This window comes from Pogona vitticeps, chromosome 4, assembly GCF_051106095.1.
Source record: "Pogona vitticeps strain Pit_001003342236 chromosome 4, PviZW2.1, whole genome shotgun sequence".
NCBI lineage: Eukaryota > Metazoa > Chordata > Lepidosauria > Squamata > Agamidae > Pogona > Pogona vitticeps.
In genome coordinates, this window is record NC_135786.1 from 199,648,022 (window position 1) to 199,936,379 (window position 288,358).

General features: G+C 40.7%; 2 protein-coding genes across 2 annotated transcripts; one reads left to right on the plus strand and one right to left on the minus strand.

Moving 5' to 3' along the window:
* Positions 1–65,443: 65,443 nt before the first annotated feature.
* Positions 65,444–70,013, plus strand: BHLHE22 (basic helix-loop-helix family member e22). Its single transcript, XM_072998985.2, has one exon. It carries the CDS (start codon positions 66,874–66,876, stop codon positions 67,804–67,806), a length of 933 nt encoding a protein of 310 aa, XP_072855086.1. The 5' UTR covers positions 65,444–66,873; the 3' UTR covers positions 67,807–70,013.
* A 10,729-nt stretch (positions 70,014–80,742) lies between these two features.
* On the minus strand, positions 80,743–218,304 carry CYP7B1 (cytochrome P450 family 7 subfamily B member 1). The gene is made up of 6 exons (XM_020811783.3): positions 211,708–218,304; positions 126,515–126,651; positions 108,186–108,782; positions 107,515–107,721; positions 95,399–95,577; positions 80,743–87,312 (listed from the first exon to the last, which is right to left on the minus strand). The coding sequence occupies exons 1-6, from the start codon at positions 211,803–211,805 to the stop codon at positions 87,025–87,027; spliced, it is 1,506 nt and encodes a 501-aa protein (XP_020667442.2). The 5' UTR covers positions 211,806–218,304; the 3' UTR covers positions 80,743–87,024.
* Between the last annotated feature and the right edge of the window lie 70,054 nt (positions 218,305–288,358).

Below are 288,358 nucleotides of genomic sequence, written 5' to 3' on the forward strand. Positions count from 1 at the left end.
TTCTTGTGAGAAGGGGGAAAGTCTATAATCTGAAATGAAAAAGGATTTTTTGAGATTGTAGGTGGGACTGAAGAAACACAGCAAACTGAAGACTGGACTTTCATCAAAAGGGTTATTCCTGTGATTAAATCATTTCCCTGCCCATAACAGGAATTTGTCATAGGTCTCAGCAATCAGGCTTGCAAATGGAACTTTAATGTTCAAAAAGCATATTATATGCAAAATAAATATAGAAAATGATATGAAACAGAAACATTTTACCACCTGAAGAAACACATTTTCTTTGACATAAAGATGAGCAATCTGATATTTCCAGCATATCTGCATTAACCGGTTTTCAATGTATTCCAATGGGTTTTTTTCCCATTTGATGATGATTACACTTAACAGCGATTTTCCTGGAACAGATTATCGTCATCAAGTGGGGCACCACTGTACCATGTTTTAGCCAGAGAGAGAGAGAGAGAGAGACAGAGAGAAGTCTAATTTAAAAACAAAGCAAAACAAAATTAAAACAAAAAACAGTGCATGTTAAACACAAAACATTGGATGTAATCTTGAAAAATGACTCCAAGACCCTCAGAACTCCCTTGTCCCATCCTTACTGTTCCGCTATTCTGTTTCTTGGAGGCTGTGTTTGCATTAGCACAAATCAAGATGAAGTAGTCACAGGATAAATCTAGGGACAATCTCCATGTTTTATTTAACAGAAAAGAATTTATCTATTTCAACCTCAGAATTATAGAGCCTCTGAAACATCTTCCTTCCTTCCTTCCTTCCTTCCTTCCTTCCTTCCTTCCTTCCTTCCTTCCTTCCTTCCTTCCTTCCTTTCTTCCTTCCTTCCTTCCTTCCTTCCTTCCTTCCTTCCCCATGTGCCTGCCTGCCTTCTTTTTAAAAATTCATTTTTAAATGGGTGCTAGATTTCTAGGCAAATGATTCAGTAAGCAAAGAAATCTATTTATGCAGTTATCAGTTTTGCAGAAGCTGATGACTGGCACAGCAAACAATTTTAAAAACTTCAATTAAAACATGAGTAGACTATATGTGTGTCCTACATGTGTCCACAGGTGTAAGTCTCATTGAATTCAGTGGGGTTTACTCTCACATAAGTGAGCACAGGGTTGTGGTCTAAGAGGTGATTTTCTCCTCAAGTCTTGGCACTGGTTTCTTACCCATTCCCATATTCCCTTCAATATTATCTAAATACCTTTATTCAAATTCAAAACACTTTAAAAGTCCTAAATGGTTCAGGATTGGATACCTAGAGGATTACCTTCTACTCCATGAGGCTGTCTGCTATTAGAAATCATCTGGAAAAGTCTTGTTACACTCATACACTCATAAAGAAAATAGATCAACCGAGGATGTGATCAATACTGTGCTTTATATGGCTTTATCCCACTTGGAAACACAAGGGAATTATGTAAGAATGCTGTTCGCGGACTTTAGCTCTGCTTTTAACACCATTATACCCCACAGATTAATAGACAAACTTAAAGATCTTGATTTTCCAGATTCTATCTGTCTGTGGATTTTGGATTTTTAAACAAATCGTCCACAAAGGGTTAAACTGAATGACTACATCTCTACTGACAAGATACTCAGCACTGGCACTCCACAAGGCTGTGTCCTTAGTCCACTACTGTTCTCCATTTATTCATCGGATTGCACCAATAACCATCCCAGTAATAGGATTATCAAATTTGCAGACGATACTACACTAGTAGGACTTATCTCTGGGGATGATGAGTCTGCGTATCGGGACGAGGTATTACAGCTATCCCGCTGGTGCAAAAAAACCAATCTTTTATTTAACATCCAAAAAACCAAGGAATTGAAAAAAGAGAGGAGCCACGAGCAGCGAGAACAGGGGAATCCTAGTGCTCTGGATTCTCCTGGGTTTACTCCGAGACAGACGACCCCCCCGGAGAAGGAGGGGGCAAGTTCCACAGGAGCGTGGACTTGTCAGCAAGTGGGAGCTTCGGAACCGCCGAATTTCAGATGGCAGTCTGATTTTTGGAAGAGGTTCCCTTCCTGCACGCAGTTCGTCTCGTGAAGTCGCCATGATTGGTGAGTTAGCTGCTCGGCAAAGGGGAGGAAAATTCTACTTGACTACAGAATAGAAATTAATCTAATCTGCTGACAAGCTACAGCAAGTAAAGATCAAATCTGCTATGTGAAAGCCGTTTGAAAAGGAGACCTCAGAGCGGCATAACATCGTTAATGCCTTAATACTGGAGGTTTTTTTTTACTACGCCACAGCACGAAAACGAAACCAACTTATCCCCTTTCCTCTCAACCCTCCCTCCTAGAGAACTGGCCTTCCATAAATCTGTAAAGTCAGGACTTAAGAACTTTAAATAACTTTGCAATGACTCTGTTTCTGGCTACAATGTTTATGAAGTCCCCCCTTACAAGACCTTAAGATCGGACTTGCCAATAAATCATGTGGAGATTCTGAGTAATTAATCTGTTGACTGGTACGACCATGGAAGGTGGGGGTGAGCTATCGTCGCAACTGGCAATGCATGATATCAAGGAACTTTTACAAGAATTTCAAAACTATATAATTGGACATTTGGGAAAACAAATTGAGGAGTGCAGACTGGACCTGAAAGGAATCTTCTCGGCTATGGACGAAAAAATCGAAAGCAAGGGGGAATTCCAGATAATTAATGAACAGTCTTTAATTGTGGAGAAACAGCAACTGGCACGATGCGAAGACAACTCAGAGTCAGAGAGAAAGAAGAAAAAGACTCATTTTTCTCAAGGGATGACCAAAAAAGACAAACGGGGAGGGGGCAGGAAAAGGAGAATTTATCTTAAGACTGTGTTGAAAAGAAAAAATGTAAGGGAGAGATGGGCAAAGCTCAGGGCAAATATTTACAATCAGAGGTCACATGCTATCTCGCTCCAAAATCTAAACACTGACTATATTGGGATCAAATCAATCAACCGCATAGAAATTGCTTTAAAAATTTTTTACAGATGGCATTTTAAAACTGGGAAATATTTTGTTTGGTGGTGGCATGTATAGGGAAATATTAAATATATGTGATTATGAGGCCAATTCCGGCTGGATGACACTGGAGCTGACAAATAGAAACTAGAAAGGGGGAAGGTACTTGCTGAATAAATAATAGAAAAATGTTTTAAGATAGATATAATTAATAGATAAAACAAGATGATCAATATACTATAAGCAAATTTGGCCAAATATGAAATTTAAGATTAGATAAGTGTATGTGGTTTATAGATCTTAGAAATGATGATGAATAATAATGTTGGATGTTGGTTTTAAGGCATATATATGCATACAAGCATACAAGAACTATAAGAATGACTATGCTGAAAATATTAGATACATAGTTTACTGTATATAAGAATGGAGATTATCAAGGAATGAATAGGCCTGGGTGGATTTTATGCTGGATAAGAAAATTTAAAGAGAACATGAGAATGTGATGCATGAGAAAGGTAAATGATAAGAGACAGATAGATGGAAATGTAGATGAGAGAATTCAAAAAATTATTATAAATTTAAGATGTTAGATAATTATATATATGTAATAGCAATGTGGAATATAACATGTGCAGATGCACATGGATATATTATCTCTGTAGTCAGAATTTACATAATAGATAAGCTGGTATGAGGAACACTTCCCCGCTTATATGTTAGTTTTGTCATTTGTGTATGTCTTTTTAGTTTTACATGTTATTGCTTTGTAGGTATTCCTGTTGTTGTTTGTTGTAGCTATGTATGTTATAAAAATAATAAAATGTAATTTAAAAAAATATAAATCAAAAAACCAAGGAATTCATAGTGGACTATAGGAAAAAAAGAGCAGACATTCAGCCACTGTATATAGATGGAGTTTGTGTGGAACAGGTGGTTGAATGTAAGTTTCTTGGGACTATCATAACAAATGACCTGACTTGGAGTGCAAACACCGCTGCGTTAATCAGGAAGGCACAACAACGGTTGTATTTTCTAAGGATTCTTAGAAAGCAACAATTGACTGAGAGTTTGTTAATCACCTTCTATCGGAGTTTGATTGAGAGCATATTATCCTACTGTCTCTGTGTATGGTTCACGAGCTGCACAGTGGCAGAGAAAAAGGCAATTTAAAGGGTGATTAAGACGGCCCAAAACATCATTGGCTGTTCACTCCTCTCTTTGGAAGAATTGTATAAGAACAAATGTAAGAGGAAGATATCTAACATACTGAAAGACTCCTCTCATCTGGGATATCAGCTCTTTAAACTATTACCATCAGGAAGGAGATTCAGGGTATTGAAAGCAAGGACAAGCAGATTCAAGAACAGTTTTTACCCAAGTGCAGTATTGAGTTTAAATGCGGGGCCATAGGTTTTTGGTGGAATTTTAATTGCTGAGAGAAAACGGGGTATCTATATTTGGATGGTGAAAGCTGTGTATATTTTAACTTTTTTTTGTAGTGTTGTCCAGTTTTACCTTGGGGAACTGCAGCTCATTTCGTTGCACCCACTTGTGAGCGCAATGACAAATAAATTTCTTATGTCTTATGTCTTATACTCGATAATGAGTTGACAAGAATACTTGATATAACAACAGTGTCCTCTCTATCAAATGGAATTCAGCAGGATCCATTTGTCTCCGTGTCCAGAAAAATCAAAAATACCTGTTCTTTATTTAATAAATCTTCTGATTGCTGATGTCCTCTGACTGGGTCTGAAAGGCACGATCCTTAGGCTCCATCTAGATACCAGATATGGTGTAGCTATCATTGGCAGCACATCTTATGCTACATTAATTCATTGAAAAGTAAGCTAGTCTAAGATTAGTTGCAATTTCGGTCCCTTGTTGAATTGAACGTTTTATACTACTCTTCATCAAGAAGGTGTGCAACTTATGTAAGAAAACAAGAGCAGCAACATCATTGACAACCCTGGAACTTACAAAGAAATAAGCACTGAGGAACTATATACATTGTTTTTAATGCCCAAGTAAATAGGAATATCTTATTGTGCTGTCTGAAACCATACAAGTTAGGTACCAGGTAAACCTTTTTAAGAAAAGGATTTCAGAGTTGGGGTGCCACCATTGGGGGGAAAAAAGCCTCCTTAAGAACATGGCCAAACAGCCCAGAAAACCCACAACAACTATTGCCTCCTTTTGTTTCACAGCATTACAGGTTGGAAAACTTTTTTGTTTTGTTTTGTTCCCAAATCGCACTAAGGATGTTAGGAAATGCCACTCTACAACTTTTCCCCCTTCAGTTTGATGAGAGGTGAGACCATCTGTTTTGCTTGTCTCAATTCCTGTTTGTTTAAGATGCAGGCTGCCAGAAATGTGAAAAGACTGTGTACAATGACAAGTGATGGAGCAATTTTCGCACTGGACGTATGGGAACCATGTGCTGCCCATCTGTGGTGGTCTCATTTTATGTAAATTTAGAAAATATATTTTTGTCTCCTTGTCCTGGGGTAGTTTTGAATGTAGAGAAGCAGGTGGAGAGAAACCTTCCTATCTTGTCTTTATCAGGCTTTGATTTGCTTACGACACACAGCCAGGAAAAAAAAATGGTTACTAAAGCTAGACATCATCACAGACACATAACCTTTGGACGTCATGAACTCAAGGTTTTCTTCAAAGGCATCAGATATGTACTTTATCTAGTACTGACAACTGATGACAAACTTCTTTTAAATACCTTCAGCAGGTAAATACACGGCTGGAAAAGGTTGCTTTCTTAGACTGCAATTCCCATAATCCCCCAGACTGTGGTCAGGGCAACTTTTCCCAACTCTGAGTATAAGCACATCATAATATAGATCTCTTTTAACACATTTATCATCCTTTCTAAACATATTTACTAACATCTAAGTTCTCCAGTTGTTGACCAGAAAGTGTTTAAGATTGCATCCTCTAGTCCTCCTGAGCTGGTTAAAGCAATGTTTATTGGCAATGCAGATTTCTCCTGAATGCAGTTCTCACCAGTAAGTATACTGTAAATAGTTACATGTTTTTTGTTATTGCTGATAATTCAGATTCCTCTCATTAGTTATTTAGAGACTGACAAATAACTGGCGTAGTATGTTACCTGGCGTAATATGTTTCCGGAGCCTTAGCCCATCAATTAGGGAGGCGCCTTTCATATTAAACAAAAGACCTAAAACATGAAAGAGGCTCTCTTATGCATACTCCCTGTTCTTTTGTTGATCACTGAAAAAGAGCCTGTTAAACAAAATATTTCATATTTACAAAAAGGGGATACTGTTAGTTTTGTGTTACTTTCATGTTCTTTCATGTAACCTTTCTTTCATCATTCATGTCAAATTGCCTAGGATATTTTTCATCCAACACTGGCATGAATTCTGTCAGCAGCCAGTCTGAACATCCAGGAAGAAGTGGGAATTTGTAGAAGATTTTGGAACCAAGTTGCTTGAGTCCTTCCTTGTGGGTGTGATTATCATGTGCTGAGCTCATTGTGCCCTCTATCTTGGATTGCTGCCTGCCTGCCTACTTCTGTCTTGTGTCTTTCTCTTTCCCCCTTTTTTTCCTTTGATTTCTTTGGATTATTTTTGCTGCTGCTAAGCAGCTTGCCTGTGCCACTGTGCATTTCTCAGATTATTATTTTGTGCCTCTGATCTGGTTTGGAGATTTTTCTCTCTCTCTTTGAGGAGGTACTTTGTTTTCTTGGATTGTTATGCTTCTGCCTGGCCTGCCTACTGCTGGCTGATGGACTAAAAAATACAAGAAAACGTATTAAGTGGTGGTAGGGGAAAAATATCAACAATATTCTATCAGTTTTGGTTGGGTGGAGCATTGAATGTTATTGTTTTACCTATATCTACTGCCCTGGTGGTGTCAGCAGTAGCTGAGTTTTGTTCTTGTTCCTCTACAGTGGACTCTCTACTTACAGAATTAATCTGTATTGGAACGGTGGCTGCAGGTCAAAAAGTCTGTAGGTTGAGTCTCCATTGACCTACAATGCATTGAAAACCGATTAATCCTGTAACCGGCCGTTTTTGTTCCATTTTTGTTCCATTTTGATTTTTTTCTGGTCTGTAGGTCGATTCTCCGGCTGCAAGTCGAACCTAAATTTTGCGACCAGAGAAGTCTGTGACTCAAAAAGTCTGTAAGATGAGCCGTCTGTAAGTTGAGGGTCCACTGTATTTCATAGTCCCTGCTTTTCTTGGTTTTGGGGAGAAGAGGCTCGATCTTTGCGTGTGTGCTTTTTTAAAAAAAATCTTTTTTTTCCTGTGGGGATGTTTTCCCGATTTGATTGATTATGTAAAAAAATTATTTGGCCAATTTTCAGTGTATTTGTTCTGTTAAAGATGTATGCTAGGAGGGCATTTTGGGAAGTATTTGATTCTTCTGAAGGGGAAAAGTGGACTTTATAGCTGTATAAATGTGTTGGCGGGCTGTGTGGTCATTTTCTTCTTGTTATTTTTGCGGTTGTGTTATTGGTGGATTGATGAATGTGTGTCTTTGTGAAAGGAGGCCAATTAATTTTTTTCTTGTTGTGTTGGCCTCTCTCAGAGGGTCTCTTCTTGTGCTGGTTCAATGGCAGTGAACTCATACTGTTGTTTTCTCTTTTATAATTTTTCCATTTTATACTGCTTTTTGAATTAGCTTGTGGATGAATGAGCTATTTTTTGTGGGGGCTAGGTGGTGATTCCCACATACATAGAAACCCACACACTTGTACTGTTGCCTGCTTTTGGATCAGACTGATTATCTGCTGCCTTGCCTCTGCTTTTCTGGAGCAGTTTTTAAGGGTTCTTTTCTGGCTTTTGGGATGTCAAAAAACATGAATGGAGCAACACAAAAGGAAAACCCCAAAGAAGCTTTCCCTTCCATGTAAAACCCAAAACCAAAACGGGTTGGAAAACAGAGGGAGAAACAGAGAGAGAGAGAGAGAGAGAGAGAGAGAATTAAAAGAAAAAAAAGAGATGCCTCCCTACCCAGAGTTTGGAGTTTGGAGCAGAGTCCCCATACCACCCTCCATTATCCTGTCTATCTCTCTTTCCTTGAATTCTAATCTTAAATCATATGCTTCTCTGATGTCTTTATTATGATTATTATGAATGTTACAAACCAGATAGTAAGAATTATTTCATCACCATCTCCCATATGTTCAAGTCTGTCATCTTCATCTTTTCACCCAAGCCCGTCTCCTTAGTTGCTTTACTTGTCCATTGGCAAAGCCAATGTGATAGGAATGTAGCTTAGAATGTAACTTTTACTCCTCTCTCTCTCTCTCTCTCTCTCTCTCTCTCTCTCTAATTTGTTAACCATTTTGTGTTCACAGCCATCTTGAGTTTCTTCTCCCACAGCCACACTGTGTTGGAACATATATGTCAGGAGGTTTTTAAATAGTTCTTCTAATTATGCATGTCAGATCCTTTTTAGGTTTACTTCAGAACTCACTGGAATCAGTCTGCTTTGGTTGTCATGGCTGGCAATAAATGCCAAAAGCTGGACAGATGGACTATGATCCTGTCAGTTATCCTGGATCTTTCTGTGCCTTTCAGTACCATTCACTGTGCTATTTATCTAGGCCACCAGACTAAGATGCCAATTGTGGACATAAATTGATAATGGCTCTTGTCTAGATTTGGGCACAAACCAGGAAAATAGTGGTTAGGCTTGGTTTGTGGTTCATCAAAGTCCATGAACCATGGATTTCCTAATTTTTTACTGAATGAACCACAAATTGGTTCATCAGTTTGTCGGCCCTATAAAATGTATTTTTTTAAAAAATGAAAGGCAACCAGTACAGTACTCTCCAAGGTTCCATCTTGTCTCCTGCTGTGAGGATAATCTCACTATTGGGAGAAATATTCTGGAGTTTAGGTTCAGGGCCAATAATATGATGACAATACCCCACTCTCTTTTTCAGTCTAAATCCAAATAAGTTGTTCAAATTCTTAGCCAGTGCTGTTTACTCTTAATTATTTAGACAAAGCTAAAACCATTCAAATATAATCTAGACAAGACAAAAGTCTGGTCTGTGAAAGAGTGGTTGTTCCCCCTAGTTTCATGTTTGTGTGTTTTTTCACTGTTCCAACAAATAAAAATATATAAAATACTTTGAAATATTTGGATACAAACTGAATTGGGTGAATGATAAATCATTTTGAAGCAAATCAGTTGTGGTTTATAAGACAGTTATGATCAAAGCAAAGCAAATTGTATTCACACATCCCTAATAGTAAGCAATAATAACTAAGTGAAATAGAAGCATGGGAAAGAGAATTCAAGACCGCAAGGCCCATGCTACATTTGAGAATTTTAGGGTTCAATGCTATCAGTAGGCTGATAACACCCAGTTCTATCTCTCCTTTCCATCTGATTCCAAGGAAATTGTTCAGGGCCTAGACTAGTGACTGTTGTCAATAATGGAGTGGGTGGGAGCTAACAAACTGAAACTTAAACAAGATGGAGGTGCTCTTATTCAATCAAAAGGCAAATCAGAGGGCGATGAAGCAAGAGTGGAGATGGCTGGAGTGCAGGTGGAGGAAATCCCGCTGGGAGTCCAATCGAACATGACTTAGAGCCCATTATCGGGCCTATTTAGTGCCAATATGGCTGGCAAAATGGCAATATTTCTCCAGCTGTATTGTTGCCTCAGAATGTCATCCAGCAGAGCTGTTACAGGTGGTCTGGGATCTTCTTCAACCAGGAAATCCGGTGGAGGTCCCGGACTGCTCATCCGCTCGCTGTGATAAGTTTGCCATTCATTTTGAGGGGAAAATCGCTCAGATTCACAGCGGGTTGGATTCCACCCTTACTGCAGAATCAGAGGATGTGTCCAGTGTGCTGTGCTTAGGTCAAGAATTAATGGATGAGTTTCAATTGTTGAGACCTGAGGATGTGGACAGGGTGCTTGGATCTGTCTGTTCTACCACCACTCCGCTCAACACTTGCCCATCTTGGCTAATTGGAAGATCTGCTAGGGGGGGTTGCACCTGGGTCCAGGAGGCTGTGAATGCCTGTTTGAGAGAGGGAGTGGTCCCTACCACCTTGAAAGAGGCGGTAATTCATCCACTCCTTAAAAAGCCTAACCTGGACCCAAGGCTGGTGGTTAACTACCGATCAGTGGTGAACCTCCCATATTTGGGCAAAGTGTTGGAGCGGGTTGTGGCTGGGCAACTCCAGGCACTGCTGGATAAAATGGATTTTCTGGATCCATTTCAATCGGGTTTCAGTTTGGGGTTTGGTACAGAGACTGCCTTGGTCACCCTGTACAATGACCTTTGCCAGGAGAGAGACAGGGGGAATGTGACCCTGGACCTCTCAGCAGCTTTCGACACCATCGACCATGGTGTCCTTCTGGATAGGCTGGCTGGGTTGGGAGTTGGGGGGCACTGTTTTACAGTGGTTCTGCTCCTTCCTGGCTGACCATGTCCAGAGGGTGGTGCTGGGGGATAGTTGCTCTGCCCCATGGTGTTTATGTCATGAGGTTCCTCAGGGCTCGATACTGTCCCCCATGCTGTTTAACATCTACATGAAACTGCTGGGAGAGGTCATCAGGAGGTTTAGGCTGAGAAGTCAGCAATATGGTGACGATACTCAGCTCTACCTCTCTTTTTCCATCAATCCAGGTGAGGTGGTTTTTATGCTGAACTCGTGTCTGGACCTGATAATGGTGAGGGTTAATAAACTGAAACTCAGTCCAGACAAGACAGAAGTGCTGTTAGTGGGTGCTTCACTGGACAGGCTAGAGGGCCATTTCCCTGCCCTGAATGGGGTTACACTCACCCTAAGGGACAGGGTCTGCAGCTTGGGGGTGATTCTGGACCCCAGTCTAACACTGGAAGCCCAATGTTTTTTCTTTTTATTGTATTTTAAATATTGTAAGCTGCCCAGAGACCTTTGGATAGTGTTGGCAGCATATAAGTTAAATAAAATAAAATAAAATAAAATAATAAAATAAAATAAAATAAAATAAAGTAAGTAAGTAAGTAAGTAAATCAATCAATCAATCAATCAATCAATCAATCAATCAATCAATCAATCAATCAATCAATCAATAAATCAATAAATCAATCAATCAATCAATCAATCAATAAATAAATAAATAAATGACAGTTGGTACTGGAGAGAGTTATATCCCCCCTGAAAAGTCAGCTTGAGTTTGCTCTTGGATTCAACCCTTGAATGCATGGCCAGGAGTTCATTTGCACAATGAAAGCCAATAGCCATTCCTTGAGATGTCCACTTTGGCCATGGTGACACATGCCTTAGCTACATCTCACTTGGATTCTACACTCTCCGTGTAGTTGTGTTTGAAGACTGTTCAGAAACTTCACTTAGTGCAAAATGCTGCTGCCAGAGTGCTGTCTGGCACTGGCTACTGGGGGCATCACTTCCGTAACAACAACAGCTTCACTGGCTGGCAGCATATTTCCAAGCACAATTCAAAGTGCTGGTTATGACTTATAAAGCCCTATACAGCTTGAGTCCAGACTATCTAAAAGGACCTTACTGCCCCATCTGAGTCTTTTCAGCTTCTAAGATCTTCCAGTGAGATCCTTCTCTCAGTTCCATCACCTTCCCAAGCTCATTGGGTCAGGATATAATCAATGACTGTTCCCAAGCTTTGGAATGCCTTGACCTGAGAAGCTGTGAAGCCCCCTCCCTCTGGTCATCCGGCAAAGGCCTTCTTTTTTAGGCAGGCTTTTAAGCAATAGCTAGTGTACTGTCTAACGAGTACTATAGTTAGTGAATTTAGAGATTTTTAAAAGTTTTTATAATGTGTTTTAAATGGGTTTTAATTGCAATATTAATGTTGATAATTGTTTAATTGTTTTTAGCATAGCTTTTTAAATGAAAATTTAAAATCTGTGATTATTGTATAGTTTTAATGGTTGTGAGTCACCTTGGACTGAAAGGTGGCATATAAATAAAATAAAATACAACAAAATCTCTTTTATTTTAACATTTGCCAGATTTTACATGAATGGAAGTGTTGCTGCTGTTTGCGGGGGGACCCTGAGTTCTTTGCTCCACCTTGTGACTCGTGCATTTGCACCTCAAGAATGTTCAAATTATCCAAATTTGGCATATGTTTCAGCATTCAGCTAAATACAGTGCACATACCTAGAGTTCACCCATACATTTTGAATGGAGAAACTCAACAGAACAGCCTGGAAGGGATGTCAAAATTGAGTAGATCAGTTTTGTTCTAGCCTGTTGATAGTATTTAAAATATAACAGCATATGTGTTACTATTTTCATTTCTGCAGAACTACAGAGACAGAGACTTTTGGTGACATGAATTCTTCTGCAGCATCTTTCCAATAACCAGTGCTTGAAGATGAGTGCTATAGGCTGATTTTTGTAGACCTGTTTTGTAGACCTATTTTGATTATAATTTTACCATACATTTTAGTGCTGTTAAATCATCCTGGAAAAGTAGAATTAATGAATGGGTTAAATGAAAAGGACATAACAATGAGAAGCTGTAAGAGGGAGAAAATATCTGAAGCTAATAATCTATTGATGTGTTCTTGAATGATCATTGGTACTAAAAGGAGCCTTATATATTATTGGGGGGTTTTAATTAAATTTTTAAATTAAATTTCACTGACTCTTGAGTTCCTGCAAAACTTTTATCTCCTGAATAAACAACATGTGGGGTGTATCCAAAATGCTGTAATATTTAATTTATGGAATTTAATAGAATGAATGTTCTAGAACAAAACGTTATATTTACACACATGGCCTCTTAAAATTCTTATTCATATATTTTTTACAAAGGCATTTTTCTTCTTTAATTTGTCTGTTTTCATATCTTTTAAAGTAAAATCTCTCCCTATTTGGTGTGCATATTAGGAATGTAGGTAGAGGGTCAGTCCGAAACCGAGCCTTGACTCTTTGGTCAGCTACAGAGTCAAGTGGTTGAGTATTCTACCTTACAAGGCTGTTTTTTTGCTCTGAGGGAGATTTCTAGGGATTGCTGCCTCTAGCGGTAATACCTGTATAAGCCAAGATGACCACAAGTGAAGGACAATAGTCAGGAGATGCAGGGCTTGGAATGCCTAGTCTTTTAGACACCTTTCGGCCAACTGGGTAAGAGTGGTGGTATCACACATGTGGCCTCCAGTGCTTACATGTCGAAGTGAGGAGTATGAGAAGCAGCCTAGATGAACCTAAAATCCCAATGAGGGAAGATAAATACTACCTGATCAGTACTGCTGAGGCATGCTGAGATGACACTCATTATTAGAATACGACAACTAAACAGTATTTTGTTTTAATCCAAAAGAAACAAAACAAATAGTATGGGAATAGCATGTCAACCAAAGCTAATACAAAAATGCTCCCCAGCCTGGGAGTGAAAGAAGGACTGTAATTTCAGCAAAATGGACAATGGCTCTCCTTTGGACAGGGTATAGGTCCATGCTGCACAGTCCTCTATTGTATGGCAAGTGGGTGTGCATGTTTTCTGAAAATATCTTAGCAAACAGGGGCTAGCACTTGGTTGGGAGGATGGAATAGTTTTGGGTTGACAAATCCAGTCCTTATAGAAAATGACAAACTTAACCCTTAAAAATGCATCCCCATACAAAAAAAGCTGGATCGGGTTGCTTTGGTGTTGTTATTGTTTTAAAGAAATAATAATTAAATATTGTACAATGCTAGCCAGAGGTAGGTGATATCCAGAGGTCCATAGGCTGCATCCATCCATCCCTGGACCTTGGAGCGCCATACTTGCAGCCCCCATCCTCCAGAAATGTCTTACTTTTTTTTAGTTGTGGTGTGGAAAACCTTAATTGTGGGTTGGTCTCTCAAACCAAAACAAATTTGTTCTACCACAAGGGAGCTTTCTAAGGCATGAAAAAAAAAAAAAAAACAGAGAGGTGTACAGATGCTGGAAGAGGCCAGGAATCTGGGGGCGCATGTGGGCTGCTGAGGCCACAAGCCACATGCCTCCCACTCATGCCCTTAACCTAATGCCCTCCAAGTGCAATGAACTACAACTCCTGTTATCCTCAGCCAGCATGGCCTTATGAGAATTGTAGTCCATTACACATGCAGGACACCAGACAGAAAAAGGCTGTTTCATGTTATACAGTCTAAACAACATGCAGATTAAAGAACGTAATGAAACCACATTATTTTGCATTATATAATCATGGATAGTTATTTTTATATTACACAGTTTGTAATTTCTAATTTTACCCAGCATGATGTAGTGACTAGAGTGAAGGAATAGGACTCAGGAGAACTTGATTCAAATCCCTGCTCAGCCATGGAAGCTCACCGGAGGAATGGAACTGGTAAAATCATATATCTCACTTACCTTGGAAGCCCGGTTAGGGTTCCTATTGAAGATGGGCACAAAGCTAAATATGAACCAGGAGATTCATTTAAAAATTGCCTGCCCTGCCCCCTTCCCACTGCCCCCGTTGCTTCTCTACCTTTTCCTGCCATTGCCTCTTCTTCCTTGGCTGCTGCCACTGCCATCTTAAGAACCCCACTGCACGCCAAGGACCATCTGTGCATGTTCCCATCTCTCTGCTGGTAAGCGGAGATATCTGCAGATGGCCCTGGGCCAGCTGACAGGCCAGCTAACTAACTAAACTAGACTAAACTAAAATAAAATTAGTTAGCCATTGTGGGCTGAGGGCCACCTGCCCATATCATCGCTTACCGGCTGAGAGGTGGGGACATGAGCAGAGACTACAGCTGCTGGGGTGGAAGAGGACGCAGCAGCAGGAAAAGGTAGGGAGACAGTGGGAGAAGTGGGAAGGGGTAGGGAGTCTGACTGTGAAGGCAGGGAGCAAGCTAGTTTGGTGTTTTTTTTTTTTTTTCTCTTCTAGTCAGTTCCTAAATGAACCAACAACTCAAGTTGTGGTTCGGTTGGGGAAAAATTGTAACTTGGTGGTTCATGTAAGTCCATGAACCATGCACCAAACTGAACTGCCATTTTGGCGGTTCATGCCCATCACTAATTGCTGTTAGTCTGTTCGGACTTGACAGCACACAACACACACAATTAGTAATATTATGATATATGAAACTATGAGATATTTTAGATTTCTTAGGTAATGTCATGCATACGTGAAGAAGAATATACATGAACACATTAACAACATATTTTAAAATGTATGCTTTCCAGTTGACCTCCATGAGTATAATGAAAAGCATAAAGTAAACACAAGATTCCTATGTGAATTTATGTGAAAGATTCTTATATATTTAATGTACCATGTATCTAACCGTAATGCATTGCAGTGCTGCTAGATATTGCCTAGAACCAAAATGGACTGGGACAATTCCAAAGAAATACTGTACAGGTCCTATGTTAAGAAACCTTAGTAGACAGAAGACTATTCAGAGCCTGACATCTCGTGGTAAAAATGGAAATTACAGCTTTCAAATCCCATTCCCCTAGATTTCACACATGAAAAGAAAAGTACTGATGCTGAATTTGTCTTGTTATGTGTTCCTTAAAAAGAGGGGGAGAGGCCCATATCACTTCTAAATAAGCAGCTGTTTACAGTTAAAGTTTCTGCAAAGATAAGAAATAACACAGGGTTACAAATTAAAGCTCTGAATTGAATAGGTCTTGAATTAGCTAGGTGTTATGTGCCAATGAAATGAACATATCACAACCCTGAATAACTTCCAAAAGGTACTGACATTAACAGCCTTGTTCAGATCTGGAAAATTAAAGGCAATGACTTTCTTTATTGAGTCAGTCTCATGTTTAGTCTTCCTCTTTCCACTTTTACTAACAAGATGGTATTTTCCAATTAACCTTGACTTCTCATGATGTGCCCAAAGTATGACAAATTCAGTATAGTCATTTTAGCTTCAACAGAGATTCCAGACTTGAGTTAATCTAGAACCTACTCATTGAGAGTCCTGTAGCACCAAATTTTGAATGAATCTCATTTTTTTTCCTCTGTTCGTTTTCATCATTGTCCAGCTTCCACATCTGTGCATCTTAATTGGGAGTACCACAAGATGGTTGTTCTCTCCAGCAATCTAATCTAGTTTAATTTTAAACTGAGTAGATTACAGCAAATCACAGCACACCCTAATTTAGCTTATATAAAGAAGCTGTGCACAGTCGAATCCTATCCTGATTCATTTCTGCTGTACACAGCAGGAACAAAAAAAACTGACTACTTCTTTCAAGGAAGGTACCTCAAAATGTCAGATGCAGGGGAGTGGGATCAGGAGACAGGTATCTGTTACATACAGCACTGATGTTACCTGTCTGTCATGGGTTTGGAGGGAAAGTTCCATCCTATGGGGAGTGGAAGGCGGGACATCAGGAGGAGGGGCTGTACTGTATATATATGTGAAGCCTGTGTGGTGAAGTTTAGGAGACGCTGGGATGTGACGAAGCAGCAGCTGGGAAGAAGAAGCTGTTGTGGGAGTCTGTGTGTCAGACAGGGTACTACTGTGTGTCAGAGTACCAACCTGATAGGTTCAGGTGTCTGTTGGTTAGCCAGAACTGATAGGTTCAGGGTCTGTGCTTCAAGTTAAGGGTTCTGTGTGAACCAAACTGTATGCATGTATGAATGAGAATAAGCCACGTTACTTTATCTTATTCACCTGATTATTTTATTTTCCCTGTGTGTATTTAAATAAACCTTATTCTTTATTTGTTTGAAAATCCATCCCTGGTCTGTGTGACTTCTTATAGGGAATGGTTGGTGGCAGCTTAGTGTAACGTGTGGCAGATCCCAGTAGGTCTGGGTTTGTCACATTGATTGGTGTCCAGCGTGTGGGATACGACTGGTCCAGTTGTCCAGTGGTCCAGCAAAGCCTTGGCAAGTGTGCCCAGAGCAAGGGGGGTCTAGTCAGGGACAATCTGAGAGCACGTAGGTAATCTTCTAGGTGTACCTCACGGGGGGGTGCACTAGTAGGAGAACGTGTAACCTCAGATTGGGGACTAGATTAGAGTGCTCTGAGGCAGCCTGGTTTTGGCGGGAAAAAAGCTGAGGCAAAACTGTATAGTAACAGTGATCTAGCCTGCCTGCTGAGAGGCCCAGCAGAGGGGGGTAGGCTCTGGCTCGCAACTGTTGCAAGTTACAGTAGTGCTGAAGAACAGCAGCAATCTATAGAAAGCTGGTTCTGAGGCAAAAGAGAAAAAAAGTGGTCGTTTTATTTTGAGGCTTGACTTTTTAAAGCAGCTTGTTCTGAGGGGGGATTATGCCCTTGACTCGAAGCCAGATGGCAGAAATGGGTGAAGTGAAAGACCCCCAGGTTGACCAAGGTTCTGAGGATGAATTTGGCTCAGTGCAAGGTGACAGCACAGGAGAGCAGAACCCAGAACTTAGAAAATTGCTCATAGCCCAACAGCATGAACTGAGAATGAGGCAATTTGAAGTGGAGGAAAGATTAGAGAGAGAAAGAAGGGAGGAAAGAGAAAGGCAATTTGAAATGGAGGAAAGAGAGAAACAACGGCAATTTGAATTAGAGAGAGAGAGAGAGAGAATGGAGAGGGAAGAAAGAATGGAGAGAGAGAAAATTGCTCTGGAAAAAGAAAGAATGGCGTTTGAATTAAGAAAATTGGAACTGATGAACCAGAACAATAATAACAATAGGGATTCTGAGGGAGGCCAATTGTCTAAGGCTGACCTGAAGAAATTCCCTGTGTACCACAAGGGAGATTGTCCTGAGGTGTTCTTTTCCTTAGTGGAAAGAGCGTTTGTGGACTTCTCAGTGAGGGAAACTGAGAAGATGACCATCATGCGATCTTTAATCAGTGGTAGCCTGGCTGAGGTCTATGCCGAGATGCCTGAGGAACTGATGAAAGATTTTGCAGAGTTTAAAAAACTGGTGTTTGCAAGACATGGGATAAATGCGGAACAGTTGAGACAAAGATTTAGGTCAATCACCAAAAAACCAGAGCAGACTTTTACCCAAGTGGGGGCCCAATTGGTGAGGCTGCTTGAGAAATGGCTATCGCAGGAGGGGACAGAGACCTTTCAACAGCTTAAAGATTTGATAGCGCTGGAACAGTTCTATTCAGTCCTGCATGGGGAATTGAAATTCCAGGTGAGGGAAAGGAAACCAAAATCTGTGGCAGAAGCCGCCGAGATTGCAGATTTTATTCACCAGATAAGAAAGCCCTTAGGTGAGGAGAAATCTGTAGGAAAACCCAAAGAAACCTACAGCAAGTACTCTCAGGGACCAGGGAAAAGCCAGCAAGGGGGAGGGGCCCATGGTGAAGGGAAGCCCTCAGACATGAAACCAAGACCTCAGGTTTTGGAGGGAAAACCAAAACAAGATGAGAGAGAATCAAAATACACCAGAAAATGTTATTTCTGTCAGGGAAAAGGCCATCTAATCTCAGATTGTGAGAAATTAAAGCAGCTAAAAGGAATGGTGCCTCAGGAGTCGAGTGGAACCAAGCCAAAAGCTGTGTTCTGTGTCCAGAAAGAGCAAGGCTCATTGTCACTGAGGGAGCCTGTTGCCATGGCTGCTCAGTCTGGAACGGCTGCATCTGCTGATCAGGCTGAGGAAGGTGGTCCTCTTGTGGAGGTCAAGCGATGCTTGCTCGTGAGAACAGATTCTCAGTTGTTTGAGACAGCAGGGGTGGACGTAGGAATACTTGGCCGTCAGTATCGGGGGCTGCGGGACACTTGTTCTCAGGTGACCCTGTGCCATCCAGATATTATTCCTAGGGAATATATAATCCCGAATGAGAGCATAAAGGTAGCAGGGATTGAGGGGCAGATAATCTCACTCCCAGTCGCGGAGGTACCTGTCAACTTTCAAGGCTGGAGGGGAGTTTGGCGGCTAGCGATTTCATCGACTCTGCCAGCAGCCGTGCTCGTGGGAAATGACCTGGCTGAACATGTGAAACGGGTGCTAGTGATTACACGCTCACAAGCCACCACGGGGACAGTTCAGGGGGGTAATGATGAGCCAGAGACGGAAGCAGAGGGGAGTTCAGAAGCTGTGGTGGAAACCTTAACCACAGACAGCAGATTTGGACAAGAGCAAAAGGCAGACGCCACTCTCCAAAAGTGTTTTGAACAGGTGACTGACGCCCAGCTAACACCTGAAACCCCAGTGAGATTTCTGGAGAAAAAGGGGATTTTATATAGAGAGACCCTGAGGAATATCTCAAAAGGGGGAGATGGGATCAGAAGTCAGCTAGTGGTGCCTGAAAAGTATCGCCCCATGATCTTACAAAGGGGGCACTCTGACATGTTTGCTGCACACTTAGGGGTGAACAAAACACAGCAGAGAATCACACAGAATTTTTACTGGCCTGACATAGGGAAGCAGATCAGGGAGTTCTGTAAACAATGTGATGTGTGTCAAAGGCAGGGGAATAGCCGCGACAGGACCAAAGCAAAGTTGTGCCCTTTGCCTGTGATTGACACTCCGTTCAAATGCATAGGGGTGGATATTGTGGGACCTTTGCCCAAGGCCACAAAGAGGGGGAACAGGTTCATTCTCACAATTGTGGACCATGCCACAAGGTACCCTGAAGCCATACCCTTGACTAACATTGAAACTAACACAGTGGCAGATGCCTTGGTGGGGTATATGTCCAGGATGGGATTTGCCTCAGAAATAATCACAGATTTGGGCGCATCGTTCACATCAAAGCTCATGAAACGCTTATGGCAAATCTGTGGAATAAAGCACAAGGAAACCACTGCCTATCATCCTGAAAGTAATGGGTTAACTGAGAAGTTCAATGGGACTCTAATGCGCATGATTAGGGCTTACTTGGCAGAGAATCCAAACAATTGGGACCAGAAGCTGCAATCCCTTTTGTTTGCTTATCGATCAGTGCCACAAGCCAGTACCGGGTTCAGTCCGTTTGAACTTTTGTTTGGGAGAAGGGTGAAAGGGCCCCTTGATTTGATCAAACAAAATTGGGAGCAGATCACCCAGGATGACCCACAAGACGTTGTGACATACATAGACTCTTTAAGGAAGGACCTAAAGAGAAACCTAGAGCTAGCAACAGAGACCCTGCAAGCTCAAAAGGTCAGAAAGAAAGCCTGGTGTGTCCAGAGAGCCGGGGAGAGGCACTTTGACCCCGGGGAGGAAGTGCTTTGGCCCAGGCCCTGCAAAGAAAACAAACTGCAGCTGGGTAGCCCAGAAATAAAAGGCTTGGGTCACATAGTAGGGGGAGGAGTGATAAAACCCCTAGAGGCTAAGTTAGAAGCAGTTCTTGATTGGCCTAGACCCAACACCAAGAAAAAGGTCAAATCATTTCTTGGGTTGGTGGGCTACTACAGAAAGTTCATCCCGAGGTTTAGCGAGATTGCGGCTCCGCTGACCGATCTGACGAGGAAGAAGGCTGATGACCGCATCCCGTGGACCAGCGACTGTGAGGAGGCGTTCCAGAGGTTGAAGCAGGCGCTCATCAACTATCCAGTGCTGCGGGCTCCAGACTTCGACAGGGAGTTCATCATCTACACCGATGCGTCTAACAGCGGGGTAGGAGCAGTTCTGTGCCAGGAGGATGAGAATGGTGACCAGCATCCAGTGTCCTACCTGAGTAGGAAACTTCAAAAAGGTGAGAGACATTTGGCAACCGTGGAGAAGGAGTGTTTGGCCATAGTCTACGCGATCCAGAAGGCCAAGCCTTACATCTGGGGAAGACATTTTATTCTGTGCACTGACTATTCACCACTGCAATGGTTAAAGACAATGAAAACCCACAATAGCAAACTTATGAGGTGGGCTTTAAATCTGCAGGACTATGACTTTGAAGTGAAGGTGGTCAGAGGGTCAGTGAACTGTGTTGCTGACGCCTTGTCAAGAAGACCTGAAGATTGAAGACGGCGAAAGAAACATGGACTATGTATATATATTGATGACAAAAAGTTAAATGTACCTGTTTTTTGAACTTGGTTTGTATGAATAAAGGTAAATTGATGTAATGTATATGGTAAATGCTTAAATGCCTAATTGCTATGGTTAACTTAGAATGTAAGTATAAGTAAGTATGATATGGTATGTATAACTGTTGTTGTGTGTTTTATCCAGGTTGTTTTTTGGGAAAAAGCACCTTAGCTTTCCCCCTACAAAACAACTTATAAAGAGGGGAGGTGTTACATACAGCACTGATGTTACCTGTCTGTCATGGGTTTGGAGGGAAAGTTCCATCCTATGGGGAGTGGAAGGCGGGACATCAGGAGGAGGGGCTGTACTGTATATATATGTGAAGCCTGTGTGGTGAAGTTTAGGAGACGCTGGGATGTGACGAAGCAGCAGCTGGGAAGAAGAAGCTGTTGTGGGAGTCTGTGTGTCAGACAGGGTACTACTGTGTGTCAGAGTACCAACCTGATAGGTTCAGGTGTCTGTTGGTTAGCCAGAACTGATAGGTTCAGGGTCTGTGCTTCAAGTTAAGGGTTCTGTGTGAACCAAACTGTATGCATGTATGAATGAGAATAAGCCACGTTACTTTATCTTATTCACCTGATTATTTTATTTTCCCTGTGTGTATTTAAATAAACCTTATTCTTTATTTGTTTGAAAATCCATCCCTGGTCTGTGTGACTTCTTATAGGGAATGGTTGGTGGCAGCTTAGTGTAACGTGTGGCAGATCCCAGTAGGTCTGGGTTTGTCACAGTATCTAGTTGTCTTGTGTGCTCCCAGAGGCATCTGGTGGGGCCACTGTGAGATACAGGAAGCTGGACTAGGTGGGCCCTTGGCTTGATCCAGAAGGGCTCTTCTAATGTTCTTATGTTTCCTTCCCCCCAGAAAGACCAGTACTAGCAACAGACTTTAAACACAATCCTAACTAGACAAAAGGGTTGGAGACCCATTGAGCTGCTAATGTGGCCAGCTGAAACTTAGCTGAATCCAAATCTATTGTAGCCCAGGAATTTTGTACTTGTGATCATCCTCACCTTGGTCTAATTTTCTGATGGCATCATGGCTAGCTGTGTCCTGAGATAGAGATGATTTGGAACTAACAAACATTGGCCCCTTTGTCTCCTGGACTGATCTCCACCTACCCACGTCACCCCCATCCTTTTTTCTTCTTCCACCAGGTCTTAGCCAGCAAAACAGCTCTACTGGCAGATCTTCCTCCTGGCAAAATCTCTGATAGAAGCTAGCTGAAGGGTGATTCTGGCAACACAAGGACATTGAGGCCAGCAGAAGGAAATTCCTGACAACTGAAAAAGGTTTCTGACTGTTCTGAACGCCTACAGCTGGTTCATCTCTGGGCAAGGACTGCATTTCTAACGGTGATAAAATCCAGCCTTTCAGCCATCTCTCCAAATGACTGGATGGCATAAAATACATCAACTGATGTAATTGGCATAATTACCAAGCATATTCATAAAAGCAGGAAAGTGCTGTATCAGCACCATCCAACTCTTCTATAAAAGCAAACTGCAAAGGTGTCTCAGGCGCTATGGCATGAAACATGAAAAGTCACTTAACACAACACCAGAAAGTGAAAGATTTCAAAGGCAGTGAATGTACAGTATGCACATTTAACTGCTGATTTTATGGAAGTAGGGCTCACAGGGTTGGGGCACTGTGATGTTTTAATTATTAGAGATAATGATGTCATCAACTATTCCCATCCAGCTTTCCTCTTCTCCTGCCCCCAGATCTCATACTAACTGGAAGGGATACATTTTCCCAGCAAATGCATATTCCTGCTGATGCTGAAAACTGCTAGAACTGGATTACCAACTTTGAAATAAATTATTTTCCATTGGCACTAGAAAATGAACCTCTAGGAAAATTCTGAGTTAATGGTCTTATGTTGTTTGGGCACATGCTCTGTCCCTCTCATGCAATTTTAGGTCTCTCTCTCTCTCTCTCTCTCTCTCAAAAAAAGGCCAATATATTAACCACTACATTTGTTCCAGTTCCAGAAGGGTGAAATAGCAGTTTTTTCTTTGCTTCTCCTTTGTTCCTTGCTTTTATCGAATTCCTTTCCACATAGTTTTTACATAGTTTTTGATAGAGCTATCTTTTAGCCAAGCTTATTTTACATCTCCAGTTGTGTTATTGAGTCTGTAGATTCCAAAGTTACTATCTAGGAGTTGCTATAACAATTCCTGAGACACCAAGGTTTCATCAAGAATAGCCTTTATTAACCTGAGAAAGGAAAGAGACACCACCTGAACTGTTTATCCCTGGCTTTGGATTGAAACTGAACTGTTTACTTCCTGCTCAAACCAAAGCATTTCTGAAACACAGCAAAAGGAAGACCAATAGCTGGGAGACAACAAGAGAGCTGGTAGGAAGATGACAGGAACAAGGGAAGGGCCTCCCAAGAGGATCTCAAGAGCGAAGGGAGATAAGACGATGGAGCTCCTGTGAGATAGCAAGAAACATCAAGGTCTGCCAGCTGCTACAGGGCTCTTTCCCACAGCAAATCAGAGTTTTCATTTAAATGGCAGTCCAATAAAGTGAATATATTATTTATCTATAAATGGGGGTGGTGTCCAGCTTTTTCTTGCTTCCCACAGAGGGGGAGACAGGAGAGGAAACAGAGGATGATCACTCTCTTTTCCCTTTCCCTTTACAAACCAGTGTTATTTCACATTGATGTTGAAGCAATGAAGTGCTACATCAATTACCTATTCCTTGTGGAGGAGACAGAAGAGGATGGAGAGGCATGGTGACTTGGAAGGGGAAATGGGCTAAACAGAGTCACTTTAAGGTTGGTGTGACTTTGTATCCAGAAACCACTCATTTTTTTGTAAGGATTCAAGAATTATTTTAAATCTCAGACCACACTTTCAAGCAACCTTGTTTTGCTCAGTCTAGCTTGGGATAATGTAACTGTCTCTTTGCCTCTTCAGTCTCTTGTTATGCTTGGGCATGTATTTATTTTAGAAGTGAATCCACCTTCTCACCTCCTAACTATGAAAGCTAAATTTTTATTTGACTCCTGCTTCCTGTTTTCATTCCTTTGTGTGTATATTCATTCATCATCATTCTGACTTACATATGGCTACCCTAATAGCATTTTCAGTGTAGGTAAGATGTTACACCACAGTGGCTTGTCTTATTATGCTAATATTATTCCCCTATTTGCCATCTTGTGCCTTCCGTTGCCTTTTCTTATACCCAACAAAAGGTAGGCAGATGCTTTAGTAGCGATGTTGACTAATGCATTCTGGAAATCGTTATCCAAAAATTTAATTTTTCCAATGTCTGGTTCCAACTCAACTTTTTATTCTTTATGGAATTTGGAAAAATCTGTTTTACATTCACTCAATATTTTCCAGCTCTCCTCCTGAAATACCTCCCTATATAGTGTTACTTTAATGAATGGGAGTGTATTATGTCCAGAAGAGTAATTGTAGCTATTCCTGCTACCATTGCTTTCTACCACTACAGCCCCTTAAAATCAGTTTCTAGTGCACTGTAATTTTTTCACACTGCTTCCTAAAACTACATTGTAAGCTGTAAAGTTATGTAGCTTTTGCAGTTTTTGTTTCTCTGCCTGGAAGCAAAACAGTCACAGTAAAACAGCCTTTGTCTTAGTCATTTTCCCACACTGCTCCTTTGTTTTTACTATGGAAGCAGTATGGTCTGCTCCTCACTTCCTGTGCAATTACTATTCTTCTGATTACCTCTGTGTTATGAGTCTTCCTCGTGAACAAGGGAAAGGACTTTTGCCACGTCCTCACTCTTGTCTGTCTAGGAGCAGCTGTGGCTCAGTGGGAAATCAGCAGTGTGATTCCATTCACTAATATTTGCTGCTGGAAAGGTATAATCCTGCCTGTCTCATACACATAAACCTCTTCATTTGGGCTGAAGAAAAAAACTTGCAGGATGGAGGAGTGTCAGAGTCAGTTCGGCATGGCCATATAACGCTCAGACCCAGGCATTTCTCTGTCCTCTCCCTTTCACAACCAAGCTGAACCATCAAGGCAGTGAAGCCCTGGTTGCCAAAATTTCTACTGATGGCTCTGTCATAGAGTTATGGTGCAGATCAAACAAGAAGGAGGAGAGACATGAACATGTCCTTGAGCTCACTGGAGGAAAGGTAGTAGTCGGCTATCTGTTATAAATAGGGGGAGGATTTCTATGACATTTTATATTTTCTTTGCAACCTGTATTTGAACTTGTAAGCAAGTTCAAACATGTTTATGAGTAATCTGGCATTTCTCATAAAATTACACATTAACATGATCAAAAACATCATAAGCTCAAACATAGGGTCCAGAAAAAATATGACATGCCGTAAAAATCCTCCCCTAGTTATAAATAACAAATACTTGGATAAGCACATGAATATAGATTCCTCTGAACCCCCAGTTTGACGAACAATATAAGCTTCCTGTGTTTCCTTCCAAATCACAAATAATTTACATTTCCTTTCCATAGCTGCAGGTTTACATAAGCTGGATAGCACAGTGGGTTAGGTTATATAGCTATGGAGCTAGAGGTTGCGAGTTCGATTCCCCACTGTGCCTTCTTGACAGGGGCTGGAGTCAATGATCCATAGGGTCCCTTCCAGCTCTACAGTTCAATGAGAAAAAGGATAATGATTTATGACTAGTATAAGATAAGTATGCATGTCTTCACTTGCAAAGCACAAGCATATGGTGCAGGTTTCAAGAGAAGTTTATCTTGTATGAGGTGGTGCTGATAGGACCTGAGTAAGCTAACACTGAGTGAATCCTCCTGTAACAACCCAACCTCAAAGGAGATATTTCAAAACAAACAAGTAACATAATAGGAATATATCCTTCTCCAGAGAATGTGCCTGCTTTTTTGTTTTAAAACAAATGACTTTTATGAACTAAAGTAAACTAAACTTTCTTTAACAAACAAGAAAAATACAACCCAAGATTGGTCTCATCTTCTATGTGGTTCCCTGCATAGATATGTCTAGGGATTTCATCCATGAAATGTAGAGGCTAGGTATAGCTTTACATCATTGATTGTGTTCATTCACTTCCGTTACATTTTTTTCCACTGAAAAGTCAGAGAGCAATATTAGCAATGCAAGGCACTTCCTCACCCTTTAAAAAAGAAAAAGGAGTCATACCTCAGCTGTGCATCTGAATCATAAGATTTGCAAGACACAGCCTGGGTACCTAACTGCTGAATAGTGTGTGTGCATGGATGCGCATCACACCACCCCACAAAGACTCACAGATTGTAAACTCATCATTACAATCCGATTTCCCACCGCTACCCACAAGAAGATGAGCTAGCTGAACCTTAGCTCTTTACCACCCCCTTGTGCTGTTAAAGACAGCTATTAGGCCTCACCCCAAGTCCTCTGAAAAAGACATCCATCTCCAGAGGTGGTCCCCATCCACACAGAAGAGCTCCTATCACTCATAAAAGTTTCCCATATGCTTTAGGAAATATCCCCCATTCTTCCAGACTCAGGCTTTCAGTTCGCTATATATCCCTCTCCTACCCTGTTTCCCTGAAAATAAGACCTAACCTGAAAATAAGCCCTAGTATGATTTTTCAGGATGCTTGTAATATAAACCCTACCCCCCAAAAAATAAGCCCTAGTTAAGTGAAAGCCTGCCCTCCACCACTGTATAGCAACCAGATGATGACATGATGACATGACTGTATTTGAATAAGCATAGATTGTTGTAAATGAAAAAAAATAAACATCCCCTGAAAATGCGCTCCACTGCTTTTTTGGAGTAAAAATTAATATAAGACCCTGTCTTATTTTGGGGGAAACATGGCAGTCTGGGCCAAGTACAGAGGTCCCTAACTTACACCTCCAGATTCAACTGGCAAGAATGGCTGATGACTTTAGAGCCACCCCTGGCCAAAGAAACTGAACCTCATGGAGGTCTCTCATAGCTCTGAGAATGATACTCTTATGCTTGAGGAGTCCAATATCATTCTCCCATGTATGAGTCAAAATCACCTTTAGTATATGTGAGGATCTTTCCCCGAATAACAAAAGCAGCAACTCATCCCCTCATGTTCCCTGGTATCATGATGCCTGAGCCACAAACCCCAGATGAACCCCTCAAAACCATTATCTTTGCCCTTCTGGCCACCCAGAAAAGAATGTTGTGCCCACAAAGGAGTACATATGTCAGTCTATCAACCTGTAGTCCTGCTAGGCAAACAGCAACATTAGGATTCCAGCAGGGCAAGCCTTTTAAGAGCTTGGAGTCCCATCCCCCAGTGCCAGCAACACATGGCATCATGCAGGCGTGTCCCATCTCCATTTTGGAGAAGGGCAAAGATCCCCCTCCTTTCCTTCAGCAAGCTGCATTCTGTTCAAAAAACTTTCTTTTTATAAGGTAGAATCATATGGTGGTCTGAAGCTGAGGGATCAACTTACCTCGTCTCTCTAAATGGTGCCTCTAAACAAGGGTGAGTCATATGATTTCCCTCTCACCAACAGACTGAATATTCATGGTCTCTGTCAACTGGTTTCTCACCAGGGACTGTGGGAAAGTATCAAGCAGCTTCTGGTCTTTGTGTAACTTTTACAAACTTTCCTAGATTTGTTGAGCTCAGTTTATTTCTGAGCTTAAGCATCAGGGATCATATTTGCCTGCCTAAAACATTTGTGCTATTGTATTATTGTTTTTAACCAGAAGGATGAAGAACAGAAAATGATGCTTTCTGTGTGGCCGCTAGAGCCACAGAGGCTTATGGTCATTCTTGCCATCTTTGGAAACTGAAAAATAATTATCTTTGTTCCACCCCATCTGGCCCCCAAATTTGTCAATTCAACATCAACTATCATGAATTAAACTCAGCTGCCTCAACACAGAATTCTTGATTGACACTCTCCCTCTGGTGCATATGTGAGAATGGAACAATATTCTTCTAAAACTTAGGTCTCTAGGTCATAGAGCAGCTACAGCCCTGAGGAAGATAAGATATTTCTCCACAACCAAATTCTTCCTTAAAAACATTAAGCATTAGAGCAAAACCAGTTAAATATGACTTCTCCAGCATTATATAATGAGATTGATATGAGGTGTGTAAAATTTGATACCAAAAATCCTGAATTCTACAACCTCAAACTTTAAACTACTTTAGAATACAAGTGGGAATTGTCTGCTTCAATGCTTCATCAAATGTGTTCTGACTTCCTTGCCAGCAGACAACTAGACTTTGGAGTAAGATTTTATAACCCTTGACCAGGTACAATTCCATATGTTGGTTAAGACCACAAATTCATTCATTCATTCAGTTTCATTTCATTTCATTTCTATACCACCCCATTAGTGCAATTCTGGGCAGTGAACAATCTAAAAACTGAACAAAACAGACAGACAGTAAATCAAGCAATAAAAGTAAACAAGAGTAACATAAACATGTCAATTTACAAGGTGAAGCATTCTTTTCTTCATAAAAGAATGGCAGGGCAGTTGCAAAGGAGGTTGGTATCAAATACATGTCTAAAGAGCACTGTTTTCAACAGCCTCTTAAAGATAGGCAGGAAGGGAGCTAGATGTAGCTCAACTGGGAATCAGTTCCAAAGTATAGATACCACACCAAAAAGGTCCAACATCCGCTTTATGTTTTCTTGTCCTCCTTTGGCATGGCTACCAGGAAGAACATTGCCTGTGTGGATCTGGTGAGCAGATGATCTGCAGAAAGACGTGTTACAAGTAACATGGTTCCAAACTGTGGTGGGCTTTATTTGTGCATACCAGGACCTTGAACCTCACCTGGGATGCCATGGGTAGCTAACCAGGACTTGGGTGATGTTGTCGAATTTAATCACATCCACCAGCAGCCTGGCAGCTGTGTTCTGGATCTGCTGAAATCTCTTTCTCAAGGGAAGACCCACATAGAGAGTGTTACAGTAGCCAATCCTAGAAATCATCTGTGCCTGCATCAGCATCCTGAGGGATCCCTCTTCTAAGTAAGGAAGAAGCTGGTGATAAGCTTCAGCTGGTTATAGGCTGATCTGGTCACAGAGGCAATCTGGAAGGCCCAGGAGACAGCCACATCCAGGTACATGCCCAGGTTTTGGACACATTCCCTAAGTGGGAAGACTACCCCCTTCAGCTTAGGGAATTTGCTCCCTAACTTATCTGAAGGGCCTCCCAGGAGAAGGACCTACATCTTGTTTGGGTTCAGCTTTAACTTGTTTGCCCTGGTCCATTACGGAACCAAATCTGGGCAGTGCTCAAGTGTCTGGACTGCATCCGCTGCAGAAGATGAAAAAGAGAGATAGAGTTGCATGTCATTAGTGTACTGACACCTCACCCTGAATCTCCAGATGATTTTCCCCAACAGCTTAACATAGACATTAAAGAGTGTCTATACAACTAAATAGAAGACCCTGGTATTGTGTATAAGTTCATCTACCTTGGCCCTTTTGGAGCAGACCAGTATGGTCAAAATAGAGCAACTCCAGATTGGATTGAGCTGCAAGGTGTTTTTGGGTGAGATCATTGCAACCCTATTTAGTTCAGTTCCTTCCACTGTTGGTTTCCAATATCCTGAAATGACTTAATAAGTTCAGGATATCAGCCAACTGAACACTTCCCTGGTCCTCAACTGAGGAAGAAATAATTATTGTTACACTATCACTGGTGTGCTGCATCACCTAGATTAAATTTTTTAAAAATGTTTTCTTTGCTTTGTCTGAAGTGCTGATCAAGAAATTGCCTACAGCTGAAACCATGGACAATTTCTTGGTCAGCACACCAATGAGAAGGGGAAGTACTCAATTTCCTGATGTGGTTCACTTATTAAGCCACTTCACAATAATGGAAATTGACAGTTGAAGCAGTCTTGACTTGCTCTGTTCCCAGCAATCATACACACTGGAAATGGGCCATACTAAAATGAATCTACCCACACACAAAAAAGTAGAAGCTTTTGGTGTGGGCTCAAAAAGATATGGGTAGGAGCGCCCTGGGGATTGATTGGTTCGCTCTAGCAATTATGCCATTTGATTGCCGGGGGGGGAACCACCCCATCCCTGCAGTACACCAAACAGTGGGACAAATGCTCATCTAAATGAATCCTGAGTTGTGCATTATTTTCTAGTCCCACGAGAAGTCTAAAATGATTAGGGAAGAACAAGGTTATGGTTTAATAAACATGTTTTGTACTTCCTGAATCCAAAGAAAATTCCAATGACCTCTTGAATAGGCCAACCTATTGTTAACCAAAATGTGTCGCTTTTACTTTTCTTCACTGAAATATAGCAAGGCATACCTTTTTTGGTTTTGTTTGTCGTGATATATTACTTTGACTGCAGCAAAACTTACTCAGGCACAAAAGGTAATAGATTTCATATAATGAATTTTTTGCCAAACAGCATAAACAAACCAACCCATTCCTGCAGAAGATTTTACTTGGCTGCAGAGGCATGCCTTAGTCATATTAAGATTATTATAGCATACTAGAAAAGTGCTCAGAAACTCTGGTTGATTCAAAATGCTACAGCCAGACAGTTTTTGTCACAGGAAGAAGAAAAACACTCCCTGGACCTATTCACTGACAACCAGATTCTTCCTAGAGTGAACTGGAGGTAAAACAGAAATGCCATGATTCAGATGGACTCCCAGATTACTGTTCTGTTTCCAAGCACAATGCCATGTGCTGGTTATGACTATAAAGCCGTGTACAGCTTCAGTCCAGGCGAAGAATGCCATTTCTCTGTATGACACTCCTAGGTTTTAAAATCTTGAGAGGAGGTTTTTCTTTTGGTCCCACTACTAGAGATGGGCACGAACTAAAAAAACAAACCAGGAAGTTCATTAAAAATCACTTATTCACTGGTTCAGGTTGGTTCGGGTTCATCAAAACTGATGAACCTGAACCAACCTGAAGCACAAACTTTTTTAAATGATTTAACAAACTGCCTGGTTCATTCCCCCTGCCCCCCCAGCCTGCCCTCTGCCCCCTTCCCACTGCCCCCATTGCCTCTCTACTTGGTCCTGTTGCCTCCTCTTCTTCCTCCACCTCCTCCTCCATCTTGAGAGACAGCAGGCCTGGTTTTCCTTCCAGGAGCTGGGCTTGCTGTCTCTGTGCATGCCCCTTTCTCGTATCAGCTGATAGGTGGGCACATGCTCAGAGACAGCAGGCCCAGCTTCTGGAAGGGAAGTTCAGCTGCTGTCTCAAGATATTAGCGGCAGAGGAGGAAGAAAAGGAGGAGGCGACAGGACCAGGTTCAGAGGAAATGGAGACAGTGGGCAGGCTGTGGAGCTCCAAATGGGTGATCCAGTACCGTGCAGTGCTGCATCATCCATTTACAGTGATGGAGGAGAAGGAGGCAGCAGGACCAGGTAGGGAGGCAATGTGGGCAGTTTGTGTGGGTGGGTGGACAGTTAGTTTCCCTTCCCCACAGGGATGAACCTTTTTCAAAAATGAACCAGTTCATGTTTTGCTTTTTAATAAAGGTTGGATGGTTCACGGCTAGCCACAAACTATAAACCACCAATTTTTATGGTTCTTGCCCATCTCTACCCTCTACCCACAGAGGAATATTTTAGCCTTTTTGATGGCTACTCCCTAGCAATGGGACTTCATTCTGAGGGAGACTAGGCTGGCCTCCTCCTTGTTGTCTGTCTTCTGGTAGACAAAGTCAGACAGACTTTTAGCAAGTGACTGGTTGCTGAAGCTTTTACTATGGAATGTTGCATTTTACTTTTAATGGTGTGCTTTTCAACTGCTTTAATTCACAAGTTGTTTGTACGTTTAGTATATTGAATTGCAGCTGTGTTTGTTCTCTGTAAGGTATGTTGGCACCCAGTGCAGTGTAGTGGACAGAGTGGTGGACTAGGACTGAAGAGACTTGGGCTTGGTTCTCTCTCAGCTGTGGAAACGCCTTGGTTGGGGGCAGGAGGTGAACTGGTAACATCAGTCCTTAAATACACCACCTATTTTGAAAGCTCTGTTATTATATCAAGTTGTTTGAACTTGACAGCACATAGCGGTAACAAGATATCATGGATTAGATCTTGTAGGAAGGCAAAATATTGCTTATTTTTTTAAAAAAAAACCAAACCCACTACTAGTAACTTGTTGTTGCTGCTTGGACTTGGACTTATATACTGCCTCAAAGTACTGGAACACTCTATGGGCAGTTTACAACATAATTAGGCAAAGAACACTTTGCCATACAGTATTCATTTTACCAAGCTCAGAAGAATGGAAGGCTGAGTCAAAGCAACTACCTGAATCCATCAAGATTGAACTCAGGTTGTGATCAGAGGCTTGACTGAAGTACTGAAGCTTAACCACTACATCACTGGGACTGGCCAGCATGTACTAGGCCAGAAAGTAATTTTTTCAAGGTCTGAATAAATTTATGCTATATCTAGTTGGCTATGCCAATTGAAACCAGTTACCAATATACCTTTTGGGAATTCAGTTGTGAAGCAAGTGCTGGCCATACAATAGCAGATACTCTTGGCTGCTACCTGAATTCTCAGGTTTTACTCCATTTTGACTCTATGGTGTTACAAAGCCTACTGGGGCCCCATACTGCTTCCAATCATCATCCCTAACACTGAGAAATATTCTCTGATGCACACAGGAACTGCACTATCATGCTTCCCTTTGTCTTATTCCTCAGGGCCAGCCCACAATGTTTTGGTACCAGAGGTGTAGCATCAAATTTAATCCACCCCACCCATCTCAAGTTGCATACAGTACCCAAAGCTGGCTAATGAATCAGACACATAAAATATAAAAGCCCAGAAGCAGCATTCCACCCTCATACCAAGCAGTAAGAATCCAATAATGATAAATCAAACAATTAAAGAATTTATTGCCTTTCACAGCACCCATATCTGCTGCCTCACTCTGCCTAATGGTAGGGTTAGTCTTAATCAGACAATTATGCCATTGGCAGATTTAAGTCTGTCTTCACCCTATTGATGCTCTTGTGGAGATCCACCCCTGAGATCATCCCACAGGAAGGACAGTGCACTGCACTGTTCTAGCACAAACATGTTATGCACAAACCAATATACTGGCCATAACACTAGAATGTTAAGTATTCTCAACTCTGTTGTATTAAACAAGCTTAGACAGTAACCTGTAAAAAATGCACAAAGCAGTCAGACAAGAGATCCTGAGTCTTTGCAATTTTTCTGCACTATAACTTGGCCATATTATTTCTGTTGTATTGCAAATATATTCAAAAACATTCAAGTACTTCCTTCATTTATCTGTGTTGGCATTTATGTTCCTTCCTAGTTTAAAAGACAATTTTATCTAACCAAGCTATACATCATTAAGCTGGGGGAAAAAGTTTGCCCATTACTGCTGTTTTAACATCTTGCCCCATCTTGTCTCATTAGCAGGAACTGATTGAGCATGAAGGTGTTCCCTGGCTGTCACTAGATAAAGTAGGTGCTCTTGGCTTTCATCTGTTCTGAGTTCTCCTTGTCTCATTATCTTTACAAGGTCAGTTTCTTTGACACAGGGACTGCTTGCTTAGCACTCCATTCTGGTAATTACTTGCCTAGCAATCCTTATCATAAGTAGATTGCAGGTGTATCACAGGGATGAAAGTTGCTTTGCAGAGAGTACACGCAGACCCTACTAGTATTATTACTTCAGCTGTGTGTTACCAAATTGCTAACAGTCTGTCACAGATGTCAGAAATGGGGAATGATCAATGGATTTCCTAAAGCAATCTTTAATTTCTGCCATGTGTAAAATATAAAAATAAAAAAATCCTGCATACATACAAAGACTTCTATTTCAGAAATTCTGAAGGACTAATAAGCAGTTTTTTTAAAAGTGTCTCTTTCTGTCTTACAGACTTCTCCCTCTAGTAGTTACACTTTCTTGGATTTGTTTTTTAAAGGAAAAATAGATACTTACCTGGCAGGGGAGATACCTTGATCAGGAAAAATAGATTTGCTGATTTCTTCAGTTATGTGGATTTTTTTTTAGAATATCACTTGCCTAATTACAGTGTGAAAAACTGTGATTTGCCACATGCTTTAAATAAATGTTCAGAATCCTAATGGAATTTTCCTCCAAAGTAAGTGAAAACTCAGGTGGCTAATTGCAGGTAACTAACAAAGTGCCTATTGTGTGCTTGATTTCACCTAGCTCATGTTTGAATTATGAATTCAGGCATGCAAATATCACCTTGTCAATTAGTTGCAATTCATTGCTACAACTTACCCAACTTTACTTACTCTGGAAGAAGATCCCAATAGAATTCTGACCAATGTATTTTTAAAAGAAGCTAAACCACTATTTCAAATATTTCCCAAAATATGACTAAAAATAATGCAATGCAATAATAATTGCATGCTGTCAATTATAGTGGCCCATTCCAGGGTTTTCTAGGTAGAGAATACACAGAAATAGTTTACCATTACAGAGATAAAAACTATTCACTAGCCCTAAAAGATGCAAGATGATCTAAAATTCAAAAACACTCTGTGACGGGGTGCTTAAATTAAAAAAAAAGATTTTTAAAAAGCATGAGAAAAGCCGATGCAGACCATTTGAAAATGACAGGCCTTCCCCTCAGCCAATTCCTGATCTTTCCTCTTTTTTCTCTCCCCTCGTCTTTGTCCCACCTTGTCTAAGTTTTTCCCTTTATTTAAAAATTGGAAGAGACGTTACTTAGTTTAGCCTAGTTATCTCTTAGGAAAATGCTATCTTCATCCGCTGTCTGATTTGCACTCTACATATTCTATGGAACTCTGCTGAAGTCCTATCGTAATGTGAGTATTAACTTAGGATAGCTAGCTTTCTTGTGGGATTGTTCTGGAATTGTTCTTGTCTCAAACCTTTTTTGAATGCTTATGTGCTTTACACTTTTTTATTGTTTTCTCTAACTTTTGAAGCTGTTTGGAAACTTTGTTTTTTTTTTACTTTTTTCACCACCTTTAATAAAATATAAAATTGTACAGCTGTTTTGCTATTTCAGAGTAAAGAGTGTTGTTGGTACTCAAAACCAGGCCTTGCTTCAATCATCTACCAGGAAGCCGTGTATTTTGTGAGTATTTTTGGTATTCCTGCCTTGCAGGTTTGGCATGAGATCCTAAGTGCTTAACCTTGTGGGGTTTTGGGTAATTCCCTGGAGCACTGCTTAGTCAGAGTGACTTAAGGCATTGGGAAAGTACCAGGCAGGAATATTTTCCTCAGCCATCTCCACATTTGTCTTTCCTAGAACTTAACCACACCAGGAAAGTTTGGGCAGTGTGGCTCAGTGGTTAGTCTGGGCCTCACTGATATGGTGTAATCTTGACACCAAACAACAGGATTTCAGCCACTAAGCTGTTAAAAACAATTACAGTTCTTCATTTTTTTTAAAAAAAAGTTTGTAGTTATCACTGACGCAATGGCTAAAGTCTAGCCAAACAAATGAAAAAGAAAATGTAAACTCTTAGTATACACTACAGCCTGATACTTGGGGGTGAAAGATACCTGATTATTCATCAAACGGTATTAACTAGTTCATTGGTTCAATTAAAAGCCTCATTTTTGAATTTTTTTTCCATTATGGACCAGTGCTTGTGGAAGAAGTACCAAGTGAATTCTTGCTGTGTGGATCTTTTGTATAATAAAGGGGCTTCACGGGCTGTCACTGAGAACTATATATATATATATTCACAGTTTAGGAACAAAGCACAGTCTGAGCATCTATATTTCCTCTGATTTTCTTAGACCTACGAAAGCAGCCAAGTCAACAAAGTCTCTTCACAAAGGAACCTCACTATAAAGCAGGGGTGTCTGTCCAGATGTTTCAGATGAACAACTCATCAGCTCTGGCTAGTATAACCAATAGCAGTCCATTGGGAGAAGTGGAATAGTGGAAAATACGAGTCCTGAATATACCAACCTCATCTCCTTTTAGAAACTAAGCTGCCTTGGGTCTGGTTAGTAGTTAGATGGGAGGCCACCAGAGAATATTGGATATTTCTGTGCAGGTCTAGAAAAGATTATGCCTGACCTCAGGAGAGTTGCTGCCCGCTGGAGTTGGTAATGCTACACTGGAGGGACCAATGGTCTGGCTCAGTGGTCCAAATCCTTTTGCCTAGTTACACTGGCATAGCACAAATGTTGTAGTGTTTGGGGGGGAATTGCCCTAAGGTAAGACATTATCAGTTGCATAGTGAGCTGTTTGATGCAAGCAACTGATAATATCTACAGTGATTCTTTAACTTCAGACAATTTGACTCCAAAAGTTGTATAACTAGCATAGCTATGCAAGAGGAATTTGGTCAATATAAAATATCTTCCTGCATTCATATGATTCTGATCCTACTTAGACAGCCAAAACTCCCCCAGTCCCACTATAATCTACTCTATGTTTGTAATATGCTGTCCCATTCAACTCGTATCCTGTAACCAAGTGTCTCAAAACTGCTATTGACTTGACTTCTCTACTTTCCCACTTGGGAAAGAGCCTGTCTTAGCATTTGGTGCAGTAAACAGAATGTAGTCCTTAAGGTCAAACAAGTACAAAGTCTCCAGAATAAGTAATTAATAAAGATATACAAGGTGTCAGAACTTGTTCCTCAGATTAGCTAAAATACAGATAAATTGGAATCTGACAAAAACAAATTGTGCTTAATAACCCTTAAAGACGTGATCCCTGAAGCATTTCTCAGCCCTCCAGTTTCCCCTTGTCCAACTACTTTCATCTTAATTTATAGGAGACAAAGAGTAGTAAAAATAATGTTAGGACTTTAAGTAATAAGATCAGTTATAAAATCACTCCCTTTATCACATACCTAATGTATTTTCTCTCTCCCCATCCCCCATCACCTAAAATGTTCTGATTATATTATTTAGCAATCACAATTTATCACCAGCTTGAAGAGTATGGTACTGAATGGAGAGCAGTTCTACTTAGAGGAAAATTGCAAGGTAATCTAAAAATATATTGAGTTGGACTGCTTTGAAACTATGCAGAGAATCTCAGATATAAATGATACTTGAAGACAGGGTTTGAAGCTCCATGAAACCTCCAGTGTCTGTGAAGATCTGAATGAATCTAGAGATTGAAAAGAAAAATCATTTTAGTAATGTATACTCATTGTTACTAACTCAAATACTGTCTTTTAATTGTTGTAAGCTCACTTGGGTCCTTTTTAAGGGGAAAGGCAGGTTAAAAAAACATTTTAAATAAAATAAATAAATGCAACTTGTGTCAGATTGATGGTTGGCTAGTACCACCATCCTGTTAGAACTGCCAGCTCTCAGACTTTGGCCCTGAGACTAAGCTTCTGGAGTTCATCTGCCTTCCAAGTCTCAACCTTTGACCCTAAAGCTTCAGAGAACAAGTCACTCTCGATGTAGTACTCTGATCTGGTTTGTGGCTTCATCCTGACATACTTTGGATCACCCAGAGCTCTATAACAATATCCAAATTCTCTCTTGTCTCTTTGTTTTTGAAAACAAGGTCCCCATTCCTTTCAGTAATATGGTTGCTCTTCACTTTGTGTTGTAACTTCCAGCCTGCAAATCTGACAAGTCAGATTCTAGGAGGCCAACCCTTGGCAGCACTATTTCATTTGTCTTTCTGAGAATGGTAGTAACTATTTGCTTCCAATGTGTGTACCAAAACCAAAATCAGAAATATTGTAGCAGCTTTAAGATGAAACAATTTATTTTACTATGAGTTTTCATGGACTATAATCTACTTCCTTATTGGCTTTGTGTCACCAGACTGTCTGCCTGACACACACAAAAACCCTTTTTTGCAGTTGTTACTGTAAGATCTGCCCCTTGAGGCATCACAATTACGCACACCCTATAACATCTCAAGGGCATGTTCCTGGTCTCAGGTTTGAATACTGAAATCTCAGAGAGTGAGCTGCAGGGCTCACCAGACAACACTAAATCCTGTACATTTCTAATCAGAAGTGAGACACATTAAATTCAGTTGTGCTCACTCCCTGGCAAAGAGGGACAGAAATGTAGCCTTACAAAATTTTTGTTAAGGCTTAGTTCTAGAGATGTTCACTGTTTTCTGAGAAAAGTCGCAGAACAGACTCAACTGGGAGCATTTGCCCCTACATCACTTTAACACTAATATAGTATGTTTTTTCCCCTTTCTGTAGATACTTTAATCAGCTTTCATTTTTTCCCCTTATGCTATGAAGATTTGGGGTGTGGGAATGTGGACAGAATGTGGAGTTTTTCTCATGAAAGCTTTGATTGGATAAAACCCAATATCATTAAGGACCACACCCCCTCCTTTTTTCCCCAGTTTCCTACCCCCCATGTTTTTTTCCCTCTTATTGATGCACCAGAAAGCTGCTCTTGTAATCTGTTGGCCAAAGTACTGAGTGTTCCTCAATTCAAATCAGCCTTTGTGTTCGTAGACCTTTGGTGCATTATCACTAGGAACAAAATCCATTGGGTGTCTTGCCTGGGCACATTTCCAGAAGCTAGGTTACTACTGTAGTTAGAAGAATCACCTACACATTATGTCCATCTCTGGAATCCCTGCCAAACACTGATGCCACTGCCACTTGAAGTCATCTGGCAGATTATTCCTGTCCTGGTACAAAGTACACAACCATCAGAAATACAAGCACACAGAACCCTCTATTTAAGGCCCACCACATTCTAAAAATTGATGGTGCTGCATAGCTTCCCCCTCCCCATTGCAAGTCTAAGCCTTTTGTTTTCCCCATTAACAGGGTTAGGATGATGATGTTGTTTCTTTGTGTGTGTTTTTAAAACACAGATCCAGAAAAGTATGCCTACACACAAAATCTGAAAACAAATCAGTTCAGGCAACTTCCAAAACAGCCTGGCATAGGTTGGTCCCCAAGCCGATCTATACTAAAATTAATCTTTATTGAGTTCCAAGACCTATGTAACTATTAACCCAATCTATAGACATAGCCCTGATTGTTTTAAATGAAGTCTGTCTCAACATAATGTTCATCCACCTGTCATCTAGTATGGATGGCAAAAACATTCCAGGATCCCAGGCTAGGGGCTTTTTGAACTCATTCACCTAATATGTCTCTAACCTGTAACTCAGCTAAATACTTGATCTACCAAAGCATACACTCTTTGCTCACCTATGGGCATCTCACAGCCAGGCTAAGTGCTTACAGTATTTACAGAGCTACACAGAAGCTCAGGTTCTGCCTAAATTCCTCTAGCAGGCGGAGAAAAAAGTTTCATATTCCTCAACCTTCTTCTCTCTCCTCATTGACCAAACATATCTCTTTTTTTCTCTTAGAGCTCCTTGTTACTCTTTATCATTCAGTGTTGCCCACATTCTGCTCCTCCTTGTGTTTTACTGTTCTTCTCTCTTTTTATGGGAGTAAGTATTGGCCTTTTTTCTTTTCAAAGACTAAAAATAAGGGGAAAGTGGTGCATTTGTAAGGAACACATGAGTCCTTTGCCCATTGATTCATTCAATACATATGTGAATTGTACTGGAAAGAGTAGGAGGAGTAGAGAAGAGAGTAGTCTAACAATCACTTGCCCGTGTTTAAGATAACACCATGTTTTGATATTTCTCATGATCTGTTACTTTTCTTTCTTGTCTCATAAGTCAGTTAATATCAGCATTATATGGAAGAAGCATCAAAGAAAACCCATGGAACATCAGTCTGGACCAGCCAGCACAGAGGTCCCCCAAAGGCTCCAGGTAGGGGTAGTTACCAACACTACCTTAAATTAAGGTGGGGAAACATGTGGCTTTCCCAATGTGGCTGGATGCTACTCCTATCAGCCCCAGACAGCACAGTGTGGCATGATGGGAGCTGCATTCCAGTAACATTTGGAGGGCCAAATACACCCTCATCTTAATTCTAAGGCAGGAATAGAAATCTCTGCTCCTCCAGGGCCAGTGATCAGGGATTATGTGATTTATAGTCCAACCATTCTGAAAAGCTTCAGATTCCCACCCAAGAGTGTTCTAGGGAAACCCAGTTTGTCAGTTCCAGCTCCCTAGTACCTTCTTTCTGCCAAAAAAAAGTGACAACAACAAAGCATCACTGAAAATGTTGGAATTGCAGAAGGCAAATTATACTTCTATCTAACTTTCCTAACCCTACTCATGGCCTGGTTAGACCACACCTGTTATCAATGGAAATTACCAGGGAGGAATTAAGTACTATATATAATATTTTGTTTTATACTGTCAAAAAACAAAAGAGTAGGGTTTTGCTAAGGACTTCACAAAGGCTTCTGACACTTTTTTAAAGGCTTAGCCTATAAAATACCTTTTAATTCACAATGTTGTTTGATGGCAGGAAGCATCTTGCTGAACAGGCGGACTTGTCCATGTCATGCATCTGTCAGCAATTAGAATTTACTTACTGTTGATTTCTTCATAAGAGGTTTCATTGGGATGGGATTATTTTCTCATACTGCTTTGAGACAGACCATATGTTTCCAAAATTACTGTGATTGCCCTAAGCACTCAGGGTATAGGCAACTGATTACAGATCTTAAGCCAGGTGAGGTTAGTAATTCCTTTAGTATTAGTGACAAGAGTGCATTTCTTCACTGTAACTTCATTGTAATATAACATTAACAAAGTAGTTACAATTATTCAAGCAACAGACTACAGAGCTTATGATAAGTAGGGTTGATGGCATCATTTGTCACATATCTTCCCCACCAGCTTTGTGAGTTTACTTGCGATCCATACAGTGGTGAGAAAAGGTCTATGGTTCTAAGCTCTCCTGTTGTCCTGCAAAGTATTCTGAGATGGCTTCATCTTAAGCCATTGGCTAGAATCCTGTTGGTGTCTGTGTAAAGATTACATACCATGCAACAATTAATTACAGCTAGTTGTCAAAGTGCAAGGGTGAATCTCAGCTGCGCAGTCCAGCACATGACCAGGCCCATGAGAGGCATGCCCCAGTAGTTTGTCACTGAGCCACAATTAACTGCAGCAAGTTAACCAGAATGCAGAAACTCAATCGTGAATCTGGCCACTAGATTTGTAAATGACCTGTTGTAATGTAATTGAAAACTGCTAGAACCGGTTTGTTTATTTGGGATCAACACAGCTGTTTGCATTTTTTGACTGTCTATGGGAACAATCGTGGAATTTACCTGTACTTCAACTTTGCCTTTACACTACTGGTCACAGCTAACAAAACCTACTGATTATATCCAATAGGTGCAGGACTAACTTTTTCTAATTTGGAACACAATATTGGAAGCAAAGACCATTGTGGCCTTTAAAAGAACTTCCTTTCTGAATCAGAGGCACACCCCGGTAGTTCTATATTCTTTGCATTCATAAAATGACTTTTCTGTGCTGCTTGTTGAAAGCAATTGGGAGAACAAATATTCTTATGTCTACGTTTCTATATATATGTCTATGTTTCTTTATGTGTGTGTGTGTGTGTGTGTGTGTGTGTAATATATTTCTGATCACAGCATCGTTCTTGAAGCTTAACTTGCAGATGGAAGTTTCTTGTAAATTTAAAATCAAACTAGAAAATGCAGGTATAAATACATCATTAGAACCTAAAAACACATCAGTGTGCTGGCAATGTACTTCCCCATGAGTTGTGTGCTTGAACAATCAGACTGGCAAATGAAGTCCTTTTTATCTAGATCAGTGCTTCCCAGCCTTGGGTAACCCAGGGGTTCTTGAGCTGGAACTCCCATAAACCCCACCCAGCATAGCTGGTGGTGAAGGCTCCTAGAAATCCCATTCCAAGAACACCTGGTTTACCCGAGGTTGAGAACCACTGATCTAAAGATAAAGACAGACTTCAAGGTTGGGAACCACTGCTCTGAGTCTCAGTTATTAATCACAAAAGAAAGAAAGCCACTTTGCAAGCCAGGGGAGATTAGAAAAGCCTGTGCTATGACAATCAGGCATCTTTCAGCACTTAAGGAATCTCTCCTGTAAGAACATGCTATCTGTATTGTCACATTTGATACTTAGTGAGTAAAATGGGAATGGCTGCAATAAAACTTGGTAGACTGATAGAACATGAGCTTTTTGGAGGAAAGGTGTGTATACATTTAATTCATCACCAAGTGCATTAGGGACAAGGAGCCTATAGATTTTAACATTTGCGAGTCCCTAGGAATGTGATAAATGAGGAATGAATGACAGCTAGAGCTAATTTAAAAGATCTGCTATAATCACTACTAATGGTGAACCCCACTTCTCTGTGGCCATTGAAGAATGTCTTCTACTACAGGTACTAGAGAAATTCACCAAACTAATGTTCTCAGTTTTCTGCCTACAAAGAGAGTGGAGAGTTTTACGAAGCCATCTATGAACAGCTCTAGAAATTTGTGAACACAATGGCCATCAGCTGTTCAGCAGAGACCTCACATTGCTTTGAACTCTGCATGTTTATTTAGATGAGCAGTTCTTTTCATATGAACATATCAGGGATGGCCCTACCATTGGACAGACTGTGGCAGTCACCATAGGTAGAAGATCCTGGCTAACAGAGTGATGGGAAGAACAGGAGCAGCTCCTAAACTACTTGTTGAAGGTCAGAGCTATGTGCTCCACACCAGTAGCTCAGAATATTTTAAGCTAGCCAGCTGTCATTAGATAAGGTGGAAAATGCTATCTCATGACCACTTTTGATGTAAGATTTAACTGCCAGTTTACATGGCTTCTGTAGGTTGAATGGTGGGGCACCATCCTGTTTTCAGGCAGCAGGATGCTGTCAGCCAATCCTTGGTCATACAACTAAGAGGAATGACTCTCTCTCTCTCCCTGCCCCTCCCTCCGTCCCTCATCATAACCACTGCTCTTGGACTACATCCAGTGCATTGGCATCTATGTATTCTGTGCCAGAGCAGTATTTTATGTAGCAACACACACTTATTATTTCCTGCGTCATGATGCTAACTCTCTTTTAACAGCCTTTTTTCCTCCTTTTCAGTCTCTGTCACTATTTTTTAAGAGGAAAGCTTCTAGAACAATGCATTTTCGAATGGCAATTTTGAATCAAAATTAAAAGTAAGTGCAATGCAATTCACACATCAGGCATTTATATTTATTTTCATTAATACAAATAGAATTTAGCAATTGGAAGCAAAACAATACATATACAGCAATAATTCACAGCTTTAGGTATCAACTCGAAATCAAAATAAGCACCATTTGCAGTCAGCAACATTTGCATGCCACATGTATGTATGTACAGCTGGTGCAGAATTAAATTTGAACACTATTTGCATGGTACGCATGCTGCATATAAAGTAGTTTGTCAACTGTTCACTTCCTAAAAAGAAGAAAGGGAACCAAAAGATACAGACACAGAACTGGAGGAGAATAAACCTGAAGGATTAGCAGTGTACAATGGGATGGGGTGGGGAGAGAAAGATGATGATAATGCAAAAACAAGGACTCAGAATGTGATCTCTCATTACATCTGGAGTTTTGCACATCACCTACTGCAATTTTTTAATTTTTTTTAATAATTTGTCGCTGAAGTATATGAACAATGTGTGGCTGTAAAGTCTGGGTTGGTTGGTTGGTTGGTTGGTTGCTTGCTTGCTTGCTTATTTGCTTGCTTGCACATCTATTTGTTGCAGGTAAGTGTGGCAGAGTTGCCCACAAATTCTGTACCTGTGCTAAGACCACTGGGCTAGTCAAGTACTGTATAATCTAAACTAGGTCCCTTATAAATACACAGTGGAAGTGAAGAACAGATTTAAGGAACTAGATTTGGTGGACAGAGTGCCTGAAGAACTATGGATGGATTGTAATATTGTACAGGAGGCAGCAACAAAAACCACCCCAATGAAAAGGAAATGCAAGAAAGCAAAGTGGCTGTCCAGCAAGGCCTTACAAATAGCAGAGAAGAGAAGGGAAAGAAAATGCAAGGGAGACAGGAAAAGTTACAGAAAATTGAATGCTGACTTCCAAAGAGTAGCAAGGAGACACAAGAGGCTCTTCTTAAATGAACAGTGTAAAGAAATAGAGGAAAATAATAAAAAGGGGAAAACCAGATATCTGTTGAAGACAATTGGAGATATTAAAGGAATATTTTGTGCAGAGATGGACATAATAAAGGACAAAAATGGGAGGGACCTAACAGAAGCAGAAGACATCAAGAAGAGGTAGCAAGAATATACAATTATACCAGAAAGATCTGGATGTCCCGGACAACCCAGATAGTGTGGTTGCTGACCTTAAGCCAGACATCCTGGAGAGTGAAGTCAAGTGTGCCTTAGAAAGCATGGCTAACAACAGGGCCAGTGGAGGTGATGGCATTCCAGTTGAACTATTTAAAATCTTTAACAATGGCATTGTTAAGGTGCTACACTCAGTATGCCAGCAAGTTTAGAAAACTCAGCAGTGGCCAGAGGACTGGAAAAGATCAGTCTACATCCCAATCCCAAAGAAGGGCAGTGCCAAAGAATGCTCCAACTACTGTACAATTGCACTCATTTCACACGCTAGCAAGGTTATGCTCAAAATCCTCCAAGGTAGGCTTCAGCAGTATGTGGATCGAGAACTCCCAGTAGTACAAGGTGGACTTTGAAAGGGCAGAGGAACTAGAGACCAAATTGCTAACATGCGCTGAAGAATGAAGAAAGCCAGAGAGTTCCAGAAAAAACATCTACTTCTGCTTCATTGATTATGCAGAAGCCTTTGAGTGTGTGGACCACAACAAACGATGGCAAGTCCTTAAAGAAATGGGAGTGCCTGACCACCTTATCTATCTCCTGAGAAATCTATATGTGGGACAGGAAGCAACAATTAGAACTGGATATGAAACAACTGATTGGTTCAAAATTGGGAAAGGAGTATGATAAGGCTGTATATTGCCCCCCCCCGGCTTATTTAACTTATATGCAGAATACATCATGCGAAAGCCAGTATTAAGACTGCCAGGAGAAATATCAACAACCTCAGATATGCAGATGATACCACTCTGATGGCAGAAAGTGAGGAGGAATTAAAGAACCTCTTAATAAGGGTGAAAGAGGAGAGTGCAAAAAATGGTCGGAAGCGCAATGTAAAAAACAACAACACCTAAGATCATGGCCACTGGTCCCATCACCTCCTGGCAAATCAAAGGGGAAGATATGGAGGCAGTGACAGATTTTACTTTCTTGGGCTCCATGATCACTGCAGATGGGGACAGCAGCCACGAAATTAAAAGAAATTAAAAGACTCCTGCTTCTTGGGAGGAAAGCGAAGACAAACCTAGACAGCATCTTAAAAAGCAGAGACATCACCCTGCTGACAAAGGTCCACATAGTCAAAGCTATGGTTTTTCCAGCAGTGATGTATGGAAGTGAGAGCTGGACCACAAAGAAGGCTGACCGCTGAGGAATTGATGCTTTTGAATTGCTGGAGGAGGCTCTTGAGAGTCCCCTAGACTGCAAAGAGAACAAACCTATCCATTTTGAAGGAAATCACCCCCAAGTGCTCACTGGAAGGACAGATCCTGAAGGTGAGGCTCCAATACTTTGGCCATCTGATGAGAAAAGAAGATTCCTTGGAAAAGACGCTGATGTTGGGAAAGTGTGAAAGCAGAAGGGGAAGGGAACGACAGAGGACGAGATGGTTGGACAGTGTCATCGAAGCTACCAACATGAATTTGACCCAACTCCAGGAGGCAGTGGAAGACAGGTCTATGGGGTCACAAAGAGTCAGACACAACCTAATGACTAAACAACAACAAAGGAATTTTCATGGTCAACTCCATGAACCTTTAGCTACAGGTCATAGATTTCTTTTTAGAAGTTGACAAGATCAATCATACCCAAGGCAAGGAACAGGTGTCTCAGCTCAGGCTGATCTGATCTTAATGTGTATTGGTGGATTAGGTAAAGGAAAGGTGGTACCTCCCCAACCCCTGCACTCCATGTACAGCAAACTGGAAATTCAGTTTCCAATCTGAAATATTTTCAGTACTGATAATGGGATACTATTGCATCTGAGGTCTGCAGGTTAGATCAGGCATGCAGGAAGGGCCACGGGATATTCACAGGTCTATCCCTCACCAGAAGGAAACACCAAAGGGTTCAAAAGGAGTGTTCAGAGCCACTACTGCTCTCTTGCATTTGCCACCTGAAGCACTTTCCTCATTCTCCCTAATAGGAAGGTTGGTTCTTAGCTGGGCTCTGACAGAGCTTCTGGTAAGCAGTGAATCAACTTCTAGAATGGATGCTTTTCATTTGGCTGCTTGATTAAGGACTGAATCTAAGTAAACTCAAAAAAGAAATGGTCCAAACATTTCCTAGGTATTAGTTCCGCAAGTCCTGAGCTTTAATTATCCCAAAAGAGAGAGACTATGCTACTTTTTTATTGTTGTTTTCCAAGAGTAGCATGCTACTTATCACATGTGAGTAACGTTCCACTTCATTAACATTTAATTTGTACAATTATTATTTTTTTAAAAAAAGAAGTCATCAACATTTCCAGAAATGGTTGAATCTCCTGAAGCAACATTGCTCAAATAGTGGAGGATATTACTTGTTTTGGATGGATGGAGGGAGGGAGGAGGAGGAGGAGAAAAACTCAGATGATAACTTAACTGTTAACATATTTAGGGCATGCCATGCAGATCTTGTGGTGTGGAACACACAGCTCTGATCTCCAACAGTGGGAAACAGCTTAGGAACTGCTGCTGTCCCCCCCATCACCATATTAGCCTATATCTGCTGGCTAGTATCAGCTCTTTTGGGTTAAAAAAGGCAGAGATAATATTTTCGCATGTGTTCCAGGCTCTGCCTGGCTTCTCTATTTCCCATCTGCAACCTGAAAAAATATGTTAGCTTTACCATTGCAACACTTAAGGTATTATGAAGCCCTACACATTTAATCAACATCCATTTTCATGGAAAAATACTATCAAAAGGTGTGGGGAAGGCATGCTGCTTGAAAAGGGGAGGAACATAACAATCAGGCAGAATAATGTTGAACAGTCTAAGCCATTTTCAGAATCTATTTCAGAATTGTGCCCAAGGAAGCAGAAGGACTCCCAGATGGATAAGATGACCTAAGAGGTCTTTTCTGTCTCTGATTTCTTAAGATTTGAACACACCTTATGGTCCACTGCGTAAATAAGCATTAAGTACGGATGTGTGAAACATGTCCCTTCACTTCCGTAGAGTTTTCCACTTTGCCACTCCATGCTCTCAGATGTCCATGGGATGCGGCGAGTATCCTTGTTTTTCTATACAAGTTCTGTCTGTGTGGGAGGTTTTGGGTTTTTTTTTCCCCTCCTGAAAAGACAGCTGTGCATTCAGATGCACAGGAAAGATGCTGATAAGTGCTACAGGGGAGTGGGCCTGCATATTGAAATGTACATCTCACTAAAACTAATTTAATGCCAACAAATAGCTGCACTTGGGTGTGCATTTCCATGCTCATTCAGCCTTCGCTTTTGCCTTTTCTTTAAAGTGCTCATGCAAGATTTAATCCACCTGTAGTTCCCATCTCAAAAAGCAGCAGTTGAATTGAATAGGTTATGAGAGAGGGTCATGGCAATTATTTTTACCTGTGAACCTCTCCAAAATTTAAGATTTTCTACAGAGGCCCTGTCCTGCTGTGTCTCACAACTATAAGAGGCTAGGTTGACAGGAACTGTTGAGACTGGACAGTCTCTAGAGCACTGCTTCGATTGTGGATCTCTCTCCTAGAGGAAGCTGAGTTGTTTCCATCCTTGAAGAGGTTCTGGTCGGCAGCCAAAACTGTATCAATCTGCATGGATTTTAGTTTTGAGAAGATACATGTTGTTTTAAATTAGTTTTAAACCAGGTTCTTTAAATTTATCAGGTATATTAATACACAGCATATTTAGTCAAGACATATAAATGTTTTTCTAGTTTTCTAACCCATGTTGATCTCTACCTGATTCCCCAAAATATTGCAAACAACAGTGTATTGTGAAATTATATTGAATTACATAACCTTACGGGACGTGGTGGCGCTGCGGGCTAAACCGCAGAGGCCTGTGCTACAGGGTCAGAAGACCAAGCAGTCGTAAGATCGAATCCACGCGAAGGAGTGAGCTCCCGTTGTTTGTCCCAGCTCCCGCCAACCTAGCGGTTCGAAAGCATGCAAATGCAAGTAGATAAATAGGGACCACCTTGGTGGGAAGGTAACAGCGTTCCGTGTCTAAGTCGCACTGGCCATGTGACCACGGAAGATTGTCTTCGGACAAAACGCTGGCTCTATGGCTTGGAAACGGGGATGAGCACCGCCCCCTAGAGTCAAACACGACTGGACAAAAATTGTCAAGGGGAACCTCTACCTTTACCTTTACATAACCTTACAAATCATGAAAGTTGAAGTCCTTCCAATGCATCAGCTTCCCTTAGTCTCTTGATAATTTCAGTGTATGTTCTCTCTCCTCATCAAAGAAGATACCAGTGTAATGTTTTGGGTTTTGTTATCTATTGAGGGACTTTGTCTAGTACTGAAGAAACAGTAACTTGTCTATCTTGATCATGGGATTGCTTTCCAAGTTTGAAAATCCCAGCTAGGATGCTTTGCCTCTATGAGGGATTCATTCAGCTAACAGCCATAGCCCCTTCTCTGACTCATTTCCAGATGCTTTTGCTCTTGAATGGGACAATTGAATTTCCAAGAAGCCTCCCCAGTATGACTGACATTAGGAGTGATAAATGTAGCACAAAATATGCTTAGAGGGTGAAAAGATTACTTTTGGGTACTACAGGAATCTCACAATCTAGCATAGCCAGATGTTCAGTAAATTGTTACAGTTTGGAGTAGATTGAGATTGTTGTGTGCTGCATACTTACAGAGCTAGTCAACTGTAAATAACAACAGGGAAAAAACACTCTGAAATAGCAAAGTGATATCCTTCCCTTCTTCTACATGTCTTTATCCTCATGTTTCCTTGCATGAATTCTGGTGGGCAGAAAATCCCTATATATGTAACATAATGTATATGATAAATTAAATTGGATGTTATATATGTAGGGAGTTTATGCCCACCAAAATTCATGCAAGGAAACATGAGGCGACCTCTCAGGTCATTGTGTCCATCTGGGAGTCCTTCTGCTTCCTTGGGCACAATTCTGAAATAGGTTCTGAATATTATATTGTATATAATATAATTTATGGCAATCCTAACTTATGTGAGATGTTCAGTGGTTTACTTTTGTATTCCCCTGTGAGTTTTTATGGTCAAGAAGGAAAATGGATCCAGGGCTCCTCAGTCCTTTGTCTACTACACAATAATGGCTGTATGCTGTTTTTCATGGCATATCTTCAGACCTGCATAGCTGTGAACAGCTCCAAAATGCATTTTAAAATTAGCTTTCCTTCACAGCTGCAAAGGTAAGCATTCTGTTATTGAGCTTTTGGGGGGGGAAAGCCTGAAATGACAGCATGAGTCTCACTTCACAACTGTATCTTTATCCAGGTGAGTGTTGTACTTGCTTACATCACTGGTTCTCAACTTTGGACAACCCAGGTGTTCTTGGACTGCAACTCCCAGAAAGCCCAGGCAGCACAGATTGTGGTGAAGACTTCTGAGGATTTCAGTCCATGAACACCTGGGTTACCCAAGGCAGGGAACCACTGGCTTACATCATAGATGTATCAGTTGCTGTGCTCTATTTACTAATAGGGGCTCTCATAGCAGTGATTGTATTTTAAAAAAATACAATTGCACCAATGCTTCCCAGACATTAGGGCCTTCTGTGTAAATCCTACCTACCTTATTACAATTTGCTTTCTATCTGCTTAGACTGCACATTTGACACTTGACTTCCATGTTGTCATGTATTGACACTGACATGTGATGCCAACATGTGAAGAAAGCCTCAAGGGTGCATTTCAGCCTTATGCATAAAAGTGTCCTAAACTGTGTGCTAATTCAAGACATTTTAAAATGCATTCCATACATGCAGGTTTGGCAATCAAAGATTTGGATGGTCTTTAGGAATAGATGTGTGGTGATGGCCTCTGAAGCCGCTATTCCCTCATGCCTTCATGAGGTTCTCGCCCTTCTTCTTTCTTCGCTGCCACCAGGTATTACTACTTGAATACCATTTGATCAAGGAGACATGTGTGCTTTTAAGTTATTCATTAGATCAGGGAAGTTCATATAGGATTATTACTCAATAGGTAAATCACAGGTTGCTAATCACTTGTTTCTAAGTCAATTCTACTTTAACTTTAAAACTCTATCAACTCTCTGTTCCATTGAGCATTCTTACAGACCTCTAACTCACTCTAAGTTCACTTTTAAGTTTCACACTGCCTCTCACTCACAGAATCTCCCTTCAAACTCCATACACCAGCCTTTATATCCAGCCTCCTACCCCCTTGGCTCCGCCTTCCGTCCTCTCATTGGCTCCTTCTCCACTGTTCAGCTGTGACGGACAGGTGAGGGCAGGGCTGTTCACTACAAGATGCAATTTGGAGAACATTTTGATTACTACTATTCAATTGACTTTTGTGACTTGATTAAAAAATATTATATGTTATTTCTCTTTCTCTTGTTTTGAATGTTATTATTGTTTTTTGTGATTGTGGTGTTTTCAGTCATCTGATTTTAGATCTGGAATGGCAAGGCCACTTTCATTCTATGGTAAGGCAGTGTAAAAAAAAATAATTAATTGCTTTTAGTGCCACCACATGGTCCTCAGACAAATGTGCAAAAATGGACTGGATCAGGGGTATTTATTTGATGGTCAAACAATTATAGGTGGAGTAAAGAGACAGTGTTCACCACTGAGGTGGAGCAACATCACAATGGGTCTTTCCTATTCTGATTGGCATTTCTAGGATTGAAAAGATGCCTGGTGCTTTGAATACAGAAAAGGGGAAATTGAAAGTAATGTGGTCGATTGAACTGCTGGCATCAAAGGAGCAGTTGAGTGACATCAATAAAAATCAAGGTCATCTTTGGACACTCTGCCCATTGAGGAACTGGGTGGGAAGCTAAGAGGGAAGTCACATCTTTGTACAGAAAGCCTCCTCCAGCTATTTTGCTAGCCACCTCTAGGGGCTCTAGGGTGAAGATAAAGAATTGTGTTACTTTGGCTATCCCCACCTTTTTTATTTAAAAAATATCTGAATAATCTGCTTTTCCTTCATTCTCTCACTCACCTTAATTGACTAAATTTTTCTGAAATATTATATGAGCAATTGTGGTAGGATTATTGATTGAGTAAACAAATGACACAATTGAGGTGTTAGGGTCTTCTCCCCCCCCCCCCATATTTTGTTTTTCATTCTGTTTTGTCACTTTTTGGTTCCAATACCAACTATAGCCTGCTGGCCTTATTGCTATGAGATGCACTAAGAACAGCCTTATTTACTAGCCTCCTTAGTCCATTGGGCTTTTCTAGCCTCACATTTCTTTAAAAGATACATGGTATCATTGAATCTGATTTCGCTAGGTAGCCCCTACAGGCCACAGCTATTTTTCTGCTTCCCTCCTAGGATTATTATTTTTTTAAAAACTAGAGATCCAGAAACACCTGGAGCCAGGGATGGAACAGGTCAAAGAATGCCTCCTAAAGAGTACCAGGATAGACCCTGATCTCCATGCTTTTTGGCTGGGTGCGGAGTGGGTTTTGGATAGAGATGGGGGGGGGTATTCATATACAAATATAAATATCCCCCCACAGGTGCAGATAATGAGCATCCGGCCCCCTGGGGCCAGACTGACCACTCACGATTCCGCCGCTGCTGTGAGCTCTGTGGAGCCTTCCTATCACTCTGTTGTTTGCAATAGTGATAGATTAGCCAGTCCTGATAGAAGGCAGGATGGCAAGCCTCTCTGCCAGGTCACAGAGTGGCTAATCCATAGTGAGCAATGGAGAGATAGGAAGGATACAAATACAAATACCCCATCTCTAGTCTTGGGCTTCTACACATGGCTGGTAACACTCATGTCCAAATATTATCTTTAAAGATGTCCATAAGTCATCACTTTCGGAAAGCAAATATCCACCTTCAATCCTAATGTACATATATTTGGAATGCCACACCAAATCATATCCATGGAAGCTAAGCTGCCTGTTTAGCAGCTGGAACGAAGACCGCCTAGAAGGTTGGGCTGGGAAACAATCCTGCCTGAAACCATGTGGTGGTTCTGCCAGTTGGAGCTGGCAAAAATGAGCAAGGTGAACCAAAAGTCTCATTCAGTAAAAGGCAATTTCCTATACTCCCTTGTTTGACTGTTTTGTAAGGAAGACCACTGTGCGCAATATAGAAGAGGACATTTCTGTATGGTGTCATCGTAGAAGACACTCTCACATTTCTTTGCTTCTGCCCATCTGCCCTTTTCTAGGCAAAACCATCCCCATGCTCTCAAAACTTGTAAATAGCAAAAGCCAAGAAGGAGAGGAAGGCAGCGTTCACCACTGCTGATTACCATACGCAGGAGCACATACATTTAAATCAAAAGTCAGCTGAGATGGAAAAGGTTTAAGTTTTTCAATAAATTATTTTTATAATGACTATAAAAGTTATATAGGACCCAGAGCCTTGCTCAAGGGAAACACTTCACCGTGCCTGAATTGCCAGTAACACTTCTTGAAATATAAAGCTGACAATCAGGTGTTGAAAGGTATGATGTACTAAAAGATTCTAATATGTGTTTTGCAAAGTAATCAAAGGAAGTTTCCACTATTTTATTTGTGTTATGTACCAAGACACAAAGAAAATGGTAGGAGAGAGGATTCAGCTACTTCTTCTTGACAAAATTATTGAGCTCAGAAAACAAAAGCCTCTTTCATATTTAATATGTAAGTGACTCTCAGATAACTGTATTTCTTGCATCATATTTCAGATATAATGTTTACCGTAAATTATTAAACACATAAAGTAATTTTATAGGGTTCATGAACACATCTCGCTTGGAGCCTAAGAATCTTTCTCCCTTGCTCATATATTTTACAGAAGGAGGTAGGATAACACTGTCATTTGCTCTACCTCCAGAGGTCAGAGGTGAATGTCAGTTCTCTTATGCTAGAAGACACAACCCACACACAAGTGGGAGGGCTTGAGGGAACTCCAGAGTTTGCAGGAGGGAAGGAAGGAGGTCAGCTCTAAACAAGAAACTCTTTGTTGCACAATCACTCAACATGTCTGGCTGTTAATCCCAAGACTTCATGGACAGTAGTGGATGCCCTGCCCTTTGGGAAGTAGTTGAATGATGAGGATAAAGGTAAAGGTTCCCCTTGACAATTGTCCAGTCGTGTCCAACTATAGGGGGCGGTGCTCATCCTCGTCTCCAAGCTGTAGAGCCAGTGTTTGTCCGTAGACAGTTACTGTGGTCATGTGGCCAGCACAACTAGACACAGACACCGTTACCTTCTCACCCTGGTAGTACCAATTTATCTACTTGCATTTTACATGCTTTCGAACTGCTAGGTTGGCAGGAGCTGGGACAAGCCACGGGAGCTCACTCCATTGCGTGGATTCAAACTGCAAATCTTTTATTTATTTATTTATTTATTTATTTATTTATTTATTTATTTATTTATTTATTTATTCATTCATTCATTCATTCATTCATTCATTCATTCATTCATTCATTCATTCATTCATTTATTGCATTTATACCCTACCTATCTAGTCGAACGACCACTCTACAACAACCTTGCAGCCTAGAGGCTTTTGCGGTTTAACCTCTAGCGCCATCATATCCCTGAGGATGAGAATAAACAACTATAAATCCTTTGTACTTGTGTGCATGGCTTCAAATCCCACTCATTTTCACCCTCTGAGAGCAAATGTGGTGTAACAGGTAAAACGTATATTAGGATTTAGCAGATCTTGATTCAAATCTCCCCTCAGCCACAAAACTCTCTTGTTTGCCTTGGCCAGTCACACTATCTCAGCCTGACCTACCCCATAAGGTTGCTGGGAGGACAGAATGGAGAAGGGAATCATGAAGCTCATTGGAGGAAAGGTGGTATATGAATGCAAAGAATAAAATGAATATTAAAATTCTCCAAACGATTCAGTGAGGTGTTCTCGAAGGCTTTCACGGCCAGGAAGAAAAACCTCCAGAACATGGCCAAACAGCCTGAAAAACTCACAACAGCCAACTTAGTAAGGACTAATTGTACCCAATGGTCATGAAATGATGACTAACAGTTACAGTGGAGGGACAGATAAAACATGGAAAACGAGGATGGAATGTAGCTTCCTGTGGGTTGCATGTGTGCAGAATATGCTCCCAACAGTGTACATATAGACTCCTTAGGCTATTTCTGAAGGCCATGCTGGGGGGAATCTATCAGGGGAAATTTCTTATCCCCTTTCCATATTAAACTGCAGGAAATCATGCTTCTGGAGCAGACGGTCTAAAACAAGGTGTGTCTACCAAGTCTCGTGCTTGCAAAAAAGAGTAATTTTAATTTATTAATTTATTTAAAAATATTTTTCTTTAAAAAGCAGGAAATGATCTTATTTCAAGTTTCATTTGAAGGGTCTTGGGAAGTCTGCAAAGGGCCAGAAGAAATTGCCTTTTGGACTCCCAGAGCTTTCCAACTTCTAGAAGAATGTATGACTGATGCACTTGGACAATGACTGTTCTGCTGTGGCCCAACTTGTGTTCTCTGCAGTTACACAGCCCCCTCAAAATGCAACCAGATAAATATTACAGTATAAGTGAAAGTTCATATAAAGTCTGACTAGAATTTTCTAATCTGGATTTGTTGTGATGGACTTTTCCCATAGACTTCAATGAGACTTAAGGACAACTTAACTTCCTCTGGATTTGTTGTGTTCCTGATCAGGTTTCCAATGCAGTTCCTAAATGGCTTGATGTGGTCCAGTGGCATCACATATCAAGTGGCCCTCTGCCTTGATTCCTATGATCTTCTGCACAATTTGGCTTTTTAGATTACATTGAATTCAAGGAGATTAAGCAGCCTACCTGTATGCAAGACAACAGCTGCTTATGGCCCCTGATGCTGAGTTTTCATAGTATACAAAGCAGCTTCACATCTTTTTCTTCAAAGAAAACCTTTAGCATTTTCTCCTATAATTTCCTGGCCAGATGATGAGATCCTATCACCAAACTATGATTCAGAAAAGTTCCCACTACTCTCTCCATCTCCTATCCAAGAATGAGGAGCATAAGAACATAAGAAGAGCCCTGCTAGATCAGGCCAAGGGCCGATCTAGTCCAGCTTCCTGTATCTCACAGTGGGCCCACCAGATGCTTCTGGGAGCACATGAGACAACTAGATACATGTCTCCTGATACCCCTTCTCTGCATCTGGCATTCTGAGGTACATTCCTTTTAAGTCTGGAGATTATACATCCCCATCATGGCTTGTAAGCTGTGATGGATTGTTCCTCCAGAAATCTGTCCAGTCCCCTTTTAATGGTATCTAGACCAGATGCCATCACCACATCCTGTGGCAAGGAGTTCCACAAACTAACAACATGCTTGATAAAGAAATCTTTTCTTTTGTCTGTTTTCACTCTCCCAACACTCAATTGAAGTAGATGTCCCCTGGTTCTGGTACTGCATGAGAGGGAAAGGAGCTTCCCTCTATCCACTTTATCCATCCTCTGCATAATTTTATATGTCTCAATCATGGCCCCCCTCAGCTGCCTGCCTTTTCTCTAGACTAAAGAGCCCCAAATGCTGTAGCCTTTCCTCATAAGGGAGGTGCCCCAGCCCAGTCACCATTTTAGTCACTCTGTTCTGCACCTTTCCCATTTCCACTGTGTCTTTTTTGAGATGTGGCAACCAGAACTGTATGCAATACTCCAGGTGTGGCCTTACCAGCATTTTGTACAGTGGCATTACAATGTTGACCATTTTATTTTCAATCCCCTTTTTAATGATAACTAGCATGGGATTTGGCCTTCACTGCCACTGCACACTGGGTTGGCACTTTCATAGAGCTGTCCACCAGCACACCCCAAGATCTCTTTCCTGATCTGTCACGGAGAGCTCAGAACCCATCAGCTAAGAAATAAAGTTTTTATGTTTGGCCCCAATGTGCATTACTTTACATTTTCTTATACTGAAATTGATTGCGAACCTGTGATTCTCTGGATATTGTTGGTCTCTAAATGGCATCAGTCCAGCCATCCTGGCAAATAGTAAGGGAAAATGAGAACAGCAATGGCCATCATCATCTGGAAGGTCACAGCTTCCCCGAGTGCTGAAGGAGTCCTTTCAAGTCTAAAGATGGGGCTTAAAGTGAAGCAGATCTTGCCTGTCTTTGTTAGGCTTCAGATGGGTTTAGCTCCCTGTTGAGACAGCAGCTATCTCTGACAGCAGGGCTCACTGGGAATTTTTCAGAATCTCGATTTCTGCTTTCTCTTGATCATCTGGTGCCATATATGTTTACTCAGAAGTAAGTCACACTATTTTCAGTTAGACTTGGTCCCAGGCAAGAGTGGCGATTGTAGCCTTAGATGGAAAAGGTAGTGTGAAATTATTGGTAACAATGATGGTCACTTAATATAACCTCAAATTTGCTCACTGACCTAAGTGTTTTAAAACACGATGTCTGGAATCCTGTTGCATAATGTCTCTGGAACACTAACAGATTTCAGCTTCTAATGACAGGCTATTCTGTAATGCGTAGTTTGGCCCAGACTGGAAAGGACCTACCAAAATGTGGAATTACATGCTATATTCAATATGATTTTTTCCTTCCTTCCTGATAATATTTAGGCATACTTTTTCCAATAAAATGATATTGTCACTTTAAATGACTTTTTAAAAAAATCTGATGTACTAGAGGAGATTGGGAAATACTACATAAGCACATTCTGCTACGTGTTAGAATGGAATCCAACATCGGGCTTCTGTTTTAAGTGGTAGCCTGATATTAAGTACAGTATGCATTTTTCTCTAAGATTAAGAAATATGAAGACAACAATGAAATCTGTGTTTGTATATATGAAAGGTGACTCTTCAGTTATCTGGGATCTACAGTCCCCGCAAGCTCTAGCCAGTAACACCAATGTGGAAGAATTAGGGAGATGTAGTTGAAACCACTTGAAAGATCTCCATTGTCCTATCCCAGTTTATATGATTTTTGAGAGACTAGACATCAGAAGGGATTTTGCTAATTGTTGTGGCCTGTTCCTAATCAGGTTTATTTGAAAATCGCATTGGGTGCAAGAAATTGTTAGTTTTTAGTTAGAATGACAGCCTGAATGGATAAAAAGCATTTCACCTTTCTTAGTTCTGCAGCAATTAGTGTGCAAAGCATTTTAACTCTTTACCAAAAGTATGTGTTGTTAGATTAACATGTGAAATTTATTGGTTGCTTTTCTAAGAGCGCTAAAAAATATCCTCTCTCCATTGTGTAATAAAAAGATGTATTGTTCTTTCAGTAGTGGTGTTGTAACTAAAACGTGGCATCTTACGGGTGACTGCATCAACAAGTAAGTTGTTAAAAGTGAAAAAATGATGAGTCATTAATCATCACTCATTTATTTAAATCAATCAGTCAGTCAATCAATCAAATACTGCAAAGCAGAAACCATAACACCTGCTGAAACATTAGGGGAAAAAAATCCCAAACTTATCCAACATATAGAAAAGGCCAAAAGACTCCAGCTTACATTCAGAGATATCAGCTAATGTGCTGAAATGAGCAAAACATTTACATCTAGGAGAAATGAAAATTGGTGATACGTTCAAGGCATGAAGAAGTTTTGCCAGCCATAGTTTGCTTGGTAGGTTCTTGTGGCTTGTGGAAACTGTTACAGACAAGTAATACCCCCAACTCCATGTGGTTTTTCATTTCTTTGAATCAGTGGTTCCCAACCTTGGGTCACCCAAATATTCTTGGACTTCAGCTACCAGAAACCGTGGGGAGCAGAGCTGGTAGTAAAGGCTTCTGGGAATTGCAGTCCATGAACACCTGGATTACCCAAGGTTGGGAAACACTGCTCTAAATGCTGGAATACAGAACAGGCACTGCACACTTCAAATCAGAGATGGAACCCTCTACATGTCTTGCATTATGGTACTCACAATTTTTACCATTGACCATGATGGGTGCAGTTGATCAAGGTTGTAAACCAAAATCGTCTGCTCAACCAAAAATGTTTGACCTTTGCTTTCAGTGAAACTATTATCCTTTTTTGCCAGGAGACGCAGGTGGTGATCAGGCATAGATAGAAGGAAATGTTTCTTGGAGTATAAAGGATCAAGGTATGCAGTACTTTATAAGATCATCACCAGCACTTTAAATAAAGGGTTAAGACAACCAAAGCCAAACAACAGAGATATGCATGTACTTTCCCTTGTCATATGAAAGGTAACTGAGCTGTCTGTATCAGCTTAAATATCTGACATTATCTTCAAAGTCTGTCCTAAATGGCTAAAACATTTATGGCTAAGATATTAGATTTGAAGAAAAGGCCACAGTCACCTCATCTTCCCAAACTGGGGGAAAAAAATCTCTGATCACTATGACCACCAGGATTCAGCAGCAGCTCATTCGGAAGCTGTACACTTCTGCTTGTGATGTGGAAGACAGGACTGGTCAGCCTTACCATTAGGCAGAGTGAGGCAGCTATTAAAGGCATGTCATGTCATAGATGTCAAGCTAATTACTAGTAGTTGTTTTTTTTTTAAGTTTTATTGTATTCTTATTCTCAGGTAGAATATTTATTGAATATTCTTCCTCTTCTGCCAAAAGTAATGGTGAATTTACCGCTCTGCCTAGGGTGGTAAAATTTATTGGGGTGGCTCTAGGGATAAATGTAATCCTATCTAAAACATGGGGAACTCAAGATCTACAGTGCACGTAGATAAGTTATTTCACATTCTTGACCGAAAGATGAGAACATTCCACTTTCAGATGTTGAACATAATGAAGCTGCACAATTTGACAGAGAACAATATCATTTTAGCATGTCACTAAAAGGTTACAAATAAAAAGGACTTCCAAGCCAAAAAAAATTCACAAAGAGACTATGACTAATAATAAGACTCGTTACGCAAAGACTGGTAATATTTCTTTTATTTCCAGCTAAAAAGTCTCAGAAGGAATGACTTCCCTTTAAGTAAAGCTGTTCCTCTATTTTGCCAGGAGATGGAGCTGTCGATTTTAAATCTCCGACTGAACTGCCTAAGGATGTACAGTATCTCCTTTTTAAGTGAGAACGAAATTATCAAGGAAAAGGTGCTACTATATAACTTCAGTGTGTGTCGAAATGGACGGATTTCCTCAGGCTGCAAAAATGAGAGTAAGTGGAGAAAACAGTTACTTAATCACAATTACGTGTTCTATAATTATTATGAGAACACACAGGATACTTTATTCGAAGTACACATGAGTAGTTCACATGAGACTAGTATTCTGACTGTTTTATTTTCAGACTGGTCTTTATACAGCAGTTTTAAGTGAAGCCTTGTAACCTATGCGCACTCCATCTTTATCTGAAAATTTTTTAAAAAGTAATTTAGATAAGAAAAAGAGGGAGGGGAAATAAATACTCTGTCACACACACACCCTCCCGTTTACCCAACCCTTGACAAAATCAATCATGGTTCTAAATTAAATGATCTCTGGAGGATATTTATGCACTGCCTAAAGTGAATTTGTGCAAGTAAATGAATCAACCCCTCTGCATAAAGTCCCAAGTGTGGATTTTATTATTATTATTATTATTTTTGCTGACGAGTCTAAGCAAAATCCCGAAGACGACACTTGACTGTCAGAAGTAAGAGCCTTCCTTTGGCATTCTACAGTGAATCCATCTTTCGCTGTTTTTTTTTTTTAAACTTTCAGTTTGTTTTGATCGCTTTGTTCTGCTGATCTTGTGAAGAGTAAGACAATGGTGTTTCCCGGCAGCAACTGGTTTGGGCTCAGAACTTTACGGAAACCACAGCTGTACTGATTTTTGCGGTGGTGGTGGTGGGGAATCAGTATACACCTAGAACCTAAAGGAAGAGCTAACGTGCCTTCACCTAGTCTGCTTTGAGTGCTTGAGGGCTGGACTGCTATACACACACGAAATACTTTTGTTCCTGGCTTCTAAAAGGTTTTTCTTTTTCATTCTCAATAGGAAACGTTTTCTGTGTCGGAACTCCTTCCCCTTCCTGACGACGTGCTTAGGAAACTGTTAAATGCACAGCTAATAGGACTGTTTTAATTGCCAGATCAACTCCCGGGGTCCTGTTGATTTAACCCTGTTTGGGTAAGAGTAGATGAAAAGGGAAACAGTTTCAGTTGAAAAGGCAGAACTCTTTCTTTCTTCCTTTTCCCTTCCTCTCCCTCTCCTTTCCAAAACCCTTCCCCGCATTAAAAAATCCTACAACTTTTCTGCTTTTGAAAGACGTTCCTGCGCAAAGGTCAACTTTGGATACTGCAAACAAATTATAGAGCAAACTGCTTCTGACTCCGCCCTCTCAGAGTTCAGGAAAAGTGCCTTACGTTCAAGCACGGGACTGATAACGTGAGAAAGGGGGCAAGTTTGGGAGAACTTTCAGCTATAGGTGCTGTCTGTCCTTTTCTTCGCTCGTTTCCGTTCTTTTCCACGGTCTATGGATTCAGTCTCTTCACCTGTGCTAGGATTTAAGGAGAAATGATTCACGTTGTAGCTTCTTCAACTCGAAAAGGCTGATCTCCCCAACCACCCGCCATGGAAATCTACGTTTAGGGCCTTCCAACAGATCCTCCACCTATACTGGGAGCGTCTGTCTGGTCACAGACACGTGTTTCCCTGAATGAATTGAAAATCATGCGACGCATTTCCGCTGAGAAAGATGGGGCACAACTCAAACCAAACGTCAAAAAAGAGTTTGCTCTCTCATCCAGCTAAAGGGCGTCGTGGCGAAGTCCCACGGAAAGCAATGCCAATAGCCACGGGTGGGCAGAGCTGACCCTATCATTAGGCAGAATCAGGAGGCTACTTGAGGCAGCAAATTTGGGGGCGTCAGAAAACAAATGGGAGAAGTGACGATGGGGTTCTGCCTCGTCCTCCAGAATAATTGGATTGTCTTTGGGTGATGGGACCGCTTGATTTAAGGAAGACAAGCATTTATCTTCGTTTCTCGGGAAGCTTTTGTGTTCCCCGGCAGATGAACGGCCACGTTTCACAGGTTCTCCTGAGAGGTGCAATGCGATCCTCCGCAAGTTCGTTCAGGAAGGCACTCGGTCCATCAAGGCAGAGGAGAATTCTTCTCAAGTAAAGGAGTTCGGGACTGCAGCACTGGTGGGGAAAGAGTTGAGCTGGGTCTTCCAAAGTTTGTAAACAGCGAGAACCTCTTGGGCGACACGGTCAAGAGAACCTGAAACTGAACAGTGTACAGTATTTAAACAAGGAGGGGACAAGAAACCCCCTTGGCCTTCAATCTGATAGAAAACAGACCTGTAATTCTGACATTCCAGTTTCACAGTTCCAATGAACTCTAAATACTACCCGGAAGTTAAGGCGTTCCGATATCTTAGGCCAGTTACAAAGCACTCACTGGCAGGTGGTCCGAATCTGAAATGCATTTACTCGGAAACAGGTTGTAGAAAGTGTGGGGCTTTCTTTCCTTTCGTAGGCGGTATGTTTGGAATTACAGAGTCACTCCTTTGGTTGAGAAATCAGTGGCTTTTGTTCTGGATCCGTGTGATTAAATTTATAATGTCACATTTCGCTTAGGCATCTGCGAGAAAGAATCCAGACAATCCGTCTTTAATGTCCGAATGAGACGAAAGTGGCGAAGATGGCCGAGAGCAAGAGAGAGGGACAGAAGGAGAGAAGACCTCAGTCTAAAGCTGAATGAACTCGCAACCTTAATATTTGCTCTTCTCCAGGTGTCAAGACTGAATATTGGCTAGTTTTTGCAGAGCTTTAAGGATCGGCAGGAATTATTCGGGTTCTTGCTAAGCTGTCTTTAAACTTTGTAAAAAAAAATGCATCGCTACTGACAGTAAACTTCTACTAAGGAGTACACATGCGCCACACATCGTTCAGAATTACCTGGGAGTCATTTATTACTCTAAAAATCAGGTCGGATATTAGAGATGAGGGCGATTCCTTCCTGTTGGCGCATTCGGAAATCCAATTGAACTATCTGATAGGGCTGCAAGACTGAGGGGAGAAAAGGCGGGGGTCTCCGCCTGCGATTCCAACCGTAAACAGCTGGAAGAATGTTATGTCTGCAGAATACCACCTATACCGGAATGGTACCTAAACGAGTTCCGGCGGTTTCAAAGGGAATGCACAGGTTTGTTTGCTAGCTAGTTCCTGACTAAACTAACCGTTGAGCCCAATACATATTTATTTAGATATAAGCTCCATTGAGTTTAGTGGACTTGCGCCAGGTAATTTTGTTTAGCTATAGACGCAATGTATTATTCACTAATGTATTTGGACTTGCGCTAACAGTGGGTTTCCAAACTGCTTTCTTCAGGGTTATTTGTGGAGGTGTGTTGCGGTTCACATACGCTTGGCTCCGGGACTCTCTTCCTCTCTGCCGACTCTGAGATGAACGTCTGGATTCTCTCCCTTAACATTTATGATATGTGAGGTGATCTCCGCGGAAATTTTCATTTTAGGCGCATAAGGGAAGTTCTCCTGCCTCTTTGTCTAAGTGCAATTCATTATTGGATTCGAAGTTCTTGTGCCTGTTTGCAAGCACTCCTAAAGTTTTCTAGCACTTACCTGGTATAGGGCAACCCCAGACACACCTTCTCAGAGATATGTCCTATTAAGTTCACTGGAATTTTAGCTCAAAGGAAATATTACATTGTTTGTAGCTCAGACAGGGACACTTCATGGCACCAAAGGGAGGAAGCTGCAAAGTGGTGTCTTTTAAATATTCAGCTCTCAGTTGGCTCTTGCAGTGTATGGAAAACTCTTTGCCCTTCCCCTTTTGCCACTACTAAGATGTCCTTTTAGTGACATTCATAGTTAAAGGCTTTTGTCACTAAGAGGAATCTGACAAGCTTCCCACTCCGCCCCAACCGCTTTTCCTGTGCTAGGCGTAACGTCAGAGCAGACCTCGGCCTGTCTCGGAGAGATACTTCGCATGCCCTAAATTGAATGTCCTCCTTTTGTGACGGGGCATAATTCTTCCAGTCCTGCCTGCTCGCCGCAGTTGCAAATTGAAGCACCGCCCCGCCGTCTAGGAAAGTTCACCCGCAGTTTACGTTTCTTCGACATAATAGGCAAGTTGCTTGATTTGTGAGCGCCTTTCCATGCCTTCTCTTCTTCGCCCCACAGACCCTGGCTACCGGCGACTGCCATCATGAAAAAGTGGGAGTCCAGGTTCGCCAGTGACATAGGGCTGCGCAACAATTAAACCTGGTAACGAGACACTGGGCAGATGTGTTTTCATTGCACTGTAAGATAAATGCAGTGTTAAATGTCTGACAACTTCCCAGAAGCAATCAGCAAAAGTTTACGAGTGCATAAACCACAAAGACCATTCCTCGGGTATTTTTTATAAGAAGCGCATTTAAAGCTTCTATAAATTATTCTGCCAGTTTCCAAACTAAAGTTAGTGGCGACTATTAAATAGCTACCTTTCTCAGGGGAATTCAGGAGAAGAGTATTCTGCAGAAGAGCTGAGAGATCTCAGGAGCAAAAATGATTGAGAACTATATGAGTTTCTTGAGATATATCTAGCCGGGAGGCTCAGAGAAAGGTTGAAGGTGGTTTGTTGTTGTTGTTGTTTAAACCAGGGCGGGACATACAGATCCTGGCAAACAGAGAAGCAATAGTTTTCGGGAAGAGGTAGATAATAGATGGTGGGGGAAAACTCTCCGAGAGGGGGGTAACGTGTTTAATCAGGAAGACGGCAACTCTCTTTATGAGGAAAAAAGAAGACCCTAGCCCCTAGGGGACACCAGGAGACACGGCGCCTTCTTGAAACTCGTTGTTTATGGTATGACCTTACACTTCTTCCACCTGTTCACTGTGGAGTGGCCCACCTGTCCAGCGAGTGACACGGCATCAATCACTCAGCTAACCAGTCCCTCTTTCTGCGTGCGATCAGCGCTCTGATTATGATGATGAAATGCCTTGTACGTTATACCAACATCTGAGCTACTCCATTTCTCATTTCCCGAACTGCTTACTGGGCAAGGTGAACTGCTAGCCGAAGAGCGAAGATGGGGAGGCGGAATGGGGGTGGAGTTAATGAACCATGATAAACCAGTGACGACGGAAGCCCCTTTTCTCTCCCAAGAACCAGAGGAGTGAGGAGGTTCTCCATCTCCGTCACGTAACAATAACAGGATTCCTCATTTTAGACGTCTCACAAGTTAGAATTGAATGGACGGTGGTGGCAAATTATCCTACTGATTAAAATGGCTTCCTACTCCACTCTGTTCAGAGTCCCAGCGAGGCTGAAGTTGCTTGTTAGGAAAGAGCAACCTGCGACAGAAGTGAACAGAGCCATTTGGGAAAGATTGTACTATTTGGAGGGCGTGAGATTCGTGATCAATCCAGGGTCCTGAATAGGTCCGAGTCAAATGCAGCTTTAGTGGGAAGAAGTCCTCCCAATAAGCTTGACGCGCGTCTTCTTAAACGTACTCCACGAGGACGACTCTCTATAATAATCGAGTCCTTGCTAGACGGAAATCGAGGGAGGTGGAGCGGGGGGGGGGAGGGATGGCGGAGCGGAGAGAAGGGTCCAGCTTGGCTTCTTTTCATTCTTTTCCAGGTGAAAAAAAATCGAGCGGAGTCTGTCGTCGCCTGCGCCTTTTCTTTGCTGAAACAAGACACCCAACTGTTCTGATACTGCCATTCAAAAACAAGGTCCTGTGGCAAACCTCATTTGTGAATCTATTACAGAGATTAATAGATTATTTCTTCTTTTTCAACTAATTCTCAGTGGGAAAATTTAACCATATGGTAAGGAGAGAATTAGAATTTCATCACATTAGAGCAAAATGTAATGGAAAGAGTCCAACACCTGGGGCCAACTGTGAAAGACACAATTAAAAGGTTTTTTAATGAAACCAGAGAACCCCCAGATTTCATAACCTTCAGCGATTCTATCACATAAGAATGATTTAATGGAACAGTTTGGAAATGTTATTTAGTGATGTCATAAGAATTTTTTTAAAAAATTAAGCCCATCATTCTATGTCCTGGGATTTTAGAGAGCCTATAATAATAATAATAATAATAATAATAATAATAATAATAATAATAATAATAATAATAATAATAATAATAATAATAATAATAATAATAATAATAATAATAATAATAATAATAATAAAAGAAATCACCGCTTCGTTTCTTTTGGATAGCAATCACACGTGCACAATTTTAAGAAGATTTCTGATCCCTAGCCTTCATTGTTACACAGCTGGCTAGCCAAAAGTGGCAAAAGGTCTGAGGGTAAGAATAGGAATAAAATACGGATCTGGAATAAGATCAATGCATGATTGCCGAAACAGTCCGTGAGCATGACCTCACTTGCAGGGTATCTGTTCTAATATCAAGGAAGTCCGCCCTTGAGAAAGGACTGCTCAAAGGAAAACAGCAACAACAAGCGATATGCGCAGCTTTTGAAAGTGAAATGGTCCTGCAACCTTAAATGTACTTGGGCCTGATTTCTCTGGTTTTACCAGAGGCTGAAATGGATTTGCGTCCAAGTCCCGTGCTGGTTAAAAAGTGGTTTGAGAGTTGGGCTTTGAGGACGTTCACTTATTAGCGCCAGCAAATGAATTGAAACCTAACCGTAGGCATCACAGGTGCAGTAAAAGAACGAGAAAAATTAAGGAGAGTGGGCGAGACAACGGCGGAAGCGAAAGCACCTTGCATAAAGAAAGAGAGAAGGAGGGAGCGCGCGTGAGCGAGAAGAGCGGCAGGGAGACGAGCGAGCGGAGTCCAACGTGAAGTTCGATGGCCAGGGAACAAGCAAGTGGCTCCCCCTCTCCTGCAGGGCGGCGGTGTTGGCGGTAAACAAGGGCAGGCGTGGAGGGGCGCGTCCTCTTAGCGTTGGCGCCAAGTTGGTCGAAGTCCGTTGTCAACCCGGGGGTGGGCTGGGGTGGGGGAGCGACGTGTGCAGCAAACGAGCCCACCCAGCCAGCGCCGCCTCCCTCTCTCCCCCCAGCCCCCAGCCCCCCCCCCGGACATCGCCGCTCCGCAGTTTGCTGAGGGAGGCGAAGAGCCCTCTTCGACCGGAGTCGGCTTTTTAAAGTGTGCTCATTGAGGAGTGAAAGTCGCCACACATGTCAAGCTTTTAAAGGCAGTTGTTGGGTTCCTAATAGGGACACCGCCGCCTTGCAAACATATGCGTTAAGCTGTGCCTACAGATGGCGGGGAGAATAATGGAGCAGGCGCCTTTTATAAAGCGCGAGCTGCTGCCTGTCGTCTTCTCCTCCAGACCTGCGTGAAAGGGAAAACTCTTCAGACGCAGGGCCAAGCCTCGCGCCTGGGCTCGTTTGTTACCGTTTTAATCCTATTAATTAAAACGTTAACCTGATTGGGTAGAAAGCTCTGTCCCAACAGGCGAGGCTTCTTCATAATAACCTTCTCGGCGAGATAATGAGGTAAAAGCCTCCCCCGTCTGTGGTGGCGGCAGCGAGGACAGGCGGGCGGTAGTGGCGGCGGCGGCGGCGGCGGCGGCGGCAGCAGCAGCAGCGAGCGACGGCCCTGCTCCCTCGCCTCTCTCTCTCTGTCTCAGTCTCTGTCTCTCTTTCTCTCCCCCTCCCTCCACCCACCCCTTGATGGGTCCCGGAAATCTCTTGAAGGTGAATCCAAGCAAGATAAACGGTGCGAGAGGCTTGCTGGCAGCTCACAATGCCTGAGCCCTTCACAGGCTGAGAGGAGCGAGGGCGCTGCGAACGAGCGAGCGAGACGACGCGCGCGAGAAAGAGGCGCTCGCCGAAGGAGAGAAAAGAACGCGCGCCAAAGAGGCCGGCCGCACAGCCTCGCCTCAGAGAGAGCGCGAGGGAGGGAGACCGAGGAACCGAGAGAGAGAGAGAGAGAGAGAGAGAGACTCCCGCGCTTGGAAGAAGACGGAGCCGGGCGACGAGCGGCGGCTCTTTGAGAGGGAGACACCACCACCACCCCCTCGGTCTCTGTCCGAGTCAGACCCTCGTCCCGGCGCGGTGGAGGAGCCGAGGAGGGGAGGGCGTTGAGGGAGGAGGCGGAGGAGGGCGGCAGGTGGAGTTGGAGGAGGAGAGCCCGCCGGCTGGGACCATGGAGAGGGCTCTGAGCTTGCCTTCAGACGAGGACTTGTTCCACAAGAGTCTCAGTGCCTCGGCCAAGAGGATGGAGTCTGCCTTTCGCTCGCCCCCGGGGCTCGACCTGGCCGCCCACCAGCCTCAGCCGCGCGAGCCGCGGCCAGCGCCGCCGTCTCCCCTTAGCTGCTACGAGACGGCCGACTCCGAGGTGCTGCTGAGGGACAGCGCGGCCGGGGCGCTGGTGACGGGGGACCCTCTGGGCGGCTCGGTGTGCGTCAAGTACGGGCAGAGCACGACGAGCCGCAGCTCGGTGGCCGAGAGCAGCGGCGGGGAGCAGAGCCCGGACGACGACAGCGACGGGCGCTGCGAGCTGCTGCTGCGGGGCCCCGCCGGAGGTGGCGGCTCCGGGGTCGTCGTCGGCGCGGGAGGCGCCCTCCTGAAGGTGCCCGAGGGCGGCGCCTGCTCCAACAGCCACCACGGGGGCGGCGGCGGCGGCGGCAAGAAGTCCAAGGAGCAGAAGGCGCTGCGCCTCAACATCAACGCCCGCGAGCGGCGGCGCATGCACGACCTGAACGACGCGCTGGACGAGCTGAGGGCCGTCATCCCTTACGCGCACAGCCCCTCGGTGCGGAAGCTCTCCAAGATCGCCACGCTGCTCCTGGCCAAGAACTACATCCTCATGCAGGCGCAGGCCCTCGACGAGATGCGCCGCCTCGTCGCCTATCTCAACCAGGGCCAGGCCATCTCGGCCGCCTCATTGCCCAGCTCGGCGGCGGCCGCGGCAGCCGCGGCAGCTGCCTTGCACCCAGCGCTCGGGGCCTACGAGCAGGCGGCGGCTGGCTACCCTTTCAGCGCCGGCCTGCCTGCCGCCACCTCGTGCCCGGAGAAATGTGCCATTTTCAACAGCGTCTCCTCCAGTCTCTGCAAACAGTGCACGGAGAAGCCTTAAAAGAGAGAGAGAGAGAGAGAATGAGAGAGCGAGAGAGAGAGACGAACTCCAGCCAGGTGACCCTCCGTCGCTCCTTGCTTCCTTGGGCAGGACTTCTGCCGCAGCCGCCTTTGGAGGGAGCATGATCGTGGTGGAGCCGAAGGAGGACTTAAGCGCAACTGAGACCTCAGCGAAGTTTAGACACACACACAATCGCAATGGGGTGGGGTGGGGTGTATGTATTGGGGTGAGTGTGGACGAAGAATACTAGCAGATCAGGAGGAGGGAAATCCTCTCTTCCCTACATGGTTTATTTAAAACTTCCAACTAGTATTGAGAACTTTTGCTAGAGAGGCAACCAAGGACTGAGAAGGGGGCGTTGGTTGGTCTTGGACCAGAGGTAGAACTGATGGAAGCAAGTTGGATTGTAAACTCAGACAAATCAAAAAGGGCACTTAAAAAGTTTTTTTAAAAAATATGTTTAATATGTTTTATTTTATTTTACTTTATTGCTTCTGAGCCAAGAAACAAGCAAACTTGAAATGTAGACTTTTTGAGGCTAGACATGCGCAATATGCTCTCGAAATGCGTTTATTTTTTATTTTTGCTGAACTGCTGAGCCTGTGAAAATGCCCAAAGTTTTTTTTGGGGGGGGGGGAGGGGAGTGAGTTTTAAACGAAGTGACAAACTCCTTCCTTCTGTGGCTGAAGGTTTATTTTTTAATAATGTGCACCTTGTTTCTTTTCACTTTGACATGCTGTGTACAAGAAAAGACATATTTATTTCAGTGGCCCTTTCATACCAGTACTATTCATCCTGTGTTGAGGTCATGAGTCTTATGTGATTTTTTTTTAATGCTTCTTAAAATTCCCAGTAACTTAAACTTTGTGCCAAGTGTTTAAAACATTGATTTGCCAAGGACATTTGAACCAGAAACCTTGATGTATCGGACTTGTTGAGGCTTATTAAAGGCATCTGGATTTTAAGTTGCATCATCCTTGTATTTATAAATTGAGCTTTAATAAATTGCTTCAGTCCAAAAATGAAAGGAGAGGTGTATTCTTAATTGCTCAATGAACTGGACTGTTGGTATGACTAGCAACACTCTGCAGCATGAGGGGATTTCTGTTTCTAGTTATTTACTGTGACAAGGTGGCATAAGGTAATTGGTTCTTTTCAAGAAGTTGGAAAATAAGATTCTCTTCCCCCCCCCCCCGTACTGTTTAGTATGCGAACAGTAGAGAACAAGACTGGCTGTTGACTGTTGATTATTAATGATATTTCAATCAAGCTGGTCGGTTTAGCCCTAATTTTGTATGCAATTCCACCAGATAATGACCCACAAAGCAAAAGAATAAAAAAAATAGTTGTTTCCCTCAAAAGTAAATTTCAAATTGAGTCATTATGGATTTCTTAAATGGACTGCAACACATTTAAGTCAGACTACTGGGGTTTTAAGCTGTTTAATGCTGGCACACAACAACCCAGTTATATCAGAGTTACTTTTATCCCTTTACGCTATAATCCTAACCACAATTCTTTAGAAGTAAATCTCACTGATTCCAAGAGAATTTGCTTCTGGCTAAGTATGCTTAGCATTCCAGGATTAAAAATGTTTGAATCTGTTTCAGCAGAAGACTGGCTGGGGCCACCAAGTCTCTGCAGAGACTGACAGCACCGTCCTACCAGGAAGTAAGTCCCACTGAGTTCAGTGGGCCTTACTCCAAGGTAAGTGGGCATAGGATTGATGTCTAAACAAAGAGTCTCAAAGTAAAGTCCATTTAAGCTTTGGACTTCTGAATGAAAAGCATGTTTTATTATCTGGGCCTGAAATGTCCTAGCATTGAATTCAACTGGTTTGTGGATAGTACTATTAGTGGAGCTTGAGTCACCTTATGTCTGAATACTTTGGAAGAACTGGATTGTGTATAGCGATGCCACTCAAGTGGAAGTCCCACAAACCTTGATGCCTCTTCTCCCTCTCCCTCACCCCCCCCCCAGCCGCCTGTGCCAGGCTTGGTGTTTGCCACTACTTGCTGATAATCCAAATTCAGTCTGTCAGCATCGGATGGCAAAACGAGTGCTGTGATAGAACTGTTGGCAGGTCATGGATGTGTAAAGAGTGATATATATTAAATAGGTCAATCAGATGATGACAGCCATGTATGATGGTTTGTATGTGTATCTTATGTCGGGGAAAAAATCTTTATTAAAATATTTTGAACAAATCTTTTATCACACTGTGCTTTGTAAGAGGGGCAAAGGCAAGGCAAAGCCCCACAGTTCTCTTTCTGTCTGTGTTTTGCTTTCTTCAGACAGACCAGGGGGGAAAGCGGCAGAAGGAGGGGAAAAGGCGTTTGAGATGCGACACTGCTCTTGTTGATCTATTTTTTTGGTTGATGTTTAGAAAGAAGGGGCGGAAAGGTTGTTGTGTGTCAGGACACTTAGAAGTGCAGAGAAAAAAGGCCATCAGTGTCTTGCTCCTAGGGAGATTGATGATTGTCTTTATATACCAAATATCGGAGTCCTCCTCTTTTTGCATGATTCCTTAATGCTAGAAATAACTGGAATGGAATAGTGGTGGAGAGGGATTTAAAGGGGGGAAAATACCCTCTTAAGCGTTGCGACTCTCCTTTTCCTGTACAGGTCAGGTACCTGATTAAAACAAACAAACAAAACACCTCGCTTTTCTCACAAAGTGCTCGAAAGAAGTTGCTTGGTCAGGGAGGCACCGCAGGGGATGCCAAAGTAGCTCCTCACGTGTTCTTCTGCCTCGGGGGTTGGGGTTGATGCGGATTGCAGGGTCCCGATTGTGGCCGGGTAAGTGGTGGTCCACAGGCTTCTTAACCGCCGCCCTTTCCTGCCTCCATCAAGCTCTGGCCGGTGTTTCTAGCTTGTGCATAGGTTTCTCCGAGGGAGTGCCCTCCAAAGACTAGGAAGCGGAGGGAGTCAGGAGAAATGTTCTCTGTTCCACTTGGCGTTAGAAAATGAGAGAGCGGAGGGGGGGGGGAATTAATCAGAACCTGTAACTTTTCAAGAATCATAACTGTACAGCGCGGCATAGGCGGCCCAGACAAGGGTGGGCAGCTCACCCCTAGGCGCCAAGAGAAACCGTCTCTCAGTATTTGCTAGACAAAGCCTGGGTGCGTCTAATTATGATTATTAAAACAATTTCCATGACGATGTCTAATATTATGTTAATTTGAAAACAACTGTGTATGAAAACTGTCGACTATAATACCTAAATTCATTTAATGAAACACATCGTTAAGGCAATTAGACCTCCTGGATGTGATTAAGGAACATAATTACGACACTGTTCTGCGCCATAATTGGGTGTCTTTAATCAAGGGGTAAAGTGATCAGCAACACAGCCATTAGTTTGTATTGTTCTGTCTCTGCTGTCCATCATCCTGATTAGGAATTAAGCACAGCCAGAAGCCTGGCTATATTCTCTACACACCATACTGCTTTTGAGTTGCACGCATATTAACAGCTCAGGACTCCTTGGCTGCAAGATACTTCACTGGTTGCGATTTATTTTCGCAGGAAAAAGAGGGTCCTCAAAGAGGACTCCTAAGTGAGGGTAACGCTCAGTTGTGGGTAGCGGCAGGGACAAAAGTTCATATTGGCAAAGTGGGATCTGGCAAGTGGGGCACCACTGAATACCCGTGCAACTTCGCCAGGCCAAAGGACTCCGGGGAAATTAATTAAACAGCTTTTAAATGTGTCCAGCCACACTTTCGACATCTGGCTGAAGTCGTCGAGATACTTCATTGAAAACACATTCGTCTAAACTCAATGGGATTTCCCCTCTCGAGTAAATTGTTTTAGGACGGTGATGTGTCTCGTCTCAAAACTAGGAAGCGACCACTAACATAGTCAGCGACAAGTTTAACCCTGGACAGAGCTGGATCAGCAGGTTTATTTCGAAGTCAGCGAAATGCTGGGCTAACGGGTAGGATCCTCCACAAATCTGAGTTACTGAACTTCTATGAATAGGAAACTCAGCCGCTGGGTTTTGAGGATGGCAGCCTTTGGACAAGAGAGAAAAGGGGAGGGGAGAGAGAAATTCTCCTTGCCTTTGAATTTTCAAGATTTCTTGGCTCTCACTCTGGCTCGGATTCATATTCTGAAGCGGTAGGAGAGGAAAAGTATGGAATGTTCGTGGGAACCGATTGACGCGTCTCTTTCCGGATGAACATTCATCTCTCTTTTGTTTTCCCTCTTTCCCAGTGTCCGTTAGCACAGTAGCCGGCTAACCTGCTTGGCATCCCTTCCGCCGCTGCGGAGCTCTCTGGATTTTGACATTTCCGCGATCGAGTTGTCAGTTGAGATAAAAACAAGCCTTCCGTTACAAATGCCACCGACCTTGTGCAACGCTATGGAACGTCGTCGAAACCCAGGAATTTTGATTTTGGGGATGAGATGGGGGGGGGGGAGAGACGAGGAAAGAAGGAGCCGGCGCCTTTGCTGGCCTTCAACTCTTATTCTGATTTATTTTAGAAAACAAAATGATTGCTCCGAAGTTAAGGTCCAGGAAAGGTTTCGGAGGTGTCCCCAAGGCTTGACTGGCTCGTGCGTCGCCTCATTATTCCTGTTTTACTCCCCGTGTCAGAGACCGGAGAGGACAGAGACTCTGGTGCTTTTTAACACTTCGCTCCTCTTACACTGTATAATCAGCGGTGCCGCCGGGAATTGACAGGGAGCTCAGAGACGCGCTCGCTGAACAGCGCTTTCAAATTGCGTTGCGCATCTTCTTCCCCTGCCTCTCTCTCTCTCTCTCTCTCTCTCTCTCTCTCTGTGTGTGTGTGTGTGTGTTTCTGTTTCTCAGTGTGCGGCTCCTTCGCCCCTACCATTCTGGTTTGATGGATCACTTAATGAGAAATGAATATTCCCGTTGAAAAGCTTTTGTTTCATTGCAAGGCGTCCCTCCAACCCAGAACTGTCCAAGCGACCCCGTTTCCCTTTTCACCTTGGTTACCAAGCAAGGCAAGTTGCGTTCTCCCTTTCTCTCTCTCTCTCTCTCTTCCTTCCTCCCCCCCCTTTAGCCCCCGTTGCAATCCCGCGATTGTCCCAGCGTGAGTGACATTGACTTTCCTAATGTAATGACTTATGAAAGATATAATCATGTGTTAAATTGAATCCTCCGTTTAACTGTTAATGGTGTGCTCTGGGCACATTTACGTATTAGATGCTATGGTAACTAATTACCACTAGAAAAAGGGATAATACACTTTGCAGACTTTGACAAATAATTATGAGTGTTCACAACCCTGCTAGCAGTCAGTTGCAGCAGATCTTCTGGAATGAATAAGTGAATCAATGAACGGATGGGTAAGTGAACTTGTGTACGCGGAAGGGACGAGTTAATGAACAGCGGTCAAGTGAGTTTTCTTATTAAAACCTTTAATGAAAATGTGATTTAGGATACGAGGGGGGGAAGGGAAGAGAAGAGAATGAGAGCTACAGAATAGTGCTTCTCAAATGTAATTAAAGCGCAGCATAAACATCAGAACATAAATATATTTGCTTTAATTAAAAAGAAGGGCGCAAAGTGAATGTATACAAGTGTCAATAAACTTTGCAGAAATTAGCAGGGATGACCCTCCCCCACCCCCCGCCGCCAGCCTGAGGGAGAAGCTGGGTTGTTCATCGGCATAAGAACGTTTCAGAAGTCTGATCCGAAAGGATCGTTTTAAGAAGGAGATGCTAATCCTCATCTTGTAAAATTAAATTGCTGTTAGGGCGTGGATGCCTCTCAGACTTAAATGGCCCTTTCATCTGGTTAACTGGCGGAAATCAGTGCCTGTTCCAGAAGAAACTTTATAGGAAGTGTTGGTGACTTGAAACTCAGAGGCTTTTGGGAATGGGGTGTGGGATACTTCCTGGTGAACCCCAGGACTTTCTATCACTCCCCTTTGCCAGGTGTGAATTCTCAGCGGAGAAGCGTCAAGCTGGCGGGCAGCGGAGTCAGTTTCTTCTGCCCGGCCTCCTCCAGCAGCGATTAGTGGCGGTCCTTTCCCTCCCCCCTGCCCCGCCCCCATCCGCTGGGCCGCTAATTGCCCTGGGATTCGGAGATTCCCCTCAGGCTCCGCTTTTTCCTCCAATGAGGCATCGGGAACCCGTCTCCTTCCCGCCCCTTGGAATCTTCGCCAAGCCACCCTTTCGCTCCCGGCCTTTCGGCGCATCTTTCCACTCCGGCAAGACGGAGCCGAAGGTGACTTTTGGCCCCCGCCCCTTTCAAGGCGCGTCAGCCCAAGTAAAGGAAACTTCCGCAGAAGAACATCGGGGGGCGTGGCGGGCAGATAACCGGCAGCACGATTCATCCCCTACGTTTACTCTCCAAGGCTCCATTTAAGCTCAGCTTTACCCAGCTCAAGTGATCTCCTCGCTGAAGTTTCTTTTTAAAAAGCGATCGGGTTATTCTCTTCTTTTCTCAAGCCCCGGTAGGTCTAACTCGAAGCTTTCCCTGTCCTCTAGCTAGCAGATGTGAGGCCGTGGGCACCGTCTAAGAACTCAACTTTTAAACCTAGAATTCTTTAGGATTAGGCGTGCCTTCCTTCGACCCCCAATCTAGACTTAGTCACACTGTATTTTTAATTAATGCGGGGCCCCCAATAGATACTTCTACGTGATCACCCACCCCCCTGTCCAAGTCGTTAGGAGTAGTTATCCAGGCTGTAGAAGTCTGTTGAAGCCCGCAGAGGTCGTGGAGCAGGAACCAGTACTTCCTAGAAAGCATCCATCCACCCAGAAATCAGGATCAGTGCAGACTGCACTTCAGGAAAACCGTTTTCTCCCCCTAACCTTCGTCTCCATTAGAAACGCCCGGACTGGGAAGGAGTTAAATCTCCCCCCAGGAGCCCGGCGCTTGCCCTTGTCCGCTCCACACGATTCAAAGATGTGCAATAAAAGAGCAAGTAAATTTATGATGTGTTCCAAGCACTTTTATTGCTGAATTTTAAAATTCATACATACAGACACACACACCCAAGAGCGAAGATGTATGAATAATTTGAAGTGGTTGAGGACGGGAAGAAATAGTTTAGGTGAAAGGTAAGGATGCTTTTACAATGGCTTAAAATGCTCTGCTTTACCTTTTTTAAAAGATCAAGCAAGCAAAACAGTTTGAAGATGCAACTGTGCACTCATTTACTTGGGAGCCAGATCCACTGAGTTCAGTGGGATTTGCTGCTGTGTAAAACTGCAGAGAATACATTATAATGCTATGTAAGTTTGCTAATAGCCTATGCATCAACCTTAAAAGTATGGATGCAATGTAGATTTCTATGCAACAGCTTAAAAAGCATCCAGTAGTTTTAAAATCTACTTTGTTCTTGAGAGTTTGACAGTAGGGCATGAGATGGGAGGGGAATATTTTCATTATATGCAAATATTATTTCTATTTGCTATCTTTTCCTTTACTCACTTCATCAAATGAAGTATTTATGTCTAGGAATTCAGTAAAAGTGGTGCATTTAGCGGTCCATGTCTCAGTGTGAATATATAAAACAACATTAGCAGCACTAAGGAAAACTGTAAAATTGAATTTCAATTACAAGTTTGCATTTTTAAGATTGATGTAGATTATTTCACTGCATACACAAAAGGAAAAAGTATTGTACCTTCCCATTCTGCCTCTGAATTATCACACAGCACAGATGAGGAGGACCATGTTTATTAGGTTAGGAAGACATTATTATAAATTGTAAGGATTTGTGTTATCAGCCAAGACATTTTCTTTCTAAACATTAGACTGACAGCATTGCACCTGAAAGTCTCAGTAAAGTTTTCTGTTCACATTTTAAACAAATCACACATGCTGGTTGGTATATAATTCACATTCAGACATTAACTGTCAAAATGGATGATGTTAAAAGGGTGTTAGAGTAGTTCACAAGGTAACAAATGACAAAAGTATTGACTTTCTGCCTGCTTGAGATTAACTCCTTGACTATTTGGTGAACTGATAAGGGCAAGTGCTGAACAATATATCATCAGTGGTACTCTAATGTCCTTGCTAATTCGTATATGGCAACTTGGATTTTCTTACCTGTGTTGCAGTTATCTGTTCAATGGATTCAGTGTCTGGCAGTTTTTATAGAGGACAGCTTTATATTCAATATTTGCATTACACCTTTAAATGTCTATGGATCTCAGGTTAGAAATTTATAGTAGTTTTAATCAGTTACAAAATCATGTAGGCAAATACGTAAACCTATCACAATGAAAGAAAAGTGTGTAATTGAGTTGTTTTCAATTCTCATCTATGAATACATCCATTGGCTGAAATCTTGCTGTTCATCATAGTAAATCCCAACTAAAGTAGGCCTAATGAAACAATGGAACTTATGGAGTAGTTGATTCATCAAATCCACACTGATTCAAAGGGCCTACTCTAATTACAACTCACTATAGTAAGCAACAGGATTTCAGTCCTGTAACTTGCCAACCAGCTTCTAAAAGATTTATATCTAAACATATAATTGTTAGTTTCAGCACAGGAAAATTAAGTAAAGTTGAAAAAAATAGCTGAATTGATGTACAGCATGCAATAATATATCACATTTAGTATAGCTGATGTCAAAACAAATATTAGCTACTAAAGTAATCAAACAGTCAAATGACTATTACACTTCTACCTTTGGTACTGAGGCAAATTCATTATTAAATCATGGATACTTTACCAACAAACCATCCGAATTCCACACAGATTAACATTAAGGTTTCAGTCTATTTTTAAAAAATATTAGCCCCCTTTTTACAAAGATTTGCAGTAGTTTATTCATTGCATGCATGTATGCTTTTAAATAGCTATATGACACCTATGGGTCATGATGGGCATAGAGTATTTTGGCAATGCAATCCCATAGGATTACAGGCATGGGATCAGCTATTTAAAAAGCCACCCGTGGCTAGATCCACAGCAATGACCTGACCAGACTGCTGGATTCTGAGTCATCTGTCTATTCAGAAGGATTAACTTGGTTGTGCTTTAAACCCTACAACTGAATCAGTTTGTTTGTTGAATAGTATGTATGCTGTTAGAGGAACATGTGATAAGAGTCCTGAAGTTGCATCCTTCCTGAATTATATAGCTGAATGAGCAAAATGGTATTGTTAGTTCCAAGCAGAAGACTTCCATTGGATTTACATAACAGTTAATCTGAGAAGTCCAGTTAATTAAACTGGTCTAAATTATTTGGGACAAAAATTGAATTTTTCACAATGCGCCTAATTATAAAAATATTCCAAGTCAGAATTGAAGAAAGACAAACTAAATAATGAACCAAAACCAAGCACAGGCAATGCTTTTACTAGACCATACAATCTGAAAATAGGGATTTTGGGGGTCCTGTAACCACTTGTTTCTGGCATTTCTATGAGGATGCAATGGCAAGAATCTTATTGCCTGTTTGCGCAGCCTGCTCTGGCTAATTGCAGCTAAGTGACAAGGTGTCAGGGTGCCACAATTAGACATGCAACCAAGATGTGCCCTAATATCTTTCCAATTCAGCACAAGTAGCCACAGCAATTTGTGTAAACTCCATGAAGACACAAGTAGGATTTTGACCAATGGCTTATGATGATGATGTAATGAAGTGACACATGAGAGGTAGAAGTACATGTCTGCATTGGGATCTCATGGAACTAAAGGCCCAAACAGTGGCTTTGACTTCACAAATGTCCTCAAGTGGAAGACTTCTCATCAGAATGCACAGAGGTTATATTTCTATAGTACTCTTCAAAGAGATTTCTGGGGTGGCATGCAAAAAGACTGAAACAATATTTGTGTACATGTTTGCATGAAAAAGGTAAAGGCCCCTCAAAATCCAAGATGGATTTATTTTTAGATGTTGACATCAGCTAATTTTTCAACTTTACTTAACTTCCCTGAACTGAAAGAAAAGGATGAAAAAAGTCAGCAGGATTAAAACTGTATCCAAAATGTATGGATGCTGCCAAAATTTTTGTTCAGTGCTGAACGGAAATGGGAAACTATTCTGGGAATGGCACACCATTTATAGCACCCTCATCACCTAAATTTATTGAAAAGGAACAATCTGCATCTGGAAGTTGAGTCATGGCAACTGGACTTCTTTCTTGCTAGATTGAAACATTTTGCTATTCACCCAAGTAGCTTCTTCAGTCTGAGGAGAGTGGGTAGGAGGTCCCTGATATATCCTCCATGTTGGCTTCACTTCCAGGGTGATCCATTTCAGTCTGGCTTCAGCCCTGGCTATGGGATGGAAACTGCTTTGGTCCTCTTGGTGGATGACCTACACCAAGAATTGTTCAAGCAGAGTGTGTCCCTGTTAGTTCTGCTGGACCTCACAGCAGTTTTCGATACCATCAACCATGGCATCCTTCCGGGTCATTTCTCTGGGATGGAACTTGGAGGCACTGTTTTATGGTGACTCTGGTCCTTCCTGGAGGGGAGAACTCAGAAGGTGACTCCTGTTTGACATCCTGACTATTGGTCTGTGGTGTCCCTCAGGATTCTGTTTTGTCCCTTATGCGATTTAACATCTACATGAAACCATTGGGAGAGGCTGTTTGAAGTTTTGGCACTTGGTGTCACTAATATGCAGATGACACCCAGCTCTATCTCTCTTTTCCATCCAAATCTGAGGAAGCTGTTTCAGTTCTAGATAGGTGTCTAGAGTCAGTAATGGACTGGATGAGTGTGAATAAACTGAAACTTAATCCAGAAAAGACAGGGGTGCTCCTGGTCAGCTGAAAGGCAGAACAAGGACTAGGTATCCAGCCTGTGTTGGATAGAGTTACATAGGTGTGCAGCTTAGGGTTTGTCCTGGATTTGTCTCTGGGCTTGGATGCCCAGGGTTCAGCTGTAGCCAGGAGTGCCATTGTACAGTTAAAACTATTATGTCAGCTATCCCCATTCCTTGAAAGGTACGATCTGGCCACAGTGACACATGCTTTAGTTACATCCTGGCTGGATAACCGTAACACACACTATGTGGGGCTGCCTTTGGAAAGCATTTGGAAACTTCATTGGGTCCAAAACACTGCAGTCAGATTGTTAACCAGGGCTAGTTACAAGGATCATGTAACGTCTCTGTTACCGCAATTCCACTGGTTTCTGATCCATTTCTGGGAACAATTCAAAGTGTTGGTTTTAACCTTTAAAGCCCTAAATGGCCTGGGCACAAGCTATCTCAAGTAATGAACTCTTTCTGTTATGACACACATGATCAATTGGCATCGTTTAGAAATGTCAATGTAATTAGTATTGTTAACAATGGAGCAAAATTTACTTTAAGATCAAATATCCTGTATTTGTACAAAAGTAACAAGTAAAAAACAAGATTTCCTCACTAATCGTAAAAGATTATTTCACACAATTCTGAACACTGACACAATGTAGGCCACTCTATGAAAGTCTTAAGCTATAAATGCTAAGGCATAGGCCAACCAGAGGTAAACAATGTGAAGCCCAACTGATGCCTATGACAAAGAATCCAAGACATGTGTGCTTTCCCCTGTATTAAATATGTCAGATGTGGTACCCCACTAAGCCTCCAGTTTTTAAAGTACAGTATTGGAAAACTTTATGCCAATATTCCTGAAGACTCTGCATTCTCTCTTGGGGATGAGCTTGACTGAACTCAGCTGGACTTACTTTTTAGTAAACATGCTCAGGGTTGCACTGCTAATCTTGACAAGGCTATGGAAAGTTTTTGGATCCAGATTAGTTTTATTCCACAAAGAACAATTGTCCGCAGGTATATTGGTATCTGTACATGCCAAATGTAAATAAAGGAGGTACTTGTACTGGAGTGCTTGCTTGTTATGACCCTTTAAGAACATGCTAAATTAACATAACGTCTATTGTTTAACTTGGAGCAGGCAATCTTTCTGCAGTGCCAGCTGATTAATCAGATGCTGTGTATGCGTGTCCGTGTGCATACATGTGTACATGCTATTCGTCTCTTCATTCAGAAAGCAGGGATGGGGAGGTTTAGGCCTCCCTATCTTGTTCACTGTGACCTATAGAGAAAACTCTTGTGAGGAGGGTAGGAGGCAAAAGCTCTTTTATCCTACATAAACCCTCACTGAAATTGCTATTTCTCCACCTTTGGTTGCAGTGGTGAAACAGCAATCCAAATCTCAACATCACTGGGGAGATAAGATGAATACTTCTCATGCATCCAGCAATCCTGATGGAGATGATAGCTGCATTAGAACAGTGGTATTCTCTCCTTGGCTATGTGTTAATCAACTGGGTAGTTGGAAAACTGAGTGAGGTTTAGCTGCATAGCAATCACCTGGACTGACTATGGGCCACAGGTAGATTGGGTTGCTCTGTCCTAACTTCAAAAGGCAAGACAGGGTTGAAGGGAAGCCCAGAAATGTCCCACTGCCAAACATGTCCCAGTGCTAAAAAGTGTGGCTCTTTCTATATGTCGTTCCTTGAGATCAGAATTTTGTGACAATTTGCCTGTTAAAGAACTTTGAAGAAAACAGAATGGTTGCCCTGAACAAGATATTAAGAGTTCTTGAAAGAATGTCCACAGATGTGGCCATTTCTGGACTAGTTAAATTGTACCCATTGTTATTTCTGGAGCCAACGTTCAATTATAAGTTCAGCAAAACAACTATATAATGGAACAAAAATCCCATTTATATTCTGCCTAATTTTAATTTTGACTTACCTGTTAATTTGTTATTCTGTATATGCCTAATAAAGGTTTCTGAACTGAACTGAGTTCAGCAAAACCCGTTTTAAGATTCAGTAAGTCTATTTTGCAGTGATAAGGCTCAGTCTAGCACATCTCAGTATGTTTCTATCTGCAGGGAATGTTTGAATGGCAGCTGGGCACCTAACAGCCAATTGTGCTCTTCTCTCTCTTTCATTTGCACATTTTACAAATGTTCTGCTATTGGTTCCCACACAGGCATTTCAGCTAGCGATCAGTGATTAATCTGATGTATGCCTTGATTTTTTTATTTGACAGAGTGCTATTACATCATCTTATATTCCAACACATGACATTTAAAATTCAAAATACAAAAAGAACAGCATGAATCAAAATACAGGTCATGTTTAAAACAAATACCTGCTTTCATTTTTCACAGTTGCTACCAAAAGGATGCCAAAGCAAGACTGATCACAAATGTAGTAGCAGACACTTGACAGTGTACATTTATGCAAGAATGTTTATGTTCAACATTGTAATAATGCCACAGTTGCCTTTTGTTCCATAAAACAGAGTGTGATGCTCTAGCTTGATTTTGAGCTGTGACTGACTATGCATTAGGTATAATATGTGTCTACAGACTTACAGTGCAATCACTACTTAGTATGAACATGAAACATGAGTAAGCCAGTGGGTATGGACTACACACAAGCCTTCCATTAGCCTGTCAGTCCCAATATATTCAGTTCAACTACATCAGCAGGCAGAAGATGGAAGCTTCTCAAGTGGCTCTCCTACTGTGGGCAACAATATACGAAACTGTGGTTGTCTTAAAAGAAAATGCGCTCACGCAATCTGCAACACAACCATAATAGCTATAATTAAAGAATTATGGATCTATTTGGTATATTATCTGTTGCTTTTTATCAGAATTTAGGTTGCTTTTTTAGATTACAACTCTTATAACTCTCAGCCAACTAGTAGCCATGCTGGCTGGTGGATGCTGGGAGATGTGGTACAAAAAGGTAATCTTCCCAAGTTTTGCTTATTATACTCCTGCACTTAACAGGCACCACCCATTTTCAGAAAATAAAGACTTCCTCCCATCCTGTTGCCCCCCTAACAGCCATATCACAATGAAAGGGATTCCATGGGGACCTTGGGACCTTCACAGGGGCAGCAAGAGGATTGGAAAGTTATTTCTGGAAAACTGCCCTGGCTGTTTTCATCAACCTTATGCAGTGTAGCTACATGAACAGGATTACAACCAATTATGTAAAAAAAAGTCTGAGAACCAATCCTTAGTCTAATATAACTGTGCTATCACTATATGAACATGTGTAGGGAGGCCCTGAAAAAAATAATCAAGGCATATTAGAAAGTCTCTGGAAATGTGTAATTATACGGCATAGGCCGCAAGAATGTGCTTTCACCATTCGGTAATAATGTTTGTGTTGCCAAGTAAATTTTGACTTATGGAGACCCTTTTCAGGGTTTTCCAGGTAGGGAGTACTCAGAAGTTCTTTACCATTCATTCCCTTCTTCTGCAGGCATCCTGGGACTGTGCAGTTTGCCCAAGGTCACACAGTCTGGATCTTCTTGCGTGCACAGTGGAGAACTCCACAGCCAGTTAGCTAACTCACTGAGTTATCTCACCATTTAGATTACAAATGTCTTTGTTTTATGCCACAATTCAGCACAATCATCTTCGTAAAGCATAAAATCCCATTATAAAGCCTCACCATTTAGCAGACAGTATTGGCTGTCAATCTGCATTGTCCACATAAACTACATGGAGGAACATGCAGAATTCTATTGTAAACAATAACTATTTTGAGGGAAAGTGTAGTGTTAGAAAATAAATGTGGTTCTTGTGCATGTGATCTCTAAAATTAAGCACCGCCATATTCAGCAGTTACATTTTAGCCAAGAATTTCTAGTATTTCTGCTTTTTATTATTTATTCATTTATTAAATTCATGTCCCCTCTTTCTGCAAACCAGTGGCATTCAAGGTGGCCAGCAGTGATAAGAGCAAATACAAAAGGTACAATTAAAACATAAACAAAATTAAAACACATTACTAAAAAGAAAGTTATAAACCACAACCAGTCAAAGCCCTTTGAGTAAACATCTAGTTTAGATCCCAAAGCTCTCTCTGCATAGAAAAGTGCTGTGGTCTTTTTAGTGGGCCAATAGCTCCACGGATGGAGAAGTGCTTGAGATGGAAAAATCTATCAGTTTTGTTTTCTCCTACATTCATTTTTTTAAAAAACCCCGAAACCCAGTTTCTTTCAGTCCCAAATATGGTTGGTGTTGCTAAGTGTTGTCAAGTTGCTCCCAACCTATGAGTGAGTGATCCCCAAAATGTCCTCCTGTCCTCAACAGAACTGTCCAGTTCTTGCAAACTCAAGCCTGTGGCTTCCTTCGGGAAGCCAAATATGTAGTTTCTCAGCTTTAAATCCTCCAACACAAATAGGCAATCTGCGAGTTCAAAAGGAATTCACTTCCATTTCTACTGACCAAATTAAATAGGTGCAACTGTTCCCAGCATGAAGATGGGGAGCCTCTTAGAAAAAGAAGTTACAATCCTAATTCAGTCCTAACATGATGAATGCACAGGGATTCCAACCTAGACTGAGGTTTGCACATTTTTATGCACTCTTAAAATGCTTCCATCCTAAGGCTGGATAGATAAATCTGTCCGTTTTGCTTTCTCTCACATTCAAAATAGTAGAACACGAGGGAAGTTTATCGTTTCAAGGTATCAGGTAATGTCTTAGGCACAGGGCAGTGCTCTCTGCTTCAACATACCATCTTTGCTTGTATAACAGCAACCCAGAAGATCATGCTCAACCAGTATTGAACAGAACTCTCCCCAGCGTACAAGTTTCCTGCTTAATGCATACACGGCACCAGACTTTTCTCTGCACATAAGAAGTCTGTGATATCATCTCAAGTAGTAACACCAAAGGTAGAAGGATCCAAACTGAGAAACCAGACTGAGGTGCATCCACTCTTTTCAGGTTTAACAGTCACATCAGCAGAAAAAAACACACATGTTTAGTAGCGATGGGGCAGAGTAACTTTTGGAAGGCAGCTACTGGGCAGCAGCAGGAGTGGAAAATGACAACGGCAGAGGCACTTCAAAAGGAAGTGATACTCATGGCAACCCTTGTTAGTACTGCACAAAATAAGGTAATTGTAAACCACTGCTGAATACTTCTGAACATTTCTTATGTTGAAAACCCAATTATGAAACAACCCAAAATGAAGCAAGAGATAGTGCTGGAAGAGCAGACTGCCAGGTCAGAAGGTCGTCAATCTGCAAGTAGAGGAAAGCAAAGAACAAGTACAAATAGAGCAATATAAAGGGGAATAAAAGCTTCTTTACTGTAAATACGCTAGAAGCAGGAAACCTGCCAGAAAAGGGGTTGGCCCTCTGGATGGGGAGGGAAGGACAGGGGACCTAAAGGGGGACTTGGAGATTGCAGAGAAATTAAATGAATTCTTCACGACAGAAGACTTTGGGCAGATTCCGCTGCCCATACAGCCCCTCCGGACTAATGAATTAAATCAGATACAGGTTAAAAGAGAGGATGTTTTAGACCTAACTGACAACGTCAGGTTACCCACCTGTAATTGTAGTTCTTCGAGTGGACCTCTGTGATTCACACCCTGGGTAATCTGCGCATGTGCGGAGCCTCGTTGGAATATTCTAGAGCTTCTCCAGTAGCAAAAAACCACATTAGTGTAGACCCCTCCCCCTCAGTATATGTACCTTGGCGCCAAAATTTCCCCTTCAGTTAGGTCAACCGCCGCATAAAACAAGCGTGGTGTGACAGTGAGGTTGGGTTCAGGATGTGTGAATCACAGAGGTCCACTTGAAGAACTACAATTATAGATGAGTAACCTGTTGTTCTTCTTCATGGCCTCTCTGAATCACACTCTGGCTGACTAACAAGCTGTCTTATGCAGAGGAGAGTGTCACGCCAAGGTAGAGGATAACACAGCACGTTCAAAAACCGCATCAGATTTCTGCTGAATGTCCAATCTGTAGTGCTTGATGAACGTGGATGGCTGTGACCATGTGGCAGAATCTGGAAGGAGAACACCAAAAAGAAACGCCGTAGATGTTGCCACTGTCCTGGTAGAATTAGGGCAAACAGATTGTGGAGCTGGCAGTTGAGCAAGCTGGTAAGCTAGGTGAATGGTAGAAGCAACCCATTTAGATATCCCCTGTGAGATCAATTGAAGACCTTTAGTAGGGAGTTGGTAGCTGACAAAAAGTTGAGCTGAACATCTAAAGGGTTGCATGCAGGCTAAGTAGAAACAAGAGCCCTTCTCACATCCAAAGTATGAAGGATTTTTTTCCTGAGGAGTAGCTAGAGATGGGAAAAAGGATGGAAGAACCAGCAGTTGGGACAGATGAAACTGGGAGACAACTGTGGGCAAAAAAGAAATATCTACAAACAGCTTGACCTTATCTGGATAAAATTGGAGATAAGGGAAACTGGATTGCAAGGATGCAAGTTCACTGGTATGATGTGCTGACGTAACAGCAATGAGGAACACCATCTTAAAGGTGAGGAGTTGAAGTTCAGATGACACTAGGGGCTCAAACGGGGCCCTTGTAAGTCTCTGAACAACCACTGTCAGGGACTACTGAGCTGATGGTGGACACACGTCTGGATACATGTGCGACAGTCCTTTAAGAAAATGTTTCAGAGTAGGGTGTCTGAAAAACTTAGCTGCTGGAGAGGTTGGTGATTGGTAGGCAACGACTGCAGCAAGATAAACTTTTTCAGATGAAGCAGAAAGCGAAGGACCGTGGACAGAGAGGGATTGTCTGAAGGTGGCGAAGACACTGCAGTAAAGGACTGCAATTCCTTCCATTTATACATGTAAGCCCTCCTAGTTGAGGGTTTCTTTGCCTGATGGAGGACATTCATCAGGGAGGCAGAATCCTCCACGCTGCCAAATGAAGGGCAGGAAGATTTGGATGAAGAATTTGATTTTTGTTTTGTGTAAGGAGGTGAGGCAGGTGGGGCAGGTGATAGACATGTTTGGAATCTATAAGTGCTCCTATGTAATGAACCAGTCTTGTGGGTTTTAACTTGGACTTTTGTATGTTTACAGCGAGGCCGAGATCATGGAGGAGAGACAGTGTAAAGCAGATACCATTAAAAGGGGATTGGATAGATTTCTGAAGGAAAAGTGCATCACAGGTTACAAGCCGTGATGGGGATGTATAATCTCCAGGCTTAAAAGGATGGTACCTCCAAATGCCAGGTGCAGGGGAGGGGTATCAGGAGACTAGTATCTATTTGTCTTGTGTGCTCCCAGAGGCATCTGGTGGGGCCACTGTGAGATACAGGAAGCTGGAACAGATGGGCCCATGGCCTGATCCAGCATGGCTCTTCTTATGTTCAAATGTTCTTAAGCATATAGATTAAACCCAAAAGGACATCTAGTGGTGGATGTGCACAGAGGCAAAAGGAAATTCTAATGCTGCAGAAGACATAACATTGGAACATGAAATGTGAGAAATATGAATCAAGGTAAAGCAAAAGTATTTTTCATCTCCATATCTGTTCAATCTGTATTCAGAACACATCATATGGAAATCTAGATTAGAGTCAGATGGAGGAGTGAGAATTGGTGGAAGAAACATCAGTAATTTAAGATACAGAGGTGAGAAAATATTACTGGCAAAAAGCAGCTATGATTTGAAAGACTCCTGGTGAAGGTAAAAGAAAAACAAAGCAGAAATCAGGAATACAGCTGAATATTAAGAAGGCAAAGTTCATAACTAGAGAAGAACTACATAACATTAACATTGCCTATGAAGAAACTGAAATTATCAACAATTTTGTATACTTTGGGTATACCATCAGTTCAAATGGAGACTGCACCCCAGAAATCAGAAAAAGACTGAGACTCGGAAGGGATAGCAATGAAGGCACTAGAAAAAATCCTCAAATGTAAGGTAGACAAACGCCAAGATCATCTTCATTATTGTATTTCCAACTACTATGTACTAATATGAGAGATGAACAGTGAAGAAACCCAAGGCAAAAAAACCAGTGGTTCATTTTAAAAAATAGTGTGGAAGAGAGCTTGGCAGATACCATGGATCATCATAAAAACAAAGTGGTTCCTAGATCAAATCAAGTCTGAGCTCTCTAACCAAAGGCAAAAATGATGAAACTGAGGCTGTTATATTTTGGGCACAGAGAACAAGACTCTCTGGAATAGACAATAATGCTAGGAGAAGCTGAAGACAGCAGGAAAAGAGGAAGATCAAATAAAACATGGATTGAGAAGTAATGGCCTTTAATTTGCCACTTCTAGGGCTGTTAATGACAGGACATTTTGTAAATCTCTCAATTCATAGGGTCACTATGCGTTGGAGGTGATTTGACAACACAGAGCAACTCAGCAGCTATCAAAACAAACCTCATACATAAATTTAAAGATACCAGGATGATATAAAAACCACACCATATTTAATAAAAAGTAACAGAGGGAATCAGAGTAAAATTTGTCTGTAATCTTGACAATTAAACTACTGCATTAAAACTTTAGCTTGTAACGAAAGAAGATATCAGAATCTGGCAAAAGGATCCCAAGGCCAACTCTACTGTTGTCCAACCCAACATGTTTATCTTCCACTAGTTCCATATCAAAATAAGAAATGAGCAAAAATAAACACAACTTAATTTCATTAATTGCAAGGAATCTCCCAGGACACATGCCACTTCCAGACCCAAATGGCATCAAAAAGTATTTAAGCTTCTTTCCTTGTTTGTAGAATGTTGTCTTCTTCTGTCCATTTTCAACATAGCGGTCAAATTTATATTTCTGAAAGTGAAAAAAAAACCACACATGACAATGAATCTGGTGATTATGAAAATGCCAAAATAAGTCTAAGAGGTGATCTGTTAAGAAGTCATGGATGGGGAACATGCAGTTCTCCAGATGCTGCTGATCTCCTACATCCCTCCATACTATCTATACTGGTGGGAGTCACAGTCTATCAATATCTGGAGGGCCATAATTACTTACTCTTGATCTCAATCAATAAACAGTCTTTGATTTTCTCCATGTTACTTTCAGAAGGCAGTGTTACACTTGTGCCTTAAAAGTATAATAGAGACAGATCTAAGACAACATGCATTTGGAAGCATGTCCTGAAATTGCACATTTTATTTTGTGAACAGAACTGCCATTCCAGCCGTATTTTTTTCTACAAGCCTTATGTAACAGATCCTGCATACTATTTGCCCCATCACAATCAACATAAATGAACGTCTCACTGGAATTGTGCCTAGTGATCTTGAATTCTATACACATCTTTAGCCGATGACTCAACATGCCCTTGTTCATGCAACATTTTCCCAGTACAATCCATCCTAAGCATACTCAAATATCTGTATTATTTGGTTCAATGGATCTCACTCCCAGATAAAGGCGCATATGATTTCAGATCAGTTTTTTGGGAGGGAGGGGAGGTTTAGGACTTTATCAGTCCATGGATGAATTCTGTTCTTTAAACTACACTTGCATATGGGAGCTGATCTTGCCAGTAGGGGGAAATTTTCAGTAATTAAAGATTTCCTGCTTCCATCTTTTGTCTCTTCTGATTCACATATAATCAGTCTCATTGTACACGATCTGCTCAAGCCTTAGGATGGAAACAGAATTTTTAAAATTACAGTAATGTCATCTGGTTTGAAGGACTGCTGGTAATTTAGGAGTAACTACTTGTGTCCTGGGGCTCACACGGCTTGTGCACAATGAGGCTGATTACATATGAATCAAACAAGCCATGGGACAGAAGAAGGAGATCTTTCATTACAGAGAATCTTTCCTCTTGCTGATGCCATCACTCACACATGTGGAATATTATTTTTCACCCATATAATATACTGAGGTGGGGAGTCAGGGCTTGCAGGATTGAAGACCCAGGACTTCCTGATCAGCAGGGACTACAACATCATCCACCACCTCACAGAGGATTCACTGTTCCCTCTGAATTTAGCTGCAATCCTCATTGTAACAGGAAACAAAACAGGTTTTCCCAGGAACACGATATTGTTGCAAACAATTCTTGAAATGCAAACTATTTGAGGACAAGTTGGTCTAGAATGGACATTTAAGAGTCATTAGCTTTACAGAAGACCTGCTCCTCATTTGCTGATATGGCCTGATCCCTTAGCAGTAGCTATGGCTGCTATTACCCCCACAAGAATGTGCTTCTTGTGGGGGCAATAGGCAACTACAATTCCACATGTACAATTGCACTACTGATTATAATCATATGTTATTGGACAAAAGATTATTTGAGCAGTGTTGTTCCAAAACATAGGGAAAATCCTTCCTGAGCACAGCAGGTTAGTCAACTTTATATTAGAGAAGGGGGTTAGTACAAATCAGGAAATATTTTAATCATAAATAGATTAGAAACATGATCATCTTAGATTTTTGCTCAAATTAACTTTTATACAAATTAATCAGGTGCGATCCTGAAGGAGGTGGATTACTCTAGCTCCTTATGCTCTTAGCAGTGACTTTATGTGAAAATGAGGGGGGTGCAGACATAGGCCCTAAAGAAGTTGCTAAGACTGAGGTACATTTTCTTCATTATATTTCAAAACAGCCTTTTCTATACAGGCACTGCCAGATGTACTGTACTATAAAATTTCCATGTTGGCTGAGGAGTGATAAGAGTTGTAGTCTACTCATTTAAAGGGTACCAGGCTAGAGAAAGTGAGTGTACAGTCTTCAGGTACGAAATGTCGAAAATTTAATCTCAATTTGTTCTGTTTTCAGGAGTCTCATTGGAAGCAAGCTACAACTCCACAGTCTGCGAAGTCCAAATTCTGAAAGTTTATCTTCAGCACAATAATGCAAAGGAGACACCTTGTGTAAATGTTGTTGAATACCTTTGAGTGATTAAGAACACAATCAACATCAGCAGAAATCACAGTGATGAGTGCCACAGGTGTGGCATTTCAAACGAAAGGCTTTGTCACATTTGGTTTTATTCATTTCAAAAAAACGTAAATAACATATAACGCAAGATGCTGCAGAAGATCCAGATATTTTCCCTGAAGAAAATATTTGCAAGCCTTCTTTGCTGTTGCAACGACAATGTTGTGGTTTTAATGTTTTGTGCATAATTTTGTGTAGCTTTACTTTTTGGGGCTACAGCTCTCAGAGCTCCATGGCCAGGCTCATGTTATCTGACGGATTATGGAAGTTACCTAAAAAAATACTTCCAAGCTCTGATGTTAATTTACATTTCAATTATTCTTATAAGCTACACTGGCACTAGAATAAAAGGCTGCTTATACAGGCGTCAACAAAAACAAAAGGCATACACACATAAGTAAATGAATGACACATCTACACCTTAAACACCAGTGGACGTAAAAGTGGTAGTTCCATTCCAAACAGGGTGCCTCAGAGGTACTCACACAGAATGCATGATTTACATGTCTGCTGTGGACTTCGCAAGTGTGTTCAGTCAGTCTCCAACTATATCCATAGCAATCATGTCTGCTGAATAAAGCATGGTGCTTTCACTCAGCAGTTCCCAAACTTGGGCCCCCAAATGTTTTAGGACAACTCTAGAAGCCCTAGCTAACTCAGCCAATGGGGAGAACTCTGGGAATAGTAATTGATGAATATCCAGGCCCCAAGTGTGAAAACCACTGTTGCAACTCAGTACAGTATGCCAATTAACAAGTAATTCCCTAAAGCTGACAGAATGCATAATGTTGAGGAGATCAGTGCTATTTCTAAAGTTTGGAAAAGCTATTCTATTCTATTCTCTTGGACTACAGCTCTCAGTGTTTATGCTAACTAGGGCATTCTGAGAGCTGTAGTATGACAAAGTTACTTTTATATATATAAAGCTCCCTGATTTTGCTGCGTTCGGGACTGCCTCTTTGCCTTGGCCTGCTGGACAAGGGTCTCTTCAAATTGGGAGAGGCCGTGATGCAACGCCTGCCTCCAGGCTGAATGCTCAGAAGGTTTCCCGTCTGTTGAAGTCCATTCCTAAGGCCTTCAGATCCCGCTTGTAAGGGCTACTGCTTAGACAAATATATCGGCATATTTTGATGCAAGTGCTATCTCTGTATGACACGAAACAGGTGTGGCAGATCACGCCATAATCATACAGGGGCAGGAGTGTGAGCTGCCATGGAATGTACTCTTAGGTTAAAATATCTTTCCTACTTCCTAATTTGATTTAGGAACCAGTTCAAGATCTCTAATAACAATGGCGTGCCATCCAGTTAACTCTCACTTATAGTGAAATGTTTTTCAGGGTTTTCTAAGTACAAAGTATTCAAAAGTGATTCATCATTCCCTTTTTCTTGGGGCAGCCTTGGACTTGCAGCTTGCCCAAATCTACACAGACTAACTTTTCTCCTGGGGTACACAGTGGGGGATAGACATTCCAACCTCTGGCTCTATAGAAAGATATCCAACCCACTGAAATATGCAGTCAACAGGATATCTAAAGGATCACCATTTCCCATTTCAGAAGACTGTTTTTGACATCCCTTTCATGAGTACCCTTGCCTCCTCTAGGTTAAGCAAATTGCTGGGGAAACACAGCCTTCTCTGTGGTGTCATGAAATAATAATAAATGTTTTATTACGATCATTGACCAGCAAAAGTAAGGAACATTGTTTAAATAATGAGACATAAAATCAATCTAAAAACACTAAAAACGTTTGTGTGTGTGTGTGTGTGTGTGTGTGTGTGTGTGTGTGTGTGTGTGTATAAAACTACATTCATACATCTTATTAAATATCTCCTGCCTCCCTATCGTAGACCTTATCTATGGCTATTGCATGAAAACCATGGGAAGGTATCCCCATCCCTGCTTGATTTTTATCGTATTTAAGAACTTCTCCATAATATTTATCTATTATTTTCAATTGCTACATGTTCTCTCTCTTTCTGTGTGCTCTGCCTGCTATGCTTTTGTGTATTTCATTCCTGTTCTAGGTTTTTAAAATGTTATCATTGTTGTGAGCTGCCTTGGGGCAGTGTATAAATTCCATAAATCAATTACTCAAATAAATATTGTACAGGGAAGCAACATAAACAGCATGCAAGCTCAGAGATGGACACAGATGGTGTGGTGGAGACAAAGCAAACATTTAAGTAGTGATGAGTCACATGACACCAGCCAATGGAAGTTCTTCAGTGGAACACAACTAGATATAAGCTGTGTCTCTTCAGATATAGTTGAACCTCTTTAGCTCTAGCTAGCCTGGCCAATAGTAGTGTATGAGTTCCCCACCACTTCTCATTTCATTTTATCTCTAGCTCACACTTGTCCTAATACAAGGACTCAAGGTAGTTGATCTCACCTACAGTATACAATGTTTTTGTGGCTTCTTAAGGTCTCTCATTTCAAACTGTTTGTTGTCCATAAATGGATAACTGAGCCTCCAGAAAACTCTGGGATATGGTTCTCCATTTAATTACTATTTTGGCCCCTACATGTCACAGTAGCTCAAAACTGTCTTTTTTACAGAATGGAGAAAAGGTCTTCAAGATCTGACAAAAGTAGGTGGACACAGCATGCTGGAGTCTAGGGATAGTATAAAATGCAGAACAGTTTGCTCCTCAGACTCTCCCTGGCTGCCCACCTTTATGTTAAATTAAAAAACTCCAGCCATGAAACGACTGCAGTTTTCATGGGAAACAAATGGTAGTTTGTTGCATGTACCTGCTTAATTGTACAATTGATACACAAATTACAGTCTGGTCTGTCTCTGTTTCAAATGTATTTAATTACAAGTTCATTCAATCTACTTTTCATTATCACGCTATGAATTTTCTTTTTAAAAAATATGAAATAATTATGTATTCTTATTATTCTTATATATAGGTTTCTCTTTGCATTTTATTTGCAGCTTCTCTTAAGGACCTGTGGATTTTTTTTCACCAATTTCCAGTAATAACCCATTTTTTTGCATGCTGTTTTTGAGCTAAGAACTGCATCCCAAAATTTGGAGAAGCAAGAAATCTAGTAGATAACTGTTATTTCTTTCATTCTTGAAATGCAATCTAGAGTGGTTCACTTAAAAATACACAGCAGATAAAGTCTTCTTTGAGCTTCACTGATACCTTTAAACAGCATTTAATGATAACATTTCATTCTGTATGGAGATACTTTGGCAAACATTATCTTTTGTACCAACCTGATCAAAGAGTGGTCGCAAGATCAGATGGGCGGGATATGTATGTATGTATGTATGTATGTATGTATGTATGTATGTATGTATGTATGTATGTATGTATGTATGTATGTATGTATGTATGTATGTATGTATGTATGTATGTATGTATGTATGTATGTATATATGTATGTATGTATGTATGTATGTAGAAAGAAAGAAAGAAAGAAAGAAAGAAAGAAAGAAAGAAAGAAAGAAAGAAAGAAAGAAAGATTATCAGCTGATGTTCTGGTCCTACAGTGGGGTCTCTACTTAAGAATGTCCCTACTTAAGAACAATTCTACTTAAGAACAGCTCCGTTTGCTAAATTTTGCTTCTACTTGAGAACAGAAATTCTAGATAAGAACAGGAAAAAAAAACTTTCCTGCTCTTTTTTTAAACTTAGGTCATCTTAGGTTAAAAAAAAGTTCTCCCCCTAGTGGTAGAGTACGTATTAACCAGCTTTGCATTAGTTCCTATGGGAACTAATGCTTCAATATACGAACGCAGCTCTACATAACAAAAAAACAGCCAGAACGGATTAATTGGTTTTCAGTCCATTGCTTCAAAATTAGCTTCATCAGAAGTGCTTTTAACACTGTTCCCTGACCTAAGAAAAAAAGAAAAAATATCCCCCTCTAGTGGCAGAAGGCGGAATAGCAGCTTCCCATTAGTTTCTATGGACGGAAAAGAGCAGATACGGATTAAATGGTTTTCAATGCATTCCTATGGGAAATGCAGATTCTACATAAGAACTTTTCCACTTGAGAACCACCTTCCAATACGGATTAAGTTCTTAAGTAGAGACCCCACTGTATTGCCATTTTTGTCTATGGTGAGGTAATCCTCAAAAAATAGAGATGAATTTTTGTTGTTTATTGCTGTTGTTCCTGTTGTTGTTATTGTTGCTGTTGTGGTGATTGGAAATGTGGGCTCCTGAAAGAAGCTCTTCAACTTTGTTAATCTTGCAGTTTCCAGATTTCTAAGCAATTGAGCAGGCATTTGAAAGTGCATTCCCCTGCCACTTTTATGTTTGCATACCTTATGCAGTGTTGGAAAAGATTACTTTTTGGCATGGCCATGTGGGAGTCTGGAAGTTATAGTCCAAAAAAGTAACTCTGGCTTTATCTGTTTATCTTTTTCCACCTTGCTCTCAACTTTATAAACTTCCTAGATATCTACAGACACAGGATTGTCTGGCAGTAGAGAAATGTTTTTAGCTAGTGGCTCCCAATCTTGCGTGACCCAGGTGTTCTTGGATTGCAACTCCAAGAAATTTTCACCACATTGCTTATGTTCAGCTACACATGCTGCAGTCCAAGAACACATATGGTTACCCAACGTTGTGAACCACTGTATTAAGCAATTCCAGTTCATTTAGCTAAGCATAAGCAATGCATTTTCTCTGTGTCAATTTCCAGAGAGGTAGTCTGGTTGCAGCAGAGTAACAAAGAGTGCTATGGCTCATTAAAGACAGGAGATTTTTATCTGGAATACCTTTTTTTTTTTTACTGCAGCCTCTGTACTTTATCAGATGCAGTCTACATCTAATGAATGGAGCTGCAGTCCACCTTTTTTGTTTTATCTGTGGTATAATTTTTCAAAAAGTAGAAATATAATTAATTTTTATTTCAGTAGATTGATTCTAGCATCAATTTCCACAGTCCCTTAAATCTCCCTGAAAACCTGCTCTGCAGAGCTGGGCAATCTGGGGTAAGGGGTGACACTAGGGCCTCCAGATAGAGGACAAATTAGTCAAATTTCCTCGGCTCCTGTCAGTGGAATATAAATCTCAATGTGATCCACTATGTCCATTTTCTTCTGGATCTGTCTATAATTCAAAAGTATTACAATCAGAGGCTGAGAATAATTGTACACATCACCAGCAAAAATGTCATTAAAGCAATACATAACACATGGAGAGCCATGGCAGTGATTTTACAACAAATTGTTAGTAAAAAACAGCATTTTTCTTCCTATATGGCATCAAGACAGTAACAAATTCCTTTGTTAAAAAAAACAAAACAAATTCAGGGAGCACAAACTTCAGTTTGCACGCAGATAATAAAATTAAGTCCATTAAGGTTGGATTAAATTCTACATTTTGATATTCATTAACATTTGCTTCAGAAGGGGGGGATTACAAGGAGATGACACAACTACCCTCAAAGCTTCACTGCAGAGCAACAGCTTTACAATCTCAAGTTCACGACACCATACTAATTGACCATGAAAGGGCCAATCCCTATAAAGAGGGGTGAAAAAGCATGTGGCTCTTGAAGACACTGCTATTATAAGGGCTTTAGAGAGTCAATGATGCTTTGGGGCCACTTAGCTAAATGGCCCACATTACTTGCTCTTTAAGCCACCTTCTATTATCCAGCCTTCTCTGGGCACCCAATGATCCACCTCCAAACAAAGCCCACATTTAGCCTCAAGTTTATGGTAGTCAATGCACAATGATCTGTTCTCCTCAAAGGGGTAGCAGTCAGTCTGATCACTGCATTTTCTCTCTCTAAGGCCACGAATCCTTTGACCTGCAGCCACCTTGAAAAGATCTGAAAGTAGGAAGATTTGTTCCACAAGAAGTAACAGCAGCTTCTTTCCCCCCCCTTAAAAAACAAGACAAAAACCTATATATTATAGAAAGCTCAGTTGCTGGATTGTGCCTAAAGTGCTATGTATAATACCAGCTGAATGTTTACCTCAGGATCGTCGTAGACCTCAGGGTGCATGTGCAGAATTGGAGGATATATAACGATGTAATCTCCTTTTCTCAATCTGACTTCCTGATTTTCTGTGAGCTTGAGAACCAAATCTTCTTTGGCGAGGCGGATGTTCATGGAAGACGCACAGATTCGTAAACTCTCATTTATAGCACTTTCTGAATATAAATAAAAAGGAGAGGAGGGGAAAAAAAGAACCCCAAAGCATTAAAAATATGGAAGATGATTGGAAGTTATAAGCTGCTATAGCTGCAAGGGATCTACAGGTTTACTAGAAAAGCACAGCAAGGGAAATGGGGGCGGGGGCTAAAATTGGTAATAAAACTTTCCCAGAGGGCTAGAGAACGCTCTGCAGTTCTGAACTTTTAACTATGATTCCTACTGATAGATCCAATGAATTCTGTTAGGCTTTAGGCAGCACACTGGATGTTGAGTGGAAAACCATTATTTCAGCCTCATGTTGGGGACAACACATTCAGAAGACAGGAAAGCTTTTATGCATGTGTTTATGTACAAAGATAGGAACTCTTTCATTAAATGACATATTTTTCAGGGATCTTGAGCAAATGCCACTTACATGCTAGGGTTTATTAGAAAAAGCATACACTCAGATATTTGTACTAGTAAAGTGGGAGGTACGAGTACCGGGTATTCTAAAGAACCATTAGCAATGTCTTCCACCTCGCATCATGATTTCAACTGCTGTGCTGAGCAAATTCACATTATATGCAGCACTTTAATGAGTTAATGGGGGTGGGTGGGGGGAGCACATCTTCTGTGTAATATTTTGACACAAATCCTCAACCTTTTCCAGAAGCCCACCATAAACTTGGATGGCTCTTGAAGGCAAATGTCCTTGCTTTCCCAATGGCCTTCACCTCTCTTGCTCCTAGCACGACAGATTTTATGGCTAATTTCCGGCAATTTATCCTGGCAGTTTGAGGAGGAATTCCTTTGGGAATAATATGCATAATTTGCATAAATCATTCTGATAACACGCATACCAGCATGTAGCTCCTGTCTGGGGCTGCATCTCTCACTTTGTAATCAAAACTGACTATTTTTCCACCAGCGTCGCTGGGCGCCGTAATAGGCAGCACAATTCCTTCAAGTCATCATGGTGGAAATTAGCCTATTTTAAAACCAAACCAAACCAAAAACTGGAGCTAGGGACATAAAAGGAATCTTCCTACAAAAGATCAATGAGATGTCTGATGTCATGCAATTTGGAATGTATATCAGAAATCATCTCTTATGTGGGATATGAGGCTGGGTGACTCCCTCAAACCCAGAGGTTACTTTACTAGAAAGAGGAGCAACCCCAGCATGGAAACATCTGAAGAAGATAATAACAAACGTTCTTTCACTAAAAATTAAATCTGTCTCCCCATGCATAGCAAATAAAGTGGCCTCGGATGCTTCCTCGCCAGAGATTTTTTTTTTCCTTAAGCGTGCATTTGTCTAAAGAAATGAGGCTGCGGTCAGCTCTGTTTGGTCAGCGCCATGATTCAATGTGACGTACAGTGAGGCTGTGCATATTCTTTTGGACTGCCTTCATTACTATAATCAGGGAGAGTCAAATCGGCTTGTTGGTGACGAAGCCGGCAAAGAACCCTGGTTCCAAAACATGGCCTCTACTGTGGATAGCCACAAGGCACCCGACACGATAGATTTCAACTGGCAGCACTCTGGCTACAAAAAAACTTTATGTGGTACAAAGGCAAGGTCCAGACTCCACACTCTGAGGCTATCTCCAGCCTCGGCAAAATGAAGCTGATAACACCCATTTAGTCTGCCGTGTGGAAATGGTAGCTGACATATGCAATCCCACTGTACACAGAATGAACCAACTGGGTGCTGGGTGGAGTGCTGAGGAGGGGGAGTGAAGAAAACACAAGAACAACAACAACAGGGAGCAAAATAATCAGCAAAGCATTGCTGCTGAGAGAGCAGGTTTCCCCTGAATAGCGCAGGCACCACAGTCACATCAGATTGGCTAATGTTTTCTCCAGGAACCATGGCAGTCTGTGGCCCACTGCGGTATCACAAATGACAATCGGGCAAGCATATCTTATGCAGGAGTTAATCACAATAATGGAGCTCAAAGTGTGGCTTAGTGGTCAGATCATAAATGACAAATCTGTTTTACCTTCCAGTACCAGTTATTGGGTGGGGGGGAGCGCATGGGGAGGCGAGCTTGGCTCTTGCTCTGAGCGATCATGCTGATAATCCTTAGATGACAAAAGTAATGAGTCACATTATGATCAACAAAGGAGGATGGAGCTTGTGTGGGTCTGCGGCAGTCTACCATTAAAATAAACAAACAAAAAAGATGCTGCATTCATTCCACCACCAACAGTCTCTGTACGAATGCCGGAATTCTGTGCTGAAAAGAATGACAACTGGATGATAAAACTGCAGCCCGTACTTGCTGTTGTCATACTTCAGTAGGCACAAGCCAGTGCGCCTGTCAGACCAGCTGGGTAGCTTGGGAGGCCTTCCCTTCTCCACCATGAGGTATAGTAAATTATCCAGCACGGTAGAGCAACATCTGTTTCTGTGCTAGTGCCGAACAAACAAGGCAATTTAAAGCATACCAAGGGATAACCAAGCAGCAAATGAACATGACCCTCATTTTTTCCTCTTTCCTACACACATGAGACATCGAAACTTCAGCACACAAAGAGGGGCTGTCAGAAAAGTTGACGTATTTTCTATGCAAACACACTCACACAGAGAGAGACCACAGACTTCCCTCGTATTGTTATTTTTAGCATCCTCCCACTCTTTTTTTTCTTTTAACATACGTGGCGTTCAATTCACCCAAGATCTTTTTTTAAAAGTCAAAGCTGTTTCAATATACTTATAAATATTCAGTCTTTAAACCTAATTTGCTATACTTAGTTCACATGCCTTCAAGCATTTGTCTTCCAATTTCCACTGAATAAATGCGTACTAATGAGAAATAGAGCAAGCTGCTGAGGCAAAGCTGGGCGACTTCAGCCTGGCCTGCCACCAGCTTGTGATCGGCAGGCAAATTGAGTTAAAATGAAAAGTCTTGTCAGCTGAAATACAACACGGTAGCCAAACAGCAAGCTGTCAATCATCCAGCCAAAACAAGGGACTGCAGGTAATAAAAGGTCACTGTGAATCATTAATGCACTTGGCTTTCATAAGCAAGTTAATTTTAATTAAACATGATCTTGATCTGTGACTGTTTAATAAAAAAACTTACCGCACATAATGGATGGATTGTTAATTTTATATTAAGCATTTAGCATGTAATAGGACCTTATAAGTATCAAGAATGTATGGAATAAAAATAATTGTTGGGTATGCAAGCATTCAGCATATGGTTTTCCTCCATCCATGGTACTGTGGCCACACTATCCATATTTATGGAAAAAAGTCCCTCTGTAGTTCATTTAAGGACTGAAGAGACCCAAGGACAGTAAAAGGTTAAAATGTAAAAGAATACAGTATATGGTCACTGAATGTTTCAAGATAGGTTGCAACACAGTGTGGGTTAGTTTTAGTTCCAACTCTTGAAGACAAGAGCATTATTTTCTTAGCAAGAATTCTGTTGATTCTATTGATATAAATTCCCTAGAATTCAGTAATACCTCAGGGCAAGAATTCTTCAAGATAGGAATGTATGCACCAGTTAAATATATATACAAATAAAATGTATGTGGCAAAAGAGAAATGGACAGACTTGTCCCTCCCATCTAACAATGTTCAGACAGCTTAGCCATAACCACTATCTCTTTAATCATACAGGTTTGTGAACATGAAGAAATACATGGTGAGAAATTATGTATAATGTATCCAACTGAAAAAAAGGGACAATTATGTTACATGAATGGTCCTGAACAAAAGAAAAATGTAGTCTCTTTCCATGATGTAATGAGGAATATTTCAAAGAAGGAAAGTATTTTAAATCTTTGGATGAAAACTTTTTAAATGTACACAGAAACTCTTGCAAAATGGGAGTACTGATTTAGAAAGCAATATATGATTTCTCAGCAAACAGACCCATATACGAACTACAGTGGACCCTCGACTTACAGACGGCTCAACTTACAGACTTTTCGAGTTACAGACTTCTCTGGCCACAAAATTTAGATTCGACTTGCAGCCGGAGAATCGACTTACAGACCAGAAAAAAAACCAAAATGGAACAAAAATAGAATACAAACTGCCCGTTATGGGATTAATCGGTTTTCAATGCATTGTAGGTCAATGGAGATTCGACCTACAGACTTTTCGACTTGCAGCCACCGTTCCAATACGGATTAATTCTGTAAGTAGAGGGTCCACTGTACCCTCTACCCTGCCACAAGTGCAGTTGGTGTTTGAGTCAGCTCCAAAAAAAAGCCATCCACCGGGGAAAAGGGTATTTCAAAGCAATGTACGTACAAGAAGAGTAAAATAGAAAATATATTTGGTTCTATGTTGTAGATTTTATGATTTTTGCACACTGTTTTGAAATTATAGCAGTGGTTTATAAATGTTCATAACAAAATGTACAAAACGTTTTAAAAAACCCAATATGTTGTCATTAAATAATTAGTTACAAGCATCACACTGGCTGCTTAGTGATGTGTGTTGAAGTCTCACATATCTGGAGGGCATGAAATTGGGAAAACATTTTCCCCTTTACAATTAAGGAGGTATACAATCCAAAACCAAACGGCACTCCATCCCATGCCTGTGCTGTTCTATATTGCAAAAGAACTGGTGTATATTTTGCTTTAAGAAACACCGAGAAGGTTCCAAGTTGAAGCCAAGTATTCTTCAGTCAAAATAATTAAATACAAGTGATGCCAAAGACTTCATTCTGTCTGAAACCCTGCAGAGATCCTGCCTGTCAGAGCAGGCAATACCAATGAATTGACCTAGTATAAAATAGCTTCTTTTGTTACTACTGTATGTCTTTTGCAAAGCAGACAAGATACATTTCAAGCTGAAAGAAATCCAGCTATACTAAAACTAGAGAGTCTTCAATTCCACTGGGATCAGATCAATGTTCACATCTAAAGCTAAGCATGACATAGCTGAGGCAATCATACTTTAGATGTGTCATGAAATGGAAAGCTTCGCAAGAAAAGACAATAATGCTAGGAAACGAAGAAGGTAGTAAGAAAAGGGCCTAACATGAGAATGACTCGATAAAGAAAGGCACTTTAGTTTGCAACAGCTGGACAGGACTGACAATGGCACAATCTTTTGTAGATCATTAATTTACAAGGTTGATGTGAGAAGTAAATTGTTGGCACATTCTAGTTATTGGGATGATGTATTGCAGTGTTTTCATCATATTTTGTGTGAGATGCCCAAAGCAAGGGTCAACCAGAGTGTCTCCAAAGATCCTATGGGACCCAACCCAGAGGAAAAGATGTTGGGGACATCACAACCCTAGAGCTGGTGAGACTGGCTTACCAAGTTGAGCCTTTACCCCAGGTTGGTTGAATCGCCAAAAGAGCCAGGTTTGGTGGAAACTACTTTCACCTGAGTGGAGGGAGGCACATTGGCAGCTGATGAGATAATGAAAGAGGAGGAGGAAGAAATCATGGGAAGAGTGAATGAGGAGGAGAGGAGCAATGCCCTGGAGCCTGCAGTGAATCCCTTCATCCTTGTCATGCTCTGTTACTTTTCTTGCTTGCCTAACTGCCCAGCTCCAACCCTGACCCCAGAAACTACGACATGGAAGTAACAGCCTGTGATAAAAGAACTGGACTGCCCCCAGCTGAGCACCACAGCTAGTTAGGCTTCTGTGGCAGTGCCCATGCCTACCAAACTATGATGCGGTTGTGCCAGTTCAAATGGCTGAGACACTGGAGTGGGACCTGCATGTGTAATGGAGCTAGCATCCAAATGCTTGGAGCCAAGAAGCTGGGCAGGAATAAAAAGGGAGTAAACCCAGTCAGAACTGTATCCTGGACACTCTGGTGAGGAGGTTAGGAACCTGGGGAAGGGTCAGGGGGTGAAGGAAAAGACTGAGGCCAAGGCTCAAAGCTGGAGGACCACCATATATACTGTATTTCCCCAAAAATAAGACAGGGTCTTCTATTAGGTTTTGCTCCAAAAAACACATTAGGGCTTATTTTCAAGGGATGTTTTTTTCATGTACAACAATCTACATTTATTCGAATACAGTCATGTCATCTTCTTCTGGTTGATGCACAATGGTGGAGGGTGGGATTTCGGTTAACTGGAGCATATTTTTGTAGTAGGGCTTATATTACGAGCATCCTGAAAAATCATACTAGGGCTGATTTTCAGGTTGGGTCTTATTTTGGGGAAAACAGGGTAGTTCTACCATAAAGTCTGTTCAGTTGCTGCTTGAATCACTCTCTTACACCATGAGGGCTCTTCAATGTTTCCAAGTCTATAGTGGGAGTGGGAGTGTACACATTCTGTAAGTGGGATATGTATATTTGTTTGATGCCAGATTTCTGTGAAAATGGAACAACCATGCTACAAGCCATGATCAGTTTGTTTTTTGCTTTTCAATGGATGCACACAATCAAGATTGTTTTAGTAAAAAATTTTTTTTTAAAAAAAATTCTTCTCCTATGAAGAATTTAATTGTTTCCTTCTGTCCTCTTGCACTTTCAGTCTTTCTGAATAACATAAAGTAAAATGCAATGTAAACATTTCAAATTTTAAATGTGCTTTTAGCTCATTAGTGGAGAACCTCTGGTTTTTCAGCTGGAATACTTCTGCCAATTCTGGTCATCATACTTAAAAAATGATGTAGAGTTCAAAAGTCCCCCCCCCCACAAAAAAAGGACAACCAACCTGCTGAAGCAATTTATCCAGAAAGAAAAGTTAAAATACTTGGTGCCATTTAGCTAAGAAAAAAAAGGGCAAGTAACAGGAGGAATGACAGAGCATATGAAACTTTGCTTGATGAGAAGAAAGTACCCTACATCCTCATCATGTTGGAACCCAGGTTCATCTATGGAACTTGAATGCAGGAAAATTCAGGGCAGACAAAAAAGGAAGTACTTCACATAGCACACAATTAACAGCGGAATTTATTACCACAGGATGCAGAGACACCTGTCAACTTGGATAACTTTAAAAGTGGATTGGGTAAATTCACAGAAGTTGGGGTCATTAGTGTCTGCTAGTCAGGAAAGCTACAGATCCCTTCCAGTGTCAGATGTGACATCCTTTTGTATATCTGCTACTGGGGAGTGCTGTGTGTGTGTGTGTGTGTGTGTGTGTGTGTGTGTGTGTGTGTGTGTGTGTAACTGCCCTTATATCCTTTTAGCAAGTTACCCACAGTTGGCTGCTATGTGAACTGATGATAGGTGTTTGGTCTAGCTTTTCTTATAGTTTTAACTTCCATCAACTCCAGGGAAAACAATACAACATATAGGGCCCCCACTCCTTTAGACATTGAGCTTCATTCAGCTTTCCCTGGAAAGGACTTATGGACTTGGGTGAAAAATAATTTTGCACAAGCTTCCATTGACAAGTCACATTGGTCAAAATTTTGTTGCTTCAGCACAGTAAGCCATAGTTAGAGTAAGCCCATTTGAATCAATGAACTTATGGAGCAGTTGACTCATCAAATCCCCATTGTTTCAGTGGCAACCGATTACTTCATGTAATGGGTCGGTCACTTCTTAACAATCAAAATTATTTTCATGTTATGAAAACTTGAAGACAAGCTCAGAATATAACTTAGCATGCAAAGTTGCACTGCTCACAAGGGTTGTTCGTAGAAACAAGGAAGGCCCCAAATCTTGTTACTTAGCATAGTAAACTGCACTAGAGTAGGTTCATTGAATCAAAAGGGATTTGGTATATCAATTCCTCTATACAGTATGTTTCATTGATTCAAATGGGCCTACTCTAAGTGTGATTTACTTTAGCACAGTCAGTTGCAATTCAAGTAGGCTTGTTTGAATCAAAGGAGTACAGTAGTTGGCTAAAATGTTTTAAATAAATAAATAAATTCCCAATGATTCAATGAGCCTATTCTATTTAAGTCACTATATAAAGCAACAGAATTTTGGCTATTACTTGCTTTACTCTGACCAACACTGACTTTTAAAATAAAAACTGGATCATTATAGCTTTACTAATATAGCCTTACTGTACTTGGACAAACTTGGTACCCCTCAACACTAATACGTGAAATGGTCAGTGAGAATGTGAGGACCTAGCACTGGCCTTTTTATGCCACCAAACACTCCAGCCACTGATGAAAATCTGACTGGGATCAGACTGCAAGAGTGCTTTTTGTTGCTTTGCAGAGCTTCCTTCATGATGATGGAAAGCCAGGATTTCTATCCTTATGGAGGAAATCTACATATGTATGAATAGGTTCCCTTGAGACTGGTACAGATCATATGTTGGCCAGTGGAGGTTATCCCAAGGGGAGCACTGATAGGAAGGAGACAGTCTTACTGGCTTCTTCACTACTTTGAAACCAAACATCTTTATACAGATAGCATGGTTCTAAAATCTCGTGAATATAATTCTGCAACCCATAGTATTATACTGGATAAATTCATTTCTGATTAATATAAAGTTTTTCAGTAACTGCCAATAGAGACAAAGACAACTACTACAACAACCAGTGCAAAGAAATAGAAGAGAACAACAAAAGTGGGAAAAAAAGATATCTCTTCCAGAAGATTCAAGAAATCAAAGCGAAATTTAAGTCCAGAATGTTGGAAGACTAACAGGGAAGCAAACTATCTGACCAGGAGAAAATAAAGAAAAAGTGCAAACAGTATACTGAAGACATATATAGAGGATGTAAAAGGATGACATATTCCTTTGAAGAGAATTTTTATGATGAAGAGCCTGTAATTCTATAAAGTAAAATGAAAGCTGCTCTGAAAGCACCAGGAAGAAATAAATCACCAGGGATAGATGGGTATTGACAGAACTATTTCAAGCCACGTATTCAAAACTGAATCTGTTAAAATGATAACAAGAATGTGCCAACAAATATGAAAACCAAAACAATGGTCCACAGGTGGGAAACGTTCAATGTACATTCCAATCCCCAAGAAAGGAGGTGCCAAGGAATGCAGGAACTATAGGACTTTTAATTGTCCATGGAAGCAAATTGATGCTTAAAGTGCTGCAACAGAAGAGTATTGCAGATGCGCTAGACTGCCAGAAAGACAAACAAATGGATCCTAGATCAAATCAAGCCTCAACTTCCTGTGGAGCCAGCAAACCGAGGTTGTCCTATTTTGGGTACATCATGACAAGACAGAATTTTCTGGAAAAGATAATAAGACAATGCTGGAAAAGGTTGAAGGCAGCAGGAAAGGGGGAAGATCAAATATGAGATGGATTGATAGCACAAAGGAAGTCACAGGCTGAAGTTTACAATAGCTGGGCAAGGCTGCTGAGGGCAGGACATTTTGCCCGGAGATCACTCATTCATCGGGCTGCCATAAGTCAGAAGCAACTTGATGGCACGTAAGAACAATTATACTGGATTAACTCATATTAAATCTGATATTCAGTGAAGACTGTTCTAAATCTTCAGCTAGTCCAAAATGCTGTACCCAGATTTTAGACTGGGACTAATTATAGGAAGAATATAATTCCCCTGTTACAACAGCTTCACTGGTTAGTGGTCTGGTGCTAGGCACAATTGAAAAATGCTGGCTATGACAATGAAGTCCTGCACAGTTTTGGGTCAATAGTATCTGAAGGAGTGCATTCTGCCACACAGGCATGCCTGAGCTTTGGGAACTGCGGGAGAGGCCTGCCACCCTCCAAGGTGGGTTTGGGAGAAAACAAAAGACAACGTTTTTAGTGGTTGTCTCCAGACTATGAAACTTCGTGGCAAGTGGGGCTAGGTACACCACTTCCCTGATGTCTTTCTGCTAGCACATGGCACCTTTCTATACAGACAAGCTATTGACAACTGAAAAGCTGCTAAGGATAGAGACATAAAAGGAAGTGCTACACTTCTCTATTACCAATTGGAATTATTATCTTTATCTGAATTACATTCTGCTTGAATAGGATAACTGATTTCATTATGCTTTAATATTTACAATGCTTTTTACGTACACACAGACACACGCACACTTGCTTTTAAATTATACTGTAAGGCAACTTGCATCTCAGTTTTTTGAAGAAAGGTGAGATAAAAATGAAATGAAATGAATAAATAAACAAACAAACAAATAAATAAATAAATACGATACCCATTTTACAACAATAAACATATATAGGTTGAAATCCTGTTCAAGCTGGTGTAATGTAAAGCTACTCCTATGAAGGGCATTACACCCAGGCAGTCTATATTATGCAATCAATTGCATGACTTTTGTGCAACACACCTCTGGAACTGTTTCGCTGTAAGCTCCTCGGTTCCCGCCTTCGACCTCTGAATCCACAGAACCTGTAAACAGTGACTATAAACCCAAAAGGGTTTATTGAAACCTGGATGGACCAGTCCCAGTTTCAGACATTAGTCCTACTCTCTCACACCTAGTCTGCCAGTGGCTTTGTTCACAGGGAAGGCTTCTGTCTCTTGAGGGGACTTTGTTCCCTTCACTGAGCTCCCACCTCGATTGATAGGTTCCCCTCGTCTGCCAAGGCTCCTAGCTCTCAATGCTGTGATGTCACATTGTGGGAATGTCACGCCCACTCCTAGCCCCCCCTTCATTTTATTTTTTAAAAGTGATTAAAACATCTTTGGACAGGTTTGTTTGTTTGCTTGTTTGTTTTAAAAAACTAGACCTCTGCATGTGTGCATGAAGGCAGACTAAAAAATAAATAAATAAAAATTCAAAGACATGATGGGAGCCAAAGGAGGAGCAAGGAGAGTTAGGTGGGTGGAAAGGTGGGGAAGGGGTAGACATAGAATTGGCAGGGAAAAGGGGGCCAATTTCCCCCATATTTTGGGCTTTCTACAAAACCAATATGTACTCCGAGCTTCTAGGCACAACTGTATGCTTTATCTCAATCAATATTAGTTCAGCTGCTGAACCATGAGATGTTTACTTGGTGTAGTTGATACTTAGGATATCTCTGTGCGTTTGAACTAAACAGCTATGTTCATATGCTATATACTTGTCATTCTTGAAAGCAACGGGATTTTGAACAAATATTCATAACAAATATGATACAGCAATAATGAGGCAGCAGCACCTCAGAACACATGAAGGGGAGGGAAACTGTTGCTTAGAAGTGATTTGACATGAAGGTTTCTGTACACACTTAAAAGCATTTATCAGGCATTTAACCTAACTTTGTTTGGAATATACATGATATACCCATGTACCTATTTGGAAAGAGTGATTTTTCAAATGCACAGTTTCCCCTGTACAGTCTGAAACAATCCTGACAGTCTGTACAATATATCACCATGGATACTTTAATTGGTTCTCACTTCTACTTTTTTCTTTAATCAGGATTTTAGACAATCAGTTTCTACTGAGAAGAGGCACCAAACTGAACAAAAACAGCAACAACATTTTATTAAAACCCATTTTTCCCCAAAAAGAAAACTTTAAGAGCCAGGATACCAGCCAGTTACCTAACTCTGCATGTACACCTTATTTTTGTAAATAGGTATCTGAATTGATACCTTTCTGCTTTGCTAGTAAGGTGCCAACCTGTAGATAAATTAGAACATACTTTCCGCTTTAGATCTTAAAAGGATTTAAAACACACGCAGAGAGACTGTTGTAAAACATAATTATATTTGGAGAGTAAATTGATTGTTCCAAACACTCCTTTTCAATTTATGAAAAGGTCTGTCTTCATACTGTATAGCACTGATGTATCTGAAATGCATTACCACTTCAGCAGATGTTTAGAATCAAACTTAATATGCATAAACTTTTTGTAAATAACTGCAAGGCTTTGATTCAGCCTTTTCCATACCTTGCCTAGTTAATTACCTGGGCTTTTAATGTTTACACGCAGCAAATGTATCTCCAGCTATAAACTACATAATTTATAATTGATGTAAATGGTTGTTATTATGTCAATTAAGCAGCTGTGTTCTCCACCTTCTCACTAAATAGAATGAGTGATAAACTGAGTTTACAGGGAGATACCTGGTTTTCTTCAGAAAGGATAAAATAAATTACCTAGGTAGACCAGGTTGTCCAATTGTTCTCTGGTGAGGTGGATGTTGTATCCAGGCTTCCTCTCTTGACCCGTTGACTGCAGCAAATGGTCAATTTCGTCACGCACCACTGCAAGAGCTTCTGGGTGCCGCAGAAGATAATACATGGCCCAGAATGTAGCTGGAATCGTGTTTCCCACAGCGGCCCACATGAAGGCAAAATGATGTGCTGGGAGAAAATAAGTGAAAAGGAAGATTAATAGCGTTTATTACACTGATTAGATTTGCAGTGTGCTAATTAAAAGATGTTAGGACACAGACCCAGCCAAGGATCAGTGAATGCTAATGAGGACCAATAGGCTTCTGAAGTCTAATTTTCTGCTTAATGAGAATAGTTTGAAATGTAATTTCAGGTGGGGGTGGGGACGAAATAAAGAGAGGAAATGCAGCTCAGTTATAATCTCTCTCATTATCACCATTAAGTATCTTGTTTTACCACCTCTGTACAAAAAAAAAAACCCAAGAAAGAGAGAATCAATTATCATACAGGGTTGTTTCAGAGTAAAACATTTTATCATTAGCCAATTAGAAGAAACATTAAAAATGTTCAAGGTCGCCATTTTGCTATTTTATTTCAAAGGTCTCTAGTAAATTATCTGATTCTAGACAAGCAATCATTCAAAAGTTGGCTACCTGCTTTGTCGTAATCGCTGAACTCCTCGTACCTCTCAAAAAGATTTTTTCTCTCCTGGACTACTTCAGAAATTCCCAACCATTCTGCCATATTTTGGGGTTTAAAAAAATTGATGAGCTCCTTCCGAATCCTCTTGGTCACTCCCAAGAATTCAACTGGAATGTTTGCAACTAAATAGGAAAACTTAGCATCGAACTTGAGAAATTTGTCTCCAATCTCATCAGTAACATTAAGGCCCTTTGCACCAGGATATTTTCCATAAAGGGTCACAAAACTGGCTTGGAACATGATGGAAAAGCAAAACTTATTCAGTGACTCTGTCTCCCAGTCTGCCACTTGTGAGAACTTTGTCTGAAATATATTTTGGAGGCTTTTCATCATATGGTCAGAGAGTGTGTCCAATGGTTTTCCTGAAAGATACTGATAATTCCTGTGCAGATGTTCATTTAGGTCTGGCCACTTCTCATTCAGAATTGGTGGGTGATCAAATGCTCGGGATGACATTTGATCAGCAATTTCTTTAAATTCCAAGTACTTGCCATGCTTGATCACAGAAGAAAAGTGCAAGGGCTCCATTACAAAGGTCATATACCTGCCTGGAGGAGAAAAAGAAATTAATCAAAGCCAGCATGCCAATTTAAGGCCAACAATGACAATCTGAGCATTTTATTCCATGTTAGAAGATCTGTGTGGCAGTCACAGAAGGAAAGTGCACAAGGTCTCTGACAATGGTGAGATACAAGATCATGTTGCCTAAAGAGTAATTAGAAATGTGGCATCATACTCAAGACAACTGTAAACAAAATCAGCCAAGTTGAGAAAAAATAATTGTCCCGCAAACAATATTTTGATTTTAAACAAAAACAAGAGCAGAAACCAAAAAAAAGATATCAGATATGCAAACCTACAGTTTAGTAGTACATATCTGTATTATTATTTTTACATATACAATAGTAATAACAGTATACATTGACACATCATTGATGTGCTACAAATTTCCCTATAACGGTTTTCCATCACAGTTTTATCTTTTTTTCTAATGTTTCTGCAAGAAGCAGTGTTGCACCTGCTCACAAATCATAAATAATTCCTCTATGTTCTCTCTTTATACAGTTTCTTATTTAAGAATATACCGGGAGGATGAATTTGACAGCATCTCACAATTTATTTACTAACAATGCTAAATCCCAAATGGCTACTAACTCTAATTGCACCCCTAGTGGATTTATTTAGGATGGAGGGTGTATAGAGTAATCTATACATATTTACTCAAGGCTACCTGAGAATCTGGTTGCATAAAACTACAGCCAGGATTATTATATGAAAGTGACAAGGCATTAAGAGCCTCGAGGTGCAGTGGTCAAACTGCTGTACTGCAAACTGTGCTCAGAACCCGGGTTTCAATCCCAGGTAGCCGGCTCAAGGTTGATTCAGCCTTCTACCCTTCTGAGGTCAGTAAAATGAGTACCCAGCTAGCTGGGGGGAGGGCAATGTGCAGCCTGCATATTGCCCTCAAAACAGAGAGTGTTTGAAGCACTATGGGGCAGTATATAAGCAGCATGCTTTGGTTCGCTTTACATTATGGCAATATCCTGGGATTCCATTTACCAAGCACACCCATGGACCCAACAGGCATTCAGACTGGAGAGAAGAAGAATTGTCTGTTAGACTGCCTTCCTGCATAAATAATTCGGAACCGTTCCCTCTGAGGAACTAAGTGCATTTAGAGAATTAAAAACAAATCAAAACACCAAAAACATAAGCAAAAATTCAACCAGAGTTTGGAAATGTGGCTATGCTGCCAGAGATATTCTGGGACTTCTAGCTCAAAAAGCAGTTTTTCCAAGTTCAGCATTCAAATGTTGTAAGTTGACCTCACAGGTTAGGTCTCTGCAGAGATTTTCTATATATCCTCAGCAATTATCCACCTACTTTACCACTACACCCCTGTTAGCAGTTGATGTACTTTGATATCAGCCGGCATATTTCACTTTTAGTGGCCCTAATTTGATATGTCACCAGAGACTCTATTTTAATTGGCACTGGTCCAATGGCAACCTTGTGTTACAGTTCACCACTTCTTAACAAACAAAGTTGTTTCCATACTACCGAAACGTGAAGAGAGGCTCTGAATATAACTTATCATGCAAAATTAAGTTCTCGCAAGGATTGTTCATAGAAACAAGGAATGGCCCAAATCCTATTGCTTAGCATAGTAAATTGCACTAGAGTGAACCAACTGAATCAACAGGAATTTGGTGAGTAAACCTCTCTGCAAGTTCCATTGATTTCAATGGGCCTAACTGTAACTGTGACTTACTTTAGCATATTAAGTCACAGTGAGAGTAGGTCCATTTTGTTACAAACAGCTATGATGTCACCTGTCCTTCAAGGTTTAGGCTGGAGTGTTAACATCCAATGGTGGTCGGAAGGCGGGACATCAGGGGGAGGAGCTGGGATATATAGGGGTATGTATGTGTGTGAGGGTCAGATCAGGATCTGTGAGTGTTGAGATGAGATAGTGATCAGATTGTGTGGAGATAGGAGTCTGTGTGAGCTAGAGCCTTTCTTTATGTGATTACCTGATTTATTTGTTATACCAATCTTAATGTACCAATCAATAAACTTTAGTTATTTTGTTTGAAATCCATTCCGGCCTGAAGATACTTATTGCAGGGAATGGTTGGTGGCAGACTACCAGAAGAGTAACAGTGGAGTGACGTAGCGACCTTCCTTTGTGAGGCAGAAGGAGGCCGTTATACATTTGAATCAATGGAACCTATGGAGTAGTTGACCTACTAAATCCCCACTGATTCAATAAGACTATTTTTGTGTGCTTTACTATATATACTAAGCAACAGGACTGTGGTCATTATCTGAAAAAGGCTAGTATGATTTAAATCACATGGCTTAGTCTCCCAAAGAATTGCACACAGTCGCGTCAGCATGAGAGAAAAAGCAAACAATTTCTTCTTGAAAAACTTAATAGTATGTATCAAATTAGCTACCACCATTTCTATTTACATATAATGGCTCTGTCTACACAGGTCTGTCTGCCCCCATTCTTTAGGGGAGAATGACTGTGATGCAGCATCCCAAGAATATTGCTATCAAAAATGATCTGTGGAGAAAGGCAAAAGGGACAGCTGTCAGAAATGGTTTCAAGTGCTCCTGACTCCTAAGTGAGCATTGTGGAATCTACTGCAATTGTCACAATGTTAGGGCTTCTTTAACAACTCGGGTGTAACAGATTTTTTTTCACTGCTTGAGCTGGCAGTCATTCCACACACTGAGAAACTGATTAGGCTGGTAAAATTATAGCCCTGTACACAATGGTTGCATAATTTAAACACTGATGGTTTAAATTACATTAAAAACACAAGGTTCAGGTTTACAAAATGTGTTTCAGCACAGAATTTAGTGCAATGGTTTTGTAATTGCTACAATCTTAGGTTCAGGAACAAACCTGAGCACAGATAGGAGGGTCAGAATCCTATTGGGAGGCATGTTCACAACAGTCATTGTGCAAGCAGTTATCCCTCTTTGCTGGGATGTTTATCATCTAATTGGTTGCAAAATTGGTTGTGTGATGGACAGTCGGACAGAGGGGGGAACTGGTTGTGCAATTGCAATTGTGAGCACAGTTTTTTCCAGCAGGATTCTAGCTGAGGATATTAGTTCCTAGAAAGAAAAATAACAACCTTCCATTTAAACTCAACAACAATATGTTATCCAAAGTTTCCTTTCTGTAAATAGAAAGAACTCTGACAAAAAGAACTGTGTTCAAGGAAGAGAGCTTTTGGATCCAACACAAAGTTATTAGATCAGTGACAATGTTGGCAAAGGTTGGCTGACATGACTAGCTTAAATTGTCAACATTCATCCCTGTGTTCAGAATAATGCAGAATAAACTATTCATAATTCCCACTCTGTGCAATAGGAAAAGTTTATATACATCTATTAAAATGTATTTTTCAGGGACGTGGTGGTGCTGCAGGTTAAACCACAGAAGCCTCTGTGCTGCAAGGTCAGAAGATCAACAGTCTTAAAATTGAATCCATGCAACGGAGTGAGTTCCTGTCGCTTGTCCCAGCTCCGGCCAACCTAGTTCGAAAGCATGTAAAGAAAAAGCGAGTAGATAAATAGATACCACCTTGGTGGGAAGGTAATGGCGTTCTGTGTCTAGTTGCACTGGCCACATGACCATGGAAACTGTCTTCGGACAAACGCTGGCTCTATGGCTTGGAAACGGGGATGAGCACCGCGCCCTAGAGTCGGACACGACTGGACTAAATGTCAAAGGGAACCTTTACCTTTGCTTATTAAAATGTATTTGGTGGATCTAGAAAAACACACCTCAATAATTCCATCAAAGTTAACTTTAAAGGAGAATGGTATTATCCACATACCGTCCTTTTTGTTTTTCTTGTTTATCACAGATTTGAAATCAAAGTATGCTTTCAGCTTACAATAATAAAGTTTTAAGCAAGGAAAATGCAAAAAGGCCAGGATCTTGGCTTTGATATTGTTAGATTTTTAGATAAAAGAATTCATTAGCAGAAGAACAGAAAATCCATTAAGGCTACACACTAATTTCTCTTACCTGGGAATAAACCTAGCTGCATTCAGTAAGATTTACTGAGCAGACATATATAGGATCTTTCTTTCATGTAAAATTACTCATATTGGAACAAGCAATGTGTCAGAATATTTGCACATGAAACAAACTGCAAATCTTTGGACAGTTTGTAGACAGAAGTAATAAATAAGAGCTGTCTTCAAAAGTTTGCCCCCAAAGTATTTAGAGATTTGAGAATTTTTCCCTTGGCCACAACCCAATCTTTAAGAATGAAATCATTCTGAGAGTCACATTTTACTACAGGCATCAAAGTTGTGACCAAAAGACTGAACATAAACTACACTCTGCTCTGGTATTTAACAAGCTGATTTTGAATGCTATTAACCTGAAGATGTCAGCTAGCTTCCCAACTTTGAGCATTCAGGGTAAACAATTTAAGATTTCTTTAAAAATTAATTAATATTAATTTAAACCATCTGTCCACCATCTGCTATTTTGGATGAAAAATACGAGCTGTTTTCTTTGTGATCTCCACTCCAAGATTTTGCAAAATAATTCCCAATTCTTATCTATTTAAATATCAACATAATTTCAAGCAAATCATCTTTCAAGCATGGGCAAACAGTTTATTATTACACCCTGTTCTGAATATATTAGTTCTGGAATAAGATTCTATACATTTCTTATACAAGCCCATGAACTATACTCCCCTAGGAGTATTTGGATTTGTTTCCAAGTCAATCTGTTTAGGACTCAGCTCTTGCTGTCTTTATACCCGCTTATTCTATGTAAGCCCATTCAAATGTAAGGCTTCACGCAATACAGTCCTGACAAAGGAAGTGTCAGGACATCAACACCTCTATCCCTCTGATGATTTTTAGTTATTACATGCCAAAAATTGAACTCTTATGTTGCAAAGCAACTATTCAAATCAACACAAAGATTGAAATGGAAAAAAAATAAATTGAAAAATGCAGTCTGTATAAAAATCTAAGAAAGAAAAAAGGATCTCTGTGTTGAATCAAATTCTTCCAACTTACCTAAGCAATGCACATTAGTAGCATAATTTCTAACAAACTGCAACCCAATAAACAACACTGTTTGCATCCATATTTTAAATGGTGATGACATTAAAGGGAGGGAGTTAACTCTCAGAAGATGAAAAGGTTTTTCAGTAAAGGAAAAGGTGTGGTGGTCTCTCTGAACGAAAACAAAAATCAAAACAAAGATATCCCTAGGTATCCTATGTACTTTAACTTGAGAGTAACCCCAGTGCACATGATGTAACTTACATCTGGGCAAACATGCTTAGGGTTGTATGCATAGTCAACTGCTATCAAAGGAGCTTGCTTCCATATAAAGGCTTTGATTCGAGTTCCAAATATACACTGGCAACCAAATACGTTTTCCGTTTGGCAGCTTCCTTCCCTGTCTCACAAGAATCAAAATTCACTTCCTACTCCTATGGTTGAAAATATAAGACATGCTAAGAATCAAGGCCTGTGGGACTCAATAGCTGAACAATAGAACACAGGCATTTGTAAGAGCCATTCGACTTCTTTCATGGCTTCCAGAACTCCAGATGCTGCATACGGAACTGGGCCACCAGAATATTTAGAAGCGTGCTTTTTCTATTATAGAATATAGAAGCCATTGTCACTATATTTGCCTATAATATGTGCAAAAATTTCTATACTGATAACAGTATAAATACACTTACACACACTCATATACACACCATAAATCAGTTTAAAATGTTCCACCATTCAAGGCAACTCATATTAATATTAAAAAATCAACACATCCCATAAAACACAAATGCCATTCAGCATGTACTTAGTTTAGTTGACTGTGAGAGTTTGTTCCGCTACAGATCATCACCCCCTCCACACTGCAGTCAATACAGAGAGGAATTAAAATCCTGAGTATGCCTTTCCAATATTCATCTTCCACCACTGAAAGACAAATCCAATTCCTTCCCAGTTCACTGAAATGTGTGGCCAGGCCAGTCACAAAATACCTCAGAGGAGTTCTGCTTCTCATCTGGAAACACAGCAAGCTAAGCCATCACTGCTGACTCACAAGCCCAAGCATCTGACCAGTTGTGAGAGGCAATTCTCACATCCACCAAGGAGTTCAAGAGATCAGACAACGTCTTTGAAAAGCATCGGGCTTTCAGTATTAGACCCATTTATATCAAGTCCACAATGACAGTTTAATAAAGTTCTTCTTAGAAGTCTAGCAATGTCTGCTGATGCTAAAATCTCTTTCCCTCACTCCTCAGTGGAATATAAAGAGACATTTCAGTAGGAGAGAGCCTTGGAAAAACTCTTTATTGTTTCATAAGCAGAGTCAGCTCTTATATTTAATGGCATCAGAAAATAAAATAAAAATGTTCCTCCTTTTTGTTTCTTTTGATTTCCATCTCTGCCCAATTACTGCCAAATTTCTGATTTCCACTGCAACCATTTTGTTAGGAACATGTCAGATTGCTTTAAAGTTTGTATCAATGCAGGAAAGTACTAGAAACAATGGCCAAGAAACAGATGGTGACAAGTAACTCAAAAACTGAACCAACCAGTACAAGTAACATGTGCATACTGTGTATTTTAACACTAAAAAGACAATGTGCTTCATATATTATTACTTGGCAGGAAATTCTATTTCCACCACTAAGTTTTCCTTTGAAATCGTTTACAGTCATGATTGGCTTATGAAAGGTAAAGGTAAAGGTTCCCCTTGACAATTTTCGTCCAGTCGTGTCCGACTCTAGGGGGCGGCGCTCATCCCGCTCTTCAAGCCATAGAGCCAGCGTTTGTCCGAAGACAATCTTTCCGTGGTCACATGGCCAGTGTGATTTAGACACGGAACGCTGTTTACCTTCCCACCGAGATGGTACCTATTTATCTACTCGCATTTGCATGCTTTCGATGGCCTCCAATTTAAAATTCAATTGTACACATAAATGTGTGCATAATGGAGCATACAACTTTTAGCTGTGGCACAGAATTGCTGGATAGCTCGGTGGTTTAGGTCTCTGGCTGCAGAGCCACAGGTTGGGAGTTTGATTTTCCACCGTGCTTCCTTGACAGCGGCTGGACCCAATGATCCATAGGGTCTCGTCCAGCTCTGCAAATGCAAGATGATAATGATGATTCCGGCAATTAGTGCTATTTATTGGGGCAAAACACGGACAGATTTGTTGACCCCGTATCAGGAACAGGAGTATATGGCAGCACAAACTGTTTTGTAGGTTTCATTATTTATTTATTATTCTTGAATTTATTTACTCTTCTGCTTACTAGGGCACTGAAAGCAATGGACAGGAAATAGATACATTTAAACCTTATTTTAAAAAAAAAACCCTGAAAACAGGTTAAAATAGTTTTACATGCCTCCTTTCATAACCACAGGCCAGATCAAACCATACATTTTGGACCACTCTTCAGGAGATTAACCAGACTGATTTCAGTCAGGAGGAAAGTCCATGGCTAATGTGCTGCTACAGAGAAATCCCTATGTTGTTTGAAAACCAACCATGCTACTTCTTTCCAATAGAAGACTCGTAAGTGTGGCTGGAGTTGAAAGAATGAAACAAGGAAACCCTTCTACTTTCCTGAGGCTGATACAGGTAATGTACTTCCCTGACATTTCTCCCTCCCAACTTTTCCTTCCTATTGGAACTAACAAGCTGGACACCACCTGTATCAGCTTGAAATTAGGGCAAGGTGTTGGTGCTGGCGGTGCGGTGGATCTAGTAAATCAAAAGCTATGCTTGCCTACCTCCAGAAACCCCATTTCATATTGCCAGTGGTAAATTTACACTTGTAGAGTTTTCTGTAAATGTACTTGGGGTCCCTGAGATAGATCTGCCCCATTGTAGCCTCCTCTTAGATAGCTATTTATGGCTATTAGTATTTGTATGTTAGAAGAGTAAAGAAATATAAGGGGATTAATGAGTTTGCAATGACTGGGTTGGCTTGCTAAAAATATGCAATAACTTTACCACAAATAATTTCAAAAAATGGATCCAGTGCATGGAAGCTTATGCTATTACACTATGTTATTTAAATATTTGTTTGTCTTTAATATATCACAAATCTCTTGGTTCTTTTCATTAGAATAGATCAACAGGGCTGCTCCTTCAAAATTCTCCATCGTATTTCAGTAGAAGTAAGACATAACCTCATCAGAAGGCTTGGAACAGAAAAACCCTCTCAGGCTTACAATACTGTTGCATAGATCAAGCAATACAGGTTGGGTTTTTAACTATCATATAGAAATAACTCTTTTGGGGGTGGGAGAGGGAGAAGATGATCACATTTATGTAATAGTGGTCTTATTAGGAAGATTTTGCTGAACTGCTGACAATGATGTACAGTAGCGATTCGTCAGAATGACGTTTGGGGAAAACGATTCTGCTGCACCACCACACAAAACCAATTAGAGAACTATTTTCTGCGACAGGTCAGGAATTTACATTGTTTCTCATAGAAAGATGTGCTTTATAATTTCTTTATTAAGATGACATCCATGTCCCTTAAGACTTTTCGGGATGACAATCATTTGCTCATCACATAGGAAAGTACAATCAGTGAAATCACGTCACCAGTCCGGGGCAACGCCAGAAACTCCAAGCATCGCTCTGCATTTTCCAAACGAACTACTCCAAGAACTAATAATTAGAACAATATATATTGGCAGCGTTTTTTGACAAGACCTTTACCAACGACATCAAGGAGAGAAAGTAATGGGAGTATATACAGCAGTAGTGTTGTGGACAGTTTGATACCTCTATGTACATCAATTCTGCCAATTCAGAAAGGCATAGAGAAATGCTGTGTATTTTTGTGTTTAATGATGCTCGGTGGTTCTTGTAGCAGCAGATTTACCGTTCTTTCTCCTTTAGCAGCTTCAAGTATTCAGTATTAACAGAAAATGGGAAGGTTAAAACAATTGATGTCACAACATCATAAAAACTCTGGTGTTCCAGAGAAAGAATATCACCTATTACTCTTTTGCCTACCTTCTTCACTATTTCTTTGCAGTCATAATGCAATAGGTTAAAAGGTGAAATTTGAGTCATAAATAAGCCCTGTTTCTTTTAACTTGGAGACACACCAAGATTACCCTATGAAATAATTAGCTGTCATATATTTACACTGTGCAACTTTTTTAAAATAGTATAATGACAGAGGGAGAATGTCACCGTACCTAGAGAGTGCTGATACAGGATTATTTACATTCATTTGCCAATATTCAAAGAACATACTACTCTTAAGGGTCTTGTTGAAAGAAGCTAATGGAGTCTGAAACATTTCTTGATTGCCATTTCATAGTTCAGAAATGAACAAAATAGTTGTTTAAAATATATTGAGAAGGAGCAACATGGTTTTGGATATTTAGACAAAGGTGTTTATGTGGATTATGTGTGCTTATTTGTCAATGATAATAATCTGAAATTTCAATATCAAATCTTCAGAATTTGACGGAATCTCTGCATTCTTTTTGCCTAATTTATTCCTGTTTTTCTGACCTTTTGCCTGTGCTGTTATCTCCTTTCACCAAAAATATACGCCCAAAAGAACCACTGGTACCACAGTAGATCTCCTTACCCACAAAGCTCCTTGTCACAAATAATACCCCTACTTTTTGTGGACAAATGGTACTGTAAAATCAAGTGGGGTTTCCTGTTCACATTGTGTTTGTTTATTGAAAAAAATTCTATCCTGGCTCCCAGTCAGCAATTCAGAAGTCCCAGGTGAGTAATAATGAGGCACTATAAGCAATCACATTAAGGTAATACCATAAATAAATAAATAAATAAATAAATAAATAAATAAATACACATGCACATACATGCAAAAAGTAAGAGCACAAATACATAAATGCAACCAACATATAATATAAACAGCAGTAATGGATTTGTAACCAATGAATCTAGATAACATGAGAAAGAAGACTAAAAAAGCTTGTTGGAATAGAGAGTTCCATAGCCTGGGCACTACAACAGAGAAGGCTTTACCCCATGTACACTCTGATAGCAGTGGGGAACAAACTGGGATTTCTAGCATTAGAACATATGCCCACCTCAATGTAAAAACAACCAGGCTGAATCAGACAAAAGGCCAGTCTAAGCAGCATTCTCATAGTGGCCAAACAATCCCTATGGGCAAGCCTTAGAGCAATAACACCCTCAGTGGAAAATACAAATGGTTAGCAATTAGGACAGATGACTTTTGACTAGAATAGCCCCTTCCCCTAAATTTAGGGTAAAGCTGCCTCCTCCTTCAAAACCGATGTTTTACAGCTACTTTCCAGTCTTCTAATAGAGAGGCTGGTCTTAGCAGAATATAGCAAGTTGCCTTAAAGTGAATCAGATCCTTGATTCTTCTAGGCCAGTTCATCAGAACTGGCTGGCAGCAGTCCACAATGATTTCAGAGAAAATAGTTTTGCAGTCCTACTTGATCATACTGTATGTTCTTTTACTGAGCTACAGCTCCCCACAACACACACAAAACACATCAATTTCCCATTTGAATTCTTTGAGATCTCTTGGATGAATAGCATATAGAGCTCTTGGAAATAAAGAACTAATACAATTATTCTGAACTAGTAAGACATTTAATTTGATAAGTTAATGCTGCTAAAAGTTATTGCAAAAGTTTAATTTCATAACTTTTAAACTTTTGTTAAAAGTAATAAAAAGGACATTACTTCCTTGTTATGATAACAGCAATTTAACAAATTCCTTGCATGCTATAGCTGAAATCATGTTACTTAGCAATATAAGTAGAGCAAACCAATTGAATCAGTGGGGATTTGGTGAATCAACTCCTTCATAATAGTTGCAGCTTAGAGTGTGATCAGATGGGCATTTGTCCCTCTGCAGTCCACTGCAGAGACAGGCTGGTTTGCTTCTTTTGCGGTCATAATTGTTAGAATGAACCGTCCCATGCCCAGAGTATTTCACCCATGTCTTGAAAAGGCTTATATTTGCCTTTAAAAAAAAATTCCATACTGCTATTTGGCTTAAGAAGACAGACACTTCACAATATTGGGAAATTAAATAGAGCAGAGGAATTTTTTTAAAAAACTGTATTAAAGCAGTGTTAAGGCACTGTACCACTTACAAAATATTTGAAACCTTCCTCTCATAAATAGAAAGTAACTGGAGGAGACAAGGCGAGGGACTTTCTTTTCTTTTCTTTGCCTTTTCTGAAAGATTAAGTTGAGAATTTGCCTGAATTCACTGCCGAGTATTGGCCACTTCACAGAGCAGAGGGAGGAAAGGGATTTAAAAAAAAAACTAATGAAGAATGTGCTAATGTGCTGTATCACTTAGGGGGAAAATGGAAAACTTCCTCCTGGAGAAACAATGAGACAGGAGAGAGAAGAAGCCACCCCCACCCCCCGCAAGGCAGGAGGACCAAATAGGATCACTTAAGGTGAGCACGCCATTTGGATTTAAGGATTGCAGCAGATGGCATACTGGATCGCTACCTGGCCTTTGTGACCCTATTTAGCCTGTACCAGTTCATTCCAAATGAGCCTGCGCAGACAAGCCCTTAGTACACAAACAACAGTGTAGTATATTACTACATGCTGGACATCAATTGACTGAAAATAAAGGTTATAGGTTTAGATATAAATATTTGACAAACAGCAAAATTATAAAACTGAAATTCTGTTACTTGATGTAACATCTAAGCCTGGGTCCATTGAATCAGTGGGAATTTTGTATTACATTCCTTTCTTTATATTCCTTTTCTGATGTAAATATAACTACTCTAGTTACTTTTACAGTTACAGTGGTTATGACCACACTATTTAAATATTCTTTGTACCACTTGGTACAGGCTAGGACAGTGGGTGGTGAACCTTTAGGACTCCACATATTCTAGACTACAAGTCCCAGAATCTGCAGCCTGTATTGTCAATGATAAACGACAGTGGAAGTTGCAGTCCAAAACATCTGGATTGCCAAACATTCACCAGCCAGGGCTAAGGGCTTCTAGTATTACTCTATTTTACGGTTTTAATTATTTTCAAATAAAAAGCTACAGGATTGTCACCATAAGAGTAGCTAACTGGTTTTCCAGCTTTGGAATTGTATCTATAACTAATTGATTCTAAATCTCATTTTCTAAAGTCTGAGATAATCTCCAGACATGATGATTTGTTCTGAGGAACCATCATTAACGATATATAGGTATTTGTTGTGACAGAAAAACATCCCATCAATGTGATGGCAGTGAAAGTGACTCATTATTACAACACTGTCTTCCCCGCATGCCTCCCTGATTTCTCTCTCCATCTCAAGACCACTGTGAGCGTTTTCATCAAGAAGACAATAACATGTCTCCACTATTAAATTATTTTCAGAGCCTCTGACTCTTATGAGATTTGTTTGAAACAGGGTGGATTGCTTTCAATCAAATTGATTTAAATCACAATTTAAATCACTACTCAGAAAGCCTCATTTTAATTATATTTCACACACACCCCTCAGCTGGACTCTTGCCTTCTTCAACCTTATACATTTTTTTACAATACTGTACTCTTTTTTTTTTTTACATATTGACTCTATGGGCTTGCAACTGTGCTGAAATTTGATTATCTAGAGTGTCAGTATAACCTCTCATTCCCTTGACTAAAATCTAGCTGTATCTCTTTCTGAGGCTGCCAAGCCCAGATCTTGGCAGATGTAGGTCTCCTAATGTACTCTTTCTTTTCCTGCCACAGTAATTTTTTTATATTCTCTTCACATTCAGATATAAAAAAAGTAATTTTCCAGTTAGTCCTCTTGTTTCAGTCTTCTTATTGCTAATGCCAGTATAAGTTTCTGGCTGGTACACTGAGTACCCAGCCAGCCTTGGTAGCTTTGTATGCCTATGCAGGCAGAGTTAGACATGACCATTAGAGGACTTATTACTTGAAAAAGTTTTTGAAAAATTCCCAAAGATCTTGGGAGGTAAACATTGTTCTTTCAAGTAGAGATGGACTTGAGCTGCCATTTTGGCAGTCAGTGCAAAAGTTGAGCTTCAGGAGTGAGCTTTCAGATGCTCTTGCAAAGAATTTAAACTGAAGAGGCTTCTAATTAGTCAGTGGAGGATCATTTGAAGTCTACTGATGATACACTATTGTCCAGTTGCAGACGAAATGAAGTACTTATTGATTAGAACTTCCTCTTCAGGGATTGTAGACACCATTGAGTTTTATCAAATGAGTGACTCTTTTAATCCCTGAGGACTCAAGAGAGATGTTACTTGTATCTCTATATAAACAATCATTGCTTAAATGATTAAATAGGATCTTGTTTCTATAGCCATCAGTGTTTGAATCCTCAGATTTCATGTTATCACCTGCAAAGTCCAGATTTCTTAAGTCATTTGATGGTGAGAGGTCCTCTTGCTTTTGTATTACTGTATCCCTAACCCTAAAGACCCAGTGTTTAATCAAAGGTTGGATTATAACGTTCAAAAACTGCCTGTTCACCTGTACCCCTTGTTACATACAGCACTGATGTTACCTGTCTGTCATGGGTTTGGAGGGAAAGTTCCATCTTATGGGGAATGGAAGGCGGGACATCAGGAGGAGGGGCTGTACTGTATATATATGTGGAGTTTGTGTGAAGCAGAAGGAGAAGCTGGAGGAGAGCTGAGAGAAGAAGCTGGTGTGGGAGTCTGTGTGTCAGACAGGGTACTACTGTGTGTCAGTCAGTACCAACCTGATAGGTTCAGGTGTCTGTATGGGTAGCCAGAACTGATAGGTTCAGGGTCTGTGCTTTATTTAAAGGTGTTCTGTGTGAACCAAACTGGTGTATGTATGATTGAGACTAAGCCACGTTACTGTATCTTATTCACTTGATCATTTTATTTTTTCCCTGTGTGTTATTTAAATAAACCTTATTCCTTTATTTGTTAAAAATCCATCCCTGGTCTGTGTGACTTCTTATAGGGAATGGTTGGTGGCAGCTTAGTGAAACTGTGGCATATCCCAGTAGGTCTGGGGTTGTCACACCCCTAAATCGGTAAAGAGCTCCCTACATCTAAGAACACAGTCTACCAAAGACATTCTGTGAACATATATAGAGAGACACAAACCCTCTTTCATGTGATATCTGTTACACTGGCTGAAATGCAGTTGCATAGCTACTGCCACTGGGCAATTGCTCAAGCAGGAGTTGAGTGACCAATTGTGCAATTACTTGCACAGTCCTTGTTGCTGGAGTAGAATACCCAGCCCATTTACAATGGCCTATGATGAACTGGATTCCAGCCACTCAAGTAATTTACAGACAGAAAGATTAACATTAAGATTAGGATGAACTAGCAGGGATGGCCTTTTTAAAATACTTCCCAAGATTGGATGTCTACCTCGTCTCCTTAACATCATCAGATCTTTCCATGAGGGAATGAAAGGCACTGTAGTTTTTGACGGCTCAACATCAGACCCCGTTGACATCCGAAGCGGAGTGAAACAGGACTGTGTCCTCGCACCAACACTTTTTGGGATCTTCTTTGCTGTCATGCTGAAGCATGCGTTTTGAACTGCAACCGAGGGTGTCTATCTCCTGACTAGATCAGACGGAAAGCTCTTTAATCTCTCTAGATTGAGAGCGAAGACCAAAGTCCAGCTGAAATGCATGCAGGACTTCCTCTTCGCAGATGATGCAGCCATTGTTGCCCACTCCGCTGAAGACCTCCAACAACTCATGAATCATTTCAGCAAGGCCTGTCAAGACTTTGGACTAACAATCAGCATGAAGAAAACACAAGTCATGGGCCAGGGCGTGGACTCACCTTCTTCTATTACCATCTCCACACAAGAATTGGAGGTTGTTCATGACTTTGTGTACCTCGGCTCAACCATCTCGGACACCCTCTCTCTAGATGTTGAGCTGGATAAACGCATTGGCAAAGCAGCCACCATGATATCTAGACTCACAAAGAGAGTATGGCACAATAAGAAGCTGACGGCACACACCAAGATCCAGGTCTATAGAGCCTGTGTCCTAAGCACACTGCTGTACTGCAGTGAGTCCTGGACCCTTTGTGCACGGCAGGAGAGGAAGCTGAACACTTTCCATATGCGTTGCCTCCGATGGATTTTTGGTATCACCTGACAGGACAAAGTTCCAAACAGAGTAGTCCTAGAATGAGCTGGAATTTTCAGCATGCATACATTACTGAAACAGCGACGTCTACATTGGCTCGGGCACATTGTGAGAATGGCTGATGGTCGGATTCCAAACGATCTTCTCTATGGAGAATTACTGCAGGGAAAGCGCCCCAGAGGGAGACCACAATTGCGATACAAGGACATCTGCAAGCGAGATCTGAAGGCCTTAGGAATAGACCTCAACAGATGGGAAACCCTGACATCTGAGCGTTCAGCCTGGAGGCAGGCGGTGCATCACGGCCTCTCCCAATTTGAAGAGACCCTTGCCCAACAGGCCGAGGCAAAGAGGAAGTCACAAAAGCAGCAAAACCAGGGAGCCGGACAGGGGACAGATTGGATTTGTCTTCAGTGTGGAAGAGATTGTCACTCTCGAATTGGCCTTTTCAGCCACACTAGGCGCTGTTCCAAGTCCTCCATACAGGGCACGTTACCATTGTCTTTCGAGACTGAAGGATGCCTAACTAGAGAATCTACACAAATTCTATTATTTATTTATTTATTTATTTATTTATTTATTTATTTATTTATTTGTTTGTTTGTTTGTTTGTTTGTTTGTTTGACTTTTATCCTGCCCATCTAGTGCTATTGCCACTGTTCTGAGTGGTTAGCACATATAAAATGTAAACATAAAATCACCATCCCCTGACCAACCAGACCTCTCATCCAAAAGATAAATTGACTCCATTTACCTGCGTATTTTATACATAGGTAGTCACATGCATACAAATACATGTGCAACTACACAACCACATATTTAGTTCCGCACAGCCAGTGGAATTCTAGTCCAATTTCAAACCACAGTCCTATACAGCCTCACCCACAATGCTTGAAAATCCCCTTATTTTTCCATATAATTCACCTATCAGGAAGCTGGAAAAATAATGCAACAAATAAGCAGAAGAAACATCTGCTAAAGCAAGGAGGATATTTCTGTCAATTCCATCCTCCCAGATATAGTGTCTATACCATCCCCCATGCTCTCCACCAATCTTCAGGAGTGACTTTTGAAGGTGGAAATAGAACAATCCATAATATGAGGAGTACTCTGCTATCACTTCTCGGGATCTAAAAACCAAATGAACCATTTTGGAAAAGATGCAACTAGTGGCTATGAATGTGTCCACACTACACAGTCCGACACCACTTATAGCTATTTGACAGCATAACTATATGCCACATTGCCTTAGGGTGTGTAGTTTGATGGTGTACTTCAAATTCTTGACTACATAATACGGATGCACGCTATGCCTTTCTTAGTGGTACAGGTGGTGTGTGTGTGTGATCATGGGGCAGTTCCTCTATGTGCATGCGAAGGGGAGGTTTAACAAGTCCCTCCCAGCTGTGATTTTATGAATAATCCCAACCCCACCCCGCAGCTTCAGAGTTTAGATAAAAGTCCCATCGGTTGTCAATGGACACTGCCCACCCCACCTTGCAGTTGAATGAGGAAGCAGCTGCCATAAAACCTGCATTAGGGGGCAATAGTAAACTTCACTTTGCCATGTGGGGTGATCCCCACAAACAGAAGAGTATGAAGAAAAGAATGGTTATCGCTGCAGCTATATCTTTAATGTAAGATACCATGGCTTGAAGCAACTGTTTGGCTAGTGATGTCAATTAAAATTACCAAATAATTTCACAGCTTCTGGTTCTCTCTAAGGACAAGATAAAAACAAATTCCTTGTTTCTTCATTCTTTGAGATCTGACCTGCAAGTTATCTTCAAACAGAAAAGTTTTAAACTGTAACAGCATTCCCAAGCAAATGAAAAACACCTTCCATTGTTCTTCCTATGTTTAGAAGATTAGTGCTTCAATGAAAGCCTCCCATCTCTACCCCTGACTCTGGAGGATCACTCCACTCCCAATCTCCTTTGGAAATCAGCGGTCCAATTATTTGGAAAATACTGCACATGCTTCCCCCCGAAAAAGATTCCCTTTGTTTCTTTGTGGTGGAGATTATTAATATCATTTAAAATTTATCACCTCAGCGCTTGACAGCAAAAGATCACCCAAATCACCAATACCACCCAAAGGGGTTATTCCTTATTTGTTAGTGAATAAGCATTAACATGGAAAGATTTCCACTAAAGAAGCCTTAACTAGTGCATACCAAATTGGGAGGTGGGCCGGAGAAAGGGAAGATATGAAGAATTTGGATCATCTTCGGGAATGTGAGGAAATCCCATGTGTGTGGCAAAAAGTTCCATCTTAAGTTATTGCCATGCTGAAGTATCTAAAAGCAGCAGGAATGAGACGGTTTCTGTCACATTCATAGTTACAATATACATTTTCTAACAAGAATGCTCTATTACCAAAGACATATACCTCTGAACATAAGGATCTCAATAACAAATAAGCAGGAAACCCTTCATGTTCTGCTTGTGAACAAGGAAAAGCATCTGGCAGGAAGCAGTATTAGATATTCTAATTAACTTTGTACAAGCAATTTCTGTCTCATATTTTTAAGCACAGAAAAGAATGAAAACGGTAACTAGCATTTTTACTATATTTTATAAGTACACATATACAAATATAAATATCTCTGTAATAGCGTGCCTCTTACCAGCTATGTATACCGTAAAAATGTCTCCATGTTTTTGATACAAGGACAATAAATACTGGTAAGGATCCTTTTTAAAATTCAGGGCTTCTCCCAATACAGGAATCCAGCCATTTATTAATGGAGGCTCTCCAGGTCTCCTAGAAAGAAAGAAAGAAAGAAAGAAAGAAAGAAAGAAAGAAAGAAAGAAAGAAAGAAAGAAAGAAAGAAAGAAAGAAAGAAAGAAAGAAAGAAAGAAAGAAAGAAAGAAAGAAAGAAAGAAAGAAAGAAAGAAAGAAAGAAAGAAAGAAAGAAAGAAAGAAAGAAAGAAAGAAAGAAAGAAAGAAAGAAAGAAAGAAAGAAAGAAAGAAAGAAAGAAGTTAATACATGTAACCTTACTACAATGAACATTCCATCATTTATAGATTAACTGTGGAGAATCTAGTCCAAATTATCTCTTGTATAGGTCTTTCCAGAAGATTTTTGACCATAGGGAAGCTCATAATCTGCAAGTTAGTAGCATCATGGGGAATTCCTAAAAGCTAATAAAAATATAATAAAGCCATCATTTGAGTCAGTTATTGTCAGGGTAATCTTAATCAAAGAATAAGAAAGAACTCAATTATCTGAGGAATCAATTCAAGGGAAAATGTTATTGTAAGTAATCCACAGCTCTCTTTTCAAATTTGGATAGGTTTTCATTACGTTTTTCCCCCTCTTGAGAATTATTTTCTTTATATCTTTCAACATACAGATGGCAAAAAATTAAAAGAAACAAATATATCTGAATAGATTTCTATCAAAATAAGATTGTAATAGCTAAAGCCACAATTGTTAACCATCCTGGTTCTATATCAAGTTCACAACGGCAAATGACATTTGACTCCTTAGCGCCTCTGCTTGGTATCCCTTAAAATTATTTTCTACAAAACAGCAGACGCCAAGTCGGTTAAAGAGAGGATTAAAGGAAATATATATTAAAGCCTCTGATGCTACAGCCCCATCTGGAAAGGTGACTTACGCTACATGCAGAACAATTCATTTTGATTAATCGCAAGATATTTACTAGCTTGAATCTAATCAAAAAACAAGGGATCACAAGCTTTACTACTATCATACGTAGCATGAAAATTTATGTGTCTGGATTAACCCTATGATAACCTCTCATGAAATGTTAGAATTTTTTTTCAATTAAAAAAGGAAATATTTCTTTCTGTTTTGTTTTATTTATTAGGTTAAAATTATTGGCTTGGACAGTACAGATGTAAGAGGAAAGATTTTCAAGTTTTCACAAAAAGAATGTTCTCCAGTTGGACAAAAAAAGCTACTGAAGTGATTAAAACTAAGCGGGTATGAAACTTCTGTGTTTTAAAAAAAGAGGTGCAGGACACAAAATAAGCTCTTGTTTTCTTTTTTGGGGGAGTTTTCTGTGACTTCATATTAAAAACAGATGCTTTTCATTAATAATAAAAAACGACACAACAGCTTTCATGTTTCCCTTTTTCATTTAACCTTTCTTTCACTCCTTGTCCATCAAATTCCCTTGTGAATGTTTTCATCCAATAGCATCATGAAAGCAGCTAATCAAAAAATCTACAAGGGAGCATGAAGATTGACATTACAAAAGGGCCTGGATTGGTTGGAACCTACTAGGAATGATATTTTCTTTCACTTGTTCCTTGTGGATGTGCAAGGTTTTATCATTCTCAGTGTTATGCTGCATAGCTGCACAATTGTCCATGCCTCTATCTCTTAGATCCTTTCCTGCCTTCTTTGTGTTATCTTTTTGATCTCTCTCCACACCATCTCTTTGATTATCCCCACCCCACCCCCAGCTCTTAGGTCTTTGAATTATTTTGCTGCCCACCTAGTACTGAAATAGGCTCAGGAGGAGAAGGAAGGCATCAAGTGGTAGGTGGACAGAAATCTCCTGATATTCTAGTACTTTTGGTGGTGGGGGGGGGCTTTGACTGGTTTTTTTTTTTTTTGCCTTTATTCACTTGTTTGTTTTTCTTGGTTTTTGAGAAAGAATCTCTGTGTTTAATTTTACCATTTATCACCTCTGTGTATGTGTGCTTTCCCTGTCTGATTGATTTTAAAAAATATATTTGGTTAATTTACTGTATATTTGTTATGTCGAAGGTGTGTATTTTGGTGGGGGTTTTGGAGACAGTTTTGTTTAGTGGGGGTTGGTGGTTGTTCTGTTGCTTGCTTTTGGAGTAGGCTGATTCTCTGTTGTCTTGCCTTTGCTTTCCAGTGGTAGTTTTTAACAGGTTGTTCAGGGCTTTTAGGATTAGAACCAGGAACTCAAATGGGGAGGAAACAAAATGAAATGATCCCAAAGAGACAGGTCCTTTTGTGTAAAATAAAATAATCAGTGCATAAAAAACCCCTCAGCAACTGAACAAACATCCTGAAAAAATACTGAAATGACAAAAATTTTAATGTTTTTGCTGTGTACAACCCTAACTGTAAGCTCAAGTCTACTCCCTGTTAGAGTTGGCATTTTAACTCAGGGTTGAATCACCCAGCTCTACCATCTATTAAAGCTTATGTATGCATACATATCTTAGAGTTATTTCCATTTCATATCCTTTTTGTTATCCAGTGAAGGTGCAAGCTTTTCACTCAAAGATTTGCTTTGTGTTTTCATTCAAATGTCTGTCTGTGTAATCACTATACAAGATTGGAAGCACACTGCAAAAGACAGTAATAATTTTGACACTAACATTTTCAGTGTAGTATTACTACCTGTAGCATTGCTAGCATTTTATAAGCATTACTAACCTATTACAGCACAATGACTTGGGTCACTGTACAACATTCTTACATTATATATGAGGGTCAGACACCAAGGCCTGACCTTGGCAACAAAGAAAAGCTAAGATATGACTACTTTCCCCTTTCGGAGGCTGTTTAAAAATAGAGTTGGCTTTCAAGTGTGCCATTTCTGTGCTCCCTGACACCCAGTTTTCAAGGTGCTAATATGCAATAAATATTTTAGCAGTTTGTGTTCACTGGAATAGCTCAAAAAACATATCTAGAATAGAGAAGGGACAATCCTGAGATAAAAAATGTATACCCACAGCATTATGACAGGTTTCACTGATCCACAGTTACTTTCCCAAAATGGCCAACTTATCTGGAAGCCATGCCTGTTTTTCTTTCTCTGTGAATGTGGCTGGATTTCGTTTTTAGAATTGGGTATTGTATTGCTTAAGTAACACTGTGACAGATACATTTAGATAGGCAGTTTGTCATATCCTAATTTAATGCACCTAATTTCAACCTCTCTGCTTTGTCATCTGGTCAAAAGCTGTATTCTTCACAGGCTTTCCGCGGGGTAGAAAGGACGCAGCTCAGAAATCCAGGAGAAAATTAACTTAATGCTCCAAGTCTGCCAGAATGACATCAGGGAGACATCTTGCCATCATGAAGATGCAAGGGTCATCGTTTGCTTCAGACATGTTCATCTCAGCAGCAATAAGCTTAATACCATAAAACAAGCGGTACCAGCAACAAAATGTGCTCTGCTACAGCTAGCAAGTAGCCTTATCCTTTTTCCAGAAGGTCCATACTGTCACTAGGAGCATGCTCAGTCCTCACTGGGTGTATTTTGAGTTGTTTCCCACCACCATCACTAAACATTTCTGTTGCATTTCTGTAGACCAGAAGATTCCCATAAGCATTCTGGCTTTTCTTCTTATATTTCAGTAACTATTCTACCAGCACTCACTGGATTATGCTGGCTAATAAATGAGTGGGCCTATTTAAAGGATTTATGGATTTCAAAGGAAATCACAACTTACGACACTTTGTATGGCTTGTAATAGACCCAAAGATAAGAGAAATGCACCTTAATTTTTATCTTCCTTTAGAAAGATGACAATAGCTGCCTGTGACACACATCAAAACCTCTGTGTGTTGTTGTGGATGAACTTTTTAAACAATTAAAAACACAATTCATACAACCTCCTTATACCATCCAATTATATTCCTTCAAAGTATAACACTAAATTCAGAATTTTATATGAGTTTTCAAACAGAAAAATATTGAAATTCTATTCCTATTTGCACAATGATTGCATAACTTGCTGCAGCTCATTGCGGACAACCCATTTCTGCGGCACAATCAGACATGTGACCAAGCACACAACAGAGACATATTCTGACACCTGTCAATTAACACAATTAGCCATTACAAGTTACACAGACTTCATGGAAACTCTAACAGGATGCTGGCTTCTGGGGAAAAAAGAGAGCCGCAGTACATTGTACATATAGCCATATATCTAGAAAAACAATGGGTCCCTGGGAACATGGAAAGATGCAGATCAAGTACAGAAATATTATATTTTAAAAACAACTTTGGAGAGTGCTCTTCTCTTCATTTCCTACATTTTACCAGTTTACTTCCTGAGTAGAGCTTATTCAAACATTCATGCATTCCTTTGAGGAGACTGCACTAATGTGGCCCCTTTCTGTTGTCACTTTCCACGTGCAAAAGTAAAAGAACAGGCTCAGTGGAATCATGACTGACTTAACATCCATTGATTTCAAGGTGTCTGTTTTAAGTACATTTAAGTCTAGATCCAAATGGATTTGTTGTATTTTCATGTAGGCACTCCATGTGAGCCAGGACATAAAAGTAACATCAGTTCTCACATGGAAGTTCTTTAGTGATGTATCATCCCATTGAAAACAATGGATATTGTCAGTGATGATTCTATTGAGTCTATTCTAAATAAATCAGTCTGGAATGAACCCAATAAAAATATGGATTAATTTCCTACTCAAAATTGAGAATCCACATTGGTTTGATGTATGTTCAAGATACATGGACTTTTTAGAGCAGTGTTTTGTACCCTTTTGATAAACATAAAATTCTCATCTTCTACATCAGAATTATCTTACCCTACATCATGTTAGGTGATATGTTGTAATTAACCAAATCAATGCATTTGTAAACTTAAGCAGAAACATCATTTCAAGCTTTTTAAGCAGTGGTTACAGTGTTGTCAGAGATAAAGAAAGATAGAAGAAAAATAAATATGTACATCACTGTGCAACATAGGATGATGCTATTATTGTTTCCCACGTACTAAGGAAGTCAAGAAGCATAACTACCTTTTCCAGTATTCCAAATAAAAAATGTAATTAGAATGCCTCCCTCTACAAATACATCACTTGAAATCCTGATACCATTAGCTGAGATTTACCATAGTTAAGACTTATTGCTTTAAAGTCCAAGTCAATGAATGGAAATTATTTCACCCAAGAGTTTAGAGTAACTTAGTAATAACTACTTGATCTAGGTAGTTACAAAGGAATGCATACCTAGCCATTAAAATAGGAAAAATCAAAATAAAGGTCTAATAGTTCACATTTTCCTATGCATTTGCACATCCATTATAAAGTTTCTTCTACACGTTTTAAAGAATGATCTTGCATTGTAAGATCATCCTACTGTAACTGCAGAATCTTAGAAGAGAGAACTGAGAAAATCTGGAGGAATCTATAGCTGTCAGTTCCTAAATAGATAAATAATTACTTATGTAATTCATATGCACTTCATAATATATTAGAGAAAAAAACTCAAATCATGTATTTAAAGTAAGAATCTTACTAGTACAATGCTATGCAATGGCTATTAAGACATTGGCTCCCTGCACTTGGTAGGGCTCACGTGGATGAAGAGGTGTGCACTAAATTTATTTAGAAATAGTATTGTGCTTGCTTAGATTCTACTTGAAGATTTCTTTTTAAAATACATAATAATATTTGGTACTCTTCATAAGGTATGCCACCAATAACATCAGGTTCATTGATATGTATACAGTATTTAAAATGCAAGTAGTAAGGGCAACACATTTCTATATATTTTCCAGTTTCTAGATAGGCATCCTTCAGTCTCGAGAGACTATGGTAATGTGCTCTGTATGGAGAACTTGGAACAGTGTCTAGTGTGGCTGAGAAGGCCAATTCGAGAGTGACAGTCCCTTCCACACTGAAGACAAATCCAATCTGTCCCCTGTCCGGCTCCCTGGTTTTGCTGCTTTTGTGACTTCCTCTTTGCCTCGGCCTGTTGGGCAAGGGTTTCTTCAAATTGGGAGAGGCCGTGATGCACTGCCTGCCTCACGGCTGAACGCTCAGATGTCAGGGTTTCCCATCTGTTGAGGTTCATTCCTAAGGCCTTCAGATCTCGCTTGCAGATGTCCTTGTATCGCAGTTGTGGTCTCCCTCTGGGGCGCTTTCCCTGCACTAATTCTCCATACAGGAGATCCTTTGGAATCCGACCATCAGCCATTCTCACGACGTGCCCGAGCCAACGTAGACGTCGCTGCTTCAGTAATGTATTCATGCTGAAAATTCCAGCTCGTTCTAGGACTACTCTGTTTGGAACTTTGTCCTGTCTGGTGATACCAAAAATCCATCGGAGGCAACGCATATGGAAGGTGTTCAGCTTCCTCTCCTGCCGTGCACGAAGGGTCCAGGACTCACTGCAGTCCAGTCCAGTTATATCAAGGACTTGTTAGTTTGTACCTGGGAGACCAAGGCACTTGATGGGCCTTGGCCAAATACTTGCCAAACCATCCAAAGCTGTTCTTTTAATTCTGGATGACCACAAAACCACCTGGAGACTCCCCAGTGGGATATTGTAAATTTTAATACAGTATTGGATGAGCCACCCAATGTGGTTCACTGAAGATGTCACATTAATGGGGTGGCATATAAATTGAACAAATGAATGAATGAATGAATGAATGAATGAATGAATGAATGAATGAATGAATGAATGAATGAATGAATATTTTGCAGCTTCCAAGTTGAGACAAAGGCCTGCTACTCTGCACCACTCTCTAGAGTATGATGCCATATTTCACCACAGTACAGCACACACAATTGTGGAAGCCAGTTATAGAGCACCTAATGTGATGTCATTTGGAGTAATTGTAAGGAATCTAAATTAAAAGCCTCCCAGATCTAATGGCCTGGCATAGGTGAAGTATGTATGGGTCAAAGGAGACTTCCATCTTCACAAATCATCTATTCTGTAAAGTAATAAAATATTAAACACACAGACACACACAACTCTGACGTAACCATGATTCTACAAGAACTCCTTAAATTTGTTAATTCCTGCAGTTTTCATCATCAGATATGCTCCACTTTTGCATTCATACAATGGTACCGGGTATAATTATCAGAAACAACCTGTAATTCAGGCAGTTGTACTGTTCTCCCCCCATAACCAAGTGTTGACATTTCATACTTGTCTTAATATCATCAAAACCATCAAGTGTGCAAAAGCTTCATCTGCCACCTTTCCTGAGTTGCATGAAAGAGAATAAAACATGTATTTAATTCATTTCCACTTTAATTCTCAGTGCAGGAATTCCCTCAGTTGAGGTGACTTCTTGTGGAACATAATAAATCAGAAATGTAGAACACCTATAGTTGCCTTTAGTGAACATAAACATTCCCTTTAATATTGTTTGTTTACAATGTGAAACAGACGTATAATAATCTTTTGTTTGGGATAAACATTAATCCAGATCTGTCTACCATACATGCTCCCATGTACATGCACATGCACACACGCACACAAACAAAAACACAAGTTTATTGCTTGTGATAATCTCTGCTGTGGCCTGTTCTTAACCTTCATCCTCCACTGTCCTGTCCTAAATCTAACAAATCCACTGGCAGAGTGAGATGACTGACATCTGCTCTTATCATAACTTTTCAAGAAGAGAAATAATGAAAAAAGACCACCATGAAGATGTCACACTGCAGGGAATCAGCAACTCTCCTGAATATTTCTCTGTAGGGGAAATAAAGCCTAAAGGGTCTGGGGGCAAAAATCTGACAACACTGCATTTCTGTAGAAAGGATCTTTTGCATCTTATAAAGGGTCACTGCCAAATAAAAGAACTGATGGAAAGCAACATTCTGGTTTGATTTCCACTTTAGAAACCAGTCATTGCATTTATTCTCCTTGTCAAAAGAATGCAAACTTAAACATAACAATTGCTCTTTCTTTAAAAAAAATTACATGAGCAAATGGAATGTACCAGTAGAGAAGAAGAGCAAAAGCTAATATGAACATGTCAGAACAGTTTGCATATATTCAGTCATTCAATCACACTATTTAAACAGCTTTAACGTGACATGCACTACATTCCTGGGGCTTGTAACATTAACGAAACTTGGGACTGTAATATGTACAATGAACCCAGAGGCTTCATGGCCCAGAAGACTACTCTGCACAGTGCAGACGATTCTGCTGTTCTTGTTGTTGTTAATTTATTTTTGCAGTATGAAGGTTGTGTAATTAAAACTAATCTGCCTCTGCCATTGCCTCAAAATGAAGTCACAGGCACCATAGTGAGGAAACCATTTCAATTGGTAGATGCCTGTGGCAGGGAGAAACATTAGTGGGACTTCCCTATCTTTTTTTTCTTTTTTCTTTTCTTTTTTCTGGTCTTAAGTCCAGCTAACGGACATCACAAAACATGGCCTTCACCCACTAAATTAGTCTGTTGCCTTTGAGGGAGGTTTAAGGATTTTTTTTAGCCTTTTGTTTCTGGTCATGGGGTTTTCTTTGCATAGATACTGGAGTGACTTGCCAAAGCGTGCTCCAGGTGGATTGTGTTTAGTCGGAACTCTCCACTATGACCTGTCCGTCTTGGGTGGCTCTGCACGGAATAGTCCATAGCTTCTTTGAGTTACTCAAGCCCCTTCGCCATGGCAAGGCGACAATCCATGAAGAAGGTATATTGTATATTGTCCCCCTGCTTATTTAACTTATATGCAGAATACATCATGTGAAAGGCCGGACTGGAGGAATCCCAAACTGGAATTAAGATTGCTGGAAGAAATATCAATAATCTCCGATATGCAGATGATACCACTCTGATGGCAGAAAGTGAGGAGGAATTAAGGACCCTTGTAATAAGGGTGAAAGAGGAGAGTGCAAAAAATGGTCTGAAGCTCAACATCAAAAAGACTAAGATCATGGCCACTGGTCCCATCACCTCCTGGCAAAAAGAAGGGGAAGAGATGGGGGCAGTAACAGATTTCACTTTCTTGGGCTCCATGATCACTGCAGATGGGGACAGCAGCCACAAAATTAAAAGATGCCTGCTTCTTGGGAGGAAAGCAATGACAAACCTCGACAGCATTTTAAAAAGCAGAGACATCCCCTTGCCGACAAAAGTCCGCATAGTCAAAGCTATGGTTTTCCCTGTAGTGATGTACAGAAGTGAGAGCTGGACCATAAAGAAAGCTAACCGCTGAAGAATTGATGCTTTTTAATTGTGGTGCTGGAGGAGGCTCTTGAGAATCCCCTGGACTGCAAGGAGAACAAACTTATCCATTCTAAAGGAAATCAAGCCTGAGTGCTCACTGGAAGGACAGATCCTGAACCTGAGGCTCCAATACTTTGGCCATCTCATGAGAAGACTCCTTGGAAAAGATATTGATGTTGGGAAAGTGTGAAGGCAAGAGGAGAAGGGGACAACAGAGGATTAGATGGTTGGACGGTATCATTGAAGCAACCAACATGAATTTGACACAACTCCGGGAGGCAGTGGAGGACAGGAGGGCCCAGTGTGCTCTGGTCCATGGGGTCATGAAGAGTTGGACATGACTAAACGACTAAACAACAAATAAGGATTTTATCCAGTCCAGTGCTGAAGTAATATTTAACTACAGTCAGCCACCTTCTGTATGTGGAATGGCGTAGGTGCCCTGTTGCCTTTTACCTCTGGTAGTAAAAAGTCTTGGCCTGGCTCCAATAAACCAAAATCCATATGAAATTCAACTACATTTCAAATCTCTTTTTCATTAATTGCTGTTACAGGAGACCCACCATCAGTGAATCCAACACACTTCTACAGCAATGCAAATGTGACTCATGTACATGAAGACTGGTTTCTAAGATGAGCTAGATTTCCTATCTTCTTCTAGCATCTGCAGTTAAAAAAACCTTTCTGGGATGCTGTACCTCTCTAAAAAGATGTAGAATAGTGTCTACTGGAAGGAAGAGAACATGGGTATGTTTCCTTCTGTGAGGTTCCTTAACTTACCTCACCAGCCATCATTTCACTATATCTCACATTTCACTATATCCCACATGTTCTTTCTGTTCTGGTCAAAGGACCATACCATACCCCCTTCCATTCCATGTACAGAAGGTGATGAAATGTGTCCTCCACCAGACCTGAGGGCAACAGGCTAGATCAGCAGGTATGGGTCAAGTTGCAGGCAAAAACATCTCTGTCCTTCCAATACCTACCTGCTACTTGTTCCCTTCCCAACCACTTCTGTTTTGACATAGCTGCCTTACTCTAGTTAATGACAGGGCTGGTTCTTTTGCCCCAACGCACAAGAAATACTCCCAGGAAGTTTCTTCAGTGAACCTACGTGTGGGTCTAAGCCTATAAATAGCAAACTACAATATGAAGAGCTGATGTGACTGCTATAATTATCATCAATTCATGATTGTGTGTTTCATGGACACCATTATAGCACATTAGATTAGCCCTAAGACTGAGAGAAGTACTATATAATCAGGTCTTTCACCACCACCTCATTTCTTCCAGTCAATAGTAAACATGAAGAACATCTGTTCTATGGGTAGCACATTGCAGTCAAATTCATTACAATGGGAAGAATTCAAGGACAGCTGGGATGACTAGTTAGTATATGAGTAAGCTCCCAGGGCCACATCTGGTTTGCCATAAACAATGCAACGACAGCACTCAAAACATGCTGTTGATGTACTGAATTGCCAACAGTTACTATCAAACTGTTCTATAGTTATATCTCATTTCACTCCACAGCAATGTAGTGGAAGCTTTCCTTTTAGCATGACCATAGGGGACGTCTTGATGCTAATGATGTGCAGCCAGAGTTTCAGTGTGAGATTTAAAAGTGATTGTGCCTGGATGAAACTAAATTTGAAAACAGGTGGCCTGGTTGTTGTAGCGCCTACTTGATCACACACTTGTTTGTTAATACACACTACATTGAGTTTTATGAACTAGAAAACAGAGTTTAATCGAGCTGTCTCTCTTGCATCAGGGTAAGGAAATGCACGTGGCTGCAATATAGTACAGTAAATTACATGAGGAAAATGCCAAATACATTCCTTCAAGTCCATTCTACGCATGCAGGGAGGGGTCATAGCTCTGTAGCAGAGCACATACTCAGTATTTGGAAAATTTCTACTTTACTCTCAAGTATCTCCAAACAGGAGTGGGAAAAAACAGTTCGTAGAATGAAAAAAAAAGTGTCATCAAAAGATCCATGGTTCCTTGAAGGAAACCGCTGGAGAACTCATGGTGAGCAAATGGACTAGAGACACAGCAACATTTCCCCCCCTCCCAAGAATAGAGCAGGTATGCACCCTAGTCTTCTGCTTGTTTCAGCTCACTAGGTCCTGCAAAAGGAGAGATGGGTGGGCTTCAGCTGCATGTCAAAACTATGGGGAGATGTGAACCTCCCCCATTTCTAGTACAATATGCACAGAGAAAGTCCAAATGTCCTTCTACATCCATTACTCACTACCTATTGTAAAATGTGAAGCCACCCATATAATGCTTGTTGTGTTCTTTTCCACACAATGCAACACACAAACAAACAAACAAACAAACAAAAACAAAACCCAAACTGTATGGACAGAACCAGGGTCACTCAGAGTGTTGGGGAGGAGTTGTTGTGATAGTCTTCCATCTCCTTGACCAGGCTTCCTGTCTCCTTGAGAGAAGGTCTTAAGGGCTTGTATTGTGTACGGGGCTTATGAGACAGATTGGGGATTCTGCTGGTGTACCAACCACCCTGCTGCATTCCAACAGTCTCCCAGCCTGAGTCTCCCAGAGGTAGTCTCGGACCTGGTGTTGAGGATTCCCAGGCTGTAAGTACTAGGAGACCTCAACATCCATGCTGAGGCTGCCTTGTCAGGAGCAGCTCAGGACTTTATGGCCGTCATGACAACCATGGGGCTGTCTCAATTTGTTGTAGGCCCAACACATGAAAAGGGCCATACCTTGGATCTGATCTTCTCAACAGTATTGGAAGATGGTGGTCCAGATGTGGAGGGGCTGGTAGTAACCCCATTGTCATGGTCAGATCACTTCCTGGTCAAGACTAGTGGCATCCTCTTTCTTCTGCGGGGGTGGGGCATCTATTAAAATGATCCGCCCTCTGAGACTAATGGATCCGGAAGGATTCCTGAATGCTCTGGGTGAATATCCATCTGATATGGTCGGTGCTCCTGTCGAAGCTCAGGTCACCTTGTGGAATAGAGAGATGACCCAGGTGGCTGACACGATTGTGCCTAAGCACCCTCTCCCCACCCGCAGAGCCTGGACGGCTCCCTGGTATTCATCTGAGCTGTGGGCAATGAAGCAAGTGGGGAGACAGCTAGGGTGCAGGTGGAGGAAATCATGCTGTGAATCTGACCGAACATGGCTTAGAGTCCATTAGTGAGCCTGTTCCGTGGCAATACGGCTGGTGAAACAACAATATTTTGCCACCCGCATTGCTTCCTCAGAATGTCATCTAGCAGAATTGTTTCGGGTGGTCCATGATCTCCTCTGGCCGGGAGAGCTGGTGGAGACACAGGATCACTTGGCAGCTCGGTGTGAGGAATTTGTGTTACATTTTGAAGGAAAAATCACTCAGATTCGCAGTGATCTTGACTCCACCATTGATGCAGAATCTGAGGATGTGTCCCGTGCACCGGGCTCAGGTCAAATTTTAATGGATGAATTTTAATTAGACCTGATGATTTGGACAGGGTGCTTGGATCTGTCCAGTTTATCACCACTCCGCTCGACCCTTGCCCATCTTGGATAATCGGGAAATACATGGGTCAAGGAAGCCGTCAATGCCTCCATGAGAGAGGGAGTGGTCCCTACTGCCTTAAAAGAGGTGGTGATTCGACCACTCCTTTAAAAGCCTAATCTGGACCCAGGGCCAGTGGCTAACTATCGGCCGGTGGTGAATCTCCCTTATTTGGGCAAAGTGTTGGAGCGGGTTTTGGCTGGGCAACTCCAGGCACTGCTGGATGAAACAGACTTTCTAGATCCATTTCAATCAGGTTTCTGGGTGGGTTTCACCACAGAGACTGCCTTGGCCACCCTGTATGATGACATTTACTGGGAGAGAGACAGTGGGAGTGTGACCCTGTTGATACTCCTGGACCTCTCAGCGGCTTTCGACACCATCATCCATGCTTGTCTTCTGACTAGATTAGCTGGGTTGTGAGTTGGAGACACTGTTTTACGGTGGTTCCATTCCTTTCTGGCTGACTGTGTCCAGAAGGTGGTGCTAGGGGACAATGGCTCGGTCCCATGGCAATTATGCGATGGGGTTCCTCAGGGCTCAATACTGTCCCCCATGCTGTTCAACATCTACATGAAACCATTGGGAGAGGTCATCAGGAGGTTTGGGCTGAGGAGTCATCAATATGCTGGTGACACCCAGCTCTACCTCTCTTTTTCCACCAATCCAGGTGAGGCAGTCTCTAAACTGAACTCGTGTCTGGACCTGGTAATAGACTGGATGAGGGTTAATAAATTGAAGCTTAATCCAGACAAGATGGAAGTGCTGTTAGTGGGTGGTTTGTCGGACAGATTAAAGGGCCATTTTCTTGCCCTGAAGGGGGCTGCACTCCCCTGAAGGACAGGGTCCGCAGTCTGGGGGTGCTCCTGGACCACGGTCTGGCCCAGTAGGCCCAGGGGCCTTGGTGGCCAGAGGTGCCTTCCTGCAACTGTGGAAACTGTTACAGCTGAGGCCCTACCTGGATCAACGGAGCCTCATGACAGTTATACATGCACTGGTAACAACCTGTTTAGACTACTGCAACATGCTTTATGTGGGGCTGCCTTTGAAGATGATCCAACGACTACAACTGGTTCAGAATCAAGCTGCATGACTGGTGAGTGGAGGAGCTGAGAGAGAACATATTCAGCTAATTCTGGCCAGGTTACACTGGCTACCTGTTGTTGCCTGGGCCCAATTCAAAATGCTCATTTTGACATATAAAGCCCTAAACGGCTTGGGCCCTGGATACCTGAGAGACTGTCTCCTTCTATACGAACCTACCCAGCAACTGAGATCTAGCCAGAAGGCCTTCCTGTAAGAGCTGTCCCTCAGTGAGGTGAGAGGGATGGCCTGAAGGCAGAGGGCCTTTTTGGCAGCTGTCCTCGGTCTTTGGAATGCCCTCCCAAACAACACCCGACTGGCACCAACATTACTGACATTTTGGCACCAGGTTAAAACCTTCCTGTTCCGGATGTTTTTTAAGTGAAGTTTTTAATTGAAGGTTTAAATTTTAATTAATAGAGTCATGGATCTAGATTGTTTTTGTAGATTGATTTTTTTAATGTTTGCTTTTGTAGAGTGGTTTTTAGTGTCTGTTTTTAAGTGAACTGTTTTAATTGGTGTGGGAAGCCACACAGAGAGTCTTGCAGAGTGCGGGTGGCATAAAAGTCAAATAAATAAATAAATAAATAAATAAACCAACCAACCAACCAACCAACCAACCAACCAACCAACCCATGCTGGTCCCACAGATGCTCAGCTTGACATGTGAGTTAATAGAATCAACATAATTCCTCCACAGCCTGAAGGAAGCAGAATGATTCAATCAGTACACCTGAATTCTGTTTTTGAAAAACACACAAAAAGTATATATACACAGCATTTTTAAAAAGTTAATTTGTCATATCACCATACCCTTTACCAGACTGCATAAAGAGAATCAAACGTTTTGACCTCTTGGCGCAGCTATTCAAAAAAAATAGCTGGATAGCTCAATGGTTTAGGTATCTGGCTGTGGAGACAGAGGTTGGGAGTTTGATTCACCACTGTGCTTCCTGTGAGTACAGCCAGCCTATAGGGCCTTGGGCAAGCTGCACAGTCTTAAGTGCCCTGAGAAGAAGGGAATGGTAAACTCTACTCTACTTAGAGAACTCTGAAAAGGGTCACCATATGTCAAAATTGACTGAAGGCATATGGTAATGGTGATGATGATTCCAAAAACAGAACTAGAATTATGGCTGCCACTACTGGTTTAGAGACCGAAATTAGAGAGCTTGGAAAAGTCATAGCTAAGATGCTCCCCAGAGTGTTTCTCAAGTTTGGAGCTCAACAAGGATGTCAGAAGACTCATCATTTCCAGGATGATATCTAGCCACCATTGTACCTTCTGGGTTGGTCATAAGTTTGAACTGCTGGATAGCTCAATGGTTTAAATATCTGAGAATTTTGTTGTTGTGGGTTTTCCGGGCTCTTTGGCCAGAACATGGCCAAAGAGCCCAAAAAACCCACAACAACCATCAGATCCCAGCCATGAAAGCCTCTGAGAATACATCTGAGAGTTTGATTTCCCAATGTGCCTCCTTGACAGGAGCTGGACTTGATGATCGATAGAATCCCTTCCAGTTCTGCAGTTCTAAGATGATAAAGCTTGGATCAGTTGGTTGACCAGCTGAAGCTGGTCCGTGTGCCATGATAAGTGGAAATATGGTCATCTACTTGAATATTGGTATAGTCAAAGGAAATCTATTTAGGAGTACAGGAAAGGAACAGGAAAGTCTCTTGGAGAGGGTAAATGGTCAACTATCCTACAAGACATTCCAAATCTAACTGACCTCTGGAAGAAATAATTTAATAAATCATTTATACAAATTTCTCAGTAACAGCAAGTATGTCTCTCATGTCTTACATTAAACATTTTAGCTCGGCAAGGCCTGCTTAATTTACGTATATCTTGTACTCCAACAGCACAAAACACCAAACTGGAAAACCACAGTGGCGGATGTGGGGGCATCCACACTTTTTGTTTTTTAATAAAACTGTTCCTTTCTAAAACTGTTTCCTACATGTATGTGCATTTCAGCCATGCCCATATTAAAAATAAACTTGTGTCATGGCTCATTGACACAAATGGGCCATGGTGAGATAAACTGCTATTAGAAATCATGGTGTGTGTTTTTTTAAAAATGGTTGAAGTTCCCAATATTTTTTTCTTAACACATCAAGGGTGATAGAAGCTTCTTTTCGCTGTCAAAGTGATCAAAGAGAATTGAGAAAGAATCTATAAACAGATGCTGCCCAGTGACAGACCTTAAAGAAGATTGCAGGGCCAGATGTTTGAGTGACCTTCGGACTACAGAACACATTGGCATGGTGTTGATTTAGATCGCTCTTGGCAGAGCCTTTCGATCCAGCTGCTAAAATATATATATATCTAAATTATGGAAATTTTCCCCTGTTCTTTTTTCCCCTAACTATAAAACCTGAAACTACTGGTCAGTGAGGCTGATGGCTGTCAAAGAAGTTGAATTCACCACACAACTCTGCCAGTAGGTATCACATCAAAAAGGAGTTAGCTGAATGAACACGAACATCTCCGGGCTGTGCCTTTTTACATCCCTTCCCAACTTTCAACAGCTGTTTCTTGAGTGAATACAGACGCAAATTAATTACATAAAAATGTTCTATATTTTCAATATCAAACATACATGTAAAGCAATACAGACAATGTAATGGCAAAACAAATAAGTGAACAGTTAACTGTCACATAGAAAACAGATTTAAAACACTATTTTTCTATATTCATCTGTGTGCATAAATTATATTTACAAAACAAAAATGAGGTTTCAGCAAGTCCTTATTAAGGCTAGGAAAAAAATTACAATTCTCAGTACAAGCATTTGCAAATTCACATATATTTTAGGACCTTCATGCTATTTCAAAAAGGGCTTCAGTGTTCACGGCATTAAAAATTAACTTTTATATTCAAAGAATATAAACAGGTCAATCATTCTAATTCCAGATTCCAATGCCTTCCCCAGGATAAACGGCTACCAACTGCTAGAACAAATATAGAAAGCAGAAAAGGTTTTGCTTTGTAACATTAAATGTGATTGAAGACTGTACAGCTCTTACGCTTTTGGACGTTTTGTCACTTTACCTGGAGAAATATACACTGCTTATTCCGAATTGCTGCTGATGTCCAGCACTTGTCAAAACCGCTCTCTGTCAAGCATTTCACAAAGTGTTGCAAAATGACAGATCAGGATGTCTGAATAGATGGAGCCCCAGGAAAAACAGAACAGATAGAAAATTCATGACTCTAAACTACATCAAAGCGACTTCTGTCAACATCATGTCAAAAGAGGAAGAGGGGAAAAAACGAACTGTTCATTTTAGACAGTTTTTCAAAACATTATATAAAACATTTTCCCCAAGTATGAGCTAAGTGTAAGGGGAAATTAACTTCACATACAGTGTGATATCCAGTATGTGCCAAAAATATATTTAAAAATAATGTACAGATAACCAAGTTCTACAAGTAGCTACTGTCTGGCAGCTAAAACCAGTGACATCCCCACAAAATGTATGAAGTATCTTATCTGATTAAAATAGGACAAACCATCTGGCTATAAAGAAATAGAAATACTTTAGCCTGCATGTTTCTCAGAGCCTCATAATCTCTTGTATTTGGTACTGTCAATGAGTTTATTTCCCAAGATTAACTCATTTCCTCTATTTCAGGAAACTTAACTGAGCAATCTTTTTTGTTTCAACAACAACAACAACAACCAAACAAACAAAGAAACAAAGAAAGAGGCTTCTTTCAAATAATTATAGCTATCTCAAATTATTTTTATTGCATTTATTTTGTTTTGTTTTAGATTAACTCTCCTGGACATCTTTCATCTCTGTACCAAACTGGTACAATCCCATTCCATCTCAGAAATTGAACATTCTTAGGTATGTTTACTTTGGCTTTCTGAAAGGATACTGCATTAAAAATTCATTCATGTATAAAAGATATTATCCTTCCCATTCAGTTATAACTCAAAGGTTAGGTCATATGCACACTGTTGAACAATAGGGAAAACATCATATACACAATGGTACAATCAAGGCATACCTCAGCACCTCATCAATTAGCTACAAAGCAATGGCAAGTTGTGCAACCCTTTCATGAACACTATCAGGATTCTGGACTAGACCAGACAATCCTGTCTGTACAGAGGGTTCCAGAGACAGGCAATACCACACCATCAAAAAGACAGAGGTACCAAGAGAGTGACTTCTGAAAAACAGGCCATAGTGGAATAAGTACGTTCTTGAAGGGGTGGATAGTCCTTTGTGTGTGTGTGTGTGTGTTTAGTCGTTTAGTCGTGTCCGACTCTTCGTGACCCCATGGACCAGAGCACGCCAGGCCCTCCTGTCTTCTACTGCCTCCCGGAGTTGTGTCAGGTTCATGTTGGTTGCTTCGCAGACACTGTCCAGCCATCTCATCCTCGGTCGTCCCCTTCTCCTCTTGCCATCACACTTTCCCAACATCAGGGTCTTTTCCAGGGAGTCTTTTCTTCTCATTAGATGGCCAAAGTACTGGAGCCTCAGCTTCAGGATCTGTCCTTCCAGTGAGCACTCAGGGTTGATTTCCTTTAGAACTGATAGGTTTGTTCTCCATGCAGTCCAGGGGATTCTCAAGAGCCTCCTCCAGCACCACAATTCAAAGGCATCAATTCTTCGGCGGTCTGCTTTCTTTATGGTCCAGCTCTCACTTCCATACATCACGACAGGAAAAACCATAGCTTTGACTATTCGGACTTTTGTTGGCAAGGTGATGTCTCTGCTTTTCAAGATGCTGTCCAGATTTGTCATCGCTTTCCTCCCAAGAAGAAGGCGCCTTTTAATTTCAGGGCTGCTGTCTCCATCTGCAGTGATCATGGAGCCCAGGAAGATAAAATTTGACACTGCCTCCATATCTTCCCCTTCTATTTCCCAGGAGGTGATGGGACCAGTGGCCATGATCTTAGTTTTTTTGATGTTGAGTTTCAGACCGTTTTTTGCACTCTCCTCTTTCACTCTCATTACAAGGTAATTTCATAAAATTTAATTTCATAAAAAGAGTTCTGTCTACTTTCTAAGGGTATCAGTTTAATTGGATAAGGAGCACTCTTGGCAGTCCCTTCTCCTCCCGAACAGGGAGCCTAGGCAGTTTAGGTTAGAAATCATTGCTAGTCAATCATTGCTAGTCAATACTCTCTGGGCCATGTTATCCAACCCACTGGACTCTGGAAAGACAGATGGGGAATGGGACACAGGCTGATGTTGGCCAGACGTACTGTGGACAGGGGATCTGACAAGTGTTGTCCAACTTGGCATGCTCCTCTTCTTGGCCAGTAGGAAACACATTTGGAGAGCAGGGGCAACATGCACAGGAATAAAGGGGATGGTTATATAAGATTTAGATGAGCAATCAAAGCCAGCCCACATTTGTGGACCTCTGGAAAAGAGTGGGGAGAGTTAAGCAAGAATAAGGGACCACACACAAGTAGAGGAAGGAAAAGAGAGGAGGGGAAGAGGGAAGAAGCCAGAGATGTGGAAAGGACTCTTTCGGGAGCTTCAGACAGCTTGTCCTGATTCTAATCTTTTCTTATGCACTTGGTCATTCTTTGACTTTGAAATTTATCCTGCTCCTTAATCCTGCCATTTAGTTTGTTCCTTGGTTCCAACTGAAACTGTACCTATACTACACAGTTACAGTAGTAACTATAACTTTCATAGCTTTAGCATAGGATATGTAGTCTGGCAAAGTAATTAAAATGTTCTGCTAGAGAGTTTGAGTGGAGAGCAAGTGTGGTGCAATGGTAAGAATGCTGGACTAGCATTTGGGATATCTATGTCCAAATCCCCACTCAGCCACAAACCCCACTGAGTGACCATGGGACACTCACATATGGTGGTGGTAGTGTTGCTACCTGAAGCATCACCCAAGCCAGACAGGTCTCAGCTGAGACGCCAGATCATCTGTGTCCACCAACCATCAATTATGATAAGAGGTAATAAACAGAAGTCCATACTGGATCAGTTGTTGCCCAGGTCAGATGCAATAGCCCCTGGACATCTGGTGACAAATGGACTACAGGGCTCAGCAAACCCTGTTGAGGAACCAGAACAGGCTGCTGCAAAGCTACTGGCACAACGTCAATGCAAAGCTTGGACTCCTACTGAAAACTGAGAAATTATGAAATCCTATTATGAGTGCTTTACTATTCTCTTCTTCTGTGGGCATCACAGGACTGTGCAGCTTGCCCAAGGCCACACAGGCTGGTTCTTCTCCAAGGAGACACAGTGAGGAATTGAACTGCCAACTTCTTCCTAAAGCACTGAGCTATCCAGTCAGCTGTAAAGATACAAGTGGAGAAAATGAGAGCCATATATGCTACCCAGAGCTCTCTAGAAGAAAGTGGGATACAAATAAAGAAATAACAGTTCTGTTCTTCAGGGAGCTCTTTGGCAGAGAACTCTAACTCATCAAACTACAAATCCTAGGATTACATAGAATGGAAGTGTTATCCAACTTCTATAATGGCAGCTACACTCGATCTTTTTGGTTCAGAGTACTGGCCTCAGGTCACTACAGACTGCTACCCCTGGCCTATATGACAGGCTGACTGGGAAATATTATGACCAAACGAAGACAATGTCATGCGTGGACAGTAATAATTATCTGAAAAATTGGGCAGAAAAGTCTAGATTCAATGCATCATGAGGTATGGGGTTAGCATTTTGTTTAATTTTTTTTAAAGGAAGTTTTCATTTAAAAAGTAGTACAGTGGTGCCTCGCTTAACGGGCACTCCACTTAGTGATGAAATCGCTTAGCGATGACTTTTTCGGAGCGTTTTCGCGCTTCATTTAGCGATGGTCCCTATGGGCGATTTTCACTTAGCAATGGTTGGAACCATGTTTCGCATAGTGATTAAATTTTGGGTCCCCTGTTTCACTTAACGATGGTTTAAACAGCCTCATGTTTGCTGTTTTTTAAATGTTTTTCTGTTATTTATAAAGTTAAAGTTTACTGTTTAAAATGTTTGAAATCATAAAGTGCACTTAATAAACCCTTTGTTAACCAAATTTGACTTTGTTCTGACTCTTTTTTAATTTGTTGTTGTATTTTTTCCCCATTGAGATGCATTGAATAGGTTTCAATGCATTTCAATTGGGGAACTGCGTTTCACTTAGCGATGTTTCCTATGGCGATTTTCGCTTAAGGACGGCAATTCGTTCCTATTGGAACGGATTATCCTGTTTTCAATGCATTTCAATGGGAAACCGCGTTTCGCTTAGCGATGAAATCGCTTAGCAGTGATTTTTTCGGAACAAATTAACATCGCTAAGCGAGGCACCACTGTATTCTGTTGAATGTCTAACACACCAAAAGCATTGTTATCCATCAATACTGAGGTAGGCTGAAAAGGATTGCTGCTTCACTTGTACACAGGGCTCAATATATCTTGCTTCCTACTTATGAAAATATGTTTATTACCTGTAACTGTATAGAGGTGTGTGCTTCACAGCAGCTGAGATTAGTAATAAGCCTCCTTTTCTCATTTACATTGATAGCAAGCATTAGTGAAGATATATGCATTTCATTTCATGGTTCAGAAAGAACAAAGTATATGTATATCTGAGAGCTGTGGGTGGTTAATGAAATGGTCTGACAAACATAAGCTAATACATAATCATACCAGAATGTGGACAGGAACACCTGTTCCCACTTCCCAGACTTATGGCTCTTAAAAGAAAGTTACTGCTTGCGAGAACTGGAACTGCTACTATTTAGACATCAATATGCTCCAAGGAAATGTTCATCTTTTTTTTTTTTTGTTAAACCTCTAAAGGAATGGAAGGAGGAAGATTTTAATGATATCAAGTCTCTTTTGCTTATGTCCTAAGAGTAATGAAAACTTCACACATGCATGAAGCTCCCGTAATTATTTTAAACTGCCTTCTGTTGTCCCCCTGAGGAACACGGTGGTATTTGTTTGATGCAGTTTAATTAGTGTCAGGGTAATTAATGCTATGCTATCTACATGAGATCAAAACCTTTTCTTTGTAATGTTCTAATAACTAAGAACCAGGCAAGGCATGGCAGGGCTTCCAAACAGGGAAGCTGAGGTAGGACAGAGTCAGAAGAATCAGCACCTGACTATCTGCAGTCTTGCATCAAACACTTGCTCTCTACCATGCACTCCCACTGTTGCACAAGCACTGTTCTTTCCTCTGGGGTCTGCCTGGGCCACCCATTTAAGCCTATCGGAAATGTACAGTTTGGTTGAGGGCATTCCGAGTCTCTAGTGTCCAAGCCAAAACTAGAATTCAGATATATGCCAGTTACATAAAGGTACCAAGTCTGGCACTTTCAGCAAGTCAAATTCTTTTTCTATGGATGTAATCAAATTAACTGAAACTTTCATGGGCACTGTGCACCTTGTCAGCTGTCAAAATCCTTTAATAATCAAATTATAGACTTTTGCACTACCTCCTCCTCCCAAGAAGCACACACAGCTAGAGCGTAACATATGTGTCATTCTAAATAAAAAGAAGCATTTACATTAACATGTAATCCAATTTCCACCACCCCCAATATCTGAGAAAAAACTGAATTGGGGGAATATCTGCACAAAAAGGCACACTTACATGCTATCACACACACAAAAAAGAAAGGATGACAATATTGGTGGGAGGGACTCAAAAACACAGGCACACACACAAGCACACGAAATATGATCTTCATAAATTCTCTTAAGCTCTCTTTCTCTGCTTGGTCATCCCCAACTGCAGTATAAATCTCACAACATACAAACACAGGCTGATTACAGGCTTAAGGAAATAGCTACAGCTATCTTGACTGGATAAATTATATCCTAAAGGTTGTTCCAGCTTTTCTAATAAAGCTCCAGTTTGTGGGGCTGGTTGTCAGGGTGGGTTGTGGGGGCTGTGAGGGAAAAGCAAAGGGAGGAATGGAAAAATGCTGGAGAATTTCACTCTCTTTTGTAACCATGAAATTACAAGCTTGACATAATGCCTTTGTGATTGCTTTGACGTCAAAAGAAAGAGAAGGGGGAGGGGAGAAAAAAAAACCTTGACATGTTTAAAGGAGAAGAATCACTGATCTGGCACAAAAATGATTTTCCATGAGAAATAATAACCTGCCATTAATACAATAATAATGGCTTCCCACAATCTTCATTTGACTTGCGCAAATCTTCGCAATTTTCAAAGCCCCAATGAAAAGGTTGGTTTTTCTTCTAAAATATACAGACAACGGTATGCAATTCTATATAGGTTTAGTGAGGTCAAAATATTCACGCTAAAGCTGTCTGAAAACCACAATGATGCCCCTGCTATGAAACTCAATTCAACTCTTTTTCTTTGAGTCCTCCCCCTTCCCCCCCGATCCACTTAGGTTAGCAGTATATATCATCACTTACAAGGGAAGGTTTGGACCAAACACCTCCCTTTTGAAGCTATTCATTACCAGGCGCCTGGTGGGACCAGCTGACTAGCAAAATATGCTTTTTCACATCTTTAGTTCTGCTTCCTGCAACCCAGTTGTTTATCAATTAAAGTGATAAATATAAGTGACTTTGATAACACAAGCAACACATTATGGAGTAAAGTAACCCCTGAAAACCCTGCCATAAGAACTGTATGCAAAGTTCAACAACTGTGAAAGAACTATTAAAGAGGACACACAAACAAGTGACCTTGACTGACAAGCGCACTTCATTCCAGCAATAAACAGCGGCAGAGCTGATAAGTGTTCATTGGCGCAGAGAGTAATTACCTATCTGTCAGCATTGCTGGTGTATGCGAAATAGTATAAATGAAACATACATAATGTACAGCAATAATACCAGGCATGCAGAACCTAATGTATTATCATCATTCTCAGGGCCCAGGTTTATGTGGCTGCCACCACTGAGTAAATGCCTTCCAGCCATGATAATTTCATTCTAATCTCTGTTCCATATTATAATTTTCATAGCTAAAAGATACTGTGGAGCAATACGTTTCAATCAAGGGCTAAATAGAACACAACCTGTAACCGGATTATTTTATACAACTAGATATATATATATAGATATACACACACATATATCTTATTTTTATTTTTTTACTTTTTTAAAAAAAGTCCATTTATAGAAAGAGCAAAATAAGCTGTAAATTTATGGATGCCAAATGCTGTCTGCAGCAATGTCACCATGTCTGGAGAGGGGTTTAACATACCATGTAAGAGAAAGACTAGCTTTCAGATCTTGACAAAACAATTCAGTTTTCCAGGAAATTTCAGTTCCCTTTTCTGCTATGAACCCTGGCTCACTCTGTGATATGATTTTTTTAAGGGGGCGGGGACATTTTTTTTTAAAGGATGCTGAGAAGCCGGTTATGTTGCAATGAAAGTGCAGTGAAATCTTGATATAACAATCATGGCCAGGCTGTTACTGATATTAACATCTCCCACACACATTTCTAGCAGACAGTTTAGTTACCTTTTTAAAATTCCACAGCTATGTAGCAGACTAATAATGGCACTGTGGCAGAGCACACAGTGCGCATGCAGAAGGGCTGCAGATTCATAGAATCATAAGGTAATGGAGTTGGAGCGGGCAAACAAGGCCACCAAGTCCAACCCCCTGCTCAATGCAGGAATCCATATCAAAGCATATCTGGCAGATGGTTGTCTAATTTTCACTTGAATGCCTCCAACTCACCACCTCCTGAGGTACTTGCTTGCACTATCATACTTCTCCAAGACTTAGGACATTTCTCCTCATATTCGACCGAAATCTAGCTTCCTGAACTTGAGCCCATTACTATGTGTCCTGCACTCTGGGATGATCAAGAACAGATCCTGCCCCTCCTCTGTAAGACTATCTTTCAAGTACAGTGGTGCCTCGCTTAACGAGCGCACCGTATAACGACGAAATCGCATAGCGATCCATTTTTTCGGATCGCTAATGCGATCGCTCAACGTTTTTTTAATAGGGCAAAATTCGCTTTGCGAAGACCGGTAAGCGTTTCGCTTACCGATCTTCGCAAAACGAAGCCCGACCGCCGGAAGCCCGGAAATGGCCCGAAATGGCCGCGCGCAGCATTTTCGCGCCCTCGTTAAGCGAGGCAAGGGCGCGAAAATGGCTGCCGGCCATTAAGAAGCATCGCCGAACGGTGAGTATTCGGTCCATTTGGAACGCATTAAACCATGTTTAATGCATTCCAATGGAATTCCCTGCCCTGTTCAACGATGCTTCAGCGTAGCAAAGGTTAATCCAGAACAGATTAACCTCGCTATGCGAGGCACCACTGTATTTGAAAAGCGCTTTCATATCTTCCCCCAGTCTTTTTGTCTCAAAGTTAAACATGCCCAGTTCTTTCAGTCTTTCCTCATAGGACTTGGTTTCTAGTCCCCTGATCATCATTGTTGCTCTTCTCTTAACTTGTTCCAGTTTGTTCGAATCCTTCTTAAAATGTGGCATCCAGAACTGGACACGGTACCCAACATTAGGCCTAACCAGCACGGAGTAAAGGGGAACTAATAATTCACAGGATTTGGAAACCATATTTCTGTTAATGCAGCCTAAAATAGCATTTGCCTTTTTTGCACTGTTGGCTCATATTCAGCTTGTGATCTACAACAATTCCAAGTTCCTTCTCACTCATAGCGTTACTGAGTCAAGTATCCCTCATTGTGTAACGATGTTTCTGTTTTTTAAGGGGTAGACCTTTGCACTTATCCCTATTAAACTTCATTCTGTTGTTTTCAGCCCAGTGCTTGAGCCTATCCAGATCTTTTTGAATTTTATTCCTGTCTTCCAAGGTATTAGCTATTCCACCCAATTTTGTATCATATGCAAATCAGCCCCTCATCCAAGTCATTAATAAAATTGCTGAAGAGTACTAGGTCCAGGACTGAGCCTTGTGATACCCTACTTGTTACCTCCTCCCAGGTTGAGAAGAAGCCATTAAGAAGCACTTTCTGAATACAATTCTCTAACCAATTGTGCATCTACGGTAGTACTATCCAGCCCACAAATAGTTAGCTTCAATATTATGGGGCACTTTTGTAAAACGTTTTGCTGTAGTCAAGATATATTGCATCTATAGCATTCCCACTATCCACCAGGGATGCTACACAATAAAATAATGAGATAAGATTTGTCTGTCAGGATTTGTTATGAAGTGGCTAAAGATACCCCTTGCACTAACCCTAACCCTCCTTGAACCCCTCATCTTTTGAATGCTCCCCTCATTCTCCAAAATGGGAATAGAACCAACTAGTTTCTGTAGTAATTCACCAAACTGCTGATGGCAACTTTTCAGTGATGTATCTTCTAAACTATTATTGACTCTGCCTTCTTATACTGAACTGTGGTTTATCATGAGTAGGAACACAGCTTGGAAAATGAAAGTAATTAATGACATTTGTAGTTCCAAGACACTGATAGAGGGTTGTTGCAATTTTTTTTAACTTAAAAAGTTTATTTTAAAATTACTGTCTGATTTCCCAAAAGTAACAAGTTTTGTTTTAGTTACTTTTACAAGCCTGTGAAAATGAGGTTCTTTATTTGCCTCAGTGGGCAAATGGCATAGCCAGAGATGATCTGAGACTATTCACAGGTGAAAATAATTTGAAGATTTATTCAAATCACACCAGGAAAAGGGAATAATATGCATGAAAAGAAGGCACAATATAAAAGAAAACAGAGGAAAAACCAATTAATTTCTAACATAATACAATTAAAAGAAATGCAAAAATGTAATGCACAACAATTTGGATTAAAGTATAAATAAATTATAGTTATGTAATATTAGCCACTGTTAGCTCTTTATAAAAAAACACTACATTTGCCTCTAATCCTTTACCAGTGCTCTTGTAAAAGTCACTATGTTCCCAGCTCAGTGTGTGTAAGGAATAAATAAAAGAAGATAATAAGGGACATGTGGACTATCCCAGAGGTAGTAATCTAACCCATTATAAATACTGAAACATCTCTCAAAATCAAGGCAAACTAAAGCCAGGAGGCCCCAGGGCAGTAAAAATCTACAAATGTAAACATTATACAAGAAAAAGTGAACTGAAAACACGTGAGTGTAAATTAGTGTGACTCTGGGTGTCCTCACAAGGAGAAATTGCTTTTTATTTCACTGATGCCCCCAATTTCCCTACATTTTGGTTGGTTTCCTTACCTTCACCCTTAAAATTCACTTCTGTACTGATAAATTGCAAATTTGGAGAACAGGTGCATTACATCACCTTTCTTTATTCCCAAAGACTAAATCATCCTTTTGTTCTGAGGCACATGATATAATCATAGAATCTTATCAGGGTACATTCTGGACCTGGAGCCATTGAAGGTGTCCAACTTTGTACCCTGTCGATACTGTTCCACTGTCTTACAGCTTGGCCAAAATTTTGTTGCCACAACAATCATGTATCTGTCTTTTTGCTCATCCCTTCGTGCCAATGTCCAAGGTGGGAAAAATCCTCAGAACTTTTTGGCAACAGGAAACAGTCAATTATGCTGTTTATAAAACAAACCAAAGATTTCCTTGAACCCATTCAATTGACTGGCCATTCTATAGGTCCAGTCCATAGCCCATAAATCTGTGGGTCAGTCCAATTCACATGCCCGCATGTCTTTTGTTCTTACACCTAAAAACAGGATATGAATAACTGCCTGAATGTTAAGAGCTTCCTCTGGTATAGAACATACTATCCAACCATCCGCCTGATCATGACTACAACACGCACAATAGGCCACAAGGCGTATCACCAGCCGACACATGTACCATATGATATTCCTCCTCTGCCCTTAAGTGAGGCTACACTCCCACAAGTTTGGCCATAATGACAGAAGTAACAAAAAAGTGGACATTATACTACAAAAGGAATAAATATAGGTTTTCAAGGAGGGATCTGTGTTTGTTTTGGCAAAAGCAATGTGTATTGCAACATGTTCAAAACTAACAAATTTTCTTCCATGTGAGCTTCATATACTACAATACACTTCTTGAGCACAAAATAAAACTGTGTCACAACTGGAACAGGTTGTGAAGTATTTTGTTAAGCGTACTGTTTTAAATGTCCTGATTTGCTTAAATTGTATTTGTTTTACATTACTCTCATTGTTTTATATGTTTCAAACTGCTTAAAAGTTTAAAATTGTTTTAAGTTATTTCTGTTGTGCTCTGGCCTGACATCACATATATAGGATGGGATACAAATATTCTTAATTAACGACTAGAAATATTCTTAATTAACTATATTACCTTATGGCTGTAATTAATCAATTAATTAATAATTACAGCCATAAGGTAACGTAGATACATCCTGACCAGCTCCAGGTCTCCTGACTCATTACAGATAGCTTTACATACAGGTCCAACTCAGAGATATTTATTATGCCACTTGATTGTGAGTTTTCATTACAAAGCATTCATTATCTCCATTCGAAACTCAATGACAAAATTAACTTTGTTCAAACCAAACCAGGTTCAAATACTTCAGAACATCATGCTTGAGAGAAGACAGAAGACAACAGAATGGAAAACTGCTGTACACAATGCAAGAGAGGGTTGCAATTATTTCCATGCATTTTTATTCCACTGATATCTGCATTACATTTCCTGCATCTGCTCCTTTCACTCCTGCAGTGAAACCCAGGCACAAGATGAGAAGTTTCATTATCATAGTAGCAAAAGAGTCTGAGTTCTTTATAATATGTCACTGTGATTACATCCCAGTTTAATATTTTGCAAACAGGGTTGGTGCTAGTTAACAGTATAATTTTAGAGTCTATAATGAAGGCTAGGAAGGGCAGCAAGTGAAATTTTGTGTATAACAATTCAAGTCTCCCTTGTCTCAAGCTTACAAATACTTAAGGAATGAAAGTCAGAATCCTATTAGGAAAAACTATGTTCATAAGGGTGCATGTGCAGCATTTCTTCTTTCTTGCCAATGCATGACTGAGCATATGAAAAGTTAGTAGAAGAGTATAACAGATGGAGAACAGCCTAGGCAGGCTTGTTTCTGTGAATATCTACTTAAAGCTGCACAAATCCAAAAGAATTCTGGCAAAAACATTTATTTTAAACAATACGATACTTTTAAAAACTTAATTACAAGTTTTGAGTATCTGCTGCAGAGAATCCCTCCCCGCCCTCCCCCCCCAAAAAATCCCCATGGATATCTTTCCATTATACAGCTTACTTTGGGACTAGATTGTGGCAGATTACACTGAAGGCAAGAATATGCTTGCACTGGATATAAATTTAGCATGTCAGGTCAAGGGCATTCTGAAGACTAGCTCCAAGCTACAACAATGGCATTTTGTCAAATGTACAGAAAACACACGAGCATGTAAATAATGTGCGCTTTCAACTCTTCCACCACACCTACACATTAATACTGAGGACCAAAAGGCAACTGAAAATTAAATAATACTTTTACTTTGTTTAGAATGAACACTGGTATTTGTTATGCAAGTCAAATGCTCTAGAAAATAGAATAAAAAAAAGTAGAAGTCTATCTAAAGAACCTTTGTCTAGCTCTTCAGGCAGAAAAAGTTCCCAGAGCAGCTAAAAGACAACTGATTTTTTAAAAGACAGCCTGTACCTCTCGGCTTACAATTAAGAGTGTGGATTTTGGATTTTTTGGGACTCCAAACCCCATAATTCTCTTTTCTGGGAGTCCCATCTGCAGCACACAGACCTTGCAGGCCCCTCCTATTTATTGTAATGCCATACTCCTCTGTGTTTTGGCCAGTCTGCTGTGATTAACATGGTTCAAGCTTCAAATGCAAAAACTAAACTACTGCTTATGTCACATTTAACAGAAATGAGGCACACAGCACTTACCTGTTTTGCACAAAACCCCAGTTAGACTAGATCGCTTTTGAATTCAAGTTAAATTCAAAATGCAAGGGATATAAATTCGGACCTGCTGCTTCTACAAAATGGTCGAACAAATGCTGCAAAAGCCATGAAACAATTAAGAGAATTTATGTGTGTCTCTCTTTGTCCCACGTGAGACAAAACAACTGAGAAACCATAAAGATGATAATGCCAAGATTCATCAATAGATCTGGTATACAGATGTAACAACCAAAAGTTTTTTAATGGTAACAAACAAAAATAAATAAACTAGACATCAAAGTGTGAGATGTGTCTAATCCTTTTGCCCCCTCTTACTGTATTGAGAGACAGACCTTTTAAGCAATGAAATTCTCAGCGGGCTAAGGATTTCAGGCTACTCTATAAAGCCTGCAAATGCCCTTTTCTGTTCAGCTAAGTCTTCAGGGCCTTGCGTCTGCCAGATTGCAGTTTGCCTCTGGCTAGAAGGCCATTATTTGAAGGGGGGGGGAAAGTGTCTAGAAACCAACTGGATGTTTGATGCAATTCATTTATAGTCTCTTGCAAGTTTGCTCTTTTTCCAGTATCAGAAGTCTCCAGAAAGTTCAGGAACTAGAACTTTACAATAAGATAGAAATGGCAACAAGAATGTTCTAGACTTTTTCGAGAGGAAAACTAAATAAATGCAAACCAAGAAGAATAATGAAAATGGGCTTGAGTAAGATACACCAGATGACAGTTCCACATACTTATTCTGAACAGTCACTTAAACTTTGGGCTTTAGTTATGTGAACAACAGGACTAATTCTAAACATAAAGAATTATGTATTTTGATCTAAACAATGGAAAGTGATGAAAAAATAACAGGCGACACACCATCTTTTATTTGAGAGTGCCAATGAAAGAAAAGGCAGCCACTAAAACGATGGAGAACATTTTAAAATAATTATGTGAAGTCATCTTCTATTTATTTATTTATTTATTTATTTATTTATTTATTTATTTGTTTATTTATTTATTTATTTATTTGATTTATATCCCGCCCATCTGGTCTGGTCGACCACTCTGGGTGGCTTCCAATAAGTATATAAAATATTTAAAATATTTAAAATAAAACATAAAAATTACAAATATTCAGAACATATCCAATAATAAACAAATAAGGAAAGAAACGGAAAAAAGAAAAAGAAAAAAATAAGAAAGAGAGAAAAAGAAGACACTGATTCCCAATCTTCGATCTCCAGATATTCTTGGACTAAAACTCCCAGAAGGCTTCACCACTAATTGTGCTGGTCAGGATTTCTGAGAGTTGTAATCCAAGAACATCTGGAGACCCAAGGTTGGGAAACACGGTCTAGGGGAAGCAAGAAGAAGAAGCAATACCAAAAATGTTTAAGAAAAAGGTTTTCAGAGACATTTGGATCAGCGCTAGCTGACATTCTACCAAGTTTATCACCTTTCCTGGAACCTCCCAATATTACATTTTGAAGAGGTCATTTTGTCTACTGTAGAAGACACTCATAATACAGATCTTCCCCTGTAAAGCCTGGGAAGGTACTGGGTCCATCTCCAGGAAAAAAAAAAAGATTAAGTTAGTATTACGCTGTATTTCATTCTCCCAGAAAAGAGCTTCAATTTTCTGTCACATTCTAAGAGTTTTTTAACATGTTTTCTGGCAAAAAAAAAAAAAAAAGGTGAGTTTACCATAACATTTCAACATCACCAAGGATGCTGCATTTGTCTTTTGTTCATGCAGTCCCCTTCTTCAGCTCTCTGCCAATTCCTTGGCTGACCATACTTCCTGATCTAAAAAAAACTCATGTGGAGGGCTGGCTTTACCTGAAGAATGGGAAGGCAGACAGCTATCATAGAGATGAAAGACAGAACATTTACATGTATCTCCAACTATCTTATAAGTACAGCAAAGCCCAGGTTCCCTCCTTTTGGGGAAAAAGAGAGCAATAACTAGAAATAAATAAGAATAAATAAATGAGAAACTTGCATCTTACCCTTGAACATTTCTTTGAAATTTTTCCTGAATTGAAAATCTTTTTGAAAGAAATTCCTTTCCATAAAATTGAAAGGAAATATTAGATTCTCAGGAGAAACTAGTGTATCACTAATACAAGTTATTATTTAATAATACAATCTACTAGCACACCAAGTTCAAAAGTACTGCCATTATAAGCAGGAACACACATACACATGCGCACACACAGAGAGCAGGTAGGAAAACTGTATTTTCTTAAAATACGGAGACTGTGATGACAGTTTTATATTGATAGATCATGGTTTTACTGCAATTTTATTTTATTGGATTCCTATTAATGTAATTTGATAGGGCTATTTTAGTTTATTCTAAGCTGCCTACAGTTTATACATATATAAAAAGGCAAGATCCATGTCTGATAAATGGGTTTGTTTGTTTGTTTGTTTGTTTATAGGCTACCTTTCTCCTAATAAATTATCACTATATTAAAAAGGAAATAAACCACTACCAAATTAAAACATTATAATTAACAGCAATATTTAACACACAAGAACAAAAATAGAGTATTATTTATTTATTTACTCATTTACTTATTTATTTATTTAATTTGCTGACATTATTTTGAATACAAATAAGTTAACAAAATGACTACTGAAGCTATTGTGGGGAATTATTTTCAGTTAACATACCCACAGTGGGGTGGTTTACTGAATGTATCCTCATGTAGTACATATGAACAAGTACCACATGAGGCTATGGGTTCAAATAATCTACTGCTTTTTCTGTCTCACTCACCAAGATCTCTGGTCTGAAGTCTTTCCCAGCTCTACAGTTAATTTTCATCAAAGATACTAGGGACTAAATCTGGAACAGTTCGATCCTGCCCCCCCCCCCCCCGGCCGTGTGACTCACCACCCTGTTTTACCTGGAGCCATCTAAGTGATCCTGTATAGCAGCAGAGCTGCCCAGTAAGAAGTGATAAAATCAAAAGTTGCTTCAACATCAGCTGAGCAACATTACAACTTTCCTAGAAAGTTTCCTGTCAACTTTCCAGTTTTCCGGAGTCAGAGCACTTCAGAAGGCAGGCATATTCCTCATAAGTTGAGTTCACTGACACTTTTGCTGCCAGGTGGACTGTGCACCTCTGACTGTGGTATCCTCTTCAGACATGGCACCGCCTGTGGTCTGGAGGGGAAGGCTTAGTGGGCATGTAAGTGAGGAAATGAGACCAGTTAGATTGAAACAGCAAGTTGCGATCTGTAATGGAGAGTCCTCTCAGTAGTTGCTCCAAGGCTATGGAACTCCCTGTCAAGGGACACTAACCTAGCCCTGTCACTATTGACCTTCCACTAGAAGGCAATGATAGGACACTTTTTATTACATGAACTTTCAGCAATTGACTGGTGCTAAGTAAGAGACCTTTAACGGATTAGTCCTACACATCTTTATTGTTATGTTTTTAAATAGTTTTTTAAAAATTCAGTCATGTTTTAAAATTATAGCTGCTTTAAACTGAAATTTCTGTAAGTGCAACTAATAATGAAAATCTGCAAAGCAGAGGCAATGTTTGTAGCTTTAAAAAAACACAATATGAGTTTACTTAATTCTCCCTCCTAATTCAGAGCACCATCTGAGCGCAAGTATGTGTATAGAACCAAATGTGCTGTTTTGCTGAGAAAGAATATGATGTTTTAGTGCTAGATATACAGAGGAAAAAAGAACCACACACACAAAAGCAAACACCACTCTGTGAGATTCTTTTTTCAAAAAAAAAAAAGGCCAAAACTGGAAAACTAATTAATTTATAGGATTCAGAGACCCACCATTCAGTTCCTCTCACCTGAAACTCTGCCCCTAACAGATTAGTCAGGAGTTCATCACCTACCCTTCTGCTCTAGGAACACTTGTTATCACTTGCCATGCCAACAAAGTATCTTCCTAATGAACTGAAAGCGAGTGAGGTGGTGCCAAAAAAAGGTTGCTTGCCTGACTTCAGTCACTCCACCTGTCACTCCCTGAACTGAACTGCTGCTCTGAAGAGGTTATGGCTAAGAGGATATAAATGCTCTTGTTTATTCCTGGGAGATGAATATTTTATTTCTCTTGCGCTCTCACCTCTCATTTAGCTTGTACAATAAGCCTCACAAATGTGATGCAGATTTGCTATGTGAGTTGATGGCAAAGGAGAGAAACAAACACTGCTTTGGAAATTAAGGCTTTTTTTTCCTAACCAATAGATTCAGTTTCTAGAGAGCACAAAATATTTTGACGTCATTTAAGGCCTGGGGCAGAAAAGCCTTTTGAGTAATCCTCAAAAGAGTAGAAAACTACACAAAAGGCCAATAATACTTTGAGGAGAAAAGACACACCAGAAACAAAATAAATAAATCGAAGTTGTCAAAGTCTCTCCTAGACTATGCAGATGAGGAAGACAAAAAAGATGTACAGACTCTGTATTTATCTCAGGTACTGTAATGTATGTCATTCAAAAGTTTTTAATAAACTTGAATATTATTTATATGTCACATTTCTGTCCTGGCAATCCTCCGAGGAGCACTAACTGAAATACATGGTCTCTCTTCTCACTGTTATTCTGACAACAACCCTGTGAGGTAGATCAGACAGAGATAATCAACTGAAGGAGTGGATTCAAAGTACACTATCCAAGGAAATTTAGGCATGTTCCATTCATTATCAGCTTTTGTTTTGTATTATCTTCGGTGTGTTTAAAGTAAATTTAAAACTGTTGATTAGAATTACTGATCTGTTGTTAAAGAATATTGGCTTCTAACACTGGTTTTAAATTTTAAGATCATGTTAAATTTACTTTTTATCTCTTTGTGGTTGTGAATCATTTACAGAATCCAAAGGAGCTGAGAAGCATCAAATACTACTATTACCAGATCTCTAGCTGACTTAAAATCGATCAATACAGATGTTTAATTTACAATTGGCTTTTTTTAACACTAACTCAAATACATAGCTTTTATGAAAATACTGAGGCACACCGTTGGGGAAGACATGTTTGGGACTGTGCTGATATTTTCTGGCTAGTCCTGCATTTCTTCCTGCTGTACATCAGCTGCAAAAGGTGAAGCATGACAAAATTAGTGAGACAAGTGGTTGTTTGAATAGATGGTAGACTATTGTACGTTTATTTTACCCTGTGAGGTGCTAAATGTGACTAGCAGATTACTGAACAGCAGAATACCTGTTCTATGTCCAGCACATATGGAAAAAGAGAGCACAAATCTCTACCTGACCTTATTAACCTTTGATAAACAAGTTCTTATTTTACAGGTTGTAGATTAACATCTTGCTATCAATTGCCAAGATTTAACTGCCTGTCTGAGGCATTTCCCTGCTAGGAAAATGGTCAGTGTCAGACAGTTAAAATAGAAAGAAAGGAGGGTAAAGTTCTGCTGTTCTGTAGCCTCAAATCATACAAAAATATAGCCAAATGGCTCCTGACAAATCCATGATGCAAGTATATCTAGTATTCCTCATGGGCATAATAATATAAAGAATTAATTCTGCTGCACTGAGTCTTCCCTTCCCAATAATTATTCAGCACCTCCTTATCATGGAGATAGAATGACATAAGAAAGTGGAGATAAGGCAGAAAAAGCTAAACAGGATATGGGGGTAAATATAGTCAGGCAAGCTTCCTATTTTACCCCTTTAAATCAACAAGGGAGGGTTGTGGCTGACATATGCAGCCTTTGCTTGCCCTTTGTCATGTATGTGTTTCACCTCAAAATCTGTCAGTGACTTGTCAGAATCAATCAGAAAATCTGATGGTGTACAGCAGTGATGTACAAGGTTGGACAGCATGACACCAAATTTCTGGTGGTGTGTGTCAAGAACCATATGAAAACAGTTGTCCTCATTACCCCATTGCTAGGGTACAAAGAAGGACCAATCTTACATTTCTGACCCACATTTGGGCAGTAATAAGTGCTACATAGCGGGGGGGGGGGAGGAAGCAAAGCAATTATTCTTATTATTAAATGTTGACATAGAGAGATCAGGGCAAAACATCATGCTGCTGTGGGAAACATAATGTGCATGAGATTATTCTTATGTATCTGTAAAAGAAAAAAACAGAGGTTCCTTTTGCTTCCAGGCTCACACCACACTCACTGGGGGCGGGGGGGGGGAGGAACTTTGCAAGCAGAAGAGTAAGGTGGGAAAGAAGCAGTTGAACAAACTGAGCCACTATGATATTGTTTTCTGCATTTTATGAGGAGCAGAAAGACAAGGTTTTCATACAAAGACACAAACATACAGATTAATGGTAACTGATTTTTTTGAATGTTCCTGTCTTGATCCTGGCCCAGAGTATTGGGCTGTGTGTTGAAAAATGAACCATCCTTTCTTGAAATGATAACGGGATATAATTAGGACTTATAATGAAGCACTGCTCTTTAAAAGCCTAGACCAAGAATAGTAGAATAGCATTCAGGAACCTGATGGCAACACCACACAAAAGCAGATTTAAAACATTTACATTTCAAATTAACCAGTACACACTTTGTTGTTGTTTAGTTGTTAAGTCATGTTGGATTCTTCATGGCCCCATGGACCAGAGCACACCAGGCCCTCTTGTCTTTCACTGCCTCCCAGAGTTGGGTCAAATTCATGTTTGTTTTTTGTTTGTTTGTTTGTTTGTTTTTGCATTTATATGCCGCCCATCTAGACATAGTGTACTCTGGGCGGCTCACAACTTAGAAGATAAAAACAATTTAAAATATACAGTTTTACATTAAAAAACAAAATAATATAAAATATAATATAAATTTACGATTTTAACAGTTAATTTAAAGCAAAGAGTCCCAAATTCATGTTGGCAGCTTCGATGACACTATCCAACCATCTTGTCCTCTGTCATCCCCTTCTCCTCTTGCCTTCACATATTCCGAACATCAGGGTCTTTTCCGGGGAGTCTTCTCTTCTCATCAGATGGCCAAAGTATTGGAGCCTCAGCTTCAGGATCTGTCCTTCCAGTGAGCACTCAGGGTTGATTTCCTTAAAAATGGATAGGTTTGTTCTCCTTGCAGTCCAGGAGACTCTCAAGAACCTCCTCCAACACCACAATTCAAAAGCATCAATTTTTCGGCGGTCAGCCTTGTTTATGGTCCAGCTCTCACTTCCATACATCACTACAGGAAAAACCATAGCTATGATTATTCAGACTTTTGTTGGCAAGGTGATGTCTCTGCTTTTTAAGATACTGTCAAGGTTTGTCATCGCTTTCCTCCTAAGAAGCAGGCGTCTTTTAATTTCATGGCTGCTGTCACCATCTGCAGTGATCATGGAGCCCAAGAACGTAAAATCTGTCACTGCCTCCACATCTTCCCCTTTGATTTGCCGGGAGGTGATGGGAGTAGTGGCCATGGGCTTAGTTTTTTTGATGTTGAGCTTCAGACTGTTTTTGGTGCTCTCCTCTTTCACCCCCATTAAGAGGTTCTTTAAATCCTCCTCACTTTTTCCCATAAGAGTGGTATTTCTGCATATCTGAGGTTGTTGATATTTCTTCCGGCTTAATTCCGGCTTGGGATTCATCCAGTCCTGCCTTTTGCATGATGTATTCTGCATATAAGTTAAATAAGCAGGGAGACAATATACAGCCTCGTCATACTCCTTTCCCAATTTTGAACCACTCAGTTGTTCCATGACCAGTTCTAACTCTTGTTTCCTGTCCCACATATAGATTTCTCAGGAGATGGATAAGGTGGTCAGGTGCTCTATTTCTTTAATAACTTGCCATAGTTTGCTGTGGTCCACACAGTCAAAGGCTTTTGCCTAGTCAATGAAGCAGAAGTACATGTTTTTCTGGAACTCTGTAGCTTTCTCCATAATCCAGCGGATGTTAGCAATTTGGTCTCTAGTTCCTCTGCTCCTTCAAAATCCAGCTTGTACTTCTGGGAGTTCTTGGTCTAGTGGTTTAACTCTATTTAACCAGTGGAATACTCTATTTGGAACTTTGTCCTGCCAAGTGATACAAAAAATGCGTCAGAGACAACACATATGTAAGGTGTTCAGCTTCCTCTCCTGCCATGCACAAAGGGTCCAGGACTCACTGCAGTACAGGAGTGTGCTCAGGACACAGGCTCTATAAACCCGTATCTTGGTATATGTCATCAGCTTCTTATTAAGCCATATTCTCTTTGTGAGTCTAGAGAACACGGTAGCTGTTTTGCCAATGTGTTTATCCAGCTCAATATCTGTTGGATGATCAAGCAATCTAGATGTAAATTTCCAAGGGGAAGGGCCTGAAACACAAACTAACTTGTTTGCTTGTTTGTTTACATACTGACCAATTAGAGAGTTTGTTGTTGTGGGGCTAGGGTAGCTCCACCCCTGTTTCCGGCCCTCCTGGCCATGAGGTGTTTGAACCACCATTGTTGGTTAGCATTCCCGCACACGCCTTTCACCTGGAAAGATGTAAGACTCCATGCCGGCCCACTGAGCCTGGAAATCCCTCCAGCCACGTGGGGCCAGAACAGAAGAACATTGTGCTTGCTGTTTTTATTCCTGTATCTACCTGAAACCTTCTAAATGCTTATCTTTGTGAGTAGAATATAGATTTCTTTCTTTTATACAAAATAAGACCTCCTGAGTGTTATTTTAAGTGCTAGTGTTTGGTGAGGGGCGGGTATTAAAAGGGGAACTTCTAGCTAAATTCTGCCTGAACCGGCTGGCACTTCTGCTGCGCATTGTACTGGAAGTCAGTACAGTACCAAACTCTCAACAATATCTAGGGAGAGAGTGTCAGAGATCGTTGAGCCAAGGTACACAAAGTCATGAACAACCTCAAAATCTTGTGTGGAGATGGTAATAGAGGGACGCGGGTCCACACTCTGGACCATGACTTGTGTTTTCTTCAGGCTGATTGTTAATCCAAAGTCTTGGCAGGCCTTGCTAAAATGATGTTGAGCACAGAGTGCTGTCCTCTGAAGATGCTGGCCACAGAGACTGGCAGAACGTTAGGAAGAACAACCTTCAGAACATGGCCAAAGAGTCCAAAAAACCCACAACAACCACTTGCTAAAATGATTCATGAATTGTTGGAGGTCTTCAACAGAGTGGGCAACAATGGCTGCATCATTGGCGAAGAGGAAGTCATGCATGCATTTCAGTTGGACTTTGGTTTTTGCTCTCAATCTAGAGAGATTAAAGAGCTTCCCATCTGATCTGGAGATAGATACCTTCTGTTGCAGTTCCAAATGTGTGCTTCAGCATGACAGCAAAAAAGATCCCAAACAGGGTTGGTGCGAGGACACAGCCCTGTTTCACTCCACCTCAGATGTCAAAGGGAACTGATGTTGAGCCATCAAAAACTACAGTGCCCTTCATTCCCTCATGAAAGGACCTGATGATGTTAAGGAGTCGAGGTGGACATCCAATCTTGGGAAGTATTTTAAAAAAGGCTGTCCCTTCTAACCAAATCAAAGGCCTTTGTAAGATCTATGAAGGATACAAAGAGTGGCTACTAGAGGTAGGTAAGAATTCCTGGGATTAAAAAAATCTGCAGCTATGGAGTTGTTTAAATGCAGCTACCAAGGATTTATATCCACTTACAGAACTTTTTTTGTTATATCTAATAAGTAAGGTAAAGTTCTAACAATCTCATCGAATGCTAAACTAGCTGACACATTTTCAACATTCACATTTTCTAGCCCAGTCTAAATAAAAGGAACCATACCAGGCAAATATTCTGAGTTAAACAGATCGTGGTCATCCTATTAGTGCAGAATGAAATAGATCTCTTTGCAGTAGCATCAAACTCCACCTTAGCCCTGACACAGACAGTGGCTCTGGTGAGAAAAAATTCCATTTATCCTTCACACAAGAAGCCTATGAAAAGAAGCTTAATGAGCAGAGATGGAAGGCAGGGTCCCCTGGGAGCTCACGATGCAATAAGACAAAGACCAGTGGAGTGAAAAAATTCCAACATATCTCACCTACTCTGGCCGCACTGCACTGGCTGCCCATCCATTTCCGCATCGACTTCAAAGTGATGATGCTCAGGTACAAAGCCCTAAATGGTTTAGGGCCTCGATACTTGGCGGAACGCCTACTCCCACCAAGATCTACCCGTGTCACTCGTACGAGCCAGGAAGCGAGGCTGAGGAGCCTAACGCTGAGGGAGGCCTGGAAGGAAAAGACAAGAAATCGGGCCTTCTCGGCGGTGGCTCCTCGCCTCTGGAACAACTTACCTCCTGAGATTCGCGTGGCCCCCTCGCTGGGTATCTTTAAGAATCAATTAAAAACATGGCTGTTTTGGCAGGCCTTCCCATCAGATAATCCCTGACGCCCCCTGACACCCTTTCCCCTCCCTTATCATTCCTTTCACTTTGTGTAATGTTTTATTATTTAATAATTGTTTATATATCAATTTTATTGTAGTATTTATGTTGTTAGCCACCTAGAGTGGTCCTGACCCGACCAGATAGGCGGGATATAAATAAAATAAAATAAATAAATAAATAAATAAATAAATAAATAAATAAATAAATAAATAAATAAATAAATAAATAAATAAATAAATAAATAAATAATATTAAGAGAAGGAATTATATGGCTCTGTCCTACATCCAATTCTTTTAGCACTCTTTAGACACAACAACACATTAGACAACCTATAGTAGTTGCATACCACTGGATTTCTAACCTCAGTCGAGCTTAATGGGCAGATCCCGAAGAAATTCTATCCAAAAAGCAGGTGTCCTAGTCAATTCCATCTTATGGTGGAGAGAGGGCACTAGATAGAGATAGGATATTCGTATTCATAAATGAATATGAATATACCAGACCCAGGTGGACCAGATCCCCAGGCCCACCTCCCAGAACCAACCTATCCACTTGTGGCTCAGCACGCGGGGCTGCTCATTGCGCCAATCTGTAATAAAATCTGGCTAGTGCTGCTCCACCTTCTCACTCTTCTGGCCACTTAGCAGCCAAGTAGAGAGACTCACCCTCCCATTCCCTAGCTGGAGTGGCCAGAAGAACAGGAAGGCAGAGTTCCAGCCAGGCGTTGTCACAGATTGGCATGACAAACAGGACACCAGCTCTGCGTACTGCACTGTGATCCACAAGTGGACAAGTCGGTTCTAGGAGGCAGGCCTGGGGATCTGGTCCACCTGGGTCCAGGATATTCATATTTGTTTACAAATACAAGTATCCCATCTCTAGTCCTGGACCAACTACATCCCAAATATCATTCCGAAAACACATGCCCAATATTTAGAAGAAATGACATCTAAAAAGCAGAATGCCATTCAATGTGCCTTAGACACAATCCTAAATTACCCAGTTCATTTAACAGTGGAAGGTGGGAGCCTTATATGTTGATAGAAGCAAACAACTGGCAGGCTCCTTAATAATGACATGTTAAATCCTGCAGCAAGAACAACAACAATTGTGCTAACAAGTCATTAAGAGAGTGGGTGATCCCATCGCAGACACTCAATCCATATTCATCCATTGTCAGACCTACTCCAACATCTAGCCCCAATCTACATTTTCATGATCTGCCTATTAAGCTTGATGGAGGCTAGAGGTATAATTAAAAAAAACACAACTAAGAAAAGTTTACAACAATGCTAGATGCAACTGTGCTTCAGACTGCCCCTCAAACAGAAAGCTATGATCAATTTATAACTTCCATTTTGGGAAGTTCTTATTCCTCCATTCCAAGATGGTGCCAAGCCAACTATATCCCAGGTATCACTCCAGAAACACATGCCCAATATTTGTATTATATTTCATGCTATGAAGAAAAGACTTTTAGTGACCATACAATAAAAGCTGAAAGAAATTTGATTTCAACTCTTGCAGAAACTAGAAGACCCGCTGGACAGATACTATAGTAGGACTTGACATGGCAAGAAGTAGCCAGAACACTTGGAGACTACTGAGAAGACTAAACAGCAATCTAAATAAAAGGACACTGTATGCAAATATAGCCCCAAACTAAATAGCACACCAAGTGCTTTTGGTAGGGAAGACCAATTAATGCATAATAAAACTATAACACCAAAGGGATATGCAAAACTTTGTACTACTTTCACATTGAAGGGAGCTATAGGAAGATATAAGAACAGCAAAACGATGAGACTGGATAAAATCTGGTCCTATCAAATTAAACACTTAGGGCAAAACATAAAGCGATGGCTCCTACATCTCTTTAATAATTGTTGAATGAGCAAATAAATTCCAAAAGTATGGAGGAAAACAAAAGTAACTGCTGTACTGAAACTGGTCAAAGAGCAATCAGATCACAAAAGCTACAGGCCAATCTCTCTACTATGCCACCTATACAAAGTGTTTGAACAAACAAGATTAAATCGTCTAGCCCCTAAAACTGAACCTCTTGTAATTCCAGAACAGGCTGTCTTTAGTCCTGGCAAGAGCTGTAGAGCTCAAATCTTAATCTAACCCAGCATACAGAAGACATTTTGAAACACATAAAATAACTGGAGCAGCATTTGTTGACATTACAGTGGCATATGATCTGTCCACCATGAATTATTACTAAAAGAAATTCTACTTCCTTTCTAAAGATCATAGACTTACAGAAATGGTTTCTGATCTCTTTCAAAATTGAAGTTTCTTTGTTAAATATCAATGGAGACACAGTCACTGGAAAAAATCAATGAATGGTCTCCCATAGGGTAGCATCCTGGCGCCATTACTTTTAAACATTTATACAACTAGTCAGCCAACACTCCTGGGTAAATATGATTTAAATTAAATTGACTTAAAACAATTTAAATCACAATTTAAATTTAAAAATCTGATTTTTTTAATAATATAAATTTTAAAATCATTTTTTTAAAATTTAAATCACAATTTAAATCAATTCAATTTTAAAAATAATTGATTTGTATCCACCACGTGACGTTCCCATATGCCATGAGTTCCATCTATGCTGATGATCTTGACTAGACAGTCCAAGAGGAAAATTTTGAGTCCACTGATCTTCAGCTAACCTCTGCATCAGAAGATCTATCTTTATGTTAGAAAAACTAGCTGAAATCAAACCCTTTAAAAGCACAGGTCTGCACCATCCACTTAAAGAATAGAGATGCTGAGAGAAAGCTCCTTGTTAGCTGCGAAGGCAAGATTTCCGAAAATTGTTCTATCCCAAAGTATGCATGTGTTAGTCTGGATCACACCCTGACCAACAAAAAAATTGTCTAAACAGCAAAGACTAAGTTGCCACCAGAAATAACATACAAAAGAAATTGGACTGGAATTGAAAGACTAGACTGGGTACACACCCCCTCCAAAAATAAGAGCAACAGCTTTGTCCCTGTGCCACTCCACAACAGAATATGCTAGTGCCTTGTGGTTTAAATCAGCACATATCAAACAAATGGATGTACCTCTCAATGAATCATGTAGGATTATTACTGGCAGTCTGAAACCTACCCCCGCTGAAAATGTTAGTATTTGACTGGCATTGCCCTTCCAGAAGATGATGGGAGAGATTAGCAGTTAATCAAGTAAGGAAATACAAACCCACCCACTTCATAGATATCAATCCCCTAAATGAGAGCTAAAATTGAGGAAAATGTTCCTGAACACCAGTCAAGCTATGCCTACTTTTTTTAGCTTCTACATATTGTCTTTTAAATGATATGAGCTGCCTTGGGTTCTTTTTAAGGACACAGATGGGAAATAAATAAATAAATAAATAAATAAATAAATAAATAAATAAATAAATAAATAAATAAATAAATACATACATACATACATACATACATACATACATACATACATACATACATACATACATACATACATACATACATACATACATGAATAAAAAAATTCTCTTTTATCAGGCCAGAAGGAACTCAGAACTGCAATCTCAGCTCTTTCATGGGCCACCAAGGCAGGCAGGTAAGTAGGCATCTACTCAACTGAGTGAACAATCATTAGAAAGTTCAAGAGGGGCAACCTCTGTGGAGGCAACCATGACATTCTTCTACATTGACCAAAAGGCAACAAGAGCAGATGAACAATGTTTTTCCCAGGGTGAATATTTCCCACATGAAGTGTGCTGAGCTACTATTGTGGGGCAGAGAAGCTAGCCCTGAAACATTGGTTACTGTTTCACAGAAGAAGCAACACAGATGCCAACAAGGATCAAGAAATCAGCTCACTGTACATGAACATGAGCAAAGTTATCCACTGAGTGCAGCAGAATACTTCAACTGCATTTATATTTTGCCCTCCTGTCCTGCAGAATCTTTTCAAGCCAAGTGACAAGCAAAACTGACCAGCTCAAGCAAAGCTGCCTCCACAGAATGAACTGCGTCTGTCATTGAAAAAGTAGGTTAACCTTAGAATTTCTTGCTGCAACCAGTGCAAACCCAGTTCCCTAATGGAGCTCTCTCGCTCTTCCTCTCTTTCTCTTTCTCTGCTTGCTATTCTTGTCAGTGTCTCCTCCCAGGCAGTTTTACTAATCCTGCCCCTAAATAGCTAGACAGTCTGGCAACGGCTAAATTGTTCATTTTTGTGTTTACATCATTAAGATCCTATCAAGGACTAAACAATTTTGCTTCTGCAAACATCAAAAAAATATTTCTGATTAAAAATCAACAGTCCAACAGCCATGCATTATGAAGTTAATAGTCTGTCAAGACATTAGCAATGTTGATTCCTGAAGAGAAGTCGAGAATTTTAAAAGGCAAAATGGTGTTTATCAGATGGGACAGATTGCTGCTTGTCTGACTGACTTAGTTTGTGTGACAGAGCTACAAGCTGCCTTTGGGTTCACAAGTCCTTCAAAACCAAATATTCACGCTAATAGAAAGCTTTTCACTGGAGAGCGCTCAACAATCTGAGTTAAAGTTTTATTTATTGGCTTTGACCATCTACTTCTGTTATCAACCATAAGGGCCCGCACACTTCATCAACTCTCAACAATAGCCGCAAGCTTGGACAATCTGTCTTGTGTCTTCATTGGGGTAAACCTTCAATGGAGCAGCATCATTTAAAGAGCAACCCACGCATAAAAGGGAAACTCATTAAAACAGACTTTTTCAAAAGGGGGAAAACCCTCAGTTCCAATTGAATTGAACTGTTTTTATTTCAGAGATAAAAGCTCCATTACCCGGCTTTACATTCATGTGGTCTTGGCTTACGTGCTTTTTATTTGACTTAAAACTTCGGTTCCTTCCCATGTCTTTTTGAGACTTCAGAAACATAATGGGGATTCAGTCCTCGCTGCAGACAGTGTGAACCTTATAAGAACAATTCATAGATTTTTAAAATCTTTATCACTGCAACATCTCTTTTATCTGGATGAATGGGGAAAGAACAGGGCTGCTTTCACATGTATTTGTACTGTTTTAAAAAATCTTACAGACTAAATGGATGCCCTCTAAAGAAAAGAAGCTAAACACAATACAGGTGTAGTCATTCACATTATAGATGGAAGACTGCATAAGCAGTAGATGTCAAGAGAGCTTTTCTGAAGTGTTTATATGCAAACTGACTTGCAGCTTACTGCCTGAAAACCTCACCTTGAACTTATTATGAGGGCAATAATAATATAAAAGCCACACTTGATAACCTGAATTACATGAAACTTGTGTTGCGAACACCCAACATGCCTGAAACTCTGCAGTCTATATAATATCAAAGTTAAATATCAATATCCCAAATGACTTGAAAGCAGACAATTGAATACTAAATGAAATGAACGATGTTCTCAGTTATTTACATATACTGAATGTCAAGGGGAATTTGCTTAGAACTGTGCAGCTACAATACTCAAAGACTTGGGTTCCAAACATTCTGACAGTGGAAGAAAATGAATCCAAAACATTACATAAAATTTCATTGTTTTTGTGCTCTCAAACAATTTTAGGTCCATCATTTATATCAAAAGTGTAGCATTACTGTTTACTTATAGGTCACCCAATAATATTACTCTTTGAACAGCTCACAAACTTGAAACAGGATATATATTACTAGTGCACTGTAGACAAGAGTAATTGTAGCTTTTATCCAGTATGAATAGGTTCAAACCTAACACACACATGTGAATGACTCATTCAACCACTCAGAGTCATACTGCTTTCCTATCCAGCAAAGACTCTCACTGAATGAACACACACAACTATCAAAACACAAGGGAATAAATACAGCTTTAGGAAATCACCAAGCCCCAAATATAAATTCGTCCTTTGCATGCCCCCCAGATCTGTATTTGGGGGGTACTGCAGAGCATATTGAGGGTTCAAGAGGAAAGAGAAGAGCAAAGTCTTGTGTTAGCAGATTTCTATTCTCACAATGTTGGATATAGCTCAAAGCTTTATGATGTGTTCTTGTTACTGTCAATACAAAAGTTGGGTATAAAAAAATAACAAATAATAATCATTGAACTATTTATGTTACATATGTATAGAGGCCCCATTCAAATACATTACTACACAACAGATCACATAAACAAGATTGAGGTTCATGGGATCTCCTCTCTCCCTTCCTTCAGCACAGCCATAAGACTGAAAGGTTCTGCTTCTTCTTTTTTTTAAACAAATGACAATTTAGAATTTAGATTAGCCATTTAGAGGCCATTGCCTAGTTAATTTTCTCTTTAGGCCCGGACTAGCCTTTATTAGAAACAAGAAGTGACTAGCTTCTGAGGGGTGCAGTTGAACATCAATTCTTTTTTTCCAGGGTGACAGGAGAGTTCATTGGACCTGGGGGCATATGTGGGCCACAGGCTGCACTTTGCTCAGCACTACCCCAACTTTAGGGAAACAAGCCAACTTGAAAAAGTGTTTTCCGTTTCTAATTTTTCCCCCTTGATCACAGAAAGACTGAAGTTCTGGGTTTAGAGATAAAGATAAACCTTGTTTATTTGAAAACAGAAGCAAAAGCTTCCAATCAATTCTTGATTATACAAGCAAGAGGAGAAGGGAGGGAGTATATGAACACCATACTCACCCATGTAATACTGACTATACATAAGCAGTACATCCAAACCATGTCATACATTCATTATGACTTGGTGTTAACAAGAGCCAGTCAGTCACTAGATTTGATGCAGCTTAGGATGCAACTAGATGGCCCAGTTATTCTATCCTCAATCAGTCTTGATGGCGCTAAACAGGGTCACTTTGAGGTGCAGTATGTCATTTGGGGTGATCCTTGCATCCACAGGCAAGGATTGGTTAGATAACATCACACCTCAAATGACCCTTTTAGCATAATTTAGACTAAGAGTAGCTTTTTTCACCATACAGCTTTCAGACCCATACACTGTAATTGGGAATATAATAGTATGAATGATCTTCTCCTTGGTCTCCAGTGACATATCCTTACACTTGATAACCTTTTCTAATTTCTTCTTTGTTGCCCTTCCGAGTCTCAGCCTTCTGATATCCTGGCTAGAGTCTCCATTTGGAGTGATTAGTGAATCAAGGTACGCAAATTCTTTAACATTTTCTACTCCTGCATTTTCAACATTAAAGCTGTGTGATTCTTCAGTAGTCATGATTTTTGTATTTGCGAAGGATCAACTGCAGTCCTGCTTTCACACTTTGTTCTTTTACTTTCATCAGAGGTGGTTTCAAGTCATTGCTGCTTTTGCCGATAAGATAGCGTTATCTGCATATCTTAAATTATTCAACACTCCTCCTTCACTGAATCTAATCCAACTTTCCATATGATGTACTCTGCCTACAGATTGTTCGACAGCTTTGCCTATGGGAAACCATTCTCTCCATATTTTATCTTAACAGGAGCTTCCTGTCCGCCATACAGGTTACTGATCAGGACAATCAAGTGCTGAGGCCTACCCATTTCTTTCAGAACAATATAAAGCTTCTCATGATCCACACACAATCAAAGGCTTTGCTATAGTCTATAAAGTGTAGACTGATGTTCTTCTCGAATTCTTTGGTGCGCTCCAGTGGATGCAATATGATACTGAGTGCCTCTTTTTCTTTTTTTGAATCCAGCTTGAGTAATTTGAAATATCATGACTAAAATCCTAAGTATAAACCAAGCACTGACAATCAGACAACTAACTTACTTCTGATTATTGGCAGGGGTGTCACTAACGCCTGTCATAATTCTGTTTTGGAACAGCAAGCTTTCCATTGTGAACTGACACTTCATAGTGCAATATATACACTGCTGTATTCTTTCCTTTCTAGAGAATATTTGCTGTATAGCCAGCACATGGACTAGTAATCAGTTGATCACATTTAAGAACATCAGACAGATAGGGTGTTTCTTTAATTGTCTCATTTAGTTTTGAAACATAAGGCCCTGCTCACTTCATTTAAGTCTCACAATGAAAGAAAGCCTGGTCAATCTGTCTTGTGTCTTCTTAGGGTGAGACTGCAATTGAGTGGAAGCAACAGATGAACAAAGCCCACATTCAAAGCTGCAGCTCATTAAAATATGTTAAAAATAGGGTTAACTCTCAATTGTAAGTGAACAGTGGTTAGCTCTTTTCAACTACATACATTTGATTAATAAATCATACATTCATTAGCTCTGAACATTAGGTCTTTAGAGTTAAATATGAATAAATAGCTCTACTGTCGCAGCCTTTAACTAACTTGCAAAAGGGAGATGAAGAGATGTGTGTGCGTGTTCAAGCCTATAGAAGTACTGCAAGCTCTACGCCACACAGGTGACAAGATAAAATGTATCAAACAGCTATAAGAATTAATTGTAACCAGATGCACAATGCAATGACAATTTTTATAATAAAAGGACTTGCTATAAAATTCATTCAGCATCAATTCTTCCAAAGTCCTTGTAGAGGATAAGAAGGTACCTCTGCCACACCAAGCCCCAGCAATGCTCGAATGGGCCATGCAAGAAGAAAAAGTCAACAAGGATGGTCCATTAGGATAAATGCACCAACACAGGCTCAGGCTATCCTTAGGCAGCTCCCTCCTCCCTTTATCTTAAAGAATCCCTTTCCATTTAAATCATTAGGGGAGCCAGTGATCACAATATTAAAGCATTAGGAGATACTGTAATATTAATGAAAAAAGCTGTGAGGTCCTTACACAAAATCAGTAAACAATGCTAAATGATAGCTTTGGTAGACTAAAATCTCAAAAACAGGCTAGCTTTGACCTTCTGGACTCTTCATCAGACTGGGCATTGCAGAGTTGGGGAAATGGCAAAAAGGTCAGAAAGCTCATTCTAACCATATGTGAAGGCCAGAGTCTAGCAAGATAAAATGAATTTCCAAAATTGATGCTATAACCTTTTTGAATCAGTTTGAGGTATCAGGTTTCAACTCATGGGATGTAGATTTCCTTGTCTTTCCCCATCTCCATAGACAAAGCCTGTCAGTCAGTTGTGATCTTTCCCATTGCATTCCATCAAAGTACTCAGCATTCAGATAAATGCATTTAAGCAAAGGACCACATGGCTTTTTTTTTCTCTTGGACTATGGAAACTGAGGTGCAATCCATGTTTATGGGAGGGGGTTGTGAGCTACCCATCTTGTAATGCAAAATATTTTAGGATGGCTTCTTCCTGAATTGCCAGTTAAGACCTATTGGTTTTACGAAAGGCCTACTCCTGATGCAGATGAAAACTGCTAGAACTGTCTGGGTGTTCCTGATTGACAAAGCTGCCTGTATTTTTTTGAATCTCTTCAGGGGAGCGGCTGTTGGGATTATCATGACAAGCGCTTGTACTTTTAACATTCATCATGATACCAGTAACTTAAATAGGAAGAAACAACAAGTGAAATCCATGCTGGGAAAAGGCACGACCGTGCTGAACAGAATTTTGGGCAGAAAGAAAGCTCTCTTGTAGGTAGTGAGGTAAGGGTCAAGGAAGAAAGGAGAAGAAAACAGGGAAACATAAGAAGGGATGGGAGAAAGGAGCATCACAGCTAAACACATACTTGAAGGTGGGGCAGAAATGCTCACTTAACAATGCAGAGCTTGGCCACAGTGTGCCCTTCCTATCTGCAGACCCAATATAACAATCTCCAACATTTAATGCCAAAACAGTAAGTATGACAATGAAAAATTGAGCACCTTGTACCCTCCCTGGCCAGCATGTTAGCAATTCTTGATGTCTAAGGCTACTCTTAACCCAACCCTGGAAATGTAGCCATGTGAGAATATGTGTACTTAATCAAGCTTAGAAAAATTAATGCAACCCCCCCACCCCACAAACCTTTGTTTGAGGAATGGGTAGGGGCTGAAAAGTTTAAAAAAAAAAAGACTGATTTGTTGACTTTGGATGTTATTACTCCACTGTTTTCAAATATATTCAGAATGTGAATCATATGCCACATGTATCTGCAGGGAGCTTCTGGTACTTGCCGCTGCTCACATTTTAGCTGATCTAAAAAAGCTGACTGAGAACCAACCGCATGGGGGAGAGAGATATTTAAGCTTGTTTTAAGGCCAAGGTTGGGAAGGTGTGGCTCTTCAGAAGTTGGTGGCCTGCAACTCTCATCAGCCACGGCCAGCATAGAAAATAGAGAGGGACGATCCCTCATGACTTCTAGATGAATTCTGCCATGTTTTAGGTGCCCCCAGAACCCCTGGGACTTCTCCTACTCCCCAATCTAATTAAGACAAAGAAACAGTAGTAAAAGAAACAATATATGATCATATCCCTACTGGAAAGTTTCTCTTCAGAGCCTCCAAGGACTAAATGAGACAGAAGGAAGCCCTATCCCCATCTTTGTCATTCTCTCACTGGCACCACAAGCCCTGTGTATATATATATATATATACAGGGCTTGGCTGATATATACATCTTGGCTGATATATATATACAGGGCTTGCAGTGCCAGTGAGAGAATGACAAAGATGGGGACAGGGCTTCCTTCTGTCTCATCTAGTCCTTGGAGGCTCTGGCTCCTTATCTGAAGAGAAACTTTCCAGTAGGGGTATGATCATATACCTATATCAAGAAGAAAACAGAAAATCTTCAAACTGCATCAAACTTTTGATCGATACTATAAGATGCAACAGCACTATACCATGTACAAATGTTAACTAGTATAAAAATAGAAACTTAAGTATGCATGTTTGAAAAAACAGGGAGACTTAAACATTCCTTCCTACAACAGTTAGTAGCTACCAATCTGGTTCCAGACACAAAAGTTCTGAACTATAACACCATAAATGATGTGGATCCAGGCTACCTGAATGACCATACCTCCCTACATGAATTTCCCTGCTTACTAGCATGCTCAGAGAAAGACTTTATTTTGGTCAACCTCATGGTCATCAGGGTGGGCATGAAGTCCTGAACCACTCCTAACTGGAGCACAATCTACAGTAAATGCAACTGAACATCAATGAGAGCCCATTATCAGCATGACTTGGTCCTAATGACAGCTGCAGAATGTTGCTTCTCTACCACTGCATGCACTAATTTCTTGCCAGGACAGCTATTATCAGTGGGGAGGCCTTGCTCTGTCTCTTGGGGTGCAGAATGAATAACTGTTGAAGACTCACTTGTGATTAATTTCTATTGCATTTTGCAGATAACACCATTCACATTTATGTCAGCATGGATACCATATTTTTATACAGTTTAAGATGGATGCATGTGGGACACCATCTGGTACTATTGTTATGGATACTCTTCACTTTCCATAAACCAACAATATGGGCATGGTTTTTGTAGGACTGAGGCCTACAGCCTCTATGGACATTCCATATCTATTTTGGCTTTTAGTGGTTTTAAGACGTATTGGGAAGAGTGTTGCCTTCAAGGTCTGGAGTGGTGGCACATGTGTGCCCCCCATTCCTTTGGAAGCCACCCACCCCTACTCTCTAGTTTGGACTACTGTAATGTGTTCCGCCTGGTGCTGCCTTTGAACAGGACTCAAACATTCCAGCTAATACAGAATGGCTGAAATCTTGTTGCTTCGCATAGTAAGTCATAACTAGATTAGGCCAACTGAATCAAGGGAACTTACAAAGGAATTCATTCACATTCACTGTTTCAGTGAGCCCACTCTAGTTGTGACTTACTACACTAAGCAGCAGGCTTTCAGCCAATGTGTCTGCTTGAGTCCTCCTTGGGGCAATGTGATCAGATCGCACAACACCAATATTATATCAGATGAATTGGCCCATGATGTGTTTCCAAACCAAAACCAAGTAAAGGTTTTGACTTTCAAAGTCTTATACAGTGGGGGTTGGTCCTTTGGAAAAACTTGCTGGATTTCATTAGTATGTTTACATTACTTTCATACTGTAAGGTGCCTGCGCTCTTGAATGGTAGTTATAAAATAGACTAAATTCAAATAAATTGAGGTAAGTGGGAGTAAGGTTGGCCAGTAAGTTACCATTTGTTGTAAGAACCATATAATTATTTTGATTTTTTTAAAAAACATTGTTGGTCAATTACGCCCATCCCACTGTGAACTGGTGATCATTATGATGCAATTACTAAGTTATTACTGACATATGAATTTGATCTTAGAATCTGAAATATTCAAAATTAAATAAAAACAAGATGTCCTCATGTATAATAATTGGCTAATCATACAAATACTTATTAAATATAAACACATATGCTTTTGTAGATTTGTTAGAAAGATTAGTTAATTGCTTAATGAAAGATGTCTTTCAGATACTAATGTCTTCATTTAGTTTGACAGATTAAATTTTATATGAAGAGATATTAGTATGCAAGCAATGAAGTGACTAAGCCAATGGAAATAGCTTAAATGTTAATGGATAAAGTATAGCTACATTCTAACCTAGGCTCTATGATCTTGATGGCACAAAGTAGAGATGATTTTTCAAGGAGTTTTTGTTTATAAAAAGTCATTTAATAGAGCATCGAACATCACAATATGTTTTGATTCAGTTGCTCTGTTTCTACCATAAATAAATAATGAAATCTTTAAATTGTGCATGAAACTACAGTGAATGATTCTTAATGAGCAATAAAAAATGTCATCTTTCTATGCTACAAAAAACAGCACTTTGCTGACATTTAAAAGTCCAAGCAAATATATTTAGTAATTATCCTGCTTATGAACAATTCTAGTTTGCATTTAGCAAAACCAATCCGCTTTAATTGATTAATAAGTGGCAACACAGTGGTAATGTCAGCAATTTTTGCAAAAGCAAATTACTGGCAATGCCAACAGAACTATGCCTTCATTTTTTGCTTTAAGCTACAGCTTAGTCTGGCATGATCTTTTCTTTTTCCCCAGTAGGGTGCATGAACCCTCTGGCTTCCAAGAGTGTTTCCTACTGTGGTTACATCTTGGCTGAGATACATCTGCTCTGAACAAGTCTTTGCATCGACAATGGGGTCGTCCCACCACCTTCTTTTCAGATCAATATGATCGGTACAAACAATAGTTTGATTTTGATTGCTCTATCGCACGCTTGGGTAGACCCTCTGAATGCAAGAGAATTGCTCCAAAACAATGGCCTGGTTCATCATCCAAAGCGTCCCTTTTCAGACAGCTGCCTCTGCCACACTCACCCTGACAAACGTCCAGAAAAACAGATGGTTACAGCATTCATGGGCAGTTTAGTGAAAACCCCAGAGTCAACGATTCAAGACATCACATCCTCAAGCTGGTAAAAGGAGCATTTTCTAATGCTAAGAATTGAAAATAATTTCAAAATTCCATTCATACAGTGACAACACAGAGTTGTTCTTTTTTAAAAAGATGACAAACCCTCTTTTAGGAACAAAACAAAGTATATTTTTAAAAAAAGCAGGACTGTGACATCCCTGGGCATGAACAGGAATGTTCTTTTAATGTACAGGGTTAAAAAATGTATCATCAAGACAATAAAATGGAGCAAAGTCTTGAAATGAAATGACCCAGTGTTCTAGGCACATTGTACACATATGATAGTCCAGCATGTAATATGCAATTATAACAGAGAAATTAATATGGGTAGGCTGTTGCTTGACTGTTGTTATCCACTGAAAGAAATCTGGCTTCTACTGTTCTCTTTCACAACCTTAGGATAGTCATCGTCAAAAACAAAGGCAAAAGAAAATGATAATTTACACACAATTGGATGCAGAGTTGGATGTGATTTTTAATCTTTAAAACATGATTACAATCCATCTTACTCAAGTGAAAAAAACAGTGATCTTGTGTCCCTGCTGAAGTCCAACATTTGAACATTCACTGTGGATCAGCAACTTCAGGGTCCCAGATTTTTTTTTCCTTTTAGTTCCTTATTCTTAGATCAGACTTTAACTAGATAGCCCTTCAAATGTAGGACAACTTCAAAAGAAGGCAGCCCTTCACAATGTCCTTACTGAACTAGGAATATGAATACCCTTATAGAGCTGTATTTCATTAATTTCATTGTTCTACAAATGAACATCATGAACAGTCTTGAGAGCAGAAATCTGAATCACCCAGCGTATGTCCTTCAACAAGATCTCTCCTATCCTGCTATCCAGGATTCTTTCTAAAGAGCTGCCCTTCCCTTCTATGCTCAAAAGAGGATTTGAGCTCAGAATATGCTGCTGCAGCTCACACCAACTTTTTCTACTGTTTCAGTCTTTTCAGCAGTATAGCACATTTCATTATCACAAAATTCAGTAACCCACTTCCAAATGGAATCCTATCTTCAGTCCAAATTCTTTGCCACTGAACTGACACTAACCAGGGAAAAGCAAGGACACTTAAGGAAGTTGGTAGCACATCAGAACACAACTGTCAGAACATGGGCATGACTACTGAACTTAATTCTACACCACCCTCTGCCAACAGAAGGGTGTATCACCCAGCACCAATGAGAAAAGAATTAATGTACAACACAAGAAGAGTTTGGGGGTACTTAAGAGAAAGTTGTTTGGTTTATTTTTGTCCCTTGGTTTAAACGCCAGCCCCCTTCATCTACCACGCATCTGGTTCCAACATTCACATACTGATAACTAAAATCTGGCAATGTTGGTCTGTGCCCATTTTGAAGGAGAAATTCAAAGAGGTAGACTATAGGAGATTAAATTTTGGTGAATAACCTTCAGCAGTCTTGCTCCCATAGACTTTGCTGAGTCTGTATCCAAACTCTTGGCTGAGTTCTCCTTTTGTACACCATATTTCAATTGAAGGTGTAGTACATGAAGCATCTTAGAAGTAGTATAAGGTGTTTGTACGTATAATTAAACATGCAATCTTCAACACATATTAGGTTATTTCTTAATGTTCTTATTAACGAGAAGTCTAGAACAAATAGCAAGGAAGCACTTTGCTTAAAACATTTTTTTCATGCAGATCTATTTGCATGACTAAGCCTTGAAAAAGTACTGCCTACTTTTGATTTCCCATGTATTCAGGGAAGAGAGAAAGAGGTGAAATTAAGAAGAATGCTCCTTTAAATCTCCACCATTTTCTCCCTATTGAATTAATCACATGTGACAATGATTTGAGCCTGTATTCAGAACTTGTTAAGAATTCTGTCCAGCTGAAATACAAACACTGTTTCAATTACTACAGGAGGCAGGTAAGTATTAAAGAGACACTGACTTTCTTCAGTGTCAAAATAGACCTTTGAATTTATATGCATATATAGAAATGTCTCTCTATAGACAGGATGGTGACCCAGCAGCCATAAAGAGTTGCCACTACTGCGGCTAAGATTTAAACAAACAATCACTGCTTCCCTGAATACAACTCTAACCTATTAGTGATATAGGAGCTCAGAGGAGGAAGAACGATTGGACATTACAGAATTGAACACAGTGATCATAATTCTCACACAATTCAGTAGCAGCAGTTCAGGGAGGGGTTTTCCCCCCTCTCTGTGTCATGGGTTTTACAATCCAAACATAGAAATTAAATTCCCATAGTCATAACTCATATCCTCCAATTGCTCCAAAAATGGACATTAAGCTCCTCAAAGGGGTTGACAATGTCTTTTTAAATTACAGCTGCTGATTTAGATCACTGTAATATGACAAAATAGACTTCAAGTCCTCAAGCTCAGAGAAATGACAATTCCAAGCAGATTGTGTGTGATGTGCCCTCTGCCGTTCATACGAGAAACAGCCATCGCTGCGACTATTGAGGAAAAGGCAGACAGGGAGGAGGTGAATTTCTTGGCTTAAAAACCATGGAAACCAGTTTGAATGTAACACAACATCATTGTTTAGAGCTGCTGCATCCAAGGTCAGAATGGCCACCACAATGTCCAGCCTCTAATAGGAGAAGAAACAGAAGAAAAACAAGGGTACTAGGTACCATATAGTACTCAGTAATGACAAACATGGATCAGACCAGAGGACTACTTAGTCCAGCATTCTGTTCCCATGGTGGCCAGCCAGATGTCTTTAAAAAGCTCTCATGTGGATCTGGCTGTATTAATATCTTCCTGCTCATGTTCTCCAGCAATTTGCGTTGAGAGGCATACTTCTTTGGATATGAGAGCAAATACATAGAAATAATAACTAGCAGCCAAGTATCCTCCAAAAATGAAAGTTGTTGCCCAGAAGGACAAGAAACTACATTAGATAAAGAAGGCAAATTGTGTTAGTTCAGAGGTAGGCAACACATAGCACAAAGGCCTCATGCAGCTCCCAGGGCCCAAATATGGACTCCACCCCACCCAATATTTTTAAACGGGGGGTGGGAAGGTCATAAAGTCTGTTTGCACCTCTTTTTGACATTTCCCTTGAGTAGAAGGGCCGACTGCAGCACTGATTCCTTACTCTGTCAAAAAGGGGATGCCGAATTTCTGTATCAGATTGAGAAGGATCCCAGAAGAATGAATGTTCTGGGCTTGGCCTAAAACACCAAAAACATCTGGCATTGTTTTCAAAATGCTAAAAGGAAATGTGTTGCTATCAGTGCTTCAGAAATAACACTAGAAAAATACCTTGGAAAATTCAACCAAAGATTTGTTAATAGCAAGCAATGAGGAAAGCACAACTACACAGACTAACAAAGGGTCTTGCTTGCATCCTCTTACGATTTGAAAAATGAGGAGCAGTTAGGATAGACAGTGTTTGTATTTACACCAAAGCATGTCAGAGAACATGGTAAGGAACAGATGGTTAAAACTGGACATAACACCACTGGCGGTGACATTGCCAGAAAAGACAACTTCCATTTTCCCTTTTCTTTCTCATCTCTTTAATCATCTTAGTATGGAAAATGCAAAAGATCCTAAATTTTGCTCCTTCTTACTGGTAACCATAACCATATCAATCCATGGGCTAAGTGGGCTGCAGACACCTGACTGTAATCAGGATGTGATTGGGTTCTTTCGTAAGAGTGGGCGGCCTGGGGTTTCGGCTGGAAAAACAGAAGAAGAGGAGCCGTCCAGTACAAAAATGGTTCTTTATTTGTTTTAACATCAAAAACACCTAAACCAAAAGGGTCCAACTCATTCACCTCCTGCAACAGCTTATAGCTCTTAACTTTCTCAAACTCTACATTTCTTCCTTTCTTCACTCCTTCTTCACTCCAAAGATGTTTGGAGAAACTCTGCTCCGTACCGGGAAGCTCAATACTGCACACATTGTCCCGCAACATGGGTGTTTCACATATTCTCCCTCTAGACGGGGGAGATAGTTGCTGGCACCAGAAGGGATCTCCTTCCTCCCCACATCCTTTGTAGGATAAACTACTCCCGTATTCCATCCTGATCTTTGACTTGGTCTGTCCCTCTTTATTTCACCAGGAGGGTCCAGCAGTAGACCACCTCCTGTCTTTAAGTTGGGGAATTCCTTTACTAGGTTTATGAATTTGTACCTTATCTCTCCTGTTTCTTCTGTCTGCACGCTCTTGTCATCTTTTCCTCTCTGCCCCTCCTTCTCCTCCTCCTCTTTTATCTCGTCCCACTTCATCAGTTCTATCTCCGCCCACTTCTGTCTCTGCCTTCCTTCAGCCAAGAATACCTCAACCGCCTTGTTCCACCCTATTTCTCCCTCGTCAATTTTAATAAGTTCTCTTACGACACATCCTTCGGTTTCTTTTGGCTGATTCTTCAGGTTGGACAGCACACTTGCTGACTCTCGCTCACACAGGGGAGACCCACTCACTAGCCCAGATTTCCACCTATCAAAGAAACAAAAGCCTTTGTGGAAGCTGGGATGTGAGACAAAATATTCAGGCACTATCCAATATGATAATTTTATACAATTTGAAAGCACTACCATATTTCAGGATGTTTAGCCAAAGAAGTCGTAGCCATGTTTGGCAATTTGTAAGCAGTGCTAACCAAAGAGACAGCTCAACAGCAACCAAATGTTTGCAGAATGGACTTCCTGGCTCATTTTGATATTAGCTTTTGGTCTTCCCTCATAGAGCAGTGATCAGACCTATAACTAGGGGATGTTAACTGGATCTTTGACCTAGAGCAGTGTTCCCAACCTTGGGTCCCCAAATGTTCTTGGACTATGACACCCAAAAATCCTGGCCAGCACAGCTAGTGGTAAAAGCTTCTCAGAGTTTTAGTCCAAGAACATCTAGGGAACCAAGACTGAGGACCACTGACCTAGAGTGAAATAAAATGAAAAAGGCACAACAATGTATTGCTAGAAGGTTGCAAACCTGTCAACCTCAAATGGTATACTGCCTCCAGTTATTCCTTCCAGGCTGAAAGAAATAAGACCAGGCATGTTTAGCATGGAATCAATATGCAGGTGTTTCTCCCTATTTCTCCATCTCCTCCCAATGTATGTCAGTCTTACATGGCCTACGATTAACTAATAGGGCAGCAAATTTACATGTGCCAAAATTGCCAATACAGCTCTGTCTATAGATGATTACCATAAGAAATAAAGGATGACCCAGAGTTACATTATTCTCCTGACCACTCACCTTAGAAGGAGAGATGAATTTACTTACTTGAAGGCTCGGCTACCTTTTATTGTTCTTTACCACTCCTACAATATGAAAAATACAAGATAACTTTCCTGTTCTGAAAATGCAGTACAGCAGGAGCCAAACACCAGAAGCTGGAGTAAAACAATGAGCTTGTGACACTGTTTCCCAAAACATGCTCTGTAATGTATTTTACTGTCTTGAGCATCCAGATAGGGATGGAAAAGAGCACCATGATTTGGATTTTCCTATGAAATCATGTTTTGGGGGAGAGAAATGTGAACAAAACCATGTGCACATTTGAAAAGTGTAAGTAAAAATGTGTGATTTTGAAATAATACAAACATGCTTTAGTCAATGGGAAAATAAATAGCAGTGTACGCCATAGTTACAAATGAATCCAAAATGCATATATTTCAGAAAACTATGTAAAAAAATATATGGATTGCTCACATTTCTGAAAGTTCTTTGCTGACACCCTTTGTGCTCATTTCTATTAAAGAAAGAAACATAAGAAGAGGCCTTAGGCTGAGTCCACCTAGACCAGTGATGGCGAACCTATGGCATGTGTGCCACAGCTGGCACACAGAGCCCTCTCTCTGGGCACACAAGCCATAAGAAGTTGCCATAGAGAAATACTTATCCATCCTCCGATCCCGGAATTTGGCACTCCCCTCTGCTGGTGCAGTGGTCCAGCAGAGGGGTGCAATGGCGACCATTACCAGTCTAGCCCAAAGGGGGATTGGAGGACCAGTAAGTATTGTTAATGCCACCCATGGGGGGGGGGGGGGAGAGAGAGAGAGAGAGAGAGAGAGAGAGAGAGAGAGACAAGTATTTAACCCTTGCAGTGCAGGAGCAGTTGTTTTTTCTAAACTAAAACCTCAGCATTCAGGTTTTAATTGCAGTATTGGCACATAAATAAGTTGATTTTGTGTTGCAGTTTGGGCACTCGGGCTCATAAAGGTTCACCACCACTGATCTAGACCATCATTGTCAACTCTGATTGGTTAGTTTTCTTGAGTGCCAGATCAGATAATTTCCTAGCCATTCCTAGAAATCTTGGGTGTTCCCTGGTAGTCTTCCAGGCCCAATCACACTTCAGCTTCTAAAATCACATGAGATTGTGAATGTTCAGCATTGGTGGCATCAGATTCTCCAAGTATGACAGAGATTTTTAGTCTAGGCGGGGCTTCCAACAAGCCCCCTCCACTAAGTCCAAGAAGGAAAACTACTTTCATGCATCTTACCTCAGAGTAGTTCTTACCAAAACCTCCACATTTGCACTCACAACAATAATGTTCCACAACTCACTAGCAAATATGACAAGGAGCCACAGCCTTCTTTCCAATGCTGAATCTATGAAGCCTCTCTTGTGGTTTTGCTTCTGGACAGATTAGCTTTACTCATCAAGGTTGGAAATTTCAATGATACCCCAAGCATATATGGATGACAAAACCACAAATGTGATTTCTCTTCCTGAAAGAAAAAGAAGCACAATGCTTCTGGACAAACCAGCTTAGATAGGGAGCAAAGTCCTTGTGGCCAGAGTTTTTTTTTTTTTAGTTTCACAACCAAGGCCAATAGCTCTTACCAAAAGTTGGTCAGTCTTCCCTGACATTTCTGCCAGCTGACACAAAAACCAAGAAAGAAAGAAAAACAAGAACCCAGCCTTCTATATCTCTGAAGATATCAGATGGAGCTTCTTCTGCTTCATGCTCTTTATTCTGGTTCAACATGTTCACACTCTCATTGTACCTGAGGCTTATAACAGCCTCTGAATATGTCAACATCCTTCTGCTCTTCCAAGACTCACCTGCATGTGAACAGTGGACAGCCTAGGGAGCTCAAGAGACAAGACACTGATTCCATATATAAATGCAGTGCACTGTTAGGAGGAAAAGACTATCTGTTTCTTCTAACATGAGCTCACTTCAGCCGGCATCCGGCAAATGAGGTTGCTTGTGTTTTGTAACTGGTCATCTGGGAGAGGGAACAGTTTTGTTTGCATATTTGATCTCTCACAAAACCTTGCATTGTCTGGAGAGATCACTTTGCAACAGGCCAAAATATGTACTTGCCTTAGTGTGTGTTCTGATCTAAAGGTCTCACTTCAGATGGAAATTCCAAACTCGAGAGAGAAACATGAGGAGGTGCCTGGTACAGAGTCTGATCCCTGGTGGAACAAGCTCTGCATTATTGACAATGACAGGCAGAGGCTCCCCAGGGTTTTAGGAAAGATTGATTCCAAGCTCTCCTGAGGGCTGTCAGGGATTGAATCTGGGAACTGTACGCAAAGAAGCTGCTCTACCCACTAGGCACTGGCTCCATGCTGTGCCTACCATCAAGAAATCCTCCTGGTGCCTCTGTGAGGAACTACCATGTGTCCAGACTTTGAATGTTAAATCATTTCTTATCTGTAGTTTCTCTGTAAGAAGGCAGATGGCTCATTGACTACATTTAAATAAAGCTGTGCATTATCTAGACCTTGATATAGGCATCCATTTCAGACATGAAGGAAAGGTAAGAGAGCTTTATTCCTGTTCTAAGTCACCATTTGTTAGCATTTTCTTCCATCCAGAATGTTTATTCTCTGCTCCAGCAACACATAATACTGACAATACTTCCCCATTAAGTAAAATTTGGTTGCACTAGTGAAGACAACATTTAAAACTGGTGGCTTCACTAAGAATTAGCCCACAATTCTTCTCACATCTGCCACACCATATCATGCTAGAGACTTGCATGTGCCAAAGGTCAGAAGTAATTTGAAATGGTTTCCATATTGGCACAACCCTGTTTCTAGTAATGACCGAGGAACCAGTCTTGGCTGGTGAGCTAGTCTTCTGGCAGAAAGCAGTCTCTTCTGTTGTAGGGAAATTTATTGGGGGAGGGGGAAAACTCATCTTTATTGTGTAGGGTGGGGATAGGCTCATCCTTATCAGAAATAAAGGGGCAAAAGCAGGCCTTACTTCATTCAGCACCCTACAAGCCTTCAAACTGCTCACTAACACCACCACTTTACAGAAGAGGAACCAACTGCAAGACAAGGAGGGCCTTGCCTACATGAAACACTTCCGAAGGCTGGCTGATGGCCTTCCAGTTCACACCAGCCCTGACTATGCTGGAAGGGAGGATAGAAGGTTGCTGTCCAACAACATCTACAGGGCAAGAAGTTACCCAAGCATATGTCAACTGTCAGACTTTCATTTCCCCAACATTTCACCCCTTTCAGCAGCTGGTATCTCCTTCCAGCAATCACTGCACTAATGTACAAAAAAGAAAGTGAATCTTATGAATTAAGCCAGTGATTCCCAACCTTGAGTAACCCAGGTGTTCATGGACAGCAATCCCCAAAAACCCTGGCCAGCATAGCTGGTGGTAAAGGCTTCTGGGAATTGCAATCCAAAAACACCTGGGCTACCCAAGCAAAATACTGTACTTTTATCTACAAAGACTGATTCCAATTTTTAAGAGCCAACATAAGACCTAGCTCTTTAGGCTGGCTTTCCCTCCAGTCATCACTTGATTATTTCTCCCCCATCTTGAACTATATTATTACTGTTGTTTTTTCTTTTATTACACTGTTTTTATTCTAGTTTTATTGTTAGCCGCCCAGAGTAGACATGCGTCTAGATAGAAATAAATTTTATATCTAGGTATATATTTAGGGTATAAATTTAATAAATAAATAAATAAAAGTCCTCCTCCAGATGTTGTTAGGCTGCAGTTCCCATCATTCGTTGTCCTGGCTGAACTGGCTAGGGCTGCTAGGAATTGCAGTCTAATGACAACTACCAGGTCTCCACTGCCACCCTGTGTGACAAGATCTTGGGCAGGTATTGCCTCCCAGGTAAGACTATGAAATGAGCAATCTAATTTCACTTGCTGGATCAAAGGAGGAGAGAAAGCAGCAAGGCCCACCCCATCAGCCTTGTGGAGACCAATCATCATATGACTCTGTCCCTCCCAGGCCTGTCTTCCACATTGGCCATTCCCTTTTGTAAGTTTAACAAATACAGTGGTGCCTCGCTTAACAGGCGCCTTGTTTAATGACGAATCCGCATAGCGATGAATTTTTTGCAATTGCTTTTGTGATCGCATTGCGATGATTTTGATAGGGAAAAATCGCTTTGCAATAATCGGTACCCTGTTTCGCATCCCGATCATCGCATAGCGATGATTTCCCAACAGCTGATCAGCGGTTCCAAAATGGCCGCCGGGTTAAAAAAATGGTTGGCCGCTGTGTTTTCGCCCGGATTCCTCGCTTACTGGGCAGCGAAAATGGTGGCCATATGGAGGAATTTTGCTTAAAGGTGAATTTACAGCCCATAGGAACGCATTGGAAGGGTTTCAATGCATTCCAATGGGCTTTTTTAAACCACATAGCAACGAAATCACTTTGCAGCGATTTTTGCTGCACGGATTATCGTCGCTATGCGGGGCACCACTGTATTTAGTGCTACAAAAGAATATGTAGCTAAGTTATATTCATTTTCTTTTTATTTTTGTATCTCTTGTTCCTTTGGTATCACATTTGGTAGATTGTATAAAAAGGTAAAGGTTCCCCTTGACATTTTCAGTCCAGTAGTGTCTTACTTTAGGGGGCGGTGCTCACCCCGTTTTCAAGCCGCAGAGCCAGCGCTTGTCCGAAGACAGTTTCCATTGTCATGTGGCCAGCATGACCAGGGAACGCTGTTTTAGCTTTCCACTGAGGTGGTACCTCTTTATCTACTTGCATTTGCATGCTTTCGAACTGCTAGGTTGGCAAGGAGCTGGGACAAAGCGACGGGAGCTCACTCCGTCGCGTGGATTCGATCTTACGACTGCTGGTCTTCTGATCCTGCAGCACAGGCTTCTGCGGTTTAGCCCGCAGTGCCAGCACGTCCCTTGGATTGTATACTATTGTTTAAAACTATCAATGAGACTGGATGCACTGGAAAAAAATATAAACTTACTAAATAAACACATTTGGTGCTCTTGTGTGATGTATCTATAAGACCACATGTTCACTGCTAAATGAGTCACTTGAAGGAGTATCACATACCTCCAAGTGGAACATACTTTTCAAGCATCCAGGGATTCCTGTAATTAAAATCTATGGGAACCTGTGTAAGAATATTTGGTATTTATACTAGCAGAGTACATCAGGCTAGAGCTGTGCATTTAGCTATTAAATAAAAGTAACTATTCTGGAAACTTGCAATTAGATTAAAAATAGAAAACTCACATTGCTTCAAATTGATTTCAAATTCAGACTACATCTAAAATGATGCAAAGAAATGATTTGATTCTCAAGTTATCATAATATTTTCAATAGCCAGTGTTATGTTTCAGAACTTTAAATGCTTCTTTTTTGTATTTTGAAGCAAAAGTAGGTAAGACATAGATAATGACAAAGAATGGGGTACATGAAATGAGATAGTTTCTTCTCTGCTATCTGAGATACCAAAGGGATGTACAGTACTGATGTCTCTGGCTGTTTAATGCCAATGTGCAATAAGAATTTAATTATCTACTGAAATTAAATATCTTAAAAGATCAAATACAAAAAGAGGAAATAAAGGAGAGGACACCTTTGCTATTGTCATGAGATAAGAATATCAAAAATGATGGCGGTAAAGCTTCAGATATATGGAAGCATGATCCCTAGAGGCATATACTAGTTCATCATCATGTCTATTAAGCTTTACAAATTCATGATATCACTGCAGGATAAGGCCTTAAGATCATAGAGGACCAAGGGCAAAAATTTAAAACCACTCATAATGGTTTCTTGGCTATGCCAAGAACATAACAGAATTCTACTATGGATGTTTGTGTCTTGGTTGTGCCAAGTTAAGGCCCACTACAAACTGTAATTATGCAAAGTAGACCAAGTAGAATTGCTAACTCAAGCCTTGGAAATGTGACCCACAGAGAACATAAATTTGCAGATGCTGCTGGGTATGTGAGGCTCCCCAGTCTGTCCCTAAGCTCATCTCCAGTTTCCACCAGTTATATGCTGAAACAACATGCTTGTCAATTCCTGATGGAAAAGCAGAAGTTTGGAGCAGCAAACGTAGCCCTTCCACTTCACGTCCTCCAAAATGTGAAGGTCACAGTTCAGCTGAGTATTATAGAAGCAAAATAAACAGGAGAAGGGAAGCAGGGAGTAGTGTGTGTAAGAATGATGGGTGTGCAGGTGTATGAACAGAGATTAGGGGAAAGGTTCAGGGTTAGGATACACAAAAATCAGTGGCATATACAGTATCCTTTCCTTGTTTTGCTGGCATAGGACAAACAGTGCAACTTTTGGAGATGAATTGACCCAAGTTTAAAAAAAATCACTGTAGACATTATCAGTTGACTTCAAACGTTACACTACTGTATTTGCATAGGCACGCAGCAGGATTTTAGTCTGTGATTTAAAAATCAGATTTTCAAACATTTCTGTTCCATTTTTTATTGTTAGAATTTTTTGTCTCAGAAAATCTAACAGTTCTTGGATCCTATAGGCTTTTACAAAGAATATTTAGTTTAATTCTTCTATCTTCCCTCGTACTCAATTTAGTAGATACCGTCAGAAAAAAAAATGCCTGGGTTACTGTCCCCAGAGATTAATAGCAACACATGTAGATGCAAAAGAACAAAGTTGATATATTTTCCACATTTAACTGAAATTATTCCCGGAGCTTCCCCACTCCTCAATATGACATAATATTTAAAATATTTGGAAGCCCCATCATATCACAAGAATTGCCTTAAGTAGTTTCTTTTTGTGATGCCCATTTCTTTAGAGTTATCAGGGACGTGGTGGCGCTGCGGGCTAAACCGCAGAAGCCTGTGCTGCAGGGTCAGAAGACCAGCAGTCGTAAGATCAAATCCATGCAACGGAGTGAGCTCCTGTCGCTTGTCCCAGCTCCCGCCAACCTAGCGGTTCGAAAGCATGCAAATGCAAGTAGATAAATAGGGACCACCTTGGTGGGAAGGTAACAGCATTCAGTGTCTAAGTCGCACTGGCCATGTCACCACGGAAGATTGTCTTCGGACAAAACGCTGGCTCTACGGCTTGGAAATGGGGATGAGCACCGCCCCCTAGAGTCGAACACGACTGGACAAAAATTGTCAAGGGGAACCTTTACCTTTACCTTTACCTTATCAGCTCAAGCTATTGGCCCTCTACAAATTTGTTAGAGAATACCAAGCCCTTACTGCTTTCTCTTAAAAAAACCACACATTTTCAGACAATGGAAACGTCGCGAACAGAAACCTCTTGGAGGAGAGTTTATCTGGGTAAGAAGGCTATTACACAGTATGCATTATGAAAAATATTTTCTAAAGTTATATAGTTGGATCTGTGACCATAAAATAAAGATTGATTGATTGATTGACTAAGATTGACTAGCAAGCAAGGGTGCTCTTTTACTTCATATGAAAAGAAAAATCACATGATTAAACTGAATCTCACAGATAAGTGATTTAATACTCCCTCCTATTCAGGAGGGCCAGTGTCACCCCAGAGGGGCCAGTGCAGATGGATTCTATCTTTCCTGAAGAGCATATTAGCTCTTGAGATTCATGTTCTAAGACTTTTTCTGTGTACAAAGCCAACTGGTCTGACAGAAGAATCTTCCTTCAACATGGATGCTAGGACAAGTGCCTCCACCATATCTGAAGGCAACAGGATAGCCTGGGTGTGTGGGACAAGCTGTGTGCCACACAGGCCTCTTTCTGTACACTTTGGTGCAGCATTCTAGTATCTGCCGCCCAAGAAAACAAACTCAGTTTACCTAACACACCAATTTCTGTACCTAGCTTCAAATATCTGCAGTCTAAAAGCCAACTGAAGGAGAAACACTGCCACATGCCTTCTTCATTCTTAAAATGACAAGGTCGATAGGTCTCTCTAGAGAACATATTCCTTACTTGTAGGACCAGTATTATTGTTTCTTTATCCAGGCAAAATAGAAAAGAAAAGGAACACCTACCCACCCCCAATTTAAACACTTAAGAGTATAAAGAAAGATTAGCTTTCCATACACAGAAGATCTGACAGCCCATGCAAAGAGAACATCCACTGGGGAAGACAGCATGCCCAAAACTAGCATTAAATGGCTGAATCCAGTTGTTAGTTTCAACTACAGTAGATTGTTTGAGTCATTGGGACCTACATAAATATTGACTTAACAAGTCCCATTCTTTTAATGGGTTTACTCTGGTTAGGACTGACAGATCAATATAGCCCAATTGTCCTTATAATATAACCCATAGGTCCTTAATGGAATTAGTTGAAAACAATATCTTGGCAAAAGTTAGATATAAGTTCTATTGAACCTGGCTGTTATTCTTAACTCATTCACTTCTGTTTTAACCTCACTAAGATGTCAATTAATATTAATGTTCATTTCTGAAAGAACTGGTGCTTGGAGTCAATGTATCTTGCCCGGGAGAGTATGGCAAATTTGTCTAAGCTCAAATATTCCAGCAAGACAGACTTCTTCAGTCTAAGTACTCACCAAGGAAGAAATAAATTATACATTGAGCTGGGATTTTAAAAGACAATCAGAAGAGGAGGAGGAGTGTTAATAAATCTGCCCTCTGATGAGGGTATTCTATTAGAAAATCATTTGTAAGTATATTAACCTGTAAAAACAAATTGCTGATGGGTTCATGAGTTGAATGAAAATATTATAGAGGCTATTAAATACAAAGGATAACAGTCAGAGCACATACTTTCTAGTGAGCCTTCAAAACTAAGAATAATATATTAAAATTTAAAAATTCTGCCATGACCACCACCAGCACTCAGAAAGTAGCAAGTACTGGCAGTAGAAAGCTTACATATAAGCAAATTTAAGTTTTGCCATAGAAGTAACATAGATTTTCATATGTCATGGTTTCTACTTCTAAGAAAGATAAAATAAAAATATGCATTGCTTTGATTGTTACTGATTAGTACTATGGTAGGTATCTCAGTGGTTTAGGTAACTCTTGTGAGTACAGCCAGCCTGTGTGGCCTTGGGCAAGCTGCACGGTCTTAGGGTGCCCCCAGAGGAAGGAAATTGTGAACTACTTCTGAGTATTCTCTACCTGTAAAACCCTGAAAAGGGTCACTGTAAGTCAGAGTTGACTTGATTTGCCTCTACTCACAGGAGGCACAGTGGGGAATCAAACTCCCAATGTCTGGCTCCACAGATACCTAAACCACTGAGCTTGTTAACACAGCCTAAAGTGGCATTTGCCTTTTTTGCAGCCACATTGCACTATGGTTTCCATCCATGAGGTCTCTTCAATAGTGTATCACCATGGCATGAAAACATCTTCCAAGTTGCAATCACCCTCTGTTAACACAATATGACCCTTTTCCCCTTGTCTTAAAGCAATAAGCCCCCTTTCCCAGAGCTGTTAAACAATAGTTCCGAACAACTCACACCACTGGCAACAATAACAACCAGCAGGTTCAGTCCAAAAACATCTGTAGGCATACAGGTTGCCAATTTTTTTGCTACAAGGGTCACAAGATTCGAAACTTTTCATATAAAACAAGAAATCTGGACAGGTGAGGAGTCTTCATTCAGCAATACTGCAATAGTTGTTGTGGGTTTTTTGGGCTCTTTGGCTGTATTCTGAAAGTTGTTCTTCCTAACGTTTCGCCAGTCTCTGTGGCCGGCATCTTCAGAGGACAGCACTGCAATACTTTAAATGGTAAAGGTACCCATTTCAAGACAAACCCAGACAGCATATTAAAAAGCAGAGATATCACCTTGCTGACAAAGGTCCACATAGTCAAAACTATGGATTTTTGGTAGCGATTTATGGAAGTGAGAGCTGGACCATAAAGAAGGCTGAAATCAACCCTGAATGCTCACTGGAGTGACAGATGCTGAAGCTGAGGCTCCAATACTTTGGCCATCTCATGAGAAGAGAAGACTCCCAGGAAAAGACCCTCATGTTGGGAAAGTGTGAGGGCTAGAGGAGAAGGGGATGACAGAGGACGAGATGATTGGACAGTGTCATTGAAGCTACAACATGAATTTGACCCAACTCCAGGAGGCAGTGGAAGACAGGAGGGCCTGGTGTGCTCTGGTCAATGGGGTCACGAAAAATCGGAAACGACTTAACGACTAAACAACAACAACCACCCATTTCAATCTCAGGTAACTTCAATAGGATTTAGAAAGATGATTGCACAGTGTCCTAAAGCAGCCGTGTTCAACCTCTGCCCTTCCAGACATTTTGGGTTTTAACTCCTGGAGGACCAAATATTGAGAATCATTGCTCTAGAAAGCTGGTGACTATCAGCATAGGCAAATCTGAGCCATCTGTGCCAAGCGTCTCACCCCATTCCTTTATTTCAAACAATGGCAGAGGTAATAGCAACCATGCAGCTCTGGAAAAGTGGCTTAGATTCTCACAGTTGCACCCTCACAATCTAAAACTACATACCACTCAATTGCCATGACAGACATTCAGCTTGCACCCATTAAGTGCAACATAATAAGTAGTAAATATAGGTGAATGGCAGGTTGACAAGCACAGCACACTGTGTAAATCAAGACCAAGAAACTAATCTTTACAGAAAGTTCTTGTAAATCTAGTTTATGTTTTCAGGCTTTTAAAAATAGAGAGCATTCAACAATGTTCAAGGAAAAGAGAAACAGTAGGTCTCTGGGACAAACTTCATCACTTGAAAATACACACAAGTGGGAAAAATGTAACGAACACTTCGGTCAAGAAGCATCACCCTTCTTGAACCAACTGCTAGTTTCCCGAGTTCTCAGAATATTTTTAACAACTGGCATACAGTTTGGCACCATATGGCACAACGCACTAGCAAGTAAAGAACTAGATTTAAATATCCAGAAAAATAAAAATAAAAATAAATGTTACAACTACATAGGCTTGGATAAAGATACACAGTGATAGGCTCTGAAGCTCTTCTTACAGGAAAAATGTTGGGGTTATTCCAAATTAAAGCAGAAAGTAACACAAAATGGTGACATTAATAAGCATTGCCACTAAATATAACCATCGTTTTATCACCATTGCAGTTTCTTTCTCTATCCGTATACTTATGTATGGATAGTACACACTTCTTGACTGATTAAAAAGAAAGCAGTGGAGGATTCAGCTTGAAGTTTAAAAAGAAGTGACCCAGATCTAGTTTCTGACTACCATTATCTGAAGATACAGTTTGTAACAAGAAAATCTGGCCACAACATTACTTTCAATTTCCTCTTTAACACAGTAGTTATGCTCACTGGGGAATATTGGAAACTACAGTCCAAAAATGTGACTTTTTAAAGATGATGAGAGGCTACGTTTTGTCTCTTTAACCTTTGTTAGCCACTTGGGGTACGCTTTATTAAGCCAGAGTACAAATATTTCAGTAATCAAGATAGTAACATCTATATCATCCTTCAGTCTATCTATTGGTTCCAAAATGGGATGTACAACCCCCACTCCCAGGAATCATGAAGACATTCTAAGTGGGGCATGTAAGTGTGAGATTTTCATCACCTTTCACATTTGATTTGCTTTTTTCTGCTCTTTTAAAAGATAAATTATGTTTTTATTAACTTTTCATTAAAATTATTTGTGCATACTTCTAATTTATTTTAAAGCAATTTTTTAAAATTATTTTTAACTTTCAGTTATAATTTGATTTTTCTTTTGTTTGTTTAAAAGGGTTGGATGATAGCAAAAAGTTAAGGATAGATATGTGCTTCTTTTAAAAAAAAAACTGGGAGCCACCATACTAGACCAACCTTCCCCAAAATAGTGCTCTTTAAGCAGTTTCATTTTTAACTCTCGTCAGTCCTGGGCAGCATAGCTGTGGAATTATGGGATTTGAAAATCCATGTTAAGAGATTATGGAAGTCATCACTCAAAACATCTGGAAAGCAGCTGGTTGAGGAAAGCAGCACTGGGCCCTTCTAGAATTATGAACACACATGGATGTCTGGTCAGAAGGCAAAGGCGCCTGTCATGAGTTCCTAAACCAGCTAACTTAATGCTAACAAGAAAAAATTGTACCAGTTTTTTCTAGGATTGTACTGTTACCATCTCTGTCATTAGGCAAAGTAAGGGGGTCAGCTGAATTAGCAGATGTTGGATGAGAGATATAGGATGCCTTGTACACCCAAAGCCAGCTGCTCCCTTCACAATGTTGAAGGAAGATTCAATTGACAGTATAGTTGGCTTGGTATATTTAATGGAAAGAAAAGCCATCTTGTCTGTTTCTGGTAGCAAAATATCTTAGACTGGCCCTCATTGTCACCAAAAGCTTTTTCCATGTCAATGTTCCAGGAGGCCAAAATCAGGATTTAGAAGGTGCTTCCCAAGCTCTCCAGCCCATCCTAACATCTCACCTTGTCATATTAGCAGCACACAAGTACCCACAAATAGTTCATATACTCCATGCATAGCTAAGGCAGCACCCTTTAAATATGCTGCCAGCCGGTTTGTGTGTTATCACATCTAAAACAGGTCATGGTTACATATTCGTGATGAACAAGTCCATCAGCTTTTGAGTCAGATCTCAAAGGCTTGAGATTATTCTTGGATTCATATCACATTGTCATCAAACCTGATCTTCCTCTCAAATGCGATTAAAGTTCCACTAGAACTTTGGAGGCCAGAACATTTCATAAAAATGAAATGAAAGGGAGATATACAGATTGCATCAATTAGAGTTCTACTCAGAAGTTACATATACACATCAATACTGAAGATTACAAAAACTCACACATCTCCATTTTGCTTCTTCCTGGCATGGAAAAAATATGCTGAAGTATATTAGCTAAATAAACCCATCCAGGCATTTTACCTTAATGCTAATAATTTTTATTGCTATATTTTCCTTGCTGTTAAAATCAGAACAATATGTGCACTTGGTTTTCCTGCGATAAAAATCTCTTCAGGTCAATCAAAATTTTAGTTGGTTTAAATGGAAAGTACATTAGCAGACAACAGTGGAGGGAATGAAGAGAAAAACAGATATAGCAAGTTATATGAGTGAGAAATTTCTGATAATTAAGAAGGCATGCAACTGTTCTGTTGTTATAAGTAATAGGGGTTTTAAAAGGCTCTACATTTCCTGGAGATATTTCCCTTATTTAATTCATAAGCTACCAGCTGTTGTAGAACTAAAGGATACGAACTCCTCTATTCAAAGGATAATTCTATACAGCAACAAAATATTTGATGTTTGTCATTAAAATGGGTATACCATTCCCGTAATATTAATCTGCTTAGGTAAAGGTAAAGGTTCCCCTTGACATTTAGTCCAGTCGTGTCCAACTCTAGGACATGGTGCTCATCCCCGTTTCCAAGCCATAGAGTCACTGTTTGTCCGAAGACAGTTTCCATAGTCATGTGGCCAGTGTGACTCAACACGGAACGCTGTTACCTTCCCACCAAGGTGCTACCTGTTTATCTACTTGCATTTTTACATTTTTTCAAACTGCTAGGTTGGCAGGAGCTGGGACAAGAGACGGGAGCTCACTCCATCGCGTGGATTCGATCTTACGACTGCTGGTCTTCTGACCTTGCAGCACAGAGGCTTCTCTGGTTTAACCCGCAGCGCCACAACATCCCTTATTAATCTGCTTAGCTTTAGTTTATAAAAGCCTGTAGACAATACATTATGAGAGAATAAAGAAATGAAAACTGGCATCACTTCTTAGATATAAATCACCTACTTTGTGGTTGTCACTAGAGATTAAAGCAAGCTGAAATAGAAATATTCCTTAATTAAATTATGTTAATATAAATGATGATACTACATTTGAGAAATTAGCTTCAGATGTGCTAAAGTGCTCAGAGAAGTTCTAGTAATCCTACCAAAATTAACTATTCATCCAATTAACAGGAATTTTAGGACAGTTATTTTCAGTAATATCTAGTAATATTTTCAGAACTTCTCTGTGGCAGATTTGTTAGTGCTGTGGCACCTTATCATATGAGCAAATATTTTGGGGAATAAATTTTCATGGGCCAGAGGTCATTTTGTTACATACACAGAGGCAGCTTGAGAAGACCTTTGCTAGCCGAAGGGAAGCCATTACATCATTCTGTTGCATTCAGTACCCAGGATAGAAGAAAAGGATGGTTCAGGGTCCAAACTGAAGATGGTCGTATGTAACACCAGAAGTGACATAGATTCACACAAAATTTATATACTGTGTGCTGTTTTGTATACAGATCTGGCAGCAATTAATTTAGGTAGAAAATGCAACCTACCTCAATATACAGTCATGTGAAAAAGAAAGTACATTCTCTTTGAACGCTATGGTTTTATGTATCAGGCCATAATAAAAATTATCTGCTCCTTAGCAGGTCTGAAAATTATGTAATTACAACCTCAGATGAACAACAACACATGACATATACATCATGTCATGATTTAATTTATAGAAATAAAGCCAAAATGGAAAAGCCATGTGTGAAAAACGTACACCTTATAATTCAGTAGCTTTGCAGAACCACGTTTAGCAGCAATAGCTTGAAGTAATTGTTTTCTGTATGACTTTATCAACTCTCATCATTATGGAGGAATTTTGGCGCACTCTTTACAACGTTGTTTCAGTTCATTGAGGTTTGTGAGCATTTGTTTATGCACAGCTCTCTTAAGGTCCCACCACAGCATTTCTGTCAGGTTGAGGTTTCAACTTTGACTGGGCCATTGCAACACCTGGATTCTGCAACATCCTGATCAAGTTCTAATTTGTTAATGAACATTATTACAGCCTTCACTCTCCCTTATTAAAGATATCAATGGGTGGAAAGGACATAATGAAACCCCTTTTGCTAAATAAACGAGCAAATGTTTCCACAACTACATTTTAAGTATCATGAACAAGGTTTACTTCTAACACACTGAATCTGAGGCTTCTTTTGGGGGATTTGGGATCATTTTTTTCTATTTTTAAGACGTTTTTTAAAAATTGTGATAGCGATGCATTAATAGCATATCATGAGCTACTTGTAGAATAGAATATGTTAATTTTTTAAATAACTACCTGACTACAGCATTTGGGGTAGCTTGTCTGCCCATCCTCTTTGTACCACAAACAATACAAAGAACTAAATGTTTTTATGACCTGACTGCTGATTTCCTTATAGTCATGAGTTAGTGACTGTATGACATGAAAAAAGTTAAAAAATAACATCATTTAACATCACAAGTCACATTTACAGTGCCAAGTCATCTTCATATACCTGTTGCTTAAACAAATAAGTTGTTTAAAAAGGAACCAATTCAACTAAATTACTGGGCAGACATCTCAGTTCCACCAGAAAACAATTTCTTGAAGCTGGAGAAAACAGCTTTACAAGATCACATGAATGCATTTTAGCTACTGCTGAAGTCACAATGGCTATATATTCATAGAGAGCTGTGATCTTCCACTGTTCTACAGAGGTCACAAGTAGGTCAAACCCATCTTCCAGGAAAAACTATGGAGTATTTTATTGTCAGTATCAACAAAGTCCCGAAACTGAGATCTCAGTTGATGTGGGACAAAGTACACAATCCATCCCCTTGCAAGCACAATGGTGTGCATAGAAAGACCAGCATAAAGCTTAGTGATACTCCTTGCTCACTCTTTCCACATCACAACCAGCCCTAGGATTCAATCTCTTCCAACCAGGTCACTAGAAGGACATTTGTCACAAATGTGGAAGTTATGAAGCCTTTGACACAGGTCCTTTTGATTGCCCACCAGTATCCAAGGTCACATGGCAGAAGAAGGTAGAAAAAGGACTTCTCAGTGACTGATGCAATCTAGTCTTGCCTCCAATAACCTCTCACTATTACGCAAGACCTTTTCTGTTTTGGAAGATGTTATGCCTTTTTGAGTCCATTATCTTTTGTTTCTAGTTGACAGTTGGTTCTACACTCTGTTCAAACTCCACTACAGTTCTTGATTTTATTCAGTGTTGTAGTGTGCTTCACTGCTGTTCACCATCCCGGCCAACTGTTATGTCTTGTATGGGTGGACGAACAACTCAGAGGACACATCTTCCATCCTAATTTAAATTTAGAACAATGCAAACACAGGCATGCATGAACTCACTACTGGTGTATTACCCTTATTTAACAGATTTCACATATATTGAGACAAGTAGTTCGAAGTGGAAAAGGAAGGGGAAACTAAGAGAAGGACAGAAAAAAGTGCTGAAGGCAAGAATTTCTTCTTGACCTCTGCTGAAAACCAAGAACTCATAACAGTGTCTGCCAAGTTCTTTGGACCTGAGCCCAGGTCACAAGCACCAATGAAATCCTGATGGATATGCTAAGACAAAGCTGTCTTTATGGTGCCACAAGACTCTTTCATGTTCTGAGGGCAGCTGCACCAAAGTAGGACAGCTCTTGCCCTTCCAGGAAAAGTGTGTGTATGTGGGGTGCCTTCTTTGCTCTCTGTACAGCCTTCCCAAGCCTCCACTAGGGCTTCTTCCTGTTCCTCCCCTGCTGCTTATCTGACTCCATGCTCCTTCACCGCCTCTTTTCTCTCTTTGGTGGGTTAATGAAACAATTTCACAGCTGACTTTTTCCAAGTTCAGCATTTTCTTTTCCCCTGTCCCTCTCTTGCTTCTAGATAAGGTTTAAAGGGCTCCCAGCTTACAGTACCAGCCAATAAGCTTGTGCTGCTTTCTAAGTGAGTTGGTTGACATCCAGTGCTCACCGCTACCGTTTTGCAAAGCGTCCATTACCTGCTGCCCATGCAGAGTCACTTTGCCACCAGAGGGGGGATAAGGGTATGGACCCTGGTGAGCCTAAAGGGATTGCCACCAGGATATCGTTTTTGTTTTTCAAAAGACTGACTGAAAGTACAGGGGCCTTGAAAGGAAAATCATGTTTTGGATTACTCCTGTGCCACTTGGATAACATTAGAGCAGGCATATGCTCTAGCATAGATCAACTTCTGCAATTCTTCCAGATTTACTACTAGTATTTATTTATTTATTTATTTATTTATTTATTTATTTATTTATTTATTTATTTATTTATTTATTTATTTATTTATTTATTTATTTATTTATTGGACTTATATACCGCCCCATAGCGCTACAAGCACTCTCCGGGCGGTTTACAATTTTTAATTATACAGGCTACACATCCCCCCCCAGCAAGCTGGGTACTCATTTTACCAACCTCAGAAGGATGGAAGACTGAGTCAACCTTGAGCCGGCTACCTGGGATTTGAACCCCAGGTCGTGAGCACAGTTTTAGCTGCAGTACAGCGTTTTAACCACTGCGCCACGAGTATCTCAATATCACATAAACGGTAAGGATGAAACTTAGAACCAAAAGTTTATAGAAGCCTCTCCTAGGAGCTGACTTTATTGTGAGAAGAGACGTACAGTATATCAGCAAGTGAAAACAGTTCTATGTCCCCTACTACTGATGTTTCTCCAGCAACCACATAATAACCCTGTGCATGTTCTGCTGATGGTCTTATTGTTGCAAAAGTAGATACTGACATTTTCCACATTTCTTCTTTATTGTGCACATGCCAAGGACTCTTAATATCGCTCCATGAATATATAACCATTTTAGGATAGATTAGTATGAGTTAGACAAACCATTGCCTCATTCTGGTTCAGTGTGCACATTTGGAAACCCTGTTTATATATTTTTGCGCTCTTTGGAGAATGCCTGGGCTATTTGAATGGCTTCCGAGCCAAGAATGCTTCTGCCGTTTTTACCTTTAAATTGTGTCTTTTAACATCTTCAAAGGCTCAAATGGCCCATTTAGAGGAAGAATGCAAATGGCAAATGACTAATTTTATATCTAAAAGGATGTTAGGTGTTTTTAACTGAAATGGAAAATAGCAAGAAGGTTTTACTGAGTTATAAAATGTTAACAGCAAAAGAGAGAGAGAGAGTCATTTTTGGAATGTTCAATATCTATTGTCCTTCCATACTAATATATACATTAACATTCTCATTCAGGAGTGCACTGCATTTCTTACTAGGTTCTGCTCAAGAAATCAGACTTTTGATAGGAACTTCCAGCTGGAGACAGCATCCATAAAAGGCCATTTGTGGGTCTAGTTTAGTGTTCAAATTCTGGAGATTAGACCTTCAGGGTCCTCCGTCTCTCAAGAAAAAGCAGCCAAAGAAGATACTTCTGGTGATTCATGTGAATATTCAGGCTAATAAATCCATGATGTGGCTCTTTCCCATTCATGTGTTTGGACACTTTTTAGGAGAGACAATGCTAGTTTCAGAAGCAACCATATTCTATATTCTCTCCAGATGGTCTAGAACAAGGATGGGCACCTTCCAGAGATTGGGGAAAGTACAGCACCCCCCACACCCAATGGAAGCTGCATTCCTCAACCCAAGTTTTAACAGTTTCTTCCCCACCGTGATAAAAGCAGCCTGTTACCTCTAAAAGTCAGGGACATGGTGGTGCTGCGGGCTAAACCGCAGAAGCCTGTGCTGCAGGGTCAGAAGACCAAGCAGTCGTAAGATTGCATCCACGCGACGGAGTGAGCGCCCGTCGCTTGTCCCAGCTCCCCCCAACCTAGCGGTTCAAAAGCATGCAAATGCAAGTAGATTAATAGGGACCACCTCGGTGGGAAGGTAACAGCGTTCCATGTCTAAGTCGCACTGGCCATGTGACCACGGAAAATTGTCTTCAGATAAAACGCTGGCTCTATGGCTTGGAAACGGGGATGAGCACCGCCTCCTAGAGTCGAACACAACTGGACAAAAATTGTCAAGGGGAACCTTTACCTTTACCTCTAAAAGAGACTTCATTTTTTAAAACTTCCAACCAGACAGTACCTCCTGTACCCAGTTATTGAGGCCTACCACTGAAATTTCTAAACATCTGCCTGTCTAGCTACCTAGCTAGTTATTTTCTATTTTTTTCTACTGCATATTCTTTTAAGAGAATTTTAAGCTTTCCTAAATGGCGCTGCCCAACCCAGGTCAAAGTCATACTTTGCTGACACTACAGTATCTCTGTCAAAACTAGGCCTGAGAATGCAGTTCCAAGGGAAGAACTGAAGGCCAAGACTACACAGGCTGGCAGGGCGCAAAACAATTCCCTAACCAGCACTAGGCTAGATTGGCTAGTGGCACTGACAATATATCTACACTTCAGGCCAGCAACAAGAGGGACCATGCCAAGCCACTCTCTCCCCAGGCAACCATCTGCATGTCCATAGATTCCTATCAAAAACAGTAACTAAGGGAAGACTCCGGAAATCATTAAATTTATTTTTTAAATGACTTTATTTTCAAGAAATGGGGCTGACTGCTTCCACACAGAAATGATTTAATATCACAAAAATCAAATTTAAAACGATATATGATTTATTGTGTTTTGAAGCGGCACCTAAACACAAATAAGATCTACTTGAGACAAGTTTTCTTCTATAGTGGCACTCACTCCACAGACGTTGTGCAATCAACAGCAACTTCATCCTGTTTTCGAAACCAAAGTCCATCATGTTCTCCTTTGCCCTTTAAACTTCTTAGCAACATTCACCACTCTTTTTATTGCTTTCCCTTTTTACCGACATTGCTTAGGTTCATACTGACCAATTTAGCTATTTGGTTTGCTGCTTTCATGGTCTCTTGTATCCTTTTATTGTTTGCATTTGTGTTCTTATAAGCCAATCTGGTGCTGTCCAGGGGTGCCAAAGTGGAATGCAAGCATTACAAGTAGGTCAGGTAGCTCAGTCACGCTGTCTTATGTGGAAATTACCTAGAGAGGGTTCAGGAAGGGACCTACTGTTTTACAAGTGACACAGACTTATTCTCTCATCTGGGTTACAGCTTTACACCTGGTAAGTTTAAAAACTTGAAATCAAGTTCAGATTTGAAATCTGGCAACATTTCAAGCAAAACTCTGGATTAAACATGTAAATGCTAGCCTTTCAAGGCAAAGAGGTCAAAACATCTGGCCTGCAAAGTCATTATGACAAACTATCAAGACATGTTTGAACCCAATACAGGTAACTACAATATAAATCTTGCCATCACCACAAAATCTGAAATGTGCTGCTGGATTAAATGGCACTCAAAAATAAACGACAAAACCGCTATACAATGACTGTTTTGCATTCGCTTTTGCGATCGCAAAATGATGTTTTAATAGGCAAAATTCGCTTCCCGACGATCAGTTCCCTGCTTCAGCAACCGATTCTTCGCTAGACGACATTTTTAAAACAGCTGATCGGCGGCTTCAAAATGGACACCCGCTGTGTAAAATGGCTCCCCACTGTGTTTTTGGATGGATTCCTCACTTTACAGGCACTGAAAATGGCTGCCCCTATGGAGGATCTTCAATGGACGATGAGTTTTCAATGTGTTTCAATGGGATTTTTTATTTCGCTTAACAAGGATTTTGCTCTACAGCGATTTCGCTGGAACGGATTATCCTCATTAAGCGAGGCACCACTGTATTCATAGCAAGGTGCCTGGCTCTCTCTACTGACCAGTTCTGGTATTACATTTGAAAATATTTTTTACATATGTTTTTCTTTTTATATTTTTAATATTTTCAGACTGTGGGTAAGTGAATTGGTGTAAACTGATCCTGTGGATAAGGGGGTCCTACTGTATTATGTCTCCTGTAATTCTAAGCCCTCTTCAAGCATTGCCTAATTGGACTGTATCTCATTGTTGGGAATGCTGACTATATCAGTTTCTATACCATTTTTGAAAAAGGTTTTGAGAGATATTGAACTCATTAGTTTCTTTTGTTCAAGTAGAGGGTAGTGTTCCAGTCTCTAGTGTATTACTATCACTGCTCTGTCAACTAATAGTGAGGCTAGCACTTGACACCTGAATAGGGCTTTACTCTCTTTATGTCTAACGTATTTCACAGCAAGTGATCCTGACCCTTTGGCTGCCCAGATGCTTTCAACTTCAGTTCCTTTTATCCCCGTCAACTTTTGAGAATCACTGCTCTACAGCACTCAGAGAGAATGCTGGGTACCTGGTGGGTTAAGCATGTGATAAATAAATAAAATACTGAACAAAGTCAAGTGGAACCAATGTCTAGAACCAGACTTCTGTCTCTCTGATCATCCCATGACAAGACCGACAAATCCAGCTTTTCCCCCTGCAGCATGCTGAATGCTCCCATCACCACAATTCATTCCTTTCCACCCAGCAAGCTTCTTCTTCTTCCTTCACAGTGCAACTTCTACGTGCCTTCCTACATGCCAGCATCTCCAACAGCACATCTTCGCTCCTTCCAGCACAGACCAATTAGAAATGAAGGTGTCATACGATAGACAGGAGCAGCAGCAGCTAATGAGCTCAGCATCACCCAGAACACTGGCAAGACTGGTGTGAAAGCAGACATGCTCAGCATCCCTAGCAATGAGATGAATCCAAGAGGGAAAGAAAGGGAGGCTTGAGATGTTGTATAGACAGTTGCACAGATTCTAAATAACTGGAACAGAGAACAACAGAATGTGGAAACTTAACTTTTTGGGATTAAAATTCCCTGAATTCTTGGTGTTGTAGTCCTCTGAAGTAACTTTTTTTTTCCAAGCACTGAACAGCAGAATTGCCTCTGTGGATCCATATTCAACAAGAAAGCAGACTAACCTTCCTTTCTCATGGAAGATTCCAGAAAGAACATCCAAAGCACATTTCCACAAAACATAAAAGCCCTGCTTCTTGAACTTTCCCAAGAGATGTGGAGCAGGGGGATCATCACAGAACTTCTCCTGCACTTCAGGGAAATTTGCTTCTGCAGTTCAGTACAAGAATAGCTGCAAAACTATCTTGAGGAACCAACCAGAAGTTTAATCCTGCTTTGATGTTGGAGAAGGGGAGACTCTGCAGGAAAAGATCAAGGGAACGATGAATGGTTGGCTATCTTTGAGAGCCAAAATCTGAGGTGAACTGCCCGGAATTCTGAAGTAATTCTTAGACTTTGCACATCTCCTCAATCTCTCTTTCTCACATACAACATGTTTATCCTTTGCTTGCCAGCTTCTATAATAAAGGGATAAAGAAGTGACGGGGCTTCGAGTTGCTAATACATGATTCATAGGAATGAGTTACAAGTTCCTGTTCATCCCCATGCTATAACTTTGTACTCTTTATCGCACTGATTTCTAGAACTCAGACCCTTCTCAGAAAGACCAGAGGACGGATGGGGACAGATGTCATCAGGGCCAGCCCTAGGTTAAAGAGTGCCCTATGTGAGAACTGCCAGCACTAACCAGGGGTTTATGTGGCATGGAGCTGGTGTGATGCCATAGGTTCTGTTCTTGCCTCCACAAGGACTTGTGTGGTGTGTACATATGTGAAAATTAAGACACACAGACTACATGGAAGAATTTTTGCTTGCAGCTCCTCCTTGCTCTGCTATCATAAGAAAACAGGTATCAGTCTATGCTTCTCTTGAATACCTTCTCCAAAATCCAAAATCCTCCAGGTAGAGCTTCTTTCTGCTTCCTGAGGCCTAGCCGCACAGATCTGACAATGGCTCGCTGCTAGTCTTCTCTACTAGTCACTCACAAAGGATTTCTCCATTAAGGTCTAGCCTCCTTTCACCTCTATGTTCCTCCTCATGGTAGCTACCACAGAACATTATGGCCCGTGAATATGGAAATCTTCAGGTGCAATGCACTCTCTTGCTGCTGTCAATAATCTCCTAGTAGATCTTGAGTAATAAGGACAAGCAGCATGCTGTGTCGCAACTAGAGATGAGCATGAACCACCAAATGGCAATTCATCTTGGTTTGTGGTTCATCAAGGTTGACAAACCATGAATTTCCAAATGATTTAATGACGAACCACGAATCAGTTTGTTACTGCTTTTTTTTAAAAGACAGCCCATGGCTTGGACGAACCCAAACTGATCTGAAGCAATGAACTGGTGATTTCTCATGAATTTCCTAAACTGTTTTGGGTTTTGTGTCCATCTCTAGTCACAACCCTTCCTTAAAGCTTTTCCTATTCCTTTTTGCTTTATAACCAAAACTGTAACCAGAGGTTGCCTAACCAATATTATCTCTATTGCTGTTCAGACAATAAATTAAAATAAAATCTTAGCTTACAGTGAGTGACACTGACCACTTTTATAGCTGGACTGCAGGACTAGAGCAAGAGCTTTCCTTCCAGACTCCCAAGCTTATACTTTACAAGCCACTGAAGTCTGACCAAAGAAAATAATCCCCTTACTCATTTTTTCATTAATCTGAATGCTCATCAATGACTTAAACCATTGTTTAATATTCAAATTAGAAACTGTTCCAAATATAGCTAAATAAAATATCTACCTCATCACACTGGGGAGAGGTCCTGGAACATCCAAATTACATGTTAAGATTCTGTGTCATCTTACACGCTAATACACCACTTCCTCTTTCTATGGAAACCTTTAACAAAATACCAAGAATCTGGTAAGCAATCTGGCAGCCACAGACTAAGATCCAGTGGTATGTTCAGGAATTGAGGTGGGGTATGTTTTCTTTGCAGAGAACTGAGATGAATTGCCTTGGTTTTCCTCTCAGACACTGCACCTTTCCAGTGTTACCATTATGCATGGCTTGTGCAGGGCTGAAAGATGCATCAGTGTTACAAACTGCACTGCTCCCTGACTTTTCCCCTTCAGTATCCATGTACAGGGCCTAGAGTGAGCTGCCTCTTATTTGCTGTTCTGATTTCGGCACCACTCCTGCTTCAGTTTAAGGATCTCAGTGAAATCTCTGTCATGGGGTGTGAGTGGCACTCAAAATGGTGAATACCTGTCAAGAAAAACAATGCTCAAACATTGATTTTTTTTTCAGTCAGTGTCCAACATTATTCAAAAACCAAAGTTCAAAAAACAATATTTTTGACCAATGCCAGTGCAATATGCAAGACAGAATAATCACAAGTTTTATATTTGTTCTTCTTTCTTTCTTTCTTTCTTTCTTTCTTTCTTTCTTTCTTTCTTTCTTTCTTTCTTTCTTTCTTTCTTTCTTTCTTTCTTTCTTTCTTTCTTTCTTTACTTACTTACTTACTCACTTACTTACTTACTTACTTACTTACTTACTTACTTACTTACTTACTTACTTACTTACTTACTTACTTACTTACTTACTTACTTATTCTTTTTTCCCTTTTTCTTTTTGGTAATGGTCACTATCCATCCGTAATCACAGTTAGAGATACTGTATTTGCTGGCATATAAGACTACTTTTTTTGCCCTGAAAAACATGCCTCCAAGTGGGGGTGGTTCGTCTTATACGCTGGGTGCACTTCAGTTGAGATAAACATAGCTGCCCATAGTAGCCTCCCGATGCCTGCCCACCTCATTCTACATACCGTCCAGTATCGTGTGGTATCCAGCGTGGCCGCGGCGAGCATCAGCAGCGAGACTGGGGTGCCAGCCTTTTCGACATGACTGGCCTGTTCTGCTCAGCAGGAAGCAGCGGCACTCCGGCCTGCCCCTTGTCTATGCAGAGCTCACACATGCGCACTTGCGCACTAGTGCCAGTCACAGGGAGATGCAGGGGCGGGCTGGAGGTGCTGCAGTCACGCTGCGGCCATACAATGGTGACAACGAATAGCACCTTTTATTTGGTGTGTGGAAGGTGTGCGGAAGAGGGGGTAGTCTTATACGGCGAGTATATAACAAACTCTATATTTTGAGTGGAAATGTTGGGGGGTCGTCTTATACGCCCAGTCGTCTTATACACCGGCAAATATGGTATATACACAAAGCACAGGCACAGAACTCTGACTGACACTTGCCTTCACCTCAGTACCCCAGGTGACCACCCAACTTTCTCACCCTTAAAGACAGCCCTGGACATTACTGTTGGATTTTATGTTTTCAGAAAAAGGGAGTCAGGCCATTGTGTGCGCATTTCTGTCCAGCTATAAGGGGGTGCTGATAAGTATTGAGCCTTACCCAGAAAAAAATTGAGCGAGGAAGCTATAAATTGCAGGGTGTATTGGCCAATTTATCTATATTCAACAGTGCAAAAATCAACTACCTATGATTTTAACTTAACTTTCATGTTCAGGTCCAAAGTGAACATGGCAGCACCTCCAGAAAAGTTCAATGTGGAAGAGCACAGGACCATAATCAAGTTCCTGTTTCTCCAAGGGAAAGGTGCAAAGCAGATCCATGATGAAATGTCACAAACTATGGGTGACAGTGGCCCTTCATATGCAACAGTTAAACATTGGGTTGTCAATTTTTAAACTGGCCATTTCAGTGTCAAAAGTGAGAAACCCAGTGGAAGGCCTGTTTCTGTCTCTGTGCCTGCAAATGTGAAAGCCATCCATGACATTATCACGGAGGACTGCCGAATATCAGCCAAAAGTATCGCTATATATCTAAGAACATCACGTGAGAGAGTTGGTGCCATTATCCACAACGACTTGGAAATGAGAAAGCTGGCAGCAAAGTGGATCCCCAAATTTTTGACAACCGAACAAAAGAGGAAACTTGTGGAGTCTTCGGTGGCTGTTTTGGAACATTTTGCAAGAAATGAGTCAGATTTCCTGGACAAACTGGTAACTGGTGATGAGACATGGATCTACTGTTATGATCCTGAGACAAGGGAACAGTCTAAGGAATGGAGGCACAGTGGTTCCCCCAGGCCAAAGAAGTTTCGAGTGCAGAAGCAAATGGGAACAGTTTTTTTGGGATAAGAAAGGAGTTCTGCTGGTGGACTACCTCCAACAGGGTTAAACCATCAATGCAAAATATTATTGTGCTTTATTGATGAAGTTCAGGCAAAACATCAAGGAAAAACGTGGAGGAAAGTTCTCCAAAGGTATAATCCTGTTGCATGACAACGCCTCGTCACAAACTGCAGGTGAAATAATGCCAAAACTGACCTCCTTAGGCTTTCATGTGATGCCCCATCCACCCTATTCTCCCAACCTAGCTCCTTCTGACTATTATCTGTTCCCCAAACTAAAAAAAAAACATACCTAAAGGGACAAGGATTTGGGAGTGTTCTGGAGGCAACTAATGCTGAAAATGAGTGGTTACACCAGCAGTTGGAAGAATTTTATTTGCAGGGACTTAAGAAGCTGTAGGACAGATGCTGCAAGTGCATTGACGGCCTGGCGGAATATGTAGAAGAGTGTGGCAGTTACAGCTTCCTAGCTCAATTTTTTTCTGGGAAAGGCTCAATACTTATCAGCACCCCTCCTATAAGAAACCTTCAGCATACACAGCAAGAGTTCTTGTGATCCTTCCAAGGTACCTAAACCTATGACCTTGATAATGTACTTCTTGTCTCTGAAGAAATGGACCGTAATCTACAAAAGCTCACACTGAAACAGATTTGCTAGTGTTAAGACTGCCACAATACTTTCTGCTTCTTTTCCTCACCGCGCCCCCCCCCCCCGTCCCTCTTCTGCACATCCAGCCCTGAGGAAGCCTTCTGCGTAACTCAAAAAGTACGCTCGCTATGCGGTGCCGTCCTCGTTGAGCCTGACAAGGCACTGGCGGCACTGCGCACTTGGGCGAGCCTTGCAATGGACCAGCCTCTTTGACGGCACCTTGGAGAGGGGCGCGTTCACCGCGGCCAACCCATCCTGCCTCCCGAGGAAAGCCGCCGCCCCCGAGAGCCCACACGCCTTTGGAGAAGCGGGCTCTTTGCACCGGGGGCGGCACCGGGCTTTCTCACCAGGCGCTCTTCCACGGCGTTAGGCGTCCGTCCCGTCTCGTCTTCCCGCCGGGACTGGCCAATGCCCGGCAAGCGGGGCGCCCCTTACTTACCTTCTCCTCCGGCAGAACAGCCACAGCGCCCAGAGCGCCAGGGCAGTGGCCAGCACCAGGCCAGGCGTGTGGCAGGTCAGCAGCTCCACCAGGACCATGGTGCCAGAGGCTCGCTCGCTCGCTCCCTCGCTGGCTTCGGCGCGCTTCTGTGGCCGTCCCGCCGCCCTCGCCAAGAAAAGTTCTGGCGGGGAAACTCCGAGCCTCCTTCTTTTTTTTTTTCCTTCCCCCTCCTTTCTTTCCCTCCCCCTCGTTCCAGGAAGTTTGGCTCGCCGCACAAATGAAAAAAAAAAGGAGCCAAGGCGGCTGCGATTGGAGGGCCGGGGCCTTTGGGCGGCTGCAGGCGGGACTCCGAGGCCCTTCCCCTCGGGAGCGAGAGATCCCTCGGCAGCCTAGCCGGCGCGAAGAGGTGAGGAGCGGAGGGATCGTGTGCCTCCCGGGTCGCTCCCTCCCCTCGCCTCGCCTCGCCTCCCTTTCCCACGCCAACCCTGAAGCGGCTGATTGTTCCAGGTTGCCAAAAGGGGGAGAGACGGAGCCCAGCGTTGTAAATGAAGCGTCTGGAAAAGTTTCAGCCTTTGGACATCAGGAAATTCCCCCGAGCAGGCCGAATTGGAAACGATTGCTCGGATGTAGGGCACACCGGCCCCCCCCACACACACACAGCGGGTGTTGGAGTTGGCCTTACCGACAGTGTGTTGTTTCAAGCAGGGTTCGTAAACATTTGCTCTTGGAACGGCAGTTTTCCAGCCAGTTTTTGCGGTCCAAAGACATCATTTTTCCAACTGCTGCTTGTGAGCCATCCTTGTAACATATTTTGGTTCTCTGGAATGGGCAATGAAGGGCTGTTTATTTTACAAAAGACCTGCTTCTGAAAAAAAAACCTTGGAGAAATGGTTCACAGGCATGACTCGGTAGGACTGCCCTCCTGTTGACTTTGACTAAAGCACTGCAACAATGAGTATCTGAACTTCAATATTTACCCCTTCAGCGCAATCAATAATGACATGCATTTACAGTATAAGATTAATATACAATACTGTAGTATCATGGCAGAGCTCCTAAATCTTAACCCAGACCAGCAGCAGGAAGTTTCCTTATCTAAGGGGAAAGTGTGGGAGAGTGAATGCACTATTCTTGAAAAAATGCACTATATACTTCTGTATTTGGAATTAATGCCAGGTCCCTAGTATTCATTACTGCTTCCTCCCAATATAGACAGGATGGCAGTTTCAGCACTAAACTCCAAGGATAAGATAACAAATAAAATGTCCTGTCATATATTTGTCTAAGCTTTTCAGTTCCCTAGCCACACAAACTGCTTTTTGCCCTGTGTCCCTATGACAATATAGAGCATCTTGGTGGTAGAAAAGGCATGCTTTACCTTACTTTTACTACTTTACTTACTTTACTACCTTTACTGCCTGTCTTAAAGCATTTTTGATCATGCTTTTTGGCAGAAAACGTAACTTGCATGTCTGACAGGCAACTGATAAAGGAAAGCATTCTGTGTCCGCAGGCTTAGAGACATGGAACAAAAGGAAAAAGGGGTGAGGAGGGTAGAGAAAAAAAGCAAACAGGCTCCCATTCTGTTCACTTCATTAAGAAGTGTGGCAATTGTTTCTTCAAGAGAATCAATACTGCAATCTTGTATGTATGTACTCAGAAATTAGCCTACCAGTGTTTAAGATGTGAGTGTAGAGCAAATTAATGCAGGGATCATCCACCACCACCACCACCACCACCACCACGAGCAAGAAGTGACAATGACTAAACTGCGGCTGTCATGCTTCAGGCACATCACATGAAGACAAGACTCACTAGAAATGGCAATAATGCTGAGAAGAAGTTGAAGGAAAGATTGAACATGAGATTAATGGGCACAATAAAGGAAGCCTTTAGTTTGCAAAAACTAAACAGAACCATGAATGATAGGACCTTCTGGAGACTATTAATTCATAGAGTTGCCATAAGTCAGAAGTGACTTGATGGCACATATTTCTTCCAGAGTCCATCCTGGATCTTATTTCATACTGAGCAAAGACCTCCTTGCGATGGATAGAAGCATTTCCTGTATGGGAAAACAGACTCCGCAGCTGGATACAGTGGTCATGCAAATGCCTCAAAAGCAATGATGCTGACATTAGATAATAGTTTCCACAGGGATGTCTAAGAGAAGACAGACCTCCAGGTGTGTAGATGTCAGATAAAGGGAAACACAAAGCTAATTAGGCAGTTCAGCAAGGGCATACCAACTGTAGTTTCTTGAAAATCTCATTGAGCTCAATTCTGAACTGTTGTAGGAAAGTAGAAAGTAGTTACTGGCTTCAATATCATTTGGGTATAACTTCAGTAAAGTTCAAGGCTTGTTCATGCCAATTTGCATCAGAAGAAGTGGGAAAGCATATACAAAATGTGCCTTTAAGACTTCTCAATACTTTGTGTATTTTCCCATGTAATAAATGAGATTTAATTTCTCACTACTGTACTTCCTAAGGCTATAATGCTGTATAGATTTACCTGTGAGTAATCTGTACTTCTGAGTAAACGTGGATAGAATTACATGTTAACTCTGATACTAATTCACATTCAGGATTATGTTTGCCTCCAAAGAGGATAACTGGCAAGTGCACCCTTTTAATATAGATAATAGATATACACAGATGTGTGTAGGCAAATAATTTATTTATTTATTTATTTTATTTATATCCCGCCTATCTGGTCGTGTGAGGACCACACAAATAAAAGTTGTGTATGCAAACATGCATAGCATTAAGGAGACAATGACTCCCAAATGAGTGTATAAGAATGCTACACACATTTGTAGGCACATCTTATATTTGCATATGTATAATGACAATTAGAAATTCATCACATTTTTGCCAATTTCTGCTTCTGAAAATAACATTTACAATAAATTTAGATGAGGAAGAGAAATGTAGAAATTTTTTCCATTCCTAGGTATTCCTTTGTTTCTTCCTTTTCCAGGATTAGGTGTCATTAATTTTTGCAGGAGTAAAAAGAGATTGGATTAAGGGGAGGAGACAGTCTACATCTCCCAGTGGGCCAGATCTGGTCTTTGGACTGTCAGCTGCAGACCCTTTACACAAAAAGATATGCAACAGACTTTTGGATATTGCAAAGATATGCAACAGACTTTTGGATATTGCTTTGGGTTTTCGTTTTAGGTGCAATATCTTTTAAAGAGTCAAATGCAGAATCTGAGTATATTGAGTCTTTCATTTTAGTCAGACTATAGTTGAGGGATGGTTCACAATGACAAAGATGTTGACTCTGGAAACCATTTACAGAACTGGAATAAAGCTGGTGTAGAATTAACGAATCCTGCAACTTCAGTTTCAGTACAAACATTTGGGATGGCAAGGAACAGAGGTTGCCTTTCCTGCCAAGTGTTTTTGAACCCTTAGATGACCTTCCATGTTTCTTACTGTGAACATGATTCTTTTTCAGTTTATGATGCTCTTTTCCTCCTCCTAAGAGGGAGAAGGTTTCCTCTGCCAGCCCTTCCTCTTCTTCCTTGTCTCCACTGCTCCTAGTCTGGCAGCACTATTTATTTAGTTTTATAATGCACAATTGTCTGAAGTTAAACTGTTGAGTTGTGTGGTGCCTTGCTGCTCATGAAGCCTACAATCAGAGCAGGACTCAGACTCAAACAGTAGACAGCAAAATCCTAGTCCCCCCCTAGATTTCAAGTTAGGTAAGGTATATTTTTGGACTCCAACTCCTAGATTTAGCCCAACTTCCCAACAAGTGTTGAAATGCCAGCTGGAGAATTCCAGCAGATGTAACTCTGCCTAGTGTTGCAGGTTCTCAATGTGAATCTGACATTTTAGATTTTCCTAGAGGGTGTGTTCACATGTGGACATTGATTGTAATTTGCCAGTGTGACGTGTTCCCCAGTGATCACACAATGCATACGGAAATGCATTCCAACCCGATGCTAATCTGTGCCCAAGCTGGGCCTGTTTGATCCAGCTGCAGGGTTGCTACTTTTGGGGAGTGAACTGGAGCAATCACCCAGCACAAAGAAAGGTCACTTTAAGGAAGATCACTCCCTTTAAAGCAACTCTATCCTATGGGATCAGGTGTGTGCCTTTGCAGACTTCTAATCACACATTTAGTTCAGTGCTCCTCTTTCAAAACATATTAAAAATAAAACCTCAAAATACAGTGAGGGCATCTGAGACAGTTCCTAATCCTGGGAAAGAAAGATGCTAACCTGCATGAGAACTTAAGAAGAGTGGCCTTTGGTTCAAATTTTCTGGCTCTACATTCTGCCACCAGTTTCCAGGATACTCCCATGAATGGGTTGAAATCAACATACCCACCCCTATCACTTGCCAAAACTTACAATTCACTGGGCAAAGCTCTCTTTTTCTTCTTTTCTTTTCATCAGGGAGGTACCCAATAGCACTTCTCAGAACACCCCAACAAGCATGGCCCCTTTGAGAATCTGGGAGCTGTAATCTGGAAAAGTAACTTTCCCCCATCCTGATTTTAAAAGGTACAAATCTGTACTGTCTCCCCACCAGCCGGTGGACAAAAGGCTGTCTTACCCCCTGCTCCCCAGGGATCTCCCAATAATCTTTGGGTAAGGCAGCACCTCTTTGTGGACCTTCTATATCCCCTCAGCCTCCTGCGGATTCTAAACTCTATTTGGCTTTGTTGGCAGCCTGGCTTCATGAGCCACAGGCAGAACATCTGGCCTCATTTTTGAACTGCTTGCCTTAACCCCCACTTTTATAGCATTTCTGCCTGACAGAGAATGTAGGAGAACTCAAAAGCTGACTTTATTTGCAACTGTTAAGAGGTCCCACGAAGGGCGATTGTCCTACTGTGAAAAAGCCACTTTTTGTACTTTCTTGTTAAAAGATATTTTGACAGTTCCTGGTGGCAGAATTTTTTTTCTTTTCTTCCCTCCTCCTTTTATTGACAAACTTTGGGGGGGGGGGATAAGAGAGATTTTAATACAGGACCTATAAACCAGTTACCCATGCAATCACGTAACAACAATAAATTCATCTCTGTGAATAATACAGCCCATCTTTGCATCCTATTGAACGTCAAGGGTAGCACGCCAGTACCCCAGCTGACTTTTCAAAATCTCACTCTCCCCATTTGACTCCAAACCCAAAACCAGCACTGTGGCTGCTTCTTCTTCTGCAGCAGCAGCATGGGGAGGCGGGTGGGAGGAGAGGTTGGGGCTTCAAGCTCTTTAAAATGTGTGTGGTTCACTGAATATTTCAGCAGGCTGCCAACGTACCCCTGGGGAATACAAGAGTGAGAAGGGAAATTGAGGTTTAACACCTTACACACTTGATGTAAACCTGAATGAAATGTTACAGGGCACAAAAAAAATAATGTTGTGTCGAACCCAAGAGGTCGGCTGCAAACAAGAATGGAAAGAGAATTTCAAGAATTCTTCCAAAGGGAGAGCTGTCGGTGGCCCTTTATCAGCCTGCATCTAAGAGCAAGTTTTGTTCTTCCTGTTCATGCTGGCTTTTTCAGTTGGATTGTGCAATATCATGAGTGTTTCATTTATTGGGTCCTGCGTGGCTCCTTATTATTTTCTATTTTTTACTTACTCTGCAACGCAAATTGAAGTCAGCTAGAAAGATCTCATCCTAGAAGAAAATTGTACCCTTGCATCCATTTTCCTGAAATGCTGCATTAAATAGAACTTACATTTGAGTCTATGTCTATATAATTACATCCTGTGAAAAATATAAAATAGCTATTTTCATGAAGACAACTAAAACTTGCCCCCTCGTTTCTCATGCGCACTGAGATGTTTGTTATCAATCGGTATTAAATTGCAGGTGAGAGGTGCCTAGCTTTAGCTTTGATGATCCCCCAAAACACGCTTTCTTCTTCATAGTGTTCTCCAGAAATTTTGAACCCAATAACCAACATCCTAACTATTTGCTATATTGGCTCAGGTTGGTGAGAAATAAAGTCAAAAATATCTGAAGAGTTAAAGTCCAAAACAATTGGAGAGCACCATGTTGAGAAAGGCTGCTCCAAAGGGAAGTATAGAAGCCCACACATGAACATATACTTCAATCTGTTATCCATCCCCTCCATTCCCTCATCCAAGTTATTTACAGAAATGATGAACCACAATGAGCCCAGGATAGATCTTTGTGGTCACTTCTTTCAAGGATGATGAGTCATTGCTATTGCCCATCAGCATCTAACAGTAGCACAATCTGCCACTAGAATATCATAGCAGACCTTATAAAAGGTCTAAAGGTAAAGGTTCCCCTTGACAATTTTTGTCCAGTCATGTTCGACTCTAGAGGGGGTGCTCATCCCCGTTTCCAAGCCATAGAGACAGCGTTTGTCTGAAGACAATCTTCCGTGTTCACATGGCCAGTGCGACTTAGACACGGAACGCTGTTACCTTCCCACCAAGGTGGTCCCTATTAATCTACTTGCATTTGCATGCTTTCGAACCGCTAGGTTGGCGGGAGCTGGGACAAGTGACGAGCACTCACTCTGTCACGTGGATTCGATCTTACGACTGCTTGGTCTTCTGACCCTGCAGCACAGGCTTCTGTGGTTTAGCCCGCAGCGCCACCACGTCCCTGACTTTTAGAGGTAACAGGCTGCTTTTATCATGGTGGCAGGTCTTAGAAATCAAAGGTTTTTTTGCCCCTGAGAGCTCACAGACAGTGTTTAATTATCTGTTCTAGAGCCTTTCCTAATATTGATGTCAAGATGACTGGTCAATAATGAATATGTGGCCCTTCTTATCCCTGTGAGTAGAAAAGGTACAACCAAAAATGACAGGAGGTCACTTACAGGTACAATTAATTGGACTATTTATCTAAATTTAGCACAAGGAACAAGGAGCAATTGTGAAGACCTTTGGTTAGTTTTAAAAGGATGAAACATTTTAAAGTAGGAGTGACAGCAGCAACATTTCTTGAAGGAAATGATAACATTCACCAAAATTGTTAATGTACAGAAATTTTCCCACGCAAACTGTGATTTGGCCCTTACTAAAGAGCTTAGAATAGGCATCCTTCAGACTTGAGAGACTATGGTAACATGCTCTGAATGGAAGACTTGGAACAGCATCTAGTGTGGCTGAGAAGGCCAATTCAAGAGTGACAATCCCTTCCACACTGAAGACAAATACAGTCTGTCCCTTGTCCATCTCCTTGATTTTGCTGGTTTCAGGATTCCCTCTTTGCCTCGGGTGCTGGACAAGCATCTCTTCAAAATGGGAGAGGCCATGCTGCACCGCCTGCCCCCAGGCTGAACGCTCAGATGTCAAGGTTTCCCATCTGTTGAGGGCCATTCATAAGGCCTTCAGATCTTTGTATCGCAGCTGTGGTCTCCCTCTGGGGTGATTTCCCTGCACTAATTCTCCATACAGGAGATCATTTGGAATCCAACCATCAGCCATTCTCATGCCATGCCTGAGCCAATTCCCTTTTGCTCAGCCAGCTCACTTTAGAAGAGCAGCACAATCCATTGTGGGCCTATCACCAGGTGAGTCTGTTCCCCTCCCTGCAGAATTAGAAACATTGACACATAACTGGAGTAACAAAGGTCTGCAGTTCCTCTGATCTGAGCATTGAGGTTGAATCCAGTCCCATCAGGGGACCTGAGTGCTCCGTGATGTATCCCCTTATCTTCCCAGTTCAAGCTGGGCGATAACACCGGCATGGCAGCAACTGGAGGAGTGCAGGCCACTCCGTGTCTCCTTGCCACACAGGGGCAAGGTCAGACTCCCATTCTGCCCCCCCCAAGCTAGGAGACTTCACAGTCCCATACCTTGGGCCCCTGAAGGAGTTCCTTACCAATAGGGGCTGGCAGGTCCAGGCCTGCCATCCACCATTCTCCTGGATCCATCCCAATGCTCCTGAAGTGCCAACAAATTGTGACAGGGACAAGAAAAGGAAACCATTAACAACCACAATGTGCCATAGAACAAAAGTACCATAAGCCATGTCACTATGCTTTCAGTGTGGGTGGGTTTGGGAACAGTGCCCAGAAGCAACTGAGATCCCAGCAGTCAGAGATCTTACTATATGCTGGGCTGGCAAACTGGATTGAAAATTTCTTCCTTCAGATCCACCAATCAGCTGCTGGCCCCATTGCTCCCCCCCAATCAGGGAACACCTGCACAATTCTGGCCGGGTGGGTGGTTCCCAGCGGGCTGTGTTGCAGCACCACATGGACCGAGGACATTTTGGAAGCATAGTTGGGGAGCGGGGAACTAGGCTCCCACTTCACCCACAATGGTAAGTCTTGGGCCATCTTTATCCCTCTATTTCCGTCTCTTGACAATAATTATTCCTATTTTCCTGTTGATTAGACATTAGTTTCTTGTTATCATTTAATTTTATACCAACATTCTCTCATTCAGTTTTCAGTTCTTCCAAACTGATCAGTAATCTGATCTAGGAGGGCATTATTCAGATCCTCAGATCTTTGTAGTAGATCACAGAATAATGATTATTAAAAGGGCCTAAAAGGGCCCCCTGGTCAATGCAGGAATGCAAATCAAAGGATATCTGCCAAGTGGTTGTCCAAATCTCTATTGAATGTCTCCAGTGTTGGAGCACTCACCACCTCTCGAAGTAATTGATACCATTGCCATACTACTCTAACAGTTAGGAAGTTTTTTCTGATATTCAACCAAATCTGGCTTTGTGTAACTTGAGTCCATTGTTGTGTGCCCTGCACTCTGGGATGATCAAGAACAGGTCCTGCCCCTCCTCTGAGTGATAGCCTTTCAAGAATTTGAAAAGTGCTATCATATCTCCCCTCAGTCTTCTTTTCTTGAGGATAAACATGCCCACTTCTTTCAGTCTTTCCTCATAGGGCTTGGTTTTCAGCCCCCTGATCATCCTTGTTGCCCACCTCTGAACTTGTTTGAATTTGTCAGCATCCTTTTTGAAGTGCAATTACCAGAACTGGACACAATACTCAAGATGAGGCCCAACCAATGCTGAATAGAAGGGAACTAGTACCTCCAAGGATTTTGAGATTATACTTCTGTTAATGCAGCCTAAAATAGAATTTGCATTTTTGTAGCCACATCACACGGTTGGCTCATATTCATATCCCAGAGTAAGATTGCTGTTGCTTCTTTCTCTTTTGATTTTACCCAAAGACTCTCCGCCAGCACCTCATGCTCCAACTCATGAATCAACTCAGAGTTGTACATGTCATTCACCTAAAATTCTACTCATTGTTCCTTCCTGTTTCATCTATTCCTTTTGAGTACCTTCAAGCACCACATTCCGGTAATGAATGTCATTCCACCAGATTTCACTAAAATCTATTGAGTCATATTTGCCTTCCCACACTAAGACTTCAAGCTCATCCTGTTTGTTTCATATGCTCTGTGTGTTGGTGTAGAGATGTTTGAAACCATGGGGCTTTTCTTTATGCTGCTTCATAATTGTCCTTTCTTCTCCATTGGCAGGTCCCTGTGTCATCATTCCAGCTTCTGATGTGTCACGTACATTCTTGTATCCAATACTTGTCTCCTTGTTCTCTAAAATATCCTCATGCTCCCAAACACAGTTCAGTTTAAAGTCCTCCTGACCAAGTCTGCATGCAAACAAATATAGCTGTCCCTATATGTCAGCTGTAGCCTTTGTGAGGACTGCAAATTTCATTTCATTTTACCCTCTTCATATCCTTACATTTCATGCATCTTTTTAACTGCAACATATAAGTTGTTGGTGAGGTTGAATGATAATCTTCCAAAAACTGTGTTCTGGCTATTCTTGTAGAGCTTCTTTTGATGCAATGCCCTCCTAAGTGTCAGCTGGTGCCTCCCAACCTAAGTGCTTTATTTAGACAAAATATGTAAATGGCAATGCTTTTTTTTTTAAGTGCCACCTAAAAATGATCAATCCTGTTTCAAAATGTTGAGATGAAAACAATGCACTGGTGGAATCAATTACAGCATGAACCTGTAACCTCTCAGGGTTGCATATAAATAGTATTCCCTCTGCACTATTTTGAAACTTGATCACAAAATCTGCAAAAAAAAAAATGATTTGTGTTTTGGGACATTCATTCATTTTGTGCAACTTCTTTTTTCATCAACTGCTAAAGATGGGCTGGAAGCAGTTGTGACTGAAATGAAACCAAATGTCTCAAAAGCAGATGGCCTAGCATGCTCAGCGAAAGTGCTGCCTGAAAATGTAATGCATTATTTGGTAATGAAGAAATGCAAGGACTAGCCTCTTTGCTTATCATCAACCACTGAATTTGCCCCATTCCCTCATTCTCATAGGCAGCATGTGAGAACAGCCAAGACTGATAGTGATTTGAAAACCCATATTGTATTTTTTTATTCTCTTCCTTCCTTCCTTCCTTCCTTCCTTCCTTCCTTCCTTCCTTCCTTCCTTCCTTCCTTCCTTCCTTCCTTCCTTCCTTCCTTCCTTCCTTCCTTCCTTCCTTCCTTCCTTCCTTCCTTCCTTCCTTCCTTCCTTCCTTCCTTCTTATGACAGTGCAGTGCTAGAACTAAGTGTGCAAGTGTATGCAGAGGAATGTCTACATTTCTGTATGGGTTTTGAAGGGTTCACTTTAGGGCACTTGGGATCATTTTTCTCTCCCCCAAACACTTTAGTTTCTCTTTACCTATTAGCATTATGATGTCACTGCTGTCTTCTACTGCAGCTTTTCTTGAGGATAGGAGATGGGCAATAATTTTACCACCTCAGGCCATAGCTATTGACATTTACCATTTACAGGAATGGGATTTCTGCATATAATAGCATATACTTTGCTAGGATCTCCGGACTAGATCAGACGGAAAGCTCTTTAATCTCTCTAGATTAAGAGTGAGGACCAAAGTCCAACTGAAATGCATACGGGACTTCCTCTTCGCAGATGATGCAGCCATTGTTGCCCATTCTGCTGAAGATCTCCAACAACTCATGAATCATTTTAGCAAGGCCTGCCAAGACTTTGGACTAACAATCAGCCTGAAGAAAACACAAGTCATGGGCCAGGGCATGGACTCACCTCCCTCTATTACCATCACCACACAAGAATTGGAGGTTGTTCATGACTTTGTGTACCTTGGCTCAACAATCTCTGACACCCTCTCTCTAGACGTCGAGCTGGATAAACGCATTGGGAAAGCAGTTACCATGTTTTCAAGACTCACAAAGAGAGTATGGCTCAATAAGAAGCTGACGACATATGCCAAGATGCAGGTCTATAGAGCCTGTGTCCTGAGCACACTCCTGTACTGCAGTGAGTCCTGGACCCTTTGTGCACGGCAAGAGAGGAAGCTGAACACGTTCCATATGCATTGCCTCCGACGCATTTTTGGTATCACTTGGCAGGACAAATTTCCAAATAGAGTAGTCCTAGAACGAGCTGGAATTTTTAGCACATATACATTACTGAATCAGCGACGTCTACGTTGGCTTGGGCATGTCGTGAGAATGGCTGATGGTCGGATTCCAAAAGATCTCCTGTATGGAGAATTAGTGCATGGAAATCACCCCAGAGGGCGACCACAGCTGAGATACAAGGACATCTGCAAGCAGGATCTGAAGGCCTTAGGAATGGATCTCAACAGATGGGAAACCCTGACATCTGAGCGTTCAGCCTGGAGGCAGGCAGTGCATCATGGCCTCTCCCAATTTGAAGAGACCCTTGTCCAGCAGGCCGAGGCAAAGAGGCAGTTACGAAAGCAGCAAAATCAGGGAGCTGGACAGAAGACAGTTTGGATTTGTCTTCAGTGTGGAAGGGATTGTCACTCTCGAATTGGCCTTCTCAGCCACACTAGACGCTGTTCCAAGTCCTCCATACAGAGCACATTACCATAGTCTTTCGAGACTGAAGGATGCCTAATGACTTTGCTGGGAGTAGAATGACTCCAAAATAGTACCAGCAACTCCAAAAGAGCACTAGCATCTCTGTGCATTGGCCCCCGACCAGTTATGGACTCTCATCTTGATGACACCTTGGGCCTTAACCTTGGTGCAACAGAGATATCAGCTTTATCTCCGTGACCCCTGTCTCTTGATTTTCCTAAATAACCCTTCCAACTTGTCTGTGCAGCCTCTAATCTTTTGTTCCACACATGCCTCTGAAATGAGAAAATAAAGCCTGATGTTATTCCCCATATATTTGTCCTTCAATGCTGGAGTCCTTACTAACATTCTCCACGTACTGTATTGCTACTGACTGCTGTATTGCTCAATGTATCTGCAGCAAAACCAGATTGTGTGGGTTCTTCTCCTTGCATCTGATCAAAACCATATCCCCTTGTTTCTCCCTACAGCTAAAAGATTTGTTTATGCCTGGGTACACTCCACCTTGTGTTTCTCTTCACTATTTGATAGAAAAAGAAAAGACGCGGGCTGTCCTTGTATGGCATGTTTGTCCCCTACTCCTTGCCAATTCTCTCCTTTACTATATACATATCCCCAATCCCATTTTATTTCTTCAATGAACACATTTTCCAGCTTCAAAAGTGAAAAACCTATAACTGATCTACAAAACATCTTTTGGTATGATGAAATTAGTATGTGTTGACTTCAGCAAATTAGGGTGACATCAATTGGTTTAATAAACTAGCCTGCAACTTGGTATATCGTGGTTCTGCCCTTGAAAATGTTTTTGAAATGTTATTGGTTAAAAACAACAATATGAATTGCTATAACAGCATACAAAAGCAAAGGACATGTTCTGTTTCTCATTCTCTCATTCCAAAATGTAACAGATACTGCTCATTGCTTGTAAAATGTATATGCAATTTGCAAACAACTTCTTCGCATCTTCTGATAATATGTCAGTTTAGTTAACAAGGTCATGCCCTAGGCTCTGCCCTATTTTGAAAGAATTTTTAAAAATTGTTTTGATATGGCCATGTGTTGTTTGATAGAATGTATTCTATCTTTCTCCAAACAGGAGGAAATTTTTGGATCACAATTCCTATTACCTCCAGCCAGAATGGCCAATGGTCAGGGATGGTGAGTGCTGGCGCCCAAGACATCTGGAGGGCATAAGCAAGAAGAAGAAGGATTTACTCTTTGAAAGTGGGCGGAGCAGGTGTAGAAATGATTCTAGCCAGCAGCTTATTCTGTTCAGCACTTAGAAATGTTACTTTTTTGGGAAGACGTTTCTGAGAATCCCCTACCCAGCATGCATACTGGCCATGCATGCTGGCAAATTCTGGCAAATAAATACCAAAACAGTGGCCAAATCCTGTTGCTCAGCATAATATATTGCGCTAGGGTAGGAAAATTGAATCAATTGGGATTTAATGAGCCAGCTCCTCTGTAAGTTCCATTGGTTTAAAAGGTCATACTCTAATGCAGCGGTCTCCAACTTTTTCCGGTCCGCGGACCAGCTGGGGAAGGCGGGGCACCCTCTGTGCTTGTGCGCATGCACGAATGAGTGCACTTGCGCCCACACAAGCACCGCAACACTGTTCGCGCATGCGCACACGCAGGGACAAACAGCCTTTGAGGGGGTGAGTGTGTGCATGCAGGGGTTGGAAAATTCACCTAACGTGGAAAGAGACCAGCAACTGCAAGATAATCATCTAAGTTTCATTACAAATCAACAGTTCACACTGTTATTTCAATTTTTGAACACTAGCAAAATTTACCAATGTTATAGAACTGTTTTACAATTCCTTTGATTCTTTTGTCCAGAAACATCTCATTAAGCAAGATGGTTTCTTAACAACGTGTAGCCTTTAGACACCAAGGGAAAGTACTTTAAAGAAAATAGCAGCTGTGGCCAGAGCACAGTAACAAGTCAAAAGCTTGCAGATGGAGTAGATTATACACTGACTTTTCTTAGTAATTAGATCATACTAGAAGTTGATTCTAATAATCAATGGGGATCACATAGAGCAATTAACAATTCATCGCGGAACCTGCTATGGGTCCACCCTCGTTCCATTGATTTGGCTGTAGTTGATTGACTCCCAAGTCCTCCAGTTTTCAAGAGGGTTTTGTTAGAATTAAGATGTGCTGCTATTCCACCTGTGCTGTTCAAAATGAGGCATTTTTCCTACCTACTTCATATACTTAACATAGTTCCTAGTGTAAGAACTGGTTGTTTTAAAGGTGGACTGTTTTTTTGTTTTTGTATCAACTAAGCTATATGTTTCGACTTTCAGCCTTGATTCTTTGCTTCATTTTGACACTCCATTGATCCTTAAATTTAGTTCAGATGTTTTCTTTATTACTAATGTCTATCTCCCCCTACCCATCCAATAATCCCAGTCACAGATCAGAGTGTCTTGGGCTAAATTAAAGGAATACATTATTAAATTGATATTATTACATTCTGAAGGGATTTTATCAAACTCTGGAGTATCTGCTATAGATTATATTATGTGCTCTCACTGTGCTGTAATCACTCTCTGATTTTAAGATAGCATTCATTTACCTTTGGCTTTGAATTTGATGTTTAGTGATCCTATAGGGTAAATGAATTAGCATCACTGGTTTCTATTAAAACAGGACCTTCACATATTAAGTAGTCCAGCAAATTTGATGAGTCTTTGAAACAACTACTTCACTCTGAATTTTACCTCCATCCAACATCAGCAGACTCTATTGAGGTTGTATGTTTCTATTCTGTTTTGTAGTGTATTGCTTAGTGCTATTTTTTCACTGTAATAAAGAAAATTCAATTCAATTCATGGCTACCTCTGTGGAAATTTCTATAGATTCTACATCACTCTTGATCATGGAAGACCACCAGAAAGCTCCACATGTTTGACCAATTTCGTCACAGAAAAGAATCACTCCAAGAGCAGTCCTGCAGAAGAAAACATTACAGTTCACATTACATGTTACAGTTTGGAAGAGGCTAAATTTCAGCTAGCTCAGATTCAGATAAATGTCAAATGTCAATGAAATCCCAGTTTCCTATGTGCTCATCTGATGGGCAAGGTCACCCATACAGACCTACACCTCATGCAGGAAAGCCAAATCTGTCACAGAGGGTGTACTCTTATTGGAAGAGACACAAATACCTGACTATAAACAGACTTTAAAAAACATGTCTCTTATGAAAGCATTCATTTTCCCCCCTCTCCTATGTTTTCTCCGGGCATAGCTAGCTAAACAAGGTAAGTTATCTTGACACTAGCCCCTGGAGTAGCTCATCTCTGAGGGATGAACAAAGTGTTCTGTAATGCCAAACTGGCTCGTTATGGGTTAGAACACATGATGTGTCTTTGTAAAGTACAAACTGAGCATAGGGGAAGTTATGAAGGCAGTTTTTCCATACATTTACGGTATATGCTTCCAAAGGCAAAACAATCAGCTTGACTTAAGAACAAAATGGTTGTGATCACAAACTACTTAAGTGGCCATATTTGCCCTTAAATTGCAAGATGGCAAGTTCTGGGAACTTGGAATGGTTATTCTATGGACAGCAGTTCCCAGAATTCCCCAGCCATCATATTTAGCAAGGCTAACTTTATATTTATTTATTTATTTATTTATTTATTTATTTATTTATTTATTTATTTATTTATTTATTTATTTACTTACTTACTTACTTACTTACTTACTTACTTACTTACTTACTTATTTACTTATTTACTTATTTTATATGCCGCCCACACTACCCAAAGGTCTCTGGGCGGCTTACAACAATTAAAATACAATACAATTTAGAACAATTAAAGTACAATTAATATATATATAAAAATTGCCATCAGACCCACAGTTAATATTATTTCAATTAAAAGCCTTCTGGAACAGGAAGGCTTTGACCTGGCGCCGAAATGTCATCAGCGTCGGCGCCAGACGAATCTCAGTCTGGAGGGCATTCCATAGTCTGGGGGCAGCTGCCAAAAAGGCCCTTTGTCTACAAGCTGTCCCTCTCACATCCTTAAGAGACGGCTCTTTCAAAAAGACCCCCTGGCTATATCTTAACAGCTGGGTAGGTTCATATGGAAGGAGGCGGTCCTTCAGGTATCCAGGGCCCAAGCCATTTAGGGCTTTATATGTCAAAACAAGCACTTTGAATTGGGCCTGGCCAGCAACTGGTAGCCAATGTAACTTATACAGAATCGGCTTGATATGTTCCTCGTGGCTGCACCACTCACCAGCCGCGCAGCTCGATTCTGGACCAGTTGCAGTCGGCAGACCGTCTTCAAAGGCAGCCCCACGTAAAGCGCATTACAGTAATCTATGCAAGATGTTACCAGTGCATGTGTGATTGTCATGAGACTCCGCTCGTCCAGGTAGGGCCATAGCTGGTATAATTTCTGCAGCTGAAGGAAGACACCTCTGGCCACCAAGTCCACCTGGGCTTCCAGTGTTAGACTGGGGTCCAGGAGCACCCCCAGGCTGCAGACCCTGTTCCTTAGGGGGAGTGTAACCCCATTCAGGGCAGGGAAATGGCCCTCCAGCCTGTCCGGTGAAGCACCCACTAACAGCATTTCCGTCTTGTCAGGATTGAGTTTCAATTTATTAACCCTCATCCAGACCATTATCAGGTCCAGACACGAGTTCAGGACATAAACTACCTCACCTGGATTGGTGGAAAATGAGAGGTAGAGCTGAGTATCATCAGCATATTGCTGACTACTCAGCCCAAACATCCTGATGACCTCTCCCAGTGGTTTCATGTAGATGTTGAACAGCATGGGGGACAGTATTGAGCCCTGAGGAACCCCATGACATAACTGCCATGGGGCAGAGCAACAGTCCCCCAGCACCACCCTCTGGACCTATTGCAAGTATGAATAAATAAGTGCACAGTAAAGATGGGCACAAAGCTAAAAATGAACCAGTAAATTAATCAAAAATTGCTAATTCATTGATTTGGATCAGTTTCAGTTTGTCCAAATTGGAGAACCAGACCTTTCCTGAACCAATAAATTTTCGGCAATTTATGAACCTCCTGGTTTGTTATCCCCCTCACTGCCTGCCCGCTCTTCCCACTGTCTCTGTTGCCTCCCTACCTTTTCCTCCTGCTGCCTCCTCTTCCTCCACTGGTGCCACCAAGCCCTGTTGCAGGCCGGTAGCCTTTGCACATGTCCCTGCGTCTCACTGGTAGGCAGGGACATGCACAAATGGCCCTCCACTGGCTGACAGGCCAACTATCTAAAAATAAATAAATAAAAATGAAATAAAAAATATTTTTAGCTAACCAGCCTGGGGGCTTTGTGCATGTCCCCACCTCTCAGCTGAGAGGTGGGGACATGTGCAAAGTCCCCCCACCAGCTGACAGGCTGGCTAACAAACAAAAAATTATATATATATTAGCTGCAGGAGTGGTAGCCGCTCAAGATGACAGTGGTGGCCACAGTGGAGTAGGAGACATCAGCAGGAAAAGGTAGGGAGGCAGCAGGAGCAGTGGGAAGGGGGTTAGGGGCATGCTACAGGGATGGGGAGATAGCTGGGTTGTTGTTTTTTAAGGATAGCCACAAAGCTGTCTAAAAAAAATCCTAAATGAACCAACAGCCCAATTTGTGCTATGTTTAGGAAAAAAATTCATAAATTTGTGGTTCGTGGACTTCCAAGAACCACGAACCAAGATGAACCACCATTTTGGCAGTTTGTGCCCATCTCTAGAGCACATGCTCAGAGACGGATTTGGCTTATCTACATGAACTGATAAGTTCACGTAGTAAAAAAAATTTTTTTTAAATTAAATATATACTGTCATCAACACAAACAGTTATCATTAAATATGCCATGCAATCAAAACTGTTGGATAGCTCAATGGTTTAGGTTCTGGCTGTGAAGCAGAGGTTGGGAATCCAATCCCCCACTGTGCCTCTTTGTCAGGGGCTCACCTTGATGGTCCATAAGGTCCCTTCCAGCTCTGCAGTTCTAAGGTTGTTGTGGTGGTGGTTGTTTTTGTTGTTATATCTAAAATAACAGATCTAGCATTTTCCAGACACTATTTAATTTAATGCTGTGCAACATGTAACAGAAATCATGCCATGCTTTCCAATTTACACATATCTAGACAATATAGAACCATGAAATTTAGGTGATCTATTGTATCTCTGCATAATTGCCTTGACACCCCAGCAGTCATATGTCTGAATCAGAACAATACCCATTTGACCAGATGGCTAAGAGAAATAAATCTGTATTGAAACAAGAAAAAGAAAGACTTTTTATCTCAGAGTTCTGATTTCTCATTAAATAGTAAGTTGCTTTTGACAGATGTGCTGTAGTTGTATTCATTTTTAATCTGAGCCATATGGTGGCACAGTCTAATGATATTTCAGACATCCTTCTGATTTGTTATTAAAGATTGGAGAGTGCAACATCCATAAAAATTGATAAGAATGGAGAGGTGGGATTTTCTGTGATTCAGACTGAAATATCAGCCCAAATTGCCCCATTCTATAAAACAAAATGGCTTCCAAATTGGTACAGAGTGAAGGATTTGGATGGATTGCTTGAGTTTTTATATAATAAGATGGAAATAGTTTCTTTATTATAGCTGTATGACAGTGCATGTGTTATTGTGCAGCAGAGCAAATCAACATTCTACAAGGCAATTCTAAAAATGGGGGCAGCCCAAGAAATAATAATAATAACTTCAAAACTAGACTTCAGATTAACATCAAATTTGACACAGGTTTAGCAGACAAGCTGTTCCTGCGTTGTGCCAAATTTTGGGAAGTTTAGGCTTTCTAAGTTATGATTTTTTAAAAAAGTAAAACCGTCCTCCCTCCCCTTCATAGATAGGTGATGACAGATGATTACAAGTTTAAAACAGATCACATAAATTGAAAAGACCAATCTTGCTTATCTTGACATGGAACGGTTGGCCCAAACCATTATTTTATATATATTCCATATATATATGGAAAGAATCTTGGCTGCAAGGGCTGAAATACTGATCCTCAAAAAAGATATTTCAACAGAGAGAAAAAACTACTTTGTTAATATAAGACTGAGTGTGCAGGATTTTTATATATTTCTGTAACACTTATACTTCCATTTTAGTATAAGTGGAATTCAATTTTTTCTTTTAAAAATCCTCTGGTTTATAAATGAGGGATATTGTGCTTCTGCATCCAAAATTCAAAACACCAGAAAATTGCCCAATATTGCTGCACAGTATCGAATCCATGTTGCCAGCAGGAAAAAAAAATTGCCAAGCTTTATACACCAAGAGCAGCAGCCCAAGATAGACATAGGATACCCTCTTGCTCTCACTACCATTCATAAAAAGGCACCAAGCAAGGGAAAATCCCAGAAGCTGGCTCAAAACCTTTTCTTCACCCAAACACAGAACAATTGTCAGGGCTGTTTTTCAACAGGTTTTCAGGGTATCTATTGCTTGGAAAATGTGGATGATCGTCAAGTGCCAAGATGAAAGTTTGGCTTGTGGGGGACAGCACTTGACAGGGACTTATATGTCTGTCGAGATGTGAAATTGTTAATGTATAGAGTGCTAAAATAATTAAGGAGGTGCAGAAAAAAAGCAGTTCTGAAAATCCTAAAAATGTACACTGTATTTTAAAACTGAGATTTGAACAACAGTTTACTAGAAGTCACTGCAGAGTAATTAAATAGCATCAGACAAGTTTAGAAGCAAGATCACTAAGAACATTCCTTACCATTGGACATGTTTACAAATGATAGTGTAAGCAAAAGATGGAATTGAAAGTGTATTATAATAAGTAGAATGTTACAGATAGCATGTTCCCCAACTGATAAGGGATCACAGAAATAAAGACTGGACTGAAGATTGTATGCAAGAAAAAGATCACGTACTCTGGCACACAGTGTATGGATGCCATCCTGCAGTAAGATGGTCTAGCAGGCTGATATACAGAGAAATAAGGTCCTAGGATCTTGTGTAAGGATTCCATTGCTGCCATCATGGTTCAACTGGTTTCGCCAAGGACTTGTGCCCTCCTTCAAAACAAGGGATTTGCTTTTCCATTGTACCGATGCAACTGAATGCTTGCAGTGACAAAAGTTAATTGGCAGGTTTGGGGTGACAGTGCTTCCCTATTTCATGCTTGTGAGGTTTTCCATGCAGGATTGAAAGGAATATAAGAAACCCCATAGTCCCAATTAGAAGCCACTCAAGCTGCAGGATTGATGAATAAAGGCAGTGAGTTACACTGCTTGCCAAAAAACCAAGAGGTACACAGCAGAGAAAGACGCTTTCAGGGCACCACAGGAGTGGAGTGAGCATATATGCATTCCCATGGCTCATCATTGCAAACACAGCAGTGCAATTGCAGGAGTCCTGACAATTTTAAATCAAAAATTTTCCTGTTTGTTTACTACATCCAAGAGAGCAGTTTTCTCAGTTGTTTGTTAAACGAAACATCTGTCTACCAAACATCTGTTTCCCCTCCCCCAGATTAGCAGATTGTGCAATAAAGGCTTGGGAAAGCTATTTACATGTAGAAAGAGTTAGTGAGCCAGGGTGATTAACAGGAGAAAAAGGCATGCTCTAGGTTCTCTGGATATTGAAAATGTTATGCCTCAAAATCACTGCAGCTGAAATTGGCAGTTGCTGGAAGCAAATAGCTGCAAATAACTAATTACTTATAGTTAATTCCTTTTCCCCAAATAAAGGTTGCACTATATTACATTAACTAGTAGCTCAATGAGGGAAAACTTCACTCCTTTTGTAATGTAATTCTATTTTTTTTTTTGCTACATTTACAAATACAGAGGGATGCCTCACTAAATGATGAAGGACTACCACATAACCCAAGAGCTTGCTCATGTGCTGCCTTGTGCTTTGTTACGGATGTTGAGGCAGCAACAATGGGGTCAGGAAGAGAGTGGGTTTTATACTACAGGCCAACAATTTCTAGTACTGTATTGAGGGAGTGCTCTCTTTTTTAATTTTCTATTTTAAATCCTTTTGCAAAATGGGAAAATTGAGAGTTATTTTCAAAAACCATAACTGTAAGGGTAACTATTTTGGGGTGGTCTTAGTACTATAATTGTAGCTGCTTACAAATTAAAAGTTACATTCCAAGCTGAAGAAATTAATTCATGGATTTGAATCTGTCGTAAGAATGAATACAATGTTTCTCATCCGATGGCAACATGAGGTTGTGCTTTTTTTTAAAAAAAATTGGACTATAATGGCCAGAATATCTATGCTGACATTCTTAGATTTGTAGCCCAATAAAGTAACATTTCAGAGTTCGGCCTCATGGCTTCTTCACACATCCACCATCAAGCACTGAATGCCAGCACAGGCAGGCTGAGGGATCACAATGTGTAGCCTTCTTCCGTCTCCATTATTAATGACAGGTACTAACCATAGATACGGTTGGTTCCATTATTTGACAATGATCTGAAAAAATCCTACATGCACATCCTTGCATGTACGAAGATCTCTCATTTTTGGTGGTAGAAAGAGAATTATCCTTGTGCAGCTGAACCTTACATGTACAGTATATGAATGCATGTATACAAGGCCACTTCGAATGGATCTTGTACACTTCTGGAAGTAGGCATTGCTGGCACATGAACCATCATCAGGTGCAGGACTAGCCAGTACCCCTGCCCCACTCACTTATCTGTTCTTTCCATGTATGGGGGCAGGATGGAATTCTGTGTAATAATCTAGTGCAATGGTTGCCAACCTTGCATCCCCAGATGTTCTTGGATTAAAACTGCTTGAAGTTTTAATCCATCCACTAGCTGTGCTGGCCAGGATTTCTGGAAGTTGTAGTTCAAGAACATCTGGGAATCCAAAATTGGGAAGCACTGATCTAGTGTAAAGACTTCATAGAAGTATACCTATCACAGTGGCTCTGTTACTTTGTGTCCAAGACATTTTGGTTTGTAAAATGTTCCAAAGAAGCATTCAACCAGGATAAGAAAGTCAATACTACCTTTAATTATACTTCTAAAAGAAGTGGACTATATTTATTTATTTATTAAATTTATATACCACCCATCTAGACACAAGTCTATTCTGGGCGGCTAACAATAAAAATGGAATAAAAACAGTATAATAAAATAAAAAGCAACAATAGTAATATGGTTCAAGATGGGGAAAGAATAAAAATAATCAAGCGGTGACAGGAGGGAAAGGCTGCCTAAAGAGCCAGGTCTTAAGTTGGCTCTTAAAAAAAAACCAGCGAGGGAGCCAGACAGATCTCCGAGGGCAGACTGTTCCAAAGGTGAGGGACCACTGCCAAGAAGGCCCAGTTTCTTGTTCTTTCTCTCTGGGCCTCCCTTGGCGTTAGGCCCCTCAGCCGCCCTTCCTGGCTAGAATGAGTTATTCGGGTAGATCTAGGTGGGAGGAGGCATTCCACTAGATATTGAGGTCCTAAACTGTTTAGGGCTTTATATGTCATCATTAACACTTTGAAATCAATGCGGAAATGAATGGGAAGCCAATGAAAGGCAGCCAGAGTGGGGGAAATATGCTGATATTTTCTCTTCCCACTGAGAAGTCTGGCCGCCGCATTCTGCACCATTTGAAGCTTCCACATCAATCTCAAAGGTAGTCCCATGTAGAGTGCATTGCAGTAGTCTGGAGATTACAAGCGCATGGACCAAAGTGGCGAGGGCCCCAACATCAAGATAGGGACGCAGCTGGGCAATCCGCCACAGATGGAAATAGGTAGAGTGGACCACTGACGCCACCTGGATTTCCATGGTGTGCGCTGGATCCAGATGGATCCCCAAGCTGCGAACCTCACTCTTAGAAGTGAGAGTCACCCCCCCCAAAAAAAGAGAGGGAGTTTCCCAAACCACCAATGGAGGGGCCACCCACCCTCAGGACCTCCGTCTTGTCTGGGTTCAGCCTCAGTCCATTCTCCTGCATCCATTGCAGTACAGCCTCCAGGCAGCGCTGAAGGGACGGAACGGCATCCACTGTGGTTGGAGAAAAGGAGATCAGCATACTGATGGCATGAAGCTCCACACCCCCTGATGACCCCACCCAGTGGCCTCATGTAGATATTAAACAGAATTGGGGAGATAATTGAGCCCTGCAGAACCCCACAATTGAGGCTCCACGGGGCTAAAACATTCTTCCCAAGCTTTACTCTCTGAGGACGGTCCTCCAAGAAGGATCGGAGCCAGGCAAGTGCCACACCACCGATTCCCAGCTCGGAGATCCTCCCCAGGAGGATACTGTGGTCGAAAGTATCAAAGGCAGCTGTTGAGGAAGACCAACAAAGACATTTTGCTCCTGTCAGCCTCAGCAGGTCATCAGACAGGGCGACCAATGCCATTTCTGTACTGTGGTGCAGCCTGAAGCCTGACTGGAATGGATCCAGGTTTTATCCAAAAGAGCCTGGTCCAATGTTACTTTTGGTCCAATGTAAGGACCAAATATCCTTGGTCCTTACATTGACCCCAGCCTTTCAACCTGTTCATCTAACTTGAGCTGGTAGATATATACGTAAAAAATTCTCAGTCATCCCAATGAGATTATCTGGAAGTTGAATAATGGCAACTGGACTTCTTTTCTATTAAGTTGAAACATTTCGCTGCTCATCCAAGTAACTTCTTCAGTCTGGATTTCTATTCCTAAACTGCTGTTGGATCCTGTGATGAATGCACACTCCAGGAAAGCCAGCCAGTTGTATTTGGTGTATTTCCTGGTGAATTTGGTGATTGGGTCCACTGCATTTATGTAGTCTGTACTTCCTGAATCTTGATCTTCACCCAGGTGCCGTCCACATACCTGAACCAATGTTGTCCCCTTGAAGGTGTTTAATGTCTTCTTTCCCACTTCTTCCATCTATAAGTTGGCAACAACAGATATACTTAAGCAGGTTTGGGCATGTCTAACTTACATACAGCTAGGGACGTGGTGGCGCTGCGGGCTAAAACGCAGAAGCCTGTGCTGCAGGGTCAGAAGACCAGCAGTCGTAAGATCGAATCCACATGATGGAGTGAGCTCCCGTCGCTTGTCCCAGCTCCCGCGAACCTAGCGGTTCGAAAGCATGCAAATGCAAGTAGATAAATAGGGACCACCTCGGTGGGAAGGTAACAGCGTTCCGTGTCTAAGTCGCACTGGCCATGTGACCACGGAAGATTGTCTTCGGACAAAACGCTGGCTCTATGGCTTGGAAACGGGGATGAGCAACGCCTCCTAGAGTCGAACACGACTGGACAAAAAAAAATTGTCAAGGGGAACCTTTACCTTTACCTTTACCAACCTACATACACTGTACACTGCTTTTTAGAATAATCACCACTAGAGATGGGGTTATTCATATATGAATATGAATATCTCAGCACAGCTGGAGTTAATGAGGGCCCGGCCCCTGGGGCCAGACTGTCCACTCACACGTCCGATGGTGGCCCCTCTCTTCCTTCCAATTGCTCCAGAGCAGCGCTCAGCTAGCCACTCAGCAGCTTTGCAGGGAGACTTGTCCCTCCTTCTGCCAGGAGTGCCTAGCCAACCGGGAAGAGAATGGCACTCCGGGAGCAATTGGAAGGATAAGCGGGGCTGGCAGCAGTGGCAGATGTGTGAATGGACCTTCGTTAACTCCAGCTGCGCAGAGATATTTGTATATGAATACAAATACCCACATCTCTTCTTATTAGGAAACCATGGGAACTGGAGGAGGGACTATCCTTTTTAATGAAAAATTCAGAGCCTGCTTGATTCTAATTCCCAGAGTTCTCTGAGGAACATTGTAAGAGTTCAAATGGTACACCTCCACTCTGCATTTGTAGTGCTGGTATATGCTGAGAAGAAGTTAAATGTACTAAGCTACTGTGAATTTCAGTTCTCCAAGGGCTGGTACAACAAACATCCCTGATTATGGTGTCCCCACCCTCTGCCACTATCTGGCATCTCCTGTTTCTTTGTAAATTATTAGTTTTACCTCCTCACAATGAATATTCCTGCTCAACTCCTGTTATAAAACATAGGTGAAAGTCCTATTGCTTACTATAGTAAATCACACTAGAGCAAGCCCATTAAATTAACAGAGAGTTTGTGAATCAACTCCTCCATAATTCCATTGATCCAAATGGGCCTACTCTAACTGTAATTTACTTTAGCATAGTAAATTGCAGCTAGAATAAGCCCATTTGAATCAATGGAATTTACAGAACACTTGACTCACTCAATCCTATTGCAGCCATTGGAATAATATGAACAACTACTATGTTTTTTGTGGTGCAAGACTCGTTTGCTACAATTAAGAATTTAGTAAGGGCATTTGCCATGAGCAGCTTAACTCACAGGCATTGGGCTTTTACAGTCACCACTGGGTAACATTGTCTGACATTAAACCACAGTTGTCTGACACTCATTGTTAGCTGAATACATGCAGTTGGGGTCAGAATTCCACGGGATGTTTGGAACAAATCTGTGGCAAGGTCAATAAAGAAGCTGAAGCAGTGGCAGTAAGGAGCTTATGCTCTGAACTTCGGAGTCCAACAAAAGGAAGCTGGAACAGAGAATCAACCACAGGCAGAAGAGCAGAAAGGCACAGCACACGGAAATAACATTGAAGAAGCTGTTGTTACAAGACTCGGTGGCCAACAGACAAAACCAGAATCTAGTGATCAGCAAGATAAAAGCCTAGACCTGTCATGGAAGCAAGCACAGCAAGGGCAGAAGGAGATGAACCCATCATCTGCCGGAGGAGTGGAACCATGGTAGGACCTCCAACCTCCCATTCTATTCTGCAGCCTTGACAGACATAGTAAAAAAAGATACCAGAGTGAAAACTAGGCTTCTGTCCTGAGCCCCGTCTCCTTCCCTAAGAGTCCAAAAACGAGAAGCTGTCCTAAGCAGAACAGCCAAAGCTCACTTGGCCTATCAAGCAGTGGATCTAAGCAGCATAAAGCAAGCATAACTGTGGGATGGTGGTGGTGGTGATGATGTGTTCCTTATGGAAAGCAGCAGATTCACTTAACTTAGTGCAAAGTGAGAATGGTAGGAACTTCCACAATCAATGTTATTGATTGTGGTTTGCCATATTATTTAGCAAAACAAACTAACTAAAAACTCATAGAGAAGTTTACAGCTCCACTTTAGAAAAACAGAATAAAACTAATCATCACTGCCTTCAGGTTTCTAAAAGACAACACAGCAAAGGAAAAGTGGTTAGAGAGAGAAAAGGGAAAAGCCAATTTAGGCATGTGTTTTAAAAGTTACTGAGTTGTTAGGGACCATTTACAGTAGAATCATTTCAAGAAGAGGAAGGGATGATGGCCAAAGATGCTAGTTTCTCAGCAGAACCTCTGTTTCTCTTGTTCCTACTCCCTGTGTTGCAGCCTTGCAAATGGAATCAAATATACTCACATTAATCTTGTTACTCTTCCTTGTCTGTTCCAGGGCTGTAGGAGTTCTGATGATTAATCCCACAGACCCCACTAAAATAAAAATAGACTTAGCACTTTTGGCATGGAAAATTCCCTAAATTCCACATTGCCTCTGGGACTTTCCAGGCGTATAAAGTGAAAATTTTGAAAAGAACAGCTGTTTTGTCATCTTCATAGCCATATAAATGTGACGTATATACTTTTGTGCTTTCTAGCCATTAATTACAGAGTATATTACAGTCTCATTTTACTCTGCATTAAACATCTGGTGCCAACAGAAGAAACAGGGAAAAATGCATGATTATATTGTCAGACTTAATAATTCAGAAAAATTAATCAGCTATCATAACCATCAGTAATATTTCACATGCAAATGGCTCTTGATATTCATTTTCCCCTTGATGTTCTCCTTTCATAAAACAATAACACACTTAGCAACCAAATATTAAATCATATCATCAGATTTTTGTTTGTCCCCAAGAATTTTTATCAGATGTACTTCCACAGTGTGGAACATAGTCCATGTAAATATCAAGAAACCATCTGTACATATATGTGCACACACGTGTGTGTGTTGCCAGTGCTACTTAGCACTCAAGAGTTGTTTTCCAAAATGAGGAACACTTTTCATCCTTGTTCAGCTACAGTGTTTCTCCCAGGGGACATAACATAGCTGTGCAGGTGCACTCTGCTATCCTGTTACTTTAGTGCACAGGATTTTGGTTCTGGGAGGTTTACCGAAAGAAAGGTGCCCATACTGTCAGTCTTACTTCGTCCCCAACAACACAGAGGATCTAGCTGTAAGCAGACTTCTTTGATCAATACGTGTTTGCAGACTAGATTTTGCAAGGGTACCTCTTGCAAAATCCAGTGTGCAATCATACTTTTGCTTTGTTTGCGCTGACCTCTTTTGCAATGTCAGGGTCAAGAAGAATCAATATGTCAGAGTTGTATTGCTGCTTTCGTTCCAAAGCATGTAACTAGGAGCAGCTCCCATGTCACTTCATGCTGACACATTAACCTCTACAGCACTCGCATTATGGAAGAACAGGCAGATGGCAAGATCTTGTGAGGGCTTGCGAGTTAAAAGTGGTAGCTTGGAAAAGAGTGTTGTTGTGGATGGCTAGTGATCTGCAGCAGTTTGTTGGGTGGAAGGGAGAGAATAGTGAGATAGAAAGGTATTTTCCCCTTATTTCTTCCCCACAGACAGATTGTTTCTTTCTTCCTTTTCTCTTTGAAGTAACTTCCCGACTCTTCTTTTCCTTAAGTAGGAAAATGGCTGCCAGCACTCCTGCATGAATAGAAACCAGCACTAGAGGCTTCTGTAATAAGGACTGTGTTATCCTGGCCTATTATCATAGTGTATCGCTTTAACTATCATGGCTCCATCCTACAGCATGCTGGGGTTTATATTTTGGTCAGATACTTAGAATTTTTTTCCCGACTTAAGAGAATTGCCCTGTACTATGACACTAGTTATTTCTCACAGGACCTGTTGCAATCGGTGGTCAGAGTAGGATGGATTTTCCCAGCAAGGCCATGTTGTTATGATGAGCCATCCGTGTTGTAATGCAATGTCTCTGGAGACAGCTTCATAGTGAATAGGCAACTAACAGCCATTTATTATACAAAAGATTTGTTTGTGCTTGAGATGAAAACTGCCAGCCTCCCCTTTTTCTTGCATATCAGAACTGTCCTTGGGGCTGTGGTTACACAGTCTGTCATGGTAAGTGCACTCCGGCATTTACCAGAGTAGACCGCTGGGCTGGATACTGTGCTCTGTAGAGTGTTTAAACAGCAAGGCATGATAGATGCCTTTCCAGGTAATGCGTCTAGATCTTCCATCCCCACCCCCTTGGGAACTGTAGACTTTCAGAAATGTTCCAGGAACTAAATGTGATTTTATGAGCAGATAAAGGGGAAAAAAATTTAACATTGCTTTGGATATACTAACATATGCACACCTCCGTCAGGCATTAAAGTACACAAACTGCTTGTCTGAGGCCTCTTACTAAGGCTACCTTCACTGTCCTAGCTGATAACAGATGAAGTTGTGACAGTGTTGGCCTATGTGTTACCTAATAATAATAATCTTAGAACTGCAGAGCTGGAAGGGTTTCCAGGGCAACAGCACCTCCTGGCAGGGATATGAAAATAACGTTTTTGCATCTCCAAAGACTCACTGTGAGAAGAAACACACCTCATCTCATGTTAGCATACAACCGGCTGGGTCAGCATTGAATGGCAAGAGTGCCATTTCAGATTTCCTAGCATGACATGCAGGCCTGCTCACTGGCTATATCGAAGGCAGGGTGGAGTGAGTGAATCAGTTGAGTGATTTACCCAATGACCATTAGAATGCACTAGCAAATTCAGAAGGGTATGAAACAAAAACAAAAGGAGATTACTGGTCTCCTTCCTAAAGGGTTCTTGGAAGTCTATGAACACCAAGCTTTATCTAAGCAGTGAATTTCACCTTATGTGAAAATCTCTCAGTTTTGATAATCTCTCATGGATTCCACTTGCATTTACATCCCATCCTTGTTTTATAGCACATTGTGAGATGATGTTTTTGTCTTTTTGCTTAATAATTTATATACGTGTTTGTGAATCCCCCCTTAATTTGTATGTTTATTCATTCACTTTGTGTAATATGTGCATTCACTAGCACATTATACTTGATCTACACATTTTTTCCAATGACAAACAGGCTATTTGTGTATATTTTTCAACTGTATACATTTTGGACAATCACATTTTAAAATATACTATTTGTTGTCCATATTAAATGCCTCATTTACCTTGTTGATATGCAGATTTTTCAGATGTGTTTCTTCCCACAATGAGATGCAACAATGGTATTTTCATAAAAACTGTCAAATACAGCAAAAATCCTTCCATCCCTACCTAATGCCATGCTAGTAGCAAAGTTTATCCTTGATTAATCTTCTCCCAGAACTAGTATAGCTTCAGTAACTGCAGAAACCATTGCTTTTGGGGAAGGAAATCATAGCTCAGAGGAAAATTCACCTGGTGGAAAATTCGGTGACTACAAATGTCATTACTCAATGAGAATAAACTGGGGGTCTAAATTTACTCTTAGTTAAAGATCAGTGCAATAGTATATATCCCACCAGAGCAAAAGAATGGAAAGCAAAATGTGTGAAGATTCACTGATTTTCTACACAGAGCTGCCCTTTTACTGGAATCCAGCATCTGCTTTTCTACATTTAGAATTACCCAAAGCAATTTTTGTTCTGTTCTGCTGAATGGTGCTACCTTAAAACGTCTTCTATTATGCCATTACATTCTGCTGTGCATTCAACATCTGGTATCAACAGCCCAAACAACAAAAAGGCATGATTATGCTGTCAGACTTAATAATTCAGAAATATTAACCAGCTCTCATACCATCAGTGGTTCTTCTTGTGTAATTGGCCCTTGATGTGTATTTTGTACTTAGGAGACTCTCTGCTTACCAGCGTAAGAGAACAAGTGTTCCATCTTTCATGTGACTAACAGGGATCATTTCAGTTAAATGAAATCACTTCATCAGCCATAGAGGGTTTTTTGCCTTGGGGAAAAAGAAGAAAGTTCCATCCAGCCAAACATTGAGTTAGGAAACAGCGGGGGGCTATGCAAAGCAATGAGCAAGTTACTATGTGAGAGCAATCATAGATTGGGAAGCCTGCTTAGCTTTAAGCAAACTTGAGATTTGTGAATGATAAGCTGTGTATAATCGGGTACTGAAACACCTTGCCTGTTCAATAGGCATGGTTTGGTTAGCTGTTTCAGTCTCTGCTCCTCATCTTTTCTGGGAGATCCTGTGTTGTAAAAGCCAGGTTCAAACCCCAGCACCATCCCAAAAGTCAATGCAGATGAGGTGTGCAGAAACAGGATGAAGGGAGAACAAAGAGAAAAAGTGGGAATTACACAGAGAGACATAGAAACACACACACGGGCAGTCAGGCAAGCATTCACAAATACCAGGCCACCATCCACCCACACTCACTTGTGTTGCCTTTAAGAATACAATTCCCAGAGTCCCAAGGCAGCATGGTCACTGTGGGTCATACTAGCTAGAGCTTTTCGCAGTAACAAGTAATGCTTCAGGCTCCATTCCTTCACACATACACAAGCCCTCTTTGAGTGTCCTGAAAACTGTGTAGCCTATTCTGTTATTTATATCCATTTTGTTAAATCCATCACCAGCACAGGAAGAGACGGAGGGTACAAGCCCTGCCTCCCTCTGTCGTCAGTGCTAACACCCACCTACTATGTGAAAATCAGGGTTCTAACTAACAGGCAGAGGCTCTCTACACTTCAAACTGTGGGCCTGCGTACAAAGGTATGGGATAGATTTAGGGGCATGGGGTTAGTGTGTAGTGACAGAAGATTGCTCTTGGTCAACTGAATAGGGCTTGTGGGAGGGTCTGCTGTCCATCCAGGGAGGAGGTCATCCATCATGGCTCTGCCCCAATGTCCTGATGTAGGGTGGGTCCAGCTCCTTCATTCCCTATGTTACTTTGACAAGCTTTGCAGGGCAGAACTTCTCTTTCTCATGATACTTCATCTGTTCTCATTTGCCTTGAACACTTTGTAGTCATAGTTCTAGATCTATAGAGTGAACATGCAGAAACAACAAGATGCCTTTCTGTGAAGAAGAGGAGAAGGAGAAGCAGCAGGAGAAGAAGGCCCTCTGTTGCAGAAACTTACAGTTCCATTCCTCCTGGAGCAAGCAAGTGGCACACCCTCCGGGCAATAAGCAGTTGCCATGTGCTCACATAGCACTCTGAGAGTTCTAGGAGCAGCAACACCATCTTTTGGTGGTCCCTGTAGGAGACAGCAGCTTTGCTATAGGCTACAAGCACACTCTGTGCCATAGCCCACAGTGTTTTTGACACTGCTGAATACTTTGTGAACTGTAACTAATTAAAGGGTAGCTTTCATTCCTTCAGAAACTGTTCTTGAAAGAAAGAGTTTGTTTCTCTAAGATGTGTTAGGCAATCTCAGTGTTTCCAGCAGCCCAGGGGCCATCATCCCAACAGGCTGGGACCCAAAAGGATAATTTCCATATTTAATGTTTTTAATTTATTTTTAAAATCATAGTATCACAGAATCATAGAACAATCGAGTTGTAAGGTGCCTATAAGGCCATCGAGTCCAACCCCCCCTCCTCAAATGTTTGTTTTCATACAATAATTAGTATAAGGTAAAGGTTGTTGTGGGTTTTAAAAGGAAAAGGCCTATTTTCATTCTTTGGTGGCTGAAGATACTTTTAAAAATATATACAATTCATGGAAATTTCAGCCTTCCAGAGGATTTTTAAAGACATGTGGGGGTAGTACCAAAATGTCTCTAAGGGCTGGACCCCAAAATTGTCGACGTCCGCTCTCAGATCTTGACATTATATGCATGGACACCCTTGTACCAATCGATCAAGGACTTCCTTGGCATCTGTGGAGACAGCAATTAGGGCAAATGGGACACTGACCCAATCCCAGGCTCAGATTGCCACCAAGAAACCTGCTTCTGTCTGTGTCCTTACCTGAGGTGAATGGTGTAGGTCCCGCCTCTATTCCCCTCCTGTTGTTAGTGAGGAGGAAACACAGCCCTCTTCCTGAAAAGTTCCCCAGTCTTGTATTAGAAATTCATTGAAAAATATAGCCCTGCAATGCTTTGTCTGTACAGCTGCTGCCAGATCATAGCATTATGACTGATAAACAGCAATTACGATTGCTCTGTGTTCTCTTTTTCCAAACCTTCATAGCTGAGTGGACATTTGAACCTTAACCAACAGGACTATGGCCAATGGCAGGCTCATTTCAGCAATGCAGCTTCACAGATACAGCTGACGTCCTATTATTCACACTGTAGTTATTATTACCCCAAGTGCCTACTCATCCAAAGTCACTTTCATTGTTGACTCTTTAAAATATATATTCCTAATATATTACTTATATGAGGCCTGTGGTTATATAATCAGCACACAGCCTGAGCACTTAAAGCTTTGAAGATACAGATTTCACATGAATGTTTTAAAAAGAGCTGCATTTTTAATCCCCTTATCCTGACATTTTCTAGAGCTAACCCACACAAGAAAAAAGAGGTACTGCTCAGTGTCCTGTCCAAACACTGTTTGTGCACCAACAGGACTTGCCCCTAGTATTCTTCTGTCAGTAGTGCTAATCAATTCTACTCATTTTATTATTAACAGTGAAGTGTTGTTGTATAGCATGCCATTTCAATCCATTTCTGTGTAACATGACATTTATTGGCAGCTATTGTAATAAAATTGTATCGATTGTGGGTTTAATCTGGAATGATTCAAATGAAACATTTAATACATCCTCCTCTGTCCTCTTTTTTGTCTTTATATGTCCTCCTTTTGGTACCCATGTATCTGGCAACCCTAATCTGAGGAGAGTTGGTAAGAGACCCCTGATATATTCTCCATGTTGGTTTCACTTCCCCCTGGTCAGAATAGGTTTGTTAGATGGACAAAGGACTGGGGCTGAGTGAAAATCCCACTTCTACAGTTTTTCTCCACCCATTGTTGTGGGTCATTAACAGTGGTCTTTCTGGTGTGTGGTCCTGATATTTCTGGGGCTGGATGAAAGGGCAGCATGATTATTAGGAGACAGATTATATCTAAGGCCTCCAACCCTGTTGAGTGAGGGGTTTTCTATATGCACATGTATGGCTTCCCTGACCCCTCTCTCAAGGCACCTATCTTCTCGTCATCAAATGAGTGTCCTTTGTCCTTCAAATGAAGGAACACTGCTGATTGTGGTCCTGAGCCATTGCCCCTCCTGTGCTCTATTCCAAAAACAACAGGGAGCAATACAATATATGTAGTCCAATGCAAAGAGCAGTGTTCGGAGCACTACACTGGAGAAACCAAACAGCTACTAAACAGGAGAAGGGCCCAGCATTCTAACAAAACTCCCACATAAAATGGCTCTATGACATTCTGAAATTAGGAAACAAAATGCAGAAAAAACACACATGATGAAGAAAACTGCCATGCTTGAGGCAGATTCCGAGTGCTGGACTCAGGCAAGGGAGGTACAACTTCAATTTCCAATAGGTTCATGGTGCTAATTGGGTGATCTGTGACTGTGGACAGCTTCTGTCCACTTTCCAGCACAGGTTACATTAAAGTTGAACTAAACAGTTCAATGACATTTTATTCGCCTACATATCTGGCATTTAGTGTGATTTGTCTTGAGAATGAAAGATAAACCCCAAACTTAATTTATAACTCTGTTTGTTGAGACTTTTATCTCTGAAGAAATCATTCTGTAGGAAGGAAAGCAGGTCAATCAGTTAATCATATGGAATACAGATTCCCCTTAACAGCTAGCTTGACTTGGAGGACCCATGTGATTATTGCTGGTTGTTGTCAGATATAATATTCAAATTGGCTTTAAGGAAAGGTTGGATAAAAATGTCTTTAAAGGAAATAAAACAGTACTGCTCATTTTAAAAATCTGCATTTTAAAAAAAATCTGAGGAGATTATGCTGAACAGGAGCCTTGTAAATACAAGTGAACAAATACCAGGTGCAGAACAATTAAGGTTTGTCATAACAGTATTATGGCTGCATGTGAAATCGATAATGCAAACTACTCTGTTAAATAATTTGCCCTTAATAGATTAATTTAGGCAGTGAGAAAAAATGGGACGGGGGGGGGGGAATGAGAATCACAAAACCACCTTACCTTTCCGTCCCCTTCATTTGCAACACAAAGGGAAAAAGAATGAAACAAAAGCAAGACAACTTGAATGGAACTGCAAACAGCTCACATTGGAAGCTTTGCTGCAACAAACTTATGGTTGTGTGTTTTGCATTTGATGATTCTGTGCCATATTATTCCCCACATCTGGGCTTTGGCAGGTGGAGAGGTATGCTTAACTTCCTCCATCTCTGTGCCATTATGTTGTATTAGTTTTCCGTGTTTGCACAGATGTAACTGTAAAAACTTGGTTCAAATGAGAGCTATGAGAGCTAGGGAAAACCCACCTGGAAATCCAGCTTGATTTTTATATATTCTTAAAAAAAAACAAACACAACACAACATTTTAAACATCTTGATTGCAGCACTAAATCCATAGCTATACCCAGATAAATAGGTAAAGCTTGCAGTCAGTAGCTTTAAACTATAGCATTTTAAGAAGAATGTTATCAAGAAATCATTGTAGAAGTACTAGGCAAATAGATTGAAGTTGTTCCTCTTGAGTGTAGGCAACGTTTAAAATGTTTGAAAGGACTTTTGTTTTCAAAAATAAAAGCATTGTGAAATTTGACGTCAAGGTAAGGGAAAGAATGCAGCTCACCTACCAGCTTTTCTTGTTGGTAAATTAAAGGTTTCAGCTATGAAGACAAACAATGCCAGGGGGTGCTGAGTTCCTTTGGAAAGTAAAGATCTTATGTGGCAACATGGCTCATGTGGAAATTTCTAGCAGGAAAAATATAATAAAGTTAGCAGTAGTGCACAGCAGTTTATGTGAACAGAGCCCTCTTAATCTAGAAGGAACAAGGAAAAGGTCATATGGTCTTTTAGATTATACAGATGGGATCTTAAATTCCAACCATGCTGCAAGGAATGGTCCTTGAGAACACCCCTCCCTACAAGGACTTTTGAAACCAGAGTCTGAGATCACTTCTCCAGGCAGACTTGGTACAGACATCTACCATCAAGTTTTGGACTACCGTCTACCATTTTTCTGCACTACCCATGAAGAGGTGGTGCTTAGCCCAATGAAGGGGAAATCCTCTTTAAAAGCTTGCAATTTGTTTGATTTTTTTTTAGTGGTCCAATACAGTGCCTTAATATGGTAAATAGGAAAGCCAATTAGATTTGCATAAGCCGGGGAGTCAGGAAGGTTTTAAGGATCAGATCATACTTTTGCACTATTAAAGAGCAGGCCGGGTAGATGGGGCTCGTCAGCCATGGAAGGCAGCGCATCTAGGAGAAGAAAAACTACGATTTCAAACCTCCACTGCCTTGTGGCTATATCCACTCATGGAAAAGGCTTCAGGAGTTAACCTCAAGGCAAAATCCAGAGCTGGAGTCCCGAAGGCAGTTCATGTCGTTCTGGCAACTCCTGCGACATTGCCGGAACCAGTTGTATTGGCTCTTGCCTTTCCATTGGACCATTTCAGCAATGTGGAGAGGGGGGAATCTGCTGGTTGGGTAACAGCCTATCCTCCATATTACCTTACCCGGGCTTCATGCTCTGGAGAGGACACTCCTCGATTCAGAGCATGTTACCATGGTCTCTCGAGACTGAAGGATGCCTATGCCTATGGTCCAATACAAGGTATCACCCACTCTTACATTTGTGTGAAATAACAAAGTGCCACCAAGCCATTGGCAATGGTGCGGCTAAAAAAAATTGTAAATAAATAAATAAATAAATAAGATTCCTTGAGCAGACATAAACTGGGTGACTTAGGCTGAAGCCAGACATATGCTGATCAGTCTTTCATTCTAACTGAGCCTACAAGGTTCTCTGTGAAAGGAAGGCTTTGGTCCATGAAGCAGTTGCACTAGCAGTTTCCATGCAGCCAGTGAAAGCATCTATAGGTATTCTGGCTGTACCGTCATTCCTGATCTTTGCCTACTGTTGAGAAAAGGATTTATTCTCTTCCTCTTCACAGGGCTTGGAAAAATTCCTTTTTTGGACTATAGCTCCCAAAATTTCTTCTCTCTGTTTTTGGTAGAGGTACAAACACAGTAGATCAGGGGAGTTCTCTAGATGTAGTGTATTTATTTTCAGCAAAGCTTTTAACAAAGTTCCTCATTATAAGCCAAGATGAAAAAATGTGGGCTAAATTATTTTATTTATTTATGTTATTTATATGACACCTTTCTCTCCAGGGCAGCTCATAGGAACTAAAATTATAAAACAAACAACACTTTTAAAAATACTATATAATACTACATAAATATTATATTAAAAACAATTAAACTTATATTAAGATTAAAAACGAAGATTAAAAACATTTTTAAAACATTTAAAAATCTGTAAGTTAATGAACCAGCATTCCTGAGACAACTTACTGCTTAAAATCCTGCCTGGAAAACAAGGTCTTTGCCAGACAAATGAAGGACAAGAGAGACGGGGTCAACTTGGCATCTCAGGGCAGGGAATGGGGCAGCCACTGAGAAGATCCTCTCCTGTATCCTCATCAAATCAGTTTGGGAAGGTGGTGGCACCGAGAGAAGGGCCTCCCCAGAAAATCTTAAAAGCTGAGAAAGCTCATAGGGGCTGATATGATTCTTGAAATAGCTTGGACCACCTGAGTTCCAGAAGTGAGTGGATTTCAGGTTTTATGGACAGGACTTCAGATATGATTTTGATAAAGAGTTTAGATGGTTACTTTTAAAAAGTGGGCAGGAAGAGAAACAGAAGAGATTCTGCTGTTCAGAGAGATCTTCTGCTCAGCAAAAGGAAGAAAAGCTGGTCCATCTCTACCACAGTAGAAGACAGATGAGCTAAAAGTGACCCTAGGGGTGCATGTACCCTTCAGTTATTTTTTTAAAATCCTGGCCCTGCAGCCTCCCCAATCAAAAATAATTCTATCATTTAAAAAATGGTATACTGCCACTCTATCCTGCCAGCTGGCTGGATAACTTAGTGGGATAGGCACCTGGTTTTGGAGCCAGAGGCTGGGGTTTCATTTCCCCACTGTGCCTCCCGAAAGAACAGCCAGCCTGGGTGGCCTTGGGCAAGCTGCACAGTCCCAGGGTGTACCTAGAAGAAGGGAATGGTAAACTACTTTTGAGTATTCTTTATTTGGAAAACCCTGGAAAGGGTAACCATAAATCAGAATTGACTTGAGTACACATAACTATCTTATTATTATATACTCCCACAGCCTCCAGGACATCTGATGTGCAGTACTGGCTTTTCATCCTCTCTATTGCTTAACACCACAAGACACTCATTTCTTCCAGTAAAGGTAAAGGTAAAGGTAAAGGTTCCCCTTGACAATTTTTGTCAAGTCGTGTTCGACTCTAGGGGGCGGTGCTCATCCCCGTTTCCAAGCCATAGAGCCAGCGTTTGTCCGAAGACAATCTTCCATGGTCACAAGGCCAATGCGAATTAGACATGGAATGCTGTTACCTTCCCACCGAGGTGGTCCCTATTTATCTACTTGCATTTGCATGCTTTCGAACCGCTAGGTTGGCAGGAGCTGGGACAAGCGATGGGCGCTCACTCCGTCACGTGGATTCGATCTTACAGCTGAAGATCTACAGACCTTACAGCACAGAGGTTTCTGTGATTTAACCCACAATGCCACTACATCCTGGCCCCCATAACTGCTAAAGTTGTCTGCCCCTGCTGTAGTGGAGGATAGGGCAGAGTATGAGATGTAACAAGAGGCCTGGAGTCTCAACATACAGTTTACTTCCCCTGCCTATATACTCCTGCCTTGGAGCTATCTGCTTGTCCTCGTTGTCCTGGAGAATTAAGCAAAGATAATGTCTATTGGCCACTAAAACCCAGCACAAAGGGTTTAATGGTAAACGGATTTGTAGTTAGTCAACATACCATAGCTAAAAGCAGAATTAAGATACAGTGGGGTCTCTACTTAAGAACGTCTCTACTTAAGAACAATCCAACTTAAGAACAGCTCCATTTGCTAAATTTTGCTTCTACTTGAGAACAGAAATCCAAGATAAGAACAGGAAAAAAAACCTTTCCTGCTCTTTTTTTAACCTTAGGTCATTTTAGGTTAAAAAAAATTATCCCCCTAGTGGTAGAGTACGTATTAACCAGCTTTGCATTAGTTCCTATGGGAACTAATGCTTCAATGTACGAACACACCTCTACATAACAAAAAAACAGCCAGAACGGATTAATTGGTTTTCAGTCCATTCCTATGGGAAATTTTGCTTCAACTTAAGAACATTTCAACTTAAGAACACCATTCCAAAACGGATTAAGTTCTTAAGCAGAGGTTCCACTGTACGAAATATTCTTAATAGTTTGGAGAACTCGGCCAAAACTATCAAAATGGCATACAATATTGAAATATGTAAATATATGGATTTAGGGAGGAAAATCAGAAGCACAAATATAGGGTGGATGACACCTTGGCTTGGCTTGTATGTGAAAAGGATATAGAGGTCTTTGTAGAGTACAGCATGAGTCAACTGTTTAACACTGGAACAAAACAAAACAAAAACACCCCGGTGCAATAACAGGCTGTGTCAACAGAAGTATAGTGTTTCAGATCAATGGAAGTAAGAATACCATATAAATCTGCTTTCGTCGGACATCATCTGGAATATGTGTCCAGCTCTAGGCATCACAGAGGGAAATTGACAAACTACTGTAGTATGTATTCAAAGGAGGATGACCAAGATAGTTAAAGGTCTGGAAATGAAGCCTGAGGGAGCTGGATATGTTTATCATGGAGGAGAGAAAAGTGAGCTCTGATAAGATACAGTAGCTTTCATCAGATGTGTTTCTCTTCAGACATAATACAGAACAAGCTTGTTTTCTGAAGCTCCATTGTGTAAGACCCAAATTGACAGATTTCAAATGCAAGAAGACAGATTTTGAAGAAACATTTAGAAAAACTTCTTGTTAAGAGCTATTTTTCAGTGAAATGTACTGCTTCAGAAAGAGATGGCCTCTTCTTCATTTGAGGTTTTCAAATAAAAGTTGGATGGTCATGTTGAACCTCACTGCCATGTAAGCAAACGGTAGTTTCACAGGCTGTTGTCATGTGGAGGTCTTTGGGGTCCTGAAGAACATCATTTGGGATTTTATTTAATGTACTTAATGGTTATCTTAATGGATTATCTTAATGGTTTTGTTGGGCGGTCAGGGTTATTGTTTATTTTATCTTTGTAAACTGCTTAGAGCAGTGTTTAACACTAAGCTGTGCTATATAAATTTATGAAACAAACAAACAAACAGATATGTCAGGAATGCTTTAGCTGCAGACATTCTGCATTGGCGTGGGCTTGAATTAGATTATTCTTGCAGATCTTTCCAGCTCAACAGTTCTATGATAGTATGAGCCCCCAGCCTGTACAGTGATTGCCCATGTTTTCTGGAGTATTCTGGGAGCTGCTATCTAGAGAAGAAACTTGCCATGTTTTGTTTTCTCTCTGAAATGGGCTTTGAAAGGGAATGCAAACCATTGCCTCTGAAAATAGCTAGGAGATTAGGTATGTGACCAGTATTACCCCATTTTCACCTGAGAAGTACAGAATGATATGGCCTATCCAACTAGGCATGTTTTCTTGGGGGATTTCACAACCTCTGAGCCCCACAGCTCTTCCTACAGAATGCGAAACAACTTGTATTGTTAGTGTAGTTAGGCTCAATGCACAGACGTTTCTGTAATAATCCCCTGAAATAAAATCAGTACCACCTCCAAGACTCATTGGAACACAGGAAGCTTATCTTAGACTTGCTCACACCATTGATCCCATCCAAACCATTACTGCCAATACTGACTAGCAGCAATGACTGGATTCATTGCTGCTAGTCAGGATTTCAGACAAGAATAATCCTATCCAGAATTTCAGACAAGAATAACCCTATCCCTGCTTTTTAAACTTATCTTGCTTTGATTCCAATGGTGCCATAATGGCGTCTAAAGCAAAATTTGCTGCTTATATACTGACCCATAGCACTTAAAGCATTTACAATTTAATTAAGCAAACTACACATTGCCCCCACCCCTAGCAAGCTAAGTACTCAATTTACCGATTTTGGGAGGATGGAAGATGGAGTGAACCTTGATCCAGCTACCCGAGATTGAATCTGTTTTGTAAGAGTTTAGCAGTTTTGTTTGCAATAAGTACTGCAGTCTAACCGCTGCTCCATAAGTATTCCTTGAAGGGAATCAGTGTGCTAGATTCATTTCATTAGGCCATGTATGTTTGTGTTTCTCTTTGTTTAATGCTGTTTTTTCATGTCTACTATTGTAGAATAATCTAGGATGCAGGTAGGGGGAACATGGTAAAGAAAATGAAAGAAAGCAGTTATTTCTGTTAAATAATTTCCCAGGTGTTCTGTGATTAACTCTCAGTGAGGAAAGAAACAGACTTCTCAATAAAATATAGATCCATAATAGAAAAACAGCAATCCACCCACAGAACAAAAAAGGTAAGAAAGACATTTAAAATGTTCTTTAGGACCCCAAAGGCCTCCACATGACAACAGCCTGTGAAACTACTATTCGCTTGTAAAAGCCTTTCCAGCCTGTTCTGTTTTTGTTGATTGCTGATTTCACTTGACATTTTAACATGGTTCTGTGTTTGCCAAAGCATCTTACGGTGCCACTTCCAATATCAGCGTCGATCTCAAAAAACCATTTTGAACGGTTTTGCAAACAAACTTTCTCCCAATGAATAATTGAAGAAAGGAACAGCTTGTGGTGCACACGCAGAACTCATTTTTACTATATATAGTTGGAGCGAGTGAGGATGCAACCCAAGCCCGCTACCATTTAAATACTCAGTCTTTCATCTGTTACCTTGACTAGTGTAAAGTTGGTTCCCAAGGTAAAAACTAAGTGGTCTGCTGGCATATGGTATAACCTCCATTTGAGCGCTAAAAGCTGGATACTGTTTTTGTGAAACAGATGTTGTTGAGTGCAGCAATGCACAACTGACTCTATCGAACAGCTGGGAATCCTCCGTGACCCATATAGCAGGAAATAAACATGGCCCTATGCTTGGCAAAAGTAAAAGGAGGGAAATTTTCATTTGTTAAAAAGGGCTGCTTAAAATGAAGAGTAAATGTTTCCCGCTCGAACCTGATTTTTATTCACCAGAGCAATCTCTCCGGCAGTTCCATGCAATGGCCTCGTATTATTAGAGGCCCCCGTTGCCAGATGAAGGCTGCAGTGGCGCTGACATATAGTGCAGATGGAAAATAAACATCTGCCTCAATCAAGAGAGGAGACCAACAGATAAGGCTGACGAATATTCCCTGGCATGGCGCTCGTTTTGAGGAAAGCACATAAATGCTACAGGACCAAAACCACTGGCATCGTCTGGTGCTGTCCTTATGTGGTTACTGACCATGAAGAGAGAGATGATTAGTATGCACTCTCCAAGGAGGAGAGGTGCAGATGCTCAGAGTGATCCGCTTCCAACTCACTAGGATGGGGTTTGCTGTAGCCATGTAGGCGAAGCTGCAGAGCAGCTTGGGTTGTTTTATTTTTTTTTTGTTTTGTTTAGTTTTGTTTTTAATTTTTTCCCAATGTTTCAATGACATTTAGCACCCATAAATCCTCTCTCTGCCTTTGGAATGGAAGAAGGGAGGGGTTTCAAGATCACCAGCAAAACAGACAGATGAAAGCAGAGAGTAATAGCAATACATAGATTGAATAGAAGCAAATATGAAGTAAACTTACTGTAATGTAGGCTACTCTAGCATTTTCATTCTTAGTCCGGGGTTGGGATGGGGATTGCTTGTTGTGTCCTGTCAGTATTATAAGGAATCATGCTTTTAATTAAATACTGCTGTGTATGCATTGCCACAGACAGAACTACATCACCCAAAAAGAGAACAAAAGAGAATGTGGGCTTGCATGAATTATACACATGTTAATTTAAATGTACAAGTGCAAATTTGGAAACAATTCCTCTAATTTCCATAGAAAAGCAGATTGTCAAGCCATGTTGAAAAAGGCTGTGACCAAGTGACCTGTGTGACTGTTCAGTCTGCTGTTCAGCTGGTTAAGTGTGGATGGGCAACTCTTAAGTCCCTGTTCTCCCTTCTTAACGGTTGTCTTAACTTTAAACAGGACTTGAACTGAACAGCTGTTCCAACAGAAAGCACTTTCAAACAGAGGACTGTCCTCTGTGCATGAAGACATGTGAAGGCGGGGGGGGGGGAGGGAATCAGCGGCCATTTATACAGTGTACAGGATTCCTGACATGTCTGTATGCTGTCAAGATATGAACCTTCTCATGCCAGAAACCTAAAATTACTGCGAATAATTCCTGTTTCCACCTGTGTCTTCCATTCTTCAGAAAATTAAGGGAAGTTTGTGAAGTGTTCATGCTAAGGACAAGGAATGGGGCTACTGCAAAATGCGCTTGAATTTCAGAAAGGCCTGGGCTCAAAGAGTAGTTCCTTGAAATATGGGTCTGGACATTCCGAAACTGAACTGCAGCTTCAGTAGGGCAGCAGAATGTGATATCCTTAGGCAGACTCAGAGTGTTTGTTCACCAATTAACAGAGTGCAAACAGGAAGAAGTTATTCCCCTAATGACCAGGTAAGAATAAAGCCCAGGCCCCTAGCATTTATGTCATCCATCAGATGCCTGCCAGTCATAAAGTCCAGGGTTGTATTTCAAGGTCCTTTTAGTGTCTGAAGAAGGCTCCCCTTGAGTATACTGTCTCAGCCTGGCAAGTTATTAATCTAGGTATCAGTTTCAGATCACAAACTAAGACCCATGAACCTCTGTACCCCCAAGTACAACTGACATTGTCTTGCTTATACCATGACCCACCTTTGTACATATTTAAATAATGGTAAGTTGGATACTATCAGACCCTTGCATTCTTGCTTATGTTAGGGCTGTCTAGAAATTACATTTCTACTACTTTTGATGTTTTGTCCAGTTGCTAAGAAAGCAGCCTTAATTTTAGACAGATTCAGGAAAGCACAAATTTTACCCTATGCACACATCCGTTTCCTTTTGCTGTTGTTACCATTCACCTTTCCGGTGACACTGCTGCAAAAGACAACCACCTCATATTTTACAGCAGTGAACTAGAGAGCACTAATTCTTGAAAGCAGGTAAATATTGACTGCTTGCCTATTCAAAGTGGGGACATTTTGTCTTATTGTCTTTCTACAATATTGTTGTTGCTGCTGCTGCTATTATGGTTGTAATTTAATTTAATAATTGCAACCATCTAAACAAGAGGAGACGGAAAACTCCAAGTTCATGTATGTTCCATTTTGAAAGTTTTATTGTTGGTTGGTACTACTATTAAAATACAAATGGATTCCCAGAAGTGAGCTTTTACAAGAAAAATTCAAACCAGACAACAAAATGATACCACAGGTAGTGACATATGGAACCACCAAAGCACATCATCAGAGCCATGCTGCCCATTTTGAGTAGTGACAAGTCTCTGGCAGACCTAGATGGGCAACCCAGTCTGGCACACATAAAGTTACCCAACCTAAAGAGAATTCTAACTGATAGCAACAGACCGTCAATCAGGGACACTGACAAGGAAGCAGACCTTGTGACAAACCAGATACCAGCTCTTCCCACATATTTACACAAGAATCACCATCAGAGGACCAAACGATATAATCCACAGTATCAGGGTGTCATACACTTGTTCATCCCCCAATATGATCAATGCCATCTTTTGTTAGCAATGCTCACTGCATTTTATTTTTGGACCAACAGGCCAAACTCTAAGTAAGTCAGTAAATGGGGAAACGGACACTAGAAACAGAAATAACCAGAAATCACTTCATGCTTCCTAGATATTCTCCCTCTAACCTCAAAGTTGCAGAACTTGAAGAAAGAAACTTGTAGGACAGATTCCCAAGGGAGGCTACAGTGCAGAACCATAACTAACAATTTTGACATTCAGGACAACTAGCACAAATTGTCTTTGTAATTCACAGTGTGAAAACAGTGCAAGAAGTGATTCTAGTGTGGAATACTTTACTGGCATTTCCCCTCCCCCACAGAGCTCAGCAGCAGTCTCAGGGAAAGGAAAACAAGGACACATCAAAAGTTGTTTTTTTTTTTGATAGAGGGTTTAGCATACCATTTTTGTGTTGTCCAGCACAGAGACCTCATCTATTGAGCCCTGGTTAGATTCATTATTTATTTATTTTATATCCCACCTATCTAGTCAGTTAAGACCACTCTAGGTGGCTAGATTTGCCCTCCTATACGAAGGCCGAGTCTACTTATGATCTAAGTAGACCAGCTCTCTCTAAATGCCCTTCTAAACTGACCACCTTTCCTCTGTTTCCTATTCTGGTCTGTCAAAAATATAAGCCCTAGAGTTGCAGTCTTTTCTGATGGCAGTGAACCAGGCCCAAAGACTAACTCTGATGTCTGATCAGGAATGCTTTCTTCGAATGTGGCTGAAATAATTGATTGAATTATAGCCCTTCTACTAAGGCTGATTTGACTCATCTCTTTGAAAATCTAGTCCATCCCTACCTTAGCACTTGCTTGCCAAAACAGTAGATCTAGGTGAAACTATTTGCTGGTAATGGTACTACTAGGAATTTATATTCTCTACAAATTGAGGGAAAACAGGATGTCTGTAGGAAAAGATTCTGTTGATAATGATTTATTGCTTCCTTAATACTTACTGTTTAATTAAGAGGGCTTGTTTTATTCAGAGTTCCTCTCTTATAACAGTTCGGTTTCCTGCCCTCTCTACTTTTGCCTATGGTCTCTAAAGCTGCAGTGCTTAAAAATATAATTAGATATAAGAGACTAAAATAAGTTTCAAAATGTGGAACAAATCTAAGGCAATGACAGATTATTCTGAAACTGGCAGAAAATAAGTATAGAACTGCTCACCCCGCCCTGCTTGGTAGAAAGATAGCAGGAAGATTTCTCGGCTTAGATATTTTAACCTATGGAAACCAAGAAATTGGTCAAATAATCTATGCTGATCTACATTAAATTCTTTCACAGTGGTGAAGATTAGATTTTCCCAAGCTAACTGTTAAAGGGGACTTTCCTGGAGTGACCAACTTTGTAGGTGTATGACTTGGATGTCTCAAACCCACTCTTCACCAAACTTGGAGGGATTGTAGAGAAGAGTCAGTAGAAGCCTTTGTGTGATTTTGACGTCTCTAGTTCCCTGGGAGAGGCTTTCTCTGGGGGGGGGGGCTTCTTTTGGATGTATAACATGGATATCCAATCTCAACTTTATCAAACTTGCAGGGCCTGTAGAGGAGAATCAGGGGAAGCACCCCTGAAAATTTGGTGTATCTAGGTGCTGGGAGACATTTTATAAGGGTTTAAAGTTAAAAAAAAAAAGATAAATGCTTCAATTTGTCAGAAAAAAATCATAATTCTTTGACCTTGATAAATCACAAATCAAAACAAATCACCATTTTTCTGATTTCTGTGCCCATCTCTAGTAGGAATGTTCTGGGTGTGTTCTGTATTAATCAAGGGACAGTCTGTTTTTCACGTACTTCATGCCTCGCTCAGTGGGAGTAGGAACATGTCTCCTGTGGCTATTTTGGTATTTGTAATAACACTTTCACCTCAGACATCTCTCAGTGAAGGGCTTGTCCATCCATTAGTTCCTTACAACCGGCCAGTGAGAGGGACCTTGGCAAAGGCAACAATTTTTTTCCTGAGGGAGTGCAGTCTTGTGCACACCACTATGAAGCCCCAAACCATCAGCCCACATTTTCTTATTTTTGTCAGGATTTGACTAAAGACAACTCATCCCAATGTTTTAGAGGGGGTGCTTCTGTCATGGATTCAGCCTGAGCTCATTGGCCCTCATCCAGCAAATGATTATATAGGCAGCGGTTCAGCATCTGCACTGTCCCATCTGACTCAGGTAATGAAGAAGTAATTCACTCATCTGCAAGCGGGATCTGAAGGCCTTAGGAATAGACCTCAACAGATGGGAAACTCTGACATCTGAGCGTTCAGCCTGGAGGCAGGCAGTGCATCACGGCCTCTCCCAATTTGAAGAGACCCTTGTCCAGCAGGCCGAGGCAAAGAGGAAGTCACAAAAGCAGCAAAACCAGGGAGCTGGACAGGGGACAGATTGGATTTGTCTTCAGTGTGTAAGAGATTGTCACTCTCGAATTGGCCTTCTCAGCCACACTAAACGCTGTTCCAAGTCCTCCATACAGGGCACGATACCATAGTCTCTCGAGACTGAAGGATGCCTACTTCACTTGTAAGAGTCAGTGGTTTTCCAGTATGATAAAGACCACTGTGTGGCTATTTCCACAGAAGAGGAAAAACTCAGTGAAAGGCCAAATTTACTAACAAACATTGTACTCTGCAATTAACAGTCTTGACTGAGCATGTTTCTGTATTTGTTACTTCTTCTGTGATGAATTGGGATCAGACAACAGGTAATAAACAGAATGATACTGCTATATTAAAAATTATGCTGGGCTTTATCGCTGGGGGATGTGATGCTGCTAGATTTCCCCTGCAGCAATCTTTCTGAGTGACTTAAAATATCTCCCTGTTGTTCTCTTAGGAAGGCAGGGTTATGCGAGAGCTTTTACCTTTTATATTTTGGGTGCTTCAACCAGTGCAACAGAAGCAATGTCATATTCTGAACATGCAGAGGTCCAGGTACCGGCACAACTAATTAATTGTCCTTTTACCCAAGGCTAGAGATCCTAGCAATGGGTCCTACAATCATATGTTGCTCTGCCGATGGAAGATAAAGCTTTCAAATGGCTTCTAGTCATGATGGCTGCATATTAATTCCAGCATTAGAGGCAGTATATCTCTGAATGCCAGTTTCTAGATGACATGCTTGTGGACTCCCTGCAGGCAGCTGGTGGGCCACTGAAAGAATAGAATGCTGGACTAGAGAAGCTTTCAGTCTGATCTGCCACAGTTCATCTTATGTCTCATATGTAATGTGATCCTAAATATGTTTATTAATAAGTATATCTCTTGAGTTCAGTAGGATTTAGTCCTAGTTAAGGACTGCAGTATGAATTCTATTTATTTGTTCATTTATTTTATCAGATCCTTCTTACATCTAGGTTAATCCTGGTTTAGATTTCTCTTGTGAAGCAATCAATTTCTAATAAGACTCATTATCCTGTTTTAATATGTTCAGAACTTTCAGGTTTAGCAGGTTTTAACTTCACAGGAACTCATATATATCTGGCTGCTATGAAAGTCAGTATCCCATGGCACCATGTGAAAATGATTTCAAAGTTCTCAGAAAGGAGGAGTATCACATGAAAACACAATCTTTTTTTTATTGTAAAAGGAAGGGTCATATATCTTCTCATGCAACACCTGATTAAGCATACTTATTGAATGAGGTCTATTATGCTTGCCTGAAAAAGCTGTAAGTTGAAACATTTTCAGTATAATCAGATTGTAAAATTGCACTAAATCTTCACAATTAAGTGGCTGTGTCTTCATTGACTCCCAAATTTTCATTAGATCTAATCATATTCCAAGCAAAGTAAAAAATACTAAAGGGCCTTGAAAATAGTAGGGCATAGTCTACTACCCTAAGCTGTAATAGAATTGACATATACACTGGTGTACACACACACACACACACACACACACACACACACACACACACACACACACACACACACACACACACACACACACACACACACACACACACACACACACACACACCCTAAAACAACCCTACAGGTCTTTACAATTGCTATTACTTGTATATTAGAGAAAATGGTTTTTAAAAATCTGAAGAGATCATGTTAGGCTGTTGAAGTAAAAATATACCCCAGTGAGGCACATTAAAGCTAAGAAATCTATTATGTCATGAGCTGTAGCCCACTTCATCAGATACATCACAGTGTTATGTAGATTAGAGTGCACACCACTACAGTGGGAATGCAAACAAGGACATCAGAGAGGCTTTCAGAAAATGCCATCCACAAGTATACAGACGTACAGTATTAGTATAGGTCATTCAAACTGGCAAGCTTAAGTGTACCCTCCTGGGGAAACCTAAAAATTGATTTTAGTTTATTTGAAAATTGACTTCACTTCTTTTATATAATATGTATGTATTCCACACCATCAATCTGCCACACCAGGATTCCTGGGGATCTTTCTCTCTCATTAATGTGACTCATGGTAGCCTTTTGTTTACTGTACCTTCTCTTGAATTATTTGAAGGAAGATCTGTGATGATTCTCAGCCATCCAGGTGAAGCTATCTGGAAGCTGAGTCATGCAACTGGATTTCTTTCTTATTAGGTTGAAACATTTCACTACTCATCCAAATAGCTTCAGTCTGAGAGAGTTGGTAGGAAATCCCTCCAAGTTAGTTCCATCCCCCCCTGGTCTGGATAGGCTCATTGGAAAGACAAAGGACTGAGGGTAGGTGAAAATTCCAATTCTGCAGCCCTTCTCCAACTATTATCATGGGTCATTAATGGTCCTTTCAAGGTTTCATTTTGCTTTGGCAAAACAGATGCCCACCCACTTCCTTCCTGCTGCCCCTGTTGCTTCCCTATCTGGTCTTGCTGCCTCCTCTTTTTCCTCTGCTGCCACTGTCAACTTCAGAGAGAGTGGCCTGGTTTCCCTTCCCTTCAGCTGATAACTGTACACATGCACAGAGACAGCAAGCCCAAATCTTGAAAGGAAGCCTAGCCAATGTCTTCGAAGATGGCTGCAGCAGCGGAGGAGGAGGCAGCAGTGGTGGTGGCAAGACCAGGTAGGGAGACGACAGGGGTTGTGGGAAGGCGATGGGAGGGCAGGTGGCAGAGAAGGCAGAGGCAGTAGGTTCCTCTCCCCACTCAGGCACAAACTGGCAAAATGAACCATGAACCAGTTTGTTTTTCCAGGGGTTCAGGCTAGTTTGTGGTTTGTGGTTCATTGTTAGCCACAAACCACAAACCAACACGATTTGTCATTTTTCCAATTCATGTCCATCTTTAGTTTTGACATGAATGATTCAGAGCCATTTGAGCCCAAAGTATGTTGCCCAGCTCCTCTTAACATTTGCCCTACTGTTTTCATTCTTGAAAGTTCTTTAGATACCTTACAATTGACTACCCATTTTTATTTCAGAACAAGTGCTCTGGACACTCTTGATTAGATCCAGGCAGTAGAAGGCTTCTTAGTGTTGACAAGCCACAACTCTCTCTGGACCATTTGGGAAGCAGCCTGGGCAAAGTATTTTGTGGTGGCCAGTAACCCACCTGAGTTAGTTCTGCTCATGTCATCTCAATTCTTGAGTGACACTGAATACTATTTGCCAACAAATGAGAATTGATTTAATAAGGCCAAAATCTGGCCCAGGCCAAAATACCTTGTTTACTAAAGCTGTGAAACGCTCTTTGGGGAATCACCAATTCACATCAATCTTCCAACTACATTGTAGATCTGGGAACAAGTTTGTTGTAAACTTTGTTGTCCATCCATGTTTGCTGAAACTAGCATCATCCTAAGGAATTTTGCTACCTTGTGAACTGTGCAAATATAAACATACTTTCTCTGCTGTATTTATATCCAGACTTTCCTTCATTGACCTCAAGACGGCATAGTTTACCTTCACACCAATCCTCCCTGTGCAGTAGGCCAATCTGAGGGACAAATCAGACACTACCGATAACACAATGTTAGAAGTAGACAATAACTGCACCCATTTTTATGCCTGAGCAATCAGACATACAAAGTCTGTATTTATCTCTCACTTATGAATTTTAAAACAATACAAGCTAACTTGTAAAGGAGGTGAGAAAGTTCTTGTTATTACAAACAGATGCCTTTCAAGCACCTGAGGAATCTCCTTTTCTCACAGCATACTTTTCTTATTACATAATGTTTAGTCTGATTCTGAGAAAAAGTAACCAGCTCAAGTTAACTGTAACATCGAATTATATTTAAATATGTTGCTTGGTAAGTATGCCATGGTTGAGGATGAATGAGGAGCATGGAATGTTGGTAAGACTGGTTGTGACTGGCTGGGAGAGAACCTAGGTAAGGAGGAGCGTGTGAGGAGAATCTGGTGCGAGAAATTGCAGAGAGGATTGTTTTGGAGTCTGTGAGGGAAGCAGTCTTGAAGAGTTTGAGGAGAGGTGAGAGAATGAATAATTCTGCTGCATAAACCTAAAGCCTAGGAATTTTTTTAAAAAATGTTCATTTGATACTGCTACCTCAATGAAACCTTGTTTGTTCTATTCAAGATGAGTGATGCTGAATTCAGTACTTAACACCTGGGTATATAAAGAATGTTACAAGAGCGTGAGTAAAGGGGGAAGTGCATACACATAGGGATAGCTAAAGGTTGGTGGCAGTGAATGAGGAAGAGAAGAAATAAGTGAAAGTTACTAAAGAAAACACATTTATTCCTGTGGTTATACAAAGAGACGATGACATTAAAAAGCCAAGTGACCAGACAAAGGGAATTTTGACATAGATATCAGAGAAAAGGGTTGTGATGTGGAATTTGAGAATAAATTGTTTTTATTTGATTATTATTAATCGGAATTATTATTCTTACTTCTGAAAACATTGTATCTCATGCTTCAATGAGGCACATAAACATCCTGGAAGTTTTATTGATCTGCAAGCTGCTTTAAGACTTCTTTTTTGCTAAAGGGTCAGCCTAAAATATTATGTGAAAACAGACATGTAGATAAATAATTAATTCTTTTACCTAAGGTGCTTACAATCAACATTTGGAATCAGTTTATAATAGATGTCTGTAGGAAGTAGACAGTTATTCCCCCACCATACGTGCACACAGTTTAGTAATTGAAAATTTCCACCAGGAAATAGAAAACTTTATTTTACCACTTTCCCCATGAATTAGGCAATGAAAGTTACGCATGGATGTTGCCCAAGAGGCAATTCCCATGCAAAGTTATGCAAAATGCATAACCTAAAGTGGGAAAGTCTGGCCTTCCAACTAGGCTGTCGCTCAAACAGTTTGGAGTATGTTGGTTGTTGTTTGTATCTGCAAATGCTCCACAGGAGATCTTAAAGAAATCATACCTATTCAGTGGTGATTTTGTACTAGGCAGCAATTTTTTTCATTTCTTGTTGGAGACAGAGATTTTGCTTCTATGTCACAATTATAAGGTACTATCAATAATGTCATGATTGCATCTGTTTCATTTAAAAATATTTTAGGTTGCCTGTAATAGTAGGACTCTCCCAAATAGTGTATATAGTAATTTTAAAAATAATATAAAATGTGAATCAAGGTGTTTTTTTAAAAAAAAATTTTTTTACATTTTACTCAAAAAAAATTAAGAATGCAATTTATCGTTTATATGTTGTTGCTGTTTAGTCGTTTAGTCGTTTCCGACTCTTCGTGACCCCATGGGCCAGAGCATGCCAGGCCCTCCTATCTTTCACTGCCTCCCAGAGTTGTGTCAAATTCATGTTGATAGCTTCGATGAAACATCCTCTGTCGTCCCCTTCTCCTTTTGCCTTGACACTTTCCTAACATCAGGGTCTTTTCCAGGGAGTCTTCTCTTCTCATGAGATGGCCAAAGTATTGGAGCCTCAGATTCAGGATCTGTCCTTCCAGTGAGCACTCAAGAGTTTATTTCCTTTAGAATGGATAGGTTTGTTCTCCTTGCAGTCCAGGGGATGTGTCTGCTTTTTAAAATGCTGTCGAAGTTTGGCATCACTTTCCTCCCAAGAAGCAGGCGTCTTTTAATTTCGTGGCTGCAGTGGTCATGGAGCCCATGTAATAGAAATATAGAAGGAATGCCAAGTAATTTGTAGTAGAACTTTTCAATGACCAGCCATGATCATAGCCTCAAATAATGATCTGAAATCAAAGTTGTGATTACACCATAAGACACACATCTCTTTGACAAACCTCAGTCATTGTTGTCAACATCTTGATGATCTAAATGATTAAGTATTTGTTTATGCATTATGATAAACAAGGATCCTATTGCCTCATAGCCTAATTTATCTTACAAAATTGTCTTGAGGATAAGGTTGAGATTTTAGAGTGTTGAATTACTTCGAAGCACCTATTACATTCTTTTTTCTTTCTTTCTTTTTTCTTTTTTGCTTAGATCTTGTGCTCAAAGCACAAAGCATACCCGTTTATCTAATGCAATGGTTCCCAACCTGGGGTCCCCAGATATTTATGAACTAAACCTCTCAAAAGCCTTCGCCACTAGCTGTGCTGGCCAGGATTTCTGAGAGTTGCAATCTGATAACATCTGGGGAACTAAGGTTGGGAACCACTGATCTAATGTCTCTTTAGTTCTCTTACCCATAGATGAATTGTTAGCATGCTCAGGTGGAAACTTCATTGGCCTGCTTAGAGTGCATGTGTGGCAGTGATGTGTGTGTGCGTGCGTGCGTGTGTGTGTGTGCGCGCGCGCATGTACGTATGTGTGAACACGTGTCATTTACATCCACATTGCTGTGTATTGAGTCAAACTTTAGTTTCTGTCTTAAAAAGGTCACCAGGGCTGGATTTTAGTTGTGATCCATGAAATGTCTGGAATCAGTAAAGCCTGAAAACCATTTTCTGTATGTGGTTCTCCCAAGTCTGTGACTCTGGCAAGGCAGTAGCTTAGTACATTAGGACCTTCTGTAATTCTTCCAGCTTTGGGAAATGCTTCATTATTATTTAATAATGTTTTGGCTCAAATTGCAATTTCCTTCAGCTGTGGAAGGCAAAATGAGATCACATCCCCACTGACTGTTGGGCCAGAGAAAGAAACAGGCATATGTATTTACCCCTTCCACTTTCTGTCTAACCTTTACAAACCTCCTCAATGCACAGTGCATGTGTATACCTCACCTTATCAAGCACATACGTAAAAATGGAAATAGAAACATTTTTGTTCTTCAGAGCTGGAAACATAGGCAACCAAAGGAAAAACAAATGTTGTTTTATTTTAGAATCAATAACGCATCAGATTTTCAGCAGCAGAGGTTAGTCCAGTGAAAAATATACCATAATCAATGTTATCATTATCATCAGCAGCAGAAAGCCATCTGAACTACTCAGAGTAGGGCTTACCACAGCAGTTAGAAGGTAGCTAGAAGAAGAGTGTTTCATTAGTGTTTCATCCAAGAAGTCCACTTCCATGGTTACATCTAAGCAATCAAAATTGCTCAGACATAAACTTCCTGTCAACAAAGCCAGTGCTAAACTCCTGGTGATCAATCACAAAACAAAGCAAACTGATATGCAAGCTGCAGAGGATCAAAAAAAGCTAAGATGGCTTTTAAAATTTATGAAAAAGTAATTCGTAGACAACTAATCTTATTTATGTTGGTAGCAGCACACATTGTAAGATTGGAAAGACCTGGAGCGAGTTAAAATCAAAATGTAGTTGAACCTGTTATTGGAAATAGCAATTAGTGAGAACTTGATCCAGAGATTAAGGATAATAAAAGGCATGGAAAAAACAGACAAGTTAATTGCAACATAGTTTAACTTCATTATAATTGTAAATTCATAAAGGACAACATTTGTTCCACAAAGCAAACGTTTAACATTTTTGTAAAAAGACCTTTAAAGGAACTATTCCAAGATTCAAATTTGGCATTCTAGAATAACTGAATTCCTTGTTGATTGGGCTGAATATTGAAACATAAGACCATAGCTAATTGCTTAAAGTTAAAAGTTTGTAATTTCTTGAATTGTTGAGAAACTTATATAATTTAAAAATATAAAAATATAATAAAAAAACTTGGCTCTTCAGGCAGGCCTTCCCTCCTGTCAATACTTGATGTTATCCTTATTATAATTTTCTGTTTTCCCATCTTGAGCATTACTGACATTATTGTTTTGAATGGTTTTAATTGTTTTAGTGCATAATGTTTAATGGAACCCGCCCTGAGTAGACTTTGTCTAAGGGGGCGGGCTAGAAATCAAATAAATAAATAAATAAATAAATAAATAAATAAATAAATAAATAAATAAATAAATAAAGAGAGAGAGAGAGAGAGAGAGAGAGAGAGAGATTGCTGCTTTGAAAATACAAGTGTACAAAAATCATAATAGTTGTAAAGCAACACTCTAGAGTGGTCGTTTGACTAGATATGTGGGGTATAAATGCAATAAATAAAAAAATATGATGCTTTTCTATAAAAAAAGTATGTAAAAAGGAAGAATGGGAAAATATGTATAACTGCATACTGGTACTTCTACTTGAATGAGAAAACCATTTTTTAAAAAAAATGCAGAAATGCCATAATGATGCAACTATCTGTAGTTAATTATGTTAAAGAAAGTACTTAAACGTTTTTTTAAAAAATTATTTCTGTTAATCAACTTCCTGTTACTTCTCTGTCCTCAGGTCATAACTGTCTGTCTGTCTCTTTGTCAGCATACAACACAGGGAAGCTTGAAGAAATGTTTCCAACTTTTCCTCTTACTTACTAGAATGTATGTAAAGCCAAGGAATGTTTTTGATTAAACGGGAAGTCATACAGTATGATAAATGTTCATTTCCCAGTGTCTCTTATATTGTCCCATTTTTATTTAATAAGGCAATGGTCTCCAAATGAGTACATTGCATGGTTTTATGAGACCAGAGCTGGAACAAATCACTGTTTTGTTTGCTAGTTAAAATACACTACAGGGAAATATGGAACAGCAAGGGGCCTAAGCCTGCTAAAGGGAAATGTGATTTCTCCATAGAAAACAAATGGCCCAGCTGCTCTACAGGCACCAAAATGGCTAGAAGAAGAATCAGAAAGAGCAGTTATCACAGATGGGACCGTACCACATGGTCAGTAGAATGAGCCCATTTTACTCCTGCAATGACTAATTCAACTATTTCCCATCAATATTTTAAGGCCTATTGTCCTTGTGTGCCTGAAATTATCTTTGATAATCCACACTGCTAATACAGTAAAGCTATTAGAGTATGATGCAATATGACATCTACTTGTATGACGCATCCATGAACAATACTGTCAATAATGTATAATCCTATTTTATTATTTTTCCATTCAGTGTTGACTAGAACTAATCACCATTGTGCACCATCGATCCTTTGTTAATTAAACAGTGCAGAACATTAAAATGATAGGTTGAACTTCGGAAATTGTTGCCCACGTTATCCTTTTCTTAGAAGCCAAATGCTGCAAAATCTGGATCGTTTCCACAGATAGCACTAACATATTACAACCAGTTAAGTCAAATAAGATGGAAGACTGCTAACGTAAGTGAGAAATTTAATTCAACAGCTGAAATTGTGTCAGTGAACATTTAAACTGTGCAAACCAGATGATGTTGGATCAGGAATTCTGGCAGTGATGTTCTGATATTGAAGGTCTCCCAGCTGTATCCCAAGGTTCCTAAATTTCCAGGGCAAAAGGCATCTCTAGGGAGTCTCACCACTTAAAGGGGGAGGGCATAGGAATCATTTAATTAAATGGAAGGAATCCATTTCCAGATGATATAATCTAGCTTGCATGGAATACCTTTATACCAACAAGATTTTAGCCAATGTATTTTTAAAATCAGTTGATTGACTCATGTTATCATTTGTGCATGACTGTTTCTTCAGTACCATGGTATTGACATTAGGGAAGGCAATATACAGGAAAGAAACACTGTTGAAAAAATTGAATAACAACAGCAACAGGTGAATAATAAAAGAATCAAGAAACAAGCCACTGTGGAGAAAGTGAAGGCTAGGATCCAACACCCATCTCGAATGCTACCAAGCCATCTTTGAGGAGTCCCAATGCCGTGAACTGGATTAAAAGACTTCTGAAGTTAGGAGACTCAATAACTAGTTCCCCCCCCCCACTCCATTGCTTAATATAAGAAGGGATTCATATTACTAAACCAGGTATTTCTTCACATCAGTAAGATGTGGAGAACTTGGAAGTTGTAGAAACAACGGCAATCCATGTGAAGACAAAAACAGAAAATACCTTAAAAACATGAATTCCAGACACCTTCTCTTCTACTTTACCAAAAGATTTTAAAAAAAGAAAATAAAAATTCTTTGTCTCTAAAACAATTCTATTCAAGGCTCATAGGTTGTACCTGCCAACATAATAGTATGAAAAAGCCAGCAAGGATAGGGGACTAAGAAAAGACCTGTTAGATAAATGCATTTGGGCCCAACATGCCATCTAGAGGAAGTGTTGCACGAGTGTCATTACTTGCAGGTAGGGTGGCCATCAGTCTGCCTCTTAGGATCACAGTCCTCCATTTGAATAGCTGTCTTCCTTTTTGGTGTCACATATCCTTGGTTTTGGTCATCTGTAAATAGTCACTCTACACCCACCTACCCTCAATGAGTTCCCCTGGCTGAGCAGGGAAAGTAGGGGCTTTGCTTCATAAATATATCTAATCAGCCCTCTCTCATTTTTTAAGTAAAATGGTTCAGGTGATCATTTTGTTAAAAAAAAAGCACAAACCACATACATTGATAGAACTACACGTGAATGGCAGGAAGGATACAGCACAACATATCATTTCTGTATGAAGTTCTGATATGAGGTCAGTCCCAAGAGTGGATATTCTGAAATCACTGTTCAGACCATTCCTCTAAAATAACTGAGTGTTGTCTAACTAGATATTTTTTTGAAAAAAACTGCAGTGCCCTCTGTTTAGTTTCTTTCTATATATATTTATTTTCAGTAAACTGCAGAAAATGTGAAGTACAGGACATTTCAGAGGCCCCGGGGCATTTCAGAAGATTATTTATTTACATCCCACCTCTTCTTTATAGCTCATCTTTATCGTAATGCTGTGTCCCAATGTGTTGCCTAGTCACAGTCTTGGGCAATCTTGTGAGCAGTAGCGTATTTTGATTTAAATGATAGTAATAATATATGACTATGATATTTGTATCTATTAGTTTAGATCAGCATATGAAAATTTAATAGAAACATGTCCCCCCCGCCCCGGAGCGAATGAAATAATGTTGACCGGCCAATGAAATGGAGCAAATAAAATAATGTTGATCGGTCAATGGATATGGATATTCATCCAGATGTACATTCATAGAATAAAAATGGAATCAGAAGAATAGAATTTGTGGACACATTTGATGCAAAGATGAAAATATTGTATGTTTTCAAATTGTCTACTGATGCTATGTCTTATGTATTAATCCTCTGGAAATTACAGTCCCTCTGTAGAGATATGCAATCATTGATGCAATTTAACATAGATAAATCAATCCATCTCCATTTCAGATACAATAGCTAATTCGGAACAAAGTTCTACAAAATCTGTCATCTGCAAGTGTCACAAATGACACTTCAAAGAGATATTCAGCAGTATGTTACCAACTATAAGCATGATACTACACATGGCATGAACTAAGATACATTTGTAAGTGTAAGGGTGAGAATTACGCATATGCAGTTCTCATCAGTGATATGCACCGTCTTTCAGCAGCTATGTGAAAACAAACTGACTCATGGGTATTTGTTCATTTCCAGGGCAACCACACAATGGAGCAAAGAGTCCAGAAGCATTAGTGGCGTGGATTGGCAGAATCACATATCACTCATGTTAAATTGGGTATTCAACCATCATAATTATAAGTAGGAAAATAAAGAAAAACTCAAGAAGATGCTCAGTTGGTGGCAAAGATGGAAAGTATGTTCTTTGCTTAGGTGCATTCCTTGACTTTCAGATTGGCTCCTGATACTGCAAAGTCATTGTTCGAATCATTAACAGTGTATAATATCAGAACCAGGGAAGAGTAAGAGGGGTGAGGGAAAGGCCAGAGAAGCACAGGCTCCTTGTAGTGCCTTTTAAAGAAGGAATCAAACAGGAGACATCAAATGTTGCAGTCAGAAATGAGATGTTACATAAACTTTGAATAGATCTGAGCTTCTGACAGTATTTTTTGTTGCTCCAGTATCCCTGCATAACATGATAAGAGAGCATTCATGTGCATATGTATTTATGCTCTGCTGTTGTGTTGTTTATTTGTTTTAATTTCTAAAAATTGCTTCTAAACGATTTTCAGCATTTATCGTACAGAAGAGCTTGTCCAGATGGGTGATTTGAAGTATTTAGTTGCATGCATCCTCTACCACTTCTTCACATTTTGCAACAGTATTGTCCCCTCCCTGCATCCACACATATGAGATATTTTATTCTGGTGCCCCACCCATGCAGGGCAGGCAAACAGCAACATCTCAAGCAATAACAAAAGAAAAATTTAAAAGACAAAATGTTGTGGCACCTTACACATTGTGTCACCTGCTATTTTTTTCTCATGATCCCCAAGGCCCTCTTCTCTGTCTTCCTTCTCCGCATTTTTTCATCTTATTTTCTGCCCTGTTTTTGCTCCCTAGGACTGAAAACCAAGCCCTATGAAGAAAGACTGAAAGAACTGGATATGTTTAGCTTTGAAAAAAGAATACTGAGGAGATATATGATACCACTTTTCAAATACCTGAAAGGTAGTCATACAGAGGAAGAGCAGGATCTCTTCTCAGTCATGCCTGAATGCAGGACATGTAATAATCGGTTTAAGCTACAGGAAACCAGATTTATGATGAATATCAGGAAAAACCTCCTAATTGTTGGAGCAGTACAACAATGGAATCAATTACCTCAGGGAGTTGTGAGTGCTCCAGCACTGGAGTCTTTCAAGGGAAAATTGGACAACCATCTGTCAGATCTGTTTTGATTTGGATTTCTGCATTCAGCAGGGGGTTAGACTTGATGGCCTTATTGGCCCCTTCCAACTCAATTATTCTATGATTCTGTGACATCTACTGTTGAAAAAAAAGAGAACTTCTTAAACCAGCCTTCCCCAAATTGGCACCCTCCAGATACATTAGATTACAACTCCCATCAATACCAGCCAGTATGGGTAGTGATGGGAGTTGTAGTCCAATACATCAAGCACTAGCTGGAAGAAAATTCTTATATATCATCTCAGCTTCACAGTTGCTTCCTTAGGCTGTAACCCTACAGAACAAATTCCCGGGCACCAATCTTACCATTATAGTCACTGTCAGCATCACCTTCTTTTCTCTTGAGACAGCCTTCAGTTTGACAGCCATAAAATATGACACTGCTCATCCTCTGGTTATCACAAGGAAGCTGAGACAACATAGTTCCTTGCTGTGCTGAACCTTGTTCTATCTATCTTTTTTGCTGTAGGGATATGCTGTTTCCCATAAGTCATCTCCTTTATCTTTTCTAATGTCAGGTATGACCTAAATTTCACACCAGCTATGGTTAGTTGCATTATGTGCTACAATTCCCCTAACGTGTAAGGATGGCATCAACAACATGTGCTTCTACCAGTGTGAATACCACCTTTGTTGTCATCAAGAGCAATGCACATGTGTATATCCAAACAAAGGTAGACAGCTGCAATGAAGAAAAGCAATGTTGTTCAACACCTTTGTACTATATAGTTTCTGAGGCTGCTGATTATTCTGGCTGCTACTTTGTGTAGACCATATTGCTATTAGATCTCTATACTAACATAGGATCATAGAATCATAGAATAATGGAGTTGGAAGGGGCCTATAAGGTCATTGAATCTAACACTCTGCTCAGAGCAGGAATCGTACTCAAAGCAGATCTGACAGAGTTGTCAAATTTTTTTCTTGAATGCCTCTAGCATTGGAGCAATCACCACTTCCTGAGGTAATTGTACTGCTCTAACAGTTAAGCTTTTTCTGATGTTCAACCTAAATCTAGTTTCCTGTAACTTGAACCCATTATTATGTGCCCTGCACTCTGGGATGATCGAGAACAGTTCCTTCCCTTCCCCCCACCCCGTATGATAGTCTTTCAAAGATCTGAAAAGTGCTATCATATCTTGCCTCATTCTTTTTTCACAATACTAAATATGTCCATTTTTCATTCTTCCCCCATAGGTTTCCAGTCCCCTGATCATCCTTGTTGCCTTCCTCTGAACTTGCTCCAATTCATCAGCATTTTTCTTAAGGACACTATATTCAAGATGAGGCCTAACCAGTGCCAAATAGAGGGGAACTAGCACTTCTTGGCTGATGGTCGGATTCCAAAAGATCTCCTGTATGGAGAATTAGTGCAGGGAAAGCACCCCAGAGGAAGACCACAGCTATGATACAAGAATACTACAAACGGGATCTGAAGGCCTTAGGAATGGACCTCAACAGATGGGAAACCCTGACATCTGAGCACTCAGCCTGGAGGCAGGTGGTGCAGCATGACCTCTCCCAATTTGAAGAGACCCTTGTCCAGCAGGCCGAGGCAAAGAGGCAGTCCCGAAACCAGCAACATCAGGGAGCTGGACAGGGGACAGATTGTGTTTGTCTTCAGTGTGGAAGGGATTGCGACTCTTGTACTGGCCTTCTCAGCTACACTAAACACTGTTCCAAGACCCCTCTTCAGAGCACGCTACCATAGCCTCTTGGCTGAAGGATGCCTACATCAGCACTTCTTGCGATTTGGAGAATATACTTCTGTTAATGCAGCTTAAGATAGCATTTGTCTTTTTTGCAGCCACATCACACTGTTGGCTCATATTCAGCTTATGATCTACAACAGTTCCAAGATCTTTCTTGCTCATAGTATTAATGAGCCAACTGTTCCCCATCTCAAAACTGAGCATTTGGGTTTTCCCCCAAAGGTGTAGAACGTTGCACTTATCCCTGTTAAATTTCACTCTGCTGTTTTCAGCCCAGTGCTATCAAGCCTATCAAGCTCTTTTTTACTTTGGTCCAGTCTTTCAGGTATTAGCTATTTGTGTCATCCCCAACTTTGTAGGTATATATTATTGGTTGCTAATAAGAAAATGGGATACTGACAAACTGCCATGGGCATCTTAAGGAGCAAAAACCCCAAAAGTCACAACATCTGAATTACACATTTATTCTTTAAGATAAACTTTTATAAGAATTTAAAGTTATTCCAGCCAAAATATGGCTCATATAGCACTTTAATTCCAAGGTTTAAGTAAATACCTCACTGGATTGTTCTAATTAGTCTCAAATTTGAAATTAAAACAAAAATCAAGCTTGATATTATCAAATATCAAAATATTTCAGATCATATTCAGTCCATTGTTCAGTGTTGGTAGCAGAAGAATTTAGGCTAATTGCTATTGGAATGATATTTGACACTCTTCTAATAGGGCTGAGCACAACTTCACAGATTTTAAATTTTTGTATCATTAGTTTGTCTACAAATTAACAAGATTCTTAGAGAAAGCCCATCAACCAGTAGTCTTCAGTAATGTGTGAACACATACTTGACTATTGTACAGAAGTATTTCTTGCTATCAATAATAATGTAGTGAAATGGCTCTCAAACATGGGGCCCTAGATGTTTTTCGATTACACTTCCAGAAGTCCTGGCCAGTCATAGTCCAAGAACAAATATGATCCTACATAGAGGAATCCTTGTACAGACTCTTGGACTTGAATTCCAGAGAACTGGGTTCAAATAGAAATTTTGCCAATAAGCTCATTTGGGCAGTAACACTCTGATTAATCTACCGCAAAGAGTTAGATCAGATAATAAAAATGAGGCAAGGACAGCTAAATTTAATTGCTAGTTTCAGCTGCAGTAGACCCATTGAATCAGTTGCTGAATGGTGACTCAAAATATATGAAATCCCATTGATTTAATGAGTTTACTCTTGTTGAGATTACTAATTAGATTCAGGCCTCAAGCAATTTAGAGAAAAGGTAAGATATAAGTGTAACTCAATAAAAACAAACAAACAAAACACCTGCACAAAGACTATTTAGAAGATCCCATGACAGGGAGAAATACTTCCTTGTACTTTAGCATCTCTCAGATTGTCAACTGTGGATAATGAAAGCTCAAACAAATGGCTTTGTCACTCTTGAGAGGCCCCACATCTGCTACCAACAGGGTTAATGCCATCTAAAACCAATAAGTTAAACACTGCCATTTAAGTCCTATTACATTTGTGTCTGGTTTTGTCAACGTTGTATAATCCTAAAGCGCTTTTGTAGCTCAGTCCCCATGACAGGATGACCTCAGCGATGGACATCTGCTTGGAGGAAAAGACCTTGTGTCAGCAAAGCTGAAGCGCACTGTTTGCGACAAAGGCTCGCTCAGAGATGCCACAGTGAGTGGCGAGAACTACTGCCGCACTTCCCTTTCGTCTCCTTCCTCTGAGCAGAACTCCATGACTTGCATCTAGCAGTCTTTCTGCAGTGCCTGGCATCACCTCCCAGCTATCAGAAATTAAAGCCAGCATCTTAAGCTGCCTGTTCTACAACCATGGTAAAACAGCAGGCTGAACTGCAGCTCTACCAATCCCCCCCCCAAAAAAATTTTGGATACTTCTTTGCCCGCCCCCCTTCCATTTCTCAGTCACGACCAATCTAAAAAAAAAAATATTTTTAACGAGAGGCAAAGGAGGAAACTTGGCTCTCCTCCTCTCTACTTTTATCATCACAACAATGCAATGGGGGAAATCAAGTTGAGGAACTATCATTGGCCCATGGTTGTTCAGTGAATGTCATGGCCAAGTGGAGCCCTGAAGCCAGGTTTCTTAGATCCTAATCCAACCCTCTACCAACTAAACTATACTTACCTTCTCTATTCTACCATCTAAGGCAGAAAAGATCACAAGCTTAATTCGTATTTATTTATTTATTTATTTATTTATTTATTTATTTATTTATTTATTTATTTATTTATTTATTTATTTATTTATTTATTTATTTATTTATAATATTTGCATATCACCCAGCTTAGTGACATGCACTGCTCTGGGTAAATTAACCCATCAACCCCAACGCCATCAAATCAACATTCCTTGGCAACAAAAATAAAAAATAAACCACAAACCAAAAATCTAAATTATGGTGGGACCAGGTGACTCATGTGCATAGCTGACTCAGGAGAGGATGTCTTTAAAAACTTATTTTAAAAGTATGGTCTTTAACATTCCCCTGAAAGTTGGGAGGGAGAGGACCGAAATAATCTCTAATGGGACCCGATTCCAGAAGGACAGGGCCACAACTGAGAAAGCTCATAGAGGTCTTCTTTACCTCTCTCAGAATGATTGAGAGAAGGCCTGTGAGGATTGGGTGGCATAGGCTGAGATTCTGCAGGAAACAAGTTGCTGGATCTCAAACTGCTAACGGCTTTAAGACCAAAATTTTGAATCTGTCCCAGAAAGGGTCAGAAAACCAATGCAGGTGAACCAGTACACAGGCAATGTGATCAGCTTGTTCACACCCGAGATCAGCATAGCCATTGCATTCTGCACCTATTGTAATTTCTGAGTCAGCTTCAAGGTCAACCCCATATAGAAAGCATTACAATTCTTATGCAAATGTCATGCCTAATTTACAGTATGGAAAATAAAGACTGAATATAACTGTCAAAAGGTCCTAAAATAGCTTACTTATAACTTCATTAGATTCATAATAACAAAAAACTTAAGCAGTAAAATTTCTGTGGCACTTAGGGAATCGCAAACATATTGTGAATTTCCATAGACCAGAAGTCCAGCTAAAGTTTCATGCAAGTACTATACTATGACTGTGTTGCTTAAAGTGGAACTGAAAACTACCTCTTCACAATAAACCAAAGAACATGTCTTTTCTGCAGGTAAGCTGCAAATAAATTTAACTTTACTTGTAACACAGCACTTTTTCTTTGTTTTAATATGGTGTACACGCTGTTGCCGTGGGTGTGGCAGGGGTGGGCGCGACATCACGTGATGCGAACATCATGCTCTGCTCCTACTCAATTTTATTTTATTTTTAAAGTGATTATGCACATCAGAAGGGCAATTTTAATTGCAGGCTTAAAAAATGAAACCACACATCAGTATGGTCAGGCAGAGGTGCAAAGGAGAACAAAACTGAAAACATGACACGATCAAGGAAGGAGTGAGGTGGTGGGGAATAGGTAGTGGGGAAGGGGTGGGCAGACAACTGGTCATTGAAAAAGGGATGGTCCGATATGATTTGCAAAAGTGTTATAGCTTTAAAAGCTGGGACAGAAAAGAAGTGGAGTGGACAACATTTTGGTGGTGGCGGCGGCAATGGGTAGCCTGCATACATAAATTGTAAACCGGCCAGAGAGTGCTTTAAGCACTATTGGGCAATATAAAAGCAGAACACTTTGTTTAAATGTAAAGAGCCACAGTCGTTGCAGAACCACCTGCCATAGTCTTAAAATTGTGGTGATTATTTCCAAAGGTGTACCTGTTGTAATTTTATATGCAATCTTGCATTCTGTCTGAGGTTTAAGTGACTTGAAGACATTTTTCTGGTCTGGAGTACTTATCTATCCAACATTAATCAATCGTTCTTGCATATGCACCTGGAATGTAAGATCTATGAACCTGGGTAAGCTGGATGTGGTCGAACAGGAGATGGCAAGAATAAACATTGACATCCTGGGCGTCAGTGAACTAAAATGGACAGGAATGGGTGAATTCAATTCAGATGATTACTATGTCTACTATTGTGGGCAAGATGCCCGTGGAAGGAATGGAGTAGCACTCATAGTCAACAAAAGAATGGGAAAAGGTGAAATAGGATATAATCTCAAATATGATAGAATGATGTCAATACAAATCCAAGGCAGACCTTTCAACATCACAGTAATCCAAGTTTATGCACCAAACACCAATGCTGAGGAGACTGAAACTGAACAATTTTTTGAAGACTTACAACTCCTTCTAGAACTGACACCCAAGAAAGATGTTCTTGTCATTACAGGGGATTGGAATGCTAAAGCAGGGAGTCAAGAGATAAAAGGAACAACAGGTAAGTTTGGCCTTGGAGTTCAAAACGAAGCAGAGTTAAGGCTAATAGAGTTTTGTCAAGAGAACAAGCTGGTCATCACAAACACTCTTTTCCAACAACACAAGAGGCAACTCTACAAGTGGACACCATCAGGTGAGCAATACCAAAATAAGATTGATTGTATTCTCTGCAGCCAAAGATGGAGAAGCTCTCTACAATCAGCAAAAACAAGATCTGGAGCTGATTGTGGTTTTGATCATCAGCTTCTTATAGCAAAATTCAAGCTTAAACTGAAGAGAGTCGGGAAAACTACTGGGCTAGTCAGATATAATCTAAACCAAACCCCTTATGAATATACAGTGGAAGTGAAGAACAGATTTAAGGAACTGGATCTGCTGGATAGAGTGCCAGAAAAACTATGGATGGAGGTTCATAACATTGTACTGGAGGCAGCAACAAAAACCATCCCAAAGAAAAGGAAATGCAGGAAAGCAAAGTGGCTGTCCAACGAGGCCTTAGAAATAGTAGAGAAGAGAAGGGGAACAAAATGCAAGGGAGATAGGGAAAGCTACAGAAAATTGAATGCAGACTTCCAGAGAATAGCAAGGAGAGACAAGAGGGCCTTCTTAAATGAACAATGCAAAGATATAGAGGAAAATAAGAGAAAGGGAAAAACCAGAGATCTGTTCAGGAAAATTGGAGATATTAAAGGAACATTTTGTGCAAAGATGATAAAGGACAAAAATGGGAGAGACCTAACAGAAGCAGAAGACATCAAGAGGTGGCAAGAATACACAGAGGAATTATACCAGAAAGATCTGGACATCCCAGACAACCCAGATAATGTGGTTGTTGACCTTGAGCCAGACATCCTGGAGAGTGAAGTCAAGTGGGCCTTAGAAAGCATAGCTAACAATAAGGCCAGTGGAGGCGATGGCATTCCAGTGGAACTATTTAAAATCTTAAAAGATGATGCTGTTAAGGTGCTACACTCAATATGCCAGCAAGTTTGGAAAACTCAGCAGTGGCCAGAGGATTGGAAAAGACCAGTCTACATCCCAATCCCAAAGAAGGGCAGTGCCAAAGAATGCTCCAACTACCGTACAATTGCACTCATTTCACATGCTAGCAAGGTTATGCTCAAAATCCTACAAGGTAGACTTCAGCAGTATATGGACCAAGAATTCCCAGAAGTACAAGCTGGATTTCGAAGGGGCAGAGGAACTAGAGACCAAATGGCTAACATGCGCTGGATAGCGGAGAAAGCCAGAGAGTTCCAGAAAAAATCTGCTTCTGCTTCATTGACTATGCAAAAGCCTTTGACTGTATGGACCACAGCAAGCTATGGCAAGTTCTTGAAGAAATGGAAGTGTCTGACCACCTTATTTGTCTCCTGAGAAATCTATATGTGGGACAGGAAGCAACAGTTAGAACTGGATATAGAACAACTGATTGGTTCAAAATCGGGAAAGGTGTACGACAAGGCTGTATATTGTCCCCCTGTTTATTTAACTTATATGCAGAATACATCATGCGAAAGGCAGGACTGGAGGATGGCTGGAAGAAATATCAACAACCTCCGATATGCAGATGATACCACTCTGATGGCAGAAAATGAGGACGAATTAAAGAACCTCTTAATGAGGGTGAAAGAGGAGAGTGCCAAAAATGGCCTGAAGCTCAACATCAAAAAAACTAAAATCATGGCCACAGGTCCCACCACCTTCTGGCAAATAGAAGGGGAAGATATGGAGGCAGTGACATATTTTACTTTCAGGGGCTCCATGATTACTGCAGATGGTGACAGCAGCCACAAAATTAAAAGATGCCTGCTTCTTGGGAGGAAAGCGATGAGAAACATAGAGAGCATCTTAAGAAGCAGAGACATCACCTTGCCAACAAAGGTCCGCATTGTTAAAGCTATGGTTTTTCCAGCAGTGATGTATGGAAGTGAGAGTTAGACCACAAAGAGGGCTCACCGCCAAAGAATTGATGCTTTTGAATTGTGGTGCTGGAGGAGACTCTTGAGAGTCCCCTGGACTGCAAAGAGAACAAACCTATCCATTTTGAAGGAAATCAACCCTGAGTGCTCACTGGAATGACAGATCCTGAAGCTGAGGCTCCAATACTTTGGCCATCTCATGAGAAGAGACAACTCCCTGGAAAAGACCCTGATGTTGGGAAAGTGTGAAGGCAAGAGGAGAAGGATACAACAGAGGATAAGATGGTTGGACAATGTCACCGAAGCTAGCAACATGAGTTTGACCAAACTCCGGGAGACAGTGGAAGACAGGAGGGCCTGGCGTGCTCTGGTCCATGGGGTCATGAAGGGTCTGACACAACTTAATGACTAAACAACAACATCCTCCTTCCTTTCTGATGATGCATTTCCTCCTCTCTCTTTTTTTGTAATGCACCAATGGCCATTCAAACCCAATGTCTGAATGCCTGCGACTACAATCAGATATGCAGAAAAATGCTGAATTTCTCAGGGTATTCAATAATAGGCTTGGCACTAAAATGTTTATTCTTTTGACTAACTTAGTATTTTAAATGACCCAAACATGCAATATTCACAATACGATTTTATAAACTTTCCTCCAAGTCAAATTCTTGTAAAGATACTGTGGGAGATTAACAAGCCATTTCTATCACATCCATTGTTATTGATGATGATGAGCTTATATTCCTCCGCATAGTATAGTTTTAAAAATCTGTTTGAAATTAATGAGTATAAAAGCAGCTTGTGCAAAAGATTATAGCTTAACAATTTGTACAACACAGAAAGCAACATATTTTTTGTTTCAAAAAAGAAGACACTCAAATTATCATGTGGAAGATGATTATCCTGTGATTATTGCCTGAAGACATTAAGACTGAGATGTCCTGCCGAAGAGAGAGAAAGAAGTACTGTATTAAATCTGTAGTTTCTTAGATATTCTGATGTGTATCCATGTATATAATATTCACACAGGGTATGTTTTGAATAATGTAACTGGTTTCCACTTAATTATACTCTGATTAACTATATAATCCACTTAGATCTATGGACAGTACTGAAACCTTAGCTTGATGATAAAGGGTTTAATAACTGCAGGCTAAGATTAAATCTTGACAGTATCGTTATTTCAGATAAGTAAGTGGCAATTTCTGACCTGGACTGTTACACCTACTAAAAGTTAATTTCCTGCTGGTGTGATAGCTTGTTTTAGTAATCCTGGAAGTTAATTAGGATAATGGGGGGGAGTCTTAGTACAACTGCCATGAGCAGACTTTTGAAGCAACATTGTTTTTTAAAAGGATGCATTTAACGAAGGAAGCCACTGCTCTCTGCTATGACCATTGGTGCAGGCCCTTGCCTTCTTTTCATTTGTAACCCAAAAAGAAAATGGTGACAGAGGAGCTGCATACAAGACCCCCGTCAAACCCACTGACATAAAACTTTGAATTTCTTTCATTAAGACAAAACATTCCAAAGGAAGTTACTAAATCAAAAGGTAAAGTACAGTATAATGTTTGGCTGTCCCAAAGGATGATGCGAGTTAAATTGCATCAGTTCATTATGCACTGTTTAGCACACGCCTTGAAAAGTAACTTTTTTTTGACAACAATTCCCAGAATCCCCTGGCCAGCACTGGAGATTCTGGTTGGTCCCAAAGCAATTTCCCAAATTTTGATTCTGCAGGAGATTGCATTTACCAAGTACAGGTAGTATAAAACTGACATAGAGATGAGAAAACTTACTTTTCTGAGCTAACAAAGGCAGCTTAGTCTATACAGTTACAGAAAGAGTGTACCCCATCCGCTGGGACCATTGGAGATATATGATATCATCTTCCAATTTATGAAACCCTATCCCCTTTCCAAAACTGCACTGAATCTTGTGAAGGTACACAACCCTTCCCTTTTGTTTTCAGTTTTGTGGACTTGGCCTATTCTTCTATAGCTGGCTTCAATCCTTACTTTGCAAGTCCAGGACTGCTTCCAGTACTTGGATGAAAAGCAGTGGCTTATCTAAACTTTGTGTGTAAAAACCTAAGATATTATGGGGTCTTTGACTTTCCTTATTTACTTTTGTTAATAAATTAGAAACAAATAGTTTTGTAAGCTTCACTGATGAGTAATCATTTATTTCAATAGTCAATGTATTGGTAGTGGATGGGTTTTTCTTTTTTAAACAACTCTGTTTGATCAGAGTAAGATAGATGGGGGATACGTGCCTCAGTAATACTATGAGTTAGAAGGATGTTGGACTTGTTCTAGATCACAACCTGATTATGAGCCAATAGTGTGATGTGCTTGCAAAAAAGACAAATGCTATCTTAGGCTGAATTAACAGAATAATAGTCACCAAATCCCATGAGGTTCCCTTCTATTTGGCTTTAGTTAGGCCTCATCTTGACACTACACTTTAAGAAGGGTGCCAGCAAACTGGAACAAATTCAGAGGATTTGGTGGAGGATTTGATCACAAGGATGATCAGGGGATTAGAAACCAAGCCCTGTGAGGAAAGACTGAAAGAATGGACATATTTAGCCTTGAGAAAAGAAGACTGAGGGGAAATATAATAGCATATGATATTTTTCAAGTACTTGAAAGATACAGAGGAGGAGCAGAACTGCTCTCGTTCATCCCAGAGTGCAAGACATGCAATAATGGTCTCAAGTCACAAGAAACCAGATTTAGGTTGAATATCAGCAAAAAAAATTCCTAACTGTTAGAGCAGCACAAGAATGGAACCAAATATCTCAGGAGGTGGTGAGCGCTCCAGCCCCGGAGACATTCAAGAGAAAATTAGACAACCTTCTGTTAGATCTGCTTTGATTTGGATTCCTGTATAGATCTGATGGTTTGGACTTGATGATCTTATATGCCCTTTCAACTCACTTGTTCTATAATTCTTTGAAAGCTGCAGTGCCCGAAACAACAGTGGAACTCCTACACCATTCACAAGATCTCCCACGTAAAAATGGCAGCAGGGCTCTAAGGCAAGAACCAGTTATGTCACAGTAACAGCTTGACTGGGAGCATCCATTTGCCTCATAATTCCCTGTCAATGTCTTCCATACCACATCAAGAAAAACTTACAATGATAAGAAATGCAGAAATGTAAATGTGTATGTACAAATATTGATCAGTATGCTGGCCAATATGTATTCATAAAGAGAATTTCAGATATAATGCCTGAAATCTAATAGGCGGTCACAATTAGAGTAGGCCCATTGAATCAATGGAACCAGCAAAAGAGTTGACCCGCCAAGTCCCCACTGATTCAGTGGCCTCCTGTATGCATGACTTACTACTGGATTTCAGCCATTGATGTTGATTTTTTGATGTTAAGTACCTTCTACTGGCGCCAAGTGAACTGACTTCCACATAGAAGGTTCAGTACTGCATCCCTGAAAAGAAATTCCTGAGAAATATGCTGTGACAAACTATCTTGCTTTATTACTTTTGCATATGCTGACTCATAACAATGCAAACTCTTCAAGTTAGCCACTGAAACCACAAACATGAACTGAAATCTCTTACAATCACACTGTGTATCCCTTGCATTGCTCACTTTTCCTTGTTCATGATCCAGCTATGAATAATGTATTATATGGGTACAAATTTCATATTTGTCCTTTTTATTTTGTATTCTCTAAGAAATATTAAAACACCCTAGTGGGTGGCAAGCACACTAAAACATGATACTCTCATATCTACTGCTATACTTAATGAATAATTCTTTAGTATTAATTTTAATTACTCTCATGTTTTAAGTTGTTTGCTAGAAAAGTTATCTTTGTATTATGCTCTTCACATTTGTAACTCTTGGGTGACAACTAATTTTTTTTCCTAGTACAGAAAGTTCCAAACATCACTTTGACCACAAGCAGAAAGACGTTAGGTCAGCAGCTTCCCTCAGATTTCCTATTGTATTGTTCAGTTTGGTACTGTTATTTTTTACACCATGACATCCTCTTCACTGATGCACCTCAGGCTACTGGCATGAAGAGGCATCACTGAAAAAGTAATTTAGCGAATAAGGATGCTTTCCCATGGGTGCAAATAAAAGGGAAACTTGTAGTAAATAGCTAATGTAAGCAAGGGGTGCCTTGAGGGAAACCCAAAGACTGACTTATTTCAAACCCGCAATAACTTCTGGTGCTGTTGGTCCTGAGGCAGCAGGAGTTGACATTGTTTTAAAAAGCTCCCTTATGGTGTTCTCATTAATTAACTGCTCTGTTTGTTTATTCTAGATTGACTCAGTTTGTTCTCTAGAGAATGTTTTTAGAAACTCAGTAATGCCTTGATGCAGAATTTCATCTTCAGGCCCAACGTTCTCAGGATGCTGCTTTGCTCGGGTCATGAAGTGAAAGGAGGATTTGTGTGATAAAAAATGCTAATCAAAATATTTTAAAATTCAGATGTAATTTTTGAAGAGTCTCCCCACAGAGTGAAAATATTACCTGAAGCAAACTTTGACTGACAGGCATGCTGCAACAAACAGAGTGCCAGGCAAGTGGCATGCATAACCGATAGGAAAGTATTTGCTTCTAATTATTCGAGAAAGCATTTTAATTAAGTTGTCTGCCAATTAATACCTCACTGTCAGTTTTTCATAAATATTTTTGGAGGGCTTCGTAAACTTTTTCTTCTTATGGCATGCTGATTCTTGGAGATGTCATAAGATATCGGTTGTTATTTCATTGCCACCCTGATAAACAAAGAAATAAACTGAAATCTCTCATTTCCTCTTCTTCTAAATTGATGGTAAATTAAAAACATTACTACATGATGTTTACACGAACTATTGGGGTGGAAAGAAGTGTTGGGCATTGTCAAATGCTGTGCCACCCACTCCAAGACAAATAGCCTGAAAAACCTATTCAACCTGAGAAAATAAGTAGGACAGGTAGGAAAAAATGGCTATGTGCATCACATAATACAGTGGTTCTATCATGCTAATTTCAACTCTGGAAAAACAGACTATATCTTCTTCCAGAGGTACCCAGCTGGTATGAGATTTAAGTCCAAAGCAACAGAGACAGGGCAATTTCAATCATTTGACACACGTAGAATGCACACTTAAATGGTAGTGGGTGAGAATTTCTTTTGGGCAATTTTTTAGAACTTTCCAAAACTCCAAAACTCAAAAAAAAAAAATTAATGAAAGGCTGCACAATACATTTTTCTGACATACTCATTCTCTTTAACATTTACGTAGAAGGTACATAGAAAATAATCATTGTACAGATGGACCTGTTGAATTTGTCTAGTGGTTGTGAATGTGGTGAATTCAACTTTCTCAAAAACTCACTAAAATTCACAATGTTTGTCTTACCATTGGCAGCAAGAACTTAAAGGATTTTGAAAGTTCAAATGTGTGAAAGAAAACAAAAGGAACAAATTCATCAACCCCCCATGTTCAACTTCATTCTTATTAAAAAGATTTTTGTCACAATGAAGACTATAATTAGCAACTCCTAGACAACAGAAGCTCATGTTTTATATAATTGCCTCCCTGACCGACATATTGCAGTTGACAGTAGGGAGTCATATTTAGGAAAACCACCAGCAAGATTCATTTGTTGAAGTTGAGGCATGAATGCCTTTGGGTGCTTTATTCTCTGACCTGCTTTTTAGCTGGGAGAAGCTACAGTATCGTCCATTTCTTACCCATGTCAAGAAGATTTCTGTCAGTGGGCAGACAAGCAGGTTTTTGATGTTAGGCAATGCCTGTTTGAGTCTAGAGGGTTTTTGTTTTTTTAATTCCTTAGCTTGGTCATTCCCCCCCCCCCAGTGGCTTCAGGAAAGGGAAGTTTCGCTCTTGGGTCATTATTTTTTAAATCCTCAATGTCTTTAGTGGCAGTCACACTGTGCCTCAAGTTTGCGAGAGAACAGGACAAATAAGACATTACAATTGTGTGTTCCACACACTGGAATGTAGTGCTAAATTTCTGTAAAAGTGTGAGGCCAAGAGGGATTTAAAGCACATGATTGGTAGAGAGAAGAGCAGAGTGATTGGCACAGAGGAGAGTAGAAACCACTTGGTCCCAATGATTCCTTTCCACCAGCTACCAGCTGCTTCTCTTTTCTTCTCTTTAGTCATTTTCCTAGTTTCGATCCTAAAAGCGAAAACAATGTCTGCATAGTACGTTTTGAGAGAGAAAAGTGATAAAGACACACACACACACCTTTGTCTTGGATATTGCGCATTAAATCATGCCACTTACTTTACAGAAATCTGTTAGCAATCTATTTTAGCATACAGGTTTGTCACCTTCTGGTCTTGTGCCCTGCAGGTTCCTCATTTGTGCAGGGGGAAAAACATGAAATTCCTGACCAAGACCATGTCCTCAGTTCTGCTCTCTGTCTTTCTACACACATTTGTCAATATATGTACCAGCATGTGTATGTCTATGCAGGCACCAGCATATGCACATATCTAATTAGTATTTATTAGTACTCAGGAATAAGCAAGAAGATGTTTCAGCATGCAGCAATCAGGAAATGGCAGGGAAACCCCCTAAATATAGCATGAGGGCTCAAAAAGGTGGAGGTTATAAATATTAGAAAGAGAGGAAGTGCACAGGGAGCTGTTCTTGCAGACGATTACAGCTCAGGTCTAAGCAGGTCTATTCTGAGTAGGGCCAGAGTCTCTTCAAGAACAGGAGCCCAAGCACAACAGGAGCAGGATAAAAGAAGGAGGGAAACACATGTTAATGCCTAAACTTTAAACTAGACTGAAACTTAAAACCTAGATTTAAACTTTAAATATAATTTAAAGTTTAAATTTAAACTTTGTCAAAATTCTAAAACTCTAAGGCCAGTAAGTTTAAACTTGAGGGGAGACCAGCCTGGGGTCTAAACATAGGTTTTAAAACAGACCAGTCCAAAGGTCAGTTGGAATTAAGAGGTCAAGGCTGTAGGCTTCAGTTTCCCAGAGAATTACCTCAGCTGACCATTTCAGGAGTTGCAAATTTGATTAACAAACTACAACGGGCCCCAGGGCTCCATTGGCCTCCTGAACTTGTAGAGCAGTGGTCCCCAACCTTTTCCAAACTGTGGACCAATTGGGGGGTTATCCATGCACTGGTGGGTGGTGTGCTCGTGGGTGGGTGGGACACACTTGCGCACATGCATGGGTGGGCGGGGCACCTATGTGTGTGGGTGGGGAGGCTGTGCATGGGGAAGTATATACAGGGGAGCGAGAGATCTGTCTCCATGGCCCGGACCTGTCAAGTCCATGGCCCAGGGGTTGGGGACCCCGGCTGTACAGCAAGCTAGGAAAAAAGCCAGGCCTCTTAGCAAGTGCCTTAGCTCAAGAGCCAGTGCCTCCTGCAACAAAGTGCCGCACTGCAAGAAAGTGCAGGGTAAGGAGATATAGTGAATTTATCAGCTGTGTGAGTTAAAGGAGAAAGGAGGATGTGAGTAAGGAAAAGGAGGGAGGGAGAAGGGGCTTCAGGTCTCAATACGTGGATGAGAAGGTGGTATCAGGCAAAAGGGTTTAGATTAATTAGGCACTGGGGGATGTTTTGGGACAAGCCAGGCCTGTATAAGAAGGACAGGCTTCACTTGAACGAACACATGGCCATAACAGGAACCGGGTGGAATTCAGAGAACCAGTGGGATCTCGGGCTATAAACTCTATAGGAGGGATAGGGAGGGGCGTGTTGGAGGTGGGGTGGCCATCTATGTTAAAGAAGGGGTAGAATTTAGCAGAATGGAGATGGACAGTGGGTCTGACTTTATCACAGAATCACTGTGGGTTAAATTACCAGGCCCAAGGGGCAATGTGATAGTAGGGTGTGTGCTATCATTCTCCAGATCAAAAACTTGAGGGGGACCTTAAAATGAGGAGACAGATCAGGGAAGGGTCCAAGAGGGACAGGATTGTAATCATGGGGGACTTCAGTTATCCTCACACCAACTGGGTCAAAGCATGCTTGGGTTAAGAAAGAGAAACCAGCTTTCTTGACATTCTTCCACTTCCTGAACGGCCCCTCCTGACTAATGAATTAAATCAGATAATGAATTAAAAGAGAGGATGTTTTAGACCTAATCAATAAATTAAGATCAACAAGTCACTGGGCCCAGATGGCATCCACCAAAGGGTTATTAAGGAACTAAGAAATGAAGTTGCTAGACTATACAACTTGTCCCTTAAAAAGGCCACAGTGCCAGAGGACTAGAGGATAGCATATGTCACACCAATCTTTAAAAAGGGAAAGAGGGACCCGGGAAACTACAAGCTGGTTAGCCTAATGTCTGTTCCAGGGAAGTTGGTGAAAAGCTTCATCCAAGATAATATCTTAAAACACATAGAAGAACAAGCCTTTCTGAGGGATGGTTTCTGTAAGGGTAGGTTTTCCTCATAAACCTTTTAGAATTCTTTGAAAAGGTCAGCAGGCATGTGGATGTGGGCAAACCAGTAGATATTGTCTATGTGGATTTTCAGAAGGTATTTAATGCAGTCCTTCACCAAAGTTTGCTGAGAAAACTCCACAGTCAGGGGATAAGAGGGCAGATCTTTTTATGGATTAAGAATTGGTTGAGAACCAGGAAACAGAGAGTAGGTGTCAGTGGGCCATTTTCACAGAGGAGAGAGGTGAAAAGCGGTGTGCCTCAGGGATCTGTCCTGGGACAGGTGTATTTCAACCTGTTCATAAATGACCTGGAGACAGGGATAAGCAGTGAGGTGGCTAAATACTGTAATGTAGAGATTAAGGGTTTGGGATGGGCCACAGTGGAAAGAGTTATATAGAGAACTGATGTTTCCAAAATGTATCCTATAAGTGTAGCTGATTTCCTAACTGAGGAAAATATGGTTCATGGGATGGTGGTAGTGACTTGCTGACTTCATTTGATAATAAGAAAAGTTTCCACTTTCGCAAGCATGGCTGATGAAGACTTGAGAAAGGACTCGTCCTGTGGCTGTTCCCAGATGGAGTTCTCTCAGCTGGGAGGCTCAGCTGGCATTTCTCCTCTTTTCCTTTGGCCATCGGTTGAAGACCCACCTATTATTAGCTAGAGTTTAGGGTAGTTAGGAGGCAACTGATCCTGGGACCGGTGCATGGATAAGCAGTGAGGTGACCAAGTCTGCAGATGACACAAAACTTTTCTAGGTGATGAAGACCAGAAGGGATTGTCAAGAGCTACAGAAGGATCTCTCCAAACTGGGAGAATGGACGGCAAAATGGCAAATGCCTTTCAATATAAGAAAATGTAAAAGTAATGCACATTGGGTCAAAAAATCAAAACTTATTTATCAGTTAATGGGTTCAATTCTGAGCTGTCCGTGATGAATCAGGAAAGAGATCTTGGTGTGCTGGTGAACAGCTTGATTAAAGTGTCAACCCAGCGTGCAGCGGAAGTGAAAAAGGCCAATTCCATGCTAGGTATCATTAAAAAGGAGATTTAAAACAGAACAGCCAACATTATAATGCCATTGTACAAAATGCTGGTAAGGCCGCACCTGGAGTATTGCGTACAGTTCTGGTCACCGCATCTCAAAAAAGACATAGTGGAACTGAAAAAGGTGCATAAGAGAGCGACTAAAATGATGACTGGGCTGAAGCACTTCCCTTATGAGGAAAGGCTACAGCATTTGGGGCTCTTTAGTTTACAGAAAATGTGGCTGAGGGGGGACATGATTGAGATGTATGAAATGATGTAGGAGATGGATAAAGTGGATAGAGGGAAGCTCTTTTCCCTCTCACACAATACTAGAACTAGGGGACATCCATTCCAATTGGATGTTGGGAGAGTGGGAACAGACAAAAGAAAATATTTCTTTATCCACTGTGTTGTTAGTCTGTGGAACTCCTTGCCACAGGATGTGGTGATGACATCTGGCTTAGATGCCTTTAAAAAGAGATTAGACAGATTCCTAGAGGAAAAATGCATCACAGGTTACAAGCCATGATGGGATACATAATCTCCAGGCTTAAAAGGAAGGTACCTCCAAATGCCAGATGCAGGGGAGGGGTATCAGAAGTGAGGTATCTAGTTGTCTGATGTACTGCCATAGGCATCTGGTGGGGCCACTGTGAGG

Bases quoted from the DNA above. Each gene is read 5' to 3' on its own strand.
- BHLHE22 (XM_072998985.2), top strand. From the start codon at position 66,874: ATGGAGAGGGCTCTGAGCTTGCCTTCAGACGAGGACTTGTTCCACAAG.
- CYP7B1 (XM_020811783.3), bottom strand. From the start codon at position 211,805: ATGGTCCTGGTGGAGCTGCTGACCTGCCACACGCCTGGCCTGGTGCTG. The intron at 108,783-126,514 runs GTAAGAGGCACG...TTTCTCCTCCAG, and splicing joins TTTTACGGTATACATAGCTG to GCAGGTATATGACCTTTGTA. The intron at 95,578-107,514 runs GTAATTTATTTT...ATTTATATTCAG, and splicing joins GGACAACCTGGTCTACCTAG to AAAGTGCTATAAATGAGAGT.